At 37.6% G+C, this 288,358-nt stretch overlaps 2 protein-coding genes across 3 annotated transcripts; one reads left to right on the forward strand and one right to left on the reverse strand.

Moving 5' to 3' along the window:
- Positions 1–6,814: 6,814 nt before the first annotated feature.
- LOC150075288 (gamma-tubulin complex component 5-like) lies at positions 6,815–117,542 on the reverse strand. Its single transcript, XM_090388433.1, has 13 exons — positions 117,429–117,542; positions 86,073–86,179; positions 69,890–69,995; positions 65,137–65,233; positions 54,059–54,144; positions 48,670–48,995; positions 46,154–46,243; positions 45,869–45,962; positions 40,509–40,719; positions 31,131–31,330; positions 15,840–15,955; positions 12,655–12,854; positions 6,815–7,164 (listed from the first exon to the last, which is right to left on the reverse strand). The coding sequence occupies exons 1-13, from the start codon at positions 117,504–117,506 to the stop codon at positions 6,815–6,817; spliced, it is 2,061 nt and encodes a 686-aa protein (XP_090244559.1). The 5' UTR covers positions 117,507–117,542.
- A 15,833-nt stretch (positions 117,543–133,375) lies between these two features.
- LOC150075289 (uncharacterized) lies at positions 133,376–185,646 on the forward strand. Of its 2 annotated transcripts, none has more exons than XM_090388786.1 (2): positions 133,376–133,390; positions 184,782–185,646. In XM_090388786.1, the coding sequence occupies exon 2, from the start codon at positions 184,850–184,852 to the stop codon at positions 185,636–185,638; it is 789 nt and encodes a 262-aa protein (XP_090244912.1). In that variant the 5' UTR covers positions 133,376–133,390; positions 184,782–184,849; the 3' UTR covers positions 185,639–185,646. The 2 variants fall into 2 exon arrangements, with proteins under 2 accessions (XP_090244912.1, XP_090244911.1); XM_090388785.1 differs by lacking the exon at positions 133,376–133,390 and adding an exon at positions 181,008–181,119.
- The last annotated feature ends 102,712 nt before the right edge of the window (positions 185,647–288,358 follow it).

Below are 288,358 nucleotides of genomic sequence, written 5' to 3' on the forward strand. Positions count from 1 at the left end.
CATTTATTTTCCTTAAAACTCTCAATTCTAAAGAATTATAATTTTTGATCAATTCCTCTTTTTCTTCCCCAACTATCAACTTCATAGGTTTAGTGCCCATTTCTGGTTAAGTGGTAGGAGTTAAAGAACAGTTATAAATGGTTGCTGATCTCTGAAGAGTAATACCCTGAGTACAGTACCACAGGTTTTGGTGGTGGGCTCTTGCTGTTTTTAATATTTATTACTAATACTGATGTAGCTATTTTAAGTTTAATGTCTAAGTTTGCAGATGATACAAAAGTGAGAAGGATGGTTAATTACATTAATCAGTGTATACTATGTCAACATCTAGAGAAACTAGGCAGATGGACTGAAAATAGCAATTGAGGGTTAACATTGATAAATGCAACTACTGCATTTGAGTAGCAATCCCAGAATAATATACCATTTTGTTGGCATCAAATTCAAGGAAGTAAATAATCAAAAGGACCTAGAAGTAAGCGCACAGTACAAAGTTCTCCAAGTAGAGCAAACAGTCTGCTAGAAGAGCCCTTGGAGTTCTCAATGATATACAAGAACTCTGCCAGCAAGAAAAAATTAGGTGATTATTCCAAGATCTAAAGCAATAGTAAGTTAGGACACATCTGGAATACAGGTTTGGGAATTCCATTTTATAAAGGATGTAGATCTGCTAGAAAAAAATGTGTGGTTCCAGCCCACACAACTGGCTAAATACTGTGCTGTTCTTGTATTTATTCTCTTTTTCTTTGTAAGCCGCTCTGATCTTATGCACTCTTTCTGTACCTAGAAAAGGTACAGAAAAGAGAAAAGAGATCAGCTGGGGGGGGGAGAATTGACAAAAGGGTATTCACACCAAGAAAGGATTGCCATTCTCTAAATTACAGCATTTGAAAACTAGGTATCTGCATGGGAACCTAACTGAAATCCTTAGGACTTTAAAAGTTCTTACTAGTAAGCTAAATGCTGAAGGCATTTTTACTCTTTTTTGGTTGATAATGCAAAGGAATATACAATTAAATTTAAAAAGGGTGGTTACAGAATAAATCTGTAAAAATTTGCCTTCAGCCAGAAAGTAACTGACTACTAGAATAAAGAGGACGAGAGTTTCCTGTGCGGACTGTGCCTTTCTGCCGCTCTTGGAACAGAGAAGTTTTTTCTGATTTATTTTCTGCTTTATTAGTTTAAATTGACATATTAACTTATTTCTAGAGTAGCTTTATATTCCTATTTACGGTACTTAAAGTTAAAGTAACTTAGATAGAGATTTGTAGGTATTACTTAGTATCGGAAAGGGTATCAAATCCACGTGTTTACCGTTCATAAACAGCCGCCATCGTTACGTGAAAATTAATCAGTAAAATCTATTAATCTTGTCGAACTTCATTGGCAATTAAATTGTACTTTTAACTATACATATAACCACTTAGGTTACGGAACATAAATAATTAGTAAAAATAAATAATTAATACATAACTTGATACGGAAGTTATATAAAGGGATTTCGTAGATAACACTTGTTACTGAAACGCGATACAGCATATCCGGAATTCGATAGCATTAGCTTTGTATAGTATAGTGCATAATATAATACTGTCAATTAATCAGTAGATCTATTAATCTTGTTAAACGTCATTGTCAATTAAATTGTACTTTTAACTATATATATATAACGACTTAGAGTACAAACGTAACAAATAATTAATACATACTTGATACGGAAGTTATATAAAGGGAGCTCATAGATAACACTCGATACTGAAAAATAAATATAGCGTTATAACTGTGTTAAGATACAAGTTTAAGGTTTTAATTTTGTTCTGAAATTGTAATTTTATTGACATTTAAATCGAAATCATGACTCTGACCAGAGCAGCAAAACAAAAGGCTCAAGCTAATGGGAGTGCTGTGACTCAGGGGAGAACTGAGGGGGGCAGTTGCCCTCTGAATCACAGCCTTTTAAGATGCACTGTTTGCTTGATGTTTGCGGAGCAATCGGGTACGGGACATGATACTGCCATGGGGGATGTCTTTGTGTGTGCACAATGCAAGGAGTGCAAGGAAATTAGGCGACAACTCGGCGTTGTTATGGGCCTATATGAGACTTTGAAGGACAGGGTGGATGCCCTCGAAGGAAATAAATTGTGGGGCCCATCAAGCTCTCAGCTGCCCACATCAACGCCAGAGCTTGCACTTGGTCATCTTGCAACACAGAGGCACCCCCAAGGAAGAATGCGCTGGTCCCACAGGAACTAGTAGTTGTTGGTGACTCTATTGTCAGGGAAACGGGGAACATGCTTTGTAAAAAGGATAGGTGGAACAGGACCAGGGTATGTCTGCCAGGGGCAAAGGTTGATGACGTTGTAGAGCAGATATCATCTTTTAAGGGCACAAAAGGTGATATAGTTGTACACGTTGGCACTAATGATATTAAGAGTAGGAGACCAGCGGAATTACTTAACAAGTACAGGTCACTGTTGAAAAAAAGCCGTGAAGTAGGGTTGAATTTGAAAGTGTCTGCAATTCTGCCCAGACACGATAGCAGGGAGTATATGATGAGAGCCTTGTCGATCAATTCGGCCCTGGAAAGATTGTGCAAGGCTCAAGGGGTAGAATTTTTTTCAGCCTGGAATGTACTTGTTAACAGGAGAGATTGCTTCTACAGGGATGGGATACACTTAAATAGAAAGGGTGCAAGAATATTTGCTGATGCTATCGAGGCAGTGTTAGGTGGGTCGGAAAACTGCTAGCTTGGGGGGAGACAAAGACTAATGGATTAACAGTAGCCACTGGCAGAGGTGAAAGAGATTCTTGCACTGCTTCTATTGGAATGAGCAGAAGCCTGAAAAACAAGATGCAGGATATTTCAGAGACTGCTGGAAGTCATTGCAGTACAAGTAAACACATGGGTTGTGTTAGGGTAGCTAAGAATAGAAACAGGTGCATGTATACTTGCATGTACACCAATGCTAGGAGTTTAGTAAATAAATTTGATGAATTTGAGGTACTGCTCAAAACATCAAAGGCAGATATTGTTGGGATATCAGAGACGTTGTGTCACACAGATATAAGGAATTCAGAACTGGAATTTGGGGAGTACAATGTGTATAGAAAGGTTAGACAGGACAGGAGGGGTTATGCTATTAGTTAAAAAACACATAAAATCCAAGGAAGTGAAGCCAGTCGACATTGGTGGACAGGGCAGTGTCGAGTCAGTTTGGTGTGACATAAGCATAGGTAAATCAAAATTGAGAGTAGGAGTGTGCTATAGGCCTAATGACTCTGATGAGTATAATAAGATACTGTACAGAGAAATAGAATGGGCCAGTAAATCAGAGAGTCTTATAATGGGGGATTTTAATTTCCCAGATATTGATTGGAATTTGTGGGTTGGTCACTCACACACTAGCAAGGCTTTTGTGGATTTATTGGATGATTGTTTTCTACACCAGCATGTTCGGGAGGCAACTAGAGGGAGTAATATTCTTGATCTGATTATCAGTAGTGATTCTTCATGCATTAGGAATCTGCAGATAAAGGAACCACTGGGTGGCAGTGATCACAGTGTGCTGAAGTGGGATTTACTCAAGGAGGAAACTACCATCAGAGGTAAAGGGAAGGGTTTTTGCTTTCATAAAGGCGACTATGATGGTCTGAGACAGTATTTAAATTCTATACAGTGGGACCAACTGATGATGTTACCAACAGCAAATTCAAAATGGGAAGCATTCAAGGAACTAATCTTGGAAGCTACCAGGCTTTACATACCAACCAAGAAATATTGTTCAAGGTTCAGGCCTAAATGGTTGTCAGATGAACTAATGAGACATATGGCAGAGAAGAAAAATGCATGGGATACATACAAATTAATGGGTGACATGGAAGCCTATGATAGATATAAGTTGGTCTGTAACCAAGTCACAAAGGAGATTAGGCAGGCAAAGGCAGATTATGAGAAATCCTTGGCAAAGGATGCAAAGAAAAACAGAAAAGAGTTTTTTACCTATTTAAACTCAAGAAGGAAAGGGATGAATCAGATTGGTCCACTGGATGTTGATGGTTCAACAGTTGAGGATCCAGCTCAGGTGGCTAACAATCTAAACGAGTATTTTGCATCTACATTCACACATGAGGAGTTATTCAGGAAGGGGAATGTCGTAGGTGAAGTAAACATTGGCAGTGAGCTAGATTATTTTCTAATAACTGAGAGGAAAGTGGAGGAGAAATTGTTGAGGATAAACATAAAAAAGGCACCCAGGGTGGATGGGATCTATCCAGTTATATTAAAGGAGGCAGCAAAGGAAGTAAGCAAACCCCTAGCCATAATTATGAGAGCTTCTTTGGACTCAGGGGAGGTACCCATGGACTGGAGATGTGCAAATGTAACCCAAATTCACAAAGGAGGATCAAAGGCTGACACAAGTAATTATAGACCTGTTAGTTTAACTTCGGTTCCAGGAAAATTAATGGAGGCACTGGTTAAAGAAGCACTGCAGGATCATCTGGACAAGAATTCAGTTATAGCTCAGACACAGCATGGTTTTGTTAAGGGCAGGTCTTGTCTGACCAATTTGATTGGATACTATAATGTAGTCACAAAAGAACTGGATGCAGGGAATAACTTTGATATTATATATTTGGATCTTAGAAAGGCTTTTGATACTGTTGCGCATGGAAGACTGCTGCACAAATTGGAGAAGTGTGGCATTGGAGGCAAATTACTGCTATGGATAAAGGGATGGTTGAGTGGCAGAAGACAGAGAGTGGTAATCAATGGACACTGCTCAACGTGGACTAATGTTATTAGTGGAGTTCCTCAGGGTTCAGTGTTGGGTCCATTGTTGTTTTCTGTATTTATAAATGATATTGATGATGGTGTATCAGGCTTAATGTCCAAGTTTGCAGATGATACAAAAGTTGGCAGGGTTGTTAAGGACACTACTGATACTATGCTGCTGCAACAGGATCTGGAAAGGTTGAGTAGATGGGCTGAGAGGTGGCAAATGAAGTTTAACATTGACAAATGTAAAGTACTACATATGGGAAACAGTAACCCCAGATCAACATATCAACTCTGTGGTACTACGCTGACAGTGGTAGAGAATGAAAAGGACCTGGGGGTAATTGTGCAGGCAGATATGAAGTTCTCTGAGCAGTGCAGACGAGCTGCAAGAGTAGCTCATGGTGTCTTGTCAATGATATACAGGAATTTTTCTAGCAGGGACAGGGATGTGATTATTCCCTTGTATAAGGCATTGGTCAGGCCACACCTTGAGTACTGTATACAGGTCTGGAGGCCTCATTTCAAGAAGGATGTAGAGCTGCTGGAACGAGTACAGAGAAGGGCAACAAGATTAGTGAATGGAACAAAGGGTTGCTCTTACAAAGAAAGGCTTAAGTTTTGCAAATTACAGAGCCTGGAGACTAGACATCGGCGAGGTGATCTGATAGAGGTGTATAAGGCTTTGAATGGCTTGAGCATGCTCAATGCCAATGGGATTCTTCCTCTTGCTCAGAATAATCACCTGAGAGGGCATAAATTCAAATTGAGGAAGGACGGATGTCGGATAGATGTGCGGAAATTTGCCTTTAGCCAGCGGGCAGTTGGTTTGTGGAATAGACTCCCATCGCTTGTTGTTGAAGTTGATAGCCTAAACAAATTTAAGGCTCAGCTGGACAGGTATTTCAAACGAACGGAGGGGTGAAATGGGAGTAGTGGTTGTTTTTTTTTTTTTTTTTTTTTGGCTGATGCTGAATAAGCTTGCTTTCTTGCATCATATGCCTCTACTAATGCTAATGCTAATGCTAATAAACTTCCACCTGGTATTGCAGAAAAATAGCTAGTTTGAATAAATTTAAAGGACTAGAATTATTAGACAGGATAAGCAATTTAAATAGATAAAAAATGTTTGTCCAAATAGTGGAGTATCAGGATGAAGTGAAACACATCAAGAACATTTGTCTCTGGGTAATGCTACTTTCAGGATAAAATGAAAGATCAATCTTTCTGTGAAATGTAGAAAGTCACTGCATATCTCTAAAGAGTTGCTCCTTTTCTTGAGCAAAAACCAGTTTCAGGTAAATGGAACCAATCTTGTGCCATGCCAAGCACTGTAACAGAATTTTTAAGTAAGAAATCCCTACCTATAAGACTTAAATGAATTGAATGAAAGTTCAGTCTTTTACTGAAGGGTATCAAAGATTTCATATTATTGGTCATCCATTTTTGAGCAAAAAATTGTTTTTTAACCATGATGTTCCCCACCAACATTCCATACAATTATAAGTTAAGCATCTATAAAATACTCTAAATAAGACAATTCTATTCATCAAAAATCTCACTTTGTTTCTATATTCTTTACACAATGCAATGTGCAAGCTTAAAGCATAATATTCTGTTATGCAGCACATAACTAAAATGTAGTCCTCCTCTCCGAAGAAGACACTTTCTTGATGTGATTAGCGTTGCTCTGACTTGTTTGATTTTTGGTTTTTTATGGCACAAAAAAGACTATAATGTGCCATGCCAAATGCATTTCTCTGGCAATGGACTACTTCATTACACTAGTAGGTAGTTAAGTTTTGAAGGCATGTTACTTTCCCACAGACATCTGTGATAAATGGTAAATTTTAGATAAACAAGCTTTTTACAAAAGTGAGGAAGAAATAATGCTGATGTAAAACAAAAGCAAATGAGAAGTGAAAAAAACAAAAAACGTTTGAACAGATGTCCACAGGAAACTAACAACTTCAAAAAGTTAACTACTTACCAGTATAATTACATTGAGTTTCTTTTTCTGAGGGAAGGACTATAACCTCAATTTTTTTCCTGATATTTTAAATACCTTAAATGAATATTAATTACTAACTTTTCTGAAACTGTTGAACTTTTGTACGAAATACCATGGATAACATTATGATTCATTATATCTTCAAAATTCTTCTTCAATAAGGGTTCTGAAATAGTTGTCAACCAGTCTCTATTCATGTTAGGAAGAGGAGAGTCATCATCCTTACTTTTAAGTGGTAAGTTTCCTGAAATATCATGTCCCTCACAAAAGCCTTGGTCTTCAGTAACAGGTGCAGAAATATCACTGGTTTGCATCTTTTTGCTATTTTCTCGTAGAATTTGATACAAATTATGAAGAAACTGATTATATAAGGTTTCTAATAAAATAGAAAAGAATAAAACAACATACATTTAAAAGCTTATCAGGCTACTTTACCTTTTTGATTAATATATATTTCGATAAAGTAGGAAAAAACAGTATTGATATATATTTTGATTTATTGAGATATATATATTGATATATAGATTGATATATTGATATATATTTTGTATAGCTACAATTCATATTTCTTATTACAGTTACAAATTCATATTCCTGTAATATTAGCAATTTTTTCATATTTTTTATTAAATATATCCATACATACTTTTTAATGAATTTTTATTAATTTAATAAAGTATATATTACATACTATAATTACAATATAATTATAACAAGATACATTAGATATATTACACTGAGTGATCACTGAATTATGATCACCCTTATGAAAAGTGGATGCGACCTGTTGACCAAGTGAGGTACGAGATTGCGCAGTTAGTCAACCTACATAGCACAGATAAGGTGTCAGTGGTTCAGTAGGTAATAAAATTCTGAGAGTGATGGGTAAAAGGAAAGATTTATCGGATTTTGATAAAGGATAGATTGTGGGAGCTCAACGAGCTGGTGCCTCAATATCCCAAACGGTTGAATTGGTGGGCTGTTCGAGAGCCGCCATTGTTAAAGTGTACCAGGACCGGAGTCAAAATTGTCAAACAATGACCTGATGGCAAAACTGCAAAGGTCAGCGAAAGGTTGAAGTTAGAGGTGAGTGCCAGGCTGGCAACTCTCACAGGTGAACAGGTGCAGCACTCTTCAAGAGTTGACTACCCAATACAACATGGGCCAACCTGGAACAATATCTGCCACGACCATGCGTTGCATGTTTGCGCAAATGGGCTATACCAGCAGACGACCACTACGGCATCCTCTCCTAACCAAGGTTCATCGGTGTAAAAGACTCGTCTGGTGCAAAGAGCATGCAAGTTGGATGTTAAAATCGTTAAAATACTGGAAGAAGACGTTAGAAGACTGGTCGGATGAGTCACGTTATTTACTCCACACCGTGGATGGTTGTATACGGATTTGGCATCAACAACATGAGGCTCTTCATCATTCATGCATGGTATCAAGCGTGCAGGCCGGTGGAGGTGGTTGTATGGTGTGGAGCATGTTTCCCTGGCAGGAACTTCGATCCCTGGTGCATTTGGAACAACATATGACTGATCTCCGCTATCGTAAACTGCTTGCTGACTGTGTACACCCTGCTATGTTACACCTTTTCCCAAGTGGCGATGGTATCTTCCAAAATGACAATGCGCAGGAATGGTTTGAGGAACACAGTCCTGACTTCCAGCATATCGATTGGGCTCCGAACTTCCCCAATATCAATCCCATAGAGCACTTGTGGGACACTATGGAAAAGCACATCAGGTGTCTGGATACACTAATCACCTCCATACCTGCATTGTTGGCTGCATTACACACAGCTTGGTTGGCCATACCTCCCGAACGCTTCCAACATCTTGTTGAATCAATGCCACGTCAGATAGCTGCTGTACTGAGGGAAAAAGGAGGACCTACGAAGTATTAGATAGGTGATCATAATTCAGTGTTCACTCAGTGTATATCATATGCTGATGTATTTATTAAAATTTTTTCAATAAATATATATCCCCCGAGTTAAAGTACTGCTGAATTTAAAATTAATGATACAACTATCAGAAGAGTTACAGAAGCTAAGTGAAAGTAAGGTCTTAAGATAATATATCTTAAGGCCTTAATAACAATAATAATATAAGTGGGATAGATGGATGCACAGTATAATCCAGGAACACTAAATAGTGTATATGTTATAGCATAGCAAACTGTTAGTAATATTAATAGGATCATCATTAGATATGCCAGGATGATTCCTTTGATTAGAGAAGTACTAATGTTGTCGCAAGTGAGTCTGGTTTCTGTGGTGGGCAAGATCATGAAGTCTACAGTTAACACAGGGCCATCTTGATAAGAATGGAATCTTAAAGCGATCACAGCATGGGTTCATGAAAGGAATGTCTTGCCCAATCAATCTGGTTAACTGCTATGATGAAGTAATAAGATGTTTGAATACAAAAAGAAGCTTTAACATTATACGAGGGTGGTTCAATAAAGAGTCGCCCTCACCTACTTCCACATATCGCAGAGTCGTGATATTTTATGTGTAGCATCATACATATCTCTGTACTAAAAGTGTAAAATTTCAGCCATGTGTCTTAATTTGTTTTTCTCTTACAGAGTTGAATGCATGATGAAGCAGCATCATGGACAAAGTTGAAGCCAGAGCTGTAATCCAGTCTGTTCTTGAAGGAGAAATCTCTTAAAGAAATCCATGATAAGATGACTGCTGTATATAAGGACAAAGCCCCATCCTATGGCATTGTGAAGAACTGCATAGACAGTTTAGGTATGGTCGGACATTGGTAGAATCTGAGCTCATTCCAGGTCGTCCCTATTCAGCCAGTGATGACAGCACAATCAGAACAATGGAGTCATTAATCATGGAAGATCACCAGATATCTGAGCAAGAATTGTCCCAGGAGGTGAAGATTAGTGTGGGCTCTGTTGAAGCAGTCCTTCATGACCAACTCCATTTATGGAAATTGAGTGCAAGATGGATCCCCCAATTATTGACTGGTTTCCAGAAAGCTGATTGACAACAGAAATCACAAGAGTTAGCCCTGTGCCAAAAAAATGATGAAGACTTTTTCTCTCTGCTAATCACTCATGATGAAAGTTGGATACACCATTTCAATCCTGAAAGTAAAAAGCAGTCCATGAAATGGCAATATCACAGTTCCCCCCCCCCCCAAGAAGGCAAGGGTCCAAGCATCAGCAGGAAAGGTCTTGCTGACAGTGTTTTGGGATGAGAAAGGCATAATAATGACTGATTACCTGCCGAAAGGTAGAACAATTACAGGTGTCTATTATGCCAACTTACTTACAAAATGACAGAAGAAAATCAAAACATGTAGGCGTGGCATACTGTCCAAAGGTGTGAGAATGTTTCAAGACAATGCCCCAGTTCACACTTCTGAAATTGTAACAACACAAGTGGCTACTTGTGGATATGAAATACTGCCCCATCCAGCCAATTCACCCGATCTTGCACCATCGGATTTCTTCTTGTTTACTTCCCTCAAATCATTTCTTTGGGGGACCCACTTCCCTGATGACGAGACACTCATTTCTGCAACAGAGTCATGGTTGAAAGACCAAGCTCACCACTTCAACAAAAATGATATTCGTAGCCTCATCCGTCAATGGGAAAAATGTGTAAATCTGCACGATGGCTATGTAGAGAAGGACTAAAACCTGTTCCAAGAATCAACAGGCTAGCACCTCTGCAGCTAGGTCAGGGAGATTCTTTATTGAACCACCCTCATATACCTAAACTTTAGTAATGCTCTTGATAAGGTTCCTGCAGGAAATTATTACATAAACCAGAGAAAATTGGATTACAATTCAATGATCAGAAGATCAGGGATGGATTTAGGACAGGAGGGTGGTCACAAATGGACATGCTCTAGAATGGACTTGCACAGGAAATGGAGTCTATCAGGGACTAGTGCTGGAGGGGGCTCCCATCTTGTTTGAACAATGATATGTACAGAGGAAGAAGTCAAAAGTTATGATGGTTAGAAGGGTGGTTGATAACCAGTGCCGGGTTGTTTCTTCAAAAGAATTTGGGACATTTACAAATATGGTTAATGCTTTTAAATTTAAGTAAAGTCTTGCATCATGGAAACAGAAACCCAGAAGTAACTTACAGATGGAGGGGAGGGAAAGTAAAGGTGGTTCAAGGTGAAAAAGACTTTTTGAAATTTACCATGCAGTATAAACAGGTGGTCAGGACAGTACATGGTATCCTATTAATTTTTTATTAGACCTTTACAAATAGAGAGAAGATTGTCATTATTCCTCTACATAACAATGGTGACACTGCACTTGTATATTAGGCTGATCACAGTGTACTGATGTGGGATTTACTTAAAGATATAATTACCATAAGGGGTAAAGGAAAGGGTTTTTGCTTCCGTAAAGGTGACTACAGTGGTCTCAGACAGTTTTTAAATTCTGTACAGTGGGACCAACTGATGATGTTACCAACAACAAATTCTGAGTAGGAAGCATTCAAGGAATTAATCATGGAAGCTATTAAACGTTTCATACCTATTAAGAAAGCCTAATTCTGCAAAAAAAAATAATGATAATTTTATTATCATCATTTTTTTTTTGCAGAACTAATTCTGCAAAATGGCTTGACCAAATGGCTTCAATAGAAGAGAAGATAAATTGTGTGCTGTGGTTGGCCGAGTTAAAGTCTGTAATCGCAGTACAAAAAAAGATTTAGAACCTAATTACAACAAAGGTGCACCACACAGCAATTTCATAACTAACTGGATGAAAAAAGTTTAAAGAAATAGGTTCTGTCAATGATAAACCACAATCTGGAAGGCAAGTGTAAGTGAAGAAAGTGTAGCATCTGTAGAACAATCCTTTACTGCAAGTCATGTTGAGAATTAACAATCCCAAGAACAAATGTATGTAAATCTGTAATAAATTCTTTCGCTTACTCTTTTTACAGATTGATTTTATCATGTATAGAATGGAAGTTATGAAAATTTAAAACTGCACAAGGACTTTATAATGACCCTGTATTATAAACAAAGAAAAGAAATAAAAAAAATTGAAAGTGAAAATAAAATATTAAAGTTAAAAAAAACTGGAAAAGTACCATAGAGCAAAGGTAAGTTCCAAACTCTCAACTTTTGGATAAACAGGCAGCTTTCATCTTAACCACTAAACCACAGGGGCTGGTAATAATAACAGAACTTTTAAGTAGTGATAAGAAAAAATAAACCTTGTCCCTCAATTTTCTCAGGGTTTTCTGAATAGGGGTTCCACTGCTTGATCATTTAACTTCATTATGGGATACTTTATCCTAACAAAGTTTAAAATAAAGTGATATAAAATGCAAATATTTTTATATCAATTTATTATGGCATTAAAAGATAAAGAGATAATGACATCTTATGGACATCTGGAAATTACAGATCTGAAGGGACATATTTTCCTAAGAGTCAGTACATTTAGGAACACCAAATACAGACTGCCTTTACTGCAGCATAGTTTGATTTGCAGAACCTTATAAAAATGTTTCCAGCATCTTCAGACTTGTGACTCCGATGCCAATGTAACATCACTACTCACAATCATACTCAATGCTGTAACTAGATTTTTCAAATCATTTAGCTCTTTAAAAAGGATTATACCCATTACATAAGTGTTAACAAAATAAACAATTTTCTTAAATGTAATACCTAATTTATTATGTTACTGCTCCTGTCTGCTCCAATATGATGCCTTTTTGGATAAATTTAATCATTCAAAACTTTAATAGTTGCATCCACCAATTATACTGATTATTAAAGGTAATACTTGATTAATGTATCAATTTATATATTAATATAACTTCATCTGTCAATAAATATACTGTTTTTACCTAATGTATCATCTTTATTAGTGCGAGAAACTTCCGAGAGATGTCCCAAGTGCCTTAACAATTCCATAGATTTGCCTGCCAGAATAACCTGAGGTATCAATGGCTGAAAAAAGAAATCTTCCAACAACTGATCAGGAACAGGACAAATAATTAATGCACTGTCCCAAAAGTTTTCATCCACCACTTTCACAGATTCTTTTCTACAGAACAAAAAGGACCATTACACAATTTATATTTCCTAAAAACTTCAAGTAATGTTGATTATATTACTACTCAATAACCATTTACTTATACTATTTACTTTACTGTTGGTAAAGATCAAAATACAAAACTGTTTTAGTAATTTACTTTAACAGTTACATATAAAATTTATAGAATTTGAAACATGTATTTATAAACTACCCTCCAATAAGTATTAAAACAAATGGTCTCTTGCAGCGGTCACAAGAAAAGTAGATGGTAGTGCAACTTTGAAAGTTATACAAAAGGATAACAGATTCAGAGCAAGCACTTAAAAGCAGGAGGAAATGAAAAGACCTGGACCACTGCAAAGAGGCATTTATATTAGGATATTACATTGCATTTATGCATATTCTTCTGATGGCAGGACAAGTGAATCATCGAAGTCAGCTGCTGGAAACACTGTAACAGCACTGGAAGATGTGGAAATGACCAGATGCTCTGAGATGCAAGATACTTAAATTTATTTATTTATTAATATAAACTATGCAATTCTACAGGGTAAACCAAAAGAAATGCAATTTCATAGATTTTATTATATAAACACATTATCAACATGAGGACGCTCTAATATATGCATTCTCGCTTCTTAAATGAATAGAAAGCTTTTTACTATTGCAGACATAAACACCAGACAAAAAAAGTCACCAGTGTAAAGTTTCAATTAATAATGTGCAATCCCTTCTTTAGCATGGATCACTTCACAAATTCTTGTTGGTAGGAATTCAACTTACCCCTTAAATAGTTAATATCAATATTAAACCATTCTGAAAACAATTGAGCCCATATATTCATTCAAGTTTTGTGGATGCTAATGTGTTTTCACTTTCTGTTGAAGATAGTCCCATATGTTCTCTATAGGATTTAAATCTGATAACTTGGCTAGCCAATTTAAATTCCCTAGCAGTCTTTGGTGGTCTTATGCCCAATTAAAATAGTACAACCCCATATGAACTGACAGCTGTCATCCTGGAATACAAGAGTATCAAAATCATGAGTGTCCCTCAAATGTTGAGCAAAAGGCACAACTTGATCATTCAGAATAATGGTATAACAGCCTTATTCATCCTGGTTGGTATTTTAAATATCAAATGTAATAGTAAAAACATCTCTAAAGCATTACTACCCCACCACTAGCTTGTACAGGCACCTCACACATAGTCTAGATGAAATGACTCATTGTTTCTCCTGTAAGCTTAGTGGCAATATTAAAATATAAGCAAAATTTGAATTTGTCAGACCACATCACAGCTTTCCAATCATCAACAGTGAAGTTTTTATGCCTTTTAGACCATGTTCATTAGGCTTTTTCATACAAAATTATTAACACTGGTATTTTTCAGGGCCTTACCCAAGATATCCATGTTATAATTCTCTTCACAGTGTTCTCTCAGAAATTGGCTAATGAGGTCCTCAGTTAAGTGTTTTCAGCAGTTCTTGTCTTGTTCAAAATTGTTTTTCATTTATTAAACACGATATTTGTCTGCTGCTGACTTCTGGTTGATTTCAACTCACACTATTCCTTAAAAACTCTTATTATTGTTCTTTCTGAAACAGTAGTAAACTTAGCTACTTCTTTAATAGGATGCCGTTTAGATCTGCCACATACTATCACTCCTTGTCACTCACTAACATCTTTTCTATGCCCCATCTTTAATGGTGAAAATCTTTGCTTGTTCCACAAAAGTTGGTATATTTGTAAACAGAGAAAAATTGGCGCTATAAGCAAATAAGCATAGAAGATACACACGTTCAATCTGTTATATACCCTAAATACCACAAGTGACTAATTTTTTGTCCATGGGGTTAAAACATTAATTGTTTACCAAAGTAAACAATCTTTCAGAAATTATCACAAAAGTAAGTGAAAACATTATATGGCAAATATGGTAACCACGATTAACCTGATAAAACATTTCTGGAAGGCAATTTGACAATATACAATTACCAAAACTTTTATGAAGGAAATCACATTTGATGTGTGAGGGTACAGATAACATCAACAAGATGGTGCAGATTCCCACACATCAAATGATAACTCATTTATCTGTGACACACATTCAATCAATAATGACACTATTCTATTTCATGAACTCTAAAACTCAGAAGTTAACTATTTTTTGTTCAGTGCTATCACTGAGAATAGCAAACATGTAATACAATATTTAGATATTGTAAGGATACTAATAAACACATTACATTGCATAGGTTAGTTCCAAGCTGGATAATTGTGAAAGTTAGGCAATAAATTTTCTTAAACTTTGGCAAAGCTACTCTTGCACATATTCAACATTACTCCTATTATGCACTGATTTTATTCTTCCAACTACTTCTTGTTCTTTTATACATTACTTATTACTTAAAATTTCTTTGTGAATCTTTTATTATTGATCTGTAAGGAGCTTTAAGTGTAAAATTTTTATTGAAAATTGCATTACACTTGCACAAAACTAATTTTGAAAAAGTGCTTTAACAACAGACGAGTTATTGTAGCACGTATATATTATTACAGCACAACACATGCACTCTACAGTAACTTGTACCACTGTTAGCAGTCAATTTCTGCACATAGTGATGTCAAACCTATAATTCTAATTAGTTTACACAGGGAGATATGTACATTTTAACTTGTTGCAACAGTTTTAAATATGTATAATAATTTTAATTTTCCTATTAAGTTTCCTTTTAATGTGTATAATATTGCCTGAAGAGAAGATAACATTCCATGTATTACATCGCTATCACTGCAATTTTGTAATGATATTTCTGACAAGTCGAAACTTGCTGATCACATTTTAGTGCTACTGTTTATTCATCATAAAAATGTTAGAATGTTGACAGTGGTTTCAGGGCAGTCACACCTCTAAGGTTACAAGATACTCAAATTTCAGTACCAAAATTATAAAGAGGGCGGCATAGATTTAATGACTTCCACTGCAACTTACCTTTGTATAACAAATTCTTGAAAAGGATCTTCTAACCATCCACGGATAACTAAATCTTCTAATAAGTTTAAGTATGGTCTGCATGTTTTTAAAAAAAGCACAAGCAACCAACTAACCTAAAAAAATGAATGAAATATTAAACATTATGCTAGTTATTTGGAGTTTTCTTTACATTATAGCATAAAAAAAAAGCACCCCTATTTGAATAAGTGTGTAGAAGATCTTTATATTAAAACGCTGTTTATGGTAGAGTTGGATGACAAAAAGTTTATTTCTAAATAAACTTTTTACCATCCAGCTCAACCTAATCAAACATTAAGTTCTGAAAATGCAAATAAACGTATGTAAATAAAAATAAAGCCACTCACATTTTTATTATCAAATCACCGAATTTGTTTTTTTTAAATTCACTTACATCAACATGGACTATGCCACAATTTTAAGTATTATTCTTCTTTGTCACAACTTTACACATAAACATATTTATGTGTAAACAACTTTACACATAAACTTTATACTTAAACAGATGTTCATTAGAGAAATTATAAAAATCATTTAATTTTGTTAGAATTTCTGATTTACTTGAACTATGAAATCAAGTTGTGTATTTGATAGTCATTTCACAAACGACTAATTTTCAAATTGCAAGTAAAAATGAAAAAAACTAATGTCCGAGTTTCTGATGTCACAAATGGCAAGTGCATAATACTTCTTACTCTTTTCAGTAGTAAGAAGTAGTTCTCAATAATGAAATTCTGAACCAGTAAACAGAAAAACAGGAGTATGTCTTACTTTCAATAGAAAGAAGTTAATAGAAAACAGAAGTGTTGTTATGCATTGAGACAGCAAAGAAGGAAAAAACAAATCACATTTGCTAAGTTTATTCATAAAATGTTTTAAAATTCAAGTAATCAACTACTGGCATATAACTGAATTTTTTTAAATATTTCCAGTTACTAGGATAGACATAAGAAGAGCAAGACCTTTCTAGTTTTAGTGATTTTCTTTATTTTGTCCCAGCACAAATAACATTCTATTGTAATGAACTATTAATAGGACACCACTGTACCCAAAATAAAGCAATTTAATTACCAGGAAGGAGTATTCTTTTTACCAATAACATATGTAGTACACAACCAGAATTGTTTTTATTTAGGTGAACTTTCACTTTCTATCCTTCATGAAAGTAAAATTATTGATTAATTTTTATTATGATTTATGATGTATTCGCATACCTTTTCTGGATAAGACTTATTTGTAAGGGAAACTATAATATTAAAAATCAATTTTATTTAAGTGTAGTAGAGTATGTGCCTGCATTACATCTTAAAAATAAATCCATACTACACATCCACATGTCTCAAGATGCTGAAAATTCAAATGCTGTTCCAAAATTTCTACAACAGTAATAGTATTTGCCATATAGTGCAAGAAAGAGGCCACAGGCCTTTGCTGCAGTGGCAAAAAAAAAAATGCAAAAAAAAAAAAAAAAGTAGCTAAGAAAACACAAATTATATGCTTCTCTCCTCACAGAGGTAAGTATCTGGTTGACCACTGAATTTATTCAAACTGTCAGCCTCAACTACCTGCGAGGGCAACTTGTTCCAGCAATCAGCGACTCACTGACTTAAATAAAATTCCCTACAATCTGATCTAAACCTCAACTCATGTAATTTGAATTTATGGCCCCTAGTTCTGGAATTCTTTATAACAGTAAAAATTCCACCTCCATTCATTTTACCAATCCCTCTCAGAGCCTTATAAACCTCAATCAGGTCACCTCTGAGGTGCCTGGTTGCCAAGCTCTGTAGCTTACATAATTGAAGTCTCTTTCCTCGTACGGTCATCCTTTTGCCAATCTCACCATTCAAGTTGCCCATCTTTGGACCTTTTCAAGAAGACCAATTTCTTTTTTCAGACGAGGTCTCCATACTAGAACACGGTATTCCAAATGTGGTCTTACAATTGCCTTATATGGTGGGATTATCTCTACAGGATAACATTCGATAAATCATTGCTAAGCCACCGTGGACATTCCTGACTGCCTGTTCAGAAAACTCCATACTTGCCCATATTATAAGTCCCACATCCCTTTCTTCCTCTACTGTTTTTAATTCAACCCCACTAAGTGTATAATTATTTTAGGGTTGCTCTACCCCCAAGTGTAAAACCTTGCAGTTTGCTGCATTAAAACATAGCTGCCACTTCTCTGACAATTTTTGAAGTCTGTTCAAGTCATCCTGAAGGAGTGCTGCTTTACTCTGTCAAGCTTTACGTCATCTGCGAATTTTGACATCACACTTTATATCCCCTCGTCGATGTCATTTATGAAAATGAGAAACAACGGTGGTCCAAGAACTGATCCTTGAAGGACCCTAATCCCAGCATTACACCAATCTGAATAATATCCATTAATCACAACCCTGTGCACCTTCTGCCCTGCAGTCACACAGCAATCAGTCTTTGAATCTTACAATAATCCCAATCTGTTCAAGCTTATACCTCTCATGAGAGACTGAGTAAAATGCTTTGCTAAAATACAAATAAACTATGTCAAAATTGTTCCCTACATCCACCTCATGAGTAACTGTGTCAAAATGGCCTACTAAGTTAGTTAAGCGTGATTTACCTTTAACAAAGCCATGTTGTGTGTCCTTCAGAATGCCATATCTATCTAAATGTCTCTAGATTGCACTCCTAATCACTGCCTCTAAGATTTTTGCTACCACTGAAGTCAGACTAACCAGTCTATAGTTACCAATTTCACTTTTAGAACCACCTTTATGTATTGGTGATATGCTGGCACTTCTCCAATCCAAAGAAATCTCTCCTGATTCCAAAGATACCGTCATAATTAACCGCAATGGTAGTCTTCCTCAAAAATAGATATATGCCATCAACTCTGGATGCCTTACTTGCCTTTATGTTCAAAAGTTTTTCTAATAAACAATCATCTATAATCACGAAATTACTAATCTCATATGGCTCAGCCTCACTTACAAGCTCTTTCTCAACATAAAGGAGATTTCATTAGTAAAGCCCGATGCAAAGTACATATTCAATTCATCTGCAACACCAGCTGCTTTACATAACAATTTCCCACAACCAGTACACAAGAGTCTGATTTCATTAGCTTTCTTCTTCATTGTATTCACATACATGAAAATTTACTCATCTGTCCCCATTCTTTGTTCTCTTAGCCAATGCTTTCTCATATGCACCGTAGGCCTCCCTAACCTTATTTTTGGTACAATTGCAGATCAACTTGTTCCTGTTGGAGTTTCAGTACTTTTCATCAACTCACTGTTTCATCACTGTAACTATCTCAATGCTAACTTTTTCTACTCTATTGACTGGCACGCTCTGTAGTCATCCATTTCGGCATCCTCCTCCTGCAATACTTTCTTAATAGTATGTATACGTTCATAGCGTCTGTGATATTTGCTTTAAAGGTATTCCATAATTCACGTGTATTTGCCCTACCTCAGCAATCCGCGCAATTTATAGATGCCATATAGCACCTTAAACTGTCAAAGTCCCCTCTCTTCTGAAGTTAAAACCCATGCCTTTACCTTTAACTACTGCAACACCTTTCTTCATCTTCCAACTGAAAATTGCATGATCACTTCGTGACAATGGTTACTGTACTTTAAGCACTGTGATGTCATCTGGAACTTGTGGGTTGGTCACTCACACACTAGTAAGACTTTTGTGGATTTATTGGATGATTGTTTTCTGCAGCAGCATGTTCGAGAGGCAACCAGAGAGGGTAATACACTTGATCTGGTTATCAGCAGTGATCATTCGTGTATTAAGAATTTGCAGATAAAGGAACCACTAGGTGGCAGTGATCACAGTGTACTGATGTGGGATTTACTTAAAGATATAATTACCATCAGGGGTAAAGGAAAGGGTTTTTGCTTCTGTAAAGGTGAGTACAGTGCTCTCAGACAGTTATAGCAAACAAACTGAATGAGTATTTTGCATCTACATTCACACATGAGGAGTTATTAAGGTTTGAAAATGGCAGAAGGTTATCAAATTGTAGCAGGGTGCTTAATGATTTTGTAATAACTGAGAGCAAAGTTGAGGAGAAATTGTTGAAGTTACATTAAGAAAGGCACCTGGGGTGGATGGGATCTATCCAGTTATATTAAAGGGGGTGGCAAAGCAACTAAGCAAACTCTTAGCCATAATTATGAGAGCATCCTTGGACTCAGGGGAGGTCCCCACGGACTGGAGATGTGCAAATGTATCCCCAATTCACAAAGGAGGATCGAAGGGTCACACGAGTAATTACAGACCAGTTAGTTGAACTTCTGTTCTGGGTAAAATAATGGAGTCACTGGTTAAAGATGCATTGCAGGATCATCTAGACAAGACTGCAGCAATAATTCAGACACAGCATGGGTTTGTTAAGGGAAAGTCTTGTCTGACAAATTTGATAGGATATTATGATGTGGTTACAAAGGAACTGGATGCAAAAAATAATTTGATATCATATATTTGGATTTCAGCAAATCCAAATATATGATATCAAATATCATATATTTGATATCATATATTTTGACACTGTTGCGCATGGAAGACTATTGTACAAACTGGAGCAGAATGGTATTAAGGGTAAGTTGCTACAATGGATAAAAGGATGGTTGAGTGGGAGAAGACAGAGGGTGGTAATTAATGGGTGCTGCTCTTCGTGGACTAATGTTATTAGTGGAGTCCCACAGGGTTCGGTGTTGGGTCCTCTGTTGTTTTCTATATTTATCAATGATACTGATGAAGGTAAATCAAGCTTAGTGTCAAAGTTTGCAGATGATACAAAGGTTGGCAGGGTTGTTAATGACAGTAATGGTAGTGTGCCACTGCAACAGGATCTAGATAATTTGGGCAGATGGGCTAAGAAGTGGCAACTGAAGTTTAACCTTGACAAATGCAAAGTACTGCATATGGGTAGAAGTAACCCCAGAGAAACGTACCAACTGTGTGGTACTACACTTAAGGTGGTAGAAAATGGAAAAGACCTGGGAGTAATTATGCAGTCAGATATGAAGTTTTCTGAGCAATGCAGACAGGCTGACAGGGCAGGTCATGGGGTTTTGTCAATGATATATAGGAATTTTGCTAGCAGGGAAAAGGAGGTGATTGTCCCTCCTTATAAGGCAATGGTCAGGCCACGCCTTGAGTACTGCATACAGGTCCGGAGGCCTCATTTCAGGAAGGATGTAGATTTGCTTGAGCGTATACAGAGAAGGGCAACAAGATTGGTGAGGGGAATGAAGGGATCCTCTTACCAAGAGAGGATTAAGTTCTGCAAATTGTACTGGCTGGAGACTAGGCACCTGCGCGGTGATCTGATTGAGGTGTATAAGGCCTTGAATGGGTTGAGCACGCTGAATTCTGATGGGATCCTTCCACTTGTTCAGATTACGAATCTAAGAGGACACAAATTCAAATTAAGAATAGACAGATGTAGAATAGATGTGTGGGAATTTGCCTTTAGCCAGTGGGTGGTTAACTGCTGGAACAAACTTGCATTTGTTCTTGCGGAAGTTGATAGGTTAAATAAATTTAAGGAGGAACTGGACAGGCATTTGGAGGGAATGATGTGATTTCTTTTTTTTTTTTTTTTGGCTGATGCTGCATAAGCTCATACACTTTCTTTCTTGCATCACATGCCACTACTACTACTACTATTAGTAATGATAAGGTCAAGAACGTTCTCACACTTAGTACTCTCTCTAACATGCTGGTACAAATAATCCTTCCCCATCTTTTTAATCATGCAGTATGACTGATGACTTTTGAGGTTATGATGGACATCATGGCGAGATCCAATATTCCTTACATTTCGAGGGTACAGCTCTAAAACGGTGTTCATAGGCCAACGGCTAGTTAGTACACAAGACCGAACCTATTGGTAACTCTTTAGGAGGCTTCCAGATCAGCTAGTGTATAATCTTGCTACTTCTACTCTGCCAGATAGTGACTGGAGGGAGTCCGAGTAGTGTGTATGCGGGGAGCATTGTCGAGGCCACATTATGTCAAGGATCTGAGTATAATCTTACCATGCATATGCCATATCCAAAAATTTCATTACTTCCAACAGCATGTCCCCCCCACTTTTCTCACTATTAAATACACACAAATTGTCAAACTAATAGAGTAAGCTTATCTGCGAAAAGATCTAAATCTCCCAAACACTTTCTAGTTCATTTTACAAATACATGTGGTCTCAATTCTAATCCCAACAATGTCCATTTCCATTTGCAGTCTGCCAAACCCCATGTACTTTTTCTGACAGAATCTCATTTATCAGTTGATTCAACTACTGCTCATGTCACTTGCCAAAAGTATTCGCTTTATGATTCCTTTCGCCTCAAAGGTGGTACTTGTGCATATGTCCTTTCCAATATTCCTTGTCAGAGACTTGGTAATCCGGAATCTCCTCTTTTCAATCTTCTCTGGCTTAAAATCTCTCTACCTCATTCTGTCCAATTCATTTGTTGTCTCTACCATTCTCCCAACACCACTAATCACTTGGAGTTCTTTGACTTCCTCTCTTTGCAACTTGACTTTCTCCCCTCCAACTTTCCTAACAGTGAGGTAATTGTCCTTGGTGATTTTAATGTTGACAACTCCACCTGACTTCCATTTTCTAGTCACAACGACCCAGCTGGTCGAGATTCTGAGGCTTTTGCAATTACTAATGACCTTGGACAGATTGTTCATTTACCTACAAGAATACCAGACAATCCTAACCATACAGCCAACATGCTTGATCTTTTTCTCAGAAACAACCCTTCTAAGTATACGGTCGAAGTGAGAGGTCCTTTAGGCACTTCAGATCACAACTTGGTGATTGTCTCTTCTCCAATGGAGCCTTTATTTCATGGCTATTCCCAACCTCGTGTTGTTTGGCATTACAAGAATGCAAAATGAGATGACCTGTGAGATTTCATTTTTTCTTTTCCTTGTTCGGTTACTGTTTCAAAACTTCTGATGTCAGCATTTGCTCAGATTAGATCGTATCCATGAAATTATTCTTGTTGGAATGGAATCCTTTATCCCACACTCCGTTTTAAAATCTCAACCTTTATCTAAACCTTGGTTTTCCTATAAATGTGCTAAGGCTGTTCAAGAGAAGAATGTTGCATATCGTAATTGGCTTGTTTCTAATTCTCCAGTTTCATTTTCTGCCTACACCAAACCTTGCAACAATTGTAAAGCAGTTATTAATCAGTCCAAACTAGAGTTTGAACAGGCTAAGAGTAGAAAACTTGCTTCTTGCCCTAATGGTAGCCAAGCATTCTGGTCTCTTGCCAAAGCTATTGGCTGCAACTTTTGCCCACCTCTGTCAAAACAAGATGGTTCTGTTGTCACTTCAGCCAAGGATAAAGCTGACCTGCTAGCATGCCATTTTTCTTCCAACTCATGTATTAATGATCTTTGTAAAACACCTCCCCCATTCCCAACATGCTCCATTCAATGCCTCCTGTGGTCTTCTGTGAAAAGGATGGATGTTGACAAATCTTGATGCTAAGAAAGCTCCAGGTCCTGATTGTATTTCTCCACTAGTGCCCAAAACCTGTGCTCCTGAACTTACTCCTGTTCTTTGACACCTTTTTTCATTTTCTTATTCGAAAGGTGTTTTTCCTTCTGCTTGGAAATTTGCTCATATCCAGCCCGTTCTTAAAGAGGGCGACAAATACCCTCCATCCAATTATCGTCCCATTGCAATTACTTCTACTCTTTCTAAAGTAATAAGAAGTCAATTAACCGCCAACCCTTAAACTACCTAGAAATCTTCCGTCTGATCAACGATCGCCAGCATGGATTTTGTCAGTATCAATCCACTGGTGATATTCTGGCTTATGTTACCCATTTATGGACAAATTCAATAGAAAAGTTTGGTGAAACACAAGCAATTGCTCTTAACATCTCACAGTCTTTCGATCGTGTTCAGCATAAAGGTCTTCTAAATAAGCTTCCATCTTATGGTTTCCCAACTGTTTTTTGTAATTGGTTATCCAGTTTTCTCTCTGATCGCTCACTTGAGGGTGATGGTAGATGGCTCTCGGTCTTCTAACTTCTCCACTAATGCTGGTGTCCCCCAAGGCTCAATTCTTTCCCTCACTCTTTTCCTCTTGTATATTAATGACCTTATTCCACTTACTGGAAATCCCATCCAAAGTTTTACTAATGATAGCACATTGTATTCTACTTTCCATTTTGAGAAACGTTGCCCAGCTCCATCAGCTTCAACTTCTCGAATATCTGCTACCAATTCCTTAAATGCCGATTTTCAGGTAATTCTCCGGTGGGGCAGAGACAATTTAGTTGATTTAAATCCTTCTAAAACTGTCTTGTCTTATATCTCGCAAAAAGGATTCTTCTGCTCCTATGCTTATCTTTAGTGACATTCCGATTTCTAGGCAAAATGATATATCTCTTTTGGGGATTACCCTGACTTCTAATCTCTCTTGGCACAAGCACATTACAAATATTGCTTCCTCTGCATCTAAAAAACTTGGTTTTTCTTTCGCTCTTGGTGTTACTTTTCTTCCAAACAGCAGTTCACTCTGTACAAATCGCAAATCCACCCTACCATGGAATATGGTAGGGTGGATTTGCGATTAATGTTAATTAATGACATCTCTAACAGATCTCCACTCACTGTCTCATAGACGTACTGTTTCTGCTGTATGTCTTTTCTACAGATACTTCCATGAGTTCTGTTCTTCTGAATTGGCTTCTATAATTCCCGCTATCTCTTTCAAAACAGTCCGAACATGTGCCGCCACCAACCAACATCCATTTACTGTCCGACTTGAAACTCACAGAACCAACTTTTCATCTTCCTCGTTTATTCATTCAACTGCCGTTTTCTGGAACATCCTTCCTTCATATGTATTTCCTGAAAATTACAATCTACAGAAGTTCAAGTCTAATGTCAACAAATATCTTCTCTCGTCTTCTGAACCTCCAACCCTGACGAACTCCCAGTTACATTTGTTTTTAGGGCAAGCACTCATTTCTTCAATGAATTCATAGTATGTAGCTGCCTGCAGAATTCAAAGACTACATCTAAGGCTTAATGTACCAAGTCAAAAAGATGTAAGATATAAAACTATAATATTATAATTGTTTATATATTATTGTGAAAGAGTTTCTGATATAAAAAGTTAATAAAACATAAAACGATAAAAACATTCTAGATAGAGTTATTTAGATTAATAAGTTGTAAAAACTTAAATATGGCTGACATGTTGTCATTGTCCGATAAAATCTGTCTGACTGTATAAGGCTCAGACAGATGGCTAAAACATAAACAACGATCATTAAGAAAGATGGACATTCAATTAAAATATGACGGACTGTTAAAATAGTGAAAAGACTACATATGATAAACCACCAGCCTTCATATGTTTTTACCAAACCAATTTAATTCAAGAAAAGAATAAGTTTTCCTTTTATATAGCTTATATAATTTAGGTGCTGTTTACACTGCAATCACAAACTATAAATCTCTGATATAGTAAACAGGCATGGTTTCCTTCCGTTTTCTGTTTCAGAAAGTGGAATGGAAAAAACTGCAATTTCTGCTTATCTCACATTCATATAAACTTTCAAAAACTTACTCTTACACCAACTGTTTTAAGATTAAGTTTTTGAATCAATCACTTTCAGTTGATGCAGAAATATCAGGATTTGTATTGTAATGAGGTAACTGGAGAACCTTCTTGATCAACAGTCTGACCACAAAGAAAAAAAAAATTGCCAAAAAAAAAAAAAAAAAACACGATACAATTTACTTGAAGTCCAAGTAAAATCCCCTTCAATAAAACAGCTTAAGTGTTATCACTAACACTGTCACAAATTTCTTGAAACTTAATTGTATTAAAGAAAGATGGTTCTCCATGAATGCTTATTTTTATATGCCAGCCAAAATTATGGATTTTCCTAAATGGTTATTTAATTATTTTCTTAATTTCAAACATAAACAATGCTATGCTATGCTAATAAAATAGGCCTATCTACTTAATACAGATCAACAACTGAAAAGAGACTATTTTACAGCAATTTAAAGGAAGCTGTTCAAAAATTTTGAATGAATACCTACTTTTGGTCAGTCACTACTTTTATCATCACAAATCTCAGCTTTATTCTTTAATTTTTGGAAAATTAAATCAGAAATCATCATAGTAATCAATTCCAGTGCATCAGAATGAAATAAATTTTGGTATTTATATTTCAGCTTGGCAAGCTGATAAATATATCAAAAACTTGTAGAATACAGAAGTGCCACAAAGACAATTTTATATATAAACAGGATACATAGACAAAGGAATGCAAGTGATAAACTAAACTGCTGCTAAGACACTATGTGGCCAAACAATATTTTTACAATAAAAATCATGCCACATCACACCACCACCTCTTCTTTAGTATGGAATATATCAATGAAAAAATTAGAAATAGAATTCATCATACTTACATCTTAACAAGATTATAATTGTCCTTATGCTGATTCTTATAATAATTTAAGTAGTGTATCCAAAAATCCACACTCAAAGGAATAGCAAAAATTCCCTCTTGAAAGAGTGTTCTGCCAAAAGTGAAGTAAAAAGGCACAAACAGAGGCCTTCTTATTTCATTTTTTGGTAAAACATTCTTTTCCCAAAAAATGAAGTTAGCAAACTACATAAAACATCAAAATCAGTAATATTTTTTCTTCTTGATATTTAATGTTACAAACTTTAAATGGTCAGTAACATTACTTTTGGCCATGTTATATATGAGGTGTAGCAATAAAGTTTCCAAACTGATGCTGTTGTGGCCATATTCAATGAGTTTGAAAATAAACAAAGTGTTATAGTTCAAGCTTCCTCCAACAGATGGTGGTACAGAGACTGTCCAGTAGGCTGATAGGTTACAAGTAGCAATCAGTTTCATTAGTAATGCTAACATTCTGTGTCATGATTTTGCAATTGAGCAATGAATGAATATCAAATTTTGCTTTAAACTGGGAAAATCTTCAACAGAAATGTATGAAATGTTAAAAACATTTATGGTGATGAAACATCAAGGTGTACCAGTGTGTTTGAATGGTATAAGCAGTTCAAAGATGGATGTGAGGATGTTTGCAACCCAAGAAGTGAGCATCTGTCAACCTCTTGAAATGAGGACAGAATTGCAGAAGTTCAGGAAATTTTGGCAAGACACTGTAGTTTGAACCCTGAAATAACAGAGTGGGATATGAATAGAGAGATGATTCACAGGGAAAAGGATGGTTTGTGCAAAATCTGTGCAGCACGCTTCACAGATCAACAAAGGCAATGAAGACTGTCATCATGCAAAGACAATCATAATTTCCTTGAATGTATTATCACTGGAGATGAGTGCTTGCTGGGTGTTTCAGTATGACTCAGAGATGAAGCATCAGAGAATGCAGTAGACTTCAAAATGGTCACCAGGCCCCAAAAGGTTTAATTTACAGAAGTTCAGGATAAACTGTACCTGAATGCCACATTCTATGTAGATGCTTCAAAGACTATTGAAGTGCACTTCCTGGGTAATTTCAAGAGAAAGGCAGCTGTTTCTTGTTGCATGACAATGCTCCCACACATTCCACACTTGTTGCAAAGACAGTTAACATGGCATTGTACAGATTAACCATCCAATCCTTCTCTCTCGATCTAGTACCAGCAGACTTCTTCCTCTTTCCCAAGATGAAAACTGCCTTCAAAGTATTTCAGCATGTTTAGGACATAAAGAAAAATGCAACCACTGAACTGAAAAGAAGGCATCTTTCTGGATGCCTTCTCTGACTATTTTCATAAACTTTTAGAATGATGTAATCAGGTGATTACATTGAATAAAAATAAAACCATTTTTTGAGCTCCTTCACTTTTTGTTATTTTTATTTCAACAGTCTGAGAACTTTATTGCCACACCTCATAATAATATCAAATTGGCACAAACTACAAAACGCTAACCTACTTCCTTTTTTTTTTCACTTGGAAATACTGCAGAAAACATGAGTATATGAATTCCAAAACTCCTGGATGTCAGATGATTGGTTTGGTTCTTTAATACTTAATGGCATGTTGGCAGCTGAAGATGTAATGCATTAAGAGTCTGCTGACGAGGCTAGTGGGAGCCAGACGAGTTCAAAGCCGCTAAGTGGATTTTCTTATTTATTGATTTGAAATTATTGTTTTTCTAAAACTTTTGATTTAAATTTAGTAGTATAGCATTATTTTGTGATTTTCTGATTAATCTGGTGTATTTATTCTTTACTCAGCCTTGTAATTGCATAAAAGTATCGGTAAGGGTATCATATCCACGTGTTACAAGTTGCAGCTCCACTGAACGAGAAGTTTTCTAGCCATATTTAGCAGCTTTATTGACCAATTGATACATCAAATTATTTTCTATAAACAGCGAGATTTGGAAGTTAATTAATACTTAGGTGTCCGTAGATTTACTGTTCATAACTTGCGCCATTGTTATACGATATGTTATATCCCAAACTAGATAGCGTTAGTACATTATAGTATAGTATATATAGTAGAGTATATAATATAATATTGTAAATTAATCAGCAAAATCTATTAATTTTGTTAAACTTTGTTGTCAATTAAATTGTACTTTAACTAAATACATATAACGACTTAGATTACAAATGTAACATAATTAATTAATAAATAACTTGATACGGAAGTTAATATAAACAGAACTCGTAGATAATATTTGATACTGAAAAATATATATAGCATTATAACTGTGTTGGGATACAAGTTTAGGGTTATAATTTTGTACTGAAATTGAAATTTTATTGAAATTAAATCGAAATCATGACTCAGACCAGAGCAGCTAAGCAAAAGGCTCAAACTAATGGGAGTGCTGTGGCTCAGAGGAGAACTGAGGGGGACAGTTGCCCTCTGAATCACAGCCTTTTAAAATGTACAGCTTGCATGTTGTTTGTGGAGCAATCGGGTACGGGACATGATATTGCCATGGGGGATGTCTTTGTGTGTGCACGATGCAAGGAGTGTAACGAAATCAGGCGACAACTCAGCGTTGTTATGGGCCTACATGAGAGCTTGAAGGACAGGGTGGATGCCCTCGAAGGATCTAAAGTGAGGGCCCATCAAGCTCTCAGCTTCCCACATCAATGCCAGAGCTTGCACTTAGTCATCACGCAACACAGCGGCAACCCCCAAGGCAGAATGCGCTGGTCCCGCAAGAACTAGTAGCTGGTGACTCTATTGTCAGGGAAACGGGGAACATGCTTTGTAAAAAGGATAGGTGGAACAGGACCAGGGTACGTCTGCCAGGGACAAAGGTTGATGATGTTATAGAGCAGATATCATCTTTTAAGGGCACAAAAGGTGATATAGTTGTACATGTTGGCACTAATGATATTAAGAGTAGGAGACTGGCAGAATTACTTAACAAGTACAGGTCACTGTTGAAAAAAAGCCGTGAATTAGGGTTGAATTTGAAAGTGTCTGCAATTCTGCCCAGACACGATAGGAGGGAGTATATGATGAGAGCCTTATTGATCAATTCGGCCCTGGAAAGATTGTGCAAGGCTCAAGGGGTAGAATTTTTTTCAGCCTGGTCTGAACTTGTTAACAGAAGGGACTGCTTCTACAGGGATGGGATACACTTAAATAGAAAGATGCTATCGAGGCAGTGTTAGGTGGGTCGGAAAACTGCTAGCTTGGGGGATACAAGGACTAAAGATTAACAGTAGCCACTGGCAGAGGTGAAAGTGATTCTTGCACTGCTTCTATTGGGATGAGCAGAAGCCTGGAAAACAAGATGCAGAATATTTCAGAGACTGCTGGGAGTCATTGGTGTACAAGTAAACACATGGGTTGTGTTAGGGGAGCTAAGAAAAAGAACAGGTGCATGTATACTTGCGTGTACACCAACGCTAGGAGTTTGGTAAATAAATTTGATGAATTTGAGGTATTGCTCAAAGCATCAAAGGTGGATATTGTTGGGATATCAGAGACGTGGTGTCACACAGATATAAGGAATGCAGAACTGGAATTTGGGGAGTACAACGTCTACAGAAAGGATAGACAGGATAGGAAGGGAGGAGGGGTTATGCTATTAGTTAAGAAACACATAAAATCCATGGAAGTGAAGCCAGTCGACATCGCTGGACAGTGCAGTGTTGAGTCAGTTTGGTGTGACATAAGCATTGGGAGATCAAAATTGAGAGTAGGAGTGTGCTATAGGCCTAATGACTCTGATGAGTATAATAAGAAACTGTACATGGAAATAGAGTGGGCCAGTAAATCAGAGTCTTATAAATGGGGGATTTTAATTTCCCAGATATTGACTGGAATTTGTGGGTTGGTCACTAACACACTAGCAAGGCTTTTGTGGATTTATTGGATGATTGTTTTCTACATCAGCATGTTCGGGAGGCAACTAGAGGGAGTAATACTCTTGATTTGATTATCGGCAGTGATTCTTCATGCATTAAGAATCTGCAGATAGAGGAACCACTAGGTGGCAGTAATCACAGTGTGCTGAAGTGGGATTTACTCAAAGAGGTAACTACCATCAGGGGTAAAGGGAAGGGTTATTGCTTTCGTAAAGTGACTACGATGGTCTGAGACAGTATTAAATTCTATACAGTGGGACCAACTGATGATGTTACCAACAGCAAATTCAAAATGGGAAGCATTCAAAAACTTTTTTTTTTTTTTTAGCTGATGCTATGTAAGCTTGCTTTCTTGCATCATATACCTCTACTAATGCTAATGCTAACTCAACAAACTATTGGAAATAATATTACTTTCATCATCTGACACTGTTTCTTATAATTGAAGCAATGCAACTGTCCATGAGAATGTATTTCAATGAACAGTAATATAAAATATATTGTATTTCAGGCTCATTTAATTCTAAATACCTGAAGGGTTAAAAATTCCAACTGTGTTGGAAGAAGTGTTTACCAAAACTTGATCATTATGATGTTCATGTAATGGGTAGATGAGATGGGATTTTTGTAGCAACACTTCTTAGATTATTTGTAATAAAATCCCTAAAAGATAAATGATATTAAATTAAATTTTTGTAAATTCAGGATTCAATATCCTTTATCTTAACCTAGAAAGTAAATTTTTGTTGATGAACAACAAAAATAAAATAAAACAAAAACATACACCTAATTCTACACTTTAATGAGAACAATTAACTTACTTTTATATTTAAATTATGGGCTCAGCAAGTATGAAATATTGCTCTGACAAAAGTACTTACTGTGATATTACTAGATGTCCAGGTACTATGCTGAGTAAAGTGCCTATAAAGTGCAGTTAATAACCTGACTGCACGCTCCCATGAAGAACATTCTTTTGGCACATCATCTATTCCTTCTTTATGAATAAGAGATAGCAAATCCAGTTTCTCTAAATGTGGACTCAGATAGTTTAAGAGCTGGGACAGGGTAACTGATGATTCTAAAAATCAATAAACCATAATTAAACTGCAACCTAGTAATATAACCACACATTTTTTCTGTGTCTAAATGTATTCTGGTTAAGTTTTGTTTTGTTGTTTTTTTTTAATACAAAATTTGAACAGTAAGATGCTAATCTGCTATGTTTGGAATCAATTTAGAATAAGCAATTTCATTATTATAATTCTGTTGGAAGCTAGAAAGATGTAACCCCTAGTAACTAATCTTTTACATTTTTGTTGACTGCTTCAACACAATCTAACAGAACTTAATTTTTTCTGCTGTAAAAGGAAGGCTGCAGAAGACTGCAAAAGAATACAGTGTATGCCAGAGGTGGCCAACTTAATTTGTGATGCGATCTACTTTTTTTCTTCAAAATGTGCCACAATCTACCATCTCAAGAATTTTGTTGCACATGGGTAAAAAGTTAATCAACACATATTATTGAAAAATGTTGTTTATAAATTTTAAAATTAAATACAATTCAGAATTCTTATTTTAAATTCGTACATATTTAAATTTTTAATTTATGTGAAGTTTGTGTCTTAACGTCATCTGCCAAGCTTTCAAAATTGGGGATATACTGTGATAAGGCTAACCATAAAGAATCTTCTGTATGCAAGTCTGTAAGAGTAGAGCGATTCTTGGTCTTTGTTTGTTTCTAATACGAAAAGGCCAATTCACATAGATATGTGGAACCAAAATAGGAATTAAAAGTTCACTGCATTTTTTTAGTTGGGTACTTTTCTCGGCAAACATATTTTCAAAAGTCATTTTCTGATGACCTGGCTTTTAGGAAGATATCATTTTGTAATGTAATAATTTCATTTTCAAGTAATATTTTCTCCATGTGAAAAATCTCAGTGATTTTTTCTGCAATTTGTTTCATATTTGTCAACATTAAATGGATAAGAAATATACTGAACAATGTCTTCAATTGTTTTAAAAATCACTGAATCTGGTTTTAAAATCATCCACAACTTTCTCAATTTCAGAAACATATTTCTCACTATTAAATTCAAAAACAGGATATTTTTGCGAATGATCTTACATATTTGCAAAATGATCGATTTTTTTTTCTTTTAGATCCTTAGCCATTGCCAAAAATTGATATTTATATGCAGAAATACTACTAATCATGTCACCCACATTTTTATTTTTTCTTTCTAATTCCAAATTCAGATCACTTAATTTACTGGTAAAATCTGCCAAAAAAGCCAGATCACATAACCACTCCGTATCTTGTAGCTACTGATAATCATCTCCCCTTTGATCAAAAAATTTCTTAATTTCATTCAGCAAATTTCGAAATCTCTGTAGAAACTTACTCTGGTTCAGCCACCTCACATCTGTGTGTAATATCATATCTGGTTCATTTTTGTTGAAGTGCATTTTGAAGAGTCTCCTTTGAAGAGATTGTCCTCTGATGGAATTCAAGATTTTGAAATCTATGTCCATAACACTTTTAGTATTTAATCTTTTTCTGGCTAACACTAGAAAATGGTGGATGACAGCGGTAATTCAAAAAATCTGGAAAGTCATCCTTTTGGCACAATGCAATGAATCCGTTAAGATGCCCTATCATTTGCTTTAGCTCCATTTGTTGTTATCGATATGAGCTTAAATAGTGGCAATTTAATTTTTTCAATAAAATTTTTGAATGCGTATTTTGAAATTTTCGAAATTTTTGAAATACAGGTGACCCCCGCTTAATGCTGATAATTAATTCCAGAAAAACGGAGCGCTAAGCAAGTGCCGCATTCCCATAAGGTAACATATGTATTTGTAAGTTGCGGTCAGTGCCATAGGATATTTCCTAATCAATAATAAACGGTAGTGAAAAGATGCACAAATGTCGGTCTTAAAGTCTTTCCATTTCAATCCTGATAGTCGGCCTAGCCCTAGTTGCTTGCAGTGGAACAGCTATCTTTCCCGCTACTAAAATTAATTCTTTATTTTTTTATAATTGTTCTTACAGTTAAACTTGCAAGTCCTAAATTATGGCACATATCTGCTTGTCATTGACCGGAATCGATTCGCTTCAAAACGTCTAATTTAATTTTCAAATTCAGTCTTTTTCTTACATTTATAGTCTTCGTACTGCGTCCAGACGTTGTTGCTTTTTCATTCTCATCAGCCATTATTAACTCTTTGAAAATGTAATTGCATTGGTTGCATTAATTATGATACAATGTTCGAGTAAACTGTCCGTTACACACAATGTCTAATACTGTACTGAGTGATGATTAGTCTGGATAAATGCATATAACGCAAATATTACAAGCAATATACTTGATAATTTTTTAAAATGTTGATCTCGGAACTACGTAACAAGTCACTGTACTGCATTAAATTAGCATGCGAGAAAATTTCACTGAGTGTGGGAAAATTTCTCAAGTCGGCGTGGGAAACGTTTTAATGCTGTTTTGCTATTCATTTTCAAGCTATCGACTCCATCAAATGAAACGATTTCGTTAAATATGCCAAAATTGCAATCTGTAAAAGAGCGTTATAGTCAGATACGGGTTATAATATAAGAACAGCGTTATAGTGAATCAACGTAAAGCGAACCGCGTTATAACGGGGGCTTGCTGTATATCAAGAATTTAGTTCTTTTTTTTTTAATGAAACCATACTCAGCAGTTCTTCTCTAGTAACAGAATAATCAAAAACCATACAAACAAAAACGAGCAATTGAGCTGTATCACTGATGTCTGTAGATTCGTCCAGTCGTAAAGAAAAGGACACACAATTAGCAATATGAGCAAGCAATTGTTCACTCACATTTTTACTCATATTTTTCCGATGCATCACATCACAGTATTTCAAGATAATTGCAGATCTTGAAGCGAACTTTTAATTTCATTTTTGTTCTTAAAATTTTCAAAAAGAGAATCTGTTATTTCTAAAAATACATCTCTGATGAATTGACCATAAGAAAATGATTTGCATTTTTTTGCAAGAAGATGACTCACTTTAAATGATGCTACAATTACTGCTGTAGATTGTAAGTTAGGTGTCACAAAGAAATTTTGTTGTGCGAATAATCTGAATTTAAGTTATTTTAATTTATTTATTGTAAGGTCACTATTAGGCAGAAAATCCAATTGGTACAAAGGGTACTAGGAAAGTTTTGCAATACAGCTTTGTTTATTTAATTTTTTCAAAGTAATTTCCTCTACATTCAATACACCTCTCCATCCTCCGAAACCAATCTTTAAACCAGTTCTGCCAAGTTTCACTAGGGAGTAAAGCACACTCGCTGTCCCAAGCCCGTAGAAGGTCCTCATCACTGGAAAACCGCCTCCCTTTTAGCTTCATTTTCACATGCGGGAACAGTGCAAAGTCGCAGGGAGCAAGGTCTGGACTGTAGGGAGGGTGCTCGAGAAGTTTCAGTCCTGTCGTGGTCAAATATTCGGTGCAGGCTTTGACGCGGTGAGCTCTAGCATTATCGTGATGGAGGTACCAGGTGTCCATTCTTGACTTTGGTCGCAGGTTCTTCATAGATCCAATGACTTTAGGCAGGCATTGTTCAGTATACCACTTAGCTGTGACTGTCTTCTGCGTGTCCAAAACGACACGTTCCACAATTCCACTCGATTTGAAAAATACAGCTATCATTTTCTTCTTTACAGATCGGGATTTTCTGACAATTACGGGTGTGTCGTCATCATCAAAGAACCAAACTTTGTTTTGAGCCTTGGTCGGCAGATCGTAATAGTACAGCCAAGTCTCGTCACCTGTCACGATGTTGTTCACATACCGAGATTGTCCCTTATCAAACTTTTTTAACATCTCCCGGCACCAAGTCACACGTCGTGTCATCTGCTCTTCAGTCAGTTGATGCGGCACCCAGAGAGAACAAAGTTTCTTCACGTGCAAATGATCTTGCAGAATCGAACGAATTGCCGGTGCATTTAGGCCCAAAGTATCCTCTATCTGTTGGTAGGTCACTCGCCTGTTTTCGTCAAGCATTTTCCTCACAGCAGTAACGTTTTCCTCCATAACTGACGTTCATGGCCTTCCCGGCCTCTCAGAATCGTCCAGAGTGAAATTTCCCCTTTGGAATTCTCTATACCACCTGAATATCATTGTACGATGTGGACAATCATCATCTAGTGCAAGAGTCATTTCTTCTAAGCACTGGTCTATGGTTAAACCACGCACGAAATTATACCGCAAAACTGTCCTTATCTCATTTCATGACCACGATGTCATCGCAAGCACTTTACACTCTCACTACTAATGAATAACTGAGCCCATTGACTTGGTGCGGCGGCTACTATGCACGTATGAACATGTCTCAACATGCAGCAACAAGCAGCTTCCTGTGATTCATTGTTGCGTCATATTGCAAAACTTTCCTAGTACCCTTTGTATTTACCATGGAGTGCACCAAAGTGCCTTTCTAAATTTCCTTTTTTGGGTATAGCCATGGAAGCATTGCAAATTAAACAACATGTTTCTTTTATCATTACAAAAAAGTATTCTAGTTCCCACTCTTGATGAAAATGATACATTTTACTCTTTTTTGTAGTATTCGTTTTAAATCAAAGAGTATTAAATTAACGTATAAGTACTGTCTAGTTATTAATATTAAGTAAGCTAACTGGAAATCCTATCCATAGTTTTGCAAATGATAGCACATTGCATTCCACCTTCCATTTTGACAAACCTTGCCCTGCTCAATCAGCTTCAACTTCTCAAAAATCTGCTACCAATTCCCTAAATGCCGATCTTCAGGTAATTCTCCAGTGGGGCAAAGACAACTTAGTTGATCTTTGCTAAATCTTTGATCTTTGCCTTCTAAAACTCAGTCTTGTCTTATATCTCACAAAAAGGATTCTTCTGCTCCTATGCTTATCTTTGGTGACACTCCGATTTCTAGGCAAGTTGATATATCTCTTTTGGGGATTACCCTGATTTCTAATCTCTCTTGGCACAAGCACATTACAAATATTGCTTCCTCTGCATCTAAAAAACTTGGTTTTCTCTTTTGCTCTCGGCGTTACTTTTTTCCAAACAGATGTTCACTCTGTACAAATCGCAAATCTGCCCTACCATGGAATATTGTTTCCACATCTGGGGTGGCGCCCCCAAAACCTCTCTCAGGCTTCTAGATTCCATTCAGAAGAGGGCAGTTAGGCTAATTAATGACTCACCTCTAACTGAGTCTCTCCACTTGCTGTCTCATAGATGTACTGTTTCTTCTGCATGCCTTTTCTACAGATACTTCCGCAGGCACTGTTCTTCTGAATTTGCTTCTATAATTCCCGCTTTCTCTTTCAAAACAGTCCGAACACGTGTTGCCACCAGCCAACATCCATTTACTGTCCAACTTCAAACTCACAGAACCAACTTTTCATCTTCCTCGTTTATTCATTCAACTGCTGTTTTCTGGAACATCCTTCCTTCATATGTATTTCCTGAAAATTACAGTCTACAGAAGTTCAAGTCTAATGTCAACAAATATCTTCTCTCGTCTTCTCAACCTCCAACCCAAGCATGGTACTAAGTACTATAGGTTCTAATACCGCTCATGTTTGGGGTTTGCATAAAAAAAAAAAAAAAAAAAAAATACCATCACGATAAAGGGTTAGAAATGTGAATTCCTAAGTGATGCACTTTCTTTGAACACCAGTGTATATAGGCTTATGTTAAAGATAATATTTATAATAACATCTGTCTTCTCCATTTGTATTTGATCAGGGAAAAAAAAATTCAAAGAAAATATTCATTCGTGGCCAAACTTAGCTTCTAAATAATATTGGGTGCAAAAACTAACCCATGTAACCAATTAGATCAAAAATCATGTTTTAAAAAAAAGTGACTGAACTGTCATTATAAATGTAATATGTTCATTTTTTTTTTTTTTCGTTTAATAGCACTTATAGTATTAATAACTATTAAAGGAAAGCCTATAATTTTGGATGAGACTGGGAATCCAAAATTAGCTTATTCTACCTCTAGTTGACATTAATATAACACAGAATTGGATAGACAAAAGTGACTAATGTAACAAAAAATTGTGCAGGTGTTACCAGTAAATGTATTAACCTGTCAGCACTCAAGAAATTTTGAAGTCAATTTCATAATCTTCTTTTCTGTTGGCTCTTTGCATATGACCTGAAATGGCCATACTATGTTTTGTGTAGCCAATTCAGAATTGGTTTCATTAATAAACTAGTGTTTTGCCAATACTCTCTCCAACCATAATATCATATCCTTTTCATTCATACATCCCCTGGCAAAAATACAAACAAAAATTTCATATGGAATTTCCTCCATAGCAAACTGTTCTCTTAAATATTAACAATAATGGCAATTTTGTTTCATAATCAAAAATAATGACAGGAAATTGGGGGGTTTTTAATGGCCAGTAGTTGCAATCATTTTAGGACTTTTAAAGTATGTTAAGTTCTAAACTGAGGAAATAGGAAGACTTCGTCCATGTTCAAATGTCTGTCCAAATTCAAGGCAAGTTTTCCATAAACAGTCATGAATTTTAACAGCAAAAGTTTTGTTTAATATCTGGCCACAATCTTCCTTGTTAGTTAGTTTGTTTGTTATTTGGCTTTTAGGAGCATTAGCAACTAAGGCCATATTGCTCCGGCGATATGCAGTGGCCATTCCCTGACCTTTCCGTATTTGGTGGGCACAGGCTCGAACCCTGATCTAATCAAGAAGCATGTGCTACGCACTGCTGCTCCTGCCCACTGGCTACGGAGGTGCCTGCATTCTTCCTTCTGATCAACATGATCTTCCTTCCTTCCTTCTTTCCCACAATCTTCCTTCCAACCAACCGACCTAGTTCTGCAGGGTGATTCAAAATTTTGTAATCCAAATTGTTAGTGTTATTTTATTGTTAGCAGCCTGATGGAATTTGATTCTAAATGTTACAGCTCCAGCGCCGGTCACTCACAGATGTCTAACAGTTGGTATATATTAGTTTTCAGACAGTAACCGGTAGTGTTTTGTTTACAACAAAGGCAGCACACTAATTTCATACCTACAGCACATATTCATAATTGAACATCTGCAATCTCCAGATTTTTATCTTTCGGGATACTTAAAAGGAGTGGCATACACCAACACCTTTAATATATTGGAAAAATTAAAAACCAATTCTGAATCAAGTCTCAATGATGACTGTTCAAGCACCACGTTACGAGGAGGTATCACAAAGCTTTTCCCCTGACTTATTTCTGTGTATTCTATGAATATTATGTTTTATTGACTATACTGCTTATTTATCTAGTAATATATGCCAGAAGTTTCATTGCTCTAACTGTTATGTTTCGTTTTTTACAGACTGAATATGTGACAGGGTTATCATGGATAAAGTTGAATATTGATCCATTATAAAATTCATGTTTTTTAAGCAAAAAAACTAGGACTATCTATGAAGAGATGTCTACGGTGTATGGGATATCTGTCCATTGTATGACATTGTAGAATATTGGTGGAGACGGTTCAAGTGTAGCCGGGAGAGCATCCACGATGAGGAAAGAAGTGGGTGGCTATCTCACACTGCTGAATTTATGGAGAAAATTAAACAGCTGATCCTCGATGACTGCTGGATAACAATTAAAAAGATAGTTGCTGAGACTGGGATAAGTTATGGATCAGTAGAGAGCATAATTCACAATGATTTGAATATGAATAAGATTTCAGTATGATGGAGTCTTTGCTGGCTCACGTCTTGAGAAAGAAAAAGGCAGGCCTGCTCTGCTGAATTAATTTCCATGCATGACAGCAATCCCGACTCATTTTTTTTTTCCAATTGATGACTATGGATGAATCATGGATACATCATTTTGTCCCAGAAACAAAACAGATTTCAAAACAATGGAAACATCCATCATCACCAATTCCCAAAAAGGCCAAAGAATAACCATTTGCAGAGAAGGTGTTGCTGTCAGTTTTCTGGGATAAGATGAACATTATTCTCAAAGATTACATGGAGAAGGGTACTACCATCAATGCACATTACTATAACTTACTTAAGCAATTACATGAAGCAATTAAGGAAACGTGATGTGCAATGCACAGCAAAGATGAGCTGTTGCTTCACAACAATACATTAGCCCACACACTGCTGTTGCAACCACTGATCTTGCCCAGAAGTTAGGACTTCATATCTTGTTACACCTGCATCATTCCACTGACTTGGCACCTTCTGACTTCTTCTTCTTTCTGCAGCTGAATTTTTTTTTTTTTTTTTTTTTTTTGCAATGCAGAGGTAATTTTTGCAACAAAAAGCATGGGTTCAAGAGCAAAGTGAGACCTACAAAAATGGTATAAAGAAGTGACACAAAAGATGGAAAAAAAGTGTCACTTTGGGTGGCGACTACATAGACAAGGAATAATTATATTCCAAATCTCAACCTTGGTCAAGGGAAAAAACTTTTTGATTCCTCTAGTAAGTCTCATTAAACAGTGAAAGAAGTTTGTGCTTACATTTAGGAAGAAGGATTCTTAACATTTATTGCAAATTCTCTACTATAATTATTAAATAAAATTGAAAATATACTATGAGTTTCATGTCTTTTGAATCACCCTATGGTGTGTCTATGCTTCAGTCATTCTTTTTCATGACTTTCTTGGTATCAATATGTAGCTTCGCCAAAATCACTGCTATTCCTTTTGTCAAAACATGATTATTTTGATAAACATAAATTCTATTCTTACAGTGATTGGTCTGGCAAAATTTATTTTCTATCTATGTTCGTTTTGATGTTGTTCAAAATGTCTTTCAGCTGCTCTATACCCATGTTGTTTTGTATACATTACTTCTTGTTTAATTCTCAGAGCATAAGAAAACCACATTTCATAATCATTGCATTTGTACCTCAATTTAACTAAAAGATCACAGTGAATTATCCATGCATTTCTCAATGCCAAGAAGCTGTCAATAATTAAAGCCAGTGCAAAAATCTAATAATAACATCCTATATAATCATGTTGTTTTTGTTTATACTCCAGCACAACCATCAGATCACAAGAGTTTACAATAAATCGTGAATAAAATCATTAATCATATTTAACAGCCTGAATTGACTCAAAGAGTGCACTGCACTCTCACTCCTGACCACTTGGCTATGTCATGCTTAATCTTAGTAGATATATTTATACATAACAATTTTCAAAGGAAAAGTTAAAAAAAATTAAACTCATACCTTGTTGAATCACTTGTTTCTCCACCTTTGAAACTACTTGTGAAAATGTATCTAAGGTGCAAAGGAGACTAGATGCATATGCCTGATAAGTCTGACTAGATACTGCACCACTTGTTTGAACACTAGCTGTTGTAGAATGTATAAATTCACGAAAACGAGCTACAATGGTTCCATAAGCAGCAAATTTTCTCAACAAGGAAGCTAAAGTATTCTGTAATACATTACAAGGAAACAAAACTTATCTCTCCCATTAAAAATATAATTAATGAACAAACATTAAGCACTTTAAATGTTTAGTTTTTAAATATGAAATACAGACTCCACTAATGATTAAAGCATAAAATTTTTTTATGATAATCTAATTTCACAAAAATAACATCTATAATCCAATTTTTTAAATATATTTTAAATCTGTCTCCTTCAAAATATATTATGGACTAGAATTCATAGTAGCTAATAATCATATAATGGGACAAATAAAAAGGCAGAGCTAAAAAAAAAAAAAAAACACAAAACCATATAAATAACCATAAGTGAATTTTATTTGGGGATTAAAAAATTTACACGAGGTAACTCAGTGGGGGAGTATTAGCCTGAAGTTTTGAGAGTAGCCTTGCTCCCTGTTTCTGAAGTTTAAAAAGATAATGGAAGTCCTTGCAGCCATATAAAGGCTAATCTGAGGAAGAGCTTGCCATGTGGAAGTACACATACAAGTGTATTTCCAAAGTTACATGTAACATATCTTCCAGTTCATTCTGTAAAAACTACAGCTAAGAATCACGGGCAAGATAACCCTAGATAAATGGTCCAATCAGCTGATCGTGACCACACCACATATTTATACAAATTCAGTGCTCAATATTACTTTCCATAGGTAACCCATGGGGAATCACTTCTGACCACAACTGTGAGTTGTGAGTGTTATTTACTATATCATAAGTAAACTACAAAATTCCAGCTGTTGGACATAGTCCTGTGTTTCACGTGCCAAATGCACTCTACATGATATGGATTCATGCTTTCCTGTGTAAAGTTCTCCATACCCTTATTTGAGAAATGGAAATGGAAAAGAAAAGACATGGAAATCCTTCAGTACTAATACCAGGACCGGGCTGTCCATTTCAATAATGCACTTTTCTTCAACTGCATTTCTTCATCGTGGACACTCAACTGAAGTATATATGCAAGAAAATGCACTGGTCACTTTCAACAATTATATACTTGTTCACTTATTTTCAAAATTCACGCAATGATTAACTTCACAATCACATGATATTTTTCACCAGAAATGACTTTGGGCATAAGCACTTAAAGACAAAGTTATGAAATAATCCTCTATAAACAGAATTGAAAGAGCAGAACCCAAAAAAAGAATTTTAAAAGAAACTCCTTAAAATTAATGATTACACCTAGGTTCCTGAGCTGGATATCATCATTCTTCTCTTTCTTGGTGATTCCCTTCTACTTTTACTCTTGTTCCTCTCTGTCTCTCAGGGTAATGCAGAATTTTTTTTTTTTTTTTTTTTGGCTGGTGCAGCAAAAGCCTCAGGCTTCCTTGCACCAATATGGCTAGATATAATAATAACAACATCAAAATAATTAGTTTATCTAACAGAGAATTTAACATTTGTTCTAAAAAGTTAAGAAAGTTCTATGTTTTTGCCATTTGTGAACTCGCTCACTCTTTTATTATAAATATTACAGTTTGTAAACCAGTATTAATTACAAAAAGCTGCACATGTACAGCAGAAAATGCATGAGAACATCAGACTGGATTATGATAGAACATATTTTGGTTTTAGAATGCAAATATCAAATAAAAAAAGGTTAATTTTTTTTAAATGATAAACTGAAATTCAAGTCTTGAACTAATACTCTTCTATTTATATGGTATAAATGTATTGTATCTATAAACTGCATATGGATCAAAACCTCAAGAAAAGCCTGACATCTGCATCAGAGACTAGAACAACTCAATTGACAATAAAGAGCATCACACTCCAGAACCTATACTGGTCCCTCAACCACATGCACAACTCCTGTCAGTGGTCAGGATGTCCAGGCAAGTAAGAGAAAGGAGATAACATCATAAGAGGGCAACTGACCCTTTAACCCCCCCCCCCCTCACCCAAGTTAAAAAAGAAAAAAGGATGAAATAAATTTTTTATTTTTATATTATGTTCTCAAATAGATAAATCCATAATGCATCAATATCACTACACATATTTATATTTTTTAATTTCATTTTTAAATCTTATTTTTAATTTTCTACATTAAAAGAGCAGGAGCATATAAAAAAATTTGTAAAAAACATTTTGAAATTATTTAGAGGGAGGGGAGATTACTAAAACAAAAATTAAAGAAGCCACATATATAAGAAAAATTAAAGAAAAGACAATAAACAGAAATATGGGTAGAGATATAGATGCATTAGGGCTATGCTACTTTTTTTTTTTAATGAAACCCCCAGAAACAAAAGACATTAGAATCATATAGTACTTAGTACCATGCGTGGGTTGAAGATTGAGAAGATGAAAGGAGATACTTGTTGACATTAGACTTGAATTTCTGTAGACTGTAATTTTCAATAAATATGTGTGAAAGTAGATTTTCCAGAAAATGGAAGTTGAAGGAATAAATAAGGAAAAGGAAAAGTCGGTTCTTTGAGTTTGAAAGTTGGACAGTGTAAGGATGCTGACTGGGTGTGGCATGTGTTTGTACTGGTTTGTGAGTTGAGGAATTATAGAAACAAATTCATAAGAACAGTGCCCCTGGAAGTATCTATAGAAAAGGCAGGCAGTAGAAACAGAACAGTGAGAACTATGAGACAGTGAGTAGAGAGACTTGTAAGAGATCAGTCATTAATTAACCTAACTGCCCACTTTTGGAATCTAGAAGCCTGAGAGCGGTAATGGGACACCACCACAGATGTGGAACAATATTCCAAAGTTTCAAAGAAAGAAAGAAAGTCAGAATTCCAAGTGATTAGTGGAGTTGGGAGAATGATAGAGATGATAGAATGGGGAAGAGAAATTTTAAGCCAGAGAAGATCAAAAAGAGGAGATTCCAAATTACTAAGTATCAACAAACAATATCAGATGGCAGACTAAGTGGAAATGGACATCAGTGAGATTGGAACTGAAATCACATATATTTGTAAAATGAAAGAAGTGTTTGGGAGAATTTTAGATCTTTTCACAGATAAGTTTTGTTCTATTAATTTGACTATTCATGATGTATTCAGTAGTAAGAAAATGTGGGGAGGACATACATGAAATAATGAAATTTTTGGATATGGCGTACACACAGCAAGAATATACTCAGCTCCTTGATATAATGCAGCCTTGACAATGCCCCCACATACACACTACTTGGACTCCCTACAATCACTATCTGGAAGTGTAGAGTCAGTGAGATTATACACTAGCTGATCCAGATGCCTCCTAGTCTGGTGGACTATTTAATGGGTGGCCTGTAAATACCATTTTAGAACTGTACCAGCTGGCAACCTGCTGTACCATTTGGCAACAGAATATAAATTTAAAATAAAAAAAACATTTCCTCCTTGTTTTATTATTATTTTTTTTTACTCAGGGTTTATAATTATAAACCAATCAATCACCCTCAAATAATACCATCTCCTTCTCTTACATGGCTGGACAACCTGACAACCAATAAGAAGGTTGTGCCTGTGATCAAAGGACTCAGTTTCCGGAACTTGATGCTCTTTATAATGGTAATTATCGTGGTGTAACAGTGGTTTAAATTGTAGTTATCTCTTAATGGAAATAACCTGCAAAGGTAATGACTTGGAGCTCCATAAGTTCCGAGTGCTGTTGATGGTATTCAAACCAGGGCCTTTCTATGTGGTTGACAAATCCACTCATATATGGAAGTCCTGCTAGAGGTGAGAAACCAGAAGAAACTTGTTAACATGAGACTTAAATTTCCAGGTTGTAATTTTCAGAAAATACATATAAGGGAAGGTAGTTTCAAAGAATGGAAGTAGATAGGGTGAATGAAGAAAGAAAGGGATGGTTGGTAAGTTTGGAGTTGAACTATGAATGGTTCAGAATGGTTAGAACAGAGGTGACTGACACAACTGTATTATAATGTTTGGTAACAAGTAGTAGAACTACAGATACCAATTCATATGAAAAGTGCTTGCAGAAGTGTCTAGAATATCTATACAACAATGAGTGAAGTGGAGTTTAATAAATTAGTGAGAGCAAGGTCACTAATAACTTAATTACAATCTTTTGTACAAAGATGTGAATTTGTAAGGAGGCTGCAGGGCACATTTCAGATATGGGAAGAGAAGTTTATATGGTTGTATAGATCAACAATTTGTACAGGGCTTAATTCAGAAATTTTAATAGTGGAAGCCAAAAAACATGAGCTAACTTCCAACAAACCTACTACAGTTTTAAATATGTTGGATCCTAGGCACATAAAAAAACTAGGACATTTGTCATATGTACTGTGCTGCATTATAATATACTGCCCCCTACAACTGTAAATCATTGAATTCATTTATTATCTGTCTTTTCAACTAAATATAACAAATTGAGAGCTGCCTTCTGCTGTAAATAAATTCTTACATCAGTTGAAAGTTCCACAAACAACACTTGTAGATAACTTTATATGCAAAGTATCATTTGTTTAAAAGCAGCACTTCTTTTTTTTGAGTGATTGTTGGATACCAAAGTCTGTTCTCTCATGAGTTTTCAAAAACATATGTTTACTTGCAGCAGTGAAAGTTTGCTCATCACCAAACATAGAAGAAAAAGAAAATCTTTAATTTACTGAAAATTATTGATTAATATGCCAAAACAGCAAAATTCCTAAGTGAATAAAAACTGTTTTGTGCCATTTTTTATACAAATTTAATAACACACGTTAAGAACTTACAGTTGTATAATTTTATAGCTAAGGCTCAAAGTACTGTCTGTTAACTCATTAAAATTTTTCAGCAAAAGCTTATTTCCCAGAACTCATCTCTTAAAATCCATAGGAAATAAAAGTAAAATTGAAAAAATTAACTAAATGAGTATGAATAAGATCATGCCCTGGGGAAGAAGTGCACTGCTTTTTTACTGGTTGTCATTCATAAAACTGTGCAGAAAGAAAATTGGTTATTTCCTTTTCATTGTATTTCCTTTTTATGGAATTTTATAAACAACCAGGGAAAAAGCAGTGCACTTCTTCTTCCCCAGGGCACGATCTTATTCTTACTCATTTAGTTAATTTTTTCACTTTCACTTTTATTTTCTATGGAATTTAAACAATAATAATGATTTTAAGAGGTGAGTACTGGGAAATAAGCTTTTGCTAAAAAAAAATTTTAATTAATGACTTACTTGAGTAACATGGGACATCTGCACATCATCCCTCACAGTGAAACAGTTTCCTTGCCACTGAAATAAGAACAGGTTCTTTACTCCCCTTACCATCCTGTTGAAAGGGAGGAAAAATGCTATTAAGAATTACCTCAAATTAAAAATAATGATTATAACAAATGATCAAAACAACCTATAGTAAAAATTTAAAAATGCATCTTAAAAGATTTCACAAATATTATAATTGGAATTCACTAGTAATATATTTCTTTTTTCTAATTTTTACACTTCTCTAAGAATACATACCAGAGTACTTCTCTAATAACTTGTCTTTCAGTAAGTGTTATACCTTTTCCTCGAACAAATATTTTTCCAGAATTTTCTAAGTAGAGTTCCCTATTTAAAAAATGAAATTAAAAAAAATATAAGAATACTATTCAGTACATGGAAACTAACACTAAATGTGATGCCTTTCAAATGTATATAGGTTAAAAATTAGGAAATATACATGGTCCCAATGGCTAATTTCTCTTTAAAATTGCCCTTGCAATTAGCAGTGGCTACACTGCTGCTGCTGTTCTGCACTGTGTAGAAAAGGTTTCACATAGCTGCTAATCTTTGACTTTCAGAAAAAAAGACAGTAATTTTTATCCCAAAAAAAAGCAGAGTTTTTAAAATCCAGGCTTTAAACTTCACTGACAACATATGCATTTCATATTAAAAATATAATTGTAGGACTGCTATATTAAGAGTAGGGTTTATGTTAAGGTACAGCTAAAGGATCGATACAGCAAATACAGTATGCCTTTGCTTAAACAGTATGCTTTCGATCATTAGTAAAACTAGTATTTTATTGTCTGTGAATTTCTATTTGGACTATCTGTTAGACATAATTGATTGCAACTGCTTCAAGGAAGATACTGCTGCAGACTTTGCCCTCTTCAGAAATGTTGAGTTAAAGATTTGTTTATAACAATATAACTGCTGTCTAGACTTGGCTGTTAAGTCTAGACAGCAGTTTCATTAGAAAGATATCTGAACTGGGTTTCTGTTTTTTTTACCTAGATGAATATCCTCTAACACTCAACACTGCTATGAGAATTGTTAAAATAACAAGCATGACTTCAGATAATTTTAAGTTTTCTTCTGCACTTGTCAATTTCCCAACCAAAGACTACTATACATCAATTCTTTCTTTCTTCTAGCTTCTGGTAAGTTTTCACACTGAAATTGACAGAGTTGATACTGCAGAATTGCTTTGACATGTCTGATTCTGATTTAAACTGAAAGATGTAATAAATGGTCATCATTCTTGTATGCTTTGTTCAAGGAATTTAATGGTATGAGTGGAAGGAGGACACAACCCCTGAATGGATTTTTGAAGATAGATACAACAGAAAATGGTTCAAGTTAATCAACTTTAAGGGAAAATTATGAGGATAAAGGCTATGTAGATAAAACATACAACTGTAATTCAGGTTAAAATCACAAAAGCTCTATAAAAGTGTTGTATTTCACAAACAACAAGGAAACTACACATGTCAATCTTCAACGTAGTCACCATTATGTTTGATACACTTCTTCCGATGCTGCATAATACCTGGATTCCGCAGAGAGAAAGTTTAGTGATCGATGCTGAAACCATTCATGCAACATCATCTTGACCTCTTCAACTGATGAGAAGTGATGTCCTCTTAGTGGCCAAAAAAAGGTGATAACCACAAGGAGCTAAGTCCAGTGAATATGCAAGTTGGAGTACAATATCTTAAACTTCATCTCCTGTATTTGATTAATGATAGAATGGGTGTTATCAATGCTGCGTGTACACACACACACACACACACACACTTGAGGACCACAATCCATGATGTTTCTTTCAAACTGCTGGATTTAATTAGTTCAGAAATGCAGAGTATTTGTCACTCATCATTGTTTCTTTTCTCTCTCTCTCTCTCCAGATAATTTTCCAGAATCACTTCTTTGTAATCTCAGAATATTGTGAGTAACACTTTCCCAGTTGATGCTTGGAAACAGACTTTCTTCAACTGAGGTGAGCCTGCATGGAGCTACTCTTAATTGTGCATTTTGCTTTCTCACATGTCAGAGTTCACCCAATTCGTCTCCCATCACTGTGCATTCTAAGATGTCTCTCCTTCACACAAGTACCATCAAAGAAGCATATGGAACACACATGATGTAGACTTACTTTCAGTTATAGTGTTAAATACTGAGGAAACCATCAAGCACATGCTTTTTAAAAGTGTAACTCCTTGCTAATGACAGTATGCACTAAACCAACATTAATCTTGTACACTATGGCAATTCCTCCAAGAGCAATGTGGCAGTTTCCTTGTATGAGTTCTTCCACTGCCATTATGACTTCTGGTGTCATGATATGATATGCTTGTCTTGGTCAAAGAAGATCCTCAACACTTTCAATACTGAGAATTTCAAGCTGAGAATATTTTTACTCACCTCACTGCAAACATGAAATTTTTCTTTATAGAAAAATCAATTTTTGATTTTTCATATAATACCAATATCAATTTAATTTTCACACAATATCAATTTTTCTTTATAGAAAAATTGATATTGTGTGTTGTTGCTACTGGTACACAAACAAAAGAAGGGCAGGTCTTATATTGAAAGCCTGAGTATACGGAATTTAAAAGTTTATTACCTAAACCAGCTCTTCTAACAAAATATTTCTTAAAGTGGTCACTTTAGATAAAAAGACACTTCTGAGAAGTGTCCTACCTAACAGTTGCACTGAATGAATGAATTAAATGAGAGAGAGGCAAGAAGATATGAAATATACTTGCCATTCTTTTACAAGATTAGCAGATAAAGTTTTACTAGGAGGTTCATATGGCTTTTTTCCGAATTGTATGTTCCAGTATGGTTCAATGATATTCTGCTCCAGCCATGACTGGCCAGTGGATTGATGAATTGAATCAACTTTACTTTGCCCAATTTGCTGAGAAAGAGCTAAACCAGTGCTGCTATCTGGACTAATAACTATTCCTGAATCATCCCTGTTAGAAGGTAGCCGGTTTTCTTTATGAGATGACTTCCTATCTTCTGTTTTTGCCTCTTCTTCTACTTCAATTTCATTAACTATTTCTTCAGAACTGTCATCAGAAGAGTCCTTCAAAAAAAAAAAATTAAAAAAATAAAACATTTAAAAATATATAAATAATAAAAAAATACTTTGAAAAAAGATTTTTCTGTTGTTATCTTAGGCTTATGGCTTCACCTCTCACATTCCTTTCAAAATCAAAATGATAATAAATATTTGTCCATTAGTCATAATAACCTTTTAATGATATCAATTAATATAGCAAGATTAACATCACAAATTTTCCAAGCAAACAAATTTAAAGCTTTCTTTTTAATTTATAAAGATAACATATTAGACATAAAATATTTATACACTTCATGCTATTAAATGTAAAATATAATCTGTTTCATTTATGAAGAAAATGCATTTGTCTTTCTTACAATACATGGTCAATAATGTACAACACAGGTACAAAATAATGTACCTGTGTATTATTTGAATAAATTTCAAAAAATAATACATTAGCACACACCCCTAGGTTTCCTTTAGTACATAAAGTTTCAGGCCTAAGTTTCATAGCCTTGGAACTAAGATGTATGTGCACACACTTATAGATTTGGCTCAACAATACCCAGTTCGTAGTTTCATACTTTCTCAAGAGAGCTAGATCTGATATATGGCTTCTAGACTTTCCCAGTCAATTCACTACAAAATTAATTGCTATAATTTTCTTATAAAAGTTGCCCTAAGTTTCTCAGCAAAATAAAATGGGATCAGAGTCTGTAAAGTATTATGAGGAAAATAACAAGAAACTTATGATAGGGTTAACAAAGGATATTTTTGTTACCATGCATACATAACTAGGATGATTAAATGACTAGGATAATTTACTCTAGGATGAAGAGAGCTACTTTACTGAATTCTAATATGGCATCTGATATATGTGCTAAGGGCAGGGTAGGTAACATGCAGATATAAATTACTGGTAAAAAGATACTTCACTACATAGGTAATAACAAGGCAGAAAAAATATTTAATATAATAAAAAGGATAAATAACTGATCAGTTGAGCTCACAATAAAATTTATTACACAAAAGATTTAGAATTTTGGTGCAACTACAGATATGTTAACAATTTAGGTTAAAATTTTGAGAAAAACAAGAAATATAGATATACATTTTGATCTGTTTTTACAGATTACGACACTGATTTCTGTAGCATCAATGGAGGACAGCTGTTCAATCTAAAATAAACTAAGCATGGTAATAAACTAAGCATTCTATATTCATTCTGAATACAGAATGACATGGCAGAAGGAGGAATATCAAGGAGGCCTAGGCCAAACAATGCAACCAAGGCTCCAACGTTAACAGCAGGAGCTCACTATTTCCCAACCCCAAAATAACTGGTATAGGGTACCCACAAGCTATTTGGTTAGAAATGGCAGATTCAGACTTATGACATTGGATATCCACTTCAAACAGCAGTTAATTGTTCCAACAGTCTCTCCCTTGCCACCCCACCTGTTAAATAAATCCACAGATGACCCTGGAAGAGCTATACTGTGTGGCTCTAGAGCAGATGGTGTATCTCCTATAAGCAGAGCTCCACAACAATCCTTTGTGGCCACTGTTTCTTCAGCTGTAGAGAGGAATAGACCAGAGCTCTCCCACCAGGAAAAGAAGAAAATGTTAGTCAAAGAATTTTTCACTTTATTAATTTTTCATAAGAAGGTGATCTGGAAAAACAAATCAAATCATTGTTGACTGTTACCTAATCTCAACCACCCTCTCCTCCCCACCATCTCCAGAACTAGCCAGCACAAACCCACAGAGGATCTGAGGATGAGTTATAGATTCATCCACCTCAAGGCAACAATTCATCAAAAAATCACTGGATCCAGGATATCCTATCTGGCATCCTGCTGTTGGACAATTGATCAGAAACCTCATGTATAAATAAGCTGTTGATGGCACCTCTTGACAGAATACACAGTCAGAATTGAGACATTCGGCAACCAGGAGGCTGGAAACACGTAAGAAATTTTGGTTACTTTAATTTAATCTCTTTTATTTTCCCTTGTACTTATATTACTTAAATTGTAAACAGGTGAAACTAATAATATGAAATGTATTAAACATAATATATAAATTGTAATTATCATTTAGAAGATACATTATATTAATACAGTGGATTCCGGGTATTTGGGCCACCGGTTAATCGGGGCAGCCGTTTATTTGGGGCAAATCTTAAAAAAAACAGAAACCATTGAGAAAATAGCCAGGGTTTACTTCGCTTAATTGGGACAGCATGCCGTTTAATCGGGCCAGGAGACCGCAGCACTGGAGATTACCCTACGATTGTCTCTGACAGTACCACGTGGTTCGGTCGAAATTCTGGGGGTCACAACCATAAAACAAAAACAATTAGCAGTCACCAGTTTATTGGGCTTTTCTGTTAGTGAAATCTGTCATAAACGGACAGTAAACTCGATCTTACTGAATTTGCGATAACACCGATAGCTGGAATTCTGTGGGTTATTATGGTGAAATGTTTTTACACTTCCACGAAATCTCCAATCATATAAAAAAATTAATTTTCAGATCTTCTCTTCATTCCTATTTTTAAAGCTTTGTAACTCGTTACTCTGTTTTCACTTGCACATATTGTGTTACTTGCAATTTGTGTGTGCTGTATTCTTTGTTATTGATTGCTTATCTTTTTAATGTTTTAAATTTTAACCCCCACCCATAAATGTCAGTGAACAGAAATGTCAACTAGTTCATATGTACATATTACAGTACATATTAATTATTCCGATTATCACGTATATTCTTCCGATTTTCACATATCATTTAATTTTTTAATTGGTAAGGTAATAAAGGGTAAATTTGTGCTTAATATATCTTTGCTTTTATAGCCTGTGGATAATATTCTTCCTATTTTCGCTAATTAGAATCTCTGTTTAATAGAATTAAAATTCAATTCACAAACGTGATCACAATGACCGGCGCTTACTGCACATTGTATAGTGAACGGTACTTTACCATGGTGACTCTATCGTAATGTGATTTGATTGTACAGTGAACCAATTGTAAAGGAAGGGTACATTGTATTTTTAACTATTTACGTGAAACTTCGGATAATTGGGGCAAAATGCACTAGTCACGATGTGTCCCAAATAACTGGAATGGACTGTATTAACATAATAGTAATTTGGTTTATTCTTTCTTTCTTTCTGTTATTGAAAACAACCTATGTGTGGCCTGTGGATGGGTTGCAGCAAGGTTCCTGAAATGCTACATTAGTGTATAGGGATTTAGTTAGTAGCTAAATAAACTATCTTAATATTCATGTGGTATAAGAGTGGTCATTACAGAAACTTGATGTAATGGAAAACCACTATGTAACATCCTTCTCCAACTATATTGCTTGACTGATCTTATAATAAAATTGAAACCTGAAGATTTTTAAAATTTATTGTAATTTTGGTGAAGCTATACATGTATTAATAATTTAGGATAAAATTTTAAGTAAAACCAACAGTCAATGATTTGATTTCTTTATCCAGATCATTTTCCTGTGAAAAATGAATAAAATTAAAAGTTCCTGTAGACTTAACATTTTCACCTTTTCCTGGTGGGAGAACTCTGGTCTATTCCTCTTTACAGCTGAAGAGACAGTGACCACAAAGAGGCTGTTGTGGAGTTGTGCTTATAGGAGTATACCATCTGGTGTAGAGCCACTTGGTATAGCTCTTCCAGGGTCAACTATGGATTTATTTAACAGGTGGGGTGATACGGGAGAGGCTATTGTACCAGCTATCCTGGGGGAGGAGAGGATAGTCAGTTCCTTCAGTTAACGTTGGTGCCTTGGTTGCATTGTCTGACCCAGGCCCTTCTTAATATTCCTTCTCCTGCCATGTCATTCTGTATTCAGAATGAATATAGAATGCTTAGTTTATTTTAAATTGAACAGCTGTTCTCCATTGATGCTACAGAAATTAGTGTCATAATCTGTAAAAACAGATCAAAATGTATATCCGCATTCTTGTTTATCCTAAAATAGATACTATTTTAAATTCTAAATCTTCATGTAATAATTTTTATTGTATACTCAACTGAGCAATTATTTATCCTTTTTATTATATTAATTTTTTTTTTCTGTCTTGTTATTACCTATGAAGTGAAGAATCTTGTATCTTACAAGGGTTTCCAAATAAATGTGCTCTGTAGTTTTTTCCTGGACAATTTACTGAGGGAAAAAATCTTAGCCCAAAAATTAGCAGAGGCATTCAATATATGTATGTTATTTTTCATCTCTTTCCATTTGAATAGGTTTACTGAAACATGAGCATGTTTCCACATGTTTACTGGCAGAGCACATGTCTCTGCCAGTAAAAGATTAGTCCTGCCACTTTTTTGTCTTTTAAGCCTCTTTTTCAATTCACCACCAATAACCTCCTTATCAACAATCCTCAGGTGTTACCTTTCAGGACTAAAATGAGTCTGAAGTAGCAAGACAATATTATTCTGATGACCGACTGCAGTTTCACTATATTCCAGAATGATTTGAAATCTTATAACTAGAAGCTGAAAAGCTTAAGCATAGAAACTTCCTTCTTTCATCTGTAAAAATTTATTTTTTAAAAAATGCCTAGCATTATTTTTTAGTGAAACCCAAAGTACAATTTTATTTTTCATCCTCATGTTCCTCAAACCACTCTTTCACACATTCAGCACAGCAGATCACTATACTGTCATCTTGAAGGTAACCCCCTTTCCATATGGGTACCTTCAAGATGACAGTACCTATTTTATCCCTATGAAATGCCAAATGCACAAAACAAAAATCATACCCCTTTTGAAAGCCTGATAGTTCCTGTCCAGTTCCCCATTGCTGGTGAACTGATTTTGGCACTAACTGGGTGCTTTCTTGCACAGATCACAGTGGCCAGTATATCACAGATCTTTTTCAATCATGCTTCAAAACTATAGACATTTCTGCTTTAAGCTCCAGCTCACAATATATCTCATCAGGCAAAATCTAGAAGCAGAAACTGATTATTTTAATTTTGTTAAAAATAAATATAGTTTATAAAGTACTGATAAAAAATTTTTCAATTCCATATTATTCAAAAAAATCTAACCTCTTCATCACTAAGTAGAGAATATTTCTGCTCTCCTTCTAAAAGATATCCTGCCCAGTCAAACTGCTCCTCTGCTTCTGAGGTTGCTAGAATTAAAATTGCAACTCAATTTTTATTTGGTTTTAGCAATGAAAAATGATGTAAGAAATCAAAACTAAAGTAGGATCAGAAAGAAGAGATTGAAATGGAGGAAATCATGGATACCATCTCTATTGTTGAGGTTCAAAAGACAATGAAAAATATCAAGTATGAAAAAGTAGCAATAGTAAGTGAAATTAGACTTGAAATGCTGAAAGCTGGAGCAAAAACTGTTTTCCAAAGGACAAGTTTACAAAGATTGGAGCAAAGCATTAACTGCACCAAATATACAAAAAAGGAAATAAAACTGAATGTAGCAATTAAAGAGGAATTTCATTGCTAGAGAGGAGGATTAAAAGTATTATTGAATATATCCTTGGGGCTGTTGTTTTGCTCTTATAACAAAGCAATAGAACAATGAGGCATTAGAAAATTATATGTAAATTGCCCATACTCTATGGTTCAGTTTGCCTATTTTGCAGAATGACAAAAGTTTTCATGAAAAACTGTCACTTTAGACTGAATAACTTGACCACTATGTGAAAAGAGCCCACCCAAAGAAATCCCTTCTATATGACTCTTCTGTCTTAATGGAACTGAAACACAAGCCTTTTCCATAATAGCATGGTATGCTAGTAGTGTCACTAAGCAAATATATTGTTTATATAAATTGTATGCACCAGATCTGTAAAAATAAAAAAAATAAATAAAAAAAAAGAATATATATGAGCTATTAGAATAAGAAAAAAAAAATCATTCAAAAGGAATTAGAAAAAAAAATAATTTAAAAGGAATTAGAAAAAAAAAAAACTTAGAACTATTACTAAAAAGGACTTAGTTAAAATAACTACATTCTATATCTTTTGTATATCAGTTTTACTTTATAATTTAGGTGAATAACAATTACATTATGTTTCGTATTGTGTTTTAAGATATGGTAAATATAGTCAATCTCAAAACAGAAAACCTATTTTAATATGTGACTGTGATAGGTACTGTGTTGAAAAAGAAAACAATGAAAATGAATGAATGAACATAAGTGTGTGAGTGTAGCTGTTTATTTTTATATGAAGGAGGAAAACTAAAGCATTTGCTGTACAGTGCCAAATTTTAGGTGCCTTTTTAAATGCATAAAGTGCCTGATATCTTCAATATGTCTGACCTGTTCATGAAACAGCTAGCTCCCAAAGAATAGATTCTCATGAAATTTTATATTTGACTATTTTAGAAAGTTGTCAAGCCACCCTAATTTCATTAAAATCTGACAAAGAGAAATCAGGCAATTACGATTTCTTTCTTTCTTTTCTTTCATACATATCATATTATCCAAACAATTTACTAAACATAAATAACACTATATTGTATTAATCACAGACAATCTGTGGTATATGTGTTGAATTTCAATTTTTATTACAAATCAGGAGGAACATTATAAAAAAAGTAATGGAGACCACTCTGGTCAGAAATCCAGATGTACTTCAACAAAGCCCCAGAGGAAGACCACAAGGAAGCAGTTTCCAGGGAAATTGCCAAACCTGATCAATTCATGAAATTGGAGGTGAATGCTCGGGAGCTTGTTTAGTCTCATTCTAAGGAGCTGAGAACTGAAGGTCTCATCAAATATGGAGAGGAGGAAGATGATATTCAAAGGGGATACACAAAAGACAACTTCACAAATCACTCAATTTTTAAGGCTAGTGGGAAGCTGTGAAGAAGTTTATTAGAAGTTATCCTTCACTATGCAAACTTCACTGAGCTTCAAGTACATAATTTTATTGACAAGGCCGTGTCCTACAACAGGAAGATGCTGATGAAAGAGAGGAAGGCAGGCCAATAGAAAACTTTGGACCCTTACCAACAACCAAGGCTCTTATGGAAGGAGGTTCTCCTTTCAAAAATTTAATTTCTAAAACTAAAAATTCCACGATCAAACCCAATTAAGCAAGAGATCTTCTGAAGGAAGATAAGCCAATCCACATAATGACAATCATTAAAGAACAGATTACAGTTATTGTGCAAGGGTTTAGCGTAATTAGGTTTTTTAGAAAGATTTGTTGTCATCCAAAATTTCATTAAAATCAGACAGTCAGTTTATCCAAATGTAAAAATGATTCTCAGTAAAGGGATTTTCATGATATTTTATATTTATCTCTTTTAGACAGATCTGGCAAGCCATCCCAAATGTAATTAAAATTCGACAAATAGAAATTCAATTTATTTATTTATTATTATTTTTTTTTTCATACATATATCACATAGGCTATCCACATACTGCACATTACAGCTGAAGTACAGCAGGGCCCTGCTTTTCAGTGTTCTGCTAATATGGCAGTTTTCAATTATATCCACTGCTTGTTCCGCTTTTTCAGCATGATGCACTCATCAAACCAGGTCCAAGAAGGGCATCAGGGACCATTTTATCGTCTGTTTACAGCATGTCATAGTGTAAACATTAACGTTATTAGGCTTTTATATGCATTTGCAAGTGAAAAAAAAAAAGGCTGTGCTTCACATTTCAGCAATTTTCGGTTTTTGCCAAGGGTCTGGAAGGACTTAACCCACCATATGAGTGGGGCCCTACTGTACTGAATATTACATCTGTTGCTGTGTGACAAGAAAAATGCATGGGCAATATGGCACATGCACAGAAAAGAAATGTTCTTGGTTTGCACACATGAAACTCATTGCTCTTTTCTATCAGTTTATTAAATATATAAATCACAAATTATTACAATTTGCTTAATTAGATTAATCACAAAAGAAATGAAAAGTACATGTTATATATCAACTGTTATTAAAATCGAGGAAAAGTAAATAAAGTGCATTACATACTATGATGGAAGGTGCATGTAACTCTTTTTTTATTTTATTAAATCAAAGAAGATTCATGAAATGTATGTTGCATTTCAATTTTTATTATCCAATTCTTATTTTAATTATTAATATTTCAATTTTTATTTTATTATTTCATCATCATCATCAGCCATTTTCAATCCACTGCAGGATGAAGGCCTCTCCAGCAACTTTCCAGTTCCTTCTGTTTTGAGCACTGGCCATCCATTTACTACTCAAAAACTCATGAATTTCATCTATCCATCTCCGCCTTTGTCTTCCAGGTTTTCTTATAGCTCCTCTTGGGTACCATTCTATTATTTTCTTAGTCCATCTGTCATCATGTCTTCGAGCTATGTGTCCTGCCCAAGACCATTTTAGTTCTTTAGTTTTGATAAGAATGTCCTTTACTTGAGTTTGCTGCCTAATCCATGTGTTTCTCTTTTTATCTAACAGTCTGATTCCCAATATAATTCGTTCCATTCTTCGCTGTGTAGTTCTTAGCTTCTCTTCGATTCTTTTGGTGAGTGCCCAAGTTTCACTTCCATAAGTCATGGTGGGGAGTATACATTGATTCATTATTTTACGTTTCAGACAAACTGGGATATTGCTCTTCAGTATGTGACTATATTTCCTGAATGCTATCCATCCAAAATTTATTCTTCTCTTGACTTCCAGCCATTTATCATTATTACAGCTAATAACTTGTCCCAGATAAGTATATGACTCCACCTTTTCAATTACTGCTCCTTCAATCATTATTTCCCTTTCCGTGGCATACTTGTTCATCATTACTTTTGTTTTAGCCATATTCATCTTTAGTCCAAAATCCTTACTAACTGTGCATAACTGATTAAGATTTTCCTCTAATTCTTTGGGATCGTGGCTTATGACCACAATGTCATCTGCAAATCGTAAATGGTTTAGGTACTCTCCGTTCACATTGACTCCTTTCTGCGACCAGTCTAATCTTCTGAAAGCTTCCTCAAGGGCAGCAGTAAACAGCTTCGGAGATATTGTGTCTCCTTGTTGAACTCCTTTCTCGATTTTAAATTTGCTACTGTCTTTGTCTAGTCTAATAAAGGATGTAGCACTCTCATATATTTTCTTCAAAATCATAATATATGTAGTATCTATGCCTTGTCTTTCCAGTGCCCGAAACATTGCCTTATGCTGTATGGAGTCAAATGCCTTTTCATAATCCACAAATGCCAGGCATAATGGTGTTTTATATTCATTTGCTTTCTCCATTAGCTGTGATATTACATGAAGGTGATCCATAGTTGAGAATCCTGTCCTAAAGCCAGCTTGCTCTTTCGGTTGATTCTCATCAAATATTCTTTCTAATCTGTTAGTAATGACCCTTGTGAACAACTTGTAGATGTGGGATAACAAGCTAATTGGTCTATAATTTCCATTTTCTGATTTATCTCCTTTCTTATGCAGCAAAACTATGATTGCATTATTCCACTGCTTAGGCGTCACACCTTTTCTAATGCACTTTGTGAAGAGCCTTGCCAGTTTTTGTGTTATGTCTCTTCCTCCCAATTTTAACAACTCTACAGTAACTTCATCTTCCCCCGGGGCTTTCTGATTCTTCATTTTCTTCAATGCATGTTCTACTTCATCAGGAAGAATATAGAGTATGTCGTATGTGTTGCTACTTTGCAATCCATCTTCCCCACTGCTGGCATCATTCCCCTGCTCCTTGTATAATTCTCTATAGTAGTCTTCTGCTATTTGAATTATGCCTTCTCTGCTGTTTATAAGTACACCATTGCGATTCTTCAGTTTCAGTATCATTTGTCTTTCTGTATTACTGCTCATGGTTGCTGATTTAAATCCTTTGTTTTCCCTTAATGCTTGTTCTACTTTTGTGTTAAATCTTCTTATGTCCTCTCTGAGTCTCTTTCTAATGGCTTTGCATAACTCAGTATACTCAATTTTTTCCCTGTCAGTGTTTTTCTTGCTCTTCGTTTGTCGTCTTCAGTTCATCACGACAAGTGTTTCTTGACTAATTTTTTTCTTCTTTGGATTTCTTTTTCCCTATAGGTTTCTTGGGCTTTATCACTTTCAGAAAGTTGTAATATTCCTCGTCGATATCTTGGTCCTGAGCAGTCTGCAGAAGCTCAAACTTGTTCTTAAGTTCCAGTACATACTGCTTTTTCTCCTCTTCTGTTATCTCAAAGACCTTTGTATTATTTACTGGAGTCAGCTTTTTCCTTTCTTTTCCTACATCTATATCAAGTGTACATCTTACCATTCTGTGATCACTTCCAACATTTACCTTAGTCAGGACAGTAACATCATTCACAATATATCTTCTGTTAGTGAGGATGAAGTCGATTTCATTAGTAGTTAATCCATTTGGACTCTTCCATGTCCACTTTCTGTTCACCCTTTTCTTGAAAAAAGTGTTCGTTACTGACAGTCCTTGAGATTCTGCAAATTCCACAAGTCTTTCATCTCTTTCATTTCTTTCACCAATTCCAAAATTTCCTATAGTTCCCCTTTCTGTGCTGTTTTGTCTTTTTCCAACCTTAGCATTGAAGTCCCCCATAATAATAGTGTAGTGGGTTCTCTGCTCATCTAGAAGACTCTGAATTTTGTTGTACATTTCTTCAACCTCTTCATCATCATGGCTCGATGTTGGTGCATATATCATTATAATCTTTAGCTTGTACCTCTTAGAAATCTTGAGTATTAGTCTTGACACCCTTGGTGATGTACTTTTGAATTCCAAAATGTTGTTTTTAAAATCTTTATGGACCAGAAACCCAACTTCACCTTCACTCCTTTCACTGTTTCCATTGGTGTACAGCAGATTTCCACTTGATAAACTTATAAGTGATTCATTTCTTCTTGTTTCAGCCAAACCGATGATATTCCAATTCACATTTTCTAATTCCTTTTCCAGCTCTAATATCCTGTCTTCACCGATGAGTGATCTTACGTTATAACCATTAAAATTAGCAAGCACAAATCAAATGAAAGGAAACAACAAATGTACAGGGTTGTTAAAATTAAAGTATCCTTATGTAGTGGGCTCTGGAGCGAGTTCTAAGGCTCATACTGAAGAGAAATTTGGACAACAGGTACAATAAAGAATGCACTCTGCATTTATTGGAAAAAAAAAAATTATTTACAAAATTTGTCACTATATGGTGCTGTGGCAATACAAATCACTTGAACAGCGCTACAATTGTTCAATGTGTCCTTCATTTTGGTCAACAGCAGTTTCCATTCAAAGAACAGCATTTTCTACAGTAGAATGTAACATGTCAACTGGAATAGCCAGCACATGATGTCTAATGCTGTCCTTCAGATCCACAGAGTTTGACATCCTTCCCGATATGCCTGGTTCTTCACAACCAGAAGTTGCATGGGGGTGAGGTCCAGTGACCGAGCTGGTCAAGATGTCTGGAAACAACGGCTGATGACCCGTTTGTCTGTAAAGTGTTGCCTTAGCAATCTTTGGACACAACGATGGATGTGGGGTGGCACACCATCTTGCTTGAATATGGTATCCTGAAGGCACCTACGTTGTTGCAGCTCCAGTATTGCGAAATTTGCCAACATTTCATAATATCACTGTCCAGTGACGGAACAGGTGTGGGGTCCAGTTGGTATTACCTGTCCAAGAAAATATGGCCCAATCACGAATGTGGCCATAAATCCTCACCACACTGTCGCTTTTGAAGAATGCGATGGGATCTCTTGGATAACTCGAGGGTTTTCTGTTGCCCAGATGCGACAGTTGTGCATATTCGCTTGTCCATTTAAGCAGAAGTGGGCTTCATCACTCCAAAGGATGTTCCATGGCCAAGTGATATCCACTGTCATTCGTGCCAGAAACTGAAGTGCGTACGAGAAACAAATAACCGCATCACCATGCTTTAGCTGCTGTTGCATGTGCACCTTATAAGGATAGTACCACAACACCTGACGCAATACTAGTCTTAGATTGGAATACAGCATGTCCACTTCACGAGAAACAGCTGGCACACTTGCGCTACCACATGGAGATTGACTGGATAAATCCATGACAGCCATAGCCACATCTTCAACACGAGAGGAGTCCACTCATTTTCGACCTCTACCTGGTTGAACACCAAGATGTCCTGTCGCTTCAAATAACTTGCAGACAGCAAACAGTCATAAGTCTACGTAGGCCTTATGCACTTCTGACGCTGGAATTCTCTGACAGCCACAGCTGCATTGTTGCTGTTCTGATAGTACAGCTTCACTAATAGTGCCTTTTCCTGCAATGTTGTTGGCATTGCTGCTGTAGTGCAGGCAAACATCTACTGTATGATTTTGAAGAGACTGCTTTGCTTTTATACAGTACAGTAGAGCTGAGTAGTGGAACTGTGGAAATAACTTACGATTATGCAAATAACTTACGATTATGCAAATAACTTACGTTATTTGCATAATCATAACCCACCATATAATGACAAATTTTGTAACTAATTTTTTTTTCAATAAATGGCAAGTGCATTCTTTATTGTACCTGTTATCCAAATTTCTCTTCAGTGCGAGCCTTAGAACTTGCTTCAGAGCCCTCTACATAGGGATACTTTAATTTTAACAACCCTGTACTTCTTATGGGGTACTTAAAGATACTGTTTCTTCTTAAGAAGAAACAGTTTACATAAATAATCCATGCACAATTCTAACAGCATCTAACTGTAGCTGTAGTAATTGGAAATCTACAAACACAACTGCAGAACAGTCTGGATGAAGATAGTGTACATGTTTAAAGCATTTTCACATTATGTTCACTCTCTTAAAACCTGTGAGTTCAGAGACACGTTGATATATGTCATATATTTTAGTAAATATATTCAATTAAAACTGGAGTGTTGTTTTGAAATGCCGTTGGAAAATATATTCATTAACTACACAAGTTTCATTTAATTACACAAAATTAATGCACTTTCACTAATCCTTAATCATGCTGGTTGAATAAACTGGTACTTAGTTGTCAGTGGGGTCCACTAAGAAAAACAGTTTTATTTTATAAACTCTTACATAACATAAAGGTGAGGTATAGTATGCATACATTATGCAAAGTTTATGTAAATCATCTTAAGAACATTTTTATAATATTTTGATATATCAAGTGCAAAGCTAGCATCAGAGAAATATTTGAAAACTTCTATATTAATGTTAGTTGATGAGAACAAAAAAGACTTGATTACTCATAATGTGTTGAATAATGCAAAATCTTTTTAAAAATTGAAAAAAAAAGGAAAGGAACAAAATGACCAAATGAGTTGAACCAACTACTTGATTGTGATGAGGCTTGCATTTCTGTGGAATCTGTGTAAAAAGGGCTAAAAGTTAGTAAAAATGATAGAAGTAGCACAAATCAAATTAAAGCCTCAAAAGAATGAACAAAAATCTCATAACACTCATATTGACATGAAAAATATCTTTTCCTGTGCCACCTGTAGCAAACAGACTAGACATCCTCCGTACCAAAATCAATGATTCCTGAGAAGTACAGCAAACTTATAACTACTTTTTCTTCTATTGAAAAATTTTTACAAGGACGTTCAATACTTCAGGTCAATGTCTGGTCAGGATGTCTGGTTGAAACTGCAAGCAATGTAGCCATGGTCCTAGTAAAATTAATGACCCAAAGCCAAAGATGGGCAAAGATTGATTATTTTTAACAGATGATGTGGGATGTTCCAATGGTAAGCCTATTGCATAATCACCTCAAATTTGGAAAAGTGTCTGCTTGATAGATTCTCAGGGAAGGAAGTGAGAACATAAACAAGTCCCATGCATTAGAATGCCTCCCTCAAGATGTTCCATGTATATGAGGTGGAGACCGATGACAAGCTGAACAGGATTGTCACTGGATATGAATCGTGGGTCCACCACTTTCAATCCAAATCTAAATGTCGACAATGCAATGTAATGCAACCATCCTGGTTCAGCCAGCAAGAAAGAAGTTTAAGGTTGTGCTGTCAGACAAGAACATAATAGTGAGTGACTGTGATATCATTCTTATGCATTTTAAAAAGACTTGAAGATACTGTAAACGCAACATCATATCACACACTTCAAAAGAATATAAAGACTCAATTCAAAGAAAACACTGAGACGTACTACTACTAATATCGCATGACTGCAGGGGTGTATACAGCACATACAGTCCAAGAGATCATTAATGATTTAGGGTGAGTACTTCTTGATCTTCTGACCTACAGCAATGACTTCATCCTTAGCAAACAAGAGTATAGGAGAGAAATACTACTCTATGAATTAATATGAAATAAACTTTCTTTCATCACTCTATTCTGTTATTTAAGTGAATCACAGTTTCTGGCTTTTATACAAGGGTATAGAGAGAAATAATAATCCCATTCATACCTTACTGTAAATGAATCAGACAGGATATGAATCAACAACCTAAGTGAATCAGTATGAAATAAATTTTTTTTCATCACCTTCTGATATTGTTATGCAAGTGAAGCACAGTTCTCTTCACTAATAAAGATTAGTAGTATTTTTTCCCTTATGCAAAGGTGCAAGGGGAAAAATACTACTACTCGCTATATCTTTCTGTAAAAACATACTACTCCCCCATGTCTTGCTGCTGACATGAATGTACACTGAGTGATCATTGAATTATTATTGAAACACACCTACCCAATACTTTGTAGGTCCTCCTTTTGCCCTCAGTACAGCAGCTATCCGACATAGCACTGATTCAACAAGATGTTGGAAGCGTTCAGGAGGTATGGCTAACCAAGCTGTGTGTAATGCAGTCAGCAATGCAGGTATGGAGGTTATTGATGTATCCAAATGCCTGATATGCCTTTCCATAGTGTCCCACAAGTACTCTATGGGATTGATATTGGGGGAGTTCAGAGGCCAATCGATATGCTGGAAGCCAGGACTGTGTTCCTCAAACCATTCCTGCACATCAAGTGCCCGATGGCGTGGCGCATTTTCATCTTGGAAGATACTATCGCCATTCGGGAAAAAGTGTAACATAGCAGGGTGTACACAGTCAGCAAGCAGTTGACGATAGCAGAGACCACTGATACGTTGTTCCACATGCACCAGTGGTCCAAGTTCCTGACAGTGAAACATTTCCCACACCATACAACCACCTCCACCAGCCTGCACTTTTGATACCATGCATGATGGATCAAGAGCCTCATGTTGTTGACACTAAATCTGTACACAACCATCCACAGTGTGGAGTAAATAACGTGACTCATCCGACCAGCACACCTTCCAGTCTTCTAAAGTCCAACTTGCATGCTCTTTGCACTAGGCGAGTCTTTTACACTGATGAACCCTGGTTAGGAGAGGATGCCGTAGGAGTCATCTGCTGGTATAGCCCATACGTGCGAGCGTGCGGCACATGGTCATGCCAGATATTGTGCTGGGTTGGCGCATGTTGCATTGGGTAGTCAACTCTTCAACAGTGCTGCACCTGTTCACCTGTATGAGTCTTCGGACCCAGCGCTCACCTCTAACATCAACTTTTTGCTGACCTTTTCAGTTTTGCCATCGGGTCATTGTTTGACCATTTTGATGCGTCCTGGTACACTTTAACTACGGCAGCTCTCGAACACCCCACCAGTTCAGCCATTTGGGAAATTGAGGCATCAGCTCGTCGAGCACCACAATCCATCCTTTATCAAAGTCCGATAAATCCTTCCTTTTACCCATCACGCTCAGAATTTTACTACCTACTGACACCTTATCTATGCTATGTAGGTCGACTAACTCCACACTCTCGTAACTCACGTGGTCAATGGATCGCATTCAGTTTTTATAGGGGTGGTCATAATTCAGTGATCACTCAGCGTATATGCTTTATGGCTGATACACTTCAGGCTCATTTCACATCCCTTCCAATTCATTTACAACAAGGTATGGTGGGGTAGTAGTATTTCTCCCCTAGGTCCTTGTATAAAAGTCAAGAAACTGTGATTCACTTACATAACAGTATTATAGGACAATTGTAGCCTTTCAAGATACACAAGTTTAATTCATACTTTTCCAGGCATCCTATGCAATGCTAAGATTCTTCATCACTTTGCTGCTAGTAACACATCAAACAAATGCATTCTTTACAAGTGAACAGATAAGATTAAAACTAGATAAGATTATCTTATCAAAATAACAAAGCTCACATTCATCTTCTTGGTCTTCTTCTGTGCTATAATCAGTGTTTGTTGGCGAGTTGCATAAGAGTATCAGAAGAGACAAAACTGAGTAAGCTGTTTCCTTCTGTGAAGAAAGGGAAAACCGCATAAAAAAAATCTAAAACACCCTTCAAGATATATTTTGTTTTTTAGTTATAATCAGATAACTAAAGAAGATTACTTAGAATAATCTAGTGCTATTCATGAAAAACACACATATATTACATTCTCTAAAGTATTTGGATAGTGGTTGTGTGGCCTTAGGCAGTGGTGAACCTTTTTTTGCTGGTAGGCCACACGGAAATCTTTGTGAGCACTCATGAGCCACACACAACAAATTATCTGCTACAAGTTGTAATATAAAAGTTGTACTTCATTTTTTTGCGTTATATACTCTGAAGATATAACAAAATTAATTTTTTATTAAATTGTAATTTAAATTTTAAAGTTTAAAATTAATTTTTTTAATTTAAAAAAGTTTTTAAAGTTTACACCTTCAATTTTAAAGTTTAAAATTATTTTTTTAATTTAAAAAAGTTTTTAAAGTTTACACGTTTAATTTTAAAGTTTAAAATTAAACATGTTCTTTTAAAAACTACACTTTTTACATAATAGGCCATCAGTTTGATCAATATTTCTTATATATTTTTTTTTAATTTAATGTTCTCTAATATTTACAATTTTATTTCTTTGAAAAATGTTCCTACATATGAGGTTGTTAACTGGTTTAAACTCTTTCTTTTATTGTTTATCTTAAAAATAAAATTCTTCAGAAAAAGTTCTGTTTCTTTTTAAATTTTTTGAAAATGTAATTTTTGAAAGTGAATTCCAATAATTTTTAATTACTGATATTCACTTGCAAGCTGGAATAAACAGTCCACTGGACTGCAAGAGGCTCTGCAGGCTGCTCATCACTGACCTTAGGACTTAATGTTCATTATAATCCTTCAAAAATACCTTCAACCAATTTACATAGGAGGCAGCTGATATATATTGTGTTGAAAAATTCTTCAAAGCATTCAGCTAATAGTATGTTCCACACCTTTTCAAAGCAATCAGCTATTAGTCAAAGAGAGGAAATGTTAATTGTGTCCTGCTCCAGCTCATTCAAGAGGTACATCTGAAATTATATGGGTCAGAAATCTGTACTGGCCAGGCCAGGCCAGTACTACAATTCTACACTCCCATTGCACTTATAAACCAGTTATTAAGTGTGAATACGTAGTTTGTAGTATCAAATTATCCAAAATATCAATGTTAGGACATGGCTGCAATGGTTACAAGCACTATAACTAATGATCACAGTCCAAATCATAAGAAATTGTTCCCAACACCATGCTACCTTCTCTTATACAGTGCATTGTTAGGATGTAAAATTCAGTAAAAAGAATTCTCAGGGCATTCTCTAAACAAAGAACATGAAACTGGTGGCTCAATTGTGTTAGTTAAGTAGTCTGCAGATAGCCACATACATGTACTACAGCTGATATCACCCAAATCCAGTAATTCTGGAAGAAAAGACAATATATGACCCTGAGTATACCAGGCATGCCAAATGGCAGGTCATGTGAGCTCCTCAACTGCTATCATCTTTTACTTGTTAACAGTTGCTAAACCCATATGAAAATAAGAATATCTTCTTTAAGTAACTACTACAGAAGATACAATAAATATAAAATGTAAATGAAATTCATTTATACAAACCTTCATAAATGTTGCAAATCACAAGATCACACATTTTTGTCCAAGGAAAAAATAAAAAGTGAAAACAAAAAGTTCATGAACTGACTGTATCTCGAAACTGCAGCATCATAGCAGCTGCAACTCTGTCCTTACTCTTAGTTACCATAACACTGCCTAGGTATTTACTTGTTCCACCATGACCCTAGCAGTGCTTGAAATCTCCAACACCTTACTTTTCAGGCTGCTGCATGTTCCAAAAGAAGCAGCACAAGAATCACTTTCACCTCTGCCTGTGGCTCTAGTTAATCTATTAGTCTGTGTATTTCCTCAAGCTAGCAGTTTTCTGACCCAACTAACATTGCCTCAATAGCATCATCAAATATCCCTGCACCCCTTCTATTTAAGTGTATCCTATCCTTGTAAAAACAATCTGTCCTGTTAAGAAGCCCAGACGATACTGAAAAAAATTCTACCTTACAAGCCTTGCACAATCTCTGCAGGACCAAATTGACTGACAAGCCTGTCAATAAGTACTCCCTCCTACAATTAAATCAGACAGTTTCAAATTTAATCCTAACTCATGACTCTTTCCCAATGTTGTCCTATACTTATTAAGTAAGTCCTAATATTAAGATCCTATTCTTAATATCTATCACCTTATGTGCCCTTAAAAGATGATATCTACTCACATCCACTTTTGCCCCACAGGCAGATATACTCTGGTCCTATTCCATTTATCCTTTTTGCACAATATATTTCCCATTTCCTTGACAATAAGTCACCAACAATAACTATCTCCTGTGGGACCAGCACATTCTGCCTTGGGGATTGTGGATTTGTTGCCTGATGCATGGTATTGAGTTGGGCCACTGAGAGCTTGATAGGTCCCATTTTAATTCCTTCGAGGGCATCCACCCCTTCATTATATTCAATTCATTCACCTAAATTGTTGTGCAAGACCTGACAAGTGCTGCTCCAAAATAACAGTCTGCATTACCCTTTAATTAACAATTAAAAATATTAAATTTTTTCTAACTTCTTCCTAAATATAGTCAAACTTTTACTGCAATAGTCCCTGAATTTTTTTTTTCCTCAGAGCATTTAAAAAAAAGCATCTACCAAGTGCTACATGACCATCACTGTAATTATTTTGCTAAGACTGATGTGGGAGCTGACAAGCACCAACACTGCTATTGTTTATTGTTTTTGCATAAATAAAGACAAGGAAAATGAGAGATGACATTCACAAGATGAAACAATATTCAGTCAAGATGGACTCTACTGTGCAGGAAGTGAGAAACGTGTGTTTTAAAATTCATGTGCTATAAAATGCATCAAGTTTGAAATAAATTTTGAAAAAATTTAAAAATGGAAGTGAATAAATAGTATCTAATATATACATACTGTTGCTATTGTTTATTGTTTTTGCATAAATAAAGACAAGGAAAATGAGAGATGACATTCACAAGATGAAACAATATTCAGTCAAGATGGACTCTACTGTGCAGGAAGTGAGAAACGTGTGTTTTAAAATTCATGTGCTATAAAATGCATCAAGTTTGAAATAAATTTTGAAAAAATTTAAAAATGGAAGTGAATAAATAGTATCTAATAAATACATACTGTTAAAAAAATTTTTTTGAAGTATTTGTATATGTAATATGCAGAAATATATGCACATACACACAAAATTTTGTGCACTTAACAGTTCTCTGAATGGGAAAACGTTCTTTTATGTATATTTATATTTTTATATTGGAAGTTCTTTTGTATACACTGAGCTGGCTTTGCATTAGCAACACCTAACTAATACTCCATGGGGCTACCTTTTGCCCGTAATACACAAGGTGTTGCAGGGTGTCCTGTGATAGCACTATCCAAGCATTGCACAGTGTGTCCAATAATGTTCACACAAAAAGAACATTCAATGCTATAACAATAGATGGTCATAGCATCGAATGTCCCTTTCCAGTAAGTCCCAAATGTTCAATTCAGATTGGGCAAGTTGGGTGGCCATGGGAGTATGGAGAATTCATTATCACATTCCTGAGGCCAGTAGCAACCTGCTGGGCCTTGTGACATGGTGCATTTTCTGTTGACAGATGGCAGAGTTGTCTGGATCAGACCAGAGTTGCCAGAGTTAACAGCAATCGACAGACCCAGTGCATGACATGAAAACATTCCCCAAACCATAACACCACAATCTCCAAATGCCAATAGTGCATCCAGGTGCCATGGCCTCATGTTGCTTTCTCCAAATGCAGATATGCTCAACAACATGACAGATTTGGAAACAGGATTCATCAGACGAGAAGAGACATTTCCACACGTCAATGGTCCAGTGTTGGCACTGACATGCCTATGAAACGTGTAGTTTCTTGTGTCTCACAGCGAGCATGGGTACCCGTAATGGCTATTGACTGCCATAGTCTACATGAGGGCTATGCATAGTCCATTTGGAGGTAATATCCAATGCATAGCCCACGTGGATATTTCACTGGGTGGTAAGCTGGGCCACTGTGCTGTGTTACAAAATGAGACACACGATGCTCACCACAGGCATCAAACACAAGTGGCTATTCCACGTGTGACTTTTGACTGGCTGTTTGACTGCTGTTGAACCAGTCACAGTAGACTCATCACACCACAGAATGGGAGCACTTAACCATGTGGGCTGTTGTCAAGATACTGACACCTACACATCTTGCTCCCATAATCATTCTATGTTCGAAGTTGGAAAGATCTCAAAGTTGACCCATTCTTCCTTGCACACATACTCAAACACTGATCAGCAAGTATGAAAACTACAATTTTATATCGGCCATTCCCAACTTTGAGCATTCACCAGAATCACAAAAGAGTACATCCCTATACAAGATGTGGGGGGTTGCCAATGCAAAGCCAACTTAGTGTATATATACATTACCTAACCTGTGTAAAGTCTTTCTCAGATTAAATTCTGATATTTATAACTTACAGGGGAAAAAAAGTACAAAGTAAAAGTTCTGATTGATAAAATTAACTAATAAAAAGTACTATGAAAAATAAATGGCCTGACCACATATTGCTCTTCTTTAGTGAAATACTGTAAGAATGACTCAGAAAGGGAGTTCAATGCTTGTGCTTTTTCATCTTGGGCATGAATAAAAAACTTTTCTTGGAGACTGAAAGAAATATACTTTTTTTTTAAAATATAATTTTATTTAGAAAAATAAATGTAATTTTAAGCATGATTCAAATTCCATTTCTATGACTGTTACTTAACAATAATCTTGAAAGCATTATAATGGTAATGTTTAGTTCAAAAAATTCCCGAAGATCAATTACACTACACTCAACTATCTGCAGGCTGAAGGCAAACTTCTGCACATCTATCCTGCAACCATTCTACCTCAATTTGAATTTATGCCTTCTCATGTGTCCTTCTCATGGAATCCTTCCTCTTGCTTCCTCAGCAAGAGGAAGGATTCCATCAGCATTCAGCTTAATCCATTCAAAGCCTTAATCAGTCAGATCTCCACACTGGTGCCTTGGTCTCCAGATGCTGCAATTTTCAGAACTGAAGTCTTTCCTGTTGAAAGCACTCTTTTGTTCCTCTCACTAATCTGTTGCTCTTCTCTGTATGCACCCATTCCACCAAATCCACATTCTTCATAAAATGAGAGATGTGAATTTGGGAAGTAACTAAGTCTTCTGTAGCTCCAAAGTAATAATAACCCTAGAACAGATGCACAATTGCTGTTACACTAACTTCAGTAACTTTCTTATTCCACCAGTGTTTTCCCTTCTGCTTGGAAATTTGCTAATATCCAGTCAGTTCCCAAACAGGGTGACAAATCCCTTCCATCTAATTATAGTCCCATTGCACTTACTTCTACTCTTTCTAAAGTAATGGAGCAATCTATTAACCACCAACTCCTAAACTATCAAGAAACCTTTCATCTGATCAATGATTGCCAGTATGGATTCCGTCAGTGTCAATCCACTGGTGATATAATGGCTTACAGTGTCCATCTATGGACAAATTCAGTGAAAAGGTTTGGTGAAACTTAAGCAGTTGCTCTTGGCATTTCAAAGGCCTTTGATCATGTTTGGCAGAAAGGTCTCCTAAATAAGTGTCCATATTATGGTTTGCCAACTGTTTTTTATAATTGGGTATGAAGTTTTCTCTCTGGCTAATCATTGTGGGTGATAGTAGAATGCTGTCTTCTAATGTCTCCTCTAATGCAGGTGTTCCTCAAGTTTCAGTTCTTTCTCCCACACTTTTCCTCTTATATATTAATGACCAATGACAGAAAATCCTATCTATAGTTTTGCTGATGACAGCAAACTGAATTCAACCTTGCAGTTTGAGAAACCTTGCCAAGCACAAACAGCTTCAACTTCTCAAATATCCACTATTAATTTCTTAATGCTGGTTGCCAGGTAATTCTCCACTGCAGCAAAGATAATTTAGTTGATTTCAATCCTTCTAAAACTCAGTCCTGTCTTATATCTCACAAAAAGGTTTCTTCTGTTCCTATGCTTATCTTTGATGACACTTAGGTTTCTAAATAAGATCACATATCTCTATTACGAATTACCCTGACTTCTAATCTCTCTTTGCATAAGAACATCACAAATATTGCTTCCTCTGCATCTAAAAAACTGGGTGTTCTCTTTTGCTCTCGGCATTAATTTTCTTCCAAACAGCTGCTCACTTTGTACAAATCACAATCCACTCTACCATGGAATATTGTTCCAGATCTGTGGCAGTACCCCCAAAACCTCTCTCAAGCTTTTAGATTCCATCCATAAGAGGGCAGTTAGGTTAATTAATGGCCATTTCTAACAGTCTCTCTGCACTCTGTGTCATAGATGTTCTTTTTTTGTTACATGCCTTTTCTATAGATACTTTCATGAACACTGAATTATTCTGAATTGGCTTCCATAATTCCCGCTCTCCCTTCCAAACCAGTCAAAATCCATGCCACAACCAGTCAGCATCCTTTTACTGTCCAACTTCAAACTCACAGAACCAACTTTTCTTCTTGCTCATTTATTCCTTTAAGTTCTGTTTTCTGGAACAATCTCCCTTCATACATATTTCTTGAAAAGTACATCTACAGAAATTCAAGTCTAATGTCAACAAGTATCTTTCTTCATCTTTTCAACCTTCAACTCATACACAGTATTAAGTACAGGCAAACTCGTGTAACACGGTACTTCTACAACACGGTTTCGCTCTAACATGATTAATAAAGTGCGGAAATCCTCGAACAACACGGTACTTATATAACACGGTTTCGTCCTAACATGGTTAGAGAATTTTGGCAATCTCACATAAGATGGTATTTTTGAGCTTTTGTGCGGAGAAAAACTCTGCTACTATGTTGGATGTAATTTTTCAACATTTCCATTCTTTTTTGTGAATCCCCACTTTTGCCTCACTGGGAAATCCCCATGTTAGGTTCTGTGCTATTGAACTTGTGTTTGTTGAACTTGTGGTAAAATCTAGATTTCAAAGTGTTATTACTATTAGATAACGTGCCAGGCCATCCAAAAGATTTAATTCATCCAAACGTTGAAATAATGTCCCTACTACCTAGTACAACTTCTTTAATTAGATCAAGGAATTATATCTACCTTTGAAACTCATTACATCAGAAAATCATTACAATAGATTCAGGAAAACATTGATTCCAAACTGAATTGATGGAGGCATTCAAACATTTTTCAATTGTGCACTGTATTGGAATCATAGTTTATTGCTCAAAGAAGTAAAACTGTCAACATTAAATGCGTGTCGGAAAAATGTAGGGCCAGACTCAGTTTATTCAGGAAATACGGTCGAACCGACAGAAAACATTTTCCATGCGGTAACAGAACTTGCTAAGTCAGAAAGAGGGGAAGGTTTTGATGATATGACTACTGAAACCCTTGTGGGTAGCACAGTTGGTAGAATCACCGTCACCCCACCCAGGTGGAAAAGACCAAAGTTCGAATCCCGTGGATGATGGGAGGAATTCTTATGGGTATTTTTTATAACATGGCTGAGTTAGTCAGTCTCAGGCGAGGGTAGCATGGTTTTTTTTCTCCCGAAAACTAGGGTTTTTCGTCTGGAAAAATAGAAAATTGACCTCAGAACACGCAATTTGAACACAGAGCAACATAGCCTTAGTTACCGATGCTCCTTTAAAAAAAATAATAAAATAAAAATATGATTACTGAAGACGTTCAAGAATTACCAGTAGAAAAAGAGGCTGGCAAGCGGATTTGGTGAAATGGCATTGATATCAAATCAATTCAGAGGATGATAGCTCAGATGAAAATTCTCAACTTCCAAATTTTACAATAAAAAGTATACGGAAAGGCATAAAGTTAGCAGAGCAATTAGAATGTTATTTTTTGAATTCAGATTCTTCAACTGAAAGGAGTCCAAAGTTCAAAAGGAAGCTTCAAAAATGCTTAATCCCATACGATGAAATTACAAAGATCTATCAAGCAAAAGCAAATAGACCTAAATTAATGATCTTTTAAAGAGAGCTGGAGATACATGAAATATAGAATGGTGTATTTTTGTCAGTTCTGTTAACATTTTGTAAATGAAATGGTGTATTTTTGTTAGCTCTTGGAATGTACCCCCCCCCCTTTTTTTGTACTGGTTCTTAGTCCCATATAACATGGTTTCGCACTACACGAGATTTTATAGGAACTTAACTACCATGTTACACGAGGGTTACCTGTACTATAGGTCCTAATACCTCTTGTGCTTGGGGTTTCCATTAAAAATAAAACTTCCGTTCCATAGCTATCATCCCCCCTGTGTTATCTTTTTTAAAAATTTTTATTGGAAAGAAATAATTCAAAACTGTTCACTTTTTGATACCACTCTACATTTTCAATCTATTATGAACACAACCATGAAAAATCCATTTTTTATAATAAAAACATACTTTTAATTTTTTTTTAAATAAAATACTGTCTGTAGTGCTTTAGACATTTTTCATCACCTATTTGGAAGTTGATCAGTTAAGAGCAAAATGTCTATCAAAAAACCCATGTGCTCAACAATTGTACACCAGTCAGAATCATCCTTGGTGCAAAGCCAGAAAATGTTAAAACCTGGATCCACTGCCATAACATCTTTTATGGCAGTGTATCCATAAAATTAAAAGACCACATGCTTTAATAATATGAGTGCACGAAAGAGATTCTGCTAATTTTAAATGCATGTTTTTCAGAAAGTGCCTATAATTATAGAATAGGCTTAATCTGATCCTGCATTTTTCCTGTTTGCACAATAGCTTACACAGATTTCAGAAATTTTCAATACAGATATAAAAGAAAAACTTTTGTTGAAAGTTATTAGGAGTTTCAGCTAGGATGAGTAGAAAAGCATAAAATCACTGAAATCATGTGGGGTCCCAAAGATCCCACATGAATAGGTACAAATTAATTAATAATATTTTCTTTTAATAAAGATAAATTGTTTATTGACAAATAACACCAAACTTTTTAAGTCCATTCTTTGTTTTGCCTTCAGTGTCTAAATTGAAGTGATGTCCATTTAAAGAATTTTTCAACAGGCAAAAAACAAATTACATTTCAACAAATGTGGATTTTTTTTTTTTTTTTTAGGAAAACCCAAAGCCTGAAAGATATGCACAATACTTCAACCCATCCATGATACTATCGTACTTAGTATCGTGCATGGTTAGGTTGAGAAGATGAAAGAAGATACATGCTAACATTAGACTTGAATTTGTTTAGATCGCAATTTTCAGGAAATACGTATGAAGGAGGGTTGTACCAGAAAACGGAAGGTTAAAGGAATAAATCAGGAAGAAGAAATGTTGGTTCTGTGAGTTTGAAGCTGGACAGTAAAAGAATGCTGACTGGTTGTGGTACATTTTCGGAGTGGTTTGGAAGAGAAAGCGTAAATTATAGAAGACAACCAGGAGACCAGTGACGATGGAAATATTTATTGAAAAGGCACATGTAGCAGAAACAGAGCATCTATAAGAAAGAGTGGAGAGCCTTTGTAAGAAATAGGACATTAATTAACCTAACTGCCCTCTTTTGAATGGTGTCTAGAAGCCTGAGAGATGTTTTACGGGCACTACCCAGATGTGGATTATACACAGGAAGCAAGATGCACTGTGAAGTGCATATTTTGAAGCGAGACCTAAATCATGTTGGCAACATGCAAGCATGAAATATCATCAAGCAGAATGATTCTTTCTGTAGGCTGTCCCAGTTGCTTGTAATTTAATGTTGAGGTGGTTCCACGTTTCAGCACACCAATCTGAGTAAATATTGGCATCAGATTCTTTCAATTAACAAAAGAACATAACAACCAAAGAAAATATCAAGGAAATCAGGGATTTATATATATATTTTTTTTCACTTCTGGAAATTGAGAATCTTTCATTATATACTTCAATGCTTAAATTCTGGTTTAAAATGAAGGGCAGCACTAACCTGCAACGATTTTATTCAAAAATTCATAGGCCTACATAGCATAACAAATATTCAAATGAAAAACTGAATCGCTCCATCGTAATTATTCTAGATGCACCTTCCATTCGAAATGCCACATATCAAATTACAAGCACAATTATAATAAACAGCTCATAAAAGGAAAGTCTTGTTACAAACGAACATGTCAACGTGATGGTTTAAACTGAAAAAGTTTATATATCATCTGGCATCTCTCATATTGTGAACTGAAAACTTCATAACTCAGTCGTCACTATTGTAACACCAGGATATCTACCCAACCACCGATGATAAGCCAAACAGCCTCAAAATGGCTGCCTGTGATGGTATCCACCGAGAATAAGTAACAATAGTCTTCTCCATTGGTGAAGTGTTACTTATTCGAGGTAGTGTAATTCATTCACAATATGAAGATATGATAAAAACGATGCCATTTTACCAATTAGGTAATTCACTTATGAAAAAACATGATGCAATGCACTACCTTTTTTCATTATGTGTTGGTTTATTAGCATTAGCAGAGGTATACAATGCTAGAAAGCAAGCTTATGAAGCATCAGCCAAAAAAAAAAAAAAAAACATCCCATTTCACCCATCCATTCACTCCAAATGCTTGTCCAGTTCAGCCTTAAATTTATTTAAGCTATCAAATTCCACAAGAAATGAAAGACTGTTTCAGCAATCAAATACCCAATGGCTAAAGGCAAATTTCCAAACATCTATTCTACAACTGTCTTTCCTCAATTTGAATCTATGCCCTCTCAGGTTCTTAATCTGAGCAAGAGGAAGAATCCCATCAGCACTGAGCTTGCTCAACCTTTTCAATGCCATATACAGCTAAATCAGATCACCTCGTTTGTGCCTAGGGTCCAGGTGTTGCAGAATTTAAGCCTTTCTTGGTAAGAGCACCCCTTTGTTCCCCTCACCAATCTTGTTGCCTTTCTTTGTACTCCTTCTAGCAACTCTACATCTCTCCTAAAATAAGGCCTTCTGAGCTGTACACAGTACTCAAGGTGTGGCCTGAACATTGCCTTGTATAAAGGGGTAATCACCTCCCTGCTAGTAAAATTACTATATATCATTGACAAAACTCCATGCCCTGCTATGGCAGCCCATCTGTACCACTCAGTGAACTTCATATCTGACAACACAATTACCCCCGGGTTATTTCAATCTCCACTTCCCTGAGTGTAGTACCACACAGTTGGTACATTTATCTTTGATTACTGCCACCCATTTGCAGTACTTTGCATTTGTCAATGTTAAACTTCAGCTGCCACTTCTCAGTCCATTTGACCAACTTATCTAGATCCAGTTGCAGTAGTATACTGTCTTTACTGTTGTTAACAATCCTGCCAACCTTTGTATCTGCAAACTTGGAAATTAAGCCTGATATACCTTCATCAATATCAGTGATGAATACACAAAACAACCATTGGGCCCAGCACCGAACCCTGGGGAACTCCACTAATAACATTTGTTCACGAAGAGCAGTGTCTACTGATTACCACTCTCTGTTGTCTCCCACTCAACCATCCCTTTATCCATTCTGGAAACTTGTCCTTAATGCCATACTGCTCCAATTTGTACAGCAGTCTTCCATGTACAACAGTATCAAAAGCTTTCCTGAAATCCAAGTATATGATATCAAAATTATTTTTTTCATTCAGTTCCTTTGTGACCACATCATAGTATCCAATCAAATTTGTCAGACAAGACCTCCCTTTAACAAACCCATGCTGTGTCTCTATTACTGCAGTCTTCCTTAACCAGTGACTCCATTATTTTCCCGGGAACACTAGCTAAACTAACACGTATATAGTTACTTGTGTCACCTTTTGATTCCCTTTGTGAATTGGGAAAACATTTGCATACATTCAGCCCATTGGGACCTCCCTGAATCCAAGGAAGCTCTCATAATAATGGCTAAAGGTTTGCTTACTTTCTTTGCTGCCTCCTTAAATATAACTGGATAGATCCCATCCACCCCAGGTGCCTTTATATTTTTTTAACTTCAACAATTTCTCCTCCACTTTGCTCTCCATTATTACAAAATTATTTAGCTCCCTGTTGGAGTTTAGTAAACTTCTGTCTTCCCTTTCTTACAGAATTCCTCATGTACGAATGTAGGTGCAAAATATTCATTCAATTTGTCAGCTATCTGAGCAGGATCATCAACAGTCGAACCACCAACATCAAGTGGACCAATCTGATTCATCCCCTTCTTTCTAGAGTTTGCATAAGTAAAGAAGTCTTTGTTGTTTTTCTTTGCATCCTTTGCCAAGGATTTCTCGTAATCAGGCTTCGCTTCCCTAACCTCCTTTGTGACTTGATTAAAGACTAGCTTATATCTGCCCTAGGTTTCTGTGTTGCCTGATAATTTATATGCTTCTCACATATTTTTCTTCTCTGCCACGAGCCTCATTAGTTCATTTGAAATCCATTTAGGTCTAAATCTTGAGCAGTATTTCTTAGTTGGTATGAAAACCCTAGTAGCTTCCAAGATTAATTCCTTGAAGGCTTCCCGTTTAGAATTCGCTGTTTTTAACATCATCAGTTGATCCCACTGTATAGAATTTAAAAACTGTCTGAGACCACTGTAATCACCTTTACGAAAACAAAAACCCTTCTCTTTACTTTTGATAGCAGTTACATCTTTAAGTAAATCTCACATCAGTACACTGTGATCACTGTCACCTAGTGGTTCCTTTATTTGCAAATTCTTAATGCATGAATAATCACTGCTGATAATCAGATCAAGAGTATTACTCCCTCTTGTTGCCCCTCAAACATGGTGCTGTAGAAAAAATCCTCCAATAAATCCACAAAAGTCTTGCTGTGTGCGAGTGTTTGTTTGTTTGTTTATTTGGTTTTTAGGAGCATTAGCAACTAAGGCCATATTGCTCCGGGAATATGCGGTGGTCATTCCCTGATCTTTCCGCATCCTCCGTATTTGGTGATCACGGGCTCGAACCCCGGTCTAATCAAGAAGCGTGTGCTACGCACTGCTGTTCCTGCCCACCTGGCTATGGAGGTGCCAGTGTGTGAGTGACCAAACCACAAGTTCTAGGCAATATCTGGAAAGTTAAAATTCCCCATTACAAGACATTCTGATTTACTGGCCCACTCTATTTCTCTGCACAATTGATCGTTGTACTCAGCAGAGTCATTAGGCCTATAACATACTTCTACTCTCATTTTCCCTTTCCCAGTGCTTATGTCACACCAAACTGATTCAACATTGCACTGTCCACCCATATCAACTGGATGCACTTCCCTTAGATTTTGTGTTTCTTAACAGCATAACCCCTCCTGCCTTCCTATCCTTTCTGTACACATTGTAATCCCCAAATTCCAATTCTGCACTGCTTATATCTGTGTGACACCATGTCTCTGATATCCCAACAATATCTGCCTTTGATGTCTTGATCAGCACTACAAATTCATCAAATTTATTTACTATACTTCTAGCATTGGTGTACATGCAAGTATACATGCACCTGTTCTTACTCTTAGTTACCCTAACACAGCCCATGTGTTTACTTGTTCCATGATGACTCCCAGCAGCTCTTGAAATCTTCAGCAACCTGCTCTCTAGGCTGCTGCTCATTACAATAGAAGCAGTACAAGAATCACTTTCGCCTCTGCCTGCGGCTACTGTTAATCTTTTAGCCTGTGAATCTCCCCCAAGCTAGCAGTTTTCCAACCCACCTAACACTACCTGGATAGCATTAGGTCCACTTGACTTGAGTGTCACCAGAATATCAGTTCCATCACCGTTTTAGACTTCAAAGTAGCAAGTTCAGCTTGGCATATCTGCAACGCCCTCAAGGACCATTACTGTTTATACAGTAATGTTAGAAGCGTCATCAATAAAATGAGTGAATTCAAACTGCTGGTTAGGACAAGTAACACTGACATAATAGGGCTTACAGAAACATGGTGCCACCTGGAGACGGGATGATGAGTTTCGGTAAAGTACGTACAATGTATTTAGGAAGGACAGGACAGATAGAAGGAGTGCAGGGGTCATGCTTCTTATCAAAAGCAGCCTGAGCATGACGAGAGCTTTCCCCAATTCAGATGTTTCATATACTAGTATACGAAATACAGAATCTGTAAGGTGTGAGATAGTTGAAAGCAAAGGTATAATAAGAGTGGGAGTAATCTACAGGCCATGTGATTGTGAAGATTATGATGAGAGCCTCTACATGCAAATGGAATGGGCAAGTAAGCGTGAATTTCTTATTATGGGTGATTTTAATTTGCCTCTAACTGACTGGAGCAAATGGGAAGGAAACTCCACATGGGGGACTAAATTTTTAAATCAACTAGATGATTGTTATTTGAAAGTACTAGGGAGAAGAATATACTAGACCTGATTATTACCCATTAACCAGATGACATAATAGGGCTGACAGTACAGGAACCAGTTGCAGGAAGTGATCATGGAGTTCTACAGTGGACAATGAAAAGAGAGGTAGCAGTAGTTAAAGGCAAAGGAATGGGTTATAATTTCAGGATAGAAAATTATAATGGCTTAAGGAGCTACATGGCCTCTATCAACCGGGTAAATATTTCACAGAGAACGAATACAATTGAATTCTGGTATACCGTTAAAACAATCACAGAAGCCTTGAATGCATATCTTTCTATACATTAAAATAATTTTCCTCCTAGTGATATTTATTCAGCCAATGGGAGAAGAGAGAGAAGAAAGACAGCATGGAAAAGTTAGAGCAATAAAAATTACTGAAGCCTATAACAGCTACAAATTGATCTGTAACAGTGCAATAGAAAAGATTAGGCTGGCAAAGGCAAATTGTGAGAAATCATTAGCAAAGAGAGCAAAGAGTGGGAATAAGGATTTCTTCACATATATAAATGCAAAGAGAAGGACAAACCAGATCGGACCTTTATGTAATGGATGTGGAATAGTATTAGATACCCCAGCTGATGTTGCACATGAACTCAACAGTTACTTTGTGTCAATATTTACATAAGAAAAACCCTTTACATCAATGAGAAATTATGGGAGTGAAATTGAAAAATATGTAATGATATTGAAATTTTACATGATTATTTAAGGAAAAAACTTTTGAACCTACAGGCGAGAAAGGCTCCTGGGGTTGTTAGCATATACCCTATAATTTTAAAGGAGGCGGCAAGTGAGTGTATTGAACCATTGAGGCAAATTATGAGAGCATCACTGGATGCAGGAGAGATTCCGTTGGATTGGAAACGTGCCAGTGTATCTCCAATACATAAGGGCGGTTTCTAAGGGTGCAGTGGAATTTACCAACCAGTCAGTCTAACTTCAGCAGTAGGGAAAATTCAGGATAATTCAGACAGAAATGGAATTCTGAAGGATATGCAGCATGGTTTTGTAAAAGGAAAATCATGTTTAACAAATCTGGTTAACTATTTTGACAGGATTACTCACTAGCTAGATTTAGGGAATAATTTCGATATTGTTTATTTATATTTCAGCAAAGCATTTGACTCGGTCCCACATGAGCAGTTACTTATTAAGCTGGAACAGGTTCGAATCACAGGGAAGATCCTTAGATGGATAGCAGCATTGCTTCAGGGAAAGAGGCAGAGGGTTGTGATAAATAGTTATTCCTCAGATTGGGTTAATTATTATTATTGTTGCTCTTATATTATTTCTCCCTGATTGGAGGATTCCACTCCCTGATGGGTACTGCTACCAAGTACACAGGGTGGTTGTAATGTCTGGTGTTACTGTCGGTCGAGGAAATCTCTGACTATCCTACAGGTGTTCAGGATTGCAACTTTATGGAGTTCCTTGTAGGTGTTCTCTGGGAGACCTATTGCTGCTAGGCTACTATGTAGAGTCTTTGGTACCATACCGGTGGTTGACACGATGATTGGGATGGTTGATACTTCTTGCATATACCACATCTCCTTGATCTCAGGTCTCAGGTTCGTGTACTTCCTAATTTTTTCCTCGTGGGTTTTCTGGACATTGCTAGTGTTCGGCACCTCTATGCCAATCAGGTAGGTAGCCTTTTCCATCTTGTCCACAAGGGTTATGTCCGGTCTGTTGTGCGGAATGGTCTTATCCGTTATTATAGCGGGATCCCAGTACAGCTTGTGGGTTCGGGTCTCTAGTACTGCCTGGGGTTCGTACTTCTAGTATGGTACACTTTCTTTGGTCAACTGGTATTTCCTCGCTAGCTTCTGTTCCAGGTAAAATAATGGAGTCACTGGTTAAAGATGCATTGCAGGATCGTCTAGACAGGACTGCAGCAATAATTCAGACACAGCATGGGTTTGTTAAGGGAAAGTCTTGTCTGACAAATTTGATAGGATATTATGATGTGGTTACAAAGGAACTGGATGCAAAAAATAATTTTGATATCATATATTTGGATTTCAGGAAAGCTTTTGACACTGTTGCGCATGGAAAACTATTGTACAAATTGGAGCCGAATGGTATTAGGGGTAAGTTGCTACAATGGATAAAAGGATGGTTGGGTGGGAGAAGACAGAGGGTGGTAATCAATGAGTGCTACTCTTCGTGGACTAATGTTATTAGTGGAGTCCCACAGGGTTCGGTGTTGGGTCCACTGTTGTTTTGTACATTTATCAATGATATTGATGAAGGTATATCAGGCTTAGTATAGAAGTTTGCAGATGATACAAAGGTTGGCAGGGTTGTTAATGACAGTAATGACAGTGTGCTACTACAACAGGATCTAGAAAATTTGGGTAGATGGGCTAGGAAGTGGCAACCGAAGTTTAACTTTGACAAATGCAAAGTACTTCATATGGGTAGAAGTAACCCCAGAGAAATGTACCAACTGTGTGGTACTACACTTAAGGTGGTAGAAAATGAAAAAGACCTGGGAGTAATTGTGCAGTCAGATATGAAATTTTCTTAGCAATGCTGACAGGCTGCCAGGGCAGGTCATGGGGTTTTGTCAATGATATACAGGAATTTTGCTAGAGGGAAAAGGAGGTGATTGTCCTTCTGTATGTATAAGGCAATGGTCAGGCCACGCCTTGAGTACTGCATACAGGTCTGGAGGCCTCATTTTAGGAATGATGTAGATTTGCTTGAGCGTGTACAGAGAAGGGCAACAATATTGGTGAGGAGAATGAAGGGATCCTCTTACCAAGAGAGGCTTAAGTTCTGCAAATTGCAGTGGCTGGAGACTAGGCACCTGTGCAGTGATCTGATTGAGGTGTATAAGGCCTTGAATGGGTTGAGCATGCTGAATTCTGATGGAATCCTTCCACTTGTTCGGATTACGAACCTAAGGGGCATAAATTCAAATTAAGAAAAGACAGATGTGCGGAAATTTGCCTTTAGCCAGTGGGTGCTTAATTGCTGGAACAAACTTCCATCTGTCATTGTGGAGGTTGATAGGTTAAATAAATTTAAGGAGGAACTGGACAGGCATTTGGAGGGAATGTTGTGATTTTTTTTTTTTTTTTTTTTTCTTTTGGCTGATGCTGCATAAGCTCATACACTTGCTTTATTGCATCACATGCCACCACTACTACTACTACTACTACTACTATTATCCTGGATACCTGGTCGTGTCATCTGTACCCGACTGAGTACTCAGTCGGGGTGATCACCTTGCACCCGGCAGTGACGTGTTGAATAGTTTCTGAGGCCAGGTGGCATCGTTGACATGTGTCATCTGACATTCTGGGCTCCTTTGAGATGTATTTTCTATAGTTTCTGGTGTTGATTACCTGATCTTGGATGGCCAGCATGAATCCTTTAGTCTCAGGGAAGAGCGTCCCGCTAGTGAGCCATGCATTGGAAGCAATGGTGTCGATTTGATCTTGATGTAGGACTACAGGTCATTGTAGTGTCTGCCATGGAGTGTCTTCTTTGCCCATCTTTCTAACTTCGTTTCTTGTACTGTCTGGGCGGGAGGGGTTTCCTCGCTTAGGTAGTGGGGTACACCACTTATCTATCTTCCTTATGGCCTGGTGGAATGGTGCTGTGTTGTTCTCGAAGTAATCCTTCAAGTTAACTATTGCTGTTTTCTGTTGTTCTATCTGGTCTATCAGGCCCCTTCCTCCCTCTTTCCGAGGTATTGTTATTCTCTCCACTGCTGACTTCGGGTGGTGTTGGTGGCTCTTAGTCATCATTGTCCTTGTCTTTCGCAAGATATCTTCTAGTTCGGTGTTAGTCCAATCTATGACCCCAAATGTGCAAGTTAGTACTGGATCTGCATAGGTGTTTATGGCTTTAACTGTGTTCGCTAAGTTCAATTTTGCTTTCAGCAGGCTTCTGGGTCTCTGATGATATTTTTCGGGTCAGGGACTTCTTGATTTCCTTGTGCTCTAACTGCTCAGCCTGCATCATCCCTAGGTATTTGTAGGTCTCTCCTTCTGTCATAGCTTTCATCTCTTTACCAGTCAGCAGCTGGTAGTTTTGGCCAACTAATTTTTCCTGGTGCAGTGTGTGGGTCTTGCATTTTTCTAGACCAAATTCCATCCTGATGTCCTTGCTGAATTCTTCGGTGATTCGGAGTAATTGCTGGAGTTGCTTCTCGGTCGCCGCGTAAAGCTTGATGTCATCCATGTACATCAGGTGGGTGAGGGTGTACAAGTTCTTTCTTCCTTCTTTGAGGTTATATCCATACTTGCTGCCGTTGAGCATGGTGGATAATGGGTTGAGTGCTGGACAGAACCATAGTGGGTTCAGAGCATCTCCCTGAAAGATTCCTCTTCTAATAGGGATTGGCTTGGTTGTGATGTTCTCGACCTTAATGGTGGTACTCCATTTTACCATTGTTGCTCCTAGGAAATTTATCACTATTGGATTGACCTTGTAGATCTTCAGGGTCTCTATTAGCCAGCTATGAGGTACAGAGTCGAAGGCCTTGCGGTAATCGATGTAGGCCATGTATAGGTTGCGGTGCTTCTTGTTCCATAACTGTGGCATCTATGGCTAATTGCTCCTTGCATCCTTTTCTCCTCCGCTTGCATCCTTTCTGCTGTTCAGCCATTATGTTCTGACTCTCTAAGTGGTCTGATATCTTCTTAGTTATGCAGCTGGTCAGGATCTTGTACATCGTTGGGAGGCATGTGATTGGCCTGTATTTTGCCGGGTTTCTTGTATCTTCATCTTTAGGCTTCAGATATGTGACTCCCTCAGTGAGAAACTTCGGGATTATCTCCGGGTTGCTTATCATTCGAGTGAACTGCTCTGCTAGGTGCTTGTGTGTGCAGGTGAGCTTCCTATACCAGTAGTTGTGGATGTTATCAATTCCCGGGGTTAGCCAGTTGTGGGTGTTCCTGATCGACTGTTTTACTTCTTCTTCTCGAAGTAAAACAGACTTATTATTATTATTATTATTATTAGCCATATGGTGCAAGGAAGCTTGAGGCTTATGCTGCATTTTATTTGTCTGGTATTTCCTCATTGCCAACAAAATAAAACAAGTGTAGTGAAGTTCAAGGGAGGTACAATGAAAAATAAAAAAAAGATTTTTGCCTCTATTTCACTTCTTTCATAGGTAGGTAGATAATTTATTGAATGCCCCTTGTATATATGTAACTTCAGTTCTGTAGCTAGTTATTAATTATTGTTTCGGAAAAAAAAAACTAATCTGGTTGATTTAATGTTTATGCTAAAACTGCCTACCCAAGATTTCAGTTTCACTAGTACCTTATCAATCTTGCCAGCACTCCCTCTGAAGTCCTCTGTGGCAGTATGGCCCTCTGGATTCAAATCCCATCAGAGACTGGAAGAACTCTGAAATGCCTCCTCAACCAAGGCTAGTTAACCTCTGGTGAAGGTAGTAGTACACCCTACTGAGTTATTCCAGGTTTTTCAGCGAGTTCAACATGCAAACTGGCCATGAAGACACCCTTGTACATATATATAATTTACATAATAAAACACTGCAGAAACTAACATTATGTGAACTGGTGCACTATGACCAAATGTTTTCTAGAAGCAACCGCCAATAAACACGTTCACTGGTTCCTGAAAGAAAATATGCGGCTTCAAATTTTAATCCACTTGAAGGGAAAACCACCCTACTTTTAGAACTTTTTCTTCCAATTTGACAGAAGGAAAACCAGATATTTTTGTCAAGCAACCTTTACCAGAGGTTGATTAATTCAGTCACAGTAAGAAGAAGAAAGCCCAAAGATGTTTCTGCCTTTTCCAATCCAGATTGACTCAATCTCAAGTCAAAAGGTCTTTGGACAACCCAGCAGCAAATGTGTTACTCTAGCTTTCAACCATCTAACACTTCTTTTCACAAAAATAACACTGCTTTCCAGTGTAGCACATTCCCCTCCATGGCTGCCTCAATCACTGTCTCTTGTTCTCTCTTTTCACAAATAAGTCACTATTTTTGCAATTTTTGGTCCCCTTATGATTTTGCATATCTCAATTACTTTTTCAAAGTGACCTAAAATAAAATAATTCCTAAGATCATATGACGTATGAGGGTCACTCAAAAAATTATCTCATAATTGTTTACTCAGTAAAAACTTATTTTAAAGAAAGCTAAAAACTTGGTTATAATAGAACACAATAGTTTTCCCTTTCAGACTAAAAATTTTGCAATTTTTAGTCTGAAAGATAGCACTAGGTAGTCTATTTTTAAAACAGAATCACACAGAAAAGTTTGTCATACATAAAGAGCTATGATAGAGTCTTCAAAATATAAAATAGCTAATGGTATTTCATGTTTTGAAGACTTACCCTTTCATAACAGCAAATGTTACAAATTGCATTTTATTAAAATACAAACCCTTTTATTTTGCGACGAACTTCGTGGCTATTTACATCTAAAAAACGGTGGTAACGAAAATTTGACAGAGTGAATTGCAGACATATTTGAAAATTTTCATTCTTCTCCTGTAAATAAAGCAAAAAAAAATAAATATTTTATAATCTCAGTGTAAAAGTATGACTGTATTTTTAACTACACTAAAATAATTGTAGTATTAAAAGTCATTTCCTTCTCCCCTTAATTTGCACTCGTGTAGGGTGATTTCTATTCCAATTTTTAAAAACTTTGTACTGTAAAACCACTGTGTTTACTCAGTGGTAACTTATACCTTTTCAAAAAAAGGATATTTTTCCAATTTCTCTATTACAAATTTGGCATCTTCACTAAATAAGGTAACAATGACCAGATACCACTAACACCCACATATATACCTATTTAAAGGTTAAATTACTTGAGAAGAATTACTTAACAAATAAAGAAGTATAAAGAATAATGTACATATTTTATGCTACACTGAGTTGAGATTTGAAAGAAATTTTAGAAGCACTTAGGAAAGTACAACAAGGCTTGCTGAGATGGTCTTGTCTCTTCTATAGCTAGAATTTTCAGGTTGCTGGATTTTGTGAAATTTTGTATTTTTAGTTTATTTCACAAATCACCTTTAGACGTGTTAGCTGCAAAAGGAAACAAGACCATTTCAGCAAACTTTATCACGCTTTTGAAATTTCTAAAATTCTTTCATATCTTAATGCAATGCAGCATAAAATGAGACATTCAGAATTCCTGCATATTAAACCCTTTGAAAAACAAGCCCGGAGAGAGAAAGGAAAACTGAATGCAGTTTAAAAGATGGAGCATGTTTTCTTGTTTTTGGAGGTTTTTTTTTTTTTTTTTTTGTGACTACTCTAATCATAGTATTGCTATGTGGAGCTACCCTAATCAATTGGTTTGTAATAGGACTAGAACAAAATTTTTAAATTCTTATAGTCTGGACATAATGAATAACAAGTGAATAGAAAATTCTGAATTAGTTTTCAGGAGCATCAGTAACTAAGAACATACTGTTCCATTGTGCATTATGTCTGTACACAAGTATATTCACAGGCTAATCTACATGTTGTGTGGGCTGAAAAACATGGAATAATTTGCAGAAAAACCTGCAACCTCTGCATAAGATCTGTTAACTGCAGTCCTGACTGAAGAGACCCTTAGAAATTCCTTGTCATCAAAATGATTCAAACCCAGGCCTCTCCAAACAAGTGATGAAACCCCTATATTGCCATGAGAACTAATTTAGGGACTCTCCTATTTTTTTTTTTTTTTTTTTTTATGGATACACACTGGAAAAAGCAAATAAGTAAAAAAAAAAAAAAAAAGCAAATTACTGAAAGTAATTTGTTTTTTAAAATGAAATAGTAGAATCACAATTTTCATGTATAGTATCGTAAAATTCACAAGAAAATGCCATACATGCTATTTCAAAAGTAAAAAGAGAGAGAGAGAACAATATATGATATTGTGCATTAAATTAATTGAAGCCTTTCGCCAGGTGGCCTAGGTGTTAGACGTGTGTGATTCAACTCCTTCTTTATAGTGATTTTAAGTAGTTTTTAAATGGCATCTTTATAAAATCTGTGTATTGACATGTTCCATAGATGACTATCAAGCAACTTAGATGGTTTTTATGAAGTCCTCATCAAGATAAGTACTATTTATTTAAGCTTAAACTTTTAGTGTGCAACGTTGCTATCTGAGCCTTTGTTTAGCATAGCTACAAACAGCAACGTTATTGACTTTTGACCTGAAATTCCTACCTTGGCACAAAGCTGTTGGTGACCTTGGCAGTGTTCCTGCTTAAAGTCCTGCAGCCCTCTAGCAATTTTGCAGTCAGCCACTCCCACGTCCGAACTGTTTTGTTATTTCTTCAGGCTTAATACTCTTCTCTTCGATTCCCTGCTGTGTCATTAACGGCGCACCTGCTTATTTGTTACATTCTTTTTGCTGATATTTAAAGCCATTCTCAACTCTTCAACATGCCACCTAAAGAAGCGGTTTCATGCAATGTCTGTCAAAAAACAGTACGGAATTGGGTTATCTGCAAGGGAATTTGCAGTATGGTTTTTTGTGATGCATGTTCTTTAATAAAGAACTTTTCTAAATCCAGTAATTTAAAAAACAATTTCAGATGTCCTTCATGCAAAAGTACTAACAAGGGGAGTGCAAACTTACAGTCTCCTAATCAGCATAAGCTGAATTCCCAAGATACCCCAACAGATGCTGATCTCCTTAGCAACGTTGACCATCCCTCGTCTTCTCCCGTCAAAATAGTACAATCTCCTAAGCCCTCAGACCATACAAGGAAGTCAACTAAAGATGCCTCCGCCCAAACGGATGACGCTTCCTCTTTGTCCCCCCTGCCTTCAACAGCCCCAAACAATGATCGCTCATCTGCCTCTCTGGAACAAATGCTGAGGAAACAATTTAGAGAAAATGAAGATATTAAACAACATCTTTTTCGTATTGAAGATCAGCAATGTAAATTCTACCACTTGCTTCTCGAACTAAAGGCTATGGTCGAAAGCCATCCGGTGCCTCACCCTTCTTTTCATCAGGCCTCTGCAGTTCCAGCCCTCAGCCCAGAAGCTGAAGAATTCGTTCCAGAAAAAACAACTGCGCGATACCAAAAATCAAGCTGTAGCTCTCTTTCTGTCCGAGAACACAATCGTGCTTCCTCGCAACGTGTTGACACAGGCAGACAACCTATATCCACCTCTATTAGTAATCAACAAAAACCAAGCAATTTGTACGTGCACTGTCAAAATGATCGCACTGAGCATTATCCTGAAGTGCCTTCCCATAATGGCTTGCCTACAAACTCCCCAAGTTTTAAGTTTCCTCGCAAAAACAACAGAAATGCAAGCATAATAGGAACAAGAAATATGAAGTCTTGTGTTAAAATTAGAAACAGAAATAGTTCGACGCTTAGAAATAGTAACATTTTTGTTAGCAGGCTAGACCCGAATACTACTTCCCAGCAGATGGACCAACTACTATTAGAGTTAGAAATTCCAGGTAGAGCGTTCAAAATAAGAACGAAACATCCCACATATTCATCATTTAGAATTGAGCTAAAGGATTGTGACATACAACAATATCTAAATCCTGATATCTGGCCAAATGGTCTACTCGTCATGCCATTTTATGGAGCCATTGGAGGATCGGTCAACAACCCTAGTGAAAAGTTACCAACTAATTCCCAATCTGCGGAATTCTCTGCATAGCTAGAGAATAATATTCCTAATTCTCATCCTAATCCATCATTTAATTTGCCATCTAATACATCTGTTTGCAAACATCCTTCTAACACAAATGTCCATCTCAGCATTTTTCTTCAAAATGTAAGAAGCATAAAAAATAAACTGTCTACGCTTATTTCATTAATGGATGCTGCAACTTACAGAACTTAAGCCTTTCTTAATAAGTGCACCCCTTTGTACCTCTCACGATTCTTGTTGCCCTTCTCTGTACTCATTCTAGCAACTCTACATCCTTCCTCAAGGTGTGGCCTGACCATTGCCTTATACAAAGGGATAATCACCTCCTTGTCTCTGCTAGCAAAATTCCTATATATCATTGACAAAACTCCATAAACTACTCTGGCAGCCCGTCTGCACTGCTCAGAGAACTTCATATCTGACTGTACAATTACCCTCAGGCCTTTTTCATTCTCCACTTCCTCGAGTGTAGTACCACAGAGTTGGTATGTTTCTCTTGGGTTACTGCTACCCATATGTAGTACTTTGCATTTGCCAATGTTAAACTTCAGTTGTCAGTGTTAAACTTCACTTCTCATCCCATCTGCCTAACTTTTCTAGATCCTGATTTTGTTTTTTTTTTGTTTTTTTATGTAAACCCCAAACACAAGAGGTATTAGAACCTATAGTAGTTAGTACCGTGCTTGGGCTGAATGTTGAGGAGACGAAAGAAGATATTTGTTGACATTGCACTTGTACTTCTGTAGACTGTAATTTTCAGGAAATACATATGAAGGAAGGTTGTTCCAGAAAACAGCAGTTGAATGAATAAATAAGGAAGATGAAAAGTTGGTTCTGTGAGTTTGAGGTTGGACAGCAAATGAATGTTGGCTGGTGGCAGCACGTGTTCTGACTGTTTTGAAAGAGAGAGCGGGAATCAAAGAAGCCAATTCAGAAGACCTGTGCCCATGGAAGTATCTGTAGAAAAGGCATGCAGCAGAAACAGTACATCTATGAGACAGAGAGTGGAGAGACTCTGTTAGAGATGAATCATTAATTAACCTAACTGCCCTCTTCTGAATGGAATCAAGAAGCCTGAGAGAGGTTTTGGGAGCACCACCACAGATGTGGAAACAATATTCCATGGTAGGGCGGATTTGTGATTTGTACAGAGTGAACAGCTGTTTGGAAGAAAAGTAATGCCGAGAGCGAAAGAGAAAACCAAGTTTTTTAGATGCAGATGAAGCAATATTTGAAATGTGCTTGTGCCAAGAGAGATTAGCAGACAGGGTAATCCCCAAAAGAGATATATCATTTTGCCTAGAAATCGGAGTGTCACCAAAGATAAGCATAGGAGCAGAAGAATCCTTTTTGCGAGATATAAGACAAGACTGAGTTTTAGAAGGATTGAAATCAACTAAGGTGTCTTTGCCCCACTAGAGAATTATCTCTAGTGGGGCAAAATCTGCTACCAATTCCTTAAATTGGCATTTAAGGAATTGGTAGCAGATTTTCAAGAAGTTGAAGCTGATTGAGCAGGGCAAGGTTTCTCAAAATGGAAAGTGGAATGCAATGTGCTATCATCGGCAAAATTATGGATAGGATTTCCAGTCAATGGAAGAAGGTCATTAATATACAAGAGGAAAAGTGTGGGGGAAAGAACTGAACCTTGCAAGATACCGGCATTAGTGCAGAAGTTAGAAGATAGAGAGCCATCTACCATCACCCTCAATGAGCAATCGGAGAGAAAACTAGATAACTAATTACAAAAAACAGTTGGCAAACCATAAGATGGAAGCTTGTTTAGAAGACCTTTATGCCAAACACAATCGAAAGCCTTTGATATGTCAAGAGCAACTGGTTGTGTTTCAATGAACTTTTCCATTGAATTAGTCCCATAAATGGGTAACATATGCCAGAATGGTACGATAATTGGATGGGAGGGATTTGTCACCCTTTTTAGGAACTGGCTGGATATGAGCAAATTTCCAAGCAGAAGGAAAAACACCTTTGGAATATAAAAGTGAAAAAAGGCTGCAAAGAATAGGAGTAAGTTCAGGAGCACAGGTTTTGAGAACAAGTGAAGAAATACCATCAGGACCTGGAGCTTTCTTAGCATCAAGATTCATCAAAATCCTTCTGATATCCTTTTGACAGAAGACCACAGGAGGCATGGAATGGAGTGTGTTGGGAATGGTGGGAGGTGTTTTACCAAGATCATTAATACACAAGTTGGAAGAAAAATGGGATGCTAGCAGGTCAGCTTTATCCTTGGCTGAAGTGACAACAGAACCATCTGGTTTGGACAGAGGTGGGAGCAGAGATGGGCAAAAGTTGCAGCGAATAGCTTTGGCAAGAGACCAGAATGCTCAGCTACCATTAGGGCAAGAAGCAAGTTTTCTACTCTTAGCCTGTTCAAACTCTAGTTTGGACTGATTAATAACTGCTTTACAATTGTTGCGAGCTTTGGTGTAGGCAGAAAATGAAACTGGAGAATTAGAAACAAGCCAATTACGATATGCAACATTCTTCTCTTGAACAGCCTTAGCACATTTATTGGAAAACCAAGGTTTAGATAAAGGACGAGATTTTAAAGTGGAGTGTGGGATAAAGGATTCCATTCCTGCAAGAATAATTTCACTGACACGATCTGAGCAAATGTTGACATCAGAAGTTTTGAAACAGTAATCTGACCAAGGAAAAGAAGAAAAGAAGTCTCGCAGGCCAGTGTACCAACTAAAATCCTGCCTGCAAACACCGTTTTAGAGCTGTACCCTCGAAATGTAAGGAAGATTGGCTCTCGCCACGATGTTCATCATAACCTCAAAAGTCATCAATCATACTGCATGATGGATGAGATGGGGAAGGGTTGACCAGAACTGTTGCAGTAGCATACTGTCTTTAGTGTCATTAACTAACTACTTCAGTCTTTTCACATTCACATATGATAACATCTCTTCCAATCCATTTTCAGTGACCAACATTTGTCTGGTTTCCAGTACCTGGTGTATGTTTAACAGTTTTAGTACTGTCAAACCTAAAAGAATGTTTACATCTAAGCACTACTGCAAAATGCAGCATACTGAATCACATTGAATAGTTTGTCTGTGGTTATGCTTTACCTGTCAAACTAAACCTAACTCTATCTAATGTAAGGTTGTTATATCCATATAAGTTTTTAACTAATATGAGATGTACTTCTATGAACATTTCATTTCAAATGTTTTTCACACTTAATGTATCTTTAATTTCACAAACAGTTCTGAAAAGATACTGTCTTGTAACTCTTTAATAACCAGAATTCTTCTGGTGTTTTGGCAGAATCCAGTTCATAACAGAATGGAAAATTATAGTTTTATAGTTTACAAACCAAAATATACAATATGCATAACTGTCTAAATGGTCCTGCATTACTTCTTTAACCAGTGACTCCATTATTTTCCCAGGAACAGATGTTAAGCTAACAGGTCTGTAATTACTCATTTCACTTTTTTTTTAAATTGGGAATCCATTTGCTTTGGAGGTAAGGTTTGCTTATCTCCTTTGCTGCCTCCCTTAACTTAACTGGATGGATTCCATCCATCCCACGTGCCTTTTTTATGTTTAGCTTCAACAATTTCTTTTCCACTTTGTTGTCAGTTATCACAAAATCATTTAGCTCCCAGTTATAGTTTGATACACGTCTGGCATTCTCTTCCCTAGTGAATTCCTCATGTGGGAATGTGGTATGGAGATGAAAAATACTATTCAGTGTGTCAGCAACCTGAGCACACTCATCAACAATTAATCCATTGACATCAAGTGGCCCAGCATGATTCAATCCCTTCTACTATTAATATAAGCATAGCGGTCTGCTGCTGTTGTTGGCATTCTTTGCCACTCTTCTCATAATCTGCCTTAAGTTTGCCTAACCTCCTTTGTGACTTGATTACAGACTAATTCACATATACCATAGGTATATTTGAATTAGTATCACCATTATAATCTGATAATTTATATACATCCCATGTATTCTTCTTCTCTGCCACAAATCTTATCAGTTCATCTGACATCCATTCAGATCTAAGCCTTGAATAGTATTTCTTAGTTGGTATGAAAAGCTTAGTAGCTTCTATGATTACTTCCCTGAATACTTCCCATTTAGAATTTGCTGTTGGTGTCTTCTTAAATTTGCACAACATATTACACTGTAGCGTAACTTAAAATCGACTCCCATGGAAAAAAGTAAAAACAGTGATCAAAGTACTGCCAGTGGAAAAAATCAAAGGAAATCTCTAACCTTCGAGAAAATTAGAGGAATGAAAGGTATGAATGTAATGAACAGGCCGTTGAAATAGTCAGATCCACAAGAATCTCCAACTTGACATTAAGATCAAAAAGGAATCAAGCTCTAGGTTTTAAATCTTCCAAGGATCACCTTACATTGCTGTTAGGAAGAATGCACCTAGAGATCATAAAATAAAACTCCTCATGGTTTATCACTCCGAAAACCCCCAAGTACTGCAGGGTTATTTTAAGGAGCATTTTCCAGTGGTATGGCAGTCTAACAAAAAAGGCTGAATTACAGCAGCTGTCTTAAATCCTACTTTTCCAATGAACTCCGTCATGAATTGAAGGCTTACTGTGAGAGGATAAACATGCCCTTCAAAATTTTTCTCCTATAGGATAATGCACCTGAACATCCCCCAAGCATCACTGATGTTGATGAAAACATTAATGTTATGTTCCTGCCACCAAACACAACATCCTTTATCCAACTTAAGGATCACAGTGTCATTGCAACTTTCGAAAGTTATCTCCAGAGGACATTTACTCAGAGATGGTTAAGGATACCGAAGATTTTTTTGAAGAATTATAACATCAAGAAAGCAATTCATCAAGGAAACAATTGACAACATTTGAGATGCGTGGGCAGAAGTTTTACAGTCTTGCATACAGGAATTTGGAAAGAGATTTGGTCTGATGTCACAGAGTCTCATAAATTTTATCCTGAAGTTGAACTTTTTCAATTCAACACATGACATCATTGCCATTACAAACGGAGTTAGGTTTCAAAGCATAGATTAAGCTAACATGGATGAATTGCTTTGATCCCACCAATGAAAACCTTGAATTGGAGAAAAACTTAAATGAGGATGATGATCCCTCTGTTGTTAAACCTGTTAAACACCTTTCAACAAAGAAATGGCTGAATTTTTTAAGCACACTGACAATGCCATTAGTATGGTTTTATTATGATTATCATTAGCAGCACTAAAGTTTCTAGAGAGATTTAGAACCCTTTGGTTTGTTACAAAGAGCTCTACAAGGAGAGAAAAACTGCTGCCCATCAGTTCTCTCTCTTGACCATTTCTTCAACAGAGCTGAAAATCGTCAGTCCACCAACCCAGAGACTGTATCAGTTGATTCACTATCCAATTAAATTAATTACAGTATCAATGTACTAATTAAAGAAAAATAAATAAATGCATTATCTTCCTAAATTTGAGTTAGTTATTTTTCCTTTTGGAATGCATCCCTATTTTACCCATGTAAAAGTCAATTCCCTTTACATGATTTCATTTTATGCAGTGATTTCTCGGAACCAATTAACTGCATAACGCAAGGGATACCTGTATTTAAATTTTGGCGCTACAACAAAATTCCATACAACCACTAACCACATTAGACTCAACTCCCTTCTGGGGTACTAGTGTCAGAAACACCCCATGTGGTATTTAATTCTTGATCATTCAAAGGCTGCTGCTCCAAAAACAATTTTCTTGCTACCTATCCCTAATAATACCTCTGAAATGAAAGAAGAGTCACTGATTTATTAATGCCACATTTTCTCAAATGAAAATTTTGATCACCCCCTGATGGCTTCCAAACATCCTAAAGACTACCCAAGGGTTAAGTCAGCATGAGCCTTTATCTTTTAGTTTATGTGCTGCTAGGTGTGTGAAATCCCCAGGGGCTCACATCTGGTGAGTATGGGCTTAACACACCCAGGGTCCTGAGCTGGATATCATCATTCTTCCCCTTCTTGGTGATTCCTTTCTACTTCTCTCTCTGTCTCTCAGGGTAATAGGGAATTTTTTTTTTTTTTTTTGGCCGGTGCAGCATAAGCCTCAGGCTTCCTTGCACCATATGGCTAATAATAATAATAATAATAATAAAATAGTGAACCTTATTACAATAAACCATTCTCTCTCTCTCAATCAAAAATAGAATGGCCAATCATTTTGGGACTTTTAATACCATTTGACAAAAATGTGAGGGGACGTTTAGCAGCAATAAAACCCTTACAAGTAAAAATTGTGGCCATAGTGAAGGTCAAAGGTATTTAGGGCTTTAGTGCTACTCCACATGCATCACTCACACTGGCCAATCATATTGAAATTTTCAGTTCTGCTAACAAAAAAGCTGCTCATTTATTTCAATAAGTCTATCCATAAGAAACAATAAAAGTGCTTAATACTGTTCTTAAAAGTTATTTCACATTTCCTATAGGAAATCAGCTCCTCTCTAATAATGTTATGCTGCATCTACCTTCAGTTTTGGTCTATCTGATGGTCATTAGGCTTATGCAACATATTACTTATACTGTAAGCAAAAAAACAAAAACTGCTTACTTTCATATAGTTATTTATTCTATTTAACTCATCAGCAAGTGCATAAATTTTTGAAATATGAGTATTTGGGCAATATTTCTTTTCCCAAATTTAAATATTGACATCACAATTATTTATGAATATATCTCATTAAATTGTATTTCTTCATCAGGATACACAAAGAGTGTCTGGAAAGTAAGGTATACAAGAAAATGCTATGTTTTTTTAAAAAATCCATTTGATAAAAATCATTTATTGGCCCCCACAATATAAATTGTGTGCATAGACTAAATGTAGCACAACTTTAATTTTTTAACTTAATCAGCACACAGATTTTACATAGTTTACAGATTTATCCAATTAGATAAGGGCAATATAATATGATGAAATTGCAGCCACAGCATCAAGGTTTAGAGGGAAACTGCTATTCAGATGATTGTATTCAGCTACAACTTGTCATATTTTAAGATGTTTGTTCTTGTTAAGGGTTTCAACACAAATAACATCATTTGCTGCAAGGGATTCAATTAGAAAGTTCAACATAGCTTGTTCTAAATGTACTGTACTGCATCATACGAGTATTGTGGTAGATGATGACTCTCATCATTAACTGGTGCAATACCACCACTTTGCTTATTGGAGGCTTGAAGTAGTGAAACCCATGTTTAGTTACCAGAGCAAAGTTTCCAGCATTGCCTCTCTTCCCCATCAACCTGTGCACAGTACTAAGTACTATAAGTTTTAATACTGTTCATGTTTGGGGTTTACATTAAAAAAAAAAAAAAAATTGTTTTCTGCTTAAGTTCCTTATTGAGTTTCTGTGGGAAGAGGGAGCAACACTGTAAGGGAGTAGTGGTACTCCCTTAGATCATTCTTCTCTTTCTTGGTGATTCCCTTCTACTTCTTTCTTTCTCTCTCTCTCTCTCTCTCTCTCTCTCTCTCTCCAGGGTAATTCAGAAAATTTTTTCCCACTATCCTGAACATAGTAATGCACAGTTGGTACATCAATCTGGTATTACTGCTACCCATATGCAGTAACTTACATCTGCCAACATTAAACTTCAATTGCCATTTCTCAGCCCATATGCCAAATTTTTAGTGGCCTACATCTTGTTGCACTATCAGACCTTGATTACTGTCATTAACCAACTTTTGTATCATCTGAAAACTTAGACATTAAGGCTGATATATCCTCATCAATATAATTAATAAATATGAAAATATAAAAAGAACAGTGAGCCTAGTACTGAACTTATTGGTTAATGACAATAATCATTGCTATTTCAAGATAAGATCAGCAATGATGAACCAATGACATATGTGCCATGCTAGTGGCCACTCATAAATTTGCCCTTAAATAAAAAGTATTTTTTTATTTGAAGACAAATTTTATTTTATAGTGCATTGACCATTGCAGCAGTGAATGCACATCTGCACTGTAAAACAACTTGGCACCAAAGAGTAGCATAAAATACTCTAATCCTGTAATTCCCTCCCTCTGTTGTCCTAATTGCACCTAGTAAGCAGAAGCTGCCACACAGCATGTGAAAGTGATAAAGACAACATGCAATTGGGCTGCTAGCCAATTCCAATCCCCCACCACAGGTTGCCTTCTCTGTCTCAACCCTAATCTAATCAAGTATCCTAGAGTACCAGAGAGCAGCCCAGTACAGATAATGGTGCAATATAGTCCACCTCCATGTAGCAGGGAACAGGAACTAGCAGGCAAATTTCTAGGTGATCTTCTGTTGGCTAGTTGCTAAATAGCTAACCAAAAACACAACACACAATCCTATACAACCTGTATGACTGCTATGAAATGATGCTAGAACACAGACGACATTGACAAATAGTAGTGATCCTGTGGAACTGCTTAAACAGAGACATATACATACACACATTCAGCAGTGAAAACCATGAATATAACTGTTTGCAAAATTATACATCAACAAAATTCTTCTTTTAACTATCATTACCTTTTAATAATAAAGACACTAATTTGAGATTTGTTGTTTTATTTTTTTTTCCTGTGGCACACAAAAATTATCATCTTATTTAGGCATACAGACAGAAAAAGATTGCCATTACTGATCTGGATAAACTAGGCAGATGAGCTGAAATAAAAATGGCATTTAAGGTAATACAAATAAATGTAAAGTCCTGAACAAAGGTGTTTGGTTGTGGGTTTTTTGAAGAAATTAAAAGAAGCTCTTATTTCTTTTCTTTGACTCCCTTGAAAACCTGCAGCTTAGAGTTCAGCTTCAATTTAAGGTTCTCTCATCTCCCAATTTCCCAAATCATTTTGTTTCCAATATTTATGCTTATTTAATCTGTCCATAGGCAACAATTTCATAATATATGGGGAACAGCAGTCATCACTCAATATGCATTTACACAGAGTGGTGTTTCATCATTCATATCCGAAATACAAGGTACTATATTTGGGGAACAGCAGTCATCACTCAATATGCATTTACACAGAGTGGTGTTTCATCATTCATATCCGAAATACAAGGTACTATATTTGGAGAACAGTAATCCCAGAATAAACAACATTTGAGTAGCAACAAACTCAAGGTAGTTGATAAGGAAAAAAGACATTAAAGTAAATGTACAGTCTGACATGAAGTGATCTAAGTGGTGCAGACAGACATCCATTGGGTTCTCTAAATGATATACAAGGAACTCTTTATACAATGGGATAATCCTACTGTTGGTACCATCACCAGGAAAATGGATGCAAGCCAGGTATTTTTTTCAAATTAGGAAATAGGTGAAATGGTGTTAGATCAAGTGAATATTGGGGATGGTGCAAGATTTAAAATCCAACTGCTTTATATTTTGCTTTATATATAAAGAAATATAATTACAGATGTTGTTAAGCCACATCTGGAATATTGCATACAGGTGTGAAAAAACCTCATCTCAGGAAGTAAGATGATCTGTTGGAAAGGATATAGCGAAGATCAAAAAGATTTGTTGGAAGCACTAAAGGATGTTCTTACCAAGAATGACTGAGATTCCAGAAACTAGTCATCTGCATGATGACCTAACTGAGGAGATACATTTAAATTGAAACAGAATGACCACAGAACAGATGTGTGGAAATCTGCCTTCAACCAGAGTACTAATTAACTGGTGGAATAAACTTTCATATAGTGTGGATAGTTTGAATAAATTTAGTATTGGTATTAGTAGGGTCAACAGCCTCCGTAGCTGAGTGGTCAGGAGCGGGAGTGCAGTAGCACACGCTCTTTGAGTAGACCGGGATTCAAGCCCCTGACTGCTGAATATGGTTGATCTGCCAATCCGCACTGGACCAGTGTGGCAGATTATGGTCCATTTCCCTCAGCACAAATTGTTGAGGAGGCTTCCATCCTGCAGTGGGTTGATAATGGCTGAACTTTACCTTTATTAGTAGGGTCAAATGGCAAGAAAGCAAGCTTATACAGCATCAGCCAAAACAAAAAAAAAAAAAAACTATCTCGCTCATCAGTCTATCCCCTGTAATAAGTTGTCTAATTCTTTCTTAAATTTATTCAAACTACCCACTTCCACAACATCAGATGGTAGTCAGAGTAACTGATTGTTCCAACAATCGATTACTCCTTGACTCTAAGCAAATTTTCACACATCTATCCTGCAGCCATCCTTATTCAATTTATGAGAGATGATTGAAAAATTCATGGCCTGAGCAACACTCCACCAGCATCAAAGAAAAAAAAAAAAAAACGATTCCATCACCTTGCCAGCAGAAGGAATCAACTTGGCTTTCTTTGCACTGGGAGAAGAGCTGTGTTTCCACTGTTTGGAGTGTTCCTTTGTCTCTAGCTGAAAGTGATAGACCCACACCTCATCCATGGTCACAAACCTTGCAAGGAAATCTGTATCTGCTTGAAAACAATGCAAATGTTCACTTAACTTAACCACTCTTTTGCATTTTTGATCTGCTATCAACTATGTTCCAAGCACTGCAATTTTAGGATCCATCATGCTGATATCTTTTTCATAGCAAGCACCTCTGTTATTATGTGGTACACACATTCAAATGAGATTCCTGTGATGATGGAAATGTACTGAACTGTCATTCATCGATTATCCATCACCAGATCATGCACACTCTCAACATATGGAGCAATGAATGTTGCAAGTCTTCCAACAGTGTGGGTCATCTTTCAGGCTCTCCCTCTTTCATTTAAATTCTGCTACCTACTTCTTAACCCTGAAATGAGAAGGGGGCCACCTTCCCCAATGTTGTAACTATATTTTCATGAATTGCCTTCGGCATTAGTCGCCTTTTTTACCCAATTATTGGATGATTGCATGGCGACTGATTTTGTCCATCTTTCCTCATTAAACTTTGTTGACTTCAGAAACTGTAATAAAAAAAAGAAGTTATTGAAACTGCATGAAACTTGGAGGATTACTATTATGAAGTGCTATAAACTAAATACAGAAGTTTTTAACAGTGTACCATTAACCTTTCATATTCAGGCTACAAACTTTTCAAACACCCCTCGTATCTCCTCTTATGCATTTTCTGGTAAAGCTTAAGGACATTATCAGCATTTAGTTTACTCAATCCATTTAAATCCTTAAATTCTGTAAGGATTTAAATGGATTTAAACAGGTCTCCTCACAGATGCGTAGTTCCAAGCACTGCAATTTGAACAGAAGTCTTTCATTGTAAGAGTAACCTTCTATGTTCTCGACTAATCTGATTGCCCTTCTCTGCACCCATTTCAAGAGATCCACATTCTTCCTAAAATAAGACTTCACGATGTGGCCTAACCATTGCCTCATACAATGGGATAATCACTGCCTTGTCCCTGCTATCAAAGTTCCTGTATATCACTGACAAAATGCCATAGACTCTCCTAGCAGCCTGTAAGTCAAGCTATACAATTACCCCTACCTAAATCTCTTTTATTCTCTACCACCTAACTCATATGTTATTCTGAAATTACTGCTGCCCATATGCAGCACCTTGCATTTACCATGTTAAATTTTGTGATGCCAAAATTATTTTATGCATTCTGTTATTTTTTCCCTGCATAAAAGTAGCTAATCAGACTGGTCAGACAAGATCTCCCCTTTGTAAACCGATGCTGTAATTTCTATATAACTCCATTCCTGTTAAGATGATCCTGCAATACTTCCTTAACCACTGACTTCATTATTTTCAAACATACAGGTCTTACTTTCCCTTTGTTCTCCCTTTATGAATAGGAGAGACATTTGTGCATCTACAATCTATAGGAACCTCCCCTGAATCCAAGGTTGCTCTCATAATTATGGCCAAAGGCCTGCTTACCTCTTCTGCTGTTTCTTTTAATATAATTGGATAAATCTCATCAGCCCTAAGTGACTTGTTTACTTTTAGCTTCAACATTGTCTTTTCCACTTTCTTCTCAATCAATTAACACAAAATCATTTAGCTCCTAGTTATAATTTGCTCTGGTATTATTCTGTATAATTTCTGGTATTCCCATCCCTAAAAACTTCTTTGCAAGTTAATGTTGATGCAAAATATTTATTAGGTTATCAGTAACCTGAACAGGATCACCAATAATTATACAGTTCATATCTAGTGGGCCAATGTGGCTCATCCCTTTCTTTCTAGTGTTAACAAACTCAAAGAATTCTTTGTATTTATAATTTGCAGTTGGCAACATTAGCTGGTCCCAATTTAAAGGAGGATTAAAGAAATTAGGAAGAATGGGCAAAAAAAAAAAAAAAAGGATATTTTTTTTTTTATATATATAAACTTTGCTTCCTGTTGTAAAAAGGCAATGTCCAAAAAACAAAATGTTCAAACCAGATACAAAATGTGTAATGATTAATCTATTTCATTGAAAGTATTACAAGTTAATTTGCAAGTTAGTGTTTCTGTTAAGGTGGATTGAGTTAATCCACTTCAATGGAAACATTTAAACAGTTTGGCAACATTTCAAGAAGTCTGTTTCTCATAAATTCCAACAGAGTGGGTTAAAATAATAGCCAAACTTAGAAATTATTTATAATGAATATAATTACATTAATTATATATACAATATTACTAATTACAGGTAAGCCTCGTATAACACGGTAGTTAGGTTCCTATAAAATGTCGTGTTTTGTGAAATCGTGTTATACGGGACTAAGAAAAGGTACAAAAGGGGGGGGTTACGTTCCAAAAACTAACAAAAATACACTATTTCATTAACAAAATGTTAACAAAACTACACTATTTTATTAATAAAACTAACAAAATATAAAATTCTAGATTTCGTGTATCTTCTGCTCTCTTTAAAAAAATCAGTAATCTGGTTTTGTTTGCTTTTGCTTGATAAAGCTTTGTGAATTTCATCATAAGGAACTAAGCATTTTTGAAGCTCCTTTTGAACTTTGGGCTCCTTTCATTCAACAATCTGCATTCAAAAAATAAGATTCTAATTGTTAGTCTAACTTTATGCCTTTGCGTATGCTTTTTAGTGTAAAATTTGGACGTTTAGAATTTATCTGTGCTATCATCCTTTGAATCAGGAGCATATTGTTGAGGCATATTTTATTAACTTGTAGCATTTTCAATACAGTACTTAATTGGTGCACATGGTGCATGAGCATCACTTGTATTTCTTATCCATAACTTTTTTTTTTTTTTAACAACAGACTTTTTTGGATTAAAAAACTTCATAAATCATTTGCTTGATTTCCCCACTTCTAGCCTATTTTAAACAATGACTATAATTATATCTTTTTAATAACTTTAACTAATAAAAATTACTAAAGTTAAATGTCTGTATTGTTCCAACACCTTATTTGCTAATATCAAGACCTACTAACAAATAGTTAATAACTGCTTTCACTCCCCTTGGTTATGAGTATGATACCATGTAACTTGTAACTGCTGTGTAAATATAACCAATTATGTTAACCCATGGTAGCACCTAGTAATAAATATATACAGGTTTCTAATCTTTTGTCTCAAAAGTGAATTTCTATCATGAAACGTGTCAACTTTCAACATAATATTATCATCCTAGACTTCATTTGAACCACCCGCAGTGTGTGTGCATGTTTCTCCGGTGTTATTGCTTAATTTTTGATACTGTTAAAACTTTCATTCATCATTAATACATTTCTTTCATTAATACTAACCCTTAACTTAATATGGTGCTGATTCTCAAAGTGCAAGACAAATTGCCCACTTGTACTAGTTTTACTTCACCCATGGTCATGAGTATTTCAATACCTTTCAACATCTGTTCAGCAGTAATCTTACAAATACATAACCTATTATGTTTTGTTTATACAATTAATTTTTAAATTCTGATAGCTGTCTGACAGACAGCTATCAGAATTTTATTATTAATACCTTTGAATAGTATAGTTTGAATTGTATACTCAAAGGTATTATATATACTCATAATGCCTTTGAGTATATAATAATTAATGTATAATCAATTTTTAATATTAGTATTAGTAGTTTAAATGATGCAAGAATGCTAGCTTATACAGAATCAGCAAAAAAAAAAAAAAAAAACTTGCCATCTATCCCCCAACAGTTTGGCTAGTTCTGCCTTGAATTCATTCAAACTATCCACTTCCATAACATATTGAAGCTTCTGCCAATCAAACATCCATTCACTAAAGGCAAACTTCTGCACATCTATTCTGCAACCATCCTTATTGAATTTGAATATATGCCTTCATATGCATAGTCTGAGCCAGAAGAAGAATCCCATCAGCACTGAATTTGCTCAACCATTAAAAGCCTTAAACACCACAATCACATTGCCTCATAGGTGCCTAGTCTCCAGATGCTGCAATTTGCAGAACCCTTTTATTCCCTTCACCAATCTCATTGCCTTCTATTCCAGTAGATCTACATCCATCTGAAAAATGGGGCCTCCAGACCTGTATGCAGCCTGATCATTTCCTTGTACAATGGGATAATCACCTCGTTATCCCTGATAGCAAAATTCCTGTAAATCATTGATGGTCTACTGTCCTGGCAGCTGGTCTGCACTGTCAGAGAACGTAACGTCTGACTGACCAATTACCTCCAGGTCTTTTTTCATTTTCCACTACCCTGAGCGCAGTACTATACAGTTCGTATGTTAATTTGGGACTACTGCTACCCATATGCAGTATTTTGCATTTGTCAATGCTAAAGCTTAATTGCCATTTCTCAGCCCAACTGCCTAATTTTTCTAGATCTTGCTGCATTAGCCCTGATTACTATGATTAACCACTCTGCAAACTTTGTATCATCTGCAAACTTAGACATTAAGATTGATACCTTCATAAGAAACCAACAATGCATCCAGCGCCAAACCCTGGGAGATTCCACTGATAACATCTACAAAGAGCAGTGTCCATTAACAATAACACTTGTCTTCTCCCACTCAACCATCCCTTTTTCCATAGCAGTAACTTGTCCTTGATGCAACACTGCTCCAATATGTAGCGATCTAATAGAGCAAGCTTATCTGCAAAAAGATCTAAACCTCCCAAGCACTTCCTAATTCAGTTCACAAATATACGTGGTATCGATTCTAATCTCAACGATGTCCATTTCCACTTGCAGTCTGCCAAACCCCATGTACTTTTTCTGACAGAATCTCAGTTATCGGTTGATTCAACTACTGCTCATCTCAGATGCCCAAATTATTCGCTGTATGATTCCTTTGGCCTCAAAGGTGGTATTTGTGCAAATGTCCGTTCTGATATTCCCTGTCAGAGACTTGGCAATTTGGAATCTCCTCTGCCTTACAATCTCTCTACATCATTGTGTCAAATTCATCTGTTGTCTCTACCGTTCTCCCAACTCCACTAATCACTTGGAGCTCTTTGACTTCCTCTCTTTGCAACTTGACTTTCCCCAGTCCAACTTTCCTAACAGTGAGGTAATTTTCCTTGGTGATTTTAATGTTCACGACTCCAGCTGGCTTCCGATTTCTATTCAAACCGACCCAACTGGTCGAGATGCTGAGGCTTTTGCAATTACTAATGACCTTGGACAGATTGTTCATTTACCTACAAGAATACCGGACAATCCTAATCATACAGCCAATACGCTTGATCTTTTTCTCACAAACAACCCTTCTAAGTACACGGTCGAAGTGAGAGGTCCTTTAGGCACTTCAGATCACAACTTGGTGATTGTCTCTTCTCCAATGGAAGCTTTATCTCATGGCTATTCCCAACCTCGTGTTGTTTGGCATTACAAAAATGCAAAATGGGATGACCTGCGAGACTTCTTTTCTTCTTTTCCTTGGTCGGATTACTGTTTCAAATCTTCTGATGTCAACGTTTGCTCAGATCGTATAAATGTGCTAAGGCTGTTCAAGAGAAGAATGTTGCATATCGTAATTGGCTTGTTTCTAATTCTTCAGTTTCATTTCTGCGTACACCAAAGCTCGTAACAATTGTAAAGCAGTTATTAATTAGTCCAAACTAGAGTTTGAACAGGCTAAGAGTAGAAAACTTGCTTCTTACCCTAATGGTAGCCGAGCATTCTGGTCTCTTGCCAAAGTTATTGGCTGCAACTTTTGCCCATCTCTGCTCCCACCTCTGTCCAAACAAGATGGTTCTGTTGTCACTTCAGCCAAGGATAAAGCTGACCTGCTAGCATCCCATTTTTCTTCCAACTCATGTATTAATGATCTTGGTAAAACACCTCCCACCATTCCCAACACACTCCATTCAATGCCCCGTGGCCTTCCGTCAAAAGGATGTCAGAAGGATTTTGACGAATCTTGATGCTAAGAAAGCTCCAGGTCCCGATGGTATTTCTCTACTTGTTCTCAAAACCTGTGTTCCTGAACTTACTCCTATTCTTTGCTGCCTTTTTTTCACTTTCTTATTCCAAAAGTGTTTTTCCTTCTGCTTGGAAATTTGCTCATATGCAGCCAGTTCCTAAAAAGGGTGACAAATCCCTCCCATCCAATTATCAACCCATTGCAATTACTTCTACTCTTTCTAAAGTAATGGAGAAATCAATTAACTGCCAACTCTTAAACTACCTAGAAACCTTCCGTCTGATCAACGATCGCCAGTATGGATTCCGTCAGAGTCGATCCACTGGTGATATTCTGGCTTATGTTACCCATTTATGGACTAATTCAATGGAAAGGTTCGGTGAAACACAAGTAGTTGCTCTTGACATCTCAAAGGCTTTCGATCGTGTTTGGCATAAAGGTCTTCTAAACAAGCTTCCATCTTATGGTTTGCCAACTGTTTTTAGTAATTGGTTATCCAGTTTTCTCTCTGATCGCTCACTGAGGGTGATGGTAGATGGCTCTCTGTCTTCTAACTTCTCCACTAATGCCGGTGTCCCCCAAGGTTCAGTTCTTTCCCCCACTCTTTTCCTCTTATATATTAATGACCTTCTTCCATTGACTGGAAATCGTATCCATAGTTTTGCCGATGATAGCACATTGCATTCCACTTTCCAATTTGAGAAACCTTGTTTTGCTCAATCAGCTTCAACTTCTCGAAAATCTGCTACCAATTCCCTAAATGCCGATCTTCAGGTAATTCTTCAGTGGGGCAAAGACAACTTAGTTGATTTCAACCCTTCTAAAACTCAGTCTTGTCTTATATCTCGCAAAAAGGATTCTTCTGCTCCTATGCTTATCTTTAGTGACACTCCGATTTCTAGGCAAAATAATATATCTCTTTTGGGGATTACCCTGACTTCCAATCTCTCTTGGCACAAGCACATTACAAATATTGCTTCCTCTGCATCTAAAAAACTTGGTTTTCTCTTTCACTCTCCGCATTACTTTTCTTCCAAACAGCTGCTCACTCTGTATAAATAACAAATCGCCCTGGCATGGAATATTGTTCCCACATCTGGGGTGGTGACCCCAAAACCTCTCTCAGGCTTCTTGATTCCATTCAGAAGAGGGCAGTTAGGTTAATTAATGATTCATCTCTAACAGAGTTTCTCCACTAACTGTCTCATAGACATACTGTTTCTGCTACATGTCTCTTCTACAGATACTTCCACAGGCACTGTTCTTCTGAATTGGCTTCTATAATTCCCGCTTTCTCTTTCAAAACAGTCCGAACACGTGCCTCCACCAGCCAACATCCATTTACTGTCCAATTCCAAACTCACAGAACCAACTTTTCATCTTCCTCGTTTATTCATTCAACTGCCGTTTTCTGGAACAACCTTCCTTCATACGTATTTCCTGAAAATTACAGTTTACAGAAGTTCAAGTCCAATGTCAACAAATATCTTCTTTCGTCTTCTCAACCTGCAACCCAAGCACGGTACTAAGTACTATAGGTTCTAATATACTTGAATATTTTACTGTTATTTACAAAGGCACAATTATTTTGCAAAGATGAGTCACTAAAAGGTAAAGTGAAGTAGGGGCGTGAAAGAAGGAGAGTAAGAAGACTGGATCATGTAATCAATATTACATCATGAAAAGTGAGTCTGGCTCTGTAGAAAGTGTTAACTACTTTCTTTTTGCTTTCATAAATTTTATTATTTGTCTTTCCTATTGAATTATTGTTAATGCATAATTTTTGTAAATTCACCTTTCATTATGAACAATAAATGAAAAAAAACAAAAAAAAAAAACTACAATTTTTAGTTTTGTAAAGGACCAGAAAGTGTTAAAAACACTGGACAAAAGAGTTCTGTTGTATCATCAAGTAAAAACAAACACCTCAATCAGACCACCTCATAGATGTCTAGTCTCCAGATGCTGCAAAACTGAAAAACATAAGTTCTGCACAGTTTGCAGAACTGAAGCCTTTCTTGGTAAGAGCATCCCTTTATTCCTCACCAATCTCATTGCCCTTCTCTGTATTCTTTCCAAAAGCTCTACATCCTACCTAAAATGAGGCCTCAAGACCTATATGCAATACTCAAGATATGGTCTGACCATTGACTTATACAAATGAGATAATCACCTCCTTATCCCTGCTAGCAAAATTCATGTATATCATCGACAAAACCCCATGAGCTGTCCTGGCAGCCTTTCTGCACTGCTCAGAGAACTTCATATCTGATTGCACAATTACCTCTGGATCCTTTTCATTCTCTACCACCCTGAGTATAGTACCACACAATTGATATGTTACTCTGGGTTACTGCTAGTAAAGTGCTGCCCATATGCAGTACTTTACATTTGTCAATGTTAAACTTAAGTTGCCACCTCTCGGCCCATCTGCTCAACTTTTCTAGATCCTGTTGCAGTAGCATATCATTACTGTCATTAAGCACCCTGCCAACCTTTGTACCATCTACAAACTTGGACATTAAGCCTGATGTGCCATTGATATCACTGATAAATATAGAAAACAACAATGAGCCAAAACCAAACCCTGGGAAACTCCACTAATAACACTGGTAATCAGCGTCCACTGATTACCACTCTGTCTTTTCCCACTCAACCATCCTTTTATCCATTGTAGCAACTTGATGCCTTAATGCTCCAATTTGTGCAGTAGTCTTCCATGTGCAACAGTATCAAAAGCTCTGACACATATTGCTGATATTATACTTTGATACTACTGCAGATGTCATTAATCAAGAATTAGTTAAGGAAATCAAAGATTTTGATTTCCTTAACTTAATTTACTTCTACAGATATTTCAAATGAGGATGAACTTGTCCTTTATATAAGATATATAGATAAAAATCAGAAACTGTAAGAGGCATTTGTATTCATAATTCCTCTCCAAAACTCAACAGCTACAGAGTACTTTGATAAGTTAGTGAGTGATATGAACAAGTTATTCTTGCCATGAAAGGCTGGTAATTGGTTAGTAGGCAGTGGAGCTGTTGTTGTTTTTTGGTGCAAGGGCTACTTAGGCCATATTGCACCTATCAACATTATTGCAACCTATCAACAGTCATGCATAGTGACTTATGACATTAGTCAAAAACAATCATATAATTTTATGTGTTTAATAAAGTGAAAAAACTCCAGCAGATTAGGGTCGTTACCTATGATGTGGCAGATTGTCAAGGGTTCTTTAAGGTTTGGAAGAAAACTAAATGAGACTTGGCAGGCAGTGGTGTATAAAACACACTCAACAAGAATATGCTTCATTGTAAGCAGAGAGTTGCACTGTGTGCATTGTGGAAGATCATTACCTAAAAAATGCTACAAAGAATCCAGAAAACCCTGAGGCCTATCGACCAATCGCACTGCTCCCAGTAGTTAGCAAGCTGTTTGAAAGATGCTCCATAAAAGAATAACAAATCACTATGAAATAGCAGGCCTCCAAGCTGCAAACCAGCATGGCTTCAGACCGGGGACATCAACTGTGGATGCACTGGAGAACCTGCTCAAGATAGTGCAGGACTGCAGACAAAGGTACCTGCTGCTCATCTCTGTTGACTTTGCCGGGGCGTTTGACTCACTTTGGCGGCCAAGCGTCCTGGTGAGGCTGAGGGAGGCCTGAGTGCTGATCAACTTGTATAAAGTCATCGAAAGTTATCTAACCCAAAGAAGAGTGGAGATAAACGTGCAGTACCAGAAACTTACGAGAGAGGTGCACAGAGGATGTCCGCAGGGCTTGGTTCTGGGGCTACTCCTGTGGAACATGGTCCTCGATGAGTTCCTGGAAATGGACCTGGGACCGCACGTGTTCGCAGATGACCTTACCTTGCTCCAGGGCCCAACTGGAGACATTAGCAAACCGAGAACTACAGTGGCTACAACAATGGGCTTCCAAAAACCAATTAAGAATTTCACCAGAAAAGACCTCATCAATCCTCCTCAAAGTGAAACTACAATTGCGGCTGTCCCCACAAATCAAAATTGAAAATGTCACAATAAAATTCGCGAGAAAGCTAAAGTACTTAGGCATAATCCTGGATAATAACTTGTCTTTCCAGCAGCACCTGAAATACATCCAGAGAAAAATCGGGAACTACTCTGGGATGGTAGCCAGGATCACAAAGAAGGACTGGGGTCTCAAAAAAGAGAACCCTGTCAATATACTACAAAACTTCCCTACCAGCAATTACCTATGCAGCAGCGGTGTGGCTTCCCAAAACAGCACTGGCTGTGAACAGAACACGTGAAATGATCCAAAGGACCATATTACTCACAACAATGCAAGCTTGCAGCACAGTAAGCACCCCAGCACTGCAGGTGCTTGCCAGAGTGCTCCCCATGGATCTGGAGGTTATCCAGGCGGGGTTGATGTTCCTGCTGTTCAGGGAGTGGCTGCCACCCACCAAGACTATATGACTGATCCGGTGAACAGCCTAAAGAATGAAAAAGTCAGGTTACAGACCCACCTCCTAAATCTTTGGCAGAGAAGATGGACCGAGACCACCAAGGGTGAAGTGACAAAAAAATTCCTACCGGACATCCGCAAGATATATCCAAAACAACCAGTGTGGTACTTCACAGGGTACCATATGACAACACTGTTAACAGGACATGGCCCATACAATGAAAAGCTTTTCGGGCTGGGCCTCACCAACGATTCCAGCTGTACATGCGGAGAGAGCGAAAGCTGGAGCCACATAGCTTATGAATGTCCACGATATGAGAACTTCAGAGGGATTCTCATAACAAGAATCAGATACCTTCCAAAGGGATTGGAGTCCTACTTCCTGGACTCAGAGGAAGAATACAGGGTGCTCTTCCTCTTCGCACAGGATCTATTTGCCAGGAGGAAAATGCTAATAGCAATCTACAGCAATCAACACAGAGACTGACAAGAAATGCTACCAGATGAAACAGAAAATCAAAATTTGAGGACATCCGACTCGACCAAGTGGAACGCTAACAACTGGAAGAGACGTTAGGATGGGGATTACCCCATGAGTGACACTGAAAACAAAGAAGAGACTAAAAGCAGTACACTGATCACTGGAGGAGAGACCAGGATGGGGATTTCCCCCATGAGTGACACCGAAAACTGAGAAGAGACTAAAAACAGCATAACTGCCAACAGACTAATGGCGACCTGAAGAGGGCACCCTAGCTCCCTTCACCTTTTATTCCCACATCCTTGGGTGAGGAGACAACCTTCATTGCCTCCCCTCATCACCACCCCACATCATCTACTCTGTTGGGGCATGGGCATGCCTCACTGAAAACTGGGGCTACCTATCCTATTGGTCCCATATTTCTGTCTCTCACCCCCCAGTCTTCTGTCTTCCCTCACCTCTATCTTTACGCTAGCAAAACCTGCACACAACAAAAACTTAATGTTTTTGTTGTGTGCAGCTTTTAACATTAGCAACGTAAAACATTTCAGCAAACACTTTAATAATAATGAAGCAGTTTCAATAAATTTGATGAAAGATGATATGAGTTCAAAGTTGTGAGGAAACATTTAAACATATATGATCTTTTTGAAAGAACAATGAGTAATAAGGGCAGGTTTCCATTTCTCTCAAAACTGCATGAAATTGTAGCAATTTTACCAGCAAGTATTGCATCATGTGAACGAAGTTTTAGTCAAATTAATCTAATAAAAGGGAAGTTGAGATCAATCAATGAATCCCTACATTTTAATTAATTATTGATAATACATATGAACAGCCCTTCTCTGCAGGACTTCATTCCAGATAAATCAGTGGATAAGTGATATTTTGCAACCACAAAAAGACACACTGGTGGACATAAGAAGCCCTTATGTAAATGAACTGCAAGTGTTAAAGGTGTACATTTTAAATCCATGTAAAGGAAATGATATTTCTCTATAATTATGTGTAAGGTGTAGTAAGAATTAAAGAATGATATTTTTTTTGTTTTGTTATCATCTTATCTTATCTTCCTTCATGGATTAGGCGATCTGCCTGTTCCAATCTCGAAGAGGTCTGCCCATCTTTTCTTTGGTCTTCCTCTGTCTCTTTTTTCCTTTTGCTCTATATGTATAAGCTAATTTAGGGAATCTGTTATCTTCCATTCTTTCTACATGTTCTTTCCATCTTTGTCTATATTTTGTTATCATAACATTTAATTTTTTAAAACATCACCTATAAAAATGTACATAAAAATTAGACCAATACTATGGACCAGCAATTATTTTTTGTGGATAGTAGACCTAAGTTGTATTTCTAGAGCCCAGATCCAAACAAACTGGTCAGACAAGATCACCCCTTGACAAACCCATGCTATGACTGACATCTAGAACTGCATTCCTGTCTAGATGGTCCTGCATTAATTCTTTAAACAGTGACTTCATGTTTTTTCAATGTAACAGAAGTTCAGCTAACAGGTCCACATCCCCTGTCCATGGGGATGTCCCCTGAATCCAAGGATGCTCTCATAATTAAGGCAAAGGTTTTGCTTACCTCCTTTGCTGCCTCCCTCAATCTGCCTTCGCTTGCCTAACATCCTTTGTGACTTGATTGCAAACTACCATAGGCTTCTGCATCACCCGATAATTGATAAACATCCAATGCATTTTTCTCCTCTACGTGTCTCATACGTTCATCTGACATCCCTTTAGGTCTAAGCATTGAATGGTATTTCTTAGTTGATATGAAAAGCCTAATAGCTTCTATAATTATTTCATTCAATGCTTCCCATTTAGAATTTGCTAATGGTAACATCACCAGTGGATCCAAATGCATAAAATTTAAAACTGTCTGAGACCACTGTAGTCACCTTTATGAAAGCAAAAAACACTTTCCTTTACTATTGGTGGTAGTTACATGATTAAGTAAATCCCACATCAATACACTGTGTTCACTGTCACCTAGTAGTTCTTTTATCTGGGGATTCTTAATACATGAGTAATCAATGCTGATAATCACATCAAGAATATTACTCTCTCTTGTGGTCTCTCTAATATGTTGCTGCAGAAAACAGTCATCTAATAAATCCACAAAAGTTTTGCTAGTGTGTGTGTGTGACCAACCCACAAGTTCCAGTCAATATCTGGAAAGTTAAAATCCCACAAAAGACATTCTGATTTAATAGTCCTCTGTATTATTGATTGTTGTACCCATCAGTCATTAGGCCTATAACACACTCCTATTCATTTTTGCTTTCCCAATGCTTATGTCACACCAAACTGACAACACTGCACTAGACACCCACGTCAACTGAATGCGCTGCCTTAAATTTTATGTGCTTTTTAAGTAACAGCATAACCCCTCCTCTATCCTGTCGGTACACACTGAACAGATGTTAGCTTAATATCTGTTCCAGGGAAAATAATAGTGTCGCTGGTGAAAGAAGTAATGCAGGACCATCTGAACAGGAATGTAATGCAGGACCATCTGGACAGGAATGTAATTATACTGCAATCACAGCAGATTTGTTCAGGAATGGTCTTGTCTAACAGATATGAAAGGTTGCTATGATGTAGTGACCAAGGAACTAGTTGCAAAAATAATTTTGAAATCATGTACTTGGATTTCAGGAGGGCTTTTGTTACTGTTGCTCATAAAAGACTGCTCAATGGCATCAAGGGCAAGTTACTGCTGTGGATAAAGACAGAGAGTGGTTATCAATGGGCACTGCTCTTCATGAACTAATGTTATTAGTGTCCCCTGTGCTCACTAATAACATTAGTGACATTAACTAATAACATTAGTGAGCACAAGGGACAGCAATCTATTTCCATGTTACAAATCCCCCAAGGGTTCAGTGCTGGGCCAATTGTTGTTTTCAATATTTATTAACAATACTGATAAAGGTATAACAGGCATAATGTCTATGTTTGTAGATGATACAAAGGTTGGCAGGGTGGTTAATGACAGTAATCAGGATGAGTTACTGCAACAAGAGCTAAGAAAATTGGGTTGATGGGCTGAGAAATGGCAGTTGAAGTTTAATATCGACAAATTCAAGTTACTGTATATACAGTAGCAGTAATCCCAGAGTAACTTATCAACTGTGTGATACAAACTCGGGGTAGTGGAAAATGAAAAGGACCTGGATATAATTGTGCAATCAGATATGAAATTATCTGAGCAGTGCAGATATGCTGCCAGGGCAGCTCACAGGGTTTTGTTGATGATATACAGAAACTTTGCTAGCATGGATAAGGAGCTGATTATCCCTTTGTACAAGGTTAGGTCCAATCTTGAGTACTGGATACAGGTCTGAAGGCCTCACTTTAGGAAGGATGTAGATCTGCTGGAATGGATGCAGAGAATGGCAGCCAGATTGATGAAGGAAACAAAAGGGTGCTCTTACCTAGAAAGGTTCGAGTAATGCAAATAGCAGCATCTGGAGAGTAGGCACCTGCAGAGAGATCTGATCGATGTGTTTAAAGCCATGAATGGATTGAGTAAGCTGAATGTTAATAGCATTCTTCCTCTTACTGAAACACACACAAGGGAGCACAAATTCAAATTGAGGAAGGATGGTTGAACGACAGATAAGCAGAAGTTTGCCTTCAGCCAATGTGTGGTTGATTGTTGGAATAAACTTCAATCTGTTATTGTGGAAATGGGTGGTTTGAATAAATTCTAAGAACTAGGCAAATTCTTGGAGAGTATGGATGGATGAAGTGTTTTTTCTTTCTTTTTTTTTTTTTTTTTTTTTTTTTGGTTGATGCTATATAAGATTGCTTTCTTGCATCATCTGCCACTACTACTCCTTATATTCAAATTCTGCATCCGAGCAACATCACATCTCTAACCCCACAATGTCTGCATTTGATACTGTTGCATATAGAAGACTACAGTACAAACTGGAGCAGTATGGCATTAATGGCAATTTGCTACAATGCATAAAAGGAAGGTTGAGTGGGAGAAGACACAGAGTACTAATCAATGCACACCGCTCTTCGTGGACTAATTTTAGTGTAGGCCCCAGGGTTCAGTGTTGGGCCCATTGTTTTGTATATTTGTCAATGATATTGATGAAGGTATATCAGGCTTAATGTCCAAGTTTGCAGATGATACAAAGGTTGGCGGGGTTGTTATGGGGACAGTATGCTACTGCAACAGGATCCAGAAAAATTGGGCAGATGGGCTGAGAAGTGGCAACTGAAGTTTAACATTGACAAATGCAAAATACTGCATATCAGTAGCAGTAACCCCAGGGAAATGTACCAATTGTATGGTACTACACTCAGAGTGGTAGAGAATGAAAAAGACCTGGGGGTAATTGTACAGTCAGATATGAAGTTTTCTGAGCAGTGCAGACAGGCAGCCAAAGCAGGTCATGAGGTTTTGTCAATGATGTACAGGATTTTTGCTAGTAGGGAAAAGGAGGTGATTATCCCTTTGTATAAGGCAATGGTCAGGCCACACCTTGAGTACTGCGTACAGGTCTGGAGGCCTCATTTTAAGAAGGATGTAGACTGTTTGTTATTTTGTTTTTAGGAGCATTGGCAACTAAGGCCATATTGCTCCGGGATATGAAGTGGTCATTCCCTGACCTTTCCGCATCCTCTGTATTTGGTGGTCACGGGCTCGAACCCCAGTCTAGAAGGATGTAAAGTTACTAGAATGAGTACAGAGAAGGGCAACAAGACTGGTGCGGGGAACGAAGGGGGCTTGCTGCATCTGAAGACTAGGCACCTGCAAGGTGATCTGATTGAGGTGTATAAGGCCCTGAATGGTTTGAGCAGTCTCAATGCTGATGGTATTCTTAGTCTTGCTCAGATTATGAACCTGAGGGGGCATAAATTCAAATTGAGGAAAGACAGTTGTAGAACAGACGTGTGGAAATTGCCTTTAGCCAGCAGGTGGTTGATTGCTGGAACAAACTTCCATCTGTTGTTGTGGAGGTTAACAGCTTAAATAAACTCGAGGAAGAACTGGACAAACTCTTTGAGCAAATGGATGGGTGAAATGGGATTTTTTTTTTTTTTTTTTTTTTGGCTGATGCTGTATAAGCTTGCTTTCTTGCATGTGTGTACTAATGCTAATTTGATGAGCACTAAGTATTTATGTATTTTTTCTTATTGCATGTATTTCTTTTATTTTTTATAAACTGGTAATATTTAATCTTTTAGTTTTCAATAAAAATTACAAAACTTCAAAATATTTGTTTCATGTTTTAGTGACACTGTAAACAAAATAAAAAAGCAATGTTAAATAAGGTTCTCTAAAAAAAAAAAAAAAAAAAATTATTCACTGTCATTTTATTTAAAATGTCATTACTCTACCAAAATATTTTTTTTAACAAAACCTGCAAACATCAGAGGTAAAAACTATAGCAGTATATGAAACTGCTCCATCATAGCTGAAGTAAACAAAAATAATGTATTGCTTGTTCATAAACATATTTATAAATAGTCATGCTTGATTTCAAATTGTTTAACAAGTCTGCAGTTTCTAACTCACCTGCCCAGTTTTTTTTTTTTTAATTACTTTGATTGTTTTTTTAAGTAGAATGCCAGTTTGACACTTGTACAGGATTCTAAAAACCAATACTATTTCAAATTCGGTTTTTTTTTTGGGGGGGGGGTGAATTCTGGCAACTAATTTCAATAAGAAAAGCACAGCAATCTATTTCCATGTTACAAATCAAAACATTATAATTTTACCTACACATGATCCAAATGTAATTTTACAAATTATAATTGTATCCAAATGTAATTTTACCTTACAGATAATCAAAAAAGTATCTAGCAAACAGATTCTATGATTATGATTATAAAATGCAAGCTGGTTTTCTCAATGAATTACTGTATCGAGTGTAGTTATTCAGTAAGCTCAATGTTCATGAAATCCTTTCTCAGGCTACACACAAGAAGATATAAATTTAAACTGAGTAAGGATGGCTGCAGGGAAAGATGTGCGAAATTTGCCTTCAGCTAGCGGTTGTTGACTGTTGGAACAAATTTAAATTTGATGTTGGAGGGATGGACAGATATATGAGAAGTGTGCTTTTTTTTTGTTTTTTTTTTTGATGATGTTATATCATTCATTATTACTAACAATGTAGTGGAAGGAAGCCTGAGGCTTATGCTGTACCAGCTAAAAAAAAAAATTCCAAGTTACCCTGAGAGAGAGAGAGAGAAAGTCAGAAGTGGAAGGGAATCACCAAAAAAAGAGAAGAATGATGATATCCATCTCAGGACCCTGGGTGTTTTTTTTTTTTTTTTTTGTTATTTGGTTTTAAGAGCATTAGCAACTAAGGCCATATTGCTCCGGGAATATACGGTGGTCATTCCCTGACCTTTCCGCATCCTCCGTATTTGGTGGTGACTGGCTCGAACCCTGGTCTAATCAAGAAGCGTGTGCTAAGCACTGTTGCTCCTTCCCACCTGGCTACGGAAGCGCGACCCTGGGTGTGCCAAGCCCATATCCATCAGATGTGAACCCCTGGGGTAAGTGTGCTTTCTTTCATCGTTTGCCATTATTATTACTATCGTTCAAGTCCAGTCTTTGTTTCAACTCGGAGCTAACAGCTTAATGAGAGGTTATCATACCGAAAATGAGTAACAATAATAATTCTGAAAAAAAGAAAAGAAAAAAAAAAAAAAAACAGGAGAGAGAGAGAGACAAACAGCATATATTTATATGGTTGTTATTTAGAGGCTTTAAATGACACGACCTTCCAAACTGTTAATACGTTTAATTCCATACATATGAAATACTGACAGTTATGTCCAATATTAGCAATTACAATTACCTCAAATCCCGTAATTGCTTTAATAAGTGCACGAGCATCTTGTTCTACGCATTTTTCTATTTTCTGTATTGGCGCCATAATTTCCCTTTAAATTAACCATTTCCCAAAATAACCACGGGGTAGTCACCAATTGAAACAATTTGTAAACCACACTACTGCCCTCTTGCAATCTGAAATAAAAACATCCCATCATTTATCACCACATTTAGCAACCTCTGATAGATGGTGGACAGTATGCTACTCATGATGCTATATCGAAAAGACATGAGTTCAAGTACAGTAAGCCCTCGCTAATCCGGGGAAATTGGGGGTAAGATGTCATCTAGATTACAGGAGATTCCGGATTAGTGAAGCAAGAGATAGCCCTAAAAGACAAAAAAAGAAAAAAATTAGAACACAAATAAATGGGAAATTTAATGATATAGGCAGTGCTGATGAAAATAAATACAACAAAATCACTGTACAGCTTTATTTAAAAACTATAAAAAAAACAATAGTTTTATGTTGTTAATTGTCTTTTGTCTTTTTATACATTTATCAGGGGCGCTGGCGTCGCACACCAACGCAACTTGATCGTTGCTGAGAATGCCACTTATTTATTATTATTATTATTATTATTATTATTATTATTATTATTATTATTAGCCGTAGGGTGCAAGGAAGCCTGAGGCTTATGCTGCACCAGCCAAAAAAAAAATTGATTTACCTTAGGACCCAGAGAGAGAGTGGGAATGAAATCACAAATAAAGAGAAGAATGATGATATCCAGCTCGGAACCCTGGGTGAGCCACGCCCATACTCACCAGATGTGAGCCCCTGGGGTAAATTATATACAGCTACTTCCAGCAACACTTCTTTCGGCTTTTTTAATGTCTTTTTATTTAATACACTGCTTTTATCACTCCCCACATCGAATTTTAAAGGGATGTCTTTATAGATTCTTTTACTTTTTTAATATCTGGCACAGCATGTTGGCCAATACCAAATTATTCAATTCCAGTAACACCATTTTCAAGTTAAAGTGTTTTCTTTTCATGTCACTTTTTAATTCTTTAGAACACATAATCATAGAAAACATGTTAATTTATGTATACGTATAAGGAAGTACGCAAATGAAGCGATATAAGCAATAGCATCCGTCCGACTCAGAGGCAACAACGATATTGAACAACACGAAAGACAATGTAACGTACGTCCCATCTCTCTCTGCACAGTCAATCAGCACGCAATGAGAGATACTCATCTGCCTTCCTAAATCCCGTGTGTCTTTAAAAGTACTCGACTGTGAACAGAATTTTCATAATTCTATTCGGATTATACGACATCCGGATTAACTCTAACCGGATTGGTCATGGTAAACTGAACCAATCGCCGACGCAATTGAGAAATATTTCCCACCAGGACAGCACGACCTTAATGATCTTTATCAATACCATGTCAGAGATAATTGATCTGGGAAGAAGATTGTATGGTTATAACTTCCACATAATTATGGTTTCCATCCCCAAAAACACAGAAACAGTATAGGGATTATGAAAAATACCCTATCCTTTAATATGTGAAACTACATGAAAATTATAATGGCGAGAAGCAAATATTAGATGATATCGAGTATTAGGCTTTAATCGCGTCAACAACAATCTGGGGTAGATTTCTCACCTTTTTTTTTTTTTTTTTGTATGTGGACGCTGGAATTTTATTCTGTTCGTCCCAAAAGTTTTCGATTTTCAAAATTACTGTATATCCTTAATAACACACCAGGGCCTGCCCTGGCAGCCTGTCAGCATTGCTAAGAAAACTTCATGTCTGACTGCACAATTACTCCCAGGTCTTTTTCATTTTCTACCAACTTAAGTGTAGTACCACACAGTTGGTACGTTTGTCTGCGGTTACTTCTACCCATATGCAGTACTTTGCATTTTTCAATGTTAAATTCCAGTTGCACTTTTCAGCCCATCTGCCCAAAATTTTCTAGATCCTGTTGCAGTATCACACTGCCATTACTGTCATAAAGAACCCTGCCACCCTTTGTGTCATCTGCAAACCTCGATACTAAGCCTGATATACCTTCATCAATATCATTGATAAATAAACAAAACAACAGTGGACCCAACACCACACCCTGTGGGACTCCACTAATAACATTAGTCCACGAAGACCAGCACCCATTCATTACCACCGTCTGTCTTCTCCCACTCAACCGTCCTTTCATCCATTGTAGCAACTTACCGTTAATACCATTTTGCTCCAATTTGTACAGTAGTCTCCCATGTGAAAGAGTGTCAAAAGCTTTCCTGAAATGCAAGTATATGATATAAAAATTATTTTTTGCATCCAGTCCCTTTGTAACCACATCGTAATAACCAATCAAATTTGTCAGACAAGATTTTTCCTTAACAAACCCATGCTGTGTCTGAATTATTGTTGCAGTCTTGCCTAGATGATCCTGCAATGCATCTTTAACCAGTGACTCCATTATTTTATCCAGAACAGAAGTTAAACTAACAATCTGTAATTACTCGTGTCACCCTTCGATCCCCTTTGTGGGTTGGGAACACATTTGCACATCTCCAGTACGTGGGGATCTCCCCCGAGTCCAAGGATGCTCTCATAATTATGGCTAAGGGTTACCTTACATCCTTTGCCGCTTCCTTTAATATAACTGGATAGATTCCATCCACCCCAGGTGCCTTTCTTATGTTTAACTTCAACAATTTCTCTTCCACTTTGCTCTCAGTTATTACAAAATCATTAAGTATCCTGCTACAATTTGATAACCTTCTACCATTTTCAAACCATAATAACTCCTCATGTGTGAATGAAGATGCAAAATACTCATTCAGTTTGTTTGCTATCTGAGCAGGATCATCAACGGTCGAAACATCGATATCAAGTGGACCAATCAGATTCATCCCCTTCCTTTTAGAGTTTATATAAGTAAAGAAATCCTTGCTGTTTTTCTTAGCATCCTTTGCCAAAGGTTTCTCGTAATTTGCTTTCGCCTGCCTAACTTCCTTTGTGAATTGATTACAGACTAGCTTATATATATCATAGGCTTCTGTGTCGCTTGATAATTTAAAAGCAACCCATGCATTTTTATTCTCCGCCACGAATCTCATTAGTTCATTTGAAAACCATTTAGCCTAAACCTTGAACAATATTTCTTAATAGGTATGAAACGGTTAGTAGCTTCCACTATTAATTCCTTGAATGCTTCCCACTTAGAATTGCTGTTGGTAACATCAGCAGTTGGTCCCACTGTACAGAATTTAAAAGCTGTCTGAGACCACTGTAGTCACCTTTACGGAAGCAAAAACCCCATACTTTACTCCGGATGGTAATTATATCTTTAGGTAAATCCCACATCAATACACTGTGATCACTGCCACCTAGTGGTTCCATTATCTGCAAATTCTTAATACACGAATGATCACTGCTGTTAACAGATCAAGAGTATTACCCTCTGTAGTTGCCTCTCGAACATGCTGCTGCTGAAAACAATCATCCAATAAATCCACAAGTCTTACTAGTGTGCGAGTGACCAACCCATAAGTTCCAGTCTATATCTGGTAAGTTAAAATTCCCCATTAAAAGACATTCTGATTTACTAGCCCACTCTATTTCTGTCTACAATTGCTCATTGTACTCATTCGAGTCATTAGGCCTATAACACACTCCTACTCTTATTTTTGCTTTTGCAGTGCTTATGTCACACCAAACTAATTCAACAGTGCACTGTTCATCTATACAAACTGGATGCACTTCGTTTGATTTTATATTTTTCTTAATTAGCAACATAACGCCTCCTCCCTTCCTATCCTGTCTGTCCTTTCTGTACACATTGTACTCCTCAAATTCCAATTCTGCATTCCTTATATCTGTGTGACACCACGTCTCCGCTATCGCCACAATATTCGCCTTTGATGTCTTGACCAACACTTCAAATTCATCAAATTTATTTACTATATTTCTAGAATTGTTATACATGCAAGTTTCCAATTGGTATACATGCAAGTTTCCATGTACCTATTCTTATTCTTAGTTACCCTAACACCCACCTGTTTCACGATGACTGCCATCCGTCCCTGAAACTCCCAACACCCCTCGTTCCAGGCCACTGCTTATTCTAATAGAAGTAGTGCAAGAATCACCTTCACCTCAGCCTTTATGCTTAATTAATTATTTATTTATTCACTTTATTATAATTTAAATTATGTTAATATTTAATATAATTCAATGATAGTATATATATATATATATATATATAATTTCAGTACAGACAGACACGAGTGCACATGCCTCAATGTACGTAATTCCTTCTATGCCCACCTGACCTTACGGGGTAAGGTGATCAAAGTTCTAGGAGGGCTTTCTACAATTTTTTACAGGAAACAGAAGTAAGTATGGTTCACACGTCGAAAGAGTATAAAAAGTATAATTATATTATGTATAGTACTAGTAGCCATCTATTCGACCGCACATCTATTCTACACTCAATGGTTTACCGAATTACTAGTGACAGTGGCATGTGACACAAGAAAGCAAGTGTTATAAGCTTACACAGCATCAGCCAAAATAAAAAAAATTTACAAAACAATTCCCTCTAAATGTTTGTCCAGTTCCTCCTTAAATTCCACAATTGTGAATTACAGGCTCCACAAAAACGATGTGTTTGCCTTTTTGTTTACCTAATTGTTATTTTATATTGCACTTTATACGTACTCTCATAGTTATAGTTACGATGGTTATTTTTATTTTTAATTTAGATGAAGAGTTTTTGTAGATTACTACTTAATATACGTAAAACCGTTATTTCGTTCGAACCTTGCAGCCATAGTTTTTGTATAGAGTAGTAGGGAATTCAAATTTTTAATTGTGGTAACTAGGCAGTTTTAACGTATAATTATATAGCGTAATACGCGTCACTACATTTGGGATTCTATTAGATAGCGTAGTATTGACAATTAATTAATTAAATTTATTGATCTTATTAATTTAAAATATCATGCCCCAGACTACAGCAGCAAAGCAACGGGCACAAAGTGGCAGGAGTGCTGTGACTCGGGGGAGAACTGCGCGGGGCGATTCTCCAAAGCATCACAGCCTAAAAAAATGTGCAACTTGTGAAATGTTTGCCGAACAATCTGGAACAGAACCTGATCTAGCCAAGGATGTATTTGTGTGTTCCAGGTGCAGAGAGTGTCTAGAAATTAGGCATCAACTCAGCGTTCTACTGGGCGTCTATGAGAGATTGAGATGTAGGGTATATGCCCTCGAAGAAATTAATATGAGGAGCCCGTCAAGCTCTCAGCTGCCCAACTCAATGCCAGAGCTCACTCCTGGGCATCAGTCACCAAACGGACAATCTCCAAGGCAGATTGCGCTGGTTCCAAAGGAACTAGTTATTGTCGGTGACTCTATTGTCAGGGATGATGGGGAATGTAGTGTGTAAAAAGGATTGATGGAAGAGGACCAGGGTATATCTGCCAGGGACGGAAGTTGATGACGTTGTAAAGCATATATCTTCTTTTAAGGGCACAAAAGGTAATATTGTTTTACACGTTGGCACCAATAACATTAAGAGTAGGAGATCTGCAGATTTACTTAACAAGTACAGGTCAATGTAGCAAAAAAGTCGTGAGTCAGGGTTAAATTTGAAAGTGTCTGCAATTCTGCCCAGACACGATAGGAAGGAATACATGATGAGAGCCTTTTCAATCAATCCGGCCCTGGAGGGAATGTGCAAAGTTGAAGGCGTAGATTTTTTTTTAGCGTGGTCTGTGCTTGTTAACAGGAGAGACTGCTTCTACAAGGATGGGATACACTTAAATGGAAAGGGTGCAAGAATATTTGCTGATGCTATCGAGACAGAGTTAGGTGGGTCAGAAAACTGCCAGTTTGGGAGAATTCACAGACTAAAAGGTTAAAAGTAGCCGCAGACAGAGGTGAAGCTGATTCTTGCACAACTTCTATTAGAATAAGTAGCGACCTGGAGCCAGTGGTGCTGGGGGTTTCAAGGACCGATGGCAATTATCGTTAAAGAGGTGGGTATATGGGATGTGTTAGGGTAACTAATAATAAAGATAGGTACATGTGTACTTGCATGTATGCCAATGCTAGAAGTATATTAAATAAATTTGATGAATTTGAAGTGTTGGTCAAGACATCAAAGGCGGATATTGTTGGGATAGCAGAGACGTGGTGTCACACAGATATAAGGAATGCAGAACTGGAATTTGGGGAGTACAATGTGTACCACTGTCAGTGTAGTACCACAGAGTTGACACGTCACTCTGGAGTTGCTGCTTCCCATATGCAGTACTTTACATTTGTCAAGGTTAAACTTCATTTGCCACCTCTCAGCCCATCTGCTCAACTTTTCTAGATCCTGTTGCAGCAGTGTACTGTCATTAGTGTCCTTACCAACCCTGCCAACCTTCGTATCGTCTGCAAACTTGGACATTAAGCTTGATCAATATCATTTATAAATACAGAAAACAACAATAGATCCAATACTGAACCCTAAGGGACTCCACTAATAATATTAGTCCACAAGGAGCAGTGTCCATTGATTACCACTCTCTGTCTTCTCCCCCACTCAACCATCCCTTTATCCATAGCAGCAATTTGCCTCCAATGCCGCACTACTCCATTTTGTGCAGCAGTCTTACATGTGCAACAGTATCAAAAGCCTTTCTAAGATCCAAATGTATGATATCAAAGTTATTCCCTGCATCCAGTTCCTCTGTGACCAAATCATAGTATCTAATCAAATTCGTCAGGCAAGACTTTCCCTTAATAAAACCATGCTGTGTCCGTGCTATAAATGAAGTCTTGTCTAGATGATCCTGCAGTGCTCCTTTAACCAGTGCCTCCATTAATTTTCCTGGAGCAGAATTTAAACTAACAGGTCTATAATTACTTGTGTTGCCTTTTGATCCTCCTTTGTGAATTGGGGTCACATTTTCAAATCTCCAGTCCACAGGTACTTCCCCTGAGTCCAAAGAAGCTCCCATAATTATAGCTAAGAGTTTGCGAAATTCCTTTTCTGCCTCCTTTAAAATAACTGGATAGATCCCATCCACCGCGGGTACCCTTTTTATGTTTATCTTCACCAATTTCCCCTTCACTTTTCTGTCAGTTATTACAAAATCTTCCAGCTCACTGCCAGTGTTTAACTCACCTCTGGCATTCCTCTCCCTGAATAACTCCTCATGGGTGAATGTAGATACAAAATATTCATTTAGTTTGTTAGCCACCTGAGCACGATCATCAACAATTGAACCATTAGTATCCATTGGACCAATCTGATTCATCCCTTTCCTTCTAGAGTTTACATAGGTAAAGAACTCTTTGTTGATTTTCTTTGCATCCTTTGTCAAGGATTTCTCATAATCTGCCTTTGCCTGCCTAATCTCCTTTGTCACTTGGTTACAGACCAGCTTATATTTATCATAGGCTTCCATGTCAACCATTAATTTATACGGATCCCAAGCATTTTTCTTCTCTGCCACATGTCTCATTAGTTCATATCACATCCATTTAGGCCTAAACCTTGAACAGTATTTCTTAGTTGGTATGTAAAGCCTAGTAGCTTCCAAGATAAATTCTTTGAATGCTTCCCATTTTGAATTTGCTGTTGGTAACATCATCAGTCGGTCCCACCGTATAGAAATGAAATACTTAAACTCAAACCACCGTATTCACCTTTACGAAAGCAAAAACCCTTCCCTTTACCCCTAATGGTAGTTATCTCTTTGAGTAAATTCCACTTCAGCACACTGTGATCACTGCCACCTAGTGCTTCCTTTATCTGCCGATTCTTAATGCATGAAGAATCACTACTGATAATCAGATCAAGTGATCTGATTATCAGATGTACTACTGATCTACATGCTGATGTAGAAAACAATCATTCAACAAATCCACAAAGGCCTTGCTAGTGTGTGAGTGACCAACTCACAAATTCCAGTCAATATCTGGGAAATTAAAATCCCCCATCATAAGACTCTCTGATTTACTGGCCCTCTCTATTTCTCTGTACTGTTCCTTATTATACTCATCAGAGTCATTAGGCCTATAACACACTCCTACGCTCAATTTTGATCTCCCAATGCTTATGTCACACCGAACTGACTCGACACTGCACTGTCCAGCGATGTCGACTGGCTTCACTTCCTTGGATTTTATTTGTTTCTTAACTAATAGCATAACCCCTCCTCCCTTCCTATCTTGTCTGTCCTTCCTGTACACATTGTACTCCCTAAATTCCAATTCTGCATTCCTTATATCTGTGTGACACCGCGTCTCTGATATCCCAACAATATCTGCCTTTGATGGTTTCAGCAATACCTCAAATTCATCAAATTTATTTACCAAACTCGTAGCATTGGTGTACATGCAAGTTCACATGCACCTGTTCCTATTCTTAGCTACCCACACAACCGAAGCAGTCTCTGAAATACCCTGCATCTTGTTTTCCAGGCTGCTGCTCATTCCAATAGAAGCAGTGCAAGAATCACTTTCACCTCTGCCAGTGGCTATTATTAATCTATTAGTCCTTGTATCCTCCCAAGCTAGCAGTTTTCCGTTCCACCTAACACTGCCTCGATAGCATCAACATTTAATGGCCTACCTCGTGCCCTCGCAGGCCTCACTGCAGACACAGTTCTCTGTCCGTTAAAATAATTTTTAACTCTAAAGTTTCCATTCTCTTTGTTGATACAGAGGCACATTCAGCCTTGATAGCTCCAAAGAGTTAATTTATAATTAAAGATATTTTACTGGATAAATACCTTATCGTTATTTCATATCACTATGGATTCCAGTACAACAGCCCATTTATCATCTTAGGACCGCCTCCTAACACAAAGACACACTTAGTCACATGTCAGGCCCGCTTTACAGATGTCTATATTCCATCACTTAATTATTGGGTGGAGTTGCTTGTTGTCTGGGGGCACCAAAAAAGCATACATACATACATATTAGAAAGGAGTATCTCGGCTGGTAGCACAGTGGTGCTGTCACCCTATTTGCGCCTTTTCCACCCATATTGGGTGGAAAAGGCCAGCGTTCGAATCCCATAGATCTCATGGGCTTGTTTTTTTTTACTCCGTGGCTGAGTCAGTCGGTCTCAAGCGTGGACAGCAAGGTTTTTCCTCCATAAACTCCGGTTTTTCGTTCAGCAAGGCAGGAAAATCGACCAGAAATCAAACGCAATTTACAGACACAATATACATGGGTAGTTGATGTGACTTTCTAAGTGACCCTAATGCAATAGTTTTAGAAAAAATCACAGTACCTATTCGCCTGAGAATAATCGCCTGATAGGGCATAAATTCAAATTGAGGAAAGACGGTTGTAGGATAGATGTGCGGAAGTTTGCGTTTAGCCAGCGGGTGGTTGATTGGCGGAACAAACTTCCATCTCTCGTTGTAGAAGTTGATAGCTTAAACAGATTCAAGGCAGAACTTGACAAACATTTGGAGCGAGGGGATGGGTGAAATAAGGGGTTTTATTTATTTATTTTTTTTTGGCTGATGTTATATAAGCTTGCTTTCTTGCATCATGTGCCTTTGCTAATGCTAAATGCTAATGCTATGCAATGACTGCAACAGATGTCTTTGAAAACGTCTACAGGGATTTCCAGCCATGGTGCCAAAAGTCTCTCAACAGTGTTGGAATAGATGACGATTGCGTGCCTATTCGCTTCACTTCCTTTTCAAAAAACATCCCACAGTGCAATTGGATTGAGGTTATGTGAATTTGGAGGAAACCCAGATGGTGACACTTCATTCTGCTACTAGAACCAATTCTGTATATTGCGAACCCGATGATATGGCGCATTATCGTATTGGAAGATCCTAGTTCTGTTCGGGGAAAAAATGCAATATCGCAGGCTGCACATCGTTTCCTAAGAGTTTAAAAATAAAGTTATATTATGGTTACTATCAAAGTAACTTTCTACTAACCATGTGTATAGTGTCTGTAAATTACGTGTGGTCTCCGGTTGATTTATCCACTTTGACAGAAGAAAAGTTTTGCTATAAAACGCCCAAGACCGACTAACTCGGCCACAGAGTGAAAAATGCCCATAAAAATTCCTCGTATTGTCGACGGAATTCGTACCTTTTTCACCAGGTTTGGAGTGGACGGTGACCATAACACTGTGCTACCGCACAAACTCTGCTGACTTGGGGTGTGAAATTTCTTGTGATTGATTAGGGTCACCCAAAATATTTATTCAACTGCCCATGTGTATTGTGTCTGTAAATTGCATGTGTTCTCTGGTCGATTTGCCTGTTTTTCTAGACGAAAATCCCAGTTTCTGGGGTAAAAAAACTTGTTTACTATACCTTAGACTAACTCAGTCACGGACTGAAAAAAGCTCATTAAAGTTCCTCGAGTCATCGAGGGGATTCGAACCCAGGAATTTTCCACCTGGTGTGCAGAGAACGGTGACCATACCACTGTGTTAACAGTACAGACAAAAAGAGTTGTAGTTAAAAGTGTATAGTGTGTTAGCTGTTTGATGGCACCAGGTGTGTGCCCATCTCCTCGTTGTATACTCTATTTGTGTGTCACTACTCTGTGGAAGCCAGAAATTTAAAAATGAGTGGGGAGTGGAATGTCATGTAGTGTTATGTTCTGTTGTACCTCTGACCATTTAGACGATGGACCCTAGTGGGACCCGCCGTCTCATTGGGTAGCACAATGGTATCGTCACTGTCGTCCCTACACCGAGTAGAAAAATCCCGGGTTCGAATCCCGTCGATGACGCGAGGAACTTTACTGTGCTTTTTTCACTCCGTGGCTGAGTTAGCCGGTCTCAGGCGATGATGGAAAGATTTTTTCCTCCAGAAACCGGGGCTTTTTCGTCCAGCAAACAGGCAAATCGACCAGAGAACACAAGCAATTTACAGACAAAATAAATATATGAGTAAATGTAATCATTTACGGGTACCCTAATATCATAATTTGATTTTTCTTTTTTTTTAGCGGGCCCACCGTTGCCCACACTTTGCCACGAGGGGCAGGTCAGGCAACCATTCGATTTTTTAAGTACTCTGGGAAGCCCTCTCACCTAGTTTCTGAAAATATTAGCGGCAAGGATCTATATATAAACATGTATGGTATCTTATGTAGGATGACACTTGTACGTCAGTTCAATTCGGCCTATATACATTGGTGTTCAAAGAAAGTACATCATATAGGAATTTCACATTTCTAACCCTTTTTCGCGATGGTATGTTACATTAATGACTATCATCACAAATAGAAATATAAAAAAAAAAAGATAGTTATTAATAGTTAAGGCAAAGCTAAGTAATATTTGACAGGTTCTCTCAAAATATTTCAGAATGAGCATTTGCAACCTTTATACAACAGTTTTGGGAAACACGACAATTATGGCTGAAATGTTATCAGAAGCCCTCAAATTGCTTCAGTTTATCATTTTAAATGGAAAACAAAATGCAAAGATCACCTGTTGCAAACTAATATTTAGTTGGACCGCCTCTGGCCCTGATGATAGCAGAACACCGTCGAAGCATTGGCAAGATCAATTTCTGAAGATTATCAACTGATAGTTCGTGGTTCACAAACACGAATTATGGTTTCCTGAAGTTCACGAAGGGTCTTTGGTTTCTTTCTGGAAACTGCAGATTCCACACGATGCCAATAGTTCTCTATAGGTCACACCGGGCTGTTTCCTGGCCAGATAACACTTGTAATGGACCGTTCTTCCAACCATTTCTTCACCTGTAACAAAGTGTAAACACATTACTGCAAGAGTAGCTCATGGTGTCTTGTCAATGATATACAGGAATTTTTCTAGCAGGGATAAGGAGGTGATTATTCCCTTGTATAAGGCAATGGTTAGGCCACATCTTGAGTACTGTATACAGGTCTGGAGGCCTCATTTCAAGAAGGATGTAGAGCTGCTGGAACGGGTACAGAGAAGGGCAACAAGGTTAGTAAATGGAACAAAGGGTTGCTCTTACGAAGAAAGGCTTAAGTTTTGCAAATTACAGAGTCTGGAGACTAGGCACCGGCGAGGTGATCTGATAGAGGTGTATAAGGCCTTGAATGGTTTGAGCATGCTCAATGCCAATGGGATTCTTCATCTTGCTCAGAATAATCACCTCAGAGGGCATAAATTCAAATTGAGGAAGGACGGATGTCGGATAGATGTGAGGAAATTTGCCTTTGGCCAGCGGGTGGTTGGTTGGTGGAACCGACTTCCATCACTTGTTGTTGAAGTTGATAGCCTAAACAAATTTAAAGCTCAACTGGACAGGTATTTCGAACGAACGGAGGGGTGAAATGGGAGAGGGTTTTTTTTTTTTTTTTTTTTGGGCTGATGCTGAATAAGCTTGCTTTCTTGCATCGTATGCCTCTACTAATGCTAATGCTAATAATGCAGAAATGAAGCTAAAGTAACTACAGAAGTACCTACTTACACTTTCTTTTCGCCCGATGACAAGGAGCAAAGTCGTCCTGAAAGATGCTGTTACTTGGCAGGTTGAAATGGTGTAATGGTTGGCAGCAATTTGCCTTCCAATATAGCCAGGTATCCATTGGCATTTATGGTACCTTTTATAAACTGCATGTGACCTACCCCGTGATACAAAATGCACCCCCATTTCATTTGGCTTGTAGGGAAGTTCACAGTAGACACCATACAGTCTGGATGGTATTCTTCATCACATCTACGACGACTCCTTTGTCTCCCATCAGAGCCATGGAGGTTGAAATACTTCTCATCCGAGAAAATAACTGACTTCCACTGCTTGGGGGTCCATTTGACATAATAAATAATAATAAATTTTCTGTTTATACTCCAGGACGACCAAACGGTCAGAGGAGTTCACAAGATAGCTAGAATACAAGAAACAGCATGCTACGTACACCAAATTAATTGGGCCTCTTTCATTTTTTGTGTGAGGAGGGTATTTGCCTGTTTTTCTGGATGAAAAATCCCCAGTTTTGGAGGAAAAAACCTTGTTATCTACGCCTGAGACCGACTAATTTAGCCATGTAATGAAAAAAGTCCATTAAAGTTCCTCGCGTCATCAACGGGATTCGAACCCGGGTCTTTTCTTCCCGGTGTAGGGAGGACGGTGACGATACCACTGTGATATTTCCCCATAACGTGCAACTCTGGTATCGCTTTTCAAGAATGAATCATCAAAATTCCAAGTAAATATGGTAATATCAAACCTCGCGCTGTTTCAGACATAAAATACATGCTATAAAGGTTTAGGTTGAAACTATATGATATCAATAAGTTGAGATTGATTAAGACATCAAGAAAATAAGCCTTCGTGAGTAGCAAAGTTGACAGAATCGCCGTTCTCCCCACACAATGGGTGGAAAAGACCTGAATTAGTCTCGTCGATGAAGTGAGGAATTTTTATGGGCCTTTTTCGCAACTTGGCTGAGTTAGTCAGTCTCAGGCGAGGGTATCACAGTTTTCTACTCGTCCAGCAAACAGAAAATCGACCACAGAACACACCCAATTTACAGACAGTATATACGGAGCAAAATGGCCTTACTCGCAGATGCTCCTTAAACCCAACAACAACAAGAAAAACAAAAGCGTAGCGGAAATTAACGTCTAAACGAAAGTAAAAAAGGAGGGGGGATTTAACATGCAACCCTGCCACATCAGGGTTTCATGTTATGTGAGAAGATCCTGTTTCTTAGTATCATGTCATTTTGTATTATATAAAATTACTCCAACTCTATTACTTTTTTATTTCTCTTCAATTTTTTTTTCTCTTCTTGCTCTCTTTAAACTAATTATGTTCACTCTTTATATTTCTCTCTTCTTACCATTGATCTTATTAGTACACTATATTCATATTACAATTCCCTTGGTGTTGTACACAACCAATAACTTATAGTAAAAGACGTTTCCTTCTGAATTAATCTATGGAATTCTGTCTTCAGTGAGGTGTTTAAAAAAGTTATGATTATTCCATTGGGTAGCAAGTGAAGCTGTTTTATACAGGATTGTAGGACAACTTGAACACCAGCATGTATGTTTATTCAGTTAAATTTTTAATGTGAAACATCCTTGGTGGCACCTACAATTGAGTAAATCTGGTTGTTCACGAAAGATACGTCTCGGAAGTGACGTCATCCGTGGCTTCCGCTGGAGGCCCTTCTGAAGCTTCCACCACTAGTCTGTGCTGAGTCACTAGTAGTGTGATTAGAACAACTGACTCATTTTTCGTGACCAGTATGATATCTCTAGTTCCTGTGAACCGATTTACAAAATTCAAACGAATGGCGTTTGAATTTCGTCGAACTGCATTGGAAAAACACAATAAAACAAACAAAAAACCGCTTGTGTGCCATTTACGCACGAAAGATGTTTTATTTTATGTGAAAACATCCTTGGCTTGGAAGAGTTTAGCAATATCCAAGCCAGTAGCTTAATTACCCATTTGATTGCAACCATTTGTTTAATAGCATCGTTGCGACAATACAAGTACTTGTCATATGATTGCACAATACAAATATTTGTCAACAATTTATTTTTTTCGTCTCGCATTTTCGTTACAATCCATTGTTAGGTCCCCCAAGGATGTTTCACATAAAGCCATCTACCGCGCGTGCTCGGCACACGCGCCACATTTTTTGTGTATTGTTAAGCTCTGAAGATTTCTGAGGAAAATTAGTAAAAATAATTGTTTTTTGTCTAAATTTAGATGTAAATTAATTATCTAAATTAATTTACATCTAAAGTAATTACAGCAGTAATCAAAGTTTATTCTCAGTTTAGAAATACTGTATACTTCTTGGGGTTTTGATAGGGGGTGCTTATGTGCCTTGCGATTGCTGCTGCTACCTGTTTACAAACACGGTCTCGTATGGGGATCGTGTGGTAGGGTTCTGTATTTTGGAATCTGTTAATATTGATTTAGGCGAGTTTGGACAAAAAAAAAAAGAGCATCGGCATATAAAAATTGCGGAGTATATAGTCAAACATGATATTTAAATATGAAAGGTAACAAGAAAAGGTTATTCATTGCATGCATGACTAGTAAGTAGGCTTAGTTAATCTTGTGCGCTCAAATTTATATATTCGATGAAACATTCTTCATTAAAAAGGAAAGTGCACTTAAAGCGAGTTATAAGTGTAAACGTTTTAAATTGGTGAGTCATAAACTGGTATACTTACGACAGATTGAAATTTCACTTTTCTGTTTTTATACGCTATATTTTTCAAATAGTATGCGATTCCTGATTTAGATGCGAAAGTGGAATGTTCCTATAGAGTGCAAGAGAAGCTTATGGAATTTTCTTCTAAGTGAAGAATTTTTGTTCAGTTGTGAAAAGTATAATTGAACCCAAATGTAGTATGCAGTCCTTGTTTGTAAATTCATTGGCGACTTTGTTTCCTGGAATTTGCTTGTTGATAAGAACACTTAAAGATAACGAGACCGTACGAACTGCTTATGGCTATCTCAGGGTTGACACGAATACATCGAGCGGAGCTAATTATCTGTTAATTCGCCCCTTTCAGTTTTTTCCCTTCGGGCATTATCCGTTTCATAATTTACTGAAAGCATAAACGGTATTTATTAACATAAATTGAACTTAACCAGTATAGCTGAATTTTTAAACAGCTTTCAGATGTTCAGAGTATAAATTTATACTGTATTCAAGTACTACTACTACTCATGCTTGCTGACACAGGTTTTAGATTATTTGAGATGGTTCAATTAACAAATAAATTTTGAAAAAGATATTTTATAATTTAAATAATTTTAATTTATAACTATACTTCTGCTTGTGTTTTCACTGATTAATAACAGTATTAAGAGCTATGGATTAAAAACCTTTTTGAGTGATTTCTTTTAACGTAAATGTGTGGGTAGTGAGAGAACTAGATATTACCATTGTGACTACTAAGAAAATGTATGTGAAACTGAGTTCATGTTTTAATGGTAAGAAAACATAATCTGCATGATTCTTCAACTTAGTACATACTTAATCACATAATTTTAGTTAATTGTATGTAGTTCCCCAATTCAAAAGTTGTGCAAAAAAATTTGCACAGTATTTAGTTGTTACTTTGACAGTATATTATCACCACTCATTGTTATCAAGGCAAAAAAGTTATATGAATTCAAATTTTCAATAATTTTTCAGTACTACAAAATTGTTGTATGCTGAACTCTAAAATAATGTATGCAATATTTTAGGAATGAAACTGCAGACAACTAATATAATTCCCTGCTTTTGTGTCATTAATTTTTACTGCTTCATGTTTTCCACTAAATGAACCGAGTTGTTGAAATGATCTGTTAAATAAACTTACAATAGGAACATATGAATCTGTGTGCCCAGTCTGGAGTAAGTGCTCTCATTTTGGCTGCTATGAAAAACAGCCTTCCATGAAAGTATAGTAGATTCCTCATTTGTTTGGAGAGGTATGAGGTTTCTCATCAGACTGGAGAAATTCTACAAAAGGCCTCTGTTTTAGGCAGTAGTTAACTGATCTCTGATGAGTAAGTAGGGAGTTCCCTCCATAAAAGAACTTTGCCTGTGTAAAGTTTAGAATATATTTATTGCTAATCTAAAAATCATATGTTTCATGAATATTTTCATCTCTGCTTCTTCATGACTGCAAAATTAAAATAAAATGGTTTACCCATTAATTATCTTTATTACATTTTTACTTCAGTTATTAAGTTTATTCTTTAATTTTAATCTAAACAGAGTTTTCATTTATATTTTTAATCTTTAATTTTTTAAATTTTTAATCTTTAAACTAATCCTGACAAAGTTTTCAAAAATATTTAATACTGTTAATAATAAGATAAATCACTTATTGTAGTCTTTTTGTTATCCCATTACAAACATAGGAGAAAATATCTGCAAAATGTATCATTTTTAGTCCCTATAAGTAATAAATAGATTCTAAACTTTACTCAAGTAAAATGCTTTTCATTTAAAGTATTTTGATCAAAATAACTTGTGTAATGGTACCATTCAGACTATGTTGTTTTACAGCTGCACAAAGTGCAAATTGGCCTATGGACATGCACACTTGTATAGATATAATTAAAAAAGATAGTGAATTGGTGTATTCACTTCAATTTATTCAAACTACCTACCTCCACAACATTAGGTAGAAGCTTATTCCAATGAGTGATTACCCTTTGACTGAATGCAAATTTCCACATCTATTCTGCAACAAACATTTCCAGTTTAAATTTATGTTCCCTTCTGTGTTTATTCTGAGAAAGACTAAAGATGCTGGCAAAGGTAACGAAAGCCAACACGAGAACGATGAGAAACATCGGATAACTTGCGCGGAAAATTAGTTTCCTGATGCGCCACTCTGGCACTGCTTGCTCGGTAAACAGACGGTAAGTGTTATTGGTCTGGAGCAAAGTCGAGAATGCTATACTGATTGACAGGTACACGTGGCAAACGATGTGCTGATTGGTGCGTGAACACAACACACGATAACATCGGTTTAGTATCACTCAGAAGCACTAATGGTAACTTGCCCTGACGAATGCTTTCCATAATGGTTAAAAAAGGTCAGGTTACCTCCACTTGAACCTCTCCCAAAATGGAGGGGGTAACCTAACATTTTTTCTTTAGAATCATGGGTGGACTAGCGCATAAATTGTTTATTAACAAAATATTAATTTTTTATTACTGTACTTTTATTTTTAAAGATACTCGTGCGGATACACACGTATCATAACATCAATGAACACCTCAATAGCTATTCACTATATATATATATATATATATATAAAAATAAATAGAGAAGCTGTATGGTATGTGTGGGGGAAGAAAATTAAGATTTAGATGGATTAGAATTGCGATAATATGAATTATGGATAAGGGACACTGCAAGCGCAAAGGTACCCTACAACCATAATGTATACATAAAATTATTTTTATGTGTAGAATATAGTAAGTATACATATAAGTATCGAATTTAACTAATGCTACTAATGAAAATACGGTGTACCCTGGGAGCGATATATGTGTTGAACAAAGGGTGAGAAAGGAAAAGAAAATAAGTGTAACGATATAAAATGAAAAGAACCAAAAAGCAAATTTTGAAAAAACAATGACCAAGGTAGAAATAGCATTGCAGTATCTTTCATAATTTTTGTGTCTTCTAAGATATATATATATATATATATATCTCATATATATATATCTATCTTTATCTTTTGCAGATAAAGGAACCACTAGGTGGCAGTGATCACAGTGTGCTGAAGTGGGATTTACTCAAAGAGGTAAATACCGTCAGGGGTAAAGGAAAGGGTTTTTGCTTCCGTAAAGGGGAGTACAGTGGTCTCAGACAGTTTTTAAATTCTGTACAGTGGGATCGACTGACGATGTTACAAACAGTAAATTCTAAGTGGGAAGCATTCAAGGAATTAATCGTGGAAGCTACTAGACTTTTCATACCGATGAAGAAATATTGTTCAAGGTTTAGGCCTAAATGGTTATCAAATGAACTAATGAGACTCGTGACAGAGAAGAAAAATGCATGGGATGCATATAAATTATCAGGCGACGCAGAAGCCTGTAGCAGATATAAGCTAGTCTGTAATCAGGTCACAAAGGAGGTTCGGCAGGCAAAGGCGGATTACGAGAAATCTTTGGCAAAAGATGCTAAGAAAAACAGCAAGGATTTCTTTACTTATATAAACTCTAAAAGGAAGGGGATGAATATGATTGGTCCACTTGACATCGATGGTTCGACTGTTGATGATCCTGCTCAGATAGCAAACAAACTGAATGAGTATTTTGCATCTACATTCACACCTGAGGAATCATTACAGTTTGAAAATGGAAGAAGGTTATCAAATTGTAGCAGTGTGCTTAATGATTTTGTAATAACTGAGAGCAAAGTGGAGGAGAAATTGTTGAAGTTAAACATAAGAAAGGCACCTGGGGCGGATGGGATCTATCCAGTTATATTAAAGGAGGCGGCAAAGCAACTAAGCAAACCCTTAGCCATAATTATGAGAGCATCCTTGGATTCAGGGGAGGTTCCCACGGACTGGAGATGTGCAAATGTATCCCCAATTCACAAAGGAGGTTCGAAGGGTGACACGAATAATTGCAGACCAGTTAGTTTAACTTCTGTTCCGGGTAAAATAATGGAGTCACTGGTTAAAGATGCATTGCAGGATCATCTAGACAAGACTGCAGCAATAATTCAGACACAGCATGGGTTTGTTAAGGGAAAGTCTTGTCTGACAAATTTGATTGGTTATTATGATGTGGTCACAAAGGAACTGGATGCAAAAAATAATTTTGATATCATATACTTGGATTTCAGGAAAGCTTTTGACACTGTTGCGCATGGAAGACTACTGTACAAATTGGAGCAGAATGGTATTAAGGGTAAGTTGCTACAATGGATAAAAGGATGGTTAAGTGGGAGAAGACAGAGGGTGGTAATCAATGGGTGCTGCTCTTCGTGGACTAATGTTATTAGTGGAGTCCCACAGGGTTCGGTGTTGGGTCCACTGTTGTTTTGTATATTTATCAATGATATTGATGAAGGTATATCAGGCTTAATGTCGAAGTTTGCAGATGACACGAAGGTTGGCAGGGTTGTTAATGACAGTAATGGCAGTGTGCTACTGCAACAGGATCTAGATAATTTGGGCAGATGGGCTAAGAAGTGGCAACTGAAGTTTAACCTTGACAAATGCAAAGTACTGCATATGGGTAGAAGTAACCCCAGAGAAACGTACCAACTGTGTGGTACTACACTTAAGGTGGTAGAAAATGAAAAAGACCTGGGAGTAATTGTGCAGTCAGATATGAAGTTTTCTGAGCAATGTAGACAGCCTGCTAGGGCAGGTCATGGGGTTTTGTCAATGATATATAGGAATTTTGCTAGCAGGGAAAAGGAGGTGATTGTCCCTCTGTATAAGGCAATGGTCAGGCCACGCCTTGAGTACTGCGTACAGGTCTGGAGGCCTCATTTTAGGAAGGATGTAGATTTGCTTGAGCGTGTACAGAGAAGAGCAACACGATTGGTGAGGGGAATGAAGGGATCCTCTTACCAAGAGAGGCTTAAGTTCTGCAAATTGCAGTGGCTGGAGACTAGGCACCTGCGCGGTGATCTGATTGAGGTCTATAAGGCCTTGATTGGGTTGAGCACGCTGAATTCTGATGGGATCCTCCCACTTGTTCAGAATACGAACCTACGGGGACATAAGTTCAAATTAAGAAAGGATAGATGTAGAATAGATGTGCGGAAATTTGCCTTTAGCCAGCGGGTGGTTAATTGCTGGAACAAACTTCCATCTGTCATTGTGGAAGTTGATAGGTTAAATAAATTTAAGGAGGAACTGGACAGGCAATTGGAGGGTATGGTGTGATTTTTTTTTTTTTTTGGCTGATGCTGCATAAGCTCCTACACTTGCTTTCTTGCATCAAGTGCCACTACTACTACTACTACTACTACACACAGTGCTTTTTTGTGACGGTACGCAACGGTACGACGTACTGGCACCTTTATTAACAATGACGTGTGACATTTGGATGCAGTGCACTTTGAAATTTGTAATATTCCATAAATTTTTTTCACATGTTTATCTACTATTCAAATGAGCTTAAAATTATTTAACTAAATTTACATTTTTCACTGTCTGTTAAGATATTTTCTATATAAAACAGTATAGCCATTTTTATAATTCTAAATTACTCAGTCGGACCTCTTTAATTATTTTGAATTCCTCTTGGAAGTTACATTTAAAATAGTTTCCGTTGAGCAAGAAAATTTTCATATAGCGAATGGATTAGGAGAGGATGAACTCTGTAAGCCCTATTCGCATTTCTGGCCTTCAGGCAATTAGTGCTACTGCACGAATTGAAGGGATTACCATTCTACAACTTAGTGGTACCTGGTAAAAACTATTCGACCACCCGTCCCACATATGGAGAAGTCGCGCTGGTCTGCAGTGAGCAGATCAAGGTGTATTCCCAATGGGCTCTGGTCCACCTTCTACTGCCATGGTGTCCAAACATTTCCCATACAGGGGCCATATTAAAAAAAATTCAAAGTTAGATTTCTTTAGTGTGTTACATTTTCCACATCTTGTTGCATGTAAAATTGAAAATATTTGAAAATTTTATTAAGTACAGTACACAATTACATTTACTGAACAAAACATTTAATGAGATTTTTTTTGATAATTAACAAAATTTAAAATGCTGTTTTAGTTCACTTTCCAGGCGAGCCATAGGTTGGACACCTTCGTGAATCAACTGTAAGCACCCTGTTTGAGAATTAGGAGAGGGTGATTTTCTTTTACGATGGCAAATAATCATCTGTCGTTTCGCGGAAGTGCGTTATCCACATTTTCCCGTAAATTTTCCCTATCTCTGTTCACATGGTCACAGTACCTGAATATCTGGATGACACTGCGTTTTCGACAGTTTCAAAATAAAATAAAAAAAATTCAAATTTAACAACTAGTGACAATACTAATGATGAGGACAACGAAGGTATTAAACCTTCTAAGCAAGAATTGTTGGCATTTGGTGAAAACAAAGTTAGAAAATTATCAGTTGGGTTACAGTTAAATGCAATTCGTGGATTTCAGGGGTACCTAATTGAAAATATGGTTTCGGAAGAATTGAAGAATTTGATGGATGCTCTGAGTATGATACCAATTTCATCGAGTGAATATGAACGAGGATTTTCACAAATGAATCTGATTATCAGCCCAACCAGAGCTTCGTTGATGACAAAAACAGTTTCTTCATTACTGTTTCTTAAAATTGTATGCCCACCGCTGGCCCGCTTCGATCCAGCAAAATATGTTGATTCGTAGCTGCTTCGGAAACGTCATTCAGCAACTGACACACAAAGAGGAAGAAAAGAAGTCAGCATAGGGTGTCGGATGAAAACTTAATAAAAATTTGGATTATTCTACAAAAACTTTCTGCCAATTTATAATCATCCTACATGTTTTTCCTTCTTCACCACTAGTCTCATCAGTTCATCTGACCTCCATTTAGGTCTAAACCTTAACCTGTATCTCATAGTTGGCATAAAAAGCTCTTTAGCTTCTGTGATTGCTTCCCTGCATGCCTCCCATTTAGAATTTGCAGTTGGTAACATATCACTTGACCCCACTGAAAGGAATTTAAAAGCTAAGACCACCATAGTCATCTTTATGAAAGCAAAAACCCTTTCCTTTGCCCTTGGCAGTAGTTATATCTTTAAGCATATCCCACATCAGTATTGTGATCACTGCTACCTAATGGTTTCTTTATCTGGATATTCTTAATGCATGATGAGTCAGTGCTGATAATCAGATTAAGAGTATTGCTTTCTCTTGTTACCTCTAATATGCTGCCGTAAAAACAGTCATCCAGTAACTCCAGAGAATTTCTTAGCCAAAGACTTCTCATAGTGTAGTGCTTTTGCTATTCCCAAAGCACTAACATACAATATTCTTTGCCATAGTTAAAGTTGTACTCTAATACATGACTCCACACTTAATGGTCAAAACACTTGATTGTCAACAAGAAATCTAGCTTAGCAACTTGTATTTTATTTAGTGGCTGTGAGGTTGAATTGCTAGTTCTTTGTTTTACTATTTCTGTTGTTTTCTATCTTATGAAGATTGGTGCAGCTTTTGACAAAGGTACAGTGTGATGGATTTTTAGTATGGACACTAAAATATCAGCAGCATTATTTTACAGAAAGAATCTTGGTTGAAGGAACACAACAAAGAATAATAGCCCATGGAGTCATATCTGACTTCTGTTAGGGTAGCATGAAAATTAGTTTCCTAATTCCCTTCCTGATTCAAAGTTTCCATATCATTTGAGATCATGTCGGTCAGGAGTCTAAGTAATTTGGGTACAAATTGATTTGGAGGACAATAGTCATCTGGTCAAAACCTTTAAATATATTAGTTAATTGGCACAAAAAGCTTTATAGCTTGTATGATTACTTTTCTGAACATATTCCATTTGTATTTAACAACATAAATTTCCCCACTGCTTTAAATTTAAAAACTGCTTAAGACCATTGGGAAAACAAAATATTCTTTCTTTATTCATAATGGTAGTTGTTTCTTTGAATATATCTCATATCGATACACTAGTAACTGCCACCTAGTAGTTCCTCTACTTGAAGTTTCTTAATGCATGATGAATCACTGGTGATTTGATCAAGAATATTGCTTCCTTTCTAACCTATTGATATAGAAAGCAGTCGTCTAACAAATCCAGAAATGTTCTGCTAGTGAGTGAAGTGCTAACTTATGAGTTCCTTTCACTATCTAGAAAATTATAATCACTCATGCTAAGACATTCTAATTTGTTTGTTATACTCATTACAGTCATTGTACCTATAATGTACTCCTCTCATTTTGATTTTCCTAATACAGTAGAACCCGGATAAGAAATTCCTGCATAAGAAGTTTTCTCCTGTACTAGGTTTGGTTTCTTAAGTTCAAATTTTAACCGTATTGTAATGTACAATTTCCCGTTTAAAAAGTTTTCCCGCATAAAAAGTTTGTGATAAAGAATACGCAGTGTATTATCATAATGACATTTTCCCACTTAATACATTTTTTATATATAGAAATTCTTTATTTTTAATATTAAAAAAATATTAAACAATATAAACATTTTGGTAATTGAACAAGTTAGTGCCAAGCATCATTTTAGTTTGTATAAACCACCGAAGTAGGTGAAATGGCATCGTTTTTGTTACATCTCATATTGTGAATGCCTTCACAATGAGTTGCCCTGATATTGCACTACCTTCAATAAGCAACGCTTCGCCAATGGAGAAGACTAATGTTACTTATTCTTGGCAGATCGTGGGTGGTAGTATCCACTGAGAATCCACTGGCGAAGTGTTGCCTATTTGAGAATCCAATGTCGAAGCGTTGCTTATTCTAGGTAGTTCAATATCAGGGCAATTCGTTGTGAAGGCATTCACAATGATATCACAAAAACGATGCCACCTACTTTGGTGATTTACTAACTACAAACTAAAATGATGCTATGCACTAACTTGTTCGATTAATGAATTTTCTGTAGTCTGAGACTTTCAGCCCTAGGACCTTTTTAGTATAAACATTTTGATATAATGGAAGTGACATATTGTAATTGTTTTCATAAATATCCATAATTGATGAAAACAATTGTGAGGCATTTGCCATTATGTTCTGATTTTTCTGAACAGGTCTGAATTACTTACTTAGTGGATTGTTGCTCTGTCTTATTATAATCGTGACCTTTTAAGGTATGTTGAAACTCCAAAAGAGCTCATCCTGCCAACTTGGTAATGAGTTTAATGAACAGAATGTTAAGCAATTAGAAATCCTCAGTTTAAAAATGTTTCCCATAAGCAGAGCAAAATATTTATAAATTCTGATATAGTACTTTAAAATGATCTTTAACTTATGTATGTGTATCTTTTCATTTTCATTTGTGTAGTTAATATTTCATACCCCTAGGTCATTTTCCCTTCTAAGAAGTTTTCCCGCATAAGAAGTTCTGAACCTCTAGACCCTTGTAAAACTTCTTATCTGGGTTCTACTGTATTTAAGTTACACTAGACTGACTCAGTATTATTCTGGCAACCTCTGTTTACTGGTAGTGCTGTTTTAGAATTTGTATACCTCTTAGCTAAATGCATACCTCTCCCCCACTCTCTCTCTCTCTCTCTCTCTCTCTCTCTCTCTCTCTCAGGGTACAAAAATGTTTTTTTGGCTGGTGCAGCATTAGCCTCTGGCTTCCTTACATCATATGGCTAGTAGTAATAATAATAATAATATATACACTGGTGTTCAAAGAAACTGCATCACCTAGGAATTTCACATTTCTAACCCTCTTTTGTGATGCTTTGTTACATTAAAGACTAGCATCACAAATAGAAATATAAACAAAAGATATTTATTAATAGTTAAGGCAAAGCTAAGTAATATTTGACAGGTGCTCTCAAAATATTTCAGAATGAGCATTTGCAACTTTTATACAACAGTCTTGGTAAACACGACAGTTATTGCTGAAATGTTATCAGAAGCCCTCAATTTGCATCAGTTTATCATTTTAAATGGAAAACAAAATGAAAAGTTCACCAGGTGCAAACTAATATTTAGTTGAACCACCTCTGGCCCTGATGACAGCAGCACACCGTCGAAGCATTGACAAGATCAATTTCTGAAGATAATCAACTGATAGTTTGTGGTTCCAAACACGAATTATGGCTTCCTGAAGTTCACAAAGGGTCTTTGGTTTCTTTCTGGTAACTGCAGATTCTACACGATGCCAACAGTTCTCTTTAGGATTCAGATCCGGGCTGTTTCTTGGCCAGCTAAGAGTTGTAATGGACCGTTCTTCCAACCATTTTTTTCACCTGTGACAAATGTAAACACATTACTATCAAACCTCTAATGCAGAAATGAAGCTAAAGTAACTACAGAGTGCCTACTTACATTTTTTGCCCAATGACAAGGAGCAGAGTCATCCTGAAAGATGTAGTTACTTGACAGGTTGAAATGGTCTAATGTTTGGCAGCAATTTGCCTTCCAATATAGCCCAGGTATCCATTGGCATTTATGGAACCTTTTATAAACTGCAGGTGACCTACTCTGTGATACGAAATGCATCCCCCTAACATTTGGCTGGTAGGGAATTTCACTGTAGACACCATACAGTCTGGATGGTATTCTTCACGTCTATAGCGAATCGTTTGTCTCCCATCAGAGCTGTGGAGGTTGAATTTCTTCTCATCTGAGAAAATAACTGCTCAGATGTCCATTTGACGTGCTCCTTACACCAAATGAATTGGGCTTTTTTTTCTTTTCTTTTTTTTGCTTTTTTTTTGTGAGAGGAGGGGCTTCTTATGATGATGATGGGCTACAAGTCCATTTTTGAAGAGGCATCTTCTGACTGCACTTACTACCACTCCTGTATGTTCTTCCCATTCTCTTTTCAGCTCGGACAAAGAAGCTTTATGGTTTTTAAGGCATAAGCGCTTCAAAATGCGGTCCTGTTTTGGCGTAGAGATCCGTTTGCATCCGGTTCCTTTTTTCCTATCAGCAGAACCAGTATTCTTAAGCTTGGAAAGAAATCTATTCACTGTCGACTGATTACAAGACACTCTATAAGCAATATGACTGAAGAACATCCTTCCTCACATAAAGCAACAATAGCATTCTTTCTTTGTGGTGTCAACTGCATGTAACTCGCCATCCTGACACAAGCAAGGAATGACTGCAACTCTTGCAGAGTGTGCTTATATAGCTGAAAGTAACAGCTGATGCAATCTGTAAGAAATATTGCCATATACTTATGTTATTCGGACGACAATTACAATTTTAAGGGGTGATGTACTTTCTTTGAATGCCAGTGCGTGTGTGTGTATATATATATATACACAGTATATAGAATAGATGTATTTGCTGCATTTAAATTCTCTATCTTGTATGTATATCAAAATGCAATATGAAATGCAGAATTTATTTTTGATTGTGTATGCTTTTAGGAAATCTTATGCAGTCCACGTAATGCCAGCCCAATGGAACCTTTTCTTGAGTCAAATGAATTTAAATAATAAATATCTTTTTTTATTTGTGCTCTTTGAACACAAATAATTCCTCAGTCATTCAATGCGTGAATACTTAAATATTTTGTAACTGCTGTAAAAGTATTTAATTAACAAGTACAGTGCTGAGAAAACGTTGAGTTAGGATTGAAATTGAAAGTGTCTGTAATTCTGCCTAGAGACGATAGTAGGTAATATATGATGAGAGGCTTGTCAATCAGTTCGTCTCTGGAGAGATGCTACAAAGATTATGGATTAGAATTTTTCTCAACATGGTCTGTGTTCATTAACAACAGGGGAGACCATTTCTACAGGAATGGGATACCATTATATAAAAGGGGGCAAGAATATTTGCTGTGCCATCAAGGCAGTATTAGTTGAGCCAGAAAAATGCAAGCTTGGAAGGATATACAGACTAGCCACAGGCAAGCAGAAGTGATTATTGCACTGCTTCTTGTGCCACAAAAATCAAATGAAAATCAAGCACTGCTTCTGTTGAAACATGCAGCAGCCTGGAAAGCAAGGTATTGGGGATTTCAAGACCAGATGGGGGCCCTTGTGGAACAAACAAATACATGGGCTATGTTAGGTTACTAAGAATAAAAGCATTTGCATGTACACTACTAATAGCTGCATAGGAAATAAATTTGATGGATTTGAAGAACTAGTTAATTCATCAAATCTGAGATTATCAGAGACATGGTATCACTCAGATATAAAAGATTCAGAATTGAATATGGGGAGTATGTTGTGTACAGAAAGGACAGGTGGGAGGGTTATGCTCTTAGATAAAAAGCACAAAGTCAAAGGTAGTGCATCCAGTACAATGTTGAGTCAGTTTGGTATGACAAGCACTCGGAAAACAAGAATGAGAATAGGAGTGTGTTACAGGCCTAATATTTCTGATGAGTATAACGGACAGCTGTACAGAGCAATAGCGGCCAATATATCAGAAATGTCTTATAATAGGGGATTTTAACTTTCCAGATATTGACTGGAAACTGTGGGTGTAACACTAGCATTAGTAAAGACATACGATGCAAGAAAGCAAGCTTATGCAGCATCAGTCTAAAAAAAAAAAAAACCTCCATTCGTTCCAAATGCCTGTCCAGTTCAGCCTTAAATTTATTTAGTCTATCAACTTCTACAACAAAAGATGGAAGTCTGTTCCACCAATGAACCACCCGCTGGGTAAAGGCAAATTTCTGCACATCTGTTCTACAGCCATCTTTTCTCAGTTTAAATCTATGCCCCCTCAGGTTCTTAATCTGAGCAAAAGGAAGAATCCCATCAGCATTCAGCTTGCTCAACCCATTCAAGGCCTTATACACCTCAATCAGATCACCTCGCAGGTGCCTACTCTCCAGGCACTGCAATTTGCCGAACTTAAGCCTTTCTTGGTATGAGCACCCCTTTGTTCCCCTCACCAATCTTGTTGCCTTTCTTTGTACTCGTTCTAGCAACTCTACATCCTTCCAAAATGAGGCCTCCAGACCTGTACACAGACTCCAGGTGTGGCCTGGCTATTGTCTTGTACAACAGGATAATCACCTCCCTGTCCCTGCTGGAAAAATTCCTATATATTATTGACAAGACTTCATGACCTGTTCTGGCAGCCTGTCTGCACTGCTCAGCAAACTTCATATTTGACTGCACAATTACCCCCAGGTCTTTATCACTTTCCACTTCCCTGAGTGTAGTACCACACAGTTGGTACATTTCTCTTGGGTTATTGCTACCCATATCCAGTACTTTGCATTTGTCAATGTTAAACTTCAGTTGCCACTTCTCAGTGCATTTTCCCAACTTATCTAGATCTAGTTGGAGTAGCATACTGTCTTTACTGTTGTTAACAACCCTGTCAACCTTTGTATCATCTGCAAACTTAATCCTGATATACCTTCATCAATATCATTGATGAATACACAAAACAACAGGCCCAGCACCAAACCCTAGGAAACTCCACTAATAATATTTGTCCATGAAGAGCAGGGTTGGTCATCATTCGTACTATTATGACTGTGGATTTATTGGATGACCATTTTCTACACTAAAATGTGAGAGAGAGAGAGAGGCAACAAGAGGGAGTAATACTGTTGATCTGACTATCAACAGTGATTATTTGTGCGTTAAGAATCTGTAGATAAAAACCCCTAGGTGACAGTGATCACAGTGTATTGATGTGGGATTTACTTAAACATGTAATTACCATGAAGGGAAGAGTTTTTGCTTTTGTAAATGTGGCGACTGCAATGGTCTCAGACAGTTCTTAAATTCTGTGCACTGAAGCTACTAATGAAGTTATCAAGAGCAAATTATAAATGGGAAGCATTCAGGGGTGCAGTGATAGAAGCTACTAGGCTTTTTATACCAACTAAAATACTATTCAAGGCTTAGACCTAAATGGATGTTAGATGAACTTGATGAGACTTGTGGCAGAGAAGAAAAATGCATGGGTTGCATATAAATTATCAGGTGATACAGTTGCCTCCTGTAGATATAAAGTAATCTGTAATAAAGTTGCAAAGGAGGTTAGAAAAGCTAAGGCATATTACAAGAAGTCTCTGGCAATGAAAAGCATCAAAAGAATTCTTTGCTTATGTAAATCCTGGGAGGCGATGAATCACATTGGTCCACTAAGACATGAATGATTTAACTGTATTTTGCATCTCTATTAACATGTGAAATTTTTAAGTGATGAAGATGCTGGAAGCTTGTCAACATATAACATGGATCTGAATGAAAGAAGAGGTAAGCATAATCCTTAGCCATGATTATGAGAGCATCTTTGTATTCAAGGGAGATTCATGTGGACTGGACACATTCAAGTGTCTCCTCAGTTCATAAAGGGGATCATAGGGTGACATAACTAATTACAGACCTGTTAACTTGATTTCTGTTCCAAGAAAAATAATGGTGTTACTGGCTAAAGAAGTAATGCAGGACCATCTAGACTCGAATGCAGTCACAGCATGGATATGTTATGGGGTGTTCTTGTCTGACCAATCCAATTGGATACTATGACACATTAACAAAGGAACTGAATGCAAAAATTAATTTTGTTATCATATACTTAAATTTCAGAAAAGCTTTTGATACTTATCTTATCCTCCTTCACGGATTAGGCGATCCACCTGTTCCGATCTCGAAGAGGTCTGCTCATCTTTTCGGTCTTCCTCTGTCTCTTTTTCCTTTTGCTCTATGTGTAAGCTAATTTAGGGAATCTATTATCTTCCATTCTTTCTACATGTTCTTTCCATCTTTGTCTATAATCTATAATTTTTTCATTGAGTAAATCTTTAATTCCTTTCTAATATTTACGTTTGATATTTTATCTAATTTTGTACATCCTTTAACATATCTTAAAAATTTCATTTCTGTAGCTTGTATTCTATTAATGTCTCTTTGTTTCGGTATCCATGTTTCAGAACCATAAAGAAGTGTTGGTATTGCCATTACTTTGTAAAGGCCGCCTCCGTAGCCAGGTGGGCAGGAGCAGCAGTACACAGCACACGCTTCTTGATTTAGATGGAGTTCGAGCCCGTGACCACCAAATACGGAGGATGCGGAAAGGTCAGGGAATGACCACTGCATATCCCCATAGCAATATGGCCTTAGTTGCTAATGCTTCTAAAAACCCAACAAACAAACAACAACATTACTTTATAAAATTAGTGTTTCTTTCTTGTTTTCTTAGCCAGAGTTCTTTTTATTGTTCCACATATATTTTGGAATTTGGCAATTTCTGGTTCATATCTTCTTCGACATCATATGTTATATCACATCCTAGATATTTAAAAGGTTTTACTTTTTCTAATATTTTATTGTGTATAACTATTTTTGTTCTCACCGTATTTTTCACCTTAAAAGCCATTGTTCTAGTTTTCATTGTTGATATTTTAACTATATTCTTCTGTTATTTGGTTTAAGTTAAATACTGCTCTTTGTAAATTATCTTCACTATCTTGAATAATTACTCGATCATCTGCAAATAATAGTGTATTAATCCTGTTTGTATTTATATATATACCTGTATTAATTTCTTCTTTCCATTTACATATCATATCCTTGATATATATGTTAAACAATATTGGTGACAAGCTACATCCCTCTCTAACTCATTGATTTATTATACTTTCTTCTGTTAATTTATAACTTGTATCTTTTGATACTGCTATAATAGATACAGGATTATCTATTATAGCATTAATTGAATGAGGATTTTGCATCTACATTCACACATGAGGAGTTATTAAGGTTTGAAAATACCAGAAGGTTATCAAATTGTAGCAGGGTGCTTAATGATTTTGTAATAACTGAGAGCAAAGTGGAGGAGAAATTGTTGAAGTTAAACATAAGAAAGGCACCTGGGGTGGATGGGATCTATCCAGTTATATTAAAGGAGGCGGCAAAGCAACTAAGCAAACCCTTAGCCATAATTATGAGAGCATCCTTGGACTCAGGGGAGGTTCCCACGGACTGGAGATGTGCAAATGTGTCCCCAATTCACAAAGGTGGATCGAAGGGTGACATGAGTAATTACAGACCAGTTAGTTTAACTTCTGTTCCGGGTAAAATAATGGAGTCACTGGTTAAAGATGCATTACAGGATCATCTAGACAAGACTGCAGCAATAATTCAGACACAGCATGGGTTTGTTAAGGGAAAGTCTTGTCTGACAAATTTGATTGGGTTTTATGATGTGGTTACAAAGGAACTGGATGCAAAAAATAATTTTGATATCATATACTTGGATTTCAGGAAAGCTTTTGACACTGTTGCGCATGGAAGACTATTGGAGTATTAAGGATAAGTTGCTACAATGGATAAAAGGATGGTTGAGTGGGAGAAGACAGAGGGTGGTAATCAATGGGTGCTGCTCTTCGTGGACTAATGTTATAAGTGGAGTCCCACAGGGTTCGGTGTTGGGTCCACTGTTGTTTTGTAATTTTATCAATGATATTGATGTGCAATTATATTAGGCTTAGTGTCGAAGTTTGCAGATGATGCAAAGGTTGGCAGGGTTGTTAATGACAGTATGCTGCTGCAACAGGATCTAGAAAATTTGGGCAGATGGGCTGAGAAGTGGCAACTGAAGTTTAAAATTGACAAATGCAAAGTACTGCATATGGGTAGAAGTAACCCCAGAGAAACGTACCAACTGTGTGATACTATGCTTAAGGTGGTAGAAAATGAAAAAGACCTGGGAGTAATTGTGCAGTCAGATATGAAGTTTTCTGAGCAAGCTGCCAGGGCAGGTCATGTGGTTTTGTCAATAATATATAGGAATTTTTCTAGCAGGGAAAAGAGGTGATTGTCCCTCCTTATAAGGCAATGGTCAGGCCACGCCTTGAGTACTGCGTACAGGTTTGGAGGCCTCATTTTAGGAAGGATGTAGATTTACTTGAGCGTGTACAGAGAAGGGCAACAAGATTGGTAAGGGGAATGAAGGGATCCTCTTACCAAGAGAGGCTTAAGTTCTGCCAATTGCAATTGCTGGAGACTAGACACCTGCGCTGTGATCTGATTGAGGTGTATGAGGCCTTGAATGGGTTGAGCATGCTGAATTCTGATGGGATTCTTCCACTTGTTCAGATTACAAACCTAAGGGGGCATAAATTCAAATTAAGGAAAGACAGATGTAGAATAGATGTGCGGAAATTTGCCTTAGCCATCAGGTGGTTAATTGCTGGGACAATTTTCTGTCAATTATTGTGGACGTTGATAGGTTAAATAAATTTAAGGAGGAACTGGACAAACATTTAGAGGGAATGGTTGTGTAAATTTTTTTTTTTTTTTTTTTTGGCTGATGCTGCATAAGCTCATACACTTGCTTTCTTGCATCACATTCCACTACTACTATTACAGGTACAGATACTGTTGCACATAAAAGGTTGCTATACAAATTGGAGCAGTATGACATTAAGAGCAAGTTACTGCTATGGATAAAGGATGGTTGAGTGTGAGAAGACAGAATGGTTATCATTAGCGAGCAAATTAGAATGTCTCATAATGGGGGATTTTAACTTTTCAGATATTGACTGGAATTTGTGGGTTGGTGAATCACACAATAGCAAAACTTTTGTGGCTTTCTTGAATGACTTTTCTACAGCAGCATGGTAGAGAGCGAACAAGAGGAAGCAATACCCTTGCTCTGCTTATCAGCAGTGATTCTTCATGCATTAAGAATCTGCAGGTAAAAGACCCATTGGGTGGACGTAATCACAGTGTACTAATGTTGAATTTAATTAAATAACTACTGTCAAGGATAGATGGAAAGGTTTTTGCTTTCATAAGGGTGACTACAGAAGTCTCAGACAGTTTTTAAATTGTGTGCAGTGGGACCATCTGATGATGTTACCAACAGCAAATTCTAAATGAGAAGTATTCAGGGAAGTAATCAAAGAAGCCAATAGGCTTTTCATACTAACAAAGAAATACTGTTCAAAGCTTAGACATAAATGGATGTCAGATGAACTATTGAGACACGTAGCAGAAAATAAAAATGCACAGGATGCATATACATTATCACGTGATAGACAAGCCAGTGATAGATATAAATTAGTCTGTAATCAAATCACTTAGAGGTAAGCTAAGGAAGATTATGGGATTCTCTGGCAAAGAAAAACAGCAAACACTTTGATGCATATATTAACAGTAGAAGGAAGGGGTTGAATCACATTAGACCACTTGATATCTATGGGTTAACTGTTGTTGACCCTACTCAGATTGCAGAAAAATTGAATAGGTATTTTCATCTACATTCACATGTGAGGAATTCTTTAGGGAAGGGGATGCCAGAAGTTTATCAAACTCTAACGAGGTGCTAAATGATTTTGTGATAACTGAGAGGAAATTGTTGAGAATCAACATAAAAAGGTACCTGGGGTGGATGGAATCTATCCAATTATATTAAGGGAGGCAGCAAAGGAGATAAGCAAACCCTTAGCCATAATTATGAGAGCATCATTGGATTCAGGGGCAGTACCTATGGACTGGAGAAGTATGAATATATTCCCGATTCATAAAGGGGGATTAAAAGGCGACATGAGTAATTACAGACCTGTGTAGCTTAACGTCTGTTAAAGGGAAAATAATGGAGTCACTGGTTAAAGAAGTAATGCAGGACCATTTGGACAGGCATTCAATTATACTGCAATCACAGCATGGATTTGTGAAGGGGCAGTCTTGTCTAACCAATCTGATAGGTTACTACGATGCAACGACCAAGGAACTGGATGCTAAAAAAAAATTTTGACATTGCACACTTGGATTTCAGGAAGATTTTTGATACTGCTTCACATAAAAGACTGCTTTACGAACTGAAGCAATGTGGTATTAAGAGCAAATTACTGCTATGGATAAAGGGATGGTTAAGTGGAAGAAGACAGGGATTGGTTATCAGTGGGCACTGCTCTTCTTGGATTAATGTTATTAGTGGAGTTCCCCAGGGTTCAGTGCTGAGTCCATTGTTGTTTCCAATATTTATCAGTGATATTGATGAAGGTATATCAGGCTTAATGTCTAAGTTTGCAGATGAGACAAAGGTTGGCAGGGTGGTTAATGACAGTCATCAGGGTGAGCTACTGAAACAAGATATAGGAAACTTGGGTTGATGGGTAGAGAAACAGCAGTTTAAATTTAGTATTGACAGATGCAAGGTACTGCAAATCAGTAGCAGTAACCTCAGAGTAATTTATCAACTGTGTGGTACTACACTCGGGGTAGTTGGAGAATGAAAAAGACCTGTTGGTAATTTGCAATCAGACAAAAATTCTCTCAGCTGTGCAGACATGCTGCCAAGACAGCTTCAACGATATACAGAAGCTTTGCTAGCTGGGATAAGGAAGTGATTATCCCTTTGTATAAGGCCATGGTTTGGCTGCATCTTGAGTACTGTATACAGGTCTGGAGGTCTCACTTTAGGAAGGATGTAGATCTACTGGAATGGGTGCAGAGAAAGGCAACCAGATTGGTGAAGAAAACAAAACTGCTCTTGTTTCCTTCACCTAGTTTCCAATGAAGCTAGAATGGCTTCATTTCTACAAATTGCAGTGTCTCGAGACCAGGCACCTGTAAGGAGATCTGATTGTGGCATTTAAAGCCTTGAATGGATTGGATTGAGTAAGGTGAATGTTAATTGGTATTCTTCCACTACCCACATGAGAGGGAATAAATTCAGGTTGAGGAAGGATGATTGCAGATAGATGTGTGGAAGTTTGTCTTCAGCCAGTAGGTGGTTGATTGTTGGAACAGGCTTCCATATGTTGTTGTGGAAGTGGATGGGTTGAATAAATTCAAGGGAAAACTAGGGAAATTCTTGGAGGATACGGATGGGTAAACTGTTTTTTTTTTGCTGATGCTATATATAAGCTTGCTTTCTGGCATCATTTGCCATTACTGCAAATTGGTCATGTATCCAGTTGCAAAATGGATACATGATTTGTTATTTTTTAATAAACATTTGCATTTAGATGTAGCTAAAATGCTGCTGTCTGTCCTCTTATATTATTGAAATATTTCTAATAACTGGAAATGTGATACATGGTATTTAAAAGCATAAATGCAATAATAGCTAAACTGCCACATTGCCAGAAAGTTCTTACACAGCATTCCAGATGTGGTCTTACAATTGCCTTATTTATTTATTTGTTCAATTGATTGCTATTTACAATTGCCCCTTGTACAGTGTGCAAGCTAGAGGGGACAAAAAAAAAATTACAACTCAGAGAATAAATTTACAAAAAATTTACAATTTAAAAATAAAAAAGGTCCATGCTGGGTGCCTCAAAGAGGAGTGAGTATCCATAACATGTAAAGCTTGATAAACTGCTAGCATGAACTGCTTGATGGCAACATAACACCGAGAAGCAAAAAGATTGTGTTGCTAGGCAGTCAACGTCCAAAAACAACATCCGAAACAGCGGCAGATGTTTCGAGAGAACTGGTCATTGGGACCTCCTTCGATGGCAGGCAGGCTTCTCAATTCAATTTTTACTTTCGCAGCATACAAGAGACTATGGGTTCTGGTTAGTACTGTTGTGACTCAGTTGTTTATTGGAAGATAGTCGTTCTGTAGGTCTTACTAGAGCATAATTTTTCACAGTTTACTTGTAACCAGTTCAGGATTTCATTGTATTAAGCAGGAACATCCTGTTTTTTAAAGCTTTTCAAAGAGATTAGGTTGGACCGGAATGGTTTGATTTGCAAATAAATCATCGATAGGGCACCATGGGCTTTCCTGGCCACCTGTTTACACTGCTCAGAAAACTTCATATCTGCTTGTATTGTAACTCCCACATCTCTTTCTTCCTCTACTGTTTTCTTCTTCTTGGATTTCTCTGTTGTATCAACAGTTATTCTTGAACTTTTGAGGTTGCTATTCCCCTTGCATTTTGCTGCATTAAAATAGCTGCTACTTTTCTGACTATTCTTGATGCCTGTTCAAGTCATCCTAAGGAGCACTGCTCAATACTGATCGTTAATGACTCACAATTTTTATGTCGTCTGCAAATTTTAATGTTATGCCCTTTATTCCTTTGTCAATATTGTTTATGAAAGTCAAAAACAACATTAGTTCAAGAACTGTTCTGTGGACCCACTTCTGATGTTACACCAATCTGAAGCATATCCATTAATTAAAACCCTCTGCTTTCTACCCTGAAACCATCTTGCAGTCCATTTTAAAGTCTTTCCAGTAATCCCAGTATGGCCAGCTTATACAATAATACCTGGTACCTCTGTAGCTAGGTGGGCAGGGCAGCAGTGAGTAGCACACGCTTCTTGATTAGACCGGGGTTCGAGCCCGTGACCACCAAGTATGGAGGATGCGGAAAGGTCAGGGAATGACCACCGCATATCCCTGGAGCAATATGGCCTTAGTTGCTAATGCTCCTAAAAACCAAATAACAACAACAACAATACCTCTCATTAGGGACTGAATTAAATGCCTTGCTAAAATCCAGATACTGTGTCGAAATTACTCCCTACATCCAGCTCATGAGTAACTGGCAAAATAGCTTACCAGGTTAATTAAACATGATTTTTCCTTAACAAAACCATGTTATGTCCTTCAGGATGCCATTTCTATCTAAATGTCCCTAAATTGCACTCCTGATTATCACTTCTAAGATTTTCCCTATCACTCAAGTCAGACTTATTGGTCTGTAGTTACCAACTTCACTCTGAGATCCACCTTTGTATATTGTTGGCACTTCTCCAGTCCAAAGGAATCTTGCCCAAGTCCAGTGATGCCCTCATAATTAATCAAATGGTTTAACACTCTCTTTCTGCCTCCCTTAAAATTACTGAGTTTATACTATCAAATCCAGGGTCCTTACTTCCCTTTAGGCTCAAAAGTTTTCTAATAAGCAGTCATCAGCAATTTTGAAATCACTAATTTCGTATGGCTCAGCATGAAGAGTCTTTCGTCAGTAAGTATCAATGCAAAATATCTATTCAGTTCATCAGCTGGGTTATCTAAGACTTTTCTCACATGCAGTGCACAAACAAGGTTCTGATCTGAATTTTCTTCTTTTTGTATTCACATACATGAAAAACTCCTCCCCATTTTTTTGCTCAGCCTGTGCTTTCTCATACTCAGCCTTGGCATCCCTAACCTTATGTTACTGTTACAGATCAGCGTGTAGCTATTGTAGGCTTCAGTATTTTTCCTTGCTCTGTAACTTTCAAAACTTTCTTTTCTGCTCTTTTAGACTGGCCAGTTCTACTCATCCGTCTTGGCTTTCTCCTCAAGCTATATTTTCTTAATGGTATATATGCATTCATAGCTTCTGTGATTATTGCTTTAAAGATATTTCATAATTCAAATGTATTTGCCCTCCTTGTGCAGTCTGCCCATTTAATAAATGCCATGTAGAGCCTTAAACTATCATAGTCCCAGTTTATGAAATTAAAATCTGCCTTTACCTCTAACCACTACAACACCTTTCTTCGTCTACCAAGGACTTTGTGATCACTTCCTGCCAATGGTTCTGTACTGTATGCCCTATGATGTCCTATGATTCATGGGTAATGATGAGGTTTAGAATATTTTTATCCCTAGTATTTTCTCTGGTATGTTGCAAATAATAATCATGTAGTTTATTTAAAAGTTTTGTTTTCCATGGTGAGTTTCCCCTCCCTCTTATTCCAGTGAATTAGGGGAAGAGGGAAGTCACCCATAATAAGCCATATTCACCTTTTTGCCCATTCCATCTGCATGTAGAGAGACCAGACCCATCATATTCTTCATAGTCCTCTGGTCTGTAGATTTTGCCCACTCTCATTATAACTTTGCTGGCAGAATAACTTCTAACTCAACAGAAAAGTTTCGTGCTCAGGCTGCTTTTGATAAGAAACATAACCCCATTACCCCATCTAGCTTTCCTATCCTACCTAAATACATTATACACACCATAGTGGAACTCATCAACCCCAATTTCTGGGTGGCATAATGTTTTCGTTAGCCCTATTATGACAGCATTATTTGTACCTAACCTCGAGTCCAAATTCACTCATTTTATTGACAACACTCCTGACATTACTGTAGACACAGTCATGACTGAGTGCTCTTCTATAATTTACTATCCTGACAAACACCTTGAAATTATTTAGGCTTCTTTACCTAGCTTTATCTCTCCACTCATTTTTTCAAATGAATTTTTTTAGAACATCTTTCCAAAATTGGCTCTTGTAGCAACAAACAAGAATTCTTGAGATATGTACAAGCATTACTTTGACCAATATCATCAGATAAACTTGTCTATATTACCTTTCTTTCCCCCCCCTCCCAACTAGCAATTAGATATAATGAGAGTAGGTGTAATGTATAGACCAGTGGACTGTAAAGAGTATAGATGAGAGTATAATAAACTAGAGTATAATAGCAATGAACTAGATGAGTCTAGTTCATTGGTTTTCAACTGGGGTGTTGCGTAATTTGGGAATAAGTTATACTTAAACATATTTTATTTATTATATTTTTTTAAATTTATGTTTATTTCATTATAAAAAGGTGTATGGTATCCATTGTGTGGTATCTTTTTAACTTTGTAGTGATCTATAATTGATGTTTATTTAGTACCTCTTTTTAACTGAATAAATTATTATATTTATAACTGAATAAATTATTAATTTATTCAGTTTTTTAACTGAATAAATTATTAATAATAATAAAAATAAATTATTTTTATTATTATTAAATTATAAAGAATAAAATTATTATATAATAATTTGTATTATGTAATTGGTTTATAATTATATTATTATAATAACTATCATATAACATATTTTTTTAAGTATTTTATATATATATATATATATATATATATATATATATTTGTAATAAATGAGTTACAATAAAATATCAAATATTTTATATTTGATATTTTACACACACACACACGCACACACACAGAGAGAGAGAGAGAGAGAGAGAGAGAGAGAGAGACAGAGAGAGAGAGAGAGAGAATCGGATCTAGCAGGCAGAAAATTTAGTAGGGTTGCCACAAAATAAAATAAATTACCTGAGGGTGACGTTATTAAAAAAAAAGATCGAAAACCACTGATCTAGTCTCTACGTGCAGATGGAATGGGCCAGAAAGTGTGTATGCCTTATTATGGGTGACTACTCTTCCCAGATGAGAAATTATAGGAGTAAAATTGAAAAATATGTAATTAATGATATTGAAATTTCACATGATTATTTAATGAAAAAACTTTTTCGAGCCTACAGGCGAGTAAGGCTTCTAGGGTTGATGACATATACCTTATAATTTTAAGGGGGATGGCAAGTGAGTGCATTGAACCATTGAGGCTAATTATGAGAGCATCACTAGACACAGGAGAGATTCCGTTGGATTGGAAAAATGCCAATGTGTCTCCAGTACATAAGGGTGGTTCTAAGAGTGCAGTGGAAATTACCAACTGGTCGGTCTAACTTCAGTAGTCGGGAAAATCTTGGAGGCAATGATCAAGGGTGGAATTCAGGATCATTTAGGTAGCAATGGAATTCTGAACAATATGCAGCATGGTTTTGTAAAGGGAAAATCATGTTTAACAAATCTGGTTAGCTATTTTGACAAGGTTACTCATGAGCTGGATTTAGGGAATAATTTCGACATTGTTTATTTAGATTTCAGCAAAGCATTTGACTCAGTCCCACATGAGCGGTTATTTTATAAGCTGGAACAGGTTTGAAGCACAGAGAAAATCCTTAGATGGATAGCATGATGGCTTCAGGGAAGGAAGGAAGCAGAATGTTGTGATAAATGGTTATTCCTCAGCTTGGGTTAATGTAAAAAGTGGGGTTCCCCAGGGTTCATTAGGACCACTGTTGTTTTTGATTTTCTTAAATGACATCAATGAAGGGATATAGGGCATGATGTCTAAATTTGCGGATGATGTAAAGATTGGTAGAGTAGTTAATGATCACTGCCAAGCAGAGCTTCTTGAGAGTGACCTATTAGACTTCAGGAATGGTTAGAATAGTGGCAGCTGTGCTTTAGCATTAGCATTAGTAGAGGCATATGATGCAAGAAAGCAAGCTTATGCAGCATCAGCCAAAAAAAAAAAAAAAAAACTCTTCCACTTCACCCCTCCGTTCGTTCGAAATACCTGTCCAGCTGAGCCTTAAATTTATTTAGGCTATCAACTTCCACAACAAAGGATGAAGTCTGTTCCACCAACGAACTACCCGCTGGATAAAGGCAAATTTCCACACATCTATCCTACATCTGTCTTTCCTCAATTTGAATTTATGCCCTCTCAGGTGATTATTGTGAGCAAGAGGCAGTATCCCATCAGCATTGAGCATGTTCAAACCATTCAAGGCTTTATACACCTCTATCAGATCACCTCGCCGGTGCCTAGTCTCCAGACACTGTAATTTGCAAAACTTAAGCCTTTCTCCGTAAGAGCAACCCTTCGTTCTGTTCACTAACCTTGTTGCCCTTCTCTGTACTCATTCCAGCAGCTCTACATCCTTCTTGAAATGAGGCCTCCAGACCTGTATACAGTACTCAAGGTGCGGCCTGACCATTGCCTTATACAAGGGAATAATCACCTCCCTATCCCTGCTAGAAAAATTCCTGTATATCATTGATAAGACACCATGAGCTACTCTTGCAGTCCGTCTGCACTGCTCAGAGAACTTCATATCTGCCTGCACAATTACCCCCAGGTCCTTCTCATTCTCTACCACTGTCAGTGTAGTACCACAGAGTTGATACGTTGCTCTGGGGTTGCTGTTTCCCATATGTAGTACTTTACATTTGTCAATGTTAAACTTCATTTGCCACCTCTCAGCCCATCTGCTCAACCTTTCCAGATCCTCTTGCAGCAGCATAGCGTCAGTAGCTTCCTTAACAACCCTGCCAACCTGTGTATCATCTGCAAACTTGGACATTAAGCTTGATATACCATCATCAATATTATTTATAAATACAGAAAACAACAATGGACCCAACACTGAACTCTGTGGGACTCCACTAATAACATTAGTCCACGATGAGCAGTGTCCATTAATTACCACTCTCTGTCTTCTGCCACTCAACCATCCCTTTATCCATAGCAACAATTTGCCACCAGTGCCACACTGCTCGAATTTGTGCAGCAGTCTTCCATGTGCAACAGTATCAAAAGCCTTTCTAAGATCCAAATATATAATATCAAAGTTATTCCCTGCATCCAGTTCTTTTGTGACTACATCATAGTATCCAATCAAATTGGTCAGGCAAGACCTTCCCTTAACAAAACCATGCTGTGTCTGAGCTCTAACTGAATTCTTGTCAAGATGATCCTGCAGTACTTCTTTAACCAGTGCTTCCATTAATTTTCCTGGAACAGAAGTTAAACTTACAGGTCTATAATTACTTGTCAGCCTTTGATCCTCCTTTGTGACTTGGGGTTATATTTGCACATCTCCAGTCTGTGGGTACCTCCCCTGAGTCCAAGGAAGCTCTCATAATTATGGCTAAGGGTTTGCTTAGTTGCTTTGCCGCCTCCTTTAATATAACTGGATAGATCCCATCCACCCCAGGTGCCTTTCTTGTATTTATCTTCAACAATTTCTCCTTCACTTTACTCTCAACTATTACAAGATCATCTAGCTCATTGCCAGTGTTTACTTCATCTGTGGCACACCCCTTCCTGAATAACTCCTCATGTGTGAATGTAGATGCAAAATATTGATTTAGTTTGTTAGCTACCTGAGCAAGATCATGAACAGTTGAACCATGGATATCAAGTGGACCAATCTCGTTCATCCCCTTCCTTCTAGAGTTTACATAAGTAAAGAACTCCTTGCTGTTTTTCTTTGCATCCCTTGCCAAAGATTTCTCGTAATCTGCCTATGCCTGCCTAACCCCCTTTGTAACTTGGTTACAGATCAACTTACATCTATCATAGGTTTCTGTGTCACATGTTAATTTATATGTATCCCATGCATTTTTCTTCTCTGCCATATGTCTCATTAGTTCATCTGACATCCATTTAGGCCTGAACCTTGAACAATATTTCTTAGTTGGTATGTAAAGCCTAGTAGCTTCCAAGATAAGTTCTTTGAATGCTTCCCATTTTGAGTTTGCTGTTGGTAACATCATCAGTTGGTCCCACTGTATAGAATTTAAATACTGTCTCAGACCATTGTAGTCACCTTTACGAAAGCAATAACCTTTCCCTTTACCCCTGATGGTAATTACCTCCTTGAGTAAATCCCACTTCAGCACACTGTGATCACTGCCACCTAGTGGTTCCTGTATCTGCATATTCTTAATGCATGAAGAATCACTACTGATAATCAAATCAAGAGTATTGCTCCCTCTAGTTGCCTCCCGAACATGCTGATTTAGAAAACAATCATTCAATAAATCCACAAAAGCCTTGCTAGTGTGTGATTGACCAACCCACAAATTCCAGTCAATATCTGGGAAGTTAAAATCCCCCATTATAAGACTCTGATTTACTGGCCCACTCTATTTCCCTGTACAGTTTCTTATTATACTCATCAGAGTCATTAGGCCTATAGCACACTCCTACTCTCAATTTTGATCTCCCAATGCTTATGTCACACCAAACTGACTTGACACTGCACTGTCCAGCGATGTCAACTGGCTTCACTTCCTTGGGTTTTATGTGTTTCTTAACTAATAGCATAACCCCTCCTCCATTCCTATCCTGTCTATCCTTTCTGTAGACGTTGTACTCCCCAAATTGCAGTTCTGCATTACTTATATCTGTGTGACACCACGTCTCTGATATCCCAACAATATCCGCCTTTGATGCTTTGAGCAATACCTCAAATTCATCAAATTTATTTACCAAACTCCTAGCATTGGTGTACACGCAAGTATACATGTACCTGTTCTTTTTCTTAGCTACCCTAACACAACCCATGTGTTTACTTGTACCCCGATGACTCTCAGCAGTCTCTGAAATATCCTGCATCTTATTTTCCAAGCTGCTGCTCATTCCAATAGAAGCAGTGCAAGAATCACTTTCACCTCTGCCTGTGGTTACTGTTAATCTATTAGTCCTTGTATCCCCCCAATCTAGCAGTTTTCCGACCCACCTAACACTGCCTCGATAGCATCAGCAAATATTCTTGCACTCTTTTTATTTAAGTCTATCCCATCCCTGTAGAAGCAGTCTCTCCTGTTAATAAGCATAGAACAGTCTGGGAAAAATTGTACCCCATGAGCCTTGCACAATCTTTCCAGGGCCGAATTGATCCACAGGGCTCTCATCATATACTCCCTCCTATCGTGTCTGGGCAGAATTGCAGACACCTTCAAATTCAACCCTAATTCACGGCTTTTTTTTCAACATGGCTTTAATCCAGCAAAGTGCAACGTCTTACACCTGGACAACACAACTCCAAAATAACTTATACACTTGGTGGAGTTGAACTAAAGTCAATAATAGAAGAAAGGGACTTGGGAGTTACGATACGGTCAGACACAAAGTTCTCCGAGCGTTGTAGACAGGTTGCAAGGAAGGCCCATAGTGTCCTATCGATGATTTATTGAATATTTGCTAGCAGAGATAAGGATGTCACAATCCCATTATACAAGTCTATAGTTAGACCACACTTAGAATACTATCTTCAGGTATGAAGACTGCACCTAAAAAAAGACATTGAGCTTCTTGAAAGGGTCTAAAGACAGGTAACTTGCCTGGTGAGATCAGTGAAAGGGTGTCCATATGAGAAAGGATTTCGAATATGTGGGTTGCACAGCTTGGAATCTAGGCACCTTAGCGGTGACTTGATTGAGGTGATTAAGGCTCCGAGAGGCAAAAGTAAAACGAATGAGGGTGAAATTTTTGCAATTATAAATGATACTAGAATTATAGGCCATAATTTCAAGTTACGTGGGGAGATGTTTAGACTAGATTGCAAGTAGTTTTATTTTAGCCAGTGAGTTATAAATTACTGGAATAAGTTACCTACATGGGTGGTAGAGGCTGACAGTTTGAGGAAATTCAAAGGTCAGTTGGATAGTTACCTACGGGAGGTGGGAAATGCATAGGTTGTCTATTTCATTTTCTTTTCTTTTATTTAAATTTGTTATTATTATTTTACTCTTTTGTTTTTTTTTTCCTTTCTGGTTTTTTTTTTTTTTTTGCTGGTGCAGCATAAGCCTTAGGCTTCCTTGTACCATATGGCCATTACTAATATTAATACTAATACTAATTCAAAAGATTGTAAAACTAATGATTGTTTTCTCTGGTGCATCTTAAATATAAGGCATAATTATTCAATTAAGCCTACTGATCTTGGTCTGCATGGTTTTTTTTTTTTTTTTTTTTCACACATTCATTGATATTTATAATAATTATTGTTTGTTGAATCCAAAAATGACATTAATTTTTTGTACCTCATATAGGGCTATTTGCAAATAATCATGTAAGCCTCACTGATATAAATATTTGTATATTATATATGTTAATATATTTTTTTTTATAGTTTTTTGCTTGCTTTCCCTTACTATGATGTTTACTGCACATCTTATTTTATCCATTTTACACTTTTGTTAACATGGCTTCAGAATGATGCATAGTAATAATAACAATGATTTTGATGAGTATGTTGTGTGTGTTTCAGAGAAAGAGCAGCACAGTATAGTATTGTAGAATGAATAGTATTTTTTACATATAAAATTGTGTGTAACAATTTTTTTTTTTTTTTTTTTTCTTTTGTAACAAAATTTTCTAGCATTTGAAGTGCATTAGCCATGGAATTTTCCTGATCTGTAACCATAAGATCAGCTTTAATTTTTATTATTTATGGCCTCAGAATCCATTTGAAATCTTCTGAGGTATAAATATAATGGCACCTTAACTTGTTAATATTTTGGTTAAAATTTTTATGATAGTTGAACTATGAGTTATGCCAAATATGCTTTTCAACCTTTTTTTTTTTTTTTTTTTTTTTAAATGCTGCAATCCTGTTGCAAATTCAGGTGTTTTTGCAGATCTCAGTGTATTAGAAAACAGTAATACTGTTTGATGATAAAACATTTTTGGAAGCCCCAAGATCTCTTTGGGAACACAATTTAAAAATATCTGTCATAGTTGATATACAAAGGTCTATGGATAACTTAGTGTTGTATTAGCATGGTTCTTGTCATTAATTCATATCTTATCATTATAATGCAGCTGCAGGCAGAGATGTATAGACGTACTGCCACAAGAATAAACTGAAGGTCACCATAAATGCAGTAAAGGGATGATGGGATAATTAGGCAGTTTGGTTGTTAGATTAATTTTAAATATAAGTAATCATATAAATGTATAACAAAATACTGTAAAGAATCAGTTCTTATCTAATTTCAATCTTGGTCTGTAATATAAATATTATATTGCATTCACCCTCTTTTTTTTACCCAGATCACTAATCCATTCACTTCTTAAATAGATTATATACAGGGATGGACAAAGTAATGGAAACACCTGTAACAAGAGTTACAGATATAATAATATGGTATTGGGCCACCCTTTGCTTTTAAAACAGCTTGTATGCATGGAATACAAATCTTGAACTGTCTTAAAACGAATATTGGACACATTCTTTTTGGAGGAACACGTCAAGCTCCTGGAGTGATGAATGTGGAGGAAATCTTCTTCTCACTCATCTCTCCAAATTATCATTATTATCATTAGCCATATGGTGCAAAGAAGCCTGAGGCTTTTGCTGCACCAGCCAAAAATAAATTTTGAGTTACCCTGAGAGAGAGAGAGAGAGTCAGAAGGGAATCGCCAAGAAAGAGAAAAATGATGATATCCAACTCAGGACCCTGGGGTTAATATGCCCACAGTGGCCAATAATGTTTAAATCTGATGATTGCGCAGGCCATGGGAGATGCTTAGCCTCAGTTTCATTCTCCTCAAACCTAGATTGGACACATCTGGCTTTGTGTATTGGAGCATCACCATCTTGAATCATAGCATCGTTTGTGGAACACAATGTTTGCCCCATGGATAAACCTGGTCACTCAGAATATCAAGGTAATCAGTGGCAGTAATTTGGTTGTTCAGGGTGATGATAGGGTCTAAAGTGTCATTTCCCAACCTTTTTTCACTGCAAACCCCTTTCAACATATTTTTGTGGCGAACCACTAAGCCTATATTCTCTGAAATCGTAATAGTTCTGAATTTTTATTATAAAATATTTCCAGTACTATGTTTTCATATAAGCGATATTGCGTAATAATATAAAATTATTATTAAGTACCTATACATAACAATGGCCTTTGAGAATGAAAAAAAAATTTGTATGGAAAACATATTTATTTAACACGATATACTGTAAGATAGTAAACTAATTATAAGGAATTGTGTGAGATGTGGTTTCTTTCTTTGGAAATTTTTTACCCTATTTAATTTCATTTTACACTATTCTATCTTTGTTTATTATTAGTTATAATTTTTTAAAGCCCTTTTACCACATCCGAATAGTGTGATACATATCGGCACATTTGCACCCCTACACACACACACTAACGTCCTATCGCACATGCTTGCTACATAAGGGCATGTGACCCAAACCACAACTAAATATAAATTTTGAACAGAACCACATAAATTAATATTACACTATTTTGTAGTTTACAAAAATATACCTATATAAATCTAAGCAAACGCCATTACAGAATTTTTAATGCGAACCCCCGTAGAACACTTTCGCAAGCCCCTGGAGGTTTGGGAACCACTGGTCTAAAGAATACCAAGCTGTTGCTGCCCAAAACCATTGTTGATCCTTTTCCATGTATGAATTCAAGGTCAAAGCTATACAACAGGGATGGACAAAGTAATGAAAACACATAATATGAAAGTAGTAGTTTTTGTAATGGCCATATGACATATTTATACATGCAGGAATGTTTTTTTTTTTTTTTTTTGTTTCTTACAGGTAGTACTGTGAAGGAAAGACAATAAAAGCTGATGTTTATTTAGAGGTGATACAGAAAGATATATGAACAAAATGATCAACCTGTCTGAACTCCAAAGAGGTCAAAATTGTTGGTGCATGTTTAACAGAGGAATTGGTGACTAAAATTGCTGATTTTTTTAACATTTCCAGAGCAACCGTACCAAAAGTAATTTCTGATTCACAATGTATGGAAAAACAAAATCTGATTGGACAAATTGTGGAAATCGAGACTGAATAAAAGAGACTGCTGGATACTGAAAATGATTATATCCAGAAAACTTACTGCCTCAAAAATAAATGCAGAACTTAATGCACGTCTCAGCAATCCAATTTATAGTCTGTTGACATAACAGTCTGTTGAGAACTTCATAAAGCTGAAATTTATGGCAGAGCCAATATTTCCAAACCACTCATTACTAATGGCAACGCTAGAAGGAGGATTCAATGGTGTAAGGGGAAAAAAACTGGACACACTGTGATTGGAAACATATCATATTTTCAAATGAATCATCATTTTCACTTTTTCCAACATCGGGGAGAGTTTACATTTGGTGAATGCCAAAGGAAGTTGTCTTGTGTTTAGACTTAAATTATATTAGATGAACTGATGAGATTAGTGGCAGAGAAGAAATGCATGAGATGCTTGTAAATTATCAGGAGATACAGAAACCTATGTTAGTATAAACTGGTCTGGAATCAAGAAAAAAAATGGATTAGGCAAGCTAAGGCAGAATATGAAAAGTCTCTGGCAAAGAAAAGTAGCAAATCTTTACTTATCTTAACACTAACAAGAAGAGGAAGAATGGCATTGGCCATCTAGATCCGAACGGCATAACTGTTGGTAATCCTGCTCAGTTGGCTGTCAGAGATTTTTTAGAGATGTTGATACTAGATATAGTCAGAAGTATATCAGATTTCAAGGCACTAAATGATTTTGTGATGACTAAGAGGAAAGCAGAAGAGAAATTGTTGAAGCTAATGTAAATAAGGCACCTGGGAAGGATGGGATCTATCCAAGTGTCTTAAGAGAGACTACAAAATAAGTCAGCAGTTTAATGCCACCTTTAGCCATAATTTTAAGAACATGCTTGGATTCAGGGGAGGTCCATATGGATGGGAGATATGCCACTGTATTCCCAATTCAAAGAGCGATCAAAGGGTGAAGTAAGTAGTTGCAGACCTGTAAGCTTGACATAATATATATATACGGCACAATGTAGTCTAAGTCACTGATGCACCTATGACAACTACCACCATCTTGGAGAAACGAAAACCCTGTGCGCTTTCTAACTAGAATAGAAAGTTCTTTGTGATTTATAATTGAGGAAGGTCATTCTATTTAAAATGACCTCCTCCATATAAAGGTCGTTTTAATAAAGTAAGCTGAGGTTATAGATATTTAGGATGAATTGAATATTTATTACATCCAGTCATGCTTGATGGTGCTGTTCATATCATTACTTTAATGCCACCTAATTTTTAAATGAATATTATGCATTTGTGCAGGATGGGAGGAATTAATGTAGTAATTTTTAATTTGTTAATATAATCATCTGGTTGTTGAAGTCAGATTTATCATAATCAGCTGTTGGTGTTTAGTGTATTGTATTCTCTTTTGTACGTTGTGTATTTTAATATTTCTTTTAAGAAAAGTATATCTGTCTATCTTTTTGATATTAGATGAGACTGATGTTACTGCATTTTCTGTAAGATAATTTGATGTGTCATCTGAGATATTGTGAAATGTTTTATTCTGCATTTCAGCAAGAATTGGATTACTATACTGCTAACTATTGCAGTGAAAAGTGATGCACATTTGGTTTTGTGAGATAATTTTTAAATGGTTTAATACTAAACATTCTGAAGGTAGCCCAACATCTGGACTTATTAAAAACTTAAAAATCTTCCATATAGAAATGGACTTAACAAATAAATGTGTTCTGTGATGAATAGTTAAGGAATTTTAAACAACTTCAGTATTGCATACGAAAACTTTCCATCTCTGGTTAGAAAAAATCAGCTAATACTGAAGTGTTGGAAAATAGTGCACAATTTTTTGAAATTTAAATAATCACCTTTTGCTGTGACAGTATTTACCAGATAAAATTTTAGCTTATGGTGAGGGCTGTAATTTTCGTGGCTTTAAAGTTAAAAGATAGACTTAACTGTTCTTGCTCTATGCCAGTTCTCTAGGTACACATGGCCTTTAGTTATTAGAAAATTTAATAAACTTGAAAGGTTATAAAAGCTTAACCTCATTACTTGCTGTCTATAAGGCTCAATTAAATTCTTGGATGGCCACTGATATTTTTAAGGTCTGGTTTCAATATAACTTTCTGCCAGCAGTTAAAGAGCTATCAAAAAAAATTGGTCTGCCTGAATATAGCAAAGTTGTCTTGCTGTTAGACAACTTTAGGGGCCCATTCACATGAGTTTGAACTAGTTTTGGAGAAAGCCAGTCAGTGTTACTTAAACCTTTAAGTGAGTGCAAGCATATACAGAACTGCTTATGTGGACTCTGTGATCTGTTCCAAATGTTTTAATGAAATTTCAATTTCAGTGGATGGATGAACATAACAGTTTCAGCCCAAATCTGTATGAAGCAATTTTATATATACAGGGTGATTCAGGAGGATAGTAAATATTTTGGGATGTTATAGTATCGATTATTCTGAGTAAAAAAGTTCATATAAACGTGCCCAACTCTCAGTGGATACGGAGATGCAGCTGTTTGAAACTGGTACGCACAGAGCCATTATGAGAGGTATTAAAGAACGATAAATGACTTATTGTTTGTATTTATTGACTTTTTGAATGATACAAATAATTTACAAATTTTTTACAATTCACAATAAATGTTCGAAAATCCCACCATCAACCTCAATGCACTTTGAAACTCATGTGATAATGTGACATGTTCTTCTGAGGTTGTCTTGGCACTCCTTTATGAGGGCAGCAGTATCCAAAATGTGAGTGAGCAATTCGCCTCTTGTATTCACCTTTTCTTTGTATACTGCACTTTTCATCCATCCCCACAAACAAAAATCTAACTGAGTGAGGTCTGGGGAGACCTTGTTGGCCAGTGAACGAGACCACCATGGCCAGTCAGTCATTCGGGGAAAGTTTGATTTAAATATTGTATCACCAAATAGGTATAATGTGCAGGAGCTCCGTCATGCTGAAAGTACATACCAAACCTTGTAGCCAAGGGAACATCCTCCAATAGTGGAAATTTGTTTTGCAGAAATTCTAGGTAAATGGGCCCTGTAAGACAATTTTGTAACACAACAGGCCCAATCAACTGATTGTCATTGATACCGCACCACCCGTTTACAGAGAAGCAATGTTGAAAATTTGTTTCTTCAGTGGCTTGTGGATTTTCATGTGACCATCTGTGAGAGTTACATGTGTTGTTGATACTATCACGGGTGAAAGTAGCTTCATTGCTTAACAGTATTAATCGGTGATTGGCATTTACCCACCGACAAAATTCCAATTGCTGGACGTCATCTCCTGGATGAAGGTGTTGCACTTGCTGTATGTGAAATGGATACAAGCCATGCTCACATAATTTTGCCATACCCTTGTCTGTAGAACACCGATACACATAGAAATTCTTCGTGTGCTAATAGTAGGACTATGTTCTACTACTGACTGAAGAATGTGTTCTATTTCATCTACATTTTGTTCATTTGCACGTTCAGAAGAAATATGAGTGCTGGGAACTGTACCAGTCTCACACAGTTTGGTGTAAACACTAGTAAACGCTCTTGAACCTGGTATTCGGCACTTAGAAAACCGTTGACAATATTTTCTTCAAGCAGCAGTAGCACTTCTGCCACAAAAACCGTAGACAAGCACCATATCAGCATAGTCAGCATGTGTGAAGTTGTGCGGTATTCTCAACAACACTTCTAACACCAAACAGCGTCAGGTTATAACTGCTTCGTGATCACATCTGATTCAGGGAGCTGTGCATGCCAGTTTCAAACAGCTGTATCTCCATATCCATTGAGAATTGGACACGTATTTATATGAACTTTTTTACTCAGAATAATTGATACTATAACCTCCCAAAATATTTCCTATTCCTCCTGAATCACCCTGTATTTATATGTGCGCATATACACTCTACCTCTCAATTGTTTGGGTGTGAGAGATTTTCTCTTTTTTTATAGAAACCACCATGCCTATCCACTTTTCAGTAAATGAGTAAAATGTGCAGAATCAGAAATTTCAGATGTACAAAACTGGAAACTGTGGATGTATCCAATCTATTGCTGTCTGTTTTTATGTATTGTTTTTTTTTTTTTTTTAAGGGAATCACCTGTCAACCCTACACCCAAGTGACTTGATTACAGATTAGTTTATGCTTAATATAGTATTCAGCCCCTTACAATATATATATCATCCCCTGCATTTTTCTTCTATGCTGCTAAGCTCATCAGTTCATCTGATATCCATTTTGGTCTAAACCTTGGACTTAAGTAACAAGTACAGGACAATGTTGCGAAAAGTTGAGTTAGGTTTAAATTTGAAAATGTCTGCAATTTGGCCCACACACATAATAGAGAGTATATGATGAGAGCCTTGTCAGTCAATTTGGCCTTATAGAGATTGTACATGGCTTATTGGGATAGAATTTTTCCCATTGTGGTCTGTACTTCTTAACAGAAGAGCTGCTTCCACAGGAATGGGATAATTAAATGATGCAGGAATATTTGCTAATGCTATCGGGGCAGTGTTAGATGGGTTGGAAAACTTCTAACTTGTTGGGATGGATGCACAGACTAATAGATTAACAATAGATGCAGGCAGAGGTGAAAGTGATTCATACATTGCTTCTATTAGAACGTGCAGCAGCCTGAAAAGCAAGGCATCAGGGATTTCAAGGCCTGCTGTAAGTCATCATGGAACAAGTAAATACACTGGCAGTGTTGGGGTAACTAAGAATAAGAACTGGTGCATGTATACTTTCATGTACACTAATGTTAGGAGCATAGTAAATAAATTTGAAGTTCAGGTCAAGCATCAAATGCTTATCCATGTGTCTAATATCACTGTCATTGTGGAAATATTAGAGACATGGTGTCACTCAGATAAAGGATACAGAATTTGAATATGGGGATTACAGTGTGGATAGATAGGATAGGAGGGGAGAGCTTATGCTCTTAGTTAAGAATCACATAAAATCTAAGGTAGTGCATCCAGTTGACCTGGAAGGCCAGTGCAATGTTGAGTCAGTTTGGTGTGACATAAGCACTAGGAAAGCAAAAATCAGAGTTGGAGTGTGTTACAGGCCTAATGACCCTATTGAATACAATGAACAACTATTCAGAGAAATGAATGGCCAGTACATCAAAATGTCTTATAATAGGGAATTTTAACTTTCCAGATACTGACTGGAACTTGTGGATTGATCACTCACGCATTAGCAAGAATTTTGTAGATTTATTGGATGACTGTTTTCTACAGCAGAATGTGTGAGAGAGAGAGGAGGGGGGGGGGCAATATGATCTGATTATCAACAGTGATTATTCATGCATTAAGAATCTGCAGACAAAAAATCACTAGGTGGCATTGATCACAGTGCATTGATGTAGAAATTTTTTAAACATATAACTACGATAATATGCTGCAGGGGTGCTATTGTGCTAGGGGTATCCACTGCCCCAGCACAATTAGGCCACTTTTTTCTGCTGAGTTTTGGCTCTTAAAATGGGTAATAAACAAACATAAACTTTCTCCACAGCTAACAACTGAAATGGCCAGTTTGATACAAATTCACAGGCTCCCCACTCTGATTAGGATGAAGTGCCTTACCATGACTGTCAAAATGATTGTTGGAAAGATTTCAGCACCATTACTCCGGGACTTGTTCTCTTTGAGAATCCCTCAGTGACTCCAATTCTGTGTCCACATCTCAGCTGTCTCCACCTATCCAATAGGTTCCTGCCTGTCTTTTCAGCTACTTTCATGTACCTAGTCTTTGGATACTGGACTTAATAAGTTTGCTTATAACAGGGAATACAGATGCTACACCTTAAATTGTACTTCCCTGTCTCTGATCCTTCTCCTAGAAGCTCGTCTTAATGCTGAAAGCCAACAATACCATCTGATATAAAGATGCCGTACTAACTTTTCACTATTACAGTGAGTAATGATGAACTAACTTCTTCTGTCCAGTAGTGTATTTCCTTATGTCTAATTTATCAGTGCTCTCTATTTATTATTATATTGTATTATCGCTGTTAACTGGTGGCTATGAAGGGCAATATTGCATTGTATCAACTTGTATTTTATTATTATTATTACAATAAAGTTTACTTACCATCAAGGGTAAAAGGAAGGGTTTTTGCTTTTGTAAAGGTAACTACAGTGGTCTCAGCAGAATCATAGCTTTACATACCAGCTAAGAAATACTATTCAAGGCCTAGACCTAAATGGATATCATAAAATGAATAAATTTTCTGTTGGTATTCTGGGACAACCACACAGTCAGAGGAGTTCACATGATCGAACGAATACAGTACCTTATTTAGCAGTCATGGACTTGAACCCCAGGTACTCAAGGCGCATGTACTTATGCACCCTCGTACCTGACCACTTGGCTATGGTGGCCTTAAATATGAACTAATGAGATTTGTGGCAGAGAAAAAAATGCATGGATGCATATAAATTATCAAGTGATACATAAGTCTGTGGTAAATATAAACAAAAAGTCTGTAATCATGTAACAAAGGAGGTTAGGCAAGCTCAAGCGGAATATGAGAAATCTTCGGCAAAAGATGCAAAGAAAAACATCAAAGAGTTTTTACTTATGTAAAAATACCAAAAGGATGAGGATGGACGACATTGGTTCAACTGCTCATAATCCTGCTCAGGTTGCTGACAGACATAGTGTAAAAAATTATTGAAATCCTCAAGTCTTGAAACTTTATTAGACATGTTGGACAGACAACTTGTGTAGTCAAGACCCGCTAATTTTCATAAAGTTTGACAAATGCCAACTTATTGTGATTTTTTTCTTATAGAGGAACTGTATTCTCGTTTTGAATTTAGAAAAAATGGTGTGAATTTTAACCAAATAAGATGGTGTAGTCTATTAAGAAATATTTTTGGAATATTAAATTTTTAGATTTTAGACATTTTATATAATTTTTATATATATATATATATATATTTTTTTTTTTATTTTTTTTTTTTTTTAAGTCAGAAATTCTCTTACCTGGGATTTATTGAGGAATGGCTGCATCCGGTTAAAATGTAATTAGAATAGTATTGAAATGAAATAAATGCAGTAAGAAGACGAAGGAATAAAAACAAGCCTTGATCCTAAATCCATACGTGGAGATATAATTAGAAGTATAAAGAGAGATGAATTTCAGAAGCTTGGTGGGGGCTTTTCATTTTTTATCTGCTTGTATTTTTATTTGCGTGAATTTCGGAATAATTTGTGAACACATGCATTTTTTTAAGAAATCTATGTGCGTTTTTTGTTGGAAATACCTTGTTAAGGTTACTTCATATAGGTTGAAATGTTCACGTAATGAGGGTTGTATGCCTTTGAAATAGAACAATGGATTATTATTATTATTATTATTAATAGCCATATGATGCAAGAAAGCCTGAGGCTTATGCTGCACCAGGAAAAAAAAAAAGCTCCCGAGTTACCCTGAGAGAGAGAGAGAGAGAGAGAGAGAGAGAGAGAGACAAAAGTAGAAGGGGATCACCAAGAAAGAGAAGAATGATGATATCCAGCTCAGGACCCTGGGTGTGCCAAGCCCATACTCACCAGATGTGAGCCCCCGGGGTTATTCATTGATGCATTTGTCCAACACATTTCAGCAGCTATGAAACATGAAATATTTTGATTTAGAGGAAAACTAGATAAACGAAAAGCCCCCATCAAGCTTCAGAATTCATCTCCCTTTATACTTCTAATTATTTCCCCATGCATGGATTTAGGATCAAAGCTTGCTTTTATTCCTTCGTCTTCTTACTGCATTTATTTCATTTCAATACTATTCTAATTACATCTTAACCGGATGCAGCCACTCCTGAATAAATCTCAGGTAAGAGAATTTCTAAAATATAAAATTTCTAAAATTTAATATATTCCAAAAATACTTCTTAATAGTCTATACTATCCTATTGGGTTTAAATTCACACCATTTATTCTTAATTCAAAATGAGAGCACAGATCTTCTACAACAGAAAATTGCAATAAGTTAGCATTTGTCCGACTTTACGAAAATTAGCGGGTCACAACTACACAAGTTGCTGACAGACTGAATAAGTATATTGCATCTTCATCCATAGACAAGGAATTCTTTAGGGAAGTGGATGCCAATAGTTTATCAGACTCTAACAAGAAACTAAATGATTTTGTAATAATAATAATTATAATAAATGATTTTGTAATAAAAATTGTAATATGACATTGGTTCAACTGCTCATGATCCTACTCAGGTCGCTGACAGACTGAATAAGTATATTGTATCTACGTTCATAGACAAGGAATTCTTTAGGGAAGTGGGTGCGAGTAGTTTATCGGACTCTAACAGGAAACTAAATGATTTTATACTAACTTAGAAGAAAGTGGAAGAGAAATTGTTGAAGTTAAACATAAGAAAGGCACTTTGGGGCAGATGGGATTTATCTAATTATATTAAGGGAGGCAGTAAAGGAGTTAGACACATTTTTAGCCATAATTATGAGAGCATCATTGAATTCAGGGGAAGTCCCCATGGACTGGAGATGTGTAAATGTATCCCCAATTCACAAAAGGGGATCAAAGGGTGACACAAGTAATTGCAGACCTGTTAGCTTAATTTCTGTTCCAGTAAAAATAATGGAATCACTGGTTAAAGTAATGCAGGACATCTAGACAGGAGTGAAATTATACTTCAGTCACAGCATGGACTCTTTAAGGGGAAATCTTGTCTGAACATTTTTATTGGGTACTATGATGCTGACAAAGGAACTGGATGGAAAAATAATTTTGATGTCATATACTTGGATTTGGTGCCTCCGTAGCCAGGTGGGGAGGAGCAGCAGTGTGTAGGACACGCTTCTTGATTAGACCGGGGTTCGAGCCCGTGACCACCAAATATGGAGGATGCGGAAAGGTCAAGGAATGACCACTGCATATCCCGGAGCAATATGGCCTTAGTTGCTAATGCTCCTAAAAACCAAATAACAAACAACTTGGATTTCGGGAAAACTTTTGATACTGTTGTACAAATTGGAGCAGTGTGGCATTGAGGACAAATTATTGCTATGGGTAAAGTGATGGCAGAGTGGTTATCCATGGACACTGCTCATTGTGGACTAAAGTTATTAGTGGAGTCTCCCAGGTTTCAGTGCTGGCGATTGATGACTGTATATTATTATTATTTATTATTATTATACTTGACAATAAGCCTCAGGCTTCCTTGACAGTACAAGGAAGCCTGAGGCTTATGCTGTACCAGACAAAAAATCTTTGAGTTACCCTGAGGGGGAGAGAGAGAGAGAGAGAGAGAGAATCAGAAATAGAAGGGAATCACCAAGAAAGAGAAGAATGATATCCAGTTCAGGATCCTGTATCAGGCTTAATGTCTATTAGTGGATGATACAAAGGTTGTCAGGGTGGTTAATGACAGTAATGACGATATCCTACTGCAGCAGGATCTATAAAAGTTAGGCAGGTGGGATGAGAAATGGCAATAGAAGCTTAACATTGACAAATGAAAAGTACTACATATTGGGTAGCAGTAATCCCAGAGTAAGAGACCTGGGGTAATTGTGCAGTCAGATATGAAGTTCTGTGAGCAGTGCAGACAGGCTGCCGGGACAGCTCATGGGGTTTTATCAATGATATACAGGAAATTTGCTAGCAGGGATAAGAAGGTGTTTATCTCATTGGTTAAGGCAATGATCAGGCCACATCTTGAGCACTACATACAGGTCTGAGGGGTGCACTTTGGGAAGGATCTAGGGCTGCTGGAACAGATAAAAAATTGCAATGAGAGTGGTTGAAGGAAACAAAGGGGTGTGTTTGCCAGGAGGGCACTCGAGTTGTGAAAATTGCAGAAACTCTTTGCACCTGCAAGGGGATCTGATTGATGTGTGTAAAGTTTTGAGTGGATTAAGCAGTCTCTGCTGATGGCATTCTTCATGCTCAGGCTACACATGTGAAGGGCTTCAAATTGAATGATGGTTGTTTTTTTTTTTACTGATGCTGTATAAGCTTGCTTTTTTGCATCATTTGCCATTACTGATACAGGCAACCTCCGTATAATACAGTGATGGTATATACTTATATAACATGGTTTTGCTCTAACACAGAGAATTGTGACAAACCTAGCATAACATGGTATTTTTGAGCTTTTGTGCAAGGAAACCCTGCTATTATGTTGGATGTAATTTTCAGCATTTCAATTCTTTTTGTGAATCCCCACTGTTGACTCACTAGTCGTTATGCAAAAAATTATTGGGAAATCCATGTTAGGTTCCGTGCTATTGAACTTGGGCTTGTTTGAGACCATAAAAATTAGTGACTTTGAAGCATGCAGTTTGTGACTTAAGGTTTTTGTAAGGTTATTTTGGTTTTTATTTGACCTTTTATAAATTTTTCTGGGTATGTATTACTAAACTTTGTTCTTAAGAACTGTATTGGAATAATTTCTTTGTTGTAAATTAAATTCCAGCCCTAATTTATGGCTAAGGAAAGTAAAAAAGCACTGCCCAAAAGAGATTATTTCTCTAGAATCAAAGATACAAATTTTGGAACGTCTTAAAAAGGGGGAAGGTATCATACGTTGCAAAAAGTTTAAATTTAAATGAAGTAACAAACCAGACCATAAAGAAAAATGAACAGAAAATTCGAACTACTGTTGCTGTAGGATCTTTCCACAATTATGGCAGCTCGTCCCTTGAGGTTGTCACAGACATTCTCTCAGATATGCCAGACAAGCTGTTCTTGCTACCTGGGAGTCTAAAACGCTGATGGAACTGATATTCGGGTGACACTCAAGTCAAGTGGACCCAATTTCGGCGAAGTCCGGACGGTCTATGACAGCCAAATCCTCTGCTTGCACCTTCACGATGGTGGGACTGTTAGTAATCCTGGGTATAACCTTCATGCACAAGTACATGGTGGGTGACCACCCAGGTGTGAACCAATGTAAGCAGGGGTCGAGGTGTGGTGCCCACACCACATGGAGGAACGCCGCCCCTCTATGTTACCAGGCAGTACTAGGTGGTAGATGACTCTCATCAACCGGTGAAATACCACCACTTTGCTTATTGGAGGCTTGAAGTGGTGGAACCCATGTTTAGTCTCTAGAGCTAAGTTCCGGCCAACCCTTCCCTATCTCTTCCATCATGCAGTATGATTGATGATTTTTGAGGTTATGATGAATGTCGTGGCGAGATCCAATATTCCTTACATCTCGAGGGTACAGCTCTAAAACGGTGTTCGCAGGCTGGCCGCTAGATAGTACACCGGACCAAACCTATTGGTAACTCTCTAGGAGGCTTCCGGATCAGCTAGTGTATAATCTTGCTACCGCTACTCTGCCAGATAGTGACTGGAGGGAGTCCGAGTAGTGTGTATGCGGGGAGCATTGTCGAGGCCACGTTATGTCAAGGATCTGAGTATATTCTTACCACATGTACGCCATATCCAAAAATTTCATTACTTCATACAGCATGTCCCACCCACTTTTTCTTACTATTGAATACACCATGAATTATCAAAATAATAGAGCAAGCTTATCTGCGAAAAGATCTAAACCTCCCAAGGACTTCCTAATTCATTTCACAAATATACGTGGTCTCAATTCCAATCTCAACGATGTCCATTTCCACTTGCAGTCTTCCAAACCCCATGTACTTTTTCTGACTGAATCTCAGTTATCAGTTGATTCAACTACTGCTCATCTCAGATGTCCAAATTATTTGCTGTATGATTCCTTTCGCCTCAAAGGTGGTACTTGTGCATATGTCCGTTCTGATATTCCCTGTCAGAGACTTGGCAATTTGGAATCTCCTCTCTTTGATCTTCTCTGGCTTAAAATCTCTCTACCTCATTGTGTAAAATTCATCTGTTGTCTCTACCGTTCTCCCAACTCCACTAATCACTTGGAGCTCTTTGACTTCCTCTCTTTGCAACTTGACTTTCTCCAGTCCAGCTTTCCTAACAGTGAGGTAATTTTCCTTGGTGATTTTAACATTCACAACTCCAGCTGGCTTCCGTTTTCTAGTCACACCGACCCGGCTTGTCGAGATGCTGAGGCTTTTGCAATTACTAATGACCTAGCACAGATTGTTCATTTATCTACAAGAATACCGGACAATCCTAATCATACAGCCAATACGCTTGATCTTTTTCTCACAAACAACCCTTCTAAGTACAAGGTTGAAGTGAGAGGTCCTTTAGGCACTTCAGATCACAACTTGGTGATTGTCTCTTCTCCAATGGAACCTTTATCTCATGGCTATTCCCAACCTCGTATTGTTTGGCATTACAAGAATGGAAAATGGGATGACCTGCGAGACTTCTTTTCTTCTTTTCCTTGGTCTGATTACTGTTTCAAAACTTCTGATGTCAGCATTTGCTCAGATCGTGTCAATGAAATTATTCTTGCAGGAATGGAATCCTTTATCCCACACTCCACTTTAAAATCTTGTCCTTTATCTAAACCTTGGTTTTCCAATAAATGTGCTAAGGCTGTCCAAGAGAAGAATGTTGCATATCGTAATTGGCTTGTTTCTAATTCTTCAATTTCATTTTCTGCCTACACCAAAGCTCGCAACAATTGTAAAGCAGTTATTAATCAGTCCAAACTAGAGTTTGAACAGGCTAAGAGTAGAAAACTTGCTTCTTGCCCTAATGGTAGCCGAGCATTCTGGTCTCTTGCCAAAGCTATTGGCCGCAACTTTTGCCCATCTCTGCTCCCACCTCTGCCCAAACCAGATGGTTCTGTTGTCACTTCAGCCAAGGATAAAGCTGACCTGCTAGCATCCCATTTTTCTTCGAGCTCATGTATTAATGATCTTGGTAAAACACCTCCCACCATTCCTAACACGCTCCATTCAATGCCTCCTGTGGTCTTCCGTCAAAAGGATATCAGAAGGATTTTGATGAATCTTGATGCTAAGAAAGCTCCAGGTCCTGATGGTATTTCTCCACTTGTTCTCAAAACCTGTGCTCCTGAACTTACTCATATTCTTTGCCGCCTTTTTTCACTTTCTTATTCCAAAGGTGTTTTTCCTTCTGCTTGGAAATTTGCTCATATCCAGCCAGTTCCTAAAAAGGGTGACAAATCCCTCCCATCCAATTATTGTCCCATTGCAATTACTTCTACTCTTTCTAAAGTAATGGAGAAATCAATTAACCGCCAACTCTTAAACTACCTAGAAACCTTCCGTCTGATCAACGATCGCCAGTATGGATTCCGTCAGTGTCGATCCACTGGTGATATTCTGGCTTATGTTACCCATTTATGGACTAATTCAATGGAAAGGTTCGGTGAAACACAAATAGTTACTCTTGACATCTCAAAGGCTTTTGATCGTGTTTGGCATAAAGGTCTTTTAAACAAGCTTCCATCTTATGGTTTGCCAACTGTTTTTAGTAATTGGTTATCCAGTTTTCTCTCTGATCGCTCACTGAGGGTGATGGTAGATGGCTCTCTGTCTTCTAACTTCTCCACTAATGCCGGTGTCCCCCAAGGTTCAGTTCTTTCCCCCACTCTTTTCCTCTTGAATATCAATGACCTTCTTCCATTGACTGGAAATCCTATCCATAGTTTTGCCGATGATAGCACATTGCATTCCACTTTCCATTTTGAGAAACCTTGTCCAGCTCAATCAGCTTCAAGTTCTCAAAAATCTGCTGCCAATTCCTTAAATGCTGATCTTCAGGTAATTCTCCAGTGGGGCAAAGACAACTTAGTTGATTTCAACCCTTCTAAAACTCAGTCTTGTCTTATATCTCGCAAAAAGGATTCTTCTGCTCCTATGCTTATCTTTAGTGACACTCCGATTTCTAGGCAAAATGATATCTCTTTTGGGGATTACCCTGACTTCTAATCTCTCTTGGCACAAGCACATTACAAATATTGCTTCCTCTGCATCTAAAAAACTTGGTTTTCTCTTTCGCTCTCGGCGTTACTTTTCTTCCAAGCAGCTGCTCACTCTGTATAAATCGCAAATCCGCCCTGCCATGGAATATTGTTCCCACATCTGGGGTGGTGCCCCCAAAACCTCTCTCAGGCTTCTTGATTCCATTCAGAAGAGGGCAGTTAGGTTAATTAATGATTCATCTCTAACTGAGTCTCTCCACTCGCTTTCTCATAGACTCACTGTTTCTGCTGCATGCCTCTTCTACTGATACTTCCATGGGCACTGTTCTTCTGAATTGGCTTCTATAATTCCCGCTCTCTCTTTCAAAACAGTCCGAACACGTGCCGCCACCAGCCAACATCCATTTACTGCCCAACTTCAAACCCACAGAACCAACTTTTCATCTTCCTCATTTATTCATTCAACTACCGTTTTCTGGAACAACCTTCCTTCATACGTATTTCCTGAAAATTACAATCTACAGAAGTTCAAGTCCAATATCAACAAATATCTTCTTTTGTCTTCTCAACCTCCAACCCAAGCTCGGTACTAAGTACTGTAGGTTCTAATACCTGTCGTGTGTGGGGTTCTCATAAAAAAAAAAAAAAAAAAAAGCACTCAATATTTGTATTGACGGATTTGGATATTACTGTTTTCAATAAAAATTAAGTTTCTGATAGTTATAAAAAAAAAAAAAAATGGTGTATTTTTGTTAGCATTTGGAACGTAGTCCCCCCCCCCACCCCTTTTGTACTGATTCTTAGTCCTGTATAACACAGTTTTGCACTGCACGAGATTTTATAGGAACCTAACTACCATGTTATACAAGGGTTACCTGTACTAATATTCTGGTAAAGTGCCTGCCTGGCAACCCAAAGGTCGCGGGTTCGAATCCCGCCTCTGGCTTGGATCAGTGATAGTGCCAAAAACCTTGGGAGGTGCATTATGGCCACAGAAGCTGATGCGCCAACAATTAACAAAAAAAAACTAATATTCTGCTGCAGGTAAAGGATTGGTTGAGTGGGAGCAGAGGGTGGCTGTCAAATGGATACTGCTTTTTATGGACTAATGTTTTTAGTGGAGACCACCAGGGTTCATTGCTGGGTCCATTGTTGTTTTATATATTTATTAACAAAGGTATAACAGGCGTGTAGCTGTGCACTAGGCGTGATACAAAGGTTGGCATGATACTCTTACACAGTACAAGGTATGCTAGTGTAACAAGATCTAGAAAAATTAGGCAGATGTACTAAGAAATGGCAGTTGTAATTTAACGTCGAGAAATGTAACGTACTTGCATATGGATAACAGTAATGTCAGATTAACTTAACAGCCATCCTGTATTAAGTGTAGATTGATATGTTAACACTTCAGTAAACATCATTAAAAATTTTTCATATGGTATAATATTGTCTTTTATTTTTATTTAACTTCTGATAAAGACAGTAGAAAAATATCAGAAATGAAGAGGAAGAAAGATAGCCAGTTATAACTTGGCTTTTCTGGGATCACTATTCCTATCCCTATAGTTGAGCATCCATGTATGGCGTTTGAGTTATGTAATTTTAATTTATGAACACCTACGTGAAACTAAACGGCTTGTTAATACAACTAGAATAATTTTTAATTAGCAGCAGTCTATTTCAGTAGCTAACCTTTCAGAAACTTCATGTCTTGTAACTGTATTACAAAAGTTGAAAGACAGTTTTTATAGCACAGTAGAATTCTCCATTCCCCTCAAAAACCATACGATGAGTCATGTGTTTTGGTTGCTACTTTTAGTGAGTTATTTGACTGACTAGCCTTTCTGCTACTCTGCACTACTGTTCTCAGCCTCCATCAGCTTTTTGCATTAACAAGCTGTTTCCGACCGTAGGATTGCCGTTTACTGATGTTATTTGATTATTGGATAATTCTCGATACACCTGAGACACAGTTGTATAATAAAACCCCAGCAGGGTTGTACACTATAAGATACTCATACCAGCGATCTGGTGCTGGCTTCACTTAAGTCTTGCCCATTCTTGCACTAAAATATATACATACTGCTTCCCTACCTCTCTGCCTGCTTTTTATTGTATGGTACTAAAATGATGCCATTATACTTAAGGGGTACTCTATTTCATGAAAAGGATAGGTGTACCTAATAAAATGATTGCTTGGTGTATATTACTAGAACCCTTACATGTTATCCATACTATAAAAACTAAAAATTCTAACATCATGCCATGCTTCTGTTATGGTAATTTTATTTTTGAATAACATACTTTGAAGAATAATACTTTAGAATAACAAATAAGTAAACAATTTTCTCAGAATGTTTATTTATTATTATTTTTTTTTACACTATTAGTTCTCAAGAAAGCTTCTTCTAAGATGAAAACTGTATAATATGAATAAGTGAGCAGCTTTCTTTCAAAGGTTTCTGGCAATTTAGCTCATGATCTGCTTCCATTAAAGTAAAAATTGTGGCTTCTCTGAAAGCCACTGCAAGAAACCAGAAATGGTATGATTGATGACTTTAGGCTGTAACTGCTCCTCTATAACCACAGGTAAGCAGATTTTATTACCACTGACACAGACTGCATACTGTAACTTGGAGCAGCTTAGGACTGTCATTTTTATGTTACAAATGGTTTGAAAACAAATAAGAACTCTTGACAGAGCTCCAGGTACTTCCTTACAATTTATACATTTTATTGTAACATTGACTTTCAAGTGACAAACAATGGATACTATTTGAATATATAAACCCCTTCAAGTCAATTATATCTTGCCCTAACCAGAGTACAAATATATATCAAGTTGAATATTGTTCATTTGGCAACATAAAAGTAGAACAGAATCTGCCATTATAGCTTTAAAAAAATTGGACATTGCAGTGATATTAATTTGCTTGTGTACTCATTGAGAGCCAAAGAATGTGATTTGAAAAGGATATTATGTGGTAAATACAGTAGTCTTTAAAATCTGTCTCCTTCGGGGACTGAGAGATGCTGGATTTTAGAAAGGCATGACTAGTGTTGGAACAGTTTTGGAGAAGCAAAATTCAATGAATATTAATACTAACAACTGAATGTATTTGCATCTGTAAATAAATTTATATTGACTTAATGACTAAATGGTTAAAATGTAACTAACAGTTCAGTTTGTTTTTTTTTTTGTTAAATGTGAACAAATTTTTTTTTTTTTTTGTTAAATGTGAACAAATTTTTTTTTTTTTTTTTTTTTTATGAAAACCCCAAACATGAAAGGTATCAAAACCTATAGTACTTAGTACCATGCATGGGTTGAAGGAGAAGTATGGGGGGAAGGGGATGCCGGAAACTTTGCTCTAGAGACTAAACATGGGTTTCACCACTTCAAGCCTCCAATAAGCAAAGTGGTGGTATTTCACCGGTTGATGAAAATCATCTACCACCTATCAATTTACAATTAACATAGTCACAACAAATGTCAGAATGTTCTGACATTTGCTATTATTCTTAAGGAATAATTATTATATTGAGGCTTTCAGTGGAGAAATTATTGTGGAGAAATTCGATTTCTCACGTGTACAGGTCAAGGTCACTTGGCCTTCTGTTCCACAACATTAGTGTAGAGTAGAAGCCAAGTGAGTGACACAACAAGTGACCTTGAGTCACTTGTTGTGTTCTCCCCTACTTTAGTCATACACATGACAAGGCTGTATGGCTAGTTATAATGGCAGCAAAAAAAAAATCCCTGATTGTGTGAAATTAAATCTATTTTTTGTGCAACTCAATAAGCCACAGTTTGCAGGAGAAATTAACTATAGATTTAATTAAGGATGCATTTTTCACATTGGTCATTTTCAATATCTCTTTGCTTTCTCAGCTGTTCTAAAGTGACATCACACTGGTCACCAGCTCAAGCAAGTGCTATATGCCCAGCCACATAGCTATAATTTGTAAGGACAGTTTGTGTTTAAGTTAAGTTACAAAAGTTTACTGATAAGAAAGATGCACTAAAAAAGAGAAATTCAAAGTTATAATATAGCTGAAACTATAGAGCCTCAGAAAAATTACAAGATATTTACAGAGCTACTTTTTTCTTTCATCTGTTTTTTAACCAGCAGGATTGATAATGCAATGGTTTTAATATTCTTTTCTTTGTAATGAGTTTTCCTGGCATTTCACTACTTTCAAGGAGATAAAACTCTTGCTAAAAGGTTAATTGTCCATTTGTTAAAAAGATTTCTGTTAGTTAGTTCTGAAACAGGCTATCTAAAACAGGCATTTATGTGCCATTTAGTTCCTAACTGGAACTAATGACATACATAAATGCTCTAAGTATTAATGTTTTCATTTTGACATCATTACCCATCACTAAGGAAAATTGTTCTACCCTACTTTAATTATTATTTCAGAAATTTGTTCAGGAAAATTGTTCTCCCCTACTTTAATAAAATAATCATTATTATTTTAATTATTATTTCAGAAATGAAATAATAATTAAAAAAAATAATAATAAATAAAATTCATTATTACTTTTTTTATACAACAGTGTTCTATATATCTATTTATGTAGTATTTGATTAGAGTTAAATTAGATCAAATTTTAGAGCTGAATTGAATATAAATATGTCAGTTATGGTTTTTTAAGCACAAATTGGACAACTGAGGTCAACAGGTATGATCTCTAATCTTAAAAGCTATTTTCTTGCTGCTTTCTACTAAACTGCCTACAATTTGATAGAAACACAAATAAGAGATGGTAATATATACTAGAAATATTTCAAGAGAGTTACATTAAAGGAACATTGTTTGAGGAGACTTCAAAAGATAGATTAACTATACATGTATGTACTTGCCACAGCACAAACGTGGACTAAATACGGAGGATGCGGAAAGGTCAGGGAATGACCACCGCATATCCCCGGAGCAATATGGTCTTAGTTGCTAATGCTCCTAAAAAAAAAAAACCAAATAACAAACAAACATGGAAAATGCAGATCATGATACAGTATATACTCTTGAAAATTTCAAGCAGAAATCTTTATGGGGAGATAAAGTTTATATTATTTTTTATTATATAGTATCGGTGTAAATACACCATAGTTAACCCATCTATTTGAACTACGTATGTAGCGTAGAGGGCATCGTTTTAATTGTATCTCATAATGTGGTTGCCTTCACAACGAGATAGCTACTATTGCATTACTTAAAATAAATAACGCTTCTCTAGTAGAGAAGACTACTGTTATTTATTTTCAGCGGTACCACCACCCAGACGATCGTTTCGAAGCTGTGCGGCTTCATCATCAGTGGGCGGGCAGGTACCCAGGGAATACAACAAGCCATCACAGTTGCGAAGTTATATCCACATTATGAGAGAAGTTATATCCACAAAATTAAATGCACAGGGCATAGGATTATGCCCTGTGCATTTAATTTTCCAAATTATTTTTTATGAATAACTTGCAAGTATAGTGAGTTAATCTAATACAGTATATGCAGTGTAATAAACAAGTTTTTCATTTTATAATTACACTCATATTTGAAATCACTTTCCTGTCAATGAATTGCAAAATATTTTTGCATGGTGTTGCAGTTCTTTAAATTTTGTTCTGTTGTACAGGTGTACTCTTGTAGCTGTGGGGTTTTTTTTTTTTTTTTTGTGTACATTGACTACTCAGGCCATTGTGTACTGGTTATTATGGTACCACAAATTGTTCATGGGCTGATTTACAGACTAAATCAGCCCATTAATACATGTACAGATTAAAAAACTCAATAACTAATGGAGAAAATCCTATTTCTTCCCCACTATTACAACAAACATGCTCACCTGAGATCAGCTAACTATAGCCCCAGCTATAAAGGCCTTTAAAAATTCACCGTTAGGATTCAAACCTAGACTTTGCCAAACAAGTGACAAGTGGCCAACCTACTATATTCATAGAGGTCATGTGAAATAAAAATAAAATATGCAGTCCTTTTTCGATTTATTAATGAAAGATAGCAGTTGTTTTTTTGTGATTATTTCACATAATAATGAATTGAAATTAAGACAATTTTGTCATCTTATTTTTCTGTCAATCTTACTTAATCTTAATTGATTTCATGAATTCTCTTTGGAATTTTTTTTTGATAGTATTTGTATTTATTTTATATTTAAAAAAATGTATATGTAAAAGGCAGGTGCTTTATGCAATATGAACTGTTTACAGCATGTTTTTTCTCCCCCTTTTCAGGTTGCCAAGGAAGATGAACAACTTAATTGTTTCATATTTTTTAAGACTGACAGAGGTCTTGTGACTTGATGATGACTACCTCATGCTACTGCTGTTCTCCACCAAAAGGTAAAGAGAGTACTGTGGTTATGAACCACAATATGAATCTTGATGGAGCACTTCATGAATTGGGAATGTTAAGTACTGTTACTGAGAGTCGTAAACAGTATCTCCAAGAGAGGACAAGGTTTAGCAAATTCAATTATAAGTGTTCCAAGATTCTCTCATCTTCCCCATCATCTTCCTCTTCCTCAGGATTGTGTGTTGTGCAGATGAACTCTGAATATGTAACAAATTTCTCTTTCTCTGATAAGTCTTGTTCCAGAAATTTATCAGATTATCCAGAGACTAGTTCTCCTAGCAAAGATGACGCATGTGTTACTGCTATGGCCTCAAAATTAGCAGATATAACACTGCCATCATCCTCACAATCATTCTTCCACAGATCATCAAAAATGAGGAGCTGTAGGAATCGGCATTATTTTTACAAACCATATGACTATCCATGGAGGCCAAAACTGGAAGAATCTCTCAGGAGTCACATAGATGTTTCCGGTGGCCCTTCTAACACAAGTGATGAATCAATGGCTCCTCTTGCCAGTATTTCTCGGCAAGATAGTGGAAACAAGTCAAATCCTAACAGTCCAGTCAAAAGTCTTAAAGGTGCTACCAATGCAGGATGCTCAATTTTTCGCTCACGTTCCTTAGATGATCTTGATATTAGTCGGCTTGAATTGAAAGAAGGCTGTAGTAATGAGGCAGGACGAGCAGAAATAGAGACAGTTTCCCAACGAATAAGTAATCTACATGTTAGTTAAATCATAATTCTTGTTTTTTTTACAAGTTTTTTTGTTATTTACAACGGTTTCTAATTCTTAGAAATTGTTTCTTTGGTGAATGGCAGTACATTCCCTGAAATTTCACTTATAAAATGAAGTCCATATGAACTTATGGGTAAAATTATCTGCAAGACAACTCAAAATTTCTTTCCTTTGAATGTAACACAATGGTCATACCACTGGATTTTCATCACATATAAGTTACATTTTGCCCCCCATACTTCTCTCCAACTGAATAAACAATCATAGTAGCAACTTTTTTAAACAGCAATTTTCATTTTTGAACAAAATTACTTTTCCAAAGAGAAATGGGTTTGCTGTACTATGCTCCATTCACAGAATGGAACATTTCAACATTTTTAAATTTACCAAAGTAATTTCACTTTTTACAGTATTACTTAAAAGAGTCTCGTACAGTGAACTAGAAAGGTTTTGTTTATCATAGAAAATAAACTAGAATAGAGAGAAATCTAGATTTCTGATAGATACAGTTATAAGAAAAATGAACAGTAGAAATAGAAGCATAATATCAACAGGTCTTATCTGAACCAAAGTAAGGTAATCTTAAAAGATGTTTTTCTGTAAACTACAGCTTTACAAATACCCACTGTTATTAAATGCAAGTTTTTTTTTTAGATTATTTGACATTATAACTGTATTTCAGGTCCACTTATGGTATTCATTAAAATTTAAAAATTTCCCTTGGATGTTCTGTCAAAGGATTAGAATTAAAACATGTAAGAGTTTATATATATGTCACTGTACTGAAATGAAAATTAGAAATGTTTAAGCTACCGGTGTAAATTATTTCTCGATGAAGAGGCTTAGACTATTAAAGTGTCTTTAGTTCAAATGAAAATTTATACTGAAACATGGTAGCCATATTTTCTACTTAAAACTCAAGTACTGTAACTTTTTCTTACTTGTGAATGTTTTCCAAATGTAGTTTTGGTGTTTTATGGTGGATTCATCACCAAAACATTATTGCAGTGTTGTAGAACTATTCCAGCTTATTTAATGATGCTGTATTTTCTGTTTTCTTGTTGAAAGTATCACATCAGTTAAGTAAAGTCAGTATTGAATGTTTTTTAAAGAACAGTTGTTTTCCTGTTGCATTATATTTGCATAACCAATTAAACTGAATTGGAACTGTAAAGGAATGAAAAACCATGTTGAAAATGTTTAGGAATTATTTGAATTTATTTACACTTTTATCTACCCTGAAAAGTTTTTCTTATTTACAAGATTTGCCATGGCCTTTGGTTGTTTTAGATCTTAGACGTAGCATGCCTGCTTGCATTGTCAATTTCTTTTAAAAAGAAAACATTATTTTCTCATTGTTTAAATAGAACATATACAAGGAACTCATGAAAATGAAAATTTGGAGAATATATATACACACATGTGCATGCAAGTGGAGTTAATGCATCTAGCCTTGCCATAAACTGATGGCTAGATAGATTGCATATTTGATAAGTGGTGCCCTTAAGATTTTTATAGATGGTAACTGTTTACTTTCTGTTTTTATGTTAGATTCTTTACAATAAAATTAATTTAATCTTATAATACGGTGTCGTACACCTTCAAACACAATTTTGTCGAATGAGTTTATAAATGGGGTCAGCTAGGCATAATTTGAAAGCAAGGTCATTTGTGTCAGGTCAGAGTTAGTTACATCCTTGTACTGAAAGAAAAATCTAATCATTTAAAAATGGTACTCTTCCAGTATATGTAAATCTGGCCTTTCAGTCTGTGAATGATTTTTTTCGCTTGTCACATTTCGTAATATTAAAGATAGTGGTTTTGTGTTGACTTCAAGGGCATCTTTTTAAAATTGCCACTTTAAGTCCATTTTTTGTATGTTAAATTTATCCATTGAAAATTAATGTACTGTGCCTATAGCCATTTTCTGTCCCCGAAATGTATAGTTTATTAGAGAATATTAACTAGTAAATGGTGTCAGTCAGAAGGGCTAAACTGAAAGTGCTTAATTAGCCATGATTACCACATTGCCAGTATATTCGTAATGCTTATACAGATTTGTATATGTTAACTGTGAAATTATTGCTGGATTATAGCCAGAGTTCGTTGTCTTGCCAAAGTGATATTTGCAACAAAACACTCATGATATAACTGCTTTACTTTGAATCAAAATCCCATTTATCATTTGATCATTTTTGTTCCTTTTCTTACAAAAAAAAAAATCAAATGTTTCTTTCACTGTGTGTTTGTGTGTGCACAGCTGTATTGCCAAATACCATTATGTAAAATTAGCCCCTAAATGTTCATTAGAAATCATGCTTGAGGTAAGATTTCATGTTTATCAGTATCTTTATTTAGATTTTGTTTGCCCTTCCCATTTCTCTTTAATGTATTTAGCTGTTGCTGCCATTTCTTTGATATTTTTGCCTGAGGAAAAAACATTTCCATTTAAACACAAATGACTATTTGCTTACTTAACCCTTTCAGAGCGAGTTCCCTGACCATATCTGGGATTCCACTCCGTGAAGCAAGTTTCTTCATTGAAATTTTGAAAATTCATAAAAATTGAAACTTTGTACGTAATTGTTTAATTTGATCCTATTTTACTTGGTTGTGCAATGTTCCAGTGAAATTATTTAAAACATCTCAAAATTTTTCAAAAATCATAAAAATCTCGTTACTTCTTTTTTGATGTAATACTATCTTTTACATATGTTTATGTATCACTGATTCAGTTTCATTGACTTCTGAATCTGAATTCCAGAGAATTTCAGATTTTGTAAGTCAAATGCAGACAACACTGGCTGACAGGTGTGATCTCCACCCTCTCCTCTGATTTTAAAATCTGCTTTCGTACTGTCTACTATACTGTACTGTCTACTAACTATTGTAAACTGTCTACAGTTATTTGGAAACACAGATAAGATGGCAGCACTTACTAGAAATTTTCAAGAAAGTTCATACATAAATGGACAAATTACTTGAAACAACCTTTAAAAACGTGTGTGCACATGTACCCACACATGCTCCTCATGACTTATCCACAAATATATATATATTTAAATATATATATATATATATGGATGTATTCTGGAAATGTTTAAAAACATTATGGTTTAAAACCAGTTTCCTTCTTCAAGGTCTGAGGAACAATAATTTTTTTGTTTTTGTTTTTGTTTTTTTTTTCCTTCCCGCTCTCCTATTCTGTGCCAAGATAAGTATTTTCTAAAATGCAGATCACCCCAGACAACAAGTGCAACTTTCTTATACTGTAGTTGAATTGATAGTAAAATAAATTTCATAATTTTTGTTTGAGTACTTCAAAAATAGCTCTTGAATGTACACATAAATAAAACTTATATCTTATTAATTCAAAGAGTTATTTATATAAGGTCTAATGCAAGCTGGATTGATTCTGATTTTGTGACCTGTTTTATTGATCTTTTCATGAGTACGTTTTACTAACATGCATGCTTCTTGTAGTGAGTTTTTGCTAAGGATGGGCTCTGTGGAGTGAGTTTATAAGTTTTGTAAAATGAAAACTTTGTACATAAATGCTTTTAAATATTAATATCTTATTTTGATTGCTTTTTGTCCATCGATAAGGTAAAATTATCTTCACAAATAAAACTAGCATTTAAAAAAAAACAAAAAAATCTTAAAACATTTTTTTTTTTTTTTTTTTTTTAAGCAATAAACTCATCTATTTACATATTAATTTGATTTCATGAACTTCTCGATTCAAATTCCAGAGAATTTCAGCATTTGTCAGCCAAAATTGGACAGTAACAGCTGACAGATATGATGTCCTCTGATTTCCATAGCTATTTTTGTGCTGCCATCTTTTAAAACTGTGGGTACTATTATGTTGTTAGAAAGACATACATGATGGCAATATGCTGGAAGATTTCAAGATAGTTTGTGCATAAGAGGATGTATTATTTGAATTGTACTTGAAATGACTTTCAAAAACATACTCCCCACACATGAAAAAGAAAATCAATGTATTCACTTCTTATATAGTTAAATTAACAAACATACAAATCTATCACAAATTTAATTTTAAGACATATTCAAATGGAATTTGGATAGAGGTCTTTAATATTAATTGAAATATCTTTCCTTGATAAAACAAAGTGTAAACCAGAGGATGAGGGTGAAAGCAGGTAAAATATTATATTTCCTCATTTCGTATCAGATTTTTAAAAACCATCTTTATTGAAATGTTTTTTTTTTTTTTTTTTTTTTTTTTTTGAAATATTTAAAGAAAAGACATGCTGTAATAGCTTTTATTTTTTATTACTTTGTACTACTTTCACTGTAGTTACAAGAGAAAGAATTACAATGTATATTGTGCAAAATCTTCATGTCACTGCCAGTTTATTGAAGTGTATATTTGCACTGTGACAGTCTTTACACCTAGAATGAAAAACTTGCTTTAAGAATGATCTGAGCAGTCCATTTTCACATGATCAGAAGAAGATGGAGTGGTTGTGTGTATTATCCATTCACTGTAACCTTAGATTTCTCATGAAGGTGAAGTGGCAATCTCTTCTCTTCACCATGAAAATGTCTCCCTACAGCAGTTAGTGCACCAAAATATAACAAAGCCTCATTTATGCTGAGAGTAACTAATAGACAAATGAAAATTTTTTGCTGTTGACTTATACTTTTTTTTTATGCCTTAGACATTTTGGTGAATCACACTTAGGTTTAGTGAGTGATTATGGAACGTGAGAAATTATGAGTAATGGAGATTAATAATTACAGTGACAGTAATTCCTGCATAATTTTGCTTTACCTACCCATCATATTGATTATACAAAATACCACTAATTACCATTCTTTTATAGTGCAATACATTAAATCAGAAGAGTATCACACAGTTTTGGTACACTTGTTTGAGTGCCGCATTAAGGTGCCCCTCTTCTGAACAGAGCTACTACATTCAGTTATCTAATCACAGACGATGGTCCTAATGAAATCCTTCAAAAATACACAGCTAAATATTTCTCTGTATTTCATAAAATTAGATGCATTATTATAAAATAATCAATTTTATTTTTTTATTTTGGCTGTATTTTATTCTCATTGTCAAATTTATATTTAAACTATTCCCTGTAAAAGGAAATCTGGGATTACAGTGAATGTCCTAAAGCTTTGAAGTTGTTAAAGTAATTACTGTGTAAAGAAGGGGATTTATGCTTCCCCCATTTGTGGGTTAATTACAATTGGATCAGCTGACCAGAGTATACATAGACACTTATTCAAACAACTTTGTCATCAAATCTGCTTGAGCATGTTAATCAAACAAGAATATTGAAGAAGCACAAGTTTGTAGCTAGTTAGGTGATTTGTATTACATCATATAACAAATATTTCTTGGATACAAACTTTGTTAAATGTTCCGTATGGGGTATAAAGTTTTTTACTCTATTGTAATGTTTGCATTCGTGTATCTGTAGATTGAACTATTGTTCAAAAACTTAGTGACTTTTTTTTTTCTTTTTTTTTTTTTTTTTTTCTTTTTTAACAATTATGCATACTAAACTGACTGGCTGTTATAATCAGTATAATCGTTGCATTAAATTCATGAGTTCCTTGTGCTTTTTTGTTTATATATGTATGAGTCGAGTATTTTGTGCTTTGTTAAACTGAGCTTCTCCACTTGTTACTCTCTCAACATTCTGCTGTGCAGGCTGCTGATGCTCTTTGTTGTCATTTGTGTTGCAGATTTCATCAAGATAAAAAATATTCAAAATTAACTGTACATGGCTTGCTTTTGCTTAATGTCACATCATTTACACATCTACCACATACTAACATGGTTTGTAGTTTTAGTTTTGTATTAATGCAATTTAAATAAAATTGTATTACAGTAATTAGTTTATCAGTAGTGTTTAAAAGTTTTCAAGCTTTTAAGGACAAGTGCTTTTATATCTAGCATGATGCCATGACTTTTTCTGAGCTGGTTTTTAAGTTAAATTTTAAAAATTTGATTTTATATAGCAAGTACAACTTCTTCCTGTACATCCATGCACTTCATATAGATATTAGTGATTAAAAGCAAAGTCCACCAGCAGTCATATAAATTATAGAAAAATATTCTCAATTTCTTGCCACCCCCCCCTTCCATTTCCTCTTCATAGTACTTATATTCTGAGGTGTTTCTCCATAGAGTGAAACTGAATGATTACTAACCTTACTGTCTCAGCATTTTTGCTGATTCAGAGTACTGAATAGAAAGAATTTTGAAAATAAATGTTTGAGAGCAGTAATAAAAACCAAAATTGCTATGGACATGTAACCAATTTATTCACGTATGAGGAACCTCAAAAGTATAACTTTACCACTTATTTAGCTTAGTAAACTTTGAACATGTTCAGGTGATGTTTTTCTTTTTCTCTGGCAGCAGGCATAGGACATTTTTAAATTAAGAAATAATGTATTATTAATTATCATTTTATTTATTAATAAGAAATTTTGCATAGGCATTCTAGTTCCAGAAGATTAGTTCACTTCCTATAACAACAAGGAAATTTTCTTTGAAATAAAGGAAGTGAGTCATTTAGGTTACAGTTAGCAATATTTTTATTGCAAATACTATATAAACTTCAGTTCCTTGCATAATTTTACCAACAGTAATACAGGCAAACACCCTAAATCTGGCATTTTTATTTTTTTAACTTTACTGTAATCTGCTATAACGCAATATCATTTTACTCCTACACAAGTACTAAATGGTGCATGCAATAATGTAATTTTGTGATCATGCACTGTGAGTGTAGTTTCAGCCAAACATGAAGATATACATTTTGTATTTCCATGCACATGTGAGAGTTCTGACATGTAATGTCATCAAAGCCATACAGCTTAGTTTGCAGAATATTTGCAGCTCAGTGAATGCTTTATTAGATACATCATTTTTTGTCTTTGCATGGATGAGAGGTGTCTGATTATAGTTTAGTTTTAAATTTAAAAATATTACCTATAATACATTATCTATGTATAGGTAATATATAATAGGTAATAAATGACATAGACATTAAGCTTGAAGCTAGAGTTTCAAAAATAAAAATTCAAGTTGTGCTTGCATTTTGATTACTTTTGCACAAAGTAAGTTTTGTGGTTACAACTTACTTTTACAAATTTACCAACATTAATATTGTCTTCCATTTTATGCCAGTTAAATCATTAATGCAGTAAAAATTTGGTCTCAAAGCCAGCAACTTGGCACTTTGAGGTTGCTGGGCTTAGAATTTAAGGACAATGTATTGCATTGTTTAACTCTCATCATGCATTAGGGTTCATTGGAGCTTTTACTTTGGAGCACTGAGCTATTCTGCTGTTTTAACCATCTATTCAAGACCTCTTTTCCATGCTTTGTCAACACCAACTTCCTGATGACTCTCATAGAAGTTTTTTTTAGAAGTTGATAGCTTAAATAGATTCAAGGCAGAACTTGACAGGCAATTTGGAGCGAGGGGATGGGTGAAATAAGCGGTTTTTTTTGGCTGATGCTATATAAGCCTGCTTTCTTGCATCATGTGCCCTTGCTAATAGTGAAGCTTTCCATCATTTGTAATTTTCATGCACACATTTGCTACAGAATGACATATCCATTCTACACACTTCAAAATCCACTGAAATCTCTGACCCTCCTTCAGTAATAAATTAATTTAATCACACCTTGAAAAGCTCAAAGTGATTATCTTGGAGTTTGTCTAACTACATTGATATAAGGCAAGCTGCACAAAACAGTTTATTTAAACTGGATGAGATTTTAAATTTTATCCCAATAAAATTTAATATTCAAATAAAATATTATTATTTAGACATTTTAAATAAAAGCTTGTACTTTGGCAAATTAAAATAATTGAAAGTGGGTTATGGGGGGATATAAATGGAGAAGTATCTGTTTCAGAACATTTTTATACAGAAATAGCACAGGTGTATTACCACTGTAAGAAACAAGTAAACTACAATATGGAAATTTAATTATTTGCACTTCATATATACACTTTATATTTTCATATATTTTATGGGAGGAGAAGTTTAGACTGGATTGCAGGAAGTTTTATTTTAGCCAGTGTGTTATGAATTACTGGAATAAGTGGTAGAGGCTGACAGTTTGGGAAAATCCAAAGGTCAGCTGGATAGTTACGTACGGGAGATGAACATAGGTTGTCTATTTCCTTTTCTTTTATTATTATTATTATTGTATTACTTTTTTTTTTTTTTTCTTCTCTTCCTTTGGCTGGTGCAGCATAAACCTTAGGCTTCCTTGTGGCATATGACCATTACTAACACATTCAACATTATTATTTGCGATTTGTAGGGATAGGTTGACTTGGCTAGAGTACCACTTGCTAGCCTAGACAGACTTCTGGCATGTTTTTAATTTTCTCGTAATTCTGCTGATTATTCATAAGATTCAGCTCTTTTGTTTTACCCTTTTTTCATTTTATCTCTTCTCAATTTGCTTCTTTATATATGTGAGTTTGACGATGTCTTTTTCCCACCAGATGCTCTGGGCACTCAGAACCTTTGAGTGATCCTCCTTTTTTGTAATTAATATTTTAGTGACTTTATTTGTTAATGTATGCAATTTTTAAAAAAATTTCCATTACGTATTCTTTCTAATAAAAATTATAATAGTAAATAGGCATAAAAATGTGTGCATATACATTCAGTGATTGCTGATTGTGGCCACCTGCCTAATGAACCATGTTGGACCACACCGACTTTTGCACAGATAACAGCCATGCTGCCTGCAAGACTGCATGGCTGTTACACAGTACTGTTGCATGGTATGAGAATAGACGACACTTCCCATTCCAAAACATCTCACGGGTGTTCAACTGGATTGAGGTATGGCAAATTTGGAAGCCTATTAAGGTGGGGGGGGGGGTGATGTCTTCACTGTGTCCCTCAAACCACTCGTGCAATGCATGGCGGATTACGTTGCAACATCACATTTCTCTCCAGGGGAAAAATGCAACATTCCAGGGTACACATTAGAGGTCTACAACAGTGCACATTTTTTATTTTTACCCGGCCTGAGCACGAATTTGTTTTTAAAATTCATTACCTATACCCAAACCAATTTTTATCCCAGCCCAACTGAAAATTTTCATATAAATAAAATCGCTAGCATTAGTTTCTGAAATTTCATAATAAAAAAAAAACCTTTCAGATTCAATAATAATTATCCAAAATAATTATCAATATTAATTATTTAAAAAAAATGTAATATATTTTCAATTTACCATATTTAGTATAATTCCAAAATATCAGTATCCACCTCTACCAGTGCCACCTTTTCTTCACAACCCTTTCATTGCAAACTGTTGTTCAGGAATAAAATAGTCAACACTGTTGCTACTTAAATTGGTACTGCTAATCTGGCTGCACTAACTGAAACTTCTTTCGTAGCTTGCACTGCTCCTGGGTCCTTTCCACGAAAGTACAAATTTTGGAGGTATTGGTGAAGTGCACCTTACTGGTCAATTAAGTGTCAACACAAATAATATACGTTTTCTAAAAAACCTTTAAGAATTTTAGCATTAGCATTAGTAGAGGCATTTGATGCAAGAAAGCAAGCTTATGCAGCATCAGCCAAAAAAAAAAAAAAAAAACCACTTCCACTTCACCCCTCTGTTCGTTCAAAATACCTGTCCAGCTGAGTCTTAAACTTATTTAGGCTATCAACCTCCACCACAAGGGATGGAAGTCTGTTCCACCAACCAACCAACCACCCGCTGGCTAAAGGCAAATTTCCGCACGTCTATCCTACATCTGTCTTTCCTCAGTCTGTCTTTTATGTATTTAAATACATAAAAAAAATATTTTAAAAAATATATGTAAGAAATAGCCCAAAATGTTTGAAATAATTCATTATGATTATTTGTACCTGCCGAGCCCGACCATCGTTCATGCTACCTAGCGTGAGGGCTAGGCTGAGGCCCGTACAAACCTCTAGTGCACTTAGTCTAAGCTATCAGTAGACCTCACCAGTAAAATGGTCCATATGCACAGGGGTCCTAGTTCTTGCCAGCATAATGTCCCATATTAAGCAGCCACTGCCACATGCCTGGATAGTGGACACTGTATGATTGGTCCTTGGGTTTGTGTTGCTTGCACCCCACATAGTATCTATCGGCATGTTGCACCAGGTATGTATTTGGACTCATCTGACCAACACACGTTTCCAGTCCTCTAGTGTCCGACCAGCATGTTGACACCACAGCATTCACCAACAATGATCAGTAATTAGGAGAGGGGTGTCTGTGAAACTGCTATACATCTGAGTGTGTAACAAATCATAATTTTGGATATTCTTGCATTCCCATATTGTATTGTGATGTCAGCTGTTGCACAGTGACCTGCCATTGAGCAAAGAGTGCAGTGCAACTGATATGCTGTTTCCAATATGGAAGTTCCCAATGCACAAGCTCCTACAATCATGCCATTTTGAAACTCCATGATATCTTTTCTACATTCATTAACTGTTACTTTATCACTTTGACTTGCAAGACCAGATGCAAATTGCTGCTATAGTATATGAAGCTGTTTGGCTTTTTATGTTGAGCTATGTGGCATAACCCTTTATGGATGGGATGATCACAATTCAGTGATCACTGAGTATATCATTATCCATATGGTACAAGGAAGCCTGATGCTTTTGCTGCACAAGGCCAAAAAATAAAAAAAATCTGAGTTACCCTGAAAGAGAGAGGGGGGGGGAGAATCAAAAAAGAGAAGAATGATGATATCCAGCTCAGGACCCTGGGTGTGCCAAGCCCATACCAGAGGGATGCAGTGTGGGGTGAGAAGAAAAGGGTCTGAACAGGCATAATTTTTATTGTGATTTTTGAAAACTGCATTAATATAATCATATGATGCAAGAAAGCAAGCTTATACAGCATCAGCCAGAAAAAAACCTTCCCATTTTACCCATCCATTCACTCCAGATGCTTGTCTAGTTCTGCCTTGAATTTATTTAAGCTGTCAACTTTTACGACAGGTGAAAGTTTGTTCCAGCAATCAACCATCTGCTGGTCAAGGCAAATTTTTGTACAACTGTTCTCAATTTAAATTTGTCTACTCAGGTGGTTAATCTGGGCAAGAGAAAGAATCCCATCAGCATTGAGCTTGCTCAAACCATTCAAGGCCTTATACACCTCAATCAGATCACCTCACAGGTGCCTAGTCTCCAGACACTGTAATTTGCAGAACTTAAGCCTTTCTTCATAAGAGCAACCCTTTGTTCCATTCACTAATCTTGTTGCCCTTTGCTGTACTTGTTCCAGCAACTCTACATCCTAAAATGCAGCCTCCAGACCTGTGTACAGTACTCAAGGTCTGATCTGACCATTGCTTATACAAGGGGATAATCGCATCCCTGTCCCTACTAGAAAAATTCCTGTATATCATTGACAAGACACCATGAGCTACTCTTGCAGACTGTCTGCACTGCTCAGAAAACTTCATATCTGCACAATTACCCCAGGACCTTTTCATGCCCTGAGCATAGTACCATACAGTTGATACATTACTCTGGGGTCACTGCTACCCATATGCAGTACTTTACATTTCTCAATGTTAAATTTAAGTTGCCACAGCCGATCTGCTCAAATTTTCTAATCCTGTTGCAGTAGTGTACTGTCATTAACAACGTGCCAACCTTTGTATCATCTACAAACATAGACATTAAGCTTGATATACTTTCATTAATAAATGCAGAAAACACAATGGACAACCCTGAGGGATTCCACTAATAACATCAGTCCACAAAGAGCAGTATCCATTGATTACCACTCTGTCTCCTCCCACTCAACCATCCCTTTATCCATAGCAGCAATTTGCCCTTAATGCCATACTGCTCTAATTTGTGCAGTAGTCTTCTATGTGCAACAGTATCAAAAGCTTTCCTAAAATCCACGTATATGATATCAAAATTATTTTTTGCATCCAGTTCTTTTGTGATCACATCACAGTATCCAATCAAAATTGGTCAGACATGACTTCCCCTTAACAAACCCATGCTGTGTCTGAATTATAACTTTAAACACACAAAGTGAAACTGACATTTTCCACCTAAGTAACCCCTCAAAATATTCACTTCTGGTAATTACTAAACTATTTAGTTCTCTTAATTGTCCACTACAACCTACTTTTGGGATACCAACAAACTAGATGGGATGAATAGTCCCTCATGGGACTATTCATCCATGACTTGCAAGATAATGAGATATACAACACCACCAGTAATTTGCATCTGGTCTTGCAAATCAAATAGTTCCTTATGAGACTATACACCCCATTCCTGGTTGTTGGGAGTATTCATTTTTGTGGAGCCATTCAGACAGCTCTGAATATTTTCTTTTCTACTTAAGGTGTTCTTGCAGGAAATTGAATAATTCCTTAATAATGCATTAAACTTAGCTAACAAATTGATTACAACTTTGGTTATGTCATGTGTCATCTGTTCCAGACATGCTTTGATAAATTTCGCTTCACTGCACATTTAGGCATTGAATTATGTTGGTTTAGATAAGTAAATGCATTGCATTCACTCTGAAAATCACTGTCCAATTTAAAAAAAATGAGGGATCAATGATGTATTTGGAAGATAGTAAATAATGTGACTTGTGGGTGATATCAATCTGAAGATTTTGTTCAGTTGTTCAAATTAAAGTGTCTCATGAAATGCAGTATGATTTTATGACATTTTGATTGTCTTAAAAGATGTTTAATGCAGTTTGATAGCATAATCTGTTGGTAAATCTGAATTTATTGCATTACATTCAAATAAATGTAACTGGTGGTAGAGAGATTGTCCAGTAGGCCGACAGGTTGCAAGAACCAGTTCGTTGTAGCGTTAATGTTATGTGGCACTAAAATGGAGCAACGAACAAATATCAAATTTTGCTTTATTAAACTAAGAAAATCTGCAACATAAACGCATGAAATGTTAAAAACTTTCTATGGTAACGAAACATCGCATATTTGAGACATAAGTGGTTCAAAGACAGACATGAGGATGTTCGCGATGACTCAAGAAGTGGGCATCTGTCAACCCCTCGAAATGGGGACAGTTACAAAAGTTCGGGAAATTGGCAAGAGATCGTAGTTTGATCCTGAGAATGATGGCTGAAGAGTTGATATGGATAGAGGTGGTTTGTCACATTCTTCATGAAGATTTAGAGAAAAGGAAGATGTTTGCAAATTTTGTGCCACAGCTTCAGATCAGCTGAAGCAAAAAGAGTGTCATCATGTGAAGACTTCGTATTCGTTGAGATTCCTAATTTCCTCGACTTTAATGTCACTAGAATAAGTGTTGGGTGTTTGAATACGATCCAGGGATGAAGCGTCGGACCATGCGGTGGACTTCAAAATCATCACCAAGGCCCACAAAGTTTCGTTTTCAGAAGTCCAGAATAAAGATGCTGATTGATGTGTTTTTCTACAAACAGTGTAATTCACAAGGAATGTATATCTGAAGGGAACCCACTTGTTGGTAACATTTGCTATATGCATTGGGTCTACTTTCTCCAGAACGTGTATCTCAGCAGTTGAATTGATCAAGATCAAAAAGTTGCTTTGAAAATAGTATGGCAAAACTTGCATGGTGTTTTGCACTCGTTTTTGCTAAGTAATTTTACAGGCATAGTTCATTTCTAAATCTGAATTTTATCTGTGATATCCGATGATATTCAAACCACGTAATTGGATCTGAACCATCTACCCTTGTGGATAGCACAGTTGGTAGGATCACCGGGGTGGAAACGACCTCAGTTCGAATGCCGTCGATGACGGGAGGAATTTTTGTAGGTCTTTTTCACAACGTGGCTGAGTTAGTCGGTCTCAGGCGAGTGTAGCATGGTTTTTCTCCCGGAAACTCGGATATATCGTCCAGCAAAACAGAAAATCGACTCAGAACACGCAATTTACAGATAGAAGGTGCAACATAGCCTTAGTTGCTGATGCTCTTAAAACCCAACAACAACATTGCAGCAATATCCTTTTTTTTTTTGCTATTTGAGTGGGTTCCCTTTTCCTACTAGAAAAACTTCTATCTGTAGAATCAGTGATAGAGTATGATTTGGAAGCTTGAATGGCAACTGGCAGTGTGCCACTGCACTTTTCATTACCACCTTAAAATGAGATTTACGTGCGGGACAAGCAGCAAATGCATATTTAATTGCTACAACCATTAACGTTTGTTAATTCATATTTTGCCCACAAGACAGCATTACACCAATTTCATTTGAAAGAATAGAAAAATTTAAACATCCAGAAAGCAGAAAAAAAAAGTAAAGTGCAGCCATTATCAACCCACTGCAGGGTGGTAGCCTCCTCAACAATTCATGCTGAGGGAAATGGACCATAATCTGCCACGCTGGTCCAGTGCGGGTTGGCAGATCGACCGTATTCAGCAGTCAGGGGCTTGAACCCCGGTCTAATTCAAAGAGCGTGTGCTACTGCACTCCCGCTCCTGCCCACTCGGCTACGGAGAGCAGAATTAGTAATAAAAGGTGTGAAAATGAAAGCAGACTAGAAAATTCAAAATATGTTATGCATTTAATAAAATAATTGTTTCAGTGATGGTTCGCCGACTCTAACACGATGCATTCCAGCAAAATAGCAATAAGTAAATGTTCATATTGGCAGGGTTCATCTATTTCGCTGTCCTTTTGCATCGATCCAGTACTCTTTCGCTGTTCTTTGCATAGATGCAAAGAACAGCGAAAGAGTACTGGAAAGTCCTTAGCTCGGACTGGCGGTACTGGGAATTACTAGGAATTATTTTGCAGACTGTGAGCTGGCAAAGCTTCAAGGAATGGTGAATTTATATTGTTACAGAATTTTGGTATAATTTATTGATATTTTTATTTTAAAAAAAAACGACATTTCCAATTTTGCCTATTCACCCCTTCCAATAATTTATCTAGTTCTTCCTTGAATTGATTTAAACTATCGACTTCCACAACAGTTGGAAGTTTGTTCCGGCAAGCAACCTCACGAAGCCAAACTTCCACACATCTATTCTACAACCGTCCTTCCTCAAATTGAATTTGTGTCCCCCTCGTGCGAAGTCTGACCAAGAGGAAGAATCCCATCACGATTGAGCTTAATCAATCCATTAGTCTTCAACACCTCAATCAGATCACCTCGCAGGTGCCTAGCCTCCAAACGCTGCAATTGGCAGACCTGAAGCCTTTCTTGGTAAGAGCACCCCTTTGTTCCCCTCACCAATCTCATCGACCTTCTCGGTATCTGTTCCAGCAGCTCTACTTCTGTTCTAAAATGAGGCCTCCAGACTTGTATGCAGTACTCAAGATTTGACCTGTCCATTGACTTCAGGAAAGACTCGGATTATGCGGGCTACAGAGCTTGGCAACCAAGCACCTCAGAGGTGATCTGATTGAGGTTTACAAGGCTCTGAGAGGGATTAGTAAAATGAATGAACAAAAGAATTGGCTGCGCGGTAGCACAGTGGTATCGTCAGCGTCCTCCCCACACCGGGTGGAAAAGGCCTGGGTTCGAATCCCGTCGATGATGCGAGGAAGCTTTATGGGCTTTTTTTCACTCCGTGGCTGAGTTAGTCGGTCTCAGAAGTAGATAGCAAGATTCCCCCCGGAACAACTGTCGCATTTTCGTCCAGCAAACCAGAAAAATCGACCAGAGAACACACGCAGTTTACAGACACAATATAGATGGGTATATGAATTAACTTTCTGGGTGACCCTAATGTAATAGTTTGGTTTTTATTCTAAAGAATTCGAGAAACTAGGGGGTCATAAATTCAAATTACAGGAGTTAAGGTTTAGATTAATTGTGTTTTCTTTCAGCCAGCGAGTCATTGATAGCTAGAACAAGCTGACCTCACAGGTAGTTGAGGCTGACAGTGAGAAGGGAAGCATATAATTTGTGCTTTCTTATCTACTTGGTTGGAGGTTTTTTCTTTTGCCAGTTCAGCAGAAGCCTTTGGCGTCCTTGCAATGTACGGCTAATACTATTACTATTACTTATACAATGGGACAATCACCTCCCTGCCAGCAAAATTCCTATATATCATTGACAAGACTAATGGGGGAAACTCTGGGGTTTGCAACAACTACACTTAAAATAAATAATATCATTAAACCAAGCACCTTGTATGTCATTGAGAAATCCCCCAGCACCTTGCTCTCCAGGCTGCTGCTCATTCTAATAGAAGCAGTGCGAGAATCACTTTCACCTCTGCCGACAGCTTTGTTGATCTATTCGTCTGTGTATCCTCCCAAGCTAGCAGTTTTCCCAATGCTAGAGGAATACACAAAAGCTAGCCCAAAAGATGCAAACTCAAGTATACTTTAAATTTTGTGCACAAGTATACCTAAAATATATTAACAAACACATAGTTAGAACACGCTTGTAGTAACATTCTGAAATCCCATATATCACAATAATTAGTTTTAGAGTGGTATTTTAAAACTCTGTATGCAAAATATGATGAATTTGAGTTCGAATACTACGTATCATTAATTATAAAGGATGAATGATTATCCCATTTTAAGTCGATCCTAGGCATTTTGGCGTTTAAGGCTATATAGGAACTTAGTATCCCTTTTATATATTGTACGTTTTCGTGCTGTCAGACGGTTGCCATTTTTCTTTACTTACAGCTGTTGCTGCTAACATATAGTGGTTATATTTGCTATCCTATAGCCAGGGGCGTTCCTAGAGTATTCGGCGCCTGGGTGCCAATTGAAATTTGGCACCCTCCCTTTAAAAATTTCTTCATATGTGTATATAAGTTTCAGGTTTTCAGGCGCTCCTTGAACGTTGGCGCCCGGGTGCAGTGCACTCCTTTCTTTCTCAGGACAGCCCGGGCCTACCTATAACACATGTGCACAAAGGCCTACACTTGAATTCGGTCTTACGGGTTTTTTTAACGCGGTGGGTGGCCAAGTTTTTTTTTTTTTTTTTTTGTGAAGCTCTAAACCAACAACATAACATATACAATGTTCAAACACAACGTATTCTGACCTTATCACTTCGTTACCTCAATGCAAATTGAAAACGACCCACAGAGGCACCTATCGCACATTTTTCATCTTAATAAGTTCAGACATCTGAGCCCTCGTGGGCAGCACAGTTGTAGGATCGCTGTCCTCCTCCACACTGGGTGGCAAAGACCTGAGTTCGAACCCCGTCGATGACGGGAGGAATTTTTATGGGTCTTTTTTACAACGTGGCTGAGTTACAGTCACCAGCGAGGGTAGCATGGTTTTTCTCCCGGAAACCTGAGTTTTCATCCAGAAAAACAAAAAATAGTTCTCCGCACACACACACACACACACGCAATTTACACACAATATACACGGAACAACATGGCCTTAGTCGCTGATGTTCCTAAAACCCAAATACAGCCAACATTCAGACAACTAATTTTTAATATGGTCAGTTTATAGTATGTACAAAAAATTATCACATTACGTTACTCGAAAACAATCTCATCTTCCGCGCATGTGTATTATGTCCGTTAAATTTCATGTGATGTTATCTGTTCGGTTTGCTGTTTTGCTGGACAAAAAACCCGAGTTTGCACGAGAAAGATCCTTGAAGTCCTTGCCAAAGACAAGCTAGTCCAACCACAGAGTAAAAAAGCCCATAAAAGTTCCTCGCGTCATTTTCGAGATTCCAAGCTGTGCCTTTTCCACCCGGTGTGGGGAGGGAGGGCGGTGATTTTTACCACTATGCTACCCGCGCGGACGCATATGCACAGGTGTGACCCTGCACATCATTCCCTTATAGTCTCATAAACAAACAAACAAACAAAAAAAAAATATATATATATATATATATATATTTATTAAGATCACCCTGAAAGTTATTTTATTTACTCATGTGCATTGTGTCTATAAATTGCATGTGTTCTCTGGTCGATTTGCCTGTTTACTGGACGAAAAACCCGAGTTTTAAGTCCAGTAAATAGACATATCAAATTCAGTTGTGTTTTGTTGTGTATCAAGGTTATGAGGCGTTAGTATAATCTGTCTCAATTGCTTGCATTCTGCAGTCAATTTGCCTGTTTGCTGGACAAAAGACTCAAATTTCAGGGAGGAAAACCACAATCCTTTCATGAGAGCTAGTAACTCAGCCATACTGAAATATATATACATGAAATAATCCCATAGTTCCTCGCGTTATTGACTGCATTCTAATTCAGGCTTTTTCCACCAAATGCTGAAGGAAGATGATGATTATATCCACCTACTACCCGCGAGTGTTAAATTTTGTTTATTATGACTGTAGAAGTGTTTGTGTTAAAGGGCCAGTCTAGACGTTGTGTTAACTGAAAAAGCCGGAATAACTCTAGAAACCCTACTCCTTCTGCCTGAGATCGGCTGATTACAGCCTCGATTGAAAGAAATTTAGAAGTTCCTCCAGTTCTTGAAACCAGTGACAAGTGGTGAAACCACTATGTGACTATACTGCCAGAAATTGAAGTAGTACAGAAATTTAAGGGATAAATAAGAGAAAATTTTAATTCAATGACATTCAAGTCAGTGGTCAAATTGCTGTACCACTAGGTCTGCTACCGCGCAAGGGTAGTGATGGCTAGTTTGGTATGGTTAAGCATCATGTGGGGAACGATTGGCAATCTGGCGAGGGGGAGAGACAGAATTTATAGTTCGCTGTTGCTTGAAGACAAATTGTAAACGGATATTGAATAATTTAGGCAAATGTTCAGGCTAATTTGGAAGAAAAGTGTATGATTTCGACATCTAAAATAATAAAAAAAAATTTTCTTCATGACATTTCTTTTCTTTCTCTCAAATGGTTTTCTTAGTTATCTGCATTTCTCATATTCAATATCTTAAAGTGTTGTGGCAGTACCTCATGATTAATTTCTCCTTTCTTGTAGTGACTTTGTTAAATGTGCAATCGACGTGGTGAGTTAGTGGTAGTGCATAAGTGTAGAGTTTAAATAAATGCATTTGTTTTAGTTCTACAGCGACCTCAGTTACTAGAATGATACCAGTGGCAGTCCCAGGTAGGAGTTAAAAGGGCTATAACCCTCCTACCAAGATCAAAATAATGTGGATATTTTTACTGTTATCCCCTTTAAAAAATATTGGGATCACCACTTCATAATGCCATTTATGACATAATTAGTATGGAGGAAACACGAGCAGCCCCAAAGAACAGCCCTAATCACTTAGAGCGAGAAACACAGAGAAGGCATTTCTGTCGGTAAGCAGCATACATTGGGTTCAGAGCTAAAGAATTCTTGATTCTAAATGTTTTTCTTATATTAGATGCAACGGCCAAAGGAGTAGTGCAAATAGCTTTAAATTCATAATATACTGCAATGAGGGTCGTGCCTAACTAATTAATCATACAATAAAAAATATTTTTTAAAAAAAGTTCATACTGTGCTTCCTACAACTTAACATTTATTTCATTTTTGCGCTCTTAGCAGAAATGCAGAGGTTGTGGTCCTTCATACATCTCGCCATGGCCCTGCTGCAGTAGTGCTTATTTTAAAAAAGCGATTCACACATAATTTGTAAGCTTAAGGCCCTCGCGGTAGCACACTGGATATAATCAGCACTCTCCTCACACCAAGTGGAAAACGCCTGGGTTCGAATCCTGTCAATGATGCAAGCAATTTTAGTCTGACATTTTAGCTTTGGTGTCAGAGGCGGATTTAACGGCGGGCGCACCGGGCGCGCGCCCTGGGCCCAGACTTCTGAAGGGCCCACGCAAAACCCCAACAAATTAGTTGAACATATTAGTTCAACTAAAAGTTAAACTAATATGTTCAATTAAGAAGCAGCACAAAAACCCTACTGACCCGCGCTCTCACCGTCCAATTGCGCTACTTGCAAACTTTGGAAAAATACTGGAGCGGCTTATGGCACTCAGGACCACAGCTCTCTTTCAAGCACAGAATCTCCTCTCCCCCTACCAGTATGGTTTCACTCCAGGACGATCCTGCGAGGAGGCTCTCTTTGATCTAGTTCTGCACATAGAAAACTCTGAAGCAAAATTTGAACTTGCCATCTTCATTGACTTCGAGGGCGCGTTTGACACTGTCTGGTGGGACAGTGCTCTGGCACGCCTCCGGACAGCCTCCTGTTCCAGCCATCTCTATAGACTTTTTCAAAGCTACTTTTCAGATAGAACAGTAATTCTAAAGTCAAAATACCATCACGTCTCCAGGCCAATCACCCGGGGGTGCCCTCAGGGCTCAGTCCTGGGACCCCTCGTGTGGAATATGATCCTACAAGACTGGCTTTCCCGCTCCTTTGCTAATACCAAGATTGTTGCTTTTGCGGACGATCTCACGATAGTGGTGTCCGGCCGCTCTCGCAAAGCCATAGAAGACAAAATCGGGTCCTTGACGACCTCTCTTCCTGGGCTGCACTAAATAAACTACGGATAAATCCAAGCAAGACTAAAATGATGCTGTTTAAAAATAAGCTGGACCTCAGGCGGCCTCCGAAAGTTAAAGTCTCTGGGGTACAACTTCCCATTGTCACACAAACCACTGTGCTAGGGGTGGTTCTGGATCACAAATTAAGCTTTCACCCCCACCTCATCCATCTCAGCTCCAAGGTGAAAAAATTTTCAGGCTCAATCATCAGAATCACCAGGAATGAATGGGGCCTGTCCAAGCGGTCGCTTCAGCTGTACTATAAAGCCGTCTTCCTTCCGATCGTGACGTATGCTGCAGGTGCTTGGTTCCACCGAGCTAGATTGGTTAATATGATAGGCAAATTAGGCTCTATACAACGGACAATGCTTCTGGCTACCCATAGGGTATGCAGGACAGTATCCACTGCTGCTATCCAGGTCTTAGCTGGGACCCTTCCACTGGACTTGTATGTAGCCTTCCGTGGCCTGACCTTTAGAATCAACAAGAAAATTCCAACCAAGATCTTAGACATTGAGCTAAACCTGAACACTGACCCTAAGGCAGAGAAAACACGCTGTTACAATGAGATGATAAATATCTGGCAGACAAGATGGGACAATTCCACCAAGGGAGCAGTTACACGGAGATTCCTGCCGGATGCGACTTTCCCCTCCTCTAAGTCGGCACAGAAGTGGCTCTCTCTAACTCTTGAGACATCATTCCTAGTCACTGGGCATGGCTCATTGAACGAGAAGCTCTTCGAACTAGGCATAATACCCATAGACGTTTGTTACTCCATAGACGTTTGTTTTTTGCCAAGGAGAATTGGTTCCACCTTCTCTTCGAGTGCACTCTCTATGAGGACCTGAGGCAAGACCTGGCAAATACCATCCCTCTCACTGAAAACCAACTGGACATTCTGTTACAGACACCACAGAACCTTGCTGCCTTCCAGAACTTCTCGACACAAGTATTCACGCGCAGGAAAGCCTCCTACAGAATAACGCAAGCTATTAATGGGGATCCCCTGACAGCAGCTTAAAAATTTTATTTTTAATTTATTTTATTTTATTTTTTCTTCGTGATAACGTACTTTTTCCCCCCTTCGTTCCTCTCCCCACTAGTGCAGCTTCTCTCTCTCTCTCTTTCTCTCTCTTTTTTTTTTTTATTTCTTTATTTATTTTTATTTTTTTATTATTATTAATTTTTTTTTATTTTATTTTATTTTATTTATTTTTTTTTATTAGTATTGTTTCTTATTTTTATTTTTATTTATATATTTATTTTTTTTTATTTATTTATTTTTATTTTTATTTATTTATTTATTTATTTTTAATTATTATTATTATTTTATTTTACTTATTTTTTTTTTCTCACTTCCTCTGGAATGGGCCCCCAGAGGAACCTGGTCCACCTTTTGACAACATCAGGTGGGTCAGAGTTTCTTTTGAGACGGTACGTGTTTTATTGGGACTGGCCCACCTTCCCGTGGTGTGGACGAGTACCCAGAATCATCTGTCCAGGTGACTGATGCTTCTGGGTAGCCAAGAGGCCAGAACAGAACAACAGAACACACACATAATACACACAAACCTACGTCATTCACATTCTGGCCCATTTGTAGTGATACTGTTCTTCACAGAGATACGAGGCGGAGTTGAACAGACGTTGTAGGAGCCGCCCTTTACAAAACACATGTCCACATCTGATGCGATGCATCGCGTCTCATGGTAGAACCTTTGAGCATCTGTTGTAATATCATGAAATGCATGCATCTCGTACTCCACTGTTAATATTATGTCAAATAAATGTTTGTCACTAATTATTGTCTTGTAGTGTCATTTCTGCTTCTTGTGCCTCTGCTACTACTTTCCCGTGACGTTTCTGGTTATGGGTTCCTATGCGATTCACATTCCTTTAGATGTTGCCTACCCCCCCTCCCCCTAAACGTTTGTACCAATATTTTTGAGACACCCTATAAATCTTTGTATATGTACAATGGAAATTAATAACTTTATAAATGTTTACAATTAGTTTTAGAAACTCTCAACGGATATATAACATTTAAGGTAGTATTATTTCCTTACATTATCCAGTACCCCTAAAACTCATTTAAAATTTAGCATATTTGTATTTTGTTTATTATTCAATCCTTTATTCTCATAATAGAAGAACTTTGGCCACACAACGAGTTGAACTGGTATTGAACAACTTAACATTACCATTAGTAGAGGCATTTGATGCAAGAAAGCAAGCTTATGCAGCATTAACCAAAAAAAAGTTTAAAAAAAATTTTCACACATCCATTCCCTCTGAAAGTTTGCCCACTTCCTCCTTCAATTTATTTAAATTATCAACTTCCACAACGACAGATGAAAGTTTGTTCCAGCAATTAACTACTCGCTGGCTAAAGCCAAATTCCTGCACATCTATTCTACATCTGTCTTTTCTTAATTTGAATTTATGTCCCCTTAGGGTCGTAATCTGAACAAGCGGAAGGATCCCATCAGAATTCAGCGTGCTCAACCCATTCAAGGCCTTATACACCTCAATCAGATCACCGCGCAGGTGCCTAGTCTCCAGCCACTGCAATTTGCAGAACTTAAGCCTCTCTTGATAAGAGGATCCCTTCATTCCCCTCACCAATCTTGTTGCCCTTCTCTGTACACGCTCAACCAATTTACATCCTTCCTAAAATGAGGCCTCCAGACCTGTACGCAGTACCGAAGATGTGGCCTGACCATTGCCTTATACAAAGGATAATCACTCCTTTTCCCTGCTATCATTAACAGATCCATTGAGCTGCTCTGGCAGCCTGTCTGCACTGCTCAGAAAATTTAATATCTCACTGCACAATTACTCCCATGAGCATAACAACAAAGGCTTTGGTGTTGTTCTTGTAGTAGGATTTTAGGACATCGTGAGTAAGGGAGATTGTATATTGTCTGTATTGATTGTATATTGTAAATTACGTGTTCTGAGGCCGATTTTCTGAATGAAAAATCCGAGTTTCGATAGAAAAAACCATGCTGCCAACTCCTGAGACCGAATAACTCAGCCACGTTTTGAAAAAGGGTCATAAAAATTCTTCACATCCCCGTTGGGACTCGAATTCAGGTCTTTTTCAACCAGTTGAGTGGTGGACCTGATTCTACTAACTGTACTTCATGAGGCTGAAGAAGAACTCTTTACAATTAGTTAATGTATATTTAAATTTAATATTTTAATAATTGAAACATTTATTATTTTTATATTTGAAATATTATATGTTATCTAAAATCTTAATAATTTAATTAAATAATTTTTAAAATTAACACATTTATAATAAATAAATTTAAAAACTTAATAATTTAATTAAATAATTTTACAAAGTAACATATTTTTAATAAATAAATTTAAATTTAAAGATTGTTTATATACAGTATTTGTCGTTTACCTTACCTACTTTGAAAAATGATCTCCGATAGCTTCTTTAGCAGGTGTTCCATAATGACTGTGAGATTCATTTCTCAGTGCCAATTACTCTTTAACAAATTCAAAGTCAAAATTTCTTTTTCTATACGTAATGATATCTTTTTCCCATAATTCTAAATTCACTTCTGTGGAATCGGACGATGACTCCATCTCAAAAAAACCATTAACAATAAGGCGGACTACGCTTCGAGTTCTTTAATAAATAAAACTGCGATTACACTGAAACTGATTTAAATACAACGGATAAGTGCAATGAAGTGAGAGTGAGGCACGTTATTCACTTTCTATTGCACGGGCGTGCGCTATTTTACTCCAGTGTTTATCGAATTGTAGTAGTAGTAGTGTCACGTGAAGAAAGAAAGCAAATGTATGAGCTCATGCAGCATCAACCTAAAAAAAATCACACCATTCCCTCCAAATGCCTGTCCAGTTCCTCCTTAAATTTATTCAACCTATCAACTTCCACAACGACAGATGCAAGTTTGTTCCAGCAATTAACCACCCGCTGGCTAAAGGCAAATTTCCGCACATCTATCCTACATCTGTCCTTTCGTAATTTGAATTCAGCGTGCTCAACCCATTCAAGGCCTTATACACCTCAATCAGATCACCGCGCAGGTGCCTAGTCTCCAGCCACTGCAATTTGCAGAACTTAAGCCTCTCTTGGTAAGAGGATCCCTTCATTCCCCTCACCAATCTTGTTGCCCTTCCCTGTACACGCTCAAGCAAATCTACATCCTTCCTAAAATGAGGCCTCCAGACCTGTACGCAGTACTCAAGGCGTGGCCTGACCATTGTCTTATACAGAGGGACAATCACCTCCTTCTTTCTCCCTGCTAGCAAAATTCCTATATATCATTGACAAGACTCCATGACCTGCCCTGGCAGCCTGTGACATTGCTCAGAGTACTTCATATCTGACTGCACAATTACTCCCAGGTCTTTTTCATTTTCTACCACCTTAACTGAAGTACCACACAGTTGGTACGTTTCTCTGGGGTTACTTCTACCCATATGCAGTACTTTGCATTTGTCAGTGTTAAAACTTCAGTTGCCACTTCTTAGCCCATCTGCCCAAATTATCTAGATCCTATTGCAGTAGCACACTGCCATTACTTCAACATTAAGCCTGATATACCTTCATCAATATCATTGATAAATATACAAAACAACAGTGGACCTAACACCGAACCCTGTGGGACTCCACTAATAACATTAGTCCACGAAGAGCAGCACCCATTGATTACACACTTATTACATAACTATTCTCAGTCGGCAAGTCCTTTCCTTCTGCGGAAAGCCTTGTCTGAGAAGTTAGCCACAGTTCCTGATAATTTTATTTACCTTCTAAAAATTTGGTGAAGTTATTTACATCGTAAACTTCGGTCAATGCCTGAAATTCAAATCGAATGTCTACATAATGTAGACATTCCAAGATTATATGTTGGACTGTCTCCTCTGAGCCACATTAACAAAGAGGAGACGCAGCCAAACCCAGAGTAAATAACTTTGAGTTTAGGCTGCCATGCCCGGATAGAAGGAAAGTTAGGTGAAGTTCCGGATTAAACCAGGGCCAATGTTTTTTATAAAATTCAGCAATTTCAGGTATAAAAAGGGTAGTCACTCTTCCAGTGTTGGCATTAGTCCATTCATTTTGCCATTCCTGGAGGAACTGGTTTCTTAATTTAGCGTTGTCTTCTTTCGCTAGCGCGTCCAGGTTAACAGAAAACTGGTTGAACTGTGCCGCAATACCCTTCCTTCTACAATACTGAAAGTAATTGTACAGCACTTCGTATTTGAATCGTAGTTTACCGTTGATTACCTGTAGTGCCGACGTTGAAATTGTGCGACAAGCTCTTGAAGTTGCAATCAGGAAGAAACGCTGGGCTTGAGTCAAGATTTTTTGCACCGTGACTCTGCGTATACTGGGGCCCCAAAGCGCCCGCAGCATAACAGACAATAGGAATAAATATACATTTGTAGTACAGCTTGAGAGTGGAGGGTTTCAGACCCCAAGAACCTTTGGTAATCCGGATTATTTTGCCTGTCAAAGTCTTGATTTTGCTTAGTACATATTTAGCATGGGTAATGAATTGAAGTTTGTTATCTAACATAATTCCAAGGTATTTGTATGAGTTAACTAATTCTATTGATTGTTCTTTAATCTTAATACTCGGAGGTCTATTTGGGTCTAATTTACCTTTGAGAATAATTTGTTTTCTTTTGGGACACCGCCCACAAATCAAAACAAAAGTGGTGTTGTTCACATAAATTAACGCTCCGCGTTAATTTATATGTACAACCACACTCATCTAGGTCTGATAGGACTTCATTAGCATGGATTTCAAGTTGTAGTCCGGAGTTTCCAGAAACAAGGATAATTAAATCGTAAGCGATCTTAGTAGTGCAATTATGTTCGGTAGCCAGCCACCCATCAAGGACCACGTTCCAGCATACTGGTCCGAGAACTGATCCCTGAGGGCAACCGCGAGTCACAGGTCTCGCAACAGAGCAGGATCCACTGGAGACCACAAGTGAGCGATTCTGGAAATAATCCGTGATGAGACGATAAATAGGCACGGAGAGCCGGCCTCTCGGAACGTCTCCAGGACACTTTGCCACCAAACAGTGTCAAAGGCCCCTTTGAAGTCCACAAGGAGGCCGAGGACATACTTTTCATTGGAGGCTGTAACGTTATTAATAACTAGGTTAATGACATCCGCTGTAGACATCCCAGCAGTGAAGCCAAACTGATATCTCTAGTTTAGGTTTCTCTCTCTGTAGTGCTTTTGGAATCTCGCTACAATCAACTTCTCTAGTATTTTTCCGAAGACCGGAAGTAGAGCGATTGGGCGATATGAATTTGCCTGATTTGCTCTTTTGTTGGGATTCTTAATGAGTAATTTAAGATTTGCTTTTTTCCAAGGAGAGGGGAAGGATCCATATTGTAGGCAGGCATTAAAAAGGTTCATCATCATTTGGGGACAGGTGCTCCAGATTCTTTTAACTATGGTAATTTCTAATACGTCCAGTCCAGGGCATTTGCCATCAGGCAAAGTCGCAACAGCAAGACCAACCTCTTGTCTGTCAAAATCATCTTTGTGGCTTTCGCCTACTTAGGAAAGATGTTCTAAACGAATGCCTGTTTGTACCGGACTTTCTGGTACAGTTTCATCGTGCATAATCAATTCATCCAAAATTGTTTCCATAGTCTCGGCCCATGTCAGAGTTTCGGAGTTATCAGGTCTAAGTACAGAGGAGAATATTTCCCCCGGATGAATTTTGTCTAGATTCCGCTTGTAGATCGAGCCCCAGGGCTCCTGGTCCATAGTTTGTTTCACTAAGCGTTCCCAAGCGGCGCGTTTTTCTTAGTAAATATTGTTGAAATGTGTCCTTCTCGCGTTTTTGTATATTTCATTCAATCGGTTTATCTCATCTTCAGGTCTACCATCTCTCCTAGCTCTCTGAACATCTCGTCTTGCGCTCTTTGTATGATTCCTTAGAGAAGAAAGGTTCTGGGACTACCAAGGAATCGAATTTTGTCTTCTCTGTTTCTTCTTAATCGTCTCGTCGCATATTTCGGTGATGATTGCCATCAATTCTTTTAGATGTTGGTCCAAAGTGAGGTCTGTCAGATTTGTCAGTTTTTCATCCGTACGTTTTTCCTTAAGTAGTTTCTCAAAAGGATTTCAATTGATTTGTCGAGTTTTGTGTCTGGGGAAGTCATGAGTGCCTTTCAAAGCTGCTGCGTTTTCATTAGATATTATGTCAAAGGTTATTACATTGTGGTCGCTTACCGACCAAGAGGGGTGAACAGTCCAGTTTTCTATGCATATCCCGAATTTTGCATTCGACAGAGTGACATCTATGTAAGACTGACCAGAAGGGGATGATTAAGTGGGCAGATGCCCGGGGGGAGTTCCAGACAATCAATCAGTTAGTTATTATGAACTCCTCCAGTAATTCACCTTTATTATTCGTTATGGGGCTGTTACACATTAGCATTAGTAGAGGCATTTGATGCAAGAAAGCAAGCTTATGCAGCATCAGACAAAAAAAAAAAAAAAAACCCACTTCCACTTCACCCCTCTGTTCGTTCGAAATACCTGTCCAGCGAGCCTTAAACTTATTTAGGCTATCAACTTCCACGACAAGGGATGGAAGTCTGTTCCACCAACCAACCACCCGCTGGCTAAAGGCAAATTTCCTCACATCTGTCCTTCCTCAATTTGAATTTATGCCCTCTCAGGTGATTATTCTGAGCTAGAGGAAGAATCCCATCAGCATTGAGCATGCTCAAACCATTCAAGGCTTTATACACCTCTATCAGATCACCTCGCTGGTGCCTAGTCTCCAGACACTGTAATTTGCAAAATTTAAGCCTTTCTTCGTAAGAGCACCCCTTTGTTCCATTCACTAATCTTGTTGCCCTTCTCTGTACTCGTTCCAGCAGCTCTACATCCTTCTTGAAATGAGGCCTCCAGACCTGTATACAGTACTCTAGGTGTGGCCTGACCATTGCCTTATACAAGGGAATAATCACCTCCTTATCCCTGCTGGAAAAATTCCTGTATATCATTGACAATACTCCATGAGCTACTCTTGCAGCCTGTCTACACTGCTCAGAGAACTTCATATATGCCTGCACAACTACCCCCAGGTCCCTTTCATTCTCTACCACTGTCAGTGTAGTACCACAGAGTTGATACGTTGCTCTGGGGTTGCTGTTTCCCATGTGTAGTACTTTACATTTGTCAATGTTAAACTTCATTTGCTGCCTTCAGCCCATTTGTTCAACCTTTCCAGATCCTGTTGCAGCAGCATAACGTCAGTAGTGTCCTTAACAACCCTCCCAACCTTTGTATCATCTGCAAACTTGGACATTAAACTTGATATACCATCATCAATATCATTCATAAACACCGAAAACAACAGCGAACCCAACACTGAACCCTGAGGAACTCCACTAATAACATTAGTCCACGTTGAGCAGTGTCCATTGATTACCACTCTCTGTCTTCTCCCCCTCAACCACCCCTTTATCCATAACAGCAATTTGCCTCCAATGCCACACTGCTCCAATTTGTGCAGCAGTCTTCCATGTGCAACAGTATCAAAAGCCTTTCTAAGATCCAAATATATAATATCAAAGTTATTCCCTGCATCCAGTTCTTTTGTGACTGCATCATAGTATCCAATCAAATTGGTCAGGCAAGACCTGTTCTTAACAAAACCATGCTGCGTCTGAACTATAATTGAAGTCTTGTCTAGATGATCCTGCAGTGCTTCTTTAACTAGTGCCTCCATTAAGTTCCATGGAACAGAAGTTAAACTAACAGGTCTGTAATTACCTGTGTCTCCTTCAATCTATCTTTGTGAATTGGGGTTACATTTGAACATCTCCAGTCAGTGGGGACCTCCCCTGAGTTCAAGGATGCTCTCATAATTATGGCTAAGGGTTTGCTTACTTCCTTTGCTGCCTCCTTTAATATAACTGGATAGATCCCATCCACCCCGGGTGCCTTTTTTATGTTTATCCTCAACAATTTCTCCTCCACTTTCCTCTCAGTTATTAGAAAATCATCCAGCTCACTGCCAATGTTTACTTTACCTACATCATTCTCCTTCCTGAATAACTCCTCATGCGTGAATGTAGATGCAAAATACTCGTTTAGATTGTTAGCCACGTGAGCAGGATCCTCAACTGTTGAACTATCAATATCCAGTGGACCAATCTGATTCATCCCTTTCCTTCTTGAGTTTAAATAGGTAAAGAACTCTTTTCTGTTTTTCTTTGCATCTTTTGCCAAAGATTTTTCGTAGTCTGCCTTTGCCTGCCTAATCTCCTTTGTGACTTGGTTACAGACCAACTTATATCTATCATAGGCTTCCATGTCACCCATTAATTTGTAAGTATCCCATGCATTTTTCTTCTCTGCCGCATGTCTCATTAGTTCATTTGATAACCATTTAGGCCTAAACCTTGAACAATATTTCTTAGTTGGTATGTAAAGCCTAGTAGCTTCCAAGATTAGTTCTTTGAATGCTTCCCATTTTGAGTTTGCTGTTGGTAACATCATCAGTTGGTCCCACTGTATAGAATTTAAATACTGTCTCAGTCCATCGTAGTCGCCTTTACGGAAGCAATAACCCTTCCCTTTACCCCTGATGGTAGTTACCTCTTTGAGTAAATCCCACTTCAGCACACTGTGATCACGGCCACCTAGTGGTTCCTTTATCTGCAGATTCTTAATGCATGAAGAATCACTACTGATAATCAAATCAAGAGTATTACTCCCTCTAGTTGCCTCCCGAACATGCTGATGTAGAAAACAATCATCCAATAAATCCACAAAAGCCTTGCTAGTGTGCGAGTGACCAACCCACAAATTCTAGTCAATATCTGGGAAATTAAAATCTCCCATTATAAGACTCTCTGATTTACTGGCCCACTCTATTTCCTTGTACAGTTTCTTATTATACTCATCAGAGTCATTAGGCCTATAGCACACTCCTACTCTCAATTTTGATCTCCCAATGCTTATGTCACACCAAACTGACTCGACACTGCACTGTCCAGCGATGTCGACTGGTTTCACTTCCTTGGATTGTATGTGTTTCTTAATTAATAGCATAACCCCTCCTCCCCTCCTGTCCTGTCTATCCTTTCTATACACATTGTATTCCCCAAATTCCAGTTCCGCATTCCTTATATCTGTGTGACACCACGTCTCTGATATCCCAACAATATCTGGGTTTGATGTTTTGAGAAATACCTCAAATTCATCAAATTTATTTACCAAACTCCTAGCATTGGTGTACACGCAAGTATACATGCACCTGTTTCTATTCTTAGCTACCCTAACACAACCCATGTGTTTACTTGTACCGCATTGACTCCCAGCAGTCTCTGAAATATTCTGTATCTTGTTTTTCAGGCTTCTGCTCATTTCAATAGAAGCAGTGCAAGAATCACTTTCACCTCTGCCAGTGGCTACTGTTAATCTATTAGTCCTTGTATTCCGCCCAACTAGCAGTTTTCGGACCCACCTAACACTGCCTCAATAGCATCAGCAAATATTCTTGCCCCCTTTCTATTTAAGTGTATCCCATCCCTGTAGAAGCAGTCTCTCCTGTTAACAAGTACAGACCAGGCTGAAAAAAATTCTACCCCTTGAGCCTTGCACAATCTTTCCAGGGCCGAATTGATCGACAAGGCTCTCATCATATACTCCCTCCTATCGTGTCTGGGCAGAATTGCAGACACTTTCAAATTCAACCCTAATTCTCGGCTTTTGTTCAACAGTGACCTGTACTTGTTAAGTAATTCTGCCGGTCTCCTACTCTTAATATTATTAGTGCCAACGTGTACAACTATATCACCTTTTGTGCCCTTAAAAGATGATATCCGCTCTACAACGTCATCAACCTTTGCCCCTAGCAGACATACCCTGGTCCTATTCCACCTATCCTTTTTACAAAGCATGTTCCCCGTTTCCCTGACAATAGAGTCACCAACAACTACTAGTTCCTGTGGGACCAGCGCATTCTGCCTAGGGGGCTGCCTCTGTGTTGCATGATGACCAAGTGCAAGCTCTGGCATTGTTGTGGGCAGCTGAGAGCTTGATGGGCCCTCAATTTATTTCCTTCGAGGGCATCCATCCTGTTCTTCAAGCTCTCATAAAGGCCCATAACAACGCTGAGTTGTCACCTGATTTCCTTGCACTCCTTACATCGTGCACACACAAAGACATTCTTCCCTTTGGCAGTATCATGTCCAGTACCCGACTGTCCGCAAACATCAAGCAAACAGTGCATTTTAAAAGACTGTGATTCAGAGGGCAACTGCCCCCCTCAGTTCTCCCCCGAACCACAGCACTCCCATTAGCTTGAGCCTTTTGCTTTGCTGCTCTGGTCAGAGTCATGATTCCGATTTAATTCAATAAAATTTCAATTTCAGAACCAAACTAAATCCTTAAGTTATATCCCAAACAGTTATAACGCTATATTTATTTTTTCGGTATCGAGTGTTTTCTACGAGTTCCCTTTATACAACTTCCGTATCACGTGTACCACTATAGTTATGTATTAATTATTTGTTACGGTTAAGTCGTTATATATATATATATAGAGAGAGAGAAAGAGTGTTAAAAGCACAATTTAATTGACAATAAAGTTTATCGAGATTAATAGATTTACTGATTAATTGACAATATTATATTATGCACTATACTACACTAAGCTTATGCTATCGTGTAAAAATGGCGGGAATTCACGAACGGTACTTCTACGGACTCGTAAGTATTGATTAGCTTCCAAATCTCGCTATCTCAATTTAGAATAAACTAAGGATCCTGACTAGTTCTATAATCTACCTATAGAAGATAATTTGATATAACAATTGGTTAATAAATCGACTAAATTTGGTTAAAAAAAAACCTCTCGTTAAACGGAGCTGCAATTTGTAACACGTGGATTTGATACCGTTACCGATACTAAGTAATACCCACAAAATCTCTGTCTAAGTTAAATTTTAAACGAAGTATGGTAACTAGGAATATAAAGCTAGTCTAGAAAATAAGTTAATATGCCAGTTTCAGCTAATAAATTAGAAAAGAAATCAGGAAAAACTTCTCTGTTCCAAGAGCGTCAAAGAGCACATCCGCACAGGCTAGCCTTGTTCCTGGAATTCTCTTTTAATTTAAAACAATTAAAAATCAATTTAACGCAATTAAAAAGAATCTAACCAAAATTTTCATTCCTGTGAACAGGACATACGATCGAAAAGCATTGTCAACTTCAGGAAGGAAAATCGCTTTGAATAGTTTCGTTAAATTGATACTTGCATCATTATTTATTATTTTTTTCATTTAATATTTAGAGAACAGTTTTCAAATATTTTAAAAATATTCTTTAGACATTGTACAATGAGAGTCATTTTGTTTTACCTAAATCGTGTGTATCAACGGCGCAGGCGCTTTAACTGAAATGAAATCATATCCGTTAGCTTCGAATGACCTCGGTTAATGAACTTTAAATAAACATTATAATATACAGAACTACGTAATGGGTGCATTATAATCTTTATTTTTTTTTATAAAAAATTATCGTGTTAAAAGAAAATCAAAAGACCCTTGCCAAATTTTTCAGGATTCGCTATAGAACACAGAGGTTGGTAGCGAATCCTGAAAAATTTAGTTGATAAGCTAACTTTCATTAGTATATAATGTTGTTGAGGTTGTGGGATCAAATACAAATAAATAAAACAAACACACACTTAAAAAAAAAATCAGTCACAGTCTTTTATAATTGAAGCAAAAAGAGGTGACATTCACTACGCTTGCAAAATATTGTCTAGGCCGAGATACGGAGAACTGAATTTATTGGAATCTGTCAGTCATTATGGAATACTTCCATTAATAGAAAAGATTAAGCTGCCCAGGTCATGTATTTTTGGAACTCGATTGATGATCGAAACCCTCAGAGATAGAGTTAAAAATAAGAAATTCAGGAAATTGCCATTCTAAAAGACCGCTCTTATCTTCAGGACGTTCTCCATGGAATAAACTACCTACATGAGAATGAATTGTGTCATTGTGATGTGAAGATGGACAATGTTCTGCTTGATTTCAATGATCATGCCGTATTAGGAGATTTCACATCCTTGGATAAAGCGAAAAGAGGAAAATGTGTGCAACAAATTCCATTGCCAACGTTATATTGTCCACCAGAAATTTCAAAGAAAAGGCAAATGAATGGGAAAAATATTGATCTGTGGGCGTATGGACTGAAACACTCAGTGCATTTGGATACAGAACGGAATGTGCAGAAGGAAACATGGAAGAGGTGGTGGAAAGGATTCTTGAAGTGAATTATTTAAATCGGAGAATCAGATTGATGTATCCTACATGCATCATTACCTCAAGATTTATAACAGAAACTCTGGATTCCTTAACGCTCTTTTAAAGGGTAAACGCGACAGACCGTATATCTTCTAAACAAGCTATTGGATCTCATTTTTTCCAAGTAGGTAAAGTAAACGACAAATACAGTAAGTACATAAGCATATAAAATTTTAAAATACTGTATATAAATAATCTTTAAATTTAAACTTATTTATTATAAATATGTTACTTCGTAAAATTATGTAATTAAATTATTAAGTTTTTAGATAACATATAATTTTTCAAATATAAAAATAATAATATATTTTTCAATTATTAAAATATTAAATTTAAATATACATTAACTAATTCTAAAGAGTTCTTCTTCAGCCTTTGTTAGGCCTCATGGAGTACAGTTAGTAGAATCGCATCCACCTCTCAACGGGTGAAAAAGACCTGAATTCGAGTCCCGTCGAGGATGTGAAGAATTCTAATGAGCCTTTTTCAAAACGTGGCTGAGTTAGTCGGTCTCAGGAGTTGGCAGCATGGTTTTTTCTCCCGAAAACTTTAATTTTTCATTCAGAAAATCGGCCTGAGAACACGTAATTTACAGACAATATACAATCTCCCTTGATCAATGATGCTCCTAAACTCCTACTACAAGAACAACACCAAAGCCTTTGTTGTTATGCTCATTTCTGGTCGTTTACTTTAAATAAACACTAAAACTCAATCTTCTCTAAATATACTATTCTGACCATTTAATTCGCGGAATGGCAGCCTCACCGTACAACCAATCGAGTTTCAGTGAATGTGAATGTGAGACTGCCTAAAAATGGGGCATTCTTAGTTAACACGGAACAATTTTCAAAAAATAAAATCAATACGAAACTTGCAAAGAATCTGAGACAACTTCTGTCTTGAATTGAGGAGAATTGAGAACAGAACAAAACAGATTTAATCACTCTGAATTAATGAAAGAGCCCATTGGATGTAGCTTGGCTCATAATGTGACTCTTCTTATATACTTATATATATATATATATATAAATTTATATTTAACACGTTCCCCATGTTTCTGGCTATGATCCTGTTTCTGAGATATAACTGAATTAAAGTAATACAACATCATTTTCCCCTCTAAGCTTTCAAATAGAAAAATTAAATTCGCACTACTACATCCTACTACCATTTTTCTCATCTCTCTCTTATTCATTCGCATAATAAAATCCATTTAGCCATATTACTACTTTCTTTGTCCATTCTTGATTATTTCTCATGAAATACAAACTTACTCTGTTTTTGCCAAATGCAGTGTTGACGTGACAACAATAGCGTTCCATCTGCCACTATGACAGTGTGCTACTACAACAGGTTCTAGGAAAGTTACGCAGATGGTCTGAGAAGTGGCAACTGAAGTTTAACATTGACAAATGCAAAGCACTTCATGAGGGTAGAGGTAATCCCAGAGAAACGTATCAACTGTATGAGTAGGAGACCAGCGGAATTACTTAACAAGTACAGGTCACTGTTGAAAAAAAGCCGTGAAGTAGGGTTGAATTTGAAAGTGTCTGCAATTCTGCCCAGACACGATAGGAGGGAGTATATGATGAGAGCCCTGTCGATCAATTCGGCCCTGGAAAGATTGTGCAGGGCTCAAGGGGTAGAATTTTTCTCAGCCTGGAATGTACTTGTTAACAGGAGAGATTGCTTCTACAGGGATGGGATACACTTAAATAGAAAGGGTGCAAGAATGTTTGCTGATGCTATCGAGGCAGTGTTAGGTGGGTCGGAAAACTGCTAGCTTGGGGGGAGACAAAGACTAATGGATTAACAGTAGCCACGGGCAGAGGTGAAAGAGATTCTTGCACTGCTTCTATTGGAATGAGCAGAAGCCTGAAAAACAAGATGCAGGATATTTCAGAGATGCTGGGAGTCATTGCGGTACAAGTAAACACATGGGTTGTGTTAGGGTAGATAAGAATAGAAATAGGTGCATGTATACTTGCGTGTACACTAATGCTAGGAGTTTAGTAAATAAATTTGATGAATTTGAGGTATTACTCAAAACATCAAAGGCAGATATTGTTGGGATATCAGAGACGTGGTGTCACACAGATATAAGGGATGCAGAACTGAAATTTGGGGAGTACAACGTCTACAGAAAGGATAGACAGGATAGGAAGGGAGGAGGGGTTATGCTATTAGTTAAAAAACACATAAAATCCAAGGAAGTGAAGCCAGTTGACATCGCTGGACAGTGCAGTGTCGAGTCAGTTTGGTGTGACATAAGCATTGGGAGATCAAAATTGAGAGTAGGAGTGTGCTATAGGCCTAATGACTCTGATGAGTATAATAAGATACTGTACAGGGAAATAGAGTGGGCCAGTAAATCAGAGAGTCTTATAATGGGGGATTTTAATTTCCCAGATATTGACTGGAATTTGGGGTCTGGTCACTCACACATTAGCAAGGCTTTTGTGGATTTATTGGATGATTGTTTTCTACACCAGCATGTTCGGGAGGCAACTAGAGGGAGTAATACTCTTGATCTGATTATCAGTAGTGATTCTTCATGCATTAGGAATCTACAGATAAATGAACCACTGGGTGGCAGTGATCACAGTGTGCTGAAGTGGGATTTACTCAAGGAGGTAACTACCATCAGAGGTAAAGGGAAGGGTTTTTGCTTTCGTAAAGGAGACTATGCTGGTCTGAGACAGTATTTAAATTCTATACAATTGGATCAACTGATGATGTTACCAAGAGCAAATTCAAAATGGGAAGCATTCAGGGAACTAATCTTGGAAGCTACCAGGCTTTACATACCAACCAAGAAATATTGTTCAAGGTTCAGGCCTAAATGGTTGTCAGATGAACTAATGAGGCATATGGCAGAGAAGAAAAATGCATGGGATACATACAAATTAATGGGTGACGTGGAAGCCTATGATAGATATAAGTTGGTCTGTAACCAAGTCACAAAGGAGATTAGGCAGGCAAAGGCAGATTATGAGAAATCCTTGGCAAAGGATGCAAAGAAAAACAGAAAAGAGTTCTTTACCTATTTAAACTCAAGAAGGAAAGGGATCAAATAGATTGGTCCACTGGATGTTGATGGTTCAACAGTTGAGGATCCTGCTCACCTGGCTAACAATCTAAACGAGTATTTTGCATCTACATTCACACATGAGGAGTTATTCAGGAAGGGGAATGTCGTAGGTGAAGTAAACATTGGCAGTGAGCTAGATGATTTTCTAATAACTGAGAGGAAAGTGGAGGAGAAATTGTTGAGGATAAACATAAAAAAGGCACCCGGGGTGGATGGGATCTATCCAGTTATATTAAAGGAGGCAGCAAAGGAAGTAAGCAAACCCCTAGCCATAATTATGAGAGCTTCTTTGGACTCAGGGGAGGTACCCATGGACTGGAGATGTGCAAATGTAACCCCAATTCACAAAGGAGGATCAAAGGCTGACACAAGTAATTATAGACCTGTTAGTTTAACTTCAGTTCCAGGAAAATTAATGGAGGCACTGGTTAAAGAAGCACTGCAGGATCATCTGGACAAGAATTCAGTTATAGCTCAGACACAGCATGGGTTTGTTAAGGGCAGGTCTTGTCTGACCAATTTGATTGGATACTATGATGTAGTCACAAAAGAACTGGATGCAGGGAATAACTTTGATATTATGTATTTGGATCTTAGAAAGGCTTTTGATACTGTTGCGCATGGAAGACTGCTGCACAAATTGGAGAAGTGTGGCATTCGAGGCAAATTGCTGCTATGGATAAAGGGGTGGTTGAGTGGCAGAAGACAGAGAGTGGTAATCAATGGACACTGCTCAACGTGGACTAAAGTTATTAGTGGAGTTCCTCAGGGTTCAGTGTTGGGTCCATTGTTGTTTTCTGTATTTATAAATGATATTGATGATGGTGTATCAGGCTTAATGTCCAAGTTTGCAGACGATACAAAGGTTGGCAGGGTTGTTAAGGACACTACTGATACTATGCTGCTGCAACAGGATCTGGAAAGGTTGAGCAGATGGGCTGAGAGGTGGCAAATGAAGTTTAACATTAACAAATGTAAACTACTACATATGGGAAACAGTAACCCCAGATCAACGTATCAACTCTGTGGTACTACGCTGACAGTGGTAGAGAATGAAAAGGACCTGGGGGTAATTGTGCAGGCAGATATGAAGTTCTCTGAGCAGTGCAGACGAGCTGCAAGAGTAGCTCATGGTGTCTTGTCAATGATATACAGGAATTTTTCTAGCAGGGACAGGGATGTGATTATTCCCTTGTATAAGGCATTGGTCAGGCCACACCTTGAGTACTGTATACAGGTCTGGAGGCCTCATTTCAAGAAGGATGTAGAGCTGCTGGAACGAGTACAGAGAAGGGCAACAAGATTAGTGAATGGAACAAAGGGTTGCTCTTACGAAGAAAGGCTTATGTTTTGCAAATTACAGAGCCTGGAGACTAGGCATCGCCGAGGTGATCTGATAGAGGTGTACAAGGCTTTGAATGGCTTGAGCATGCTCAATGCCGATGGAATTCTTCCTCTTGCTCAGAATAATCACCTGAGAGGGCATAAATTCAAATTGAGGAAGGACGGATATCGGATAGATGTGAGGAAATTCGCCTTTAGCCAGCGGGCAGTTGGTTTGTGGAATAGACTTCCATCGCTTGTTGTTGAAGTTGATAGCCTAAACAAATTTAAGGCTCAGCTGGACAGGTATTTCGAACGAATTGAGGGGTGAAATGGGAGTAGTGGTTGTTTTTTTTTTTTTTTTTTTCTTTTTTTTTGGCTGATGCTGAATAAGCTTGGTTTCTTGCATCATATGCCTCTACTAATGCTAATGCTAATGCTAAACTGGGCTGTACTACACCTGGAGTGGTAGAAAATGAAAAGACCTTCGAGTAATTGTGCAGTGAGACATGAAGTTTTCTGAACAGTGCAGACAGGCTGCCAGAGCAGCTCAAGGGATCTTGTTAATGATAGCAGGGAAAAGGAGTGATTATCCCTTTGTATAAGGCAATGGTCAGGCCACATCTTCGGTACTGCGTACAGGTCTGGAGGCCTCATTTTAGGAAGGATGTAAATTGGTTGAGCGTGTACAGAGAAGGGCAACAAGATTGGTGAGGGAAATGAAGGGATCCTCTTACCAAGAGAGGCTTAAGTTCTGCAAATTGAAGTGGCTGGACACTAGGCACCCACCTGCGCGGTGATCTGATTGAAGTGTATAAGGCCTTGAATGGGTTGAGCACGCTCAATTCTGATGGGATCCTTCCACTTGTTCAGATTACCAACCTAAGGGGGCATAAATTCAAATTGAGGAAGGACAGATGTAGAATAGATGTGCGGGAATTTGCCTTTAGCCAGCGGGTGGTTAATTGCTGGAACAAACTTCCATCTGTCGTTGTGGAAGTTGATAGGTTAAATAAATTCAAGGAGGAAGTGTAAAAACCTTTACAGGGAATGGATGTGTGAAAATTTTTGTTTTGGCTGATGCTGCATAAGCTTCCTTTTTTGCATCAAATGCTTCTAGAAATGCTAATGTTAAGTTGTTCAATACCCATGCAACTCGTTGTGCAGGCAAAGTTGTCCTGTTATGAGCATAAACGATTGTATAATAAACAAAATACAAATACCTATACGAAGAAATATAGGTTGTGTCAAAAATATTGGTCCAAATGTTTATTTGACACAATATTAACAATGGAGTACGAGATGGATGCATTTCATGATGTTACAACAGATGCTCGAAGGTCCCACCATGAGACGCGATGACACCGAGGCAGCATGGATTGGCGGACACCGTCGAACACACCTGGGGTTTCTTTGAGAGTAACAGCAGCGCAGATGAGTATGAGGTATATTGAGGGTCTAGCGGCTCCTGGGATTTCTCCCATTTCCGCTAATGTTCTATGTATCGGTGACAGTACCCTGTCAAAGCCAGAGAATTAGAAGTGTGTGGGTCATGAGTAGTGTTATATGTTGTGCCCATTGTTTATCCGGCTTATTGGCCCCCAGGCCCCAAATGGGACCCGACGTTGCCCATACCTCGCCACGTGGAGGCTAGCCGGGTGTTACCAGTGAGTCAATTGTACTCTGGCAGGTCCTGCCACTTACTTTCCTGGGATTTCAGTGGCTAGGACTTAAAATAAAATTGGAACGACCGTGGTTGATTTCCGTTCACTTACATTAAAGCGCTAATATGGTTTGACACTGAAGACCCGTTTCTGAAGTGCTTAAAAGGTTGGGCGAAATTTGTTTTGTGTATTTTAAATTTGGACGTGTAGGGCTATACATTGTGCAAGAGAAAGTGCTGGGAGGGGAGAGTGAAGGCTGCGGGGTGAAATAGGAAGAAGAGGGTCGATAAGGTAGGTGACCCCCAATTATTCAGTGAGGCATGCCCATGCTCCACCAGAGGGAAGGAATGGTGTGGCAGGGAAGAGAGGAGACAACAAACCGTCACCTCCCTCCCCTGCCGGGTGTGGAAGTAAAGGAATTGCACTGCACAAGAGAGTGCAGAGCCTTGAGCCAATATGGCTCCGTTGAGGCAGCAACTTGGAGTTTCTCTATCTTCGTCGGTCTTCTCTGTCATTGGTAGCGTTTGGCATCCAGATTTGTCCTCAGCTATGAACACTGGTCAGGTCCGTTGTTAGTCTGTTAGCAATGGCTGTGGTTCTCTTCATCATGGGAAGATCCGCATCTCCATGGGGTTATTCTTGCGATCGCTGGTTTTAGATGATTAGTAGTAAGCAGGTTCCTGGGCGAGGTTCTCCTTGAGTCCTCTCCACGCATGTTCTGTGTCTTTTTTTTTTTTTTTATCTTCTTCTGTAGATGGCTATCAATGTTTTACGCCTACCAAATAGTTTTTGGGCATATTCCTTTAGCTCCCTGTGTTCCTCAAGTGAGTCCAATAGATGTGATTCCAAGTTCTTGGGGAGGTAGTGTATTGCAGTGATTAGGCTGCACCTGAGGACCTCAGAATGGGTGCAATCATACATAATGTGCTTCCAGCACTCAAGCTCCCCACATGCACAGCTCGGATCCACCTGAATCCCAGCGCTGCCAGCTTGGCTTTAAAGGCCCCGTGACCAGTCAATAAATAGATGGTGTATAAGCCAGGTTGAAACCAAGTTGGGAGACTGGGGTACATCCTGTCGATGTTCGGAATGAATTTTCTGGTGATATTTCCCTTATTTGAGTTGGCCCAGCGCTCCTGCCAAACTTGCATCAGGTGTTTTTGCAGTTTTGTCTTTTCATTTTTTTGTGGTGCCTTAACGTCCAAAGTATAGCCATGGTATGTACAAGGTATTCCTTTCTCTATGTGGTAGTTCCTTCCCCTGCGCGTTGTAGTTCAAACTTCCTCGAACTTTTAGAATTTAGGGGCATCACCAACTTTAATGGAAGAACTACCTGAATTTCCGCGAGGAAAAACCACCTCGGCTGACACCAAATAACTCAGGTACGATTTGAAAAAAAAAAGCAAAAAAAACATAAAAAATTACTGGCGTCACTGACCGGATTCGGACCCAAACTTCCGCCGGTTTAGGAAGGGTGAAGGCTATACCAATTAAGCATTGCACCTGCCCATATAGATTTCCTGAAAATTTTTTTTAGTGTTATTTCGATGCTAAGATATTTTTAATTGGATTAAACGATGGCACCTTCTAAAATATGCTGCTGGCCCCCGTGCACAGGAATATGCAAATTTTCTGCATTTTTCGTAACCATTAGTACAACAGTTTTGAAAATTTAAAGACAAACTGTATTGGCTTATTTAAATATTAAACAAACATTTAGACTATATTCTTAAATTGCATAATTTTTCTACTCCAGCAACGATGGCTCCATCTATTGGTCAAATGTGCAACTTCAATTTTACTCTATATATTTGAAATTTAACGCCTTTTACGTTTCTAAAAGTAACTTCCCAAAGTTTAAGATTATTGATCCATGGCAAAATTACAATTTATTTTTTCTAGTATCAAAGAAAAAAAAGAGAGACAATATTTACAAATAAATATATTTTATTGACAAAAAAAATTCTATATATATATATATACACACACACACAATATTATAATGTGGGGGTTATTCTGTTATTTTCCCCAACAACAAAACCTTCAACGTTGATTGTCAACCCCTCTTCTTCTAACAGGAGCACCAGCAGCTCACAGAGGGCGCAGAGAAAAATCATTATAAATGCCACCAGTATTCCTGAGCGTCCTGTAAGTAAAGGATCTTCTTCTGGAAAAGAACAAAGAAAAAATGTTAGAATATTACAATGATCCTCGTGTCGTGGGACGTTTCACTGGATTACAAACAGCTACAACGTGTTAATCTCCATGACACGTTCCCTGCCCACGTCTGTCTTATTGAAAAAGAACTCAAGGCGTGGCGTGTAGGAGGAGAGCGTCACTTACGTGTTAAGTGGTTAGGATATCCAGCGTCCTACAACAGTTGGGTTCCACCTAAAGATGTTCTTCTTCACCCTACAAAGTAACGCGAGCGTGGATTTCCATCCCCAGAATACACAGTCTAATTTTACTGTTGTCTTGCCCGATCCTATAGCTCTGAGTGGTAAGGGGGAGGTTGCGTTGGCAGAAATCCACGTTCCTAATTCCTGGAACAATATTTCCGAAGGCTGGGCTGAGTTTGCAACTTTGCAGAAAGAACTTTCACCCAGGTACAGAGAGGTTTACGAAACACAGAGGTTTACGAAAATTCGGCTCAACTGATTGACATATGTGTAGTCTTAATGCTAATTCAGAGCTTAAAGTACGCAGTCAGAACGGAGGCAAACGCCAAAAATATCGGGACATCTTCAATGATGCAGATGACAATGTCAGAATTAGATTTGTTCGCACAGCCGTCTACTAATCTGTGCATCGAACGGTCTTCCTACGTATCCTACTTTAGTCATCAAAGACCAATACTTTCAGTAAGCGATATGTAATTATTATTAATAAAATAAAATAAAAATATCGTTATATTATTATCCATGAATTTTATTAATATCTGAAAATTGGAACGTTTTTAACACCTGCCGATGACTCTTGAATGTGCAACAGGTTAAATATGTTACCTGCAGGATACATTAACACAGAATTATTTTAATTTTTTTATTTTTTTAAATAGGCTACGAAAGACTATTTTAACGTACAAGGTGTCATAAGTTCCATGAACATGTCAAAGCAACTAAGATCACGAACCCGTGCCAACTGATCTACATAACCGCTTCCTTTTACGACAATATTACGTATCGTAGGTCGTTCGCACGTAGTTGTGTTGGACAATTCTGTTGTTATTGGTTTTATGAGCATCGGCAAGTAAGGCCACATTCCTCTGGACGGTAAACCCCGAGTTTCAGGGAGAAAAAAACATTCCGCCCGAGACCAACTAACTCAGTCGTGTTGTGAAAAATCATCGACGGGATTCGAACCCACGTCTTTTCCACCCGGAGTGTGGAGGACGGCGAACTTACCAACACTTCAATATACCGATGATCATAGTAAAATAATTATAGCGGGATTTCACTTATCCGAAACGTCGATTATCCGAGTTAGTGAAAAAAACCACAATACATCAACTATACACAAATAAGTTTCTTTTATGAAAGTTTAAATATTTTAATAAAAGAAATTTAACTTAAAACTACTAAGGCTGAATAACTTGCTTTTGTTTACCAACGTCACGAGATAAAATCTCTTTATATTTTAAGTTAGTTTGTTAAAATTTCTTTATTTTCGTCATAAACTTCGGTTTAACTGTTTTCAAAATACGGATTGTGATAAAAAAGTTCGGAGACTGACACAACAGGGTGTCTCAAAAATATTGGTACAAACGTGTAGGGGAGGTAAGCAACATCTAAAGGAATGTGAACCCATAACCGGAAACATCACCGTATGTCGGTACACGGCGCTGTTCATCAGTTCGCGAGACGGAAAATTTCTGGTTTACTCATTCAAGCAGTAGTCGCCGCACGAAGAGCATGCATCGATATACGAACTGTGAGCTGGCAGACATGCACCTAGTGTATGGATTAGCAGAGTACCCACACGGTGTGCGCCCCCAAGCGGCAGAACATCGCTTGCCAATAAATGTGTGGGTAGGTATGGTCGGTAACTGCTTAGTCGGCCCATACCTGTTACCATCACTCATGAACTCCGCTAAATATCGGATCTTTCTTGAACAAGTTCTACAAGAGTTGCTTGACGATGTTCAAGCAAATGTGAGACGCAACATTTGGTTTCGCATGACGGGGCGCCTGCCTATTATGGAAGGTGTGTTCGTGACCATTTGAACAGGTGTTTTGGGCTTTGATGGATTGGTCGTGGTGGACCCGTTGCCTGGCCCCCACAGTCACCTTATTTATCCAGCCTTTATTTCTTTCTGTGGGGGGCCTCAGTCTATCGTGTATGAATCGTCTGTGGAGGCGGAAATGGATCTCGTGGGAGACTCGTCTGCGGTGCTGCTACTGTCAAAAAATCCAGGTGTGTTCGATCGTGTCCGCCAATTCATGCTGCGTCGGTGTCACACGTGCATCGCTTGTGATGGTGGAACCTTCGAGCATCTGTTGTAACATCATTCGAGCATCCATCTCGTACTCCATTGTTAATATTGTGTCAAATAAATGTTTGCCACTAATTACTGTCTTGTGTCATTTCTGCTTCTTGTGCCTCTGCTACTACTTTCCCGTGACGTTTCCGGTTATGGGTTCCTACGCGATTCACATTCCTTTAGATGTTACCTACCTCCCCTAAACGTTTGTACCAATATTTTTGAGACACCCTATAAATCTTCGTATATGTACAATGGAAATTAATAACTTTATAAATGTTTACAATTAGTTTTAGAAACACTCAACGGATATATAACATTTAAGGGAGTATTATTTACTGACATTATCCAGTACCCCTAAAGTTCATTTAAAATTTAGCATATTTGTATTTCGTTTATTATTCAATCCTGTTGTTCTCATAACAGGAGAACTTTGCCCACACAACGAGTTGCACTGGTATTCAACAACTTAACATTAGCATTAGTAGAGACATTTGATGCAAGAAAGGAAGCTTATGCAGCATCAACCAAAAAAAATAAAAAATAAAAAAACAAATTTCACACATCCATTTCCTCTAAACGTTTGTCCACTTCCTCCTTGAATTTATTTAACCTATCAACTTCCACAACAACAGATTTAAGTTTGTTCCAGCAATTAACTACCCGCTGGCTAAAGGCAAATTTCCGCACACCTTTCTACATCTGTCTTTTCTTAATTTGAATTTATGCCCTCCCCCTTAGGTTCATAATCTGAACAAGTGGAAGGATCCCATCAGAATTCAGCGTGCTCAATCCATTCAAGGCCTTATACTCCTCAATCAGATCACCGCTCAGGTGCCTAGTCTTCAGTCACTGCAATTTGCAAAACTTAAGCCTCTCTTGGTAAGAGGATCCCTTCATTCCCCTCACCAATCTTGTTGCTCTTCTCTGTACACGCTCAACCAATTTACATCCTTCCTAAAATGAGGCCTCCAGACCTGTACGCAGTACCGAAGATGTGGCCTGACCATTGCCTTATACAGAGGGATAATCACTGCTTTTCCCTGCTATCGTTAACAAGATCCCTTGAGATGCTCTGACACCGTATCTGCACTGCTCCGAAAACTTCATATCTCACTGCACAATTACTCCCAGGTCTTTTTTATGTTCTACCACCCTAGGTGTAGTGAAACCCAGTTGGTACGTTTCTCTGGGATTACCTCTACCCACATGAAGTGCTTTTCATTTATCAAAGTTAAACTTCAGTTGCCACTTCTCAGCCCATCTGCCTAACTTTCCTAGAACCTGTTGCAGCAGTACACTGTCATAGTGGCAGATGGAAAGCTATTGTTGTCACGTCAACACTGCATGTGGCAAAAACAGAGTAAGTTTGTATTTCATGAGAAATAATGAAGAAGGGACAAATAAAGTTGTAAAATGGCTAAATGGATATTATTATGCGAATGAATAAGAGAGAGATGAGAAAAATGGTAGTAGGATGTAGTACTGCGAATTTAATTTTTCTATTTGAAAGCTTAGAAGGAAAATGATGTTGTATTACTTTAATTAAGTTATATCTCAGAAACACGATCATAGCCAGAAATATGGGGAACGTGTAAACATAAATTTATATATATAAAAGTATATAAGAAGAGTGGCCTCTTACATTAAGTCCCATAAATTAAATCTGCACAGTTCTCAATTCTCCTCAATTCAAGACAGAAGCTGTCTCAGATTCTTTGCAAGTTTTCTTTGATTTTATTTTTTGAAAATTGTTCCGTGTTAACTAAGAATGCCCCATTTTTAGGCAGTCTCACTCACATTCAAAAACTGATTTCAAATTCCAAGAACACAAAAAACATTTTGAGGTCGATATTGCACTAGCAGACGACATGCTGTAAACTGCAGTGTCAGCGTAAGCTAATTCTTGGATGTGCACTGTCCTGCCGCTTAACGGCACTTCACTGAAACTCGAATGGTTGTACGGTGAGGCTGCCATTCCGCGAATTAAATGGTCAGAAGAGTATATTTAGTGTTTATTTAAAGTAAACGACCAGAAATGAGCATTACAACAAAGGCTTTGGTGTTGTTCTTGTAGTAGGATTTTAGGAGCATCATTGATCAAGGGAGATTGTATATTGTCTGTAAATTACGTGTTTTGAGGCCAATTTTCTGAATGAAAAATCCGAGTTTTCGGGAGAAAAAACCATGCTGCCAAGTCCTGAGACCGACTAACTCAGCCACGTTTTGAGAAAGGCTCATAAAAATTCTTCACATCCTCGATGGGACTCGAATTCAAGTCTTTTTCACCCGTTGAGAGGTGGACGCGATTCTACTAACTGTACTCCATGTGGGCTAACAAAGGCTGAAGAAGAACTCTTTAGAATTAGTTAATGTATATTTAAATTTAATATTTTAATAATTAAAAAATTTATTATTATTTTATATTTGAAAAATTATATGTTATCTAAAAACTTAATAATTCAATTAAATAATTTTGAAAATTAACACATTTATAATAAATAAATTTAAATTTAAAGATTCTTTATATACAGTATTTGTCGTTTACCTTACCTACTTTGAAAAAATGATCTCCGATAGATTGTTTAGAAGATATACGGTCTGTCGTGTAGGATACACGAATGTAATTCTTTTATAGAAATAATTGACTTCAAGAATCAGTTCCACCTATGTGCCTAGTCTCCAGCCACTCCAATTTGCCGAACTTAAGCCTCTCTTGATAAGAGGATCCCTTCATTCCCCTCACCAATCTTGTTGCCCTTCTCTGTACACGCACAACCAATTTACATCCTTCCTAAAATGAGGCCTCCAGACCTGTACGCAGTACTCAAGGCGTGGCCTGACCATTGCCTTATACAAAGGGATAATCACTCCTTTTCGCTGCTAGCAAAATTCCTATATACCGTTGACAAAACCCCATGGCCTGCCCTGGCAGCCTGTCTACATTGCTCAGAGAACTTCATATCTGACTGCACAATTACTCCCAGGTCTTTTTCATTTTCTACCACCTCAAGTGTAGTACCACACAGTTGGTACGTTTCTCTGGGGTTACTTCTACCCATATGCAGTACTTGTTGCATTTGTCAAGGTTAAACTTCAGTTGCCACATCTTAGCCCATCTGCCCAAATTTTCTAGATCCTGTTGCAGTAGCACACTGCCATTACTGTCATTAACAACCCTGCCAACCTTTGCATCATCTGCAAATTTCGACACTAAGCCTGATATACCTTCATCAATATCATTGATAAATATACAAAACAACAGTGGACCCAACACCGAACCCTGTGGGACTCCACTAATAACATTAGTCCAAGAAGAGCAGCACCCATTGATTACCACCCTCTGTCTTCTCCCACTTAACCATCCTTTTATCCATTGTAGCAACTTACCCTTAATACCATTCTGCTCCAATTTGTACAATAGTCTTCCATGCGCAACAGTGTCAAAAGCTTTCCTGAAATCCAAATATATGATATCAAAATTATTTTTTGCATCCAGTTCCTTTGTAACCACATCATAGTATCCAATCAAATTTGTCGGACAAGACTTTCCCTTAACAAACCCATGTTGAGTCTGAATTATTGCTGCAGTCTTGTATAGATGATCCTGCAATGCATCTTTAAACCGCGACTCCATTATTTTACCCGGAACAGAAGTTAAACTAACTTATCTGTAATTACTCGTGTCACTCTTCGATCCCCCTTTGTGAATTGGGGATACATTTGCACATCTCCAGTCCGTGGATACCTCCCCTGAGTCCAAGGATGCTCTCATAATTATGGCTAAGGGTTTGCTTACTTCCTTTGCTGCCTCCTTTAATATAACTGGATAGATCCCATCCACCCCAGGTGCTTTTCTTACGTTTAACTTCAACAATTTCTCTTCCACTTTGCTCTCAGTTATTACAAAATCATTAAGCACAATTTGATAACCTTCCACTTTCACACTGTAATAATTCCTCACGTTTGAATGTAGATGCAAAATACTCATTCAGTTTGTTTGCTATCTCAGCAGGATCATCAACAGTCGAACCATCGATGTCAAGTGGACCAATCAGATTCATCCCCTTCCTTTTAGAGTTTATATTAGTAAAGAACTCTTTGGTGTTTTTCTTAGCATCTTTTGCCAAGGATTTCTCGCAATCTGCCTTCGCCCTCCGAACCTCTTTTGTGAACTGATTACAGACTAGCTTATATCTGCCACAGGCTTCTGCGTCGCCTGATAATTTATATGCATCCCATGCATTTTTCTTCTCTGTCACGAGTCTCATTAGTTCATTTGATAACCATTTAGGCCTAAACCTTGAACGATATTTCTTAATCGGTATGAAAAGTCTAGTAGCTTCCACGATTAATTCCTTGAATGCTTCCCACTTAGAATTTACTGTTGGTGACATCGTCAGTTGATCCCACTGTACAGAATTGAAAAACTGTCGGAGACCACTGTACTCGCCTTTACGGAAGCAAACACCCTTTCCTTTCCCCCTGATGGTAATTAAATCTTTAAGTAAATCCCAAGTCAGTACACTGTGATCACTGCCACCTAGTGGCACAGCATGTTATAGTGGGAATAAATACAGCTTTGTACAGTATTTTCAGTGAGGGGCGATTTAAGCCCCAGTCAGACTTGCTGATCCTCACTACCATTGCCGTGTAGTTCCTGACTTGGCGATGGAGGTAGTCAATATGCGGGTAAAACGTGAGCTTGGGGTCGAGAATTACCCCAAGGTACTTCCTCTCAGTTGTCAGTTTGATGGTTCTACCAGCAATTTTAATCTGTAGCGGCCTGCTTATTTGAAGGGTTCCTCTGAGTAGAATTGAAGTACTTTTCTCAGGGGATATGTGGAGTTTATGGAGGCTGGCCCATTCTTGTAGCTTTGTAAGGGCTCTGTTGGCTGTTGTTTCCAGGGAAACTCTGGAATTTACAGTCACTGTCAGTATCAAGTCGTCTGCGAAGGCTTGGGTGGAAACATCCCCCAGGTCTAGGTTCAGGAACTCATCCATGACCACTTTCCATAGGAAAGGGCCAAGGACAGAGCCCTGGGAGCATCCTCTGTAGACATTTCTGGAGACTTGCCGATAGGCATTTCTGACTGTAACACTTCTGTTGTGAAGATAGTCCTGTATGCAGCTGTAAAGATTTGCTGGAACGCTAGCTTCTCTGAGTCTTGAGCAAGTCAGAAGGCCCCGGCGAAATCCACTGATATTACTAAGAAGTATTTGGTGGCTGAATTTTTGACTGAATCCGTGAGCTGTCGAAGAGCATCTTCTGCTGAACGGCCTGCCCGAAAACCGAACTGGTTTGGGGACTTGAGATTTGCATTTTTATAGTGTTTTTCCCAATCTGGATAAGAGAAGACGTTCAAATATTTTTCTTAAAACGGGAAGGAGTGCTATGGGTCTGTGTGACCTTGGCTGCTCTGGTGGTATACTTGGGTTCTTCAAAATAAGGCGTAGATTGGCCTCTTTCCAGTCACCTGGGAAGAGTCAAACTTCCAGACAATGGTTGTACAGGCTGAGAAGGAGATTTGATTGCGTCTCTGCAAGCTTCTTAATTACTTCTGCTTCAATGAAGTCTAACCCTGGGCTTTTTTTGTTTTTTGTTTTGCCAATGGAAAGTTTTAATTGTCCTAAGTTGAAAGGCTGTTCTATAGAAGTGGTGCTGTAGGATGAGTTTTCAGTACACATTTCTTGTTGCTGGCTGGATTGAGGATTTGTGTTTAGCGGGAACATGGTGTCCAAGATGTTGTTTACTGACTCTTCCCATGTGAGGGTTGTGGTGCCCTGAGGGGTGACTGTAGAGGAGATGAGAGGAGAGAAGTGGTCCGACCAATGAGAGGTGTTGATGATGGTCACGTGACCAACACAACGGAAACAATTTCCTTTGATTTTAGTGGTTGGGAAGAAGTTATGGTCGCCGCCATAATTATTTCAACGAAATCTTCACGAGCACCTATTTCATTAATGACCAATACAACCTTTCTAAAAATTAAATATATCGTAATGAAGCAGCTTCAATCCTGCATAATGTCAAGCATCTAAATAGGCAAAATAGACAAAGTTACAAAATTCTTATTAGAAAAAAAAAAAAAAAAACTTTTGTTGAACAGTGGCCGGACCTATACATAGTGTCGCCATGCTGTGTGCCGTTGTACGTAGTAATCACACGCTGCAAGTCAAAATGTTGAAATACTCATAACTTCTCATTAACTTTGCCGATCTTGACTCTGAAACCATCTACTAGTAGATCTTGACGAATAGTATTTTTGGACACAAACTAAGTCCACTTTAATCACTTTGAGTAACTAATTAACACTGTAATCTGAGGAGCATAAGAACAGTTCGTCTCGGCAATTGTGTCACTTTTAGGACTCATTCCGTTTGTAGAACAGTAATTCAGAGAATGTGATCCATCAGGACTTTCCAAATGGTCCACTGCCCATTTCAAAATGTTAGTTGATATGCAGATAACTACAGCCAGCAATATTAAACGTCTACTCTGGCGTGATGGGCGCAACTACTATGCCCTGATCCAAATGTGGGAAGCATTTGAGAAACGATGTGGTGGTTTACGCAGATACCTTGGCCAGATGGCCTCCAAATTTCAATCCTGTTGAGCACCTGGAGGATGAACTGGAAAGACGTTAGCATTAGTAGAGACATCTGATGAAAGAGAGCAAGCGTATGCAGCATCAACCAAAAAAAAAAAAAACCACTTCCATTTCATCACTCCGTCTATCGAAATATCTGTCCAGCTGGGACTTAAATTTATTTAGGCTATCAACTTCCACGACAAGGGATGGAAGTCTGTTCCACCAACCAACTACCCGCTGATTGAAGGCAAATTTTCGCACATCAATCCTACATCTGTCTTTCCTCAATTTGAATTTATTCCCTCTCAGGTGATTATTCTGAGCAAGAGGAAGAATCCCATCGGCATTGAGCATGCTCAAACCATTCAAAGCCTTATACACCTCTATCAGATCACCTCGCCGGTGTCTAGTCTCCAGACTCTGTAATTTTCCAAACTTAAGCCTTTCTTCGTAAGAGCAACCCTTTGTGCCATTCACTAATCTTGTTGCTCTTCTCTGTACTTGTTCCAGCAGTTCTACATCCTTCTTGAAATGAGGCCTCCAGACCTGTATACAGTACTCAAGGTGTGGCCTGACCATTGCCTTATACAAGGGAATAATCACCTCCATATTCCTGCTAGAAAAATTCCTGTATATCATTGACAAGATACCATGAGCTACTCTAGCAGCCCGTCTGCACTACTCAGAGAACTTCATATCTGTCTGCACAATTACCCCCAGGTCCTTTTCATTCTCTACCACAAAGAGTTGATACGTTACTCTGGGACTACTGCTTCCCATATGTAGTACTTTACATTTGTCAATGTTAAACTTCATTTGCCACCTCTCAGCCCATCTGCTCAACCTTTCCAGATCCTGTTGCAGCAGCATAGTGTCAGTAGTGTCCTTGACAACCCTGCCAACCTTCGTATCATCTGCAAACTTGGACATTAAACTTGATATACCATCATCAATATCATTTATAAATAAGAAAACAATAATGGACCCAACACTGAACCCTGAGAAACTCCACTAATAACATTAGTCCACGATGAGCAGTGTCCATTGATTACCACTCTGTCTTCTCCCCCTCAACCACCCAATTTGCCTCCAATGCCACACTGCTCCCATTTGTGCAGCAGTCTTCCATGTGCAACAGTATCAAAAGCCTTTCTAAGATCCAAATATATAATATCAAAGTTATTCCCTGCATCCAGTTCTTTTGTGACTGCATCATAGTATCCAATCAAATTGGTCAGACAAGACTTCCCCTTAACAAAACCATTCTGTTTCCGAGTTATAACTGAAGTCTTGTCTAGATGATCCTGAAATGCATCTTTAACCAGTGACTCCATTATTTTACCCGGAACAGAAGTTAAACTCACAGGTCTATAATTACTTTTGTCAACCTTTGATCCTCCTTTGTGAATTGGGGTCACATTTTCACATCTCCAGTCCATGGGTACCTCCCCTGAGTCCAAGGAAGCTCTCATAATTATGGCTAACGGTTTGCGTACTTCCTTTGCTGCCTCCTTTAATATAACTGGATAGATCCCATCCGCCCCAGGTGCCTTTCTTTTATTTATCATCAACAATTTCCCCTCCACTTTACTCTCAGTTATTACAAGATTGTCTAGCTTATTGCCAGAGTTGAATACACCTCTGGCATTCCCCTCGTTGAATAACTCCTCATGTGGAATGTCGATGCAAAATATTCATTCCGTTTGTTAGCTACCTGAGCAGGATCATCAACAGTCGAACCATCGATATCAAGTGGACCAATCTGATTCATCGCCTTGTATATGTTACCAGAGGTTGCCAGAGCTTTGCTCTGGGAACTAGACATGGGTCCCACCACTTCAAGCCTCCAATAAGAAAAGTGGTGCTACACCGATTGATTAGTCATCCATCACCTTCTATTGCTTGGTGACACAGAGGGATGGCATTCCTCCGTGTGGTGTGGGCATCGTACCCACAACCCCTGCTTACATTGTGTCGCACCGGGCTGTTTGCCCGCAGTTTGCTAGGTTGCCATATTTCAGGATTAGCACATGGGGGTTTATAGCCAGAGTTACTAACAGTCCCACCATCGTCCATCGTGAAGGTGCAAGCAGAGAATTTGGCTGTAACAGACTGACCGGACTTCGCCAAAATTAGGTCCAAATTTTCTAACGATGAGCGTCTCATCGTTAGAGAATTTGGACTGGATAAAGTCGAGTTTCGAAGAAAGTTAGTTAAAGAATTCCAAGTGATTAGTAGCGTTGGGAGATTGATAGAGGCAATTGATGAATTTGACAAGGGCAGCAGTAAACAGCTTCGGAGATATTGTGTCTCCTTGTCTAACTCCTTTCTCGATTTTAAATTTGCTACTGTCTTGTCTAGTCTAATAAACGATGTAGCACTCTCATGTATTTTCTTCAAAATCATAATATATGGGGTATCTATGCCTTGTCTTTCCAGTGCCCGAAACATTGCCTTATGCTGTATGGAGTCGAATGCCTTTTCATAATCCACAAATGCCAGGCATAATGGTGTTTTATATTCATTTGCTTTCTCCATTAGCTGTGATATTACGTGAAGGTGATCCATAGTTGAGAATCCTGTCCTAAAGCCAGCTTGCTCTTTCGGTTGATTCTCATCAAGTATTCTTTCTAATCTGTTAGTAATGACCCTTGTGAACAACTTGTAGATGTGGGATAACAAACTGATTGGTCTATAATTTCCAATTTCTGATTTATCTCCTTTCTTATGCAGCAAAACTATGATTGCATTATTCCACTGCTTAGGCGTCACACCTTTTCTAATTCACTTTGTGAAGAGCCTTGCCAGTTTTTGTGTTATGTCTCTTCTCCCAATTTTAACAACTCTACAGTAACTTCATCTTCCCCCGGGGCTTTCTGATTCTTCATTTTCTTCAATGCATGTTCTACCTCTTCAGGAAGAATATCGGGTATGTCGTATGTGTTGCTACTTTGCAATCCATCTTCCCCCACTACTGGCATCATTCCCTCTCTCCTTGTAGTCTTCTGCTATTTGAATTATGCCTTCTCTGCTGTTTATAAGTACACCATCGCTATTCTTCAGTTTCAGTATCATTTGTCTTTCTGTATTACTGCTCATGGCTGCTGATTTAAATCCTTTGTTTTCCTTTTATGCTTGTTTTACTTTTATTGTGTTAAATCTTCTTATGTCCTCTCTGAGTCTCTTTCTAAAGGCTTTACATAACTCAGTATACTCAATTTTCTCCCTGTCAGTGTGTTTCTTGCTCTTCATTTGTCGTCTTTGGTTCATCATGACAAGTGTTTCTTGACTAATTTTTTCTTCTTTGGATTTCTGTTTCCCTATAGGTTTCTTGGGCTTTATCACTTTCAGAAAGTTGTAATATTCCTCGTCGATATCTTGGTTCTGAGCAGTGTGCAGAAACTCAAACTTGTTCTTAAGTTCCAGTACATACTGCTTTTTCTCCTCCTCTGTTATTTCAAAGACCTTTGTATTATTTACTCGAGTCAGTTTTTTCCTTTCCTTTCCTACATCTATATCAAGTGTACATCTTACCATTCTGTGATCACTTCCAACATTTACCTTATTCAGGACAGTAACATCATTCACAATATACGTTCTGTTAGTGAGGATGAAGTCGATTTCATTAGTTGTTAATCCATTTGGACTCTTCCATGTCCACTTTCTGTTCACCCTTTTCTTGAAAAAAGTGTTCATTACTGACATTCCTTGAGATTCTGCAAATTCCACAAGTCTTTCACCTCTTTCATTTCTTTCACCAATTGGTTACCCGTTACCTGTTGGTGTGTTCCTATGCAATTAACATTCCTTTAGGTGTTACCTACCTCCCCTAAACGTTTGTACCAAGATTTTTGAGACACCCTGTATATCTTGACATTACAGAGTGGTAGCGACTTGCAACTTGTCACGACATCTTTAACAAATCATCTGTATGTAGTAAGGCGCGAATCACGCTTTTACCTAGTCAACATGGACTACGTTGAATAGAAGTAATCCTATGTATTTTGTTCCATATTAAAATGAGTGATTTTACTCATTTCATTATGAATTTTTTCCGCATAGTGAAACTGTGAAACGATTTGATCACAACTTGCAAGGGAAAGTAAGACCAGTTTTTCTCTTCAAAGTCTCACCTTTTTCGGGCCTTCTTGGGTAAGACAGATGGTACAGTCGCCGTCCTCCCCACACCACGAGAGAGTTCGAGTCCCATCAACCATCAGTGATCACAGTGTGTTGAAGTGGGATTTACTCAAGGAGGTAACTACCATCAGAGGTAACTACCATCAGAGATATAAGTTGGTCTGTAACCAAGTCACAAAGGAGATTAGGCAGGCAAAGGCAGACTATGAAAAATCCTTGGCAAAGGATGCAAAGAAAAACAGAAAAGAGTTCTTTACATATTTGAACTCGAGAAGGAAAGGGATGAATCAGATTCGTCCACTGGATATTGATGGTTCAACAGTTGAGGATCCTGCTCAGGTGGCTAACAATCTAAAAGAGTATTTTGCATCTACATTCACGCATGAGGAGTTATTCAGGAAGGAGAATGATGTAGGTAAAGTAAACATTGGCAGTGAGCTGGATGATTTTGTAATAACTGAGAGGAAAGTGGAGGAGAGATTGTTGAGGATAAACATAAAAAAGGCACCTCGGGCGGATGGGATCTATCCAGTTATATTAAAGGAGGCAGCAAAGGAAGTAAGCAAACCCTTAGCCATAATTATGAGAGCTTCCTTGGACTCAGGGGAGGTACCTATGGACTGGAGATGTGCAAATGTAACCCCAATTCACAAAGGAGGATCAAAGGCTGACACAAGTAATTATAGGCCTGTTAGTTTAACTTCTGTTCCAGGTAAATTAATGGAGGCACTGGTTAAAGAAGCACTGCAGGATCATCTAGACAAGAATTCAGTTATAGCTCAGACGCAGCATGGTTTTCTTAAGGGCAGGTCTTGCCTGACCAATTTGATTGGATACTATGATGTAGTCACAAAAGAACTGGATGCAGGGAATAACTTTGATATTATATATTTGGATCTTAGAAAGGCTTTCGATACTGTTGCACATGGAAGACTGCTGCACAGATTGGAGCAGTGTGGCATTGGAGGCAAATTGCTGCTATGGATAAGGGGATGGTTGAGTGGCAGAAGACAGAGAGTGGTAATCAATGGACACTGCTCAACGTGGACTAATGTTATTAGCGGAGTTCCTCAAGGTTCAGTGTTGGGTCCGTTGTTGTTTTCGGTGTTTATGAATGATATTGATGATGGGATATCAAGTTTAATGTCCAAGTTTGCAGATGATACAAAGGTTGGCAGGGTCGTTAAGGACACTACTGACGCTATGCTGCTGCAACAGGATCTGGAAAGGTTGAACAGATGGGCTGAGAGGTGGCAAATGAAGTTTAACATTGACAAATGTAAAGTACTACATATGGGAAACAGTAACCCCAGAGCAACGTATCAACTCTGCGGTACTACACTGACAGTGGTGGAGAATGAAAAGGACCTGGGGGTAATTGTGCAGGCAGATATGAAGTTCTCTGAGCAGTGCAGACGTACAACTGATGGTCACAACATGCCGTTTGAAAATAGTTCTAAGAAGACAGTTGAACCAAGAGCATGGAGAATGAAATCAACACCCATCAACAGTAACGTTACTTCCAAGCAAGACAAGACCTTCTTCACCCAAGCAGCTCATAATCGTGATGCAGTTATTGGCTCTAATCCGAACACATTGGGTATAAAAACAGTGCAGCGTAGAGGAAGGAGGGCAAGGCCTACCAGCATTTTTATAAGTCGACTATGCCCGGAAACAACAGTAGAACAAATCGAAAACCTTCTGAAGCAGCTCAACATACCCGGTACCCCCATAAAGGTCCATACCAGGCATCCATCCTATTCCTCTTTCCGGATTAAGATCAAAAGTCCCAATATAGAAAGATATCTAAACACAGATATGTGGCCCTCAGGTCTCTTGGTAATGCCATCGTTTGGCAATCATAATGAACAGCCAGCGGTACAAGCGATCCCGAGACCAAGGACGGACAGTGTGCCTCTCTCTGCATAGCTAGGCAGCGAACCAGACTGCCCCTTCCAACTTACAATCATGCAGATCAATGCACAACACTCTAGATGCGTTGCTGATGAGATCAGGCTCATTGCAACAGAAAATTTATTTGATATAATATGCATTCAGGAACCTTATGTCTCCAAGCACATTTATGGGCAATCTTCCAAAGTTATGGGATATCCCATGACTACAAGAATCATCCAGTCCTCTGCAACAAATCCTAAATCTGCCATCGTCATATTCAACAACAAGCTGGATATCACTGTTATCTCTGGCTTATGTAATCAAAATTCCACCTGTATTTTAGTCTCTACATCAACTTTCTCGTTCTACTTACTGTCACTATATTGTCCACCATCAGCAGATATTAATTTATCACAATGATACCTAGAACAGGTGTTTGCTATTTTAAATCCCACATATTTAATAATTACAACTGATTCAAACGCAAAATCTTTCTTATGGTTCAGCAGTGTCTTGGACAACAGAGGTAGGATTTTGGAGGAATTTTTATTCACCTACAATTTAAATCTGCACAACTTACCCAACCAACCGCATACCTTCTCAAACGTCCACGGAGAATCAAACATTGATTTAACCATTTCAACGTCCGCCATGTCGTCGAGGATCTCTGATTGGACCATACATACTGACTACACAAACAGTGACCACCGAGCAATCACTTTTAAGGTATCTCTCCTTCCAAATTCTACAGGTCCCCCTCCTTCTCCTCCTCCAAAAGATCTCAGAAGATTTTCTATCAAAACCATCAAATGGCCTTTATTTATGTCTTCAATTCACCAGGATTTTAACGTTGACACTCGCCGGTCTTTGAACCAGTTCAATTCCTCAGAATATGCATTCTATATACAGGCTGCCTTACTTCGTGCTACAGAACGCTCCGCTAAGAAGAAAATTAGCAAGCATACTACAGTTCCATGGTGGACAGCTGAACTTTCTACCCTGCGCAAAAAAGTACACAAAGCACGCAGAGACTTTCAACGTAGAAGGTACTGGCCTGAACCAGAAGTCACCAGACTAAAAAATATCTATAAAGGCCAGCGGAATGAATACGTAAATACAATTGCAAAACAAAAACTTGCCTCCTGGCAACACTTAGTTCACTCCACAGGAAATTCTGATCCCTGGGGTCTATTATATAAAATTAGCAAAAACAAGTATCACTCTCATGAAGTGTACAACACTGTAGTGAACAACAACACAGAAACCACTAACTGGAATGATTCAGTTAACGCCATCCTGGATCGCTTGCTTCCCCTGGACGATCTCACCACAGAAACTCCAGAACAAATATCTATCAGGAATAGTAACTCAACCTACCACTCCTCATATGCAACAGATCTCTTCACTCTTCCCGAGCTAAAGCTGGCCCTAAGCAAAATAAATATCCATAAATGTCCGGGTTTAGATCTTGTGGAAAATGCTGTAATTATCAAATTTGCTGAAATCTTTCCAGAAATACTTCTAACTATGTACAACAAATGTCTTACTGAGGGGATATTTCCAAATCTCTGGAAGGTAGCTCTGATCAAAATTATTCACAAGCCGGACAAAAATAAATCTGATCCCAAAGCATACAGACCCATCTCTCTTTTGGCAAACCTTGGCAAACTATTTGAAAGACTGTTAGCACCCAGAGTAGCAGATTTAATTGAAGGCCAAAACTTAATGTCTCCATCCCAATTTGGCTTCAAGAAGGGAAAATCCTGTGAAGACGCCTTGGTCTCTTTAGTTAACCACATATCAGCTTCTAGGGCAAAATATGAAATGGCCATATTCATTGACTTCGAGGGAGCTTTCGATTCCCTCTGGTGGGAGAGCGCTCTCAATCGTCTTACCAAAGCCAAGTGCTCTCAGCAACTATTCCAAGTTATTAGAAGCTACTTCCAAAATAGACTCATCCAAGTAATCTCAAAACAGCAATCTCTCTCAAGGACCATCTCAAGAGGATGCCCCCAGGGATCAGTTCTGGGGCCCCTCTTCTGGAACATAGTTCTGGACAGCTGGCTCACGCAAAAACCTGACAATATATCTGCCTTCGCCTACGCCGATGATTTGGTTCTTCTAATTCCAGGTCGATCACGTCTGCAACTAGAACAATCAGCCAATATAACTCTTTCTCAGCTAATCAAGTGGTCAAGTATACATAAACTGCGAATATCTGCCACAAAAACAAAACTGATGATTTTTAAAGGCAAGTTAGATTATAGAAGACCTCCAAATGTAAAGATAGACGGAAAGCAAATCCCTTTTGTTCCTGAATTAAAACATCTTGGCGTAATTTTAGACGACAGGTTAACCTTCTCCTCTCATATTAATCACCTCGCCTCGAAGATTAAGAAGTTCACTGCAGCAGTTATCCGAATTTCCAAATCGGACTGGGGACTAAACAGGAAGACTCTCTTACTATATTATACAGCAGTATTCGTACCAATAACAACATATGCTTCGGGAGTCTGGTTCCATAGAGCCGTTAATGTTAAACTCCGTTCCAAGCTCATCTCCATTCAACGGATTATGCTGCTTGCCATGCTCCGGGCCTGCAGGACAGTGTCCTCTGCTGCTCTGCAGGTCCTTGCTGGAGTCTTACCACTAGACCTGCATGTAATTTTCAAAGGACTATGCTATCGTCTAAAGCACGGAGTTCCCGGCGAGATTCTCGGCATCTCATGCAACTTAACTGCTAACATCAAAGACGAGAAACGGAGGATCTGGAATGAACTTATCAGTGTGTGGCAATCACGATGGGATTCCAGTACTGCTGGTCAAGTCACCCACTCTTTTGTTCCTGCAGTTACCTTCCCTCTCAACAAGAGCGTCCGCCAATGGTTTTCTCCTAGCCTAACAACATCGTATATACTTACTGGGCACGGCTCCATCAACTCCAAACTATTTCAATTTGCCTTGTCTGACACCAATCTCTGCTTGTGTGGTGCTGAGGAAACCTGGACGCACATTCTGTATCGCTGCAACCTGTACCACGATGACAGAAATACATTACAAGCTGCTGTCAGCAACTTCTCTGAAGGAAATGAAGTGGCGCTGACTGAAAATTCTCAATCGTTCTCAGCTCTACAACAGTTCTGCTCTGCTGTTTTCACTAAAAGAAAGCAATTCTTCTCAAGTTTATCAACATATCAACAACAAGGAACCAATCCAACACCTGCAATGTCTATAGCCTCTTGAAACTGATATCGCCTGCCATCTATTCTCTTTTCTTTTTTTCTTTTTTTATTAGCTGGTACCCCAGTTTGGGCAGCTGTGGATACAGGATTAGCTAACACCCATTGGTATATAGCACTACCTTCAGTGGGTGCGGTTTTCGTTCTTCCTAGGATAGGAAAAGACTGCTGTCTTGTGGTTCCTGTGCCACAAGTAATACTTCTGATTAATTACGTGATGTGATTTGCTCTGTGAACATGATACATGTTCATCACACCTATAACATTGTAATTAACACGATTATATGTATATATCATTGTATGTATCATTATATATTGTATCATATATATATCATTGTATATATATCTATGCATGTACATAGCGGATTTGCCAGTTTCTGGCTAGGGGCCGCTTGCTGTTCTTTGTTAATAAAGAGCATAAAGAGAGCTGCAAGAGTAGCTCATGGTGTCTTGTCAATGATATACAGAAATTTTTCTAGCAGGGATAAGGAGGTGATTATTCCCTTGTATAAGGCAATGGTTAGGCCACATCTTGAGTACTGTATACAGGTCTGGAGGCCTCATTTCAAGAAGGATGTAGAGCTGCTGGAACGGGTACAGAGAAGGGCAACAAGATTAGTGAATGGAACAAAGGGTTGCTCTTACGAAGAAAGGCTTAAGTTTTGCAAATTACAGAGTTTGGAGACTAGGCACCGGCGAGGTGATCTGATAGAGGTGTATAAGGCTTTGAATGGTTTGAGCATGCTCAATGCTAATGGGATTCTTCATCTTTCTCAGAATAATCACCTGAGAGGGCATAAATTCGAATTGAGGAAGGACGGATGTCGGATAGATGTGCGGAAATTTGCCTTTGGCCAGCGGGTGGTTGGTTGGTGGAACCGACTTCCATCACTTGTTGTTGAAGTTGATAGCCTAAACAAATTTAAGGCTCAGCTGGACAGGTATTTCAAACGAACGGAGGGGTGAAGTGGAAGGGATTTTTTTTTTTTTTTTTTTGGATGATGCTGAATAAGCTTGCTTTCTTGCATCATATGCCTCTACTAATGCTAATGCTAATGCTAACCACGTGAGGAAAGGAAATTTTATGGGCCTTTTTCAAAACGTGGCTGAGTTAATCGGTCTCAAGCGAGTGTACCATGGTTTTTCCTCCCGGAAACTCGGGTTTTTCGTGCAGCAAACAGAAAAACGACCAAAGAAGGCACGCAATTACAGACAGTATATAGAGCAATATGGCTGTTATGATAACCTATTTTTGTTACATTCATTTTGATATATAACCCTGTTATAACAACCTGTTTTTCATACATTTCATACATTTCATTTGCATAAAGTCATGCTTTACTAGTAGTTTGTGCGACTGATAAGTATAAATAAATCCGTTTTTCATAAATGTTCACTGCCACGGATCGCCAGAAAACAGGAGGCAAGAAAAATGGAATATTCCGACAAGGAGTTTGAAAAAGATGTCTTACCTCTGAGGTGATTGAAATTTCTGCTGCTTTGACCAACAACGATACCAGTTTTTGGAATAGGCAGTGGAAGGTATGGTTGGTTGGTTGGTTGGGTTGCGGTTAATGAGGCCTCCATAGACAAGTGGTTATGAGCAGGAGTGCAATAGCACACGCTCTTTGAGTAGACCGGGGTTCAAGCCCCTGACTGCTGGATACGGTCGATCTGCCAACTCGCACTGGACCAGCGTGGCAGATTATGGTCCATTTCCCTCAGCATGAATTGTTGAGGAGGTTTTCATTCTGTAGTGGGTTGATAAGTGTAAAGTGTAAAGTGTATTGATGTCTAACGGCACCAGGGATTTCTCCCATCTCGGCGTTGCTTTCATTGTAGGTGAACCAGTTCACTGGGAAGGCCAGAGATTTAAAAGTGTGTGGATTTTGTACATGTGTAGTGTTGTGTATCGTTGTTCATCTGGCCGTTTAGCCGCTGGACCCCTACTGAGGCCCAATGTTGTCCACACTTGGCCTCGTGGAGGCAGACCAGGTACACAGAATGAAATTTTACTCTGGCAGGCCCTGCCACCTAGTTTCCTGAGATTTCAGTGGCTAGGGCCAAAAAAAAAAAAAAAAAAACTCGGTTGGGATGAGAGCTCGAATTAGAAAAGCCAATTGAGGTGTATGCGATTTAATTTGGGCGAAGTTAAGTTTTTGCAGTTTGTGTGGGGTTATACGCTGGCGTATTAGGCGGAGTAGGGGGGAGACTGAAGGCTGGGGGGGAAGACAGAAGAATGGGGACGATAGAGAAGACGACCCCAGGATTTTGAGTGAGGCAGGCCCAAGCCCCACCAGCAGAAGAATCAGGGTTGGCAGAGGTGGGAGGAGACAAGACTGTCTCCTCCTCCCCACCAGGGGAAAGGGAGTAAAGGTACCAGGCAAGGGAGCCCGGTACTGATCGCCATCAGGCATTGACAGTTGTGAGCACGTGCGGGTCCAAGCGATCTGAACCGGATCTTCTTTGGTGTTCTTTTTCAATGTGCGAGTCAGATCCCAGTCGCAGGGTCATACATGAATCAAGTCCTGTGTCAGGTTGTCTCTGGTTCAGACGTAGGTCTTCCTGGTTGTCAGTTCCCTCGTGAACAAGGCTAAATGTTGGTCATGTTCGTGGGTTATTTGGTACAGTTTTCTTGTGTATTCCGGTTTTCTCTAGTCCTGGTTTTGGGATTCATCATCAGCTTCTGGGTGCTGTGCATGGTGGTTTGCTTCAAGTGCTCGCCTTCTAGCAAGGAGTTTCTGTGCAAAAATGGTAAGGGCTTTGTATTCTTGTTCCGAGTCGAGAAGATGCTGTTCCAAGTTCTGCGGGAAGTAGGTGATAGCAGTGGTGAGCCTGCATCGCAGGTCCTCATACTGGTCGCAGTCGTACATGAGATGTTGCCATGTCTCCTCGTGGCCACAGAGGCAACGGGGATCCTCAGTGATTCGGAAGCTAGATAGTTTTGCATTAAATGTCCCGTGCCCTGTGAGCAGAAAGGTGACGTGGAGCCCTGGTTGAAACCAACTCGGGGGTTTTGGAAAAACTCTTTTAACTCTAGGGAGGAACTTCTTGGTGATTTCACCTTTAGTGGATTCTGTCCACCGATCCTGCCATTCCTGTCGGAGGTGGTCGAGAAGTCTGGTTTTTTTAAAAGTTTCCTGTTGTTGGCGAGATCCAACGTGAAGTTCAGGACAGTGCATGGTATTTCTTTTGCCATATTATATGTCAGGGCGCATCTGATGATTTCCAAGTCCAGCTGGAGGACTCCGGCCAGAATCTGGAGTGCGTGCGTGCTGACTGTGGAGACAGCTCGTGTGACAGTGGGTTGATAATGGTGGCTGCACTTAACTTTTTTTTTTCTAATGGGGGAGATGGCCACAGGTGGCATGAGGAGTGAGTGGGATTAGACGGATACCGCCGCATATTTCAAATTGACGAATTTGGAGATTGTGGGTTCTTTGGAAGAATTTGGAGATTGTAGATTCAAATTTTAGAAATTGTTCGGGAGGCGCGGTGGGCTTAGAAAAATTTCCATTGCTTTCACTAGCAATGTCAATTTGTACACGAGGCAATGGAAAGGATAGTGGTTGGTTGGGATGGACGATGGTGGATTTGGCGAGAACGTAATGGGAACGTGGATGGGTTAGAATATGGTATTCACCTCATGTGTTTTGGTGCGCTATTTTTTCTGCTGTGCTGCGTGAAACTCAGTTGAGAGTTCTCTACTGAGTTGCATGCATGTGAGTTGCAGGTAGGATGGGACATGGGAATAGGGAAAGATGTTGATGTCACTGAACTGGCTAACCATGCTAGTGTGACCCGGTGTGATGGTGGGATTATGCTATAATTCCACCAATGGATTTCACCGTGACATCTTTTACTTTGCCTCGTCCAGTTTGTGGAGAAGGAAGTGCAAAAGATGATTGGTTGGCTGGTTGAATTGCCGTTGATGGTAGAGGAGGGTACCGCCGCATATTTAAAAAAAAAATTTGGAGAGTGTGGATTTAAATGACGAGATTGGATCGGGAGGTTTGGTGGGATTATAAAAAATTTCCGTTGCTTTGACCAGAAACGTCAGTTGGTGGACAAGGCAGTGGAAAGGATGGGTGGTTGGTTGGGTTGGCTGATGGTGGATATGATGAGATTGTATCGGGAAGGTCGGTCGGATTCGAATATGGTACCCGCCTCATGTTTTTGTTGGGCTTTTTCAGCTCTGTTGCGTTAAAGTCAATTGAGAGTTCTTTATTGAGTTGCACGCATATGAGTTGCAGGTAGGATGGGGCATGGGAACAGGGAAAGATGGTGAGGTCACTGAAATGGCGAAACAAGCTAGTGTGACGGGGTGTGAGGGTGGCATTAAAGCTTATGCAGTTTAGGAATACAGATTTTAAATGTTTGTTTAACATTTAAAGAAGTCAATAGAGTTCCTCTGATATTTTTCAAGCTAATGGCTTTGAAAAATGCAGAAAATTTGCATATTGCTGTGCATGGGCGCCAGCAGGATATTTTCGAAGGTTGTAGCTTTAAATTTTTTTGTCACCAAAATTTTCAAAAATAAATTAATCACCACACCTTTTGATTTCTGGAACACAATGAAAATCCAATTCTGTTTTAAAACGCTGAACACTGCATTTTCTCCGAACAGCTGTATCATAAAAATTTATTGACGAAAGAGAAAGTCTGTAATTGTGAATTGGCGTGGCGAGGATTTGTAAGAATCTGATTGCGATAATTAATATTACCGAAATCAGATAATATTAAAATTAAAAAAAACACTGTTACAATTTGATAACATTCTGCCATTTTCAAACCGTAATAACTCTTCATGTGTGAATGTAGATGCAAAATACTCATTCAGTTTGTTTGCTATCTGAGCAGGATCATCAACAGTCGAACCATCGATGTCAAGTGGACCAATCAGATTCATCCCCTTCCTTTTAGAGTTTATATAAGTAAAGAAATCCTTGCTGTTTTTCTTAGCATCTTTTGCCAAGGATTTCTCGCAATCTGCCTTCGCCCTCCGAACCTCTTTTGTGAACTGATTACAGACTAGCTTATATCTGCCACAGGCTTCTGCGTCGCCTGATAATTTATATGCATCCCATGCATTTTTCTTCTCTGTCACGAGTCTCATTAGTTCATTTGATAACCATTTAGGCCTAAACCTTGAACAATATTTCTTAATCGGTATGAAAAGTCTAGTAGCTTCCACGATTAATTCTTTGAATGTTCCTACTTATAATTTACTGTTGGTAACATCGTCAGTTGATTCCACTGTACAGAATTTAAAAACTGTCGGAGACCACTGTACTCCCCCTTTACGGAAGCAAAAACCCTTTCCTTTACCCCTGATGGTAATTCAATCTTTAAGTAAATCCCACGTCAGTACACTGTGATCACTGCCACCTATTTGGTTCCTTTATCTGAAAATTCTTAATACACGAATGATCATTGCTGATAACCAGATCAAGAGTATTACCCTCTCTAGTTGCCTCTCTATTACCCTCTCTAGTACCAATATTTTTGAGATGGCCTGTATATACCGACTTTTGTTAACAGAAAGTAATGTATGTACATATATATTTCTTATTATTTTTTTTTTTTTTGTTTTTTATGGTATCGCTGCATTACTAAATTCTAACTACTGTCGTATTTGAAATATTTCCAGTTATAAAAACATGACAATTCGCCTAACACGATTTCACATCCGCGGGAATGCCAGCTGGAATAGTTGGACTATTTGAAACGACTGGTAATTAAATCGTTCGGCATTTGCACTTACTGCAAAACCTGCTGAAACTTTTCAATTTTCTACTATAGCCTGTAATAAGTAACGGTTTATTCCTTTTGCAGAAATGGAAGATGCAGACCGTGTTAGTCCTGTTCGTTTTTCTGGTGCTTCTTCTGACAGAACCCGATCTTCCAGTAGAAGTCCAGTAGCTGAAAATCCATTGGCAGAAGTTGAAAGAATGGTGTTAGCAGCCATAACATCTTTGAAAGATCGCGGAGGTACAACCCAGAAGAATATAAAAGATTACATTAAATCTGAATATAATGTCGATGGACCGCGCATTAATGCAAGTATAAAGAAGTACCTGGCAGCCGCTAAAACATCAGGAAGAATTGTAAAAACTAAAGATGGCTTTAAGATCGAAGAAAACCCTGCGCCAAAGGTCAAAAACGCCACTAACATAACGAAGAAAACTTTAGCGAATAAAGCCAAGAAGGTAGTTAAGAATAAGGTTATAAAGAAGAAGGTAACCACAGCAAAAAAAGCTAAGAAAACTAAAGCGGGAAAGAAAATTATAAAAAAGAAATCAGTTAAGAAAGGAAGAAAACCCGCAAAGAAACGCAGAAAATAGATAATTACTTTGTAAGGAAAGTTTCCGGAATTCTCGTTCGTTATATATGCGCTGTTTTCTCTAATTTCTTAGACTTTTGGCCAAGCTTGAAATCCGTACTTCAGAATCAAAAATAATCACCGTTAAAGTAAATTAAAATAATGTTTTTGTTTCAAAACATTTTTTCATACATGTGTATTTTCGTATGTTATTTTTTAAATGTGTGTTTTCATATGTGCATATTTCATATGTGTATGGTCAGAGCATACGTTCCACATTGATATAAATATTTGTAAAATAATAAGAGGAGTTTAGCTCGATGTAGTACGTAGAACACTTCCGTATGATATACTCCAGAAATTAAAACGAAAAAATCGACAACTTACCGGTACATTAGAGTAAAATATAAATAATTAAATAAGTAAAAACCAATTTAACACAATATAAATCAATTTGAAACAATTAAAAATCAACTTAACGCAATTAAAAAGAATCTAACCAAAATTTTCATTCCTGTGAACACGACATACGGTCGAAAAGCATTGTCAGCTTCAGGGAGGAAAATCGTTTTGATTATTTTGACTTTGAATTTGTTAGTTTACTGGGAAAAGGTTCTTTCGGGTCAGTAATTGAAGCAAAAAGAGATGATATTCACTACGCTTGCAAAATAGTGTCTAGGCCGAGATACGGAGAACTGAATCTCTCAGTCATTATGGAATACTTCCATTAATAGAAAAGATTAAGCTGCCCAGGTCATGTATTTTTCTAACTCGATTGATGATCGAAACCCTCAGAGATAGATTTAAAAATAAGAAATTCAGGAAATTGCCATTCTAAAAGACAGCTCTTATCATCAGGACGTTCTCCATGGAATACATGAGAATCAGTTCTGTCATTGTGATGTGAAGATGGACAATGTTCTGCTTGATTTCAATGATAATGCCGTATTAGGAGATTTCACATCCTTGGATAAAGCGAAGAGAGGAAAATGTGTGCAACAAATTCCATTGCCAACGTTATATTGTCCACCAGAAATTTCAAAGAAAAGGCAAATGAATGGGAAAAATATTGATCTGTGGGCGTATGGATTACTAGCGACTGAAACACTCAGTGCATTTGGATACAGAACAGAATGTGCAGAAGGAAACATGGAAGAGGTGGTGGAAAGAATTCTTGAAGTGAATTATTTAAATGGGAGAATTACCATAGAATCAATCTACCATAGATTCCTTAAATCTGTTTTTAAGGGTAAACGCGACAGATCGTATATCTACTAAAGAACCTATCGGAGATCATTTTTATAAAGAAGATAATGTAAATGACAAATACTGTATATAAATAATCTTTAAATTTAAATTTATTTTTTATAAATATGTTACATTGTAAAATTATTTAATTAAATTATTAAGTTTTTAAATTTATTTATTATAAATGTGTTAATTTTTAAAATTATTTAATTAAATTATTAAGTTTTTAGATAACAGATAATTTTTCAAATATAAAAATAATAATAAATTTTTCAATTATGAAAATATTAAATTTAAATATACATTAACTAATTCTAAAGAGTTCTTCTTCAGCCTCATGGAGTACAGTTAGTAGAATCGCGTCCACGTCTCAACGGGTGAAAAAGACCTGAATTCGAGTTCCGTCGAGCATGTGAAGAATTTTTATGAGCCTTTTTCAAAACTTGGCTGAGTTAGTCGGTCTCAGGACTTGGCAGTATGGTTTTTTCTCCCGAAAACTCGGATTTTTCATTAAGAAAATCGGCCTCAAAACACGTAATTTACAGACAATATACAATCTCCCTTGATCAATGATGCTCCTAAAATCCTACTACAAGAACAACACCAAAGCCTTTGTTCTAATGCTCATTTCTGGTCGTTTACTTTAAATAAACACTAAATATACTATTCTGACCATTTAATTCGCGAAATGGCAGCCTCACCGTACAACCATTCGAGTTTCAGTGAAGTGCCGTTAAGCGGCAGGACAGTGCATATCCAAGAATTAGCTTACGCTGACACTGCAGTTTATAGCATGTCGTCTACTACTGCAATATCGACCTCAAAATTTTTTTTGTGTTCTTCGAATTTGAAATCACTTTTTGAATGTGAGACTGCCGAAAAATAGGGCATTCTTAGTTAACACGGAACAATTTTCAAAAAATAAAATCAAACGAAACTTGCAAAGAATCTGAGACAGCTTCTGTCTTGAATTGAAGATAATTGAGAACAGTGCAGATTTAATTTCTCGGACTTAATGAAAGAGCCCATTGGATATAGCTAGGCTCCTCTTATAATGTGACTCTTCTTATATACTTTTATATATATAAATTTATATTTAGCACGTTCCCCATATTTCTGGCTATGATCCTGTTTCTGAGATATAACTTAATTAAAGTAATACAACATCATTTTCCCTCTAAGCTTTCAAATAGAAAAGTTAAATTCACACTATTACATCCTACTACCATTTTTCACATCTCTCTCTTATTCATTCGCATAATAATATCCATTTAGCCATATTACTACTTTCTTTGTCCATTCTTGATTATTTCTCATTAAATACAAACTTACTCTGTTTTTGCCACATGCAGTGTTGACGTGAAAACAATAGCGTTCCATCTGCCACTATGACAGTGTGCTGCTGCAACAGGTTCTAGGATAGTTAGGCAGACGGGCTGAGAAATGGCAACTGAAGTTTAACATTGACAAATGCAAAGCACTTCATGTGGGTAGACGTAATCCCATAGAAACGTACCAACTGGGTTGCACTACACCTAGGGTGGTAGAAAATGAAAAAGACCTGAGAGTAATTGTGCAGTGAGATATGAAGTTTTCTGAGCAGTGCAGACAGGCTGCCAAAGCAGCTCAAGGGATCCTGTTAATGATAACAGGAAAAAGGAGTGACTATTCCTTTGTATAAGGCAATTAACATCTTCGGTACTGCGTAAAGGTCTGGAGGTCTCATTTTAGGAAGGATGTAGATTTGCTTGAGCGTGTACAGAGAAGAGCAACAAAATTGCTGAGGGGAATGAGGGGATCCTCTTACCAAGAGAGGCTTAAGTTTTGCAAATTACAGTGGCTGGAGACTAGGCACCTGCGCGGTGTCTGATTGAGGTGTATAAGGCATTGAATGGATTGAGCACACTGAATTCTGATGGGATCCTTCCACTTGTTCAGATTACGAACCTAAGGGGGCATAAATTCAAATTAAGAAAGGACAGATGTAGAATAGTTGTGCGGAAATTTGCCTTTAGCCAGAGGCTGGTTAATTGCTGGAACAAACTTAAATCTGTCGTTGTGGAAGTTGATAGGTTAAATAAATTCAAGGGGGAAGTGAACAAACTTTTAGACGGAATGCATGTGTGAAAATTTTTTAAAATTTTTTTTTGGTTGATGCTGCATAAGCTTGCTTTCTTGCATCAAATGCCTCTACTAATGCTAATGTTAAGTTGTTCAATACCAGTGCAACTCGTTGTGTAGGCAAAGTTGTCCTCTTATGAGAATAAAGGATTCAATAATAAACAAAATACAAATATGCTAAATTTTAAATGCGCTTTAGGGCTACTGGATAAGGTAAGTAAATAATGCTACCTTAAATGTTATATATCCGTTGAGTGTTTCTAAAACTAATTGTAAACATTTATAAAGTTATTAATTTCCATTGTACATATACGAAGATTTACAGGGTGTCTCAAAAATATTGGTACAAACGTTTAGGGGAGGTAGGTAACATCTAAAGGAATGTGAATCGCATAGGAACTCATAACCGGAAACGTCACGGGAAAGTAGTAGCAAAGGCACAAGAAGCAGAGCGCGCCTCCGTAGCCAGGTGGGAAGGAGCAGCAGTGCGTAGCACACGCTTCTTGATTAGACCGGGGTTCGAGCCTGTCACCACCAAATACAGAGGATGCGGAAAGGTCAGGGAATGACAACCGCATATCCCGGAGCAATATGGCCTTTGTTGCTACTGCTCCTAAAAACCAAATAACAAACAATAACAAACAAGAAGCAGAAATGACACAAGACTGTAATTAGTGGCAAACATTTGTTGACATAATATTAACAATGGAGTACGAGATGAATGCATTTCATGATGTTACAACAGATGCTCGAAGGTTCCACCATGAGACGCGATGCACGTGTGACACCCACGCAGCATGGATTGGCGGACGCGATCGAACACACTTGGAGTTTTTTGACGGTAGCAGTAGCACAGACGAGTCTCCCACGAGATCCATTTCCGCCTGCACAGACGATTCATACACGATAGACTGAGGGCCCCCCACAGAAAGAAATCAAGGCTGGATAAATCAGGTGACCGTGGGGGGCCAGGCAACGGGTCCACCACGACCAATCCATTGAATGCCCAACACGCCTGTTCAAATGGTCACGAACACACCTTCCATAATGGGCAGGTGCCCCGTCATGTGGAAACCAAATGTTGCTTCTCACATTTGCTGGAACATCCTCAAGCAACCCTGGTAGAACTTGTTCAAGAAAGATCCGATATTTAGCGGAGTTCATGCGGGATGGTGACAGGTATGGGCCGACTAAGGAGTCACGGACCATACCTGCCCACACATTTATTGCCAAGCGATGTTCTGCCGCTTGGGGGCGCACACCGTGTGGGTCCTCTGCTAATCCATACACTAGGTGCATGTGTGCCCAGCTCACAGTTCGTATATGGATGCATTCTCTTCGTGCGGCGACTACTCCTTGAATGAGTAAACCAGAAATTTTCCGTCTCGCGAACTGATGAACAGCGCCGTGTACCGACATACGGTGACGTTTCCGGTTATGGGTCACTATGCTATTCACACTCCTTTATGTGTTGCTTACATCCCCTAAACGTTTGTACCAATATTTTTGACACACCCTGTTGTGTCAGTCTCCGAACTTTTTATCACACTCCGTATTTTGAAAACAGTTAAATCGTAGTTACGAAAATAAAGAAATTTTAACAAACTTAAAATATAAAGAGATTTTATCTCATGACGTTGCTAAACCAAAGCAAGTTCAGCCTTAGTTGTTTTAAGTTAAATTTCTTTTATTAAAAGATTTAAACTTTCATAAAACAAAGTTATTTGTGTGAGCGTGTAGCTGATGTATTGTGGTTTCTTCACTAACTCGGATAATAGACGTTTCGGATAAGTGAAGTCCCGCTATAATTTTTTTTATGGGCCTTTTTTACAACACGGCTGAGTTAGTTGGTCTCGGGCGAGGGTGGAATGGTTTTTTCTCCCTGAAACTCGGGGTTTACCGTCTAGAGGAATGTGGCCTTACTTGCCGATGCTCATAAAACCAATAACAACAGAATATTCAAACACAACTACGTGCGAACGACCTACGATACGTAATATTCTCGTAGAAGGAAGCAGTTATGTAGATCAGTTGGCACGTGTTCGTGATCCTAGTTGCTTTGACATGTTCATGGAACTTATGACACCTTGTACGTTAAAATAGTCTTTCATAGCCTATTTCAAAAAAATAAAAAAAAAATAAAATAATTCTGTATTAATGTATCCTGCAGGTAACATATTTAACCTGTTGCACATTTAAAAGTCATCGGCAGGTGTTAAAAACGTTACAATTTTCAGATATTAATAAAATTCAGGGATAACGATATTTTTATTTTATTAATAATAATTACATATCGCTTACTGAAAGTATTGGTCTTTGATGACTAAAGTAGGATACGTAGGAAGACCGTTCGATGCACAGATTAGTAGCCGGCTGTGCGAACAAATCTAATTGTGACATCGTCATCAGGACATCATTGAAGATGTCCTGATATTTTTGGCGTTTGCCTCCGTTCTGACTGCGTACTTTAAGCTCTGAATTAGCATTAAGACTACACATATGGTCAATCAATTTAGCCGAATTTTCGTAAACCTCTGTGTTCCTGGGTGAAAGTTCTTTTAGCAAAGTTGCAAACTCGGCCCAGCCTTCGGAAATATTGTTCCAGGAATTAGGAACGTGGATTTCTGCCAACGCAACCTCCCACTTACCACTCAGAGCTATAGGATCGGGCAAGACAACAGCAAATGTGAGCTACTGATGCTACAGTTAGAAGAAGAGGGGTTGACAATCGACGTTGAAGGTTTTGTTGTTGGGGAAAATAACAGAATAACCCCCACATTATACTTTTGTGTGTGTATAATTTTTTTTTTTTATCAATAAAAATATATTTATTTGTAAATATTGTCTCTCTTTTTTTTCTTTGATACTAGAAAAAATAAATTTTAATTTTGCCATTGATCAATAATCTTAAACTTTGGGAAGTTACTTTTAGAAATGTAAAAGGCGTTAAATTTCAAATATATAGAGTAAAATCGAAGTTGCACATTTGACCAATAGATGGAGCCATCGTTCACAGTGGATTGTCGATTTAAATGGTGAAATTGTATCGGGAGGTTTTGCGGGAGTAGAAAAATTATGCAATTTAAGAATATAGTCTAAATGTTTGTTTAATATTTAAATGAGCCAATACAGTTCGTCTGAAATTTTCCAAACTGTTGTACTAATGGTTACGAAAAATGCGGAAAATTTGCATATTCCTGTGCACGGGGGCCAGCAGCATATTTTAGAAAGTGCCATCGTTTAATCGTTTAAAAATATCTTAGCATCGAAATATCACTAAAGAAAATTTTCAGGAAATCTATATGGGCACGTGCAATGCTTAATTGGTATAGCCTTCACCCTTCCTAAACCGGCGGAAGTTTGGGTCCGAATCCGGTCAGTGACGCCAGTAATTTTTTATGTTTTTTTTGCTTTTTTTTTTCAAATCGTACCTGAGTTATTTGGTGTCAGCCGAGGTGGTTTTTCCTCGCGGAAATTCAGGTAGTTATTCCATTAAAGTTGGTGATGCCCCTAAATTCTAAAAGTTCGAGGAAGTTTGAACTACAACGCGCAGGGGAAGGAACTACCACATAGAGAAAGGAATACCTTGTACATACCATGGCTATACTGTGGACTTTAATGCACCACAAAAAAATGAAAACAGAAAACTGCAAAAACACCTGATGCAAGTTTGGCAGGAGCGCTGGGCCAACTCAAATAAGGGAAATATCACCAGGAAATTCATTCCGAACATCAATAGGATGTACCCCAGTCCCCCAACTTGGTTTCAGCCTGGCTTATACACCACCTATTTATTGACTGGTCACGGGGCCTTTAAAGCCAAGCTGGCAGCGCTGGGGATTGGGGTGGATCCGAGCTGTGCCTGTGGGGAGCTTGAGTGCTGGGAGCACATTATGTATGATTGCACCCATTATGAGGTCCTCAGGTGCAGACTGATCACTGCAATACACTACCTCCCCAAGAACTTGGAATCACATCTATTGAACTCACTAGAGGAATACAGGGAGCTAAAGGAATATGCCCAAAAACTATTTGGTAGGCGTAAAACATTGATAGCCATCTACAGAAGAAGATAAAAAAAAAAAAAAAAAAAAAGACACAGAACATGCGCGGAGAGGACTCAAGGAGAACCTCGCCCAGGAACCTGCTTACTACTAATCATCTAAAACCAGCGATCGCAAGAATAACCCCATGGAGATGCGGATCTTCCCATGATGAAGAGAACCACAGCCATTGCTAACAGACTAACAACGGACCTGACCAGTGTTCATAGCTGAGGACAAATCTGGATGCCAAACGCTACCAATGACAGAGAAGACCGACGAAGATAGAGAAACTCCAAGTTGCTGCCTCAACGGAGCCATATTGGCTCAAGGCTCTGCACTCTCTTGTGCAGTGCAATTCTTTTACTCCCACACCCGGCAGGGGAGGGAGGTGACGGCTTGCTGTCTCCTCTCTTCCCTGCCACACCATTCCTTCCCTCTGGTGGGGCATGGGCATTCCTCACTGAATAATTGGGGGTCACCGACCCTATCGACCCTCTTCTTCCTATTTCACCCCTCAGCCTTCACTCTCCCCTCCCAGCACTTTCTCTTGCACAGTGTATAGCCCTACACGTCCAAATTTAAAATACACAAAAAAAATTTCGCCCAACCTTTTAAGCACTTCAGAAACAGGCCTTCAGCGTCAAACCCCATATTAGTGCTTTAATGTAAGTGATTTAAAATCAACCGCGGTCGTTCCAATTTTATTTTAGGTCCTAGCCACTAAAATCCCAGGAAAGTAAGTGGCAGGACCTGCCAGAGTACAATTGACTCACTGGTAACACCCGGCTAGCCTCCACGTGGCGAGGTATGGGCAACGTCGGGTCCCATTTGGGGCCTGGGGGCCAATAAGCCGGATAAACAATGGGCACAACATATAACACTACTCATGACCCACACACTTCTAATTCTCTGGCTTTGACAGGGTACTGTCACCGATACATAGAACATTAGCGGAAATGGGAGAAATCCCAGGAGCCGCTAGACCCTCAATATACCTCATACTCATCTGCGCTGCTGTTACTCTCAAAGAAACCCCAGGTGTGTTCGACGGTGTCCGCCAATCCATGCTGCCTCGGTGTCATCGCGTCTCATGGTGGGACCTTCGAGCATCTGTTGTAACATCATGAAATGCATCCATCTCGTACTCCATTGTTAATATTGTGTCAAATAAACATTTGTTCCAATATTTATGACACAACCTATATTTCTTCGTATAGGTATTTGTATTTTGTTTATTATACAATCCTTTATGCTCATAACAGGACAACTTTGCCTGCACAACGAGTTGCATGGGTATTGAACAACGTAACATTAGCATTAGTAGAGGCATTTGATGCAAGAAAGAAAGCTTATGCAGCATCAGCCAAAACAAAAAAAAAACAAAAATTTTCACACATCCCTTCCCAGTAAAGGTTTGTACACTTCCTCCTTGAATTTATTTAACCTATCAACTTCCACAACGACTGATGGAAGTTTGTTCCAGCACTTAACCACCCGCTGGCTAAAGGCAAATTTCCGCACATCTATTCTACATCTGTCCTTTCTTAATTTGAATTTATGCCACCTTAGGTTCGTAATCTGAACAAGTGGAAGGATCCCATTAGAATTCAGCGTGCTCAACCCATTCAACGCCTAATACACTTCAATCAGATCACCGCGCAGGTGGGTGCCTAGTGTCCAGCCACTGCAATTTGCAGAACTTAAGATTCTCTTGATAAGAGGATCCCTTCATTCCCCTCACCAATCTTGTTGCCCTTCTCTGTACACCCTCAACCAATTTATATCCTTCCTAAAATGAGGCCTCCAGACCTGTACGCAGTACCGAAGATGTGGCCTGACCATTGCCTTATAGAAAGGGATAATCACTCCTTTTCCCTGCTATCATTAACAAGATCCCTTGAGCTGCTCTGGCAGCCTGTCTGCACTGTTCAGAAAACTTCATGTCTCACTGTACAATTACTCGAAGGTCTTTTTATTTTCTACCACTCCAGGTGTAGTACAGCCCAGTTGATACGTTTCTCTGGGATTACCTCTACCCACATGAAGTGCTTTGCATTTTTCAAAGTTAAACATCTGTTGCCACTTCTCAAACCATCTGTCTAACTTTCCTAGTACCTGTTGCAGCAGCACACTGTCATAGTGGCAGATGGAACGCTATTGTTTTCACGTCAACACTGCATGTGGCAGAAACAGAGTAAGTTTGTATTTCATGAGAAATAGTCAAGAATGGACAAAGAAAGTTGTAAAATGGCTAAATGGATATTATTATGCGAAGGAATAAGAGAGAGATGAGAAAAATGGTAGTAGGATGTAGTAGTGCGAATTTAATTTTTCTATTTGAAAGCTTAGAGGGGAAATGATGTTGTATTAGTTTAATTAAGTTATATCTCAGAAAGAGGATCATAGCCAGAAACATGGGGAACGTGTTAAATATAAATTTAGATATATATAAAAGTATATAAGAAGAGTCATATTATGAGCACAGCTACATCCAATGGCCTCTTTCATTAAGTCCGAGAAATTAAATCTGCACTGTTTTCAATTCTCCTCAATTCAAGACAGAAGCTGTCTCGGATTCTTTGCAAGTTTCGTTTGATTTTATTTTCTTTTGATTTTTTGAAAATTGTTCCGTGTTAACTAAGAATGCCCCATTTTTAGGCAGTGTCACATTCACATTCACTGAAACTCGAATGGTTGTACGGTGAGGCTGCCATTCCGCGAATTAAATGGTCAGAATAGTATATTTAGAGAAGATTGAGTTTTAGTGTTTATTTAGTGTTTATTTAAAGTAAACGACCAGAAATGAGCATAACAACAAAGGCTTTGGTGTTGTTCTTGTTGTAGGATTTTAGGAGCATCATTGATCAAGGGAGATTGTATATTGTCTGTAAATTACGTGTTTTGAGGCCAATTTTCTGAATGAAAAATCCGAGTTTTCGGGAGAAAAAACCATGCTGCCAACTCCTGAGACCGACTAACTCAGCCACGTTTTGAAAAAGGCTCATTAGAATTCTTCACATCCTCGACGGGACTCGAATTCAGGTCTTTTTCACCCGTTGAGAGGTGGATGCGATTCTACTAACTGTACTCCATGAGGCCTAACAAAGGCTGAAGAAGAACTCTTTAGAATTAGTTAATGTATATTTAAATTTAATATTTTAATAATTGAAAAATATATTATTATTTTTATATTTGAAAAATTATATGTTATCTAAAAACTTAATAATTTAATTAAATGATTTTAAAAATTAATATATTTATAATAAATAAATTTGAAAACTTAATAATTTAATTATATAATTTTACGAAGTAACATATTTATAATAAATAAATTTAAATTTAAAGATTATTTATATAGAGTATTTTAAAATTTTATATGCTTATGTACTTACTGTATTTGTCGTTTACTTTACCTACTTTGAAAAACTGAGATCCAATAGCTTGTTTAGAAGATCTACGGTCTGTCGCGTTTACCCTTAAAAAGAGCGTTAAGGAATCCAGAGTTTCTGTTATAAATCTTGATGTAATGATGCATGTAGGATACATCAATCTAATTCTCCGATTTAAATAATTCACTTCAAGAATTCTTTCGACCACCTCTTCCATGTTTCCTTCTGCACATTCTGTTCTGTACCCCAATGCAGTGAGTGTTTCAGTCACTAGTAATCCATACGCCCACAGATCAATATTCTTCCCATTCATTTTTCTTTTCTTTGAAATTTCTGGTGGACAATATGACGTTGGCAATGGAATTTGTTGCACACATTTTCCTCTCTTCGCTTTATCCAAGGATGTGAAATCTCCTAATACGGCATGATCATTGAAATCAAGCAGAACATTGTCCATCTTCACATCACAATGACAGAATTCATTCTCATGTAGATTGTTTATTCCATGGAGAACGTCCTGAAGATAAGAGTGGTCTTTTAGAATGGCAATTTCCTGAATTTCTTATTTTTAACTCTATCTCTGAGGGTTTCGATCGTCAATGGAGTTACAAAAATACATGACCTGGGCAGCTTAATCTTTTCTATTAATGGAAGTATTCCATAATGACTGAGAGATTCCCATAAATTCAGTTCTCCGTATCTCGGCCTAGACAATATTTTGCAAGCGTCGTGAATATCATCTCTTTTTGCTTCAAAAATTAAAAAAGACTGTGACTGATTTTTTTTTTTTAAGTGTGTGTTTGTTTTATTTATTTGTATTTGATCCCACAACCTCAACAACATTATATACTAATAAAAGTTAGCTTATCAACTAAATTTTTCAGGATTCGCTACCAACCTCTGTGTTCGATAGCGAATCCTGAAAAATTTGGCAAGGGTCTTTTGATTTTCTTTTAACAGGATAATTTTTTTATAAAAAAAAATAAAGATTATAATGCACCCATTACGTAGTTCTGTATATTATAATGTTTATTTAAAGTTCGTTAACCGAGGTCATTCGAAGCTAACGGATATGATTTCATTTCAGTTAAAGCGCCTGCGCCGTTGATACACACGATTTAGGTAAAACAAAATGACTCCCATTGTACAATGTCTAAAGAATATTTTAAAAATATTTGAAAACTGTTCTCTAAATATTAAATGAAAAAAATAATAAATAATGATGCAAGTATCAATTTAACGAAACTATTCAAAGCGATTTTCCTTCCTGAAGTTGAAAATGCTTTTCGACCGTATGTCGTCTTCACAGGAATGAAAATTTTGGTTAGATTCTTTTTAATTGAGTTAAATTGATTTTTAATTGTTTTAAATTAAAAGAGAATTCCAGGAACAAGGCTAGCCTGTGCGGACGTGCTCTTTGAACAGAGAAGTTTTTCCTGATTTATTTTCTAATTTATTAGCTGAAACTGGCATATTAACTTATTTTCTAGACTAGCTTTATATTCCTAGTTACCATACTTCGTTTAAAATTTAACTTAGACAGAGATTTTGTGGGTATTACTTAGTATCGGTAACGGTATCAAATCCACGTGTTACAAATTGCAGCTCCGTTTAACGAGAGGTTTTTTTTTAACCAAATTTAGTCGATTTATTAACCAATTGTTATATCAAATTATCTTCTATAGGTAGATTATAGAACTAGTCAGGATCCTTAGTTTATTCTAAATTGAGATAGCGAGATTTCGAAGCTAATCAATACTTACGAGTCCGTAGAAGTACCGTTCGTGAATTCTCGCCATTTGTACACGATAGCATAAGCTTAGTGTAGTATAGTGCATAATATAATATTGTCAATTAATCAGTAAATCTATTAATCTCGATAAAGTTTATTGTCAATTAAATTGTACTTTTAACACTCTCTCTCTCTCTATATATATATATATAATGACTTAACCGTAACAGATAATTAACACATAACTATAGTGGTACACGTGATACGGAAGTTGTATAAAGGGAACTCGTAGAAAACACTCGATACCGAAAAAATAAATATAGCGTTATAACTGTTTGGGATATAACTTAAGGATTTAGTTTGGTTCTGAAATTGAAATTTTATTGAATTAAATCGGAATCATGACTCACACCAGAGCAGCAAAGCAAAAGGCTCAAGCTAATGGGAGTGCTGTGGTTCGGGGGAGAACTGAGGGGGGCAGTTGCCCTCTGAATCACAGTCTTTTAAAATGCACTGTTTGCTTGATGTTTGCGGACAGTCGGGTACTGCACATGATACTGCCAAGGGGACGAATGTCTTTGTGTGTGCACGATGTAAGGAGTGCAAGGAAATCAGGCGACAACTCAGCGTTGTTACCGGCCTTTATGAGAGCTTGAAGAACAGGGTGGATGCCCTCGAAGGAAATAAATTGAGGGCCCATCAAGCTCTCAGCTGCCCACAACAATGCCAGAGCTTGCACTTGGTCATAGGCAGCCCCCTAGAGGCAGCCCCCTAGGCAGAATGCGCTGGTCCCACAGGAACTAGTAGTTGTTGGTGACTCTTTTGTCAGGGAAACGGGGAACATGCTTTGTAAAAAGGATAGGTGGAATAGGACCAGGGTATGTCTCCCAGGGGCAAAGGTTGATGACGTTGTAGAGCGAATATCATCTTTTAAGGGCACAAAAGGTGATATAGTTGTACACGTTGGCACTAATGATATTAAGAGTAGGAGACTGGCGGAATTACTTAGCAAGTACAGGTCACTGTTGAACAAAAGTCGAGAATTAGGGTTGAATTTGCAAGTGTCTGCAATTCTGCGCAGCCACGATAGGAGGAAGTATATGATGAGAGCCTTGTCGATCAATTCGGCCCTGGAAAGATTGTGCAGGGCTCAAGGGGTAGGATTTTTTTCACCCTGGACTGTACTTGTTAACAGGAGAGATTGCTTCTACAGGGATGGGATACACTTAAATAGAAAGGGTGCAAGAATGTTTGCTGATGCTATCGAGGCAATGTTAGGTGGGTCGGAAAACTGCTAGATTGGGGGGATACAAGGACTAATAGATTAACAGTAGCCACTGGCAGAGGTGAAAGAGATTCTTGCACTACTTCTATTAGAATGAGCAGAAGCCTGAAAAACAAGATGCAGGGTATTTCAGAGACTGCTGGGAGCCATTGCGGTACAAGTAAACCCATGGGTTGTGTTAGGGTAGCTAAGAATAGAACCAGGTGCATGTATACTTGCGTGTACACCAATGCTAGGAGTTTGGTAAATAAATTTGATGAATTTGAGGTATTTCTCAAAACATCAAACCCAGATATTGTTGGGATATCAGAGACGTGGTGTCACACAGATATAAGTAATGCGGAACTGGAATTTGGGGAATACAATGTGTATAGAAAGGATAGACAGGACAGGAGGGGAGGAGGGGTTATGCTATTAATTAAGAAACACACAAAATCCAAGGAAGTACAGCCAATCGACATGTGGACAGTGCAGTGTCGAGCAAGTTTGGTGTGACATAAGCATTGGGAGATCAAAATTGAGAGTAGGAGTGTGCTATAGGCCTAATAACTCTGATAAGTATAATAAGAAACTGTACAGGGAAATAGAGTGGGCCAGTAAATCAGAGTCTTATAATGGGAGATTTTAATTTCCCAGATATTGACTGGAATTTGGGGGCTGGTCACTCACACACTAGCAGGGCTTTTGTGGATTTATTGGATGATTGTTTTCTACATCAGCATGTTCGGGACGCAACTAGAGGGAGTAATACTCTTGATTTGATTATCAGCAGTGATCCTTCATGCATTAAGAATCTGCAAATAAAGGAACCACTAGGTGGCAGTGATCACAGTGTGCTGAAGTGGGAGTTACTGAAAGAGGTAACTACCATTAGGGATAAAGGGAAGGGTTATTGCTTCCGTAAAGGCGACTACGATGGACTGAGACAGTATTTAAATTCTATACAGTGGGACCAACTGATGATGTTACCAACAGCAAACTCAAAATGGGAAGCATTCAAAGAACTAATCTTGGAAGCTACTAGGCTTTACATACCAACTAAGAAATATTGTTCAAGGTTTAGGCCTAAGTGGATGTCAGATGAACTAATGAGACATGCGGCAGAGAAGAAAAATGCATGGGATACTTACAAATTAATGGGTGACATGGAAGCCTATGATAGATATAAGTTGGTCTGTAACCAAGTCACAAAGGAGATTAGGCAGGCAAAGGCAGATTACAAGAAATCTTTGGCAAAGGATGCAAAGAAAAACAGAAAACAGTTCTTTACCTATTTAAACTCAAGAAGGAAAGGGATGAATCAGATTGGTCCACTAGATATTGATGGTTCAACAGTTGAGGATCCTGCTCACGTGGCTAACAATCTAAACGAGTATTTTGCATCTACATTCACGCATGAGGAGTTATTCAGGAAGGAGAATGACGTAGGTAAAGTAATCATTGGCAGTGAGCTGGATGATTTTGTAATAACTAAGAGGAACGTGGAGGAGAGATTGTTGAGGATAAACATAAAAAAGGCACCTGGGGTGGATGGGATCTATCCAATTATATTAAAGGAGGCAGCAAAGGACGTAAGCAAACCCCTAGCCATAATTATGAGAGCTTCTTTGGACTCAGGGGAGGTACCCATAGACTGGAGATGTTCAAATGTAACCCCAATTCACAAAGATGGATTGAAGGAGACACAGGTAATTACAGACCTGTTAGTTTAACTTCTGTTCCATGGAACTTAATGGAGGCACTAGTTAAAGAAGCACTGCAGGATCATCTAGACAAGACTTCAATTATAGTTCAGACGCAGCATGGTTTTGTTAATTACAGGTCTTGCCTGACCAACTTGATTGGATACTATGATGCAGTCACAAAAGAACTGGATGCAGGGAATAACTTTGATATTATATATTTGGATCTTAGAAAGGCTTTTGATACTGTTGCACATGGAAGACTGCTGCACAAATTAGAGCAGTGTGGCATTGGAGGCAAATTGCTGCTATGGATAAAGGGGTGGTTGAGGGGGAGAAGACAGAGAGTGGTAATCAATGGACACTGCTCATCGTGGACTAATGTTATTAGTGGAGTCCCTCAGGGTTCAGTATTGGGTCCATTACTGTTTTCTGTATTTATAAATGATATTGATGATGGTACATCAAGTTTAATGTCCAAGTTTGCAGATGATACAAAGGTTGGCAGGGTTGTTAAGGACACTACTGACGCTATGCTGCTGCAACAGGATCTGGAAAGGTTGAACAGATGGGCTGAAGGCGGCAAATGAAGTTTAACATTGACAAATGTAAAGTACTACATATGGGAAACAGCAACCCCAGAGCAACGTATCAACTCTGCGGTACTACACTGACTGTGGTAGAGAATGAATAGGACCCGGGAGTAATTGTGCAGGCAGATATGATGTTCTCTGAGCAGTGCAGACGGGCTGCAAGAGTAGCTCATGGAGTATTGTCAATGATATACAGGAATTTTTCCAGCAGGGATAAGGAGGTGATTATTCTCTTGTATAAGGCAATGGTCAGGCCACACCTGGAGTACTGTATACAGGTCTGGAGGCCTCATTTCAAGAAGGATGTAGAGATGCTTGAACGAGTACAGAGAAGGGCAACAAGATTGGTGAATGGAACAAAGGGTTGCTCTTACGAAGAAAGGCTTAAGTTTTGCAAATTACAGTGTCTGGAGACTAGGCACCAGCGAGGTGATCTGATAGAGGTGTATAAAGCCTTGAATGGTTTAAGCATGCTCAAGGCTGATGGGATTCTTCCTCTTGCTCAGAATAATCACCTGAGAGGGCATAAATTCAAATTGAGGAAAGACAGATGAAGGATAGACGTGCGGAAATTTGCCTTTAGCCAGCGGGTGGTTGGTTGGTGGAACAGACTTCCATCCCTTGTCGTGGAAGTTGATAGCCTAAATAAGTTTAAGGCTCAGCTGGACAGGTATTTTGAACGAACAGATGGGTGAAGTGGAAGTGGGTTTTTTTTTTTTTTTTTGTCAGATGCTGCATAAGCTTGCTTTCTTGCATCAAATGCCTGTACTAATGCTAATGTGGAACAGCCCCATAACGAATAATAAAGGTGAATTACTGGAGGACTTCATAATAACTAACTGATTGATTGTCTGGAACTCCCCCGGGCATCTGCCCACTTACTTATCCCCTTCTGGTCAGTCTTACATAGATGTCACTCTGTCGAATGCAACATTCGGGAGATGCATAGAAAATTGGACTGTTCACTCCTCTTGGTCGGTAAGCGACCACAATGTAATAACATTTGACATAATATCTAATGAAAACGCAGCAGCTTTGAAAGGCACTCATGACTTCCCCAGATACAAAACTCGAGAAATCAATTGAAATCCTTTTGAGAAACTACTTAAGCAAAAATTTACGGATGAAAAAGTGACAAATCTGACAGACCTCACTTTGGACCAACATCTAAAAGAATTGATGGCAATCATCACCGAAATATGCGACGAGACGATTAAGAAGAAACAGAGAAGACAAAATTCGATTCCTTGGTGGTCCCAGAACCTTTCTACTCTAAGGAATCATACAAAGAGCGCAAAACGAGATGTTCAGAGAGCTAGGAGAGATGGTAGACCTGAAGATGAGATAAACCGATTGAATGAAATATACAAAAACGCGAGAAGGACATATTTCAACAATATTTACTAAGAAAAACGCTCGGCTTGGGAACGCTTAGTTAAACAAACTATGGACCAGGAGCCCTGGGGTTCGATCTACAAGCTGATTCTAGACAAAATTCATCCGGGGGAAATATTCTCCCCTGTACTTAGACCTGATAACTCCGAAACTCTGACATGGGCCGAGACTATGGAAACAATTTTGGATGAATTGATTATGCAGGATGAAACTGTACCAGAAAGTCCGGTACAAACAGGCATTCGTTTAGAACATCTTTCCTACGTAGGCCAAAGCCACGAAGATGATTTTGACAGACAAGAGGTAGGTATTGCTGTTGCGACTTTGCCTGATGGCAAATGCCCTGGACTGGACCTATTAGAAGTTACCATAGTTAAAAGAATCTGGAGCACCTGTCCCCAACTGATGATGAACCTCTTTAATGCCTGCCTACAATATGGATCCTTACCCTCTCCTTGGAAAAAAGCAAATCTTAAATTACTCATTAAGAATCCCAACAAAACAGCAAATCAGGCAAATTCATATCGCCCAATCGCTCTACTTCCGGTCTTCGGAAAAATACTAGAGAAGCTGATTGTAGCGTGATTCCAAAAGCACTATAGAGAAAGAAACCTAAACTACAGATATCAGTTTGGCTTCACTGCTGGGATGTCTACAGCGGATGTCATTAACCTAGTTATTAATAACGTTACAGCCTCCAATGAAAAGTATGTCCTCGGCCTCCTTGTGGACTTCAAAGGGGCCTTTGACACTGTTTGGTGGCAAAGTGTCCTGGAGAGGTTCCGAGAGGCCGGGCTCTCCGTGCCTATTTATCGTATCATCACGGATTATTTCCAGAATCGCTCACTTGTGGTCTCCAGTGGATCCTGCTCTGTTGCGAGACCTGTGACTCGCGGTTGCCCTCAGGGATCAGTTCTTGGACCAGTATGCTGGAACGTGGTCCTTGATGGGTGGCTGGCTACCGAACATAATTACACTACTAAGATCGCTTACGCAGACGATTTAATTTTCCTTGTTTCTGGAAACTCCGGACTACAACTTGAAATCCGTGCTATTGAAGTCCTATCAGACCTAGATGAGTGTTTGTACACATAAATTAACGCGGAGCGTTAATTTATGTGTACAACACCACTTTTGTTTTGATTTGTGGGCGGTGTCCCAAAACAAAACAAATTATTCTCAAAGGTAAATTAGACCCAAATAGACCTCCGAGTATTAAGATTAAAGAACAATCAATAGAATTAGTTAACTCGTACAAATACTTTGGAATTATGTTAGATAACAAACTTCATTCATTACCCATGCTAAATATGTACTAAGCAAAATCAAGACTTTGGCAGGAAAAATAATCCGAATTACCAAAGGTTCTTGGGGTCTGAAACCCTCCACTCTCAAGCTGTACTACAAATGTATATTTATTCCAATTGTCTGTTATGCTACGGGCGCTTTGGGGCCCCAGTATACCCAGAGTCACGGTGGAAAAAATCTTGACTCAAGCCCAGCGCTTCTTCCTGATTGCAACTTCAAGAGGTTGTCGCACAATTTCAACGTCGGCACTACAGGTAATCAACGGCAAACTACCAATTAAATACGAAGTGCTGTACAATTACTTTCAGTATTGTAGAAGGAAGGGTATTGCGGCACAGTTCAACCAGTTTTCTGTTAACCTGGACGCGCTAGCGAAAGAAGACAACGCTAAATTAAGAAACCAGTTCCTCCAGGAATGGCAAAATGAATGGACTAATGCCAACACTGGAAGAGTGACTACCCTTTTTATACCTCAGGTTGCCGAATTTTATAAAAAACATTGGCCCTGGTTTAATCCGGATCTTCCCCTAACTTTCCTTCTATCCGGGCATGGCAGCCTAAACTGAAAGTTATTTACTCTGGGTTTGGCTGCGTTTCCTCTTTGTAAATGTGGTTCAGAGGAGACAGTCCAACATATAATCTTGGAATGTCTACATTATGTAGACATTCGATTTGAATTTCAGGCATTGACCGAAGTTTACGATGTAAATAACTTTACCAAGTTTTTAGAAGGTAAATAAAATTATCAGGCACTGTGGCTAACTTCGCAGACAAGGCGTTCCGCAGAAGGAAAGGACTGGCCGACTGAAAATAGTTATGTAATAAGTGTGTAATCAATGGGTGGTAATCAATGGGTGCTGCTCTTCGTGGACTAATGTTATTAGTGGAGTTCCACAGGGTTCGGTGTTGGGTCCACTGTTGTTTTGTATATTTATCAATGATATTGATGAAGGTATATCAGGCTTAATATCGAAGTTTGCAGATGATACAAAGGTTGGCAGCATTGTTAATGACAGTATGCTACTCCATCTGGAACTAGATAAGTTGGGAAGATCGGCTAAGAAGTGGCAACTGAAGTTTAACCTTGACAAATGCAAAGTACTGCCTATAGGTAGAAGTAACCCCAGAGAAACATACCAACTGTGTGGTACTACACTTAAGGTGGTAGAAAATGAAAAAGACCTGGGAGTAATTGTGCAGGCAGATATGAAGTTCTCTGAGCAATGCAGACAGGCTGCCAGGGCAGGTCATAGGGTATTGTCAATGATATATAGGAATTTTGCTAGCAGGGAAAAGGAGGTGATTGTCCCTCTGTATAAGGCAATGGTCAGGCCACGCCTTGACTACTATGTACAGGTCTGGAGGCCTTATTTTAGGAAGGATGTAGATTTGCTTGAGCGTGTACAGAGAAGAGCAACACGATTGGTGAGGGGAATGAAGGGATTCTCTTACCAAGAGAGGCTTAAGTTCTGCAAATTGCAGTGGCTGGAGACTAGGCACCTGCGCGGTGATCTGATTGAGGTGTATAAGGCCTTGAATGGGTTGAGCACGCTGAATTCTGATGGGATCCTTCCACTTGTTCAGTTTACGAACCTAAGGGGGCATAAATTCAAATTAAGAAAAGACAGATGTAGAATAGATATGCGGAAATTTGCCTTTAGCCAGCGGGTGGTTAATTGCTGGAACAAACTTCCATCTGTCGTTGTGGAAGTTGATAGGTTGAATAAATTTAAGGAGGAACTGGACAGGCATTTGGAGGGAATGGTGGGATTTTTTTTAGGTTGATGCTGCATGAGCTCATACATTTGCTTTCTTTCTTCACGTGACACTACTACTACTACAATTCGATAAACACTGGAGTAAAATAGCGCACGCCGGTGCAATAGAAAGTGAATAACGTGCCTCACTCTCACTTCATTGCACTTATCCGTTGTATTTAAATCAGTTGAAAAAAAGAGTTTCAGTGTAATTGCAGTTTTATTTATTAAACAACTAGAAGCGTAGTCCGCCTTATTGTTAATGATTTTTTTGAGATGGAGTCTTCCCATTCCTCAGAAGTGAATTTAGAATTATGGGAAAACGATGTCATTACGTATAGAGGAAGAAATTTTGACTTTGAATTTGTTAGTTTACTGGGAAAAGGTTCTTTCGGTTTAGTAATTGAAGCAAAAAGAGATGATATTCACTACGCTTGCAAAATAGTGTCTACGCCGAGATATGGAGAAATCAATTTGTGGCATCTCTCAGTCATTTTAAACGCGACAGAGAAAAATGATGTCCGATAGCTAAAGAAGCTATCGGAGATCATTTTTTCCAAGTAGGTAAGGTAAACGACAAACACTGTATATAAATAATCTTTAAATTTAAATTTATTTCTTATAAATGTGTTACTTTCTAAAATTATTTAATTATATTATTAAGTTTTTAAATTTATTTATTATAAATGTGTTAATTTTTAAAATTAATTAATTAAATTATTAACTTTTTAGATAACATATAAGTTTTCAAATATAAAAATAATAATAAATATTTCAATTATTAAAATATTAAATTTAAATATACATTAACTAATTGTAAAGAGAACTTCAGCCTCATGGAATACAGTTAGTAGAATCAGGTCCACCTCTCAACGGGTGAAAAAGACCTGAATTCGAGTCCCGTTGGGGATGTGAAGAATTTTTATGAGCCTTTTTCAAAACGTGGCTGAGTTAGTCGGTCTCAGGAGTTGGCAGCATGGTTTTTTCTCCCGAAAACTCGGATTTTTCATTCAGAAAATCGGCCTCAGAACACGTAATTTACAGACAATATACAATCTCCCTTGATCAATGATGCTCCTAAAATCCTACTACAAGAACAACACCAAAGCCTCTGTTGTTATGCTCATTTCTGGTCGTTTACTTTAAATAAACACTAAATATACTATTCTGACCATTTAATTGGCGGAATGGCAGCCTCACCGTACAACCACTCGAGTTTCAGTGAACTGCCGTTAAGCGGCAGGACAGTGCACATCCAAGAATTAGCTTAGGCTGACACTGCACTTTATAGCATGTCGTCTGCTAGTGCAATATCGACCTCAAAATGTTTTTTGTGTTCTTGGAATTTGAAATCAGTTTTTGAATGTGAGACTGCCTAAAAATGGGACATTCTTAGTTAACACGGAACAATTTTCAAAAAATAAAATCAAACGAAACTTGCAAAGAATCTGAGACAGCTTCTGTCTTGGATTGAGGAGAATTGAGCACAGTGCAGATTTAATTTCTCCACTTAATGAAAGAGGCCATTAGATATAGCTAGGCTCATAATGTGACTCTTCTTATATACTTTTATATATATAAATTTATGTTTACAACTTCCCCATGTTTCTGGCTATCATCCTGTTTGTGACATATAACTTAATTAAAGTAATAAAACATCATTTTCCCTCTAAGCTTTCAAATAGAAAAATTAAATTCGCACTACTACATCCTACTACCATTTTTCTCATCTCTCTCTTATTCATTCGCATAATAATATCCATTTAGCCATTTTACTACTTTCTTTGTCCATTCTTCATTATTTCTCATGAAATACAAACTTACTCTGTTTTTGCCACATGCAGTGTTGACGTGACAACGATAGCGTTCCATCTGCCACTATCACAGTGTGCTGCTGCAACAGGTTCTAGGAAAGTTAGGCAGATGGTCTGAGAAGTGGCAACTGAAGTTTAACCTTGACAAATGCAAAGCACTTCACGTGGGTAGAGGTAATTCCAGAGAAACGTACCAACTGAGTTGTACAACACCTGAGTGGTAGAACATGAAAAACATCTGGGAGTAATTGTGCAGTGAGATATGAAGTTTTCTGAGCAGTGCAGACAGGCTGCCAGAGCAGCTCAAGGCATCTTGTTAATGATAGCAGGGAAAAGGAGTGATTATCCCTCTGTATAAGGCAATGGTTAGGCCACATCTTTGGTACTGCGTACAGATCTGGAGGCTTCATTTTAGAAAGCATATAAATTGGTTGTGCGTGTACAGAGAAGGGCAATAAGATTGGTGAGGGGAATGAAGGGATCCTCTTATCAAGAGAGACTTAAGTTCTGCAAATTGCAGTGGCTGGAGACTAGGCACCTGCGCGGTGATCTGATTGAGGTGTATAAGGCTTTGAATGGGTTGAGTACGCTGAATTCTGATGGGATCCTTCCGTTTGTTCAGATTACGAACCTAAGAGGGCATATATTCAAAATTAGAAAAGACAGATGTAGAATAGATGTGCGGAAATTTGCCTTTAGCCAGCGGGTGGTTAATTGCTGGAACAAACTTAAATCTGTCGTTGTGGAAGTTGATAGGTTAAATAAATTCAAGGAGGAAGTGGGCAAACTTTCAGAGGAAATGCATGTGTGAAATTTTTTATTTTTATTTTTTTTTTGGTTGATGCTGCATCAGCTTGCTTTCTTGCATCAAATGCCTCTACTAATACTAATGTTAAGTTGTTCAATACCAGTGCAACTCGTTGTGTGGGCAAAGTTGTCCTGTTATGAGAATAAAGGATTGAATAATAAACAAAATACAAATATGCTTAATTTTATATGAGTTTTAGGGGTACTGGATAATGTAAGTAAATAATACTTCCTTAAATGTTATATATCCGTTGAGTGTTTCTAAAACTAATTTTAAATATTTATAACGTTATTAATTTCCATTGTACATATACGAAGATTTATAGGGTGTCTCAGAAATATTGGTACAAACGTTTAGGGGAGGTAGGTAACATCTAAAGGAATGTGAATCGCATAGGAACCCATAACCGGAAACTTCACGGGGCAAAGGCACAAGAAGCAGAAATGACACAAGACAGTAATTAGTGGCAAACATTTATTTGACATAATATTAACAATGGAGTACGAGATGGATGTCCGAATGATGTTACAACAGATGCTCGAAGATTCCACCATGAGACGGCACACACGTGTAACACCGGCGGACACAGTCGAGCACACCTGGAGTTTCTCTAACAGTAGCAGCAGCGCAAACGAGCCTCCCACGAGATCCATTTCCGCCTGCACAGACGATTCATACACGATAGACTGAGGGTCCCGCACAGAAAGAAATCAAGGCTGGAAAAATCAGGTGACCGTGGGGGCCAGGCAACGGGTCCACCACGACCAATCCATCAAAGCCCAAAACGCCTGTTCAAATGATCACGAACACACCTTCCATAATGGGCGTCCCGTCAGGTTGAAACCAAATGTTGCGTCTCACATTTGCTGGAACATCGTCAAGCAACCCTGGTAGAACTTGTTCAAGAAAGATCCGATATTTAGCGGAGTTCATGCGTGATGGTAACAGGTATGGGCCGACTAAGCAGACATCGACTATACCTGCCCACACATTTATTGCCAAGCGATGTTCTACCGCTTGACACGTTGTAGCTGTTTGTAATCCAGTGAAACTTCCCACGACACGAGGATCATTGTAATATTCTAACATTTTTTTTTTTTTGTTCTTTTCCAGACGAAGATTCTTTACTTACAGGACGCTCAGAAATACTCGTGGCGCCCTCTGTGAGCTGCTGGTGCTACAGTTAGAAGAACAGGGGTTGACAATCGACGTTGAAGGCTTTGTTGGGTCAAATAACAGAATAACCCCCACATTATAATTTTGGGTGGGTGTATATATATATACATTTTTTTTTTTTGTCAATAAAAATATATTTATTTGTAAATATTGTCTCTTTTTTTTCTTTGATACTATAAAAAATAAATTTTAATTTTGCCATTGATCAATAATCTTAAACTTTGGAAAGTTACTTTTAGAAATGTAAAAGGCGTTAAATTTCAAATATATAGAGTAAAATTGAAGTTGCACATTTGACCAATAGATGGAGCCATCGTTCACAGTGGACGCGAGTAATTTTTTATGTTTTTTTTTTTACTTTTTTTTTTCAAATCGTAACTGAGTTATTTGATGTCAGCCGGGGTGGTTTTTCCTCGCGGAAAGTCAGGTAGTTCTTCCATTAAAGTGGGTGATGCCCCTAAATTCTAAAAGTTCAGTATCGAGGAAGTTTGAACTACAACACGTAGACCAGTTTTCACGCAATTTAAAATAATTTTATATTCTCTTGGGATGCGCAGTTGGTAGGAGCGCATCCTCCCGACACCGGTTGAAAAAGACCTGAGTTCGAGTCCCATCGATGAATGGAGGAATTGTTATGGGCCTTTTTTCCAACGTGGCCGAGTTAGTCGGTCGCAGGCGAGGGCCACGTCGTTTTTTCTCCCGGAAATTCTCGTTTTTCGTCCAGCAAAACAGAAAATCGACTTCAGAACACGCCCAATTTACAGACAATATACACAGAGCAATACACACCAGATAGCCTTGGTTGCTTATTGCTCCTAAACTCCAACAACATTAAAATTAAATTTATATTTATCATGTCAGTGTGAAATTTCTAGCAGCTCCCAAAATTTTTGACTTAAGGATATTTCGTGCATTTTGGTTGGGGAAGGCATTTATTTACAAGTTATTGATAAGGTGCTGGTCACCTAACAGGTTTATATTATAGACATTTTTATGGCTGCTAATAAAATATTTTTAACAAATAATATTGCATTGTCGGTGTGTTTGATACACGTGAAAATTTTAGAAAAAGCTGAAATTGATCCAGATTCAAAAAACTGAAAAAAACTGATGGCTTGACTGAACGAATATCGGGCCAAACACATCTACCATCTGTATATTAAAAATTTAAGATAAAGGGTTATTAATCACAAAAAAATATAATAATAAACCAAAAAACCCTTGTATTATGACGTTTATGGTCTAAAACCTTCAGATAACATACCGGCTGATAATTCTGCATAGAGGACACATCAAGAACAAAACAACCCAGGTGTGGAAATTAAGGTCCATCGCTATTTCTAAAGGTTACAACCACAAAAATTTTACTTGAGGTATTCTTTAATGATGAGAGTAGATTTATTCTCAGCAGCGAACCTGGACATCAGCTAATCTGGCAAGGGGTTGGCACACGGCATCACCCCGCAAACATCACAGAAAGGGATGGATATAGAGATCGAGGTGTTCTCGTCTGGGGAGGGGTTATCTTGGATGGAAGTACACAACTCCAGATACTTGTTTTATATGTTAGCTGAGGTAATCCTTAACCATGTGCGTGTGTTCCGAGGTGCCTTTGGCCCCGATTTCGTGTTTATGGACGATAACGCCACACCCCATCGCACTGCAGCTCTGAATATGCTTTCTGAATGTGAGGACATTGTTCGTATGAATTGGCCTGCCCGTTCCACCGATCTAAATCCTATCGAACACATATGGGACGCTCTGGGGAGACGCCTAGGGCACATCCACACCCACCAGAAAATATTGACCAGCTGAAGATTGCGCTGACAGAGGAATGGACGATGTTACCGAAAGAACTTTCCATCGACTCTGCATCGACATTAGGGGTGGCCATATCACCTAATGAGGATCACCTCTTCCCTTCGTTGCATCTTTGCCAGTGATGTATCGGTATCATGGAAGCCAGTGTTACGTTGCTATTTTTGAGTAAAATCCCTCTGTACCGTTTTGTTTCCGTTGTTGTGTCGGTGTTGATTCCTTCATCATTTCTGTACCTCAGGAGGTTCCTTTGGTATGCTTTTCCCATATCCAGGCCATTCCTATGAGAAGCTACACGTAAAAACCCGACTGGTTCTTAAATTTTTGCGCACCAGTGTAGAAACAATTCAGGATTCAGGCAGTCTGGAGACCTGGAGCACATATTTTACTGATTAACGTTAACTTCGATATTGGGGACCTCCATAATTTTGGAGCCCCGGGAACAAGTGACCAACCGCGCACCAACCGCGCCTTGGGAAATCCGGCTTTGGTTAGAAAATGACACAGAGAAGAGAGACGTTAAAAATGTTTTTACTTGCTTTATTGCAAAAAAAATTGTAACGAAAAAGCATCGTTCGAACAGCGTTACGAAAATTTCTTTCAGTTTAATTTTTCTTTCAGTGGGATAAATTGAATGAAATAATGCACGCAGCTTCATCTTAGTTCTATACCAGAGGAAAAAGTTTCAAATCTCTAAAAATTGCAGTAGCTTTTCCAGGATAGTGGAAAATATAAACGTGTGATCGAGGAAATTTTCTCACCTAATAAACGGGACAACGTGGACGTATCGTTGGAAAGCTAAAGAATTTAAAAAGAGAAATATTAAGACAGAAAAAAGTTTCGGAAACAGAAATGTGTTCATTTGAAAATTCGCATCTGGTTTCAAGTTATTAGCCGAATGGTGCAAGGAAGCCTGAGGGTTAGACTGCACCAGCCAAAAAATAAAAAAAAGAATTGAGTACCTTAAGACAGAAATAAAACGGGATTCACTAAAAAATGAGAATGATGATTATATCCAGCTGAGGACCCTGGGCGCACAAATTCCATACTCACAGATGTGAGCCCCTGGGGTTGTTGTATTAAAAATTATATATCCTACTTTAGTCATCGAAGACCAATACTTTCAGTAAGTGATATGTAATTATTATTAATAAAAATATCGTTATATTATTATCCACAAATTTTATTAATATCTGAAAATTGAAACGTTTTTAACTCCTGCCGATGACTCTTAAATGTGCAACAGGTTAAATGTTACCTGCAGGATACATTAATAAGTGCCTGGTACTGAATAATTTTATTTATTTATTTTTTGAAATAGGCTATGAAAGACTATTTAACGTGCAAGGTTTCATAAGTTCCATGAACATGTCAAAGCAACTAGGATCATGAACCGTACAAATTGAGGTACATAACTGCTTCCTTTTATGACAATATTACGTATCGTAGGTCGTTCGCACGTAGTTGTGTTTGAGAATTGTGTTGTTATTGGTTTTATAAGCATCGGCAAGTAAGGCCACATTCCTCTGGACGGTAAACCCCGAGTTTCAGGGAAAAAAAACCATTCCACCCTCGCCCGAGACCAACTACTCAGCCGTGTTGTGAAAAAGGCCCATAAAAATCATTGACGGGATTCGAACCCACGTCTTTTCCACCCGGAGTGAGGAGGACGGCGATCTTACCAACACTTCAATATACCGATGATCATAATAAAATAATTATAGTGGGACTTCACTTATCCGAAACGTCGATTATCCGAGTTAATGAAGAAACCACAATACAACAGCTACACGCTCACACAAATAACCTTGTTTTATGAAAGTTTAAATATTTTAATAAAAGCAATTTAACTTAAAACTACTAAGGCTGAACTTGCTTTTGTTTAGCAACGTCACGAGATAAAATCTCTTTGTATTTTAAGTTAGTTTGTTAAAATTTCTTTATTTTCGTGATAAACTACGGTTTAACTGTTTTCAAAATACGGAGTGTGATAAAAATGTTCGGAGACTGACACAACAGGGTGTCTCAAAAATATTGGTACAAACGTGTAGGGGAGGTAAGCAACATCTAAAGGAATGTGAACCCATAACCGGAAACGTCACCGTATGTCGGTACACGGCGCTGTTCATCAGTTCGCGAGACGGAAAATTTCTGGTTTACTCATTCAAGCAGTAGTCGCCGCACAAAGAGCATGCATCGATATACGAACAGTGAGCTGGCAGACATGCACCTAGTGTATGGATTAGCAGAGGACCCGCACGGTGTGCGCCCCCAAGCGGCAGAACATCGCTTGGCAATAAATGTGTGGGCAGGTATGGTCGGTGACTGCTTAGTTGGCCCATACCTGTTACCATCACGCATGAACTCCGCTAAATATCGGATCTTTCTTGAACAAGTTCTACCAGGGTTGCTTGAGGATGTTCCAGCAAATGTGAGACGCAACATTTGGTTTCGACATGACGGGGCGCCTGCCCCTTATGGAAGGTGTGTTCGTGACCATTTGAACAGGCGTTTTGGGTTTTCATGGATTGGTCGTGGTGGACCCGTTGCCTTTGCCCGCCACGGTCACCTGATTTATCGAGTCTTGATTTCTTTCTGTGGGGGCCCTCAATCTATCGTGTATGAATCGTCTGTGCAGGCGGAAATGGATCTCGTGGGAGACTCGTCTGCGCTTCTGCTACTGTCAAAAAACTGCAGATGTGTTCGACTGTGACCGCCAATCCATGCTGCGTCGGTGTTACACGTGCATCGTGTCTCAGGGTGGAACCTTCGAGCATCTGTTGTAACATCATTCGAGCATCCATCTCGTACTCCATTGTTAATATTATGTCAAATAAATGTTTGCCACTAATTACTGTCTTGTGTCATTTTTGCTTCTTGTGCCTCTGCTACTACTTTCCCGTGACGTTTCCGGTTATGGGTTCCTACGCGATCCACAATCCTTTTGATGTTACCTACCTCCCCTAAACGTTTGTACCAATATTTTTGAGACACCCGATAAATCTTCGTATATGTTCAATGGAAATTAATAACTTTATAAATGTTTACAATTAGTTTTAGAAACACTCAACGGATATATAACATTTAAGGTAGTATTATTTACTTACATTATCCAGTACCCCTAAAACTCATTTCAAATTTAGAATATTTGTATTTTGTTTATTATTCAATCCTTTATTCTCATAACAGGACAACTTTGCACACACAACGAGTTGCACTGGTATTGAACAACTTAAAATTAGTAGTAGTAGAGGCATTTGACGCAAGAAAGCAAGCTTATGCAGCATCAACCAAAAAAAAATAAAAATAAAATTTTCACACATCCATTCCCTCTAAAGGTTTGTCCACTTCCTCCTTGAATTTATTTAACCTATCAACTGCCACAACAAAAGATGGAAGTCTATTCCACCAATCAACTACCCGATGGATAAAAGCAAATTTCCGCACATCTATTCTACATCTGTCTTTTCTTAATTTGAATTTATGTCCCCTTAGGTTTGTAATCTGAACAAGTGGAAGGATCCCATCAGAATTCAGCGTGCTCAACCCATTCAAGGTCTTATACACCTCAATCAGATCACCGCGCAGGTGCCTAGTCTCTAGCTACTGCAATTTGCAGAACTTATGCCTCTCTTGGTAAGAGGATCCCTTCATTCCCCTCACCAATCTTGTTGCCCTTCTCTGTACACGCTCAACCAATTTACATCCTTCCTAAAATGAGGCCTCCAGACCTGTACCCAGTACCGAAGATGTGACCTGACCATTGCCTTGTACAAAGGGATAATCACTCCTTTTCCCTGCTATCATTAACAAGATCCCTTGAGCTGCTCTGGCACCTGTCTGCACTGCTCAATAAACTTCACATCTGACTGCACAATTATTCGCAGTTCTTTTTCATTTTCTACCACTCTAGGTGTAATACAACCCAGTTGGTACGTTTCTCTGGGATTACCTCTACCCACATGAAGTGCTTTGCATTTGTCAATGTTAAACTTCAGTTGCCACTTCTCAGACCATCTGCCTAACTTTTCTAGAACCTGTTGCAGCAGCACACTGTCATAGTGGCAGATGGAATGCTATTGTTGTCACGTCAACACTGCATGTGGCAAAAACAGAGTAAGTTTGTATTTCATTAGAAATAATCAAGAATGGACAAAGAAAGTAGTAATATGGCTAAATGGATATTATTATGCGAATGAATAAGAGAGAGATGAGAAAAATGGTAGTAGGGTGTAGTAGTGCGAATTTAATTTTTCTATTTGAAAGCTTAGATGGAAAATGATGTTGTATTACTTTAATTAAGTTATATGTCACAAACAGGATCATAGCCAGAAACATGGGGAACGTGTAAACATAAATTTATACATATTAAAGTATATAAGAAGAGTCACATTATGAGCCTAGCTATATCCAATGGCCTCTTTCATTAAGTCCGAGTAATTAAATCTGCACTGTTCTCAATTGTCCTCAATTCAAGACAGAAAGTGTCTCAGATTCTTTGCAAGTTTCGTTTTATTTTATTTTTTGAAAATTGTTCCGTGTTAACTAAGAATGCCCCATTTTTCGGCAGTCTCACATTCAAAAAGTGATTTCAAATTCGAAGAACACAAAAAACATATTGAGGTCGATATTGCACTAGCAGACGACATGCTATAAACTGCAGTGTCAGCGTAAGCTAATTCTTGGATATGCACTGTCCTGCCGCTTAACGGCACTTCACTGAAACTCGAATGGTTGTACGGTGAGGCTGACATTCCGCGAATTAAATGGTCAGAATAGTATATTTAGTGTTTATTTAAAGTAAACGACCAGAAATGAGCATAACAACAAAGGCTTTGGTGTTGTTCTTGTAGTAGGATTTTAGGAGCATCATTGATCAAGGGAGATTGTATATTGTCTGTAAATTACGTGTTCTGAGGCCGATTTTCTGAATGAAAAATTAGAGTTTTCGGGAGAAAAAACCATGCTGCTAACTCCTGAGACCGACTAACTTAGCCACGTTTTGAAAAAGGCTCATTAGAATTCTTCACATCCTCGACGGGACTCGAATTCAGGTCTTTTTCACACATTGAGTGATGGACGCGATTCTACTAACTGTACTCCATGAGGCTGAAGAAGAACTCTTTACAATTAGTTAATGTATATTTAAATTTAATATTTTAATAATTGAAAAATTTATTATTATTTTTATATTTTAAAAATTATATGTTATGTAAAAACTTAATAATTTAATTAAAAAATTTTAAAAATTAAAACGTTTATAATAAATAAATTTAAAACATTAATAATTTAATTAAATAATTTTACAAAGTAACACATTTATAATAAATAAATTTAAATTTAAAGATTATTTATATACAGTATTTTAAAAATTTACTGTATCGTACTGAAATTCTGAATGATGAATTCTTAACACTGTAGTATAATTTAAATATTTCCTTAAAACGGGCTCTCCGTACCTTGGTCTTGATACTATTTTCATCGCGTAATGAACTTTCAGGTTTTCTGCTTCAACAACAAGCCCAAATGCTCCTCTTGCAACGATCCGGGCAAATTGATACTCGAGGTTTCTTTCAACATGTCCAATCACATCTTTCTCCCACACCTCCAAATTTATATTTAATCAATCAGATGATACCATATTTACTGATTTAAAAAATAATGCAACTTTGCGTCTTTCATAAAACTCTAAGTACGGTACACGAATAAATTATTCACTCAGACTAACGATTCATCTGATTTAAATACAACGGATAAGTGGAATGAGCTGAGAGTGAGGCACGTTATTCAATTTCTGTTGTTGTTGCACGGGCGTGCGCTGTTTTCCTCCAGTGTTTATCCAGCATTAAAATGGTTGGCTCTAGGAGGGGATGTAGACGGATGCCTTTGTGGCGGTTTATCGCCTTTGGATTGTTTAATATGTTAAGTGCCTCTCGCCATAGGCTGTGGCGAAAGTGTCGTCAGTGGTCTACTATTTTGAAGTCACGTTTGAGATCAAGATCGTGGTTGGTGGCCCAAAAATGTTCCGCGACTGCGGACTACCAATGCTTTCTTACAGTACACAATTAGTCATATCTATAATTAAAAAAAATTGTTAAAAACCAAACATGGGACAACAATTGGGCTGTTTTGACTTTGCATAGCAGGCAATCTTGTTTATAGGACTGGAAACTGAAAATTTTTCAAATTATTTCAATTACTAGTTGGTGGTTAGTTGAAGAGTTTTAGGCGCATAAGCAGCTTAGGCCACACTGCTCTGTATAGAATGTATCTAAATTGCGTGTTTTCTCTGGTCGATTTTCCGTTCGCTCAACAAAAAAACTGAGTTTCCGGGATAAAAATCATGCTACCTTCGCATGAGATCGACGAATTCAGCCAAGTTGTAAAAAAGGTCCATAAAAATTCCTCTTCATTGACGGTATTCACACTCAAATCTTTTCCAACCGGTGTGAGGAGGACAAGTGATTTTTACCCACTGTGTTATCCACGAGGGCATATTGATGGCACGTGATCTTGTCGCTTATATCCGATACATACATTTATCTGTAAAATGCGTGTTCACTGGCCGATTTATTACGAAAAAATCGGCCAATGAACACCCATCTCTCCGAAAGAGTGGTAGATGGCGATTTATCGTGCAGACTACGCGGCCACAGAGGACTTTTATAACGGAATAATGGACGACAAAACAAACATTTTTGTCCAGATAATCCAAACTCCTAATAATCACCATAATGGAAAGCTCAAATGTGACAAAACAATAAATAATGGTAATAAAATATGTATTTTATTACGATTAACTACGAATAATAAAATATTGCTAATACTTTTGCTTCTATCGGGAGCAAAATTGTTTTTTTGTTTGATTTTCTATCCAAAACAGATGACAGCCGTTCGATCTCTTCCAATTCTTTGGGTCTTAATCTAATGGATTTTAATGCCATTGTAATTATGCCAATTGGACGTTAAATTGCATGAAAAGTGGAATATATATGTTGTTGTTCAAAGCAGTCTGCGCGGGTAGACTTTCCCACACCGGGTGGAAAAGGCCCGAGTTTGAATACCGTCCATGACTCGAGGAACTTTAATGGACTTTTTTCATTCTGTGGCTCAGTTATTCGGTCTCAGGCGTAGCTAGCAAGGTTTTACCCCCATAAACTAGGGTTTTTCGTTCAGCAAAACAGGCAAATCTGCCAGAGAACACACGCGATTAACAGACGTAAGACAGAACGGCAGATGAATTTAATAATTCGGGTGGCCAAATTTCAGCACGGTACGTATAATGTATTTAGGAAGGATAGAAGGGGTTACGCTTCTTATCAAAAGCAGCCTGAGCGCGACGAAAGTCTTCTCGGATTCAGACGTTTCTCACGTTAAAATAGAATCTGTATGGTGTGAGATAGTTGGAAGCAAAGGTACAAAGAGAGTGGGAGGAATCTCCAGGCCAGATGATCGTAAAGATTACGATCTACATACAAATGGCATGGGCAAGTAAGCATCAATATATTTTTCTGGGCGGCCATTTTAATTTTCCTCTAATTGATTGGAGCAAATGGGAGGGAAATTTCGCAAAGGGCACAAAATTTTTAAATCAACTAGATCATTGCTATTAGTATCAACACATCAGGGAAAGTACCAAGGAAAAGAATACTCTAGACGTCATCTTTCATCAGGTATGAACCGGATGACGTAATAGGGCTGACAGTAGAAGAACCAGTAACAGGAAATGATCACGTTGGACGATGAAGAGAGAGAGAGAGAGAGAGAGAGAGAGAGAGAGAGAGAGAGAGAGAGAGAGAGAGAGAGAGAGAGCAGTAGTTAAAGGCAAAGGAATGGGTTGTAACTTCAGGGAAGGAAATTACGACGGCTGAAGGTGCTACGTGTCCTCTATTCAGAGGGTTAGCTATTTTGACAGGGTCACTCAACAGCTGGACTTTGGGAATTATTTCGACATTGTTTATTTGGATTTCAGCAAAGCTTTTGACTCAGTCCCACAGGAGCGGTTGCTTTATAAGCTGGAATAAGTTGGAATCACTGGGAAAATCCTTAGATGGATAGCTGGATGGCTTCAGGGCAGGAGGCAGCCTGTTCTGATAAATGGTTATTCCTCAGATTGGGTTGATGTAAGAAGTGGGGTTCCCCAAGGATCAGTATTAGGACCACTGTTGTTTTCGATTTCCATGAACGACATCGATGAAGGGATAGAGGGCGTGGTGTTTAAATTGCAGATGACGTAAAGATCGGTAGAGTAGTTAATAATCGCTGCCAAGTAGAGCTTCTTCAGTGTGACCTCGCACCTTTCTAGCCAGGTGGGCAGCAGCAGCAGCAGTGCATAGCACATTCTTCTTGATTAGACCAGGGTTCGAGCCCGTGATCACCAAATACGGAGGATACCGAAAAGTGAGAGAATGACCACCGCATATCCCCGGGGCAATATGGCTTTATTGCTAATGCTCCTAAAAAACAAATAACAAACAAACAACAGAGTGACCAAGAGAGACTTCAGGGATGGTCAGAAAAATGGCAGCTATGCTTTAATCCAACAAAGTGTAAATTATTACACCTGGGAAACAGTAATCCCAAAATAACTTATTCATTTGTGGAGTTCAACTAAATTCGGTAGTGGAGGAAAGGGACTTGGGTGTTACGATATTTAATTCTCTGAGCATTGTAAACAGGTTGCAAGGAAGGCCCATGGTGTCCTTTCGATGATCTATCGAAAAATTGCTAGTAGAGATAAAGACGTCATAATCCCATTATATACAGGGTGTCTCAAAAATATCGGTACAAGCGTTTAGGGGAAGTAGGTAACATCTAAAGGAATGTGAATCGCATAGGAACCCATAACCGGAAACGTCACCGTAAGTCGGTACACGGCGCTGTTCATCAGTTCGCGAGAGAAGAGGGAAAATTTCTGGTTTACTCATTGAAGCAGTAGTCGCCGCACGAAGAGCATGCATCGGTATACGAACTGTGAGCTGGCAGACATGCACCTAGTGTATGGATTAGGAGAGGGCAAGGGACGAGCCGCTCAACGAATTTACGGAGAACGCTTCCCAGACCAACATGTAACGGACCACCGTTTGTTTGCGCGTGTGCATCAAAATTTGTGCGATTATGGGTCATTTACAGGTAACACGAGTAGGGCGGGCAGGCCATGGAAGAAATTGTGTTGAATGCCGTCCCGTCCAGAATAATCCTACTACCAGCACACGTGCCGCTGCCTCTGCCTTAGGAGTGTCTCGTTGCAGTGTACAGTGTGTCTGCCACCACGATTCTTTACACCCCTTTCGTCTCCAAAGGATTCAGTTACTGCTTCTCCACGATCGTCCTGCACGTGTGGCTTTTGCGCAGTGGTGTCTCCAAGAAAGCGTTCAACAAGATTTGAATTTTCCAGCCTAAGTTTTTTCACAGATGAGGCTTATTTCATTCGGGAAGGCTTATTCAATCAGTAAAATGCTCATGTGTAGGCTCACGACAACTCACACGATGTGCGCCCCCTTGCGGCACAACATCGCTTCGCAATAAATGTATGGGCAGATTTGGTCGGTGACTGCTTAGTCGGCTCATACCATCCCGCATGAACTCCGCTAAATATCGGATCTTTCTTTAACAAGTTCTACCAGGGTTACTTGACGATGTTCCAGCAAATGTGAGACGCAAGATTTGGTTTTAACATAATGGGACGCCCATTATGGAAGGTGTGTTCCTGATCATTTGAACAGGCGTTTTGGGCGTCGGTGGATTGGCAGTGGTGGACCCGTTGCCAGGCCTGGCCCCCACGCTCACCTGATTTATCGAGCATTGATTTCTTTCTGTGGCTGAGGCCCTCAAATCTATCTATCGTGTAGGTGTAAAGTGTAAAGTGTATTGATGTCTAACGGCACCAGGAGTTTCCCCCATCTCCGCGTTGCGTTCATTGTGGGTGTACCAGTTCACTGGGAAGGCCAGAGATTTAAAAGTGTGTGGATTTTGTACATGTGTAGTGTTGTGTATCGTTGT

The sequence above is a fragment of the Mastigoproctus giganteus genome, chromosome 14 (genome assembly GCF_048544385.1).
Source record: "Mastigoproctus giganteus isolate SK-2022 chromosome 14, ASM4854438v1, whole genome shotgun sequence".
Taxonomy (NCBI): domain Eukaryota; kingdom Metazoa; phylum Arthropoda; class Arachnida; order Uropygi; family Thelyphonidae; genus Mastigoproctus; species Mastigoproctus giganteus.

Bases quoted from the DNA above. Each gene is read 5' to 3' on its own strand.
- LOC150075288 (XM_090388433.1), bottom strand. From the start codon at position 117,506: ATGGCGCCAATACAGAAAATAGAAAAATGCGTAGAACAAGATGCTCGT. The intron at 48,996-54,058 runs GTTAGATTTTTT...TTTTTTTTGAAG, and splicing joins CTCTACTTAGTGATGAAGAG to GACTCTTCTGATGACAGTTC. The intron at 7,165-12,654 runs GTAAAAACAGTA...CTATTTTATTAG, and splicing joins TAATAAAGATGATACATTAG to AAACCTTATATAATCAGTTT.
- LOC150075289 (XM_090388786.1), top strand. From the start codon at position 184,850: ATGATGACTACCTCATGCTACTGCTGTTCTCCACCAAAAGGTAAAGAG.